The sequence below is a fragment of the Glandiceps talaboti genome, chromosome 12, assembly GCF_964340395.1.
Source record: "Glandiceps talaboti chromosome 12, keGlaTala1.1, whole genome shotgun sequence".
Lineage (NCBI taxonomy): Eukaryota > Metazoa > Hemichordata > Enteropneusta > Spengelidae > Glandiceps > Glandiceps talaboti.
The window spans coordinates 6,915,314-7,197,335 of record NC_135560.1 but is presented as its reverse complement, the minus strand read 5'-3'; the positions used below and the strand labels follow the sequence as shown (position 1 = coordinate 7,197,335).

The window sequence follows — 282,022 nt, the reverse complement described above, 5'->3', positions numbered from 1 at the left end:
ACTAGTATAAAAATGACAATGAACATACATTACAATCTGATATAGTCTGATAAACAGAGACTTTAATTCAAGGTGATGGGTGGTGAGAAAATTTTTTTTTTTCATATAAGACAGCAGAATAAAAATAAACTCATTCGGTACATAAGTGTGATACTTGGTATATTATTCCTGATTTGATGTCTTCTTTATATGTCTAACATATATATTATTGGCTGCTATTAGCTTTACTTAAACTACATTATCCCAAGTCAAGAGTTTGCCAGATATTTGAATATGCAAATTAGCAGTGTCAGGTCAAAGTGCACACCTGTTTAATGTGGGATTGGATTGGACAGAGATCTTCAGATGAACGAGATTGCCAATCTCGTCAAATATATGTCGATATATAAAAAAGGCAGCTACAGTAATGACCTTCACACTGGAGTACAACTTGTGACACACCAGTAACTACTAGTTTTATCTTTAGTTTAAATAAATTCGCTAACCCATTTTGAAATTTTTTGTCTGATGTCACCGTTTTACCAAGTGATGTCCCACTATTTAGTATTTTGTTTTGTTTTATTTTGTTTTGTTAAAAATAATTTGATGTTTATATTTGTCAAAGAAAGTAGTTGTGTCTGTATTTCTTTTGATTCATTATCGCAGCCCTCCACATCGCAGTGGACATAGACAGGTAGAAACAAAAGATTGCATTAAGACTGATTGAAATAACGCTATGTTTGAAAAGAAGTATGTTTAAAAAGGACGTCAGAAAGGAGAGACAATATACCAATTTCATACAAACCGTTTAAATGGTAATCTAATGTTAAAGGAAACACAATTTTTTTTTTACTTTATTTTAATTCAATGTGGTGATCCATGCAAGGATAACAGTTTTTTTGTGACTCGTATAAAAAAAGTTGCATGAAACTTTTGATTAGCTGGCTGTCATGTATACATGTGATACTCAGTACAAATAATTTTAGTGAGAAACTGTAGACTTGCAACCCACACATGCGACTAACAAAAAAGACATGACTGTTCCTCTGACCAGACACTGCTCAAGTTTGCCCACCCCTAGTACAACTCAATCTCTGTATTATTCTAATAGATATTTTGATTTTACATTGTGTTTTACACACACCCTGCAGATGGCAACTCTTGAAAAAACACATCCAAGGATATTTGAAATAATGTAAACACTTGCTAGGCTATGTGGCCAAGTGTTACAGCTGTGTAAGCTTTAGCCATAGAAAAGTTAGTTGGGACAGTTTTCTAGAAAAAAAAAGCCTGTGTTTTTAACAGAAAAGAAGAATTTGAACTTCTAGGATGACTCACGCTTGCCCTTTCTCTAGTTGAAAGATTTTTTTACCAAAACTGGTGTTTCCCATGCTGTGTTGATGTATACATAACTACAATACAAAGCTTTCATGTGCTTACATCAACGTGGCACAACCACCAGAAAGTTCATTTCACCATCATCGGCTTATGATTCCATAATGTTTGTACATGTATTTGTTATTTTAAGGATGAACACCACTCCAGAAAATAAAGGCATTTTTGTAAACTTAGGGTTGTAGAGTCATTTACATTATGCGCTATTGCCGAGAAATACGAAGTGAAAGTTGTTGGCCTTTTATTGTTTTGTGGTAGCCGTTATTAGCGGCCATGCGTTGTCTCATGCATGGGGGCTAGCCTCACAAATATGGAATCATTGAACCCTGCTGCATATTCATGAGTTAAGAACAAATGCACATTGAATATTCATGAGTTGTCATGCCTTTTGTTGGCTAGCACATTTACATAATTTCCACTCATGACTAGCTCGGCAATCGTGCGTAATATAAGTGCTGTGAAAACATAAAATGTCTCTCTATAATCCAAAGTTTACAAACATGCCTTTATTTCGTGGAGTGGTTTTCCCCTTTCATTTTTCAAACGTTAATGATATGAAAGCTCTAGAAAACTCAAGAAACACAGAAATTCACTACAAAGATGTACTCCTTTATATCACTGGTCGTATGTGAGAGTATTCAATGACCGATGGGAAAAACGAAGGAGAAGAAAACTCTCCTCACAAATAAAGTAGATTATGGTTCATCAACAAGGTATGGGAAACAACATGCCTTCAGAGTTATTTCAAAGCGCAGCAGAATTTTTTAGTCGCCAGATTTTAAAATACACTCCAACCTCAGATTGGAAATTTGTTATAGTGAACATTTCATTAAATATACTCTCAGAAACATTCACTTCTGGATGTCACAGGATGTTTGTGGTAACAGTAAGTTTACAGTAACGTTCACTATAACAAAGTTCGTAATAAAGAGGTTCCGGTGTATATATCTTTTAACTCAAGTTTTGTGTATTACTTTATGAAAACTTGCCAGCTAGAGTGATATTTTTGGTATCATTTTTGTTTACAAACGGTGGTATATGTATGTCAATTTCAACTGACAAACTTCACAACATACAAATTTAGCAGTCAGACATTGGTTTGTATCATTATGATTTGAAGTCAAATACTCCACATTTGCAATAAAAAGTAATATTTTATATTTAGGTTACAGATTTGTGGTGCATGTGTTTTTTATGGTATTGAAGAATGCGAGAGAGAAAGATGCAAACTTAAAGGTAGTTTGTGCTTTGGCGAAAAAATCTTAGCTTTTTCTATTTGTTCAAGAAAATTCCAACTCATTTTCAGTTAAAATCAAGAAATAAAATCATGGGGTCAATAGGAATTTTTTTAAGTAGAGCTCAAAGTGACGTTTTAAACACCCAGTTTTAGAATCCAATATGGCCCCCAAATACTGTGTAAACTGTATGGGGAAAATAAAGGATTGGTGATTTCCTTGAAAAAAAAATCAACTACTGAAGTTTTTCATTATCGAAAGAACTTGGAACAAACTTTCGTACGGCAAAGTTGAAGAGATTTCAGATATTTGTTGGGTTTTTTTTCAGGGAAATTGGTCCCAAGGCACACTCTACCTTAAAATCTGTAACTTTATGGTCTTCAATGGCTACTTTTATCGGTTATTTGATTTACATTATTCTAACTACCAAAACACATTGAATCATATCTTACAACTTGTAGAACTCTCACCAAGAATTCAGATATGATACAAAAATAACATTATGACATAATTTTTTGGTTACTAAAAAAAGGTGTAAAAACACTTCAGTCTCAGTAACCAAGCATCACGTCCATGTTGAATACATATCCCTAGTATACTGTTGTGACTGAGATTTTGATACATGAGTATTTTGTGACTTTAACCAATTTAAATAAGAACCTCAGCAACATGTGCTCCTGTAAGCCCAGTTGGTCTTAAAAAAAAATATGAACATCCCACAAACAAACAATTTGTTGACAATGAAACAAATAATTTAGTCTATACCTCATTCATGTCTGTTTTCATACAGACATCAACACCCCATAATTTGACCAATTTGTTGACAAACAAACAATTTGGTATATATCTGTTTTACATCTGTTTACATACAGACATCAAGCCAGTGTACACAGTTAACCTCAACAGCTATTAGACAGATATTTAAATTCAGCTAATTAGAAGGATTAAAACATTTCTAATAAAAGTTTGTAGTATTTTTCAACCGGCAAAAATAAACAAAAATAGTTAAAAAGTCTTCTATGGCTTTTAAGGTTTGCAAATTAGTTTCAAAGGTCAAGATATGTCTAATCATGTGCAATGAATGTACGGATATCTCTGATAATATCAAATGCTAATATATTATAAAAAGAACCACTATTGTGGCATTTCTATGAAAAAATATTCTAAAGCGGCAGTCATCGGAAAGGTTACGTCGGTGTTTCGATGTGTTCTTCATTGTAACCTGTTTTTATCTGATTTTCCATGTGTAGTGTAACCGAAATTAATTGAAGTGAAATGGGAAATGTACAAACATGTTTTTTTTTTAGATTTAGTGTGGTGTTTGGAATTAGCATAATAGTTTGATATGAAATAAACAGTTTAGTTTGCATGGTCTCACAAATGTGCAAATTAGAGTCTCGGTTGTTAGTGACCGGAAAATGCCGGGTATTAATCCAAAGATGAAACATACCGCTATAAACCTATTAAATATTCTAAGTAAGCTTCCATACATGCATAACAGTAAACCAGTTATTTATCCAGGTAGTGTTCCCTCCAGCAATATTTTCACAGGACCCAAAAATAATAGTGCTTTATGAGAGTGTGTGTGTGTGCCTATATGTTGCTGTATTATTAAAGTGATCTGTTTCTGGAGACCGGATGATACTGCATCTTTTAATGCCGTTACTATTAATGCTTAAATAAATCTTGTGTGCCAAAACGAACCAAAATATGAATTCTAATATCCTGGTACTTTCCCCCTGCATATTTTCACCACAAACCAAAATAATGTTTCCATGGTGATATGTGCCTGGAGAACTGGCAGTGTTAAATCTTTAAAGAGTGATAAACTTTCAGATAATTATGTCAAAATAACACAATATCAAAACAGTTACTAGTATATATCATGGCAGTTTCCTCGTCCATATTTTCACGAGAACTGAAATTAATAAAATTTCATAACAAGTTGATACATGGCTAGACTGTGAACCTGCTCTGGTGAGACTGTACACTAGTACTAGTTATTGCAGTTAACTTTTAAATCTCCCTTGATACCAAAATGAAATCAAAATAAAAGCCTTGGATGTCCCTGCAGTTTCTCGCTGCATATTTTCACCAGAACTAAAATTGATATGTCCATGAGTTGATACTGCCTGGTGAACTGGTGAGACAGTCAACTTTTCACTCTTACATGTCAAAATATAAAAACCAAAATAAAAAAAAAGTTGTTCATCCTGGCTGTTTCCAACAACATATTTTCATTGGAACAATGTTTGATATGTGCCCAGAGATATGATGATATTATCAATTTTTTAAATCATATATTTCAAAACGTAACCTAAATTCTAGGAAACCGATGTCGAAATTTGTATAAGGACTGTTTTAATAGACAAGTTAATGACTTTATATCTACTGCCCTCTTCATAACTCTGGATGTATTGTTGTTACAGTGTCATCGAAACACACCTCTACTATGGTTTAGCCAGAAAAACAAAGGGTGGCACATTGATTAGATTTGCAATGTTATCAAATTGAAAAAAAATATTAAAAGACTGCCTACGAGTGTCCTTCAAGTCATTAGCAAACCATGAAAGATAAATAAAAAAATAATAGGGGAACCTACGTCCAATTTATTCTTGTCTATCTTGAACTACGACAAGCAACAGCTGTGGCTGCATTTTCCTGATTTCAAATATAGCACGTGTGCACTCTTACAACAACAACAACAACAGCAACCCCCCCCCCCCCCCCCCCCCATGTATTTCTCAGTATGGAACCATAGCAGACATGGAATTCAAACTATCAATAACAACACCATAGCAATGCATCCAAAGCTACCCTGTGTTTGTCCTGTGTAAACCGTTGTATAGAAATGAACACAATCTGTTCCTATGAAATCAGACACCAACAGTACCAGTATATCTTGGCATTGTATGAAATTATATACCCCATTTTAGCGTGCGATGATATAAAGATAACATGACAAAGGCTAACCTCTTTTTAACAGTAGGAAATGTTACAGTTTAATCTTGTATCAAATTTCATGAAATTTTATCTTTGTGACAAAACAGATCTATGTATGAGCATTATAGTTATTTTTTTTTGGTTTTTTTGCATGACCTGTAAGGAGTTGTGTTTAACAGGAAACAGATGTGTTGTATTGATACATTAGATGCATATACTTACATCCTGTTTCATATCATTGTATTATGGACATAAATTTCTGTGAATTTTAATAAGAAAAGAGGAAATTAGGCTCTGTTCATGCTGTTCGGATCAGTTTTGAACAGTAGTGTGGTGGTGTATCAGATAGTTAGTATGTAATGTTAGATTATTTTATTTCACTCTGTTCAAAGTACATTTGAAATAAATACATGCATACATGCATACATACATACATACATACATACATACATACATACATACAAACGTACGTACGTACGTCCGTACGTACGTACGTACGTCCGTCCGTACGTACGTACGTACGTACGTACGTACATACATACATACATACATACATACATACATACATACATACATACATACATACATACATACATACTACAGACAGACAGACAGCACTACTTATGGTACAGTTCAGATTAGGATTAACATTCAGGTGTGAAACTGGCAGAGCTATAGAAATATTGGTCTGAAACAGAAATATCAACTTGTGTAATCAATATGGCTTTACTGATCAGATAACACTAATGTGAAAATGGGATTGAGAAACATTGGCCTTTAAACTCTCAATTTGGATTAGAATTAAAATGTAGGTTTGAAAACAGTTATCTGCATGGTTATAGGAAAAGTTGGTTCCAGAACAAAACAATGATCCCATGTAATCCTTATGGCTCTACTGATACAGTAAAGCTAATGTGAGAATGGGAATTGAAACCTTGGTCTTTAGCCAGTTTCAGGGTTGAAGGGAAACTGTGACTTTAAATACAGAGGGTCTGGCAGATTTTTAAATCAGAAATGGACAATGAAAACAACACACCTGTATTTGTAGCAAAACATGGCATCAATATATCATGTCTATCAAACTTATGCAGTGTACTGACTGAGGAACATGAACACTTACAGAAATCTGATGGTCAAATAGTGCTATGTGATCTGATAATCACAAAGTGATGATGAAACTTAGACTGTGTGAACAACCTATTCATACATACATCGATAAAAAAGTCTATTGATCAAAACGGCTGTTATAATAATTACTTTCAGGAACTGTTTGTACAAATCATTACTGCCAATATATTCATAGCGATAATTGCTAAATTTAATAATGGACAGATGTCACTAGCTTTTATCGATTGTCAACAACTACTTGAAATTAATTAGATTAAAAAAATATTTTCATCACTTGAAATGACAGGAGCTAAAGTGTGACTCATAACTTTAGCTGAAATCAGGACATCGTTAATTTATTTATTTAATTATTTAATTATTTTTTTAAAATTTTATATACCATCCAACAGGCATTGCTCAATAACAGGAGGGGGGTTCAGTTTTAGTGCAGGAGGAAACCAGAATACCCGGGGAAAATCTGCTTTGTTCGGTAGAGTCAATCTGTAGTGAATGACACTCTTCTTACTTTAATACAGAGTGGTAAATTTAATCAAACCCAGAACAGGTGTGAACCCTGACCGCAGTGGTAAGAGGCAAGTGGTTTAACCACTCGACCCACCGACAACCCTATTGTGTAAGGGTTAACATTTTGAGTCATATTGTAGTCTTGATGCTATGTTTTATATTCGCCGGCAAATTTCTTCCTAGTTCCAGTAGATATTTGACTTTCTAGTACAGTTTTGATATAAATGTGATCAGTATGATAATACTATGTATGTATAACGTAGATTGATGCCTTGTAGAGATATTGGGTTTTTATCTGACTTTTAATCACATAAAACTGATAACCAGTAGATAAGTGAACCAGTTACAATCTGTAATATATATACAATTACAAATCACGAAACCTGAAAATAAATGTTGTATGTCTCAACAAAAATCTTCGTAAGTAAAAATTTAGTATAATTTTATATGAAATAGTTCACAGTTGAAACAGTGAAAAAAAAGACTTCATTTATCTTAAACCTGCACTAGCTGCAACTGACGTTTTCTTTATCAAATAATCTAAGATATGTTCAGTAAAAAGTGGTCAATTATGTATAAAAAAGACACTGTTTCCGTTAATTAGTGGTCAATATTATCTGTAAGTAAGGAGAAATTTTTAAAAAATGATCATGAAGATGGAAAATATTGAAGAAAATATATTTTGGAATTCTAATATTGGCAATTTGTCAGTACAAAATATGTCATGCAAAGATTATCGTAGTGAGTTGATCAAATTGATGGAACTAGAGATCGGAAAAAGTATTAAGAAGAAAAAGGTGGCGGTATTGAAGGAAATACGAGACATTGTATTGTCAGTGATACAGTCCAAGCCAATAAAGACAATCTTAGCTTAGCTTTGAAATATTGAAATTATATTATTATTAAGTCTTATTATGTACATGTCAGAGATGAAATACTCAACAGATCACAAACAAACTCTTAATAGCAACTTGATCAAATTGATGAACGAGATTGAAAAAAAAGTATAAAGTAAAAAATGCAATATTGAATAAAATATGCATTGGAATTCTGATATTGGAAGTTTTTATTATCGCAATGTAGAGTGGTATTAATGTACTTGACAGATAGTCAAGTGGTATTGACTATTTGGAGAAGGAAGGCACGCGATAGACTATTTGCCAACAAACTGTTATAGCAACTTGAACCAATTGATGAACAAGATTGAAAAAAAGTATAACATAAAAAAGACAATATAGATGAAAAATATACATTGGAATTCTGATATTGAAAGTTTTTATCATGGAAATGCGGAGACGATGTACTTGACAGGTAGTCAAGTGGTATTGACCATTTGGAGTAGGAAGTCACGCAATAGACTATTTACTGGGATACCGTTAATGATGTTGATAGTTTTGTGATAAGAAGTCTACAGGGACTTGGGTGAGTGATCATTGAAAGTGGCGATGTAGTCACTGTGCATACTAACATCACAGATGAACCCCAGTCGGTTGAGAATTAAAAGACGCGTCATTTAGGCTACAATTGAATTGCACTGTGTATTCTGACTGACTTGTGGTTTAGATAAACTGTCACCATGTATCAACCATGCTAATAACCATTTTCAGTTCCCAGCAACAAAATACATTGGTTTTAGTATTTTTGAAATGTAGTGGAAAAAAATTGATATATTTATCAATATTATAAGATTTATTGGTTATCTGTTTAAAAAAAAAATCAAAGTGGTTAAATTTTACCCTTAAGTGCCAAATCTAAATGTTCAATTCTATTAAGTGAATTGAAATTGTTACCCATGAGACTTATCTCAGTGTTACTATCTCAAGAAGCTTGCTCTTGAGACTAGCACCAAGACAAGTCTCTGGGCTATGAGATTGTTTGATTTTACCAAAATACAGCAAATCAAAGTGTTTGATTTTTACTAAAATACATCAAATCAAAGTGTTTGATTTTACCAAAAGAATCAAATCTAGATGTTTGATTCGAACAATATACATCAAATCTAAGTGTTTGATTGGTGTTCTTTTCCAAAATACATCAAATCTAAGTGTTTGATTTTACCAAAATACATCAAATCTAAGTGTTTGATTTTACCAAAATACATCAAATCTAAGTGTTTGATTGTATTAAAATACATCAAATCTAAGTGTTTGATTGTATTAAAATACATCAAATCTAAGTGTTTGATTGGTGTTCTTTTACCAAAATACATCAAATCTAGGTGTTCAATTTTACCTAATTTGTAGCAAATCAAAGGATTTGAATTTTCTTACCACAGTGCATTAAATGTAAGTGTTCAGTACTGGCAATATACATCAAATCTAGGGGATAGTTAATGAGTATAGGTAAAGTCCCTCAGTAAGTTTATAATCCACCAAAAGGCATTTAATCCCCACTCATTTCCTTCTGTGTAGATCATCAACGACAGAGGGCAGAGTTGAATGTTGTTGGATACTACACCATGTCTTGTTAAAAAAAGTGAAGTGTAAACGATATTCAAGAGTTAGTTAATATCACCATACAGTGAAGAGATGTAGCTTGGGGCTAAGATAAATTAAGATCAATCTTCGGCAGCTGATTATTTCTCATTTTCATGTGAAATCTTCCATTTCCCCTCGAACTCTTGATTGATGCACAATACATGAGATATCATTAAACCCTGTTTGACCATCTGTGTCTGTTCAGAGTATTTCTAATTTTCTCGCATCGCCTGGCCTAAGTCACCCTATCGATGTGAATTTCATTTACTAGAAAATCACCTAGCTTCGGGCTATGGTTTGTCTAACCATTTTTTCATGTCAGCGCATTTCCTGTCGTCCCAGGGGGCCTGACATGTGTCCCCAGGCAAGTGAAAATTCATTCAATGGTTCTCCATAAAGATGGCACAGACAGACAAAGTTTAATATGCTTTTGTCCGTTTGACTCTCGGTAGAAAGCTGATGAATAATTCTAATTAAAGTAGTTACCTTTAAGCAGTTTCTGTTTACTCACTCTAACAGGACTGAGATTCGATCACTTTTTACTCCATCACTTGAAAACATGAAGAAGAAAAAAATAATGGAAAAAAAAAAGTCATTAAATTTACTCATATATTTTCAAAGGAATTCAGTGCAGCTGATTGAAATTCATAGGTTGCGGTGAAACTTACAAGGAAAGAAGAGCCGAGTGTGTCAAAATAAATTATCACGGGGGAGACAACACGAATTGATTTATTCGTATTCACATTTTCAAGTATTTGTAATCGTTGCATTTCAGTTACGAAAGAATCGCGTTTGCTGTCAAAATACTGAAATATTAAATAAAAATATTTTATTGATTCTGTTATTATACATTGATAATGTTTATTTCTAGTTTTTATTTTATGATTTAAATTGAAAATTTACACCAAAGTGATCATAAAAACTTCTTGATTTCTGATTGTATTTGGCTCGTTTATAGGTGAATCTTTTTACAGTTGAAATTTGTCACACTCATACAAAATACTCGATCATAAAATCACAACATCTATTTTCAAAAATTGAAGTCACACGTCAAAACAGATAAAGTAATTAATAAAATATGTTTTCGATTTTTGTCTGATATGATTGAAAAATCAAGAAAATATATTTTATAGTATCAGTACAATCTGATTAAAAGTCTAATGTAGTCAATACAGCTTGATTACTTAATATTTACCTCAGTTTCCTTCGTATGTTGTCGCTTATTTTCGATTTTGTCGTTCCATGTGTGGCCGCCTCTTCCAAGAGTACTAATGATAATCAAATATAAGCAAAGAATTAACTTTTTTTTCACCCCAGCGCAAATGAAATTTTTTTGCAACTAGAGATTCCTCTTGGTAGTTATTTATGAAATGTAATAAGGCATCAAATTTTTTCTGAAGATTTTTGTTACATAAAATATCAGAGAAAATTTATGTTTTGCAGTATCAGTGATAATCGAATTTAAACAAACAGATAACTTTTTTCCCCAAGCAAAAATGAAAATTCTCGCAACTAGAATTCTCTTTATAGTATTTATTTTGCGAAGTCTAATAGCACCATGTTTGTTCTGATGCCTTTTTTGTCATATGCAATGTGTTATAATTTAATATGATTTTTGTAATATCAGTGATAATCAAATATAAGCAAACAGCTAACTTCCCCCCCCCCCCCACCCTCCAGCACAAATGAAAATTCTTGACACTAGAAATTCTTCCGCCCTCCGTATTTTGCGAGCTCATAATATAATCCCAGCCTAATGCAAATGTAACGAATTATAAATACAGATTTAAATCGCATCATACAGATCATGAAATTATTAGTACCTATGTGTTTTCGGGGCAAAGTTGAAAGTTATTATGCTTTTCCATTTCACTATTGTACCCCATAACACCTACTTTGTGCTGTAGTAGGAAACTAATGTCGTCACGAAGGGCATCGGCTTGTGTAAACATAGTGTGAAAAAAATGGCTAGGAAATTGCACACGAGATGCACTTCGTAGTCCCAGTGGTTTTTAGAACTAGCATGTCGAAAATAAAAGTGCTTCTTCAATCTTTAATCACCCGGGATCTCATAAGGTACAAAGTATTACTGATGCCCAAGGCAAAATTCATTATCAGTCCCAAATTCCCTGATTTATGCATGGAATAGACCCAATTGGTGATGTGTTATTAACCTTTCTGACACTGATTTTTCTCCGTCGTCTCTCGGGTACCGATTTGTTATTCTTGGCTTGAGTAATGGGTCTATATCTTGACTATCTACACGGCATTGCAATTGTGGCGGCATGTCATTACTATATAAGCTGTAACAACTCCGGCTAGTGGTAGTGCTTCCCAGATGAGTTGGATTTGATCAGAGATGTGCTTGCAGCTACAATATGCATGTTGCAATTGACTATTGCAATTTGGAATATTTTGTCGAAGGGAAGAGTTAGAATGAATTCTCTTCAATTCAATCATCTCTACCTCCCTGTTATGCACTTTGATGCTTTTACTGATGCGTTATGCCGGTCGCTCTTCAAAGACTCTTCATCACTTTGCTGCCATGGCAACTGGCAACTAAAGTAATTGCAGCGTTAGTTAAATCAAGGACAGGGAAAAAAATCATTTTTTTTCGCACGTTCAAAGGAATAATCTGAGTAAATGTAGCAATACCTAACATATACTTAATTTTCACCTGTTAAACATTACTTGGCGTAATTCTCCCCCCCCCCCCCCTTTCTTTTTGTGATCAAAATATATAGAAGACAAACTGAGATTTCAGTTTGATGATAGTGTATATGTGAATTAAAATGGATGAGTTCCTATGATCTATATTTTGTCCAGCCTGCAGTCCATGAATTATTACTGTACATATAATGATTATTCTCAAAGGTCAGTTGGTCCATAGAATAAGTAGAACTTGAAGTTTTGATTAGCGTCAAAAATGAAGTAAAAGTACTAGAAAAAGAATCAATATTGAGGAAATGTATTTGAAATTTGTTTAAAAAGTGAATGTCTTTTCCAGTCCAATCTCCATACATCGTTTTCAGTTATGTTTCTAACTGAAGACTGATCATTTGATCTTGACTACAAAGTGTAGAATAAGAGTAACACTAGTACTTGAAACTACTCTACAATTCCTACTCTCTCAGCTCTTGCTGTGACCACCCCCCTATCTTAGTTGATACAATATAACACAAATATCCCCTACAGCTCAGAATGTAGCGGTCCACTTTGTGCTGTAATGATTGGTTCATACTAAAATGCTTATAAAGAGAGGGTGAGGGGTTGATGATAGTTAATCATGGCTATTATTTGAACAGTATTTCAAAAGCTATTTAAACCATTTGTTTTCTTCAGATAGGAGGTGTCGGTGTTTATTTGTAAGAGCTATTTAGGGAAACCAAATGAACACATTCACTGGCAAGTGAAAAAGAAAATTGATGGAGCAATATTTATTCCATCAACTTTCAGTAATTCATTTAATCAGTTTGTATTAAAATGAATTAGAGAATTTATTTAATATTTTTGAGTGTTTGACCATCGTTTCAAAAAAAAAAGTGTTTGCAGATATTGAATTGAAAAATATTCGTACAGCATGCATAATTTTATTTTATCGTTTCTGATCAATATCTTTTCAGGTGCTTTGAATCTCTTTCTGATGCCAGAATTAACTGAATTATGCAGTCAAGATTCTGATAGTGTGATATTGAAATAAATAAAATCTTCCTAAATTCTACAGATACTCAAGTTCAACACCAAAATTATACACGATACTATTAAAGATCTATGCAAAGTCGACCTGATTTCCTTCTCCATTACCGTGGCTTCCATCCATGTTCACCGAGTGACCTTAAATGTTCAATGAATCGATTTCACTCATGTATACAAATGTCAGTTTTTGTCGTATTAAAAGCATACAAATGTATTCCACTTCAAACTGTGTCAAGTGCACTGAACTTGAGTAACATGTTGTAGTTACGCCAAGTTAATGTAAATACTTGTATGGATTTGATAGCAGGCATGAAAAAGTAGACGCTCGTACACTAGAGTGGAAGAGTCATCATTGTGTACACTTAGCAATCACTCGTTATTCATGTTCAGCTTTTGGTAATACGCCGAATCGTGCACTCCATATTACAATAATTACAACAGATTTGGACTTAGAGTGTTGACAATCTGGTATCCATAAACTGCAATCACTGGCAGTTTTAATCACCACACAATGACTTGTCCTGGTTTTGCACCCTGCATAAAAGTGAACAAATGAGACACTGTACACACAGCCCTGTCTAATCCCCGAACAAAAGACCCACTCCCAACACAAAGGCGAACCGTTGCAGCTAAATCTTACACTCGTGCACAAAACTTGCAATGTTGGGGGAGGGAGTATTGAAATCTTTTTTTTCAAAAGAAAAACACCTCTTTGTGAGCCTGTTGTGAAGCTGTTGAATGTTGGTATACACCACGACATACTCAACATACCAGCTGTGACAAAACATCACAGGATGAAAGAATACAGAGTAATCTTTTATTTGTTTAGGGCATACAACTGTGCCTGCTGTGTTGTTACTGCTAGCTTTTGTTAGGGTGTCACAACTGGAGCAAAATTATGTACATTTGAAAATAATATTCCTGAAGAGATGAGGGTAAAGACTGTGGGATTAATGTCGTGCTGAATATAACATTTGTTTGTGTGCTGCTAAGTTGTGCAAATCTAAAGTGCCAAGGATGCTTTAATCAGATTTACTCGTCACAGATGGTGCATTGATTTCTTTACACATTCAAAATATTAATGTGTGGACGCCAACAAACTCTTCAGCTGATAAAAACCTCTGATCTGATCACGGGAGTCCATTCAAACGAGTATTTGTGCCATAGTCGCGTGTAGAAATAAGGAAGTATTTTTTTCCAGTTTATGACTATCATCGGCTTATATACTTCGCCGGCTTATACTACTCCATGCTAAGTAACCAGTGATAAAATAGAGTATACAACAACAAAAGCATCGAAATAGAATTGAACATTTTGGAGTGTGTTGTTTCTGAGTGCTTTGGAAACAGCTGTGACAAAGCCTGTCTAATGCAGTATTACAGCTCTCGTCTTTTTATTGAATATACCACTAATCAAATTTTGATTACTACCTGTTGTAAAGGTAAATCTCCTACACTCACAAACCTGTGGTGTGAAAGTGGAAATACAAGATCACAAAGTTAAATAGATATAATGGATGTAAGAACACAGATTAATTCGAGCATCATGAATAATAACACAGTAATTTATGTATTTATGCTGTACATAATATTCAAATAAATGAATATTAATGAGTAAAATACAACCGTTTGCATATTTAATGAAATAGATTTAATATTGCGAGTGATGAATACAATATATATTTATTTATTTATGAAGTGTTATGAATATGATTTGAATATTATGCATAATAATGATTACAGCTCAATTATTTGCATATTTGATGAAGAATACAGATAATTTGAATACCATGTATAATTAAATATTATTCCCCAGTATTTTTCTTTGTTCAGTTATGGAAAATACGAGTGACCTAAGGAGCCAAGTAGTGACAACCCTTAGGTCGAGAGTATTTTCTGGCTGAATGAAGAAAAATATTGGGAGATAATATAATTATACCATTGCCAGTAATATAAAAAAAAATCAGGGAAAGTAATGGCATTTTGAGAATTTTGACTCCTATTTCAAACATGGCAGAACCAATGATGTAGACAAGCGTTGCCATGATGTAGAACGATCATTGCATATATTCCATAATTTTTGTTGAACCTGGCTCATGCATGGTATAATAATGAGTAAAACACAACTATTTGCATATTTGATGAAAGTTACAGATAATTTGAATACCATGTATAATAATGAGTAAAACACAACTATTTGCATATTTGATGAAAGTTACAGATAATTTGAATACCATGTATAATAATGAGTAAAACACAACTATTTGCATATTTGATGAAAGTTACATATTAATTTGAATACCATGTATAATAATGAGTAAAACACAACTATTTGCATATTTGATGAAAGTTACAGATAATTTGAATACCATGTATAATAATGAGTAAAACACAACTATTTGCATATTTGATGAAAGTTACAGATAATTTGAATACCATGTATAATAATGAGTAAAACACAACTATTTGCATATTTGATGAAAGTTACAGATAATTTGAATACCATGTATAATAATGAGTAAAACACAACTATTTGCATATTTGATGAAAGTTACAGATAATTTGATATCATGTATAATAATGAGTAAAACACAACTATTTGCATATTTGATGAAAGTTACATATTAATTTGAATACCATGTACAATAATAAATATAATAGTTATATATATACACATCATGGTATATTGCAAATATGAGTTAACAAGTATGATTCAGTATGTATAGTTTGTAAGTCATTAAATAATTAGATTATTTGCATATCTATAAATATAGTTTGCATGGACAATTATGTAATTCACATATTATATTGAAACATAATATCAGACATTTCATATGTTTTAACTGTATCATAACAAATTTACGTAATTTAAAGCATAAATAATGTAACGTAGAATAATGAGTTGATATGCATATTAATAAGTTAATTTACATATTTAATCAAATATAGTATAACCATTATGATTGGCTGGGTGAATGCAATTGGTGTGGCTTTCAAATTTTGTATTTTGATAGTTAGATCAATGAGTGTTAATCAGGAGATATGCATATTCATTAGTTAATTTACATATGTAAGCATAGTATCAGTAATGTGATTGGCTGATTACCTTCAATGTGTGTAAATTAGATGGTAAATATAATATCAAACTGAATTATATGTAGACCACCAATTTTTTTTCCCCATGATCTTCCTACAAACATCAAAGCTATAGGCAAACTGAGAAAGACACAAACTAAAAATTGTGGTGCAGTGTGTTGATGTAACTTTTAAGCTCTCAATGGACATTGGTGTAATTACACTCACAGGAGTGTGATGTCTTTGATGAGAAAGGTTTCCTCAAGTGGTGGCACATTCAACCACATTCAGTGTTTATACTAATTTGTTTACAGAGTGATAATAACCACACAACAAAGGCACCGTTATCACCCCTTTGTACACTCCACCACATGTGACAACGATAGTTTTAGTTTTGTAGCTATCTTACTTTACCTAGAGCCTGATTTCTGCAGTAGTTGTGTATCTATCTTACTTTGTCTAGAGCCTGGTTTCCGTAGTAGTAAAACCAAGCTGCAAAGTTCCAACATCATTGCAGCAGACCAGTAACTATTAGACAGTGTCACCAGATTTAAAGATAAGATTGACAGTGAAACCAGGCAAATTTGATGGAAAGTGTCGAGGTGAGAGGTCAAATTTATAAGTGAATTTGACAAAAGATAGGGAATTTTACTAAGGGATCACGAACGTAGCTTGTGATATGATCATAATAGAATCTAGGAATACACATGACAGATATCTTTAGCGTCATTGATATAGTGCTAAGAAGAGTTGAACAGATGGTTCAGTTTAGTTTGAAAAAAAAAATGGGTCCTCAACACTTTGTACAAAAGTAAATCTCTGGCCCCAAAAGACAGCAATGAAAACATGACACATAAACAACAACTATATATGTGTGTGCTCAGTGTGACACCACAGAAATAACAATCAGAAAGTTTCATGCTTTACAGATACTGGTTTGTAAACTGGGGATTGCTAGACTGTTGTATCTGGGATTTTCGAAATTCTATTTGAAATCAGGATTTGTAAAAATTGGTGTTCTCTTTAAAATTGGTTAGGATACTTTGGAATAAGGTGAAAAGGTGAGTAGCAATATGTTTTAAATAATGTTCTCAAAAATCATGGAATAAGAAGTGAAAAGTTACAAATTTTATCAAGATGGGTTTATAGGGGACGGGTGGGGAGTTTTGGGAGTGGATGGATGAGGAGTAGGTTTGCATATCGTTAGTATGTGATGTTCATTAATTAAAGGGGTACAGTCCAGAACTGAACATTTTTCTGCAGTATTTTTATTTCATAAACACTATTCTACTAAGTTATTGAAACAGCTCTTATCACCAGTAGTAGCTGAGAGATCTTTAACATAAAATAATGTAATGTAATGTAATGTAACATAACAGAAAGGAACACAACATAACATGACGTAACAATGTAACATAACATGTGACATAACATAATGTAATGTAATGTAACATCAGAAAGGAACACAACATAACATGACATAAGAATATAACATAACATGTGACATAACATAACGTAATGTAATGTAACGTAACAAAGGAACACAATATAACATGACGTAACAATGTAACATAACATGACAACATGTGACATAACAACATAATGTAATGTAATGTAATATAACATAAAGGAAAACAACATAACATGATGTAACAGTGTAACATAACATGACATAACATGTGACGTAACAACACAATGTAATGTAATGTAACAAAGGAACACAACATAACAACATGATGTAACAATGTAGCATAATATAACTGTAACATAACATGAAGTGACACATCATAACGTAACATAACACGATGTAACGTAATGTAACATAACATAATAGTAATGTAACGTAACATAACATAACATTCAGATTTAGATGAACTGTTCAGTGACATGATCTAACGGGATGCAACTAGAAATGATCATTGTCATTAGAAATGATACAGAAACTCTAGATGTGTAAACATGTCAGTGCTATAGTATGATTTCGTGACACAAATTGACTCAAATATGATACTAGACAAATTGTGTATGTAAGTATTTCTGTAGATAAGACAGATATTAGTGAAGTTGAATGATATCACTTTTAATGATATGTCTAAAGAAATAAATATAGAACTAAATTATGGATTATAAAAACCACCGATGTGAGAAGATAAAAATAACGTACGGTATCATATTAGTACTGCTTGATTCTAATTCATATCACTATGTTGTCCAACAATGTAAAAATATCGCTGTGAGTGTCGTAAAAAGTATCGCTTTCACTGCCTGTATACAAAAAAAGTATAGTCTGAGTTAATTCTGACGTCAGAAAACTGAGAAAACACGAGAGTATTTTAACTTTAATGTAATCGTTAGTACAAAGTAAAGCATATAGTTTAGCTGCTTTGTTAACGTTGTCAGTCATGTCTCATTCAGCTCCCCACATTTGAATTCTGGGCACAGGCAAGTACTGGCTCTTCTGCAATGCATGAGTGAACAGTTTATCCCTCGGTATGGTCTGCCCATTTGCCTCTGTATGATTGAATTGTTTGCTGTGTGATTATGTCAGAGTTATATGAGCTTTGCATTTTATGCAGTGTGTGGCTTTGAAAAATTAATGCTCTGCCTGACATGGAGATCAGGCTGAAGTAACGTGTTTCATTTTTCAACGTTTGAACTTTTGTCTATTAGAATGCCCCGAGAGTTCCACATACAGGGGACAGATGGCATCCCACAAAAAATTTACAACTCTGAAGAGAAATAATTGCAAACTATATTTGATGGGAGTGTAACTGTTATTGATGATTTATGAGTCTGTTAGGATGTTTTTATGTTCTTTTTGTCCGCTTTTTTCCCATAATTCTTATGAAATTATCAGTTATTAGATGAAACGGATGCACGTTGCTCCCAAGTGTAAAGGTGTTTCCTGAAAATTGTTCAAATTTAAGAATTGATATTAAGTTGAGTTTTGTACAATGTTGCGTGTGTAACTTAAGGTGATATATTAATTTACAGAAAGCTGATATGTTTATTTTTTATGTACAAATTCAAGTGTTTGGTTGTGGGTGTATGTGCTAACACAGTACGCATGTGGCTTTAACTTGAAGAACACATTGAAAATCAGTATCCGTAACTCATTTTCAAGCCCGTGCTGAGTTACCACTGAAAAACAAGTCTGTTTCCCTGATATACATTTACATGTCAAATCGGTGATCTACTCCCGTGTACTCGGTGGTACCATGTACGCGGTGGTCATTTTGTGTGCCCCGACCAACGCGTAACCGATTAGTACAGCGTGAAGAGACACTACTTACAACCATACCTTCAACCTAGCGTGAGTTTGTGACCTTATGAAATCACCACATTCCAAACTCCAGGCAAGCAACACTAAATGAGTAGTGCTAATATTTGTCTGCAAGGTTTTAAGACCAGGCTTGAGAGTTTAGCTGAATACCAGTGGGGAGTTAGTAAGAACAACCACCGTTGGTTTACTCATGTTTCAATCGCTAATATTACTGTTTATAATCCGCTGTTTGACCTCATACTGTTTCTCATTGAAGGATAAATTTGGAATTGTAATCGTAGAACCATTGCTTGTCATTAAAAACAGCATCTTGTTATTACAGAATAGATACTCCATGCGTGATACTTGAAATACACTTCCATATCTAGCCAGAGATTTTGCAGCAAGATTTGTGGTTTAAAAAAAAAAGTGTCATGTCGCTATCTAGATATAATAACAGTATTGACAATATTGTCTGGAACAACAGAAATTTGATTTACTAAAGCATACGTGTGACCTTAATAGGTAGAATACATCAATATATTTGTAGATAGTATCGGAAGAAATATGTGAGTAATATACACTGCGTGTGTGTGTCGACTGTTGAGAAATGGACGTTGTCGGAGTCGTACCATGAAAGAAATGAACACAATCCAATAATACCAGGATTTCTGAATGAAATATATTCTAGTTTGTTGTTCTTTGCGTGTGATAAAGCGACATTAATGACACAGAGAGTGATTGGTACACTGTATAATCTGCCCACAGCATGGTTCGGTTACCCGATTATGCTACTGAGTGTTTCTAGGTAATAGTCGGCTGAGCGTCGCGTCATCTTGCCGACGCTTGTATCCACCGTATGTTTGATGAGAAGTGTGCATTGAAACGACTCGGTGCGTGATAATCACTGTAATCGTTGGAAGAGACTTTCATTTAAATCAACAAATGCTGTGCCTAGACACAGGAATAAATTTGTTCCCGCAGAGTGAAACGAAACCACGTAAATTGATTTTAAAAAGTAACCATTTTGACATGCTGCTGTTGATTTCTGATAACATAGTTGCGACGGTGTTTGCGTCTCCTTTGAGACCCGCAGAGGGTAGAGAGTCACAGAAGTGTAGACAAGATGTATTCAGTTTTAATAGATGCCAGTGTTCTGTGGAGTGTAAGGGGTTTGTGAAGTCACTCAACTAGAACTAACGTACATGCTGTTATGGCCAGTAGATACGTCCATAGGGAGTCCATTGAATGACGTCTCTTCCACCTCCCACCTGCTGACGACAAATCTTCGCATACTTGAATAAGTTGTCAGCTTGATGCATTGGCAGGGACGTTGGTTTGCTGTTTACCGTTCCGGCTGACTGCACATGCATAGAAATTGTACTATTATCACCGGGTGAACAGTTTTCTATGGCTAGAGGCTAGATTGCTAGTTAATATGGAAAACAGGGACGCAGCCAACCGTTAAATACATGAAATGCTAGGGAAATTATATGGCTTTAATCAGGTAATGGTGAGATTCCCGTGAGGGCTAGGCAGTGCGCTTGCCCTAGAAAGCCTCCCAAGCAGAAAATCAAACAGAAGATTGTTTTTATGCAGAGAATTTGCTTGTTCCTGAAGGATGCAGCCATGAATGAAAAGCTGCCCTGGGCTCGGGTACTGAAACACCCTTCTTCATTATCTCCTAGCTAAGAGTGCTTGTCGCTAACCAATTGTCTTCATTTACCTTGTTGAAACTCATCTTTTAATAATCTACAGTTTTTAAACTCTCGTCTCGGACTCTCAGGAGGCAAAGTTTCCACTTCTGCCAACATGACCCAGGAAGGTTTCTATACCAGTGATACAAAACGGAGGTCTGTTTGTACCCCTGCTTTATGTATGACACAAGGATTAAAAAAAAAAAGAAGAAAGTCAAGCGAAGATAGCATGTTGTTGACTCTTGGGTTTAGGTGTCAGATGATGTTATTTCCACTGACTGAATAATTCCCAGTGAAAGCTGAATATGCAGCACACGTTCACTGTTTATTAACTTGTGCAAAGTATAAGTAACATCAGTGTGCAGCCAGAGGGCAGTAGAAGACTTTTAATGCATTCCTCATTTGTGACCAATATGTCACAGAAGTTACCTATTTCCCTGTAAAAACCTCTCCTACTTACTGTAGATCCAATCTCCCGAGGGGAGCAACATTGACTCTGTCCTGATAACTGTTTGTGTTTTTTTCCCCCCTACTTTGGTTGATTCCATTTTCCACTCAAGGGTAGGCGAGGATCAAATTAATGATAATTTAGAGAAACTAGTGAAGCATACAAAATCAAGACTCCACTGGCTTAACACTTTTTTGCATAATTTGGCAAATTCCATATTTGGCAGTTTCATACCATATTTGGGAAGTGCACGCCATATTTGCTAATCATGCTCATCAGTCGGCTTTTGTTACTCTTTGTGCAAATTCATTTGATCACAGGTTCATATATTGCTTAATGGCCAGCGTCTCGTTTTAAAGTACAAAGAAAGTCACAATTACCCCAAAGCAACTCATGAATTATGAAATGGTGGAAAAGTTATGTTACTTTAATCAGGTAATGGCGGAAAAACCCCAAAGGCATTTTTCCCCGAGTCTGGTCTGTTCAAAGTTTCTCATTTACATCACCTGATGATTTTTTTATGGACTGCAAATTACGAGTCGAGATAGCACGACAGAACTATTACTTCCTATTTTTTGCAATCATCCCAATGGATGATTTCAGGAAAAAAAATTCACAATATAAACAAATTAAAGAATATTTTGATAACCATGTAATGAGGAGAATAATTTCAAGTTAAAATGTAGTAAAACAACTGTGAAAAATGTTCACAGTAAACCTATAATTCACCCTAGCTGAATCTGTCAGTCCTGAGTTTGCTAAAAGTTTGCAACAGCAGCACTTCTCGCCAAAAATGTAAACATAATTTTTTGTAATTTTTTTTTTGTACATAACTCATGATTGTCATTAAAGTATGTTAAAATTTTGATGAAAAATTATGAAACTTTAAAGATGAACCTCTTCAGTACTAAGAATTTTTTTCCCGCCAAAATTGAAAATACAAATTTTATTTATCTACCACTTTTTAGCATTGCTCAACTTCTGCATTTTCCCGCTAAAATAATTAGACACAATTTTTTGTTTTTCTGTAAATTTTTTGGCATAACCTAATTTTATTTTAGATTCCAATCATGTAAGTGATTCTCATTAATGAATGTGTGTTGAAATTTTAATGAACAATGAACACAAAATTTCAAAATAATGAATGTGTGTTGAAATTTTAATGAACAATGAACACAAAATTTCAAAATAATGAACTATTCATAAACGTGAAGGGAGGTTAGAAAAGTACTATTGGATAACACTTACTCATAAATCCATGCATGATTTGCAAGCAATACATCCTCCTTTCCAGTGCTGTTGTACATCTCCTCCAATGTAGTAACAAAACAATACATCGTGCATACACTATAACGACTTGTAAATTACACATATAAATTTACTTATGGATAGATCGGGCATTTGAAGATTTGTTTCAGCTCTGATGTGTATTCTCATCTATAAAATGAAACATGCAATTTGTCATACCGTTCAAGCAATCAAAATTACCGTGGCTTCACGCCGTGAACAGTTTGAATTCTACTCTCTCATTATGTAGTTGAAATATATTAGAAACAACCCCCATCCCTACATTAGATTAATTGCTTCAACCTTTTTACTCACAACATTGGAACACAGACTCTGTGTTTGGTTTCTTTGCATTTTCATCAGCGAGGATAGAATACTCAGCTCACGACTGCTTTTGAGTAAAGTTTGATCAATTCAGATTATGCCGTCAACCATATTGGCCATGCGATGCAAATAGCTGCAAAGCGGCAAGTAAACTGCTACTTTAGACCGATGACACCGAATACAACAGTATTATCTATTTTAATTTACTTCGAGATGTAACTAACTTGAAATGTGAAAGTTTAAAATGTCAACAAAAAAAACACCATTAAAGTTATGACGACAGGACTCAGTATTGAATGTCTAGAGCTGCGGGCCTCAGCCATTGATACCACAAAATCAGACAGGATTGATGTTTTGATGCCTCATATCCTAATTGAAGATACCAGGTAAATTACTCTTACACGTCAAGAATGACGCAAATGTTCAAACGATGAACCACTATTATATGTCGTTATAGAGAAGTTTAGTAAGTACAGCCTGCAAGGCAACAAAGATGTTTTACCTTTAGAAATATCATAGGTTGCTTTGAATTTATTGGATGCATACAGGGTCTTCTTTTTCCTTTTTCCTGCCTTAAAGGGTTTCGTTATTCCCTACACTACAAGATGGAAAAAAGGGAAAAACATCATGAGAATCCATTTTTGCAATTATTTAGATATCGGATCATTTTCCGAGCAACATTTTCAATTCTATTCATAGGTAAAGAATATTTTTGTAATTCAAGTCTAAAAAATACAGTAAAATGAACCAAAAAGTTAAAAAAAACAAAAGCACAAAATTTTGGCGGGAAAATATTTTGTCACTTCATATGAATTTATTTTTTGAGGCAACATTTTCAAGTCAGTGCATAGAGAAATGTTGGTGTTTGTAATTTTTAGTCTAAAATGCAGTTGAATTGATAAAAAAATGAAAAAGAAAAGAAATTTTGTAATACCTATTTTGGCGGGAACCATTAGTCAGTTATTGTTGAAAGAGAGCCAGCTATCAGTGGATAGTGGAAGAACACACCAGTTTCAAAACAAACAAGCAATTGTGGTTGTATTTCATGGTCAGTGAACACCATGTTAATCTGTAACGTCAACAGTGTGAGCAGCAATTGTGAATGAAGATCAGTCCCTCTCTATTTTGAAAGAGTTTGTGTGGTTGTGTTCACATGTCATTGTTGTGGAAAGAAAAGGAAGAATAGGTGACATTTAGATAGTGTCTTTATTGTGATATCATTGTCTGGGATAACAACAAACAGTCTCTTTACAGTAAAGGTGATACGATACATTGTTAAAGCAGAACATGCCTTAGAATTTCCTGGAAAATCAAAAATCTTAAACTCTCTATAAAATTTGCCATATGAAAGCATGTTCCTTGTCTTTTTGAAATAATAAAAGAAATTTGAGGGGGGGGGGTCGCCATCTTTGTTGTCAATGAAATCGATAATCTCTCATTTTAAAATTTCGGCTGCCATATTGAATTCTAAAATGACTTAATTTACATATTATCATTTTGACCTCTATGTAAAAAATTTGTATTGTAACCCAGCATTCTTTCCCATGATTTTAACAATTAAAAGATTCACTTTTAGTTTCTGGAACAAAGCAACAGCAAAAAGTTGAAGATTTTTGTTTCTGAGCCGCATGGACTTGGTGGACAGTTTTTGGTTCAGTGTGTACATCAGGTAGTATATAGTTTGGACCAAAAGGCAATGGGGTATACAGAAAGACCTGTTACATCAATTAATTTTTATCTCCAACACATAATTTTAGTCATTTTATTGCTTATCTGTTGTAAGCATTTTGTAATACGATTTTAACTGAGAAGAGAATTCTATTTTAATAGAGATATTTAAAATATAAAAGCCTGCATCATACACGAACTTTTCATAGGTACTAAACTTTTACATTTTTGTGTAAGTGTGTAATAATGTAAGATTAGGTATGCATGTCACATAACATGTTTTGTGATAATGTACAGATTGTTTCAATAAATATCACAGATGATTTTTCAATGCTATTAAAATGATTTAGTATGGAGCACTCTATTTTCCCAGAATTTTGATGATATAGATTGCAATATTCCGTTTTCCAGGAATTTTGATGATATAGATGGCAATATTCCATTTTCCAGGAATTTTGATGATATAGATTGCAATATTCCGTTTTCCAGGAATTTTGATGATAATAGTTTGGAATGTTCTGTTTTCCAGGAATTTAAATGATATAATTTGGAATATTCTATTTTCCAGGAATTTTGATGATATAACTTATAATGTTCTGTTTTCCAGGAATTTAAATGATATAATTTGGAATATTCTGTTTTTGCCAAATTTCAATGGTAAAATTTGGACTATTCTGTTTTCTAGGAATTTTGATTATGTAATTTTGAATATTCTATTTTCCAGGAATTTGGATGATAAAGTTTGGAATATTCTGTTATCCAGGGATTTTGATGAAAAGTTTTGGAAAACTCAAACATATTTTATGTTAGGTTTGATTTTTTAAATGAAAAATTACATTAAAAAATGCATAGGGTCAAAATAAAGAATAAAGTCAGAAATGATTTTTCATTGTGCAAACGAAATATTAGACAAAAATAACCAAATTACCATTTGATCCTCCGTAGTAGTTGCTTTGTATTTACTGGTTAGACATATAAAGAATGATTTTCAAGTTTGTGGTATGGGCTATTTACAGTCATCTTTAAATCAGAAGTCGAAACTTCGGATGAAAGATACTTTGTTTCCGAAAAGTTTAGTATCACTTGCAGTGCTTCCGAGCTAAACTTTCTGATCATTTCAAATATCACATTTGTTGATTAGTGTGATGCGGCAGTCAGGAATATTGAATATACATTGGCAGTAATCAATTCATTCACAGGTATCTTATCCAGTTGATTAATTTTCATGATCAAGGATTCCTAGTAATTTGAAAGCTGCAAGGTGTCAGAATGCTGTATTCACACAAAGCAGAAGGCACGACTTGAAATGGCTCTAGGCAGTGCACTGCGTTTAGTCGGCTTCACCATGTGTAATCAATCCCCAAATAGCCATGCTGACATGTGTACGATTTCAGAAAATGAAATGGAGAAGGTTTGTAAGAGCGAGGCAATTGGGCGACTGGACTTGTCTGTTTTTTAGCTCATTGATGTAGTATACAATACAACTCAATTACAAGATATCACTGCTCGCATCGATCGCTAACAGTTCCTAGTTTTTCCTCTACAGCCCAATTAGCAATGACTGCATAACTTCTTCACTGTAGCACTCGCCTAATTTTCACTGACACCGTCTCAACTAATACATACTGCAAATTAGCTCTGGAAAAAGCAATTGGGGAAAGCAAAATGTCTGTGGTAGTAATCAATATAATAGTTGATGTTACTCGATTTCTTCCTCACTTTGAAAAGTAGTGTAGCACCTGAAAAATTTGAGTAATTTAAGTTGGCAGGATTGTGTAGTTTTGTCATTAGTTCAGGCTTCTAGTCAGACTGATTGTGACACTCTAGTCTTTACTTTTACTTTTTAGCCTGTAAAAAGTTCATGGCTATATAACCCTCCTAGCCTCAGTAATCACCCCTCCCCCTCACTTGAGATCCCCTTATTCTTAAGACCTCCCCCTCCCTTACTTTTAGGAAATTTAATCTATCTCTCTATCCCCTCCACATGTAGGAGACCTATATTCCATATGAAAATCAACTCAAATGTGAACAAAAAAAGTAATTTCTGACCTATTGTTTTGTTTACAGATACATGTATGATATTTCTATACTTGTTTGAACAAATGAGGAAAAATATGGAAAAATTGGCTAAAAAAGTTCAAAGTCACCTTGACTTTATAGTGAAAAGGCACATAGAATTGCAAGGATTAAAGGTTCACTGGCTGTAACTGCAGTATTATTTTTTTCGATCAGACAACCAACAATGTATTCACTGAAAAGTGTTAAAATACCAAAAATTAGACATTGTCATTTTGATTAGAGATCAATATTATCTATAATTAGTTTGAAATTATGATTTTATTGCGAGTGTTGATTTTTGGGTATGGACCTAAAAATCAATTTGAATGGATACATTACACCATACTATGTGTACTGTTACATTTTATCTAACAAAACAAAAAATGTTACAAGTGCTGCTTTTGTTCATTTCTCCTACCTTTTATCTGTGTCTCTTTTAAGCAGTTTCATCAACATAAACTCCACGAAAAATTTTCACCTATCTCTTATATTAAATCAGATGGCAAATAGATTCTTTCCGTTGAAATTCAAATTCCCTGAAAACAAAGAACTCAATTTACCTTATTCAGCGTAGAGAAATATAAACATATTTATATTTAAAGAGAAAGTTTGAGCTCAAGATTAATTTAGATTTTATCATGTGACTCAATTTATTCGAATTGTAATTGCATCATTATGATATCAACTGTTTTGTACTCTCCAATATTAAAGTTAAATTTATACTTGCGTCTAAGAATAAAAATAATTATGACACCAAATTTTAATGATATGAAATTAATCTTAACACCGGCTAATATTAGTCAAAACACTTCAGTCTATAGATAGAAATATTTAAAGATTGAATCATGTGATTGAAAAATTAGTACAATGTTTTATGAAGTTAATAACAACATTTGGAATCTGCCCTTTTCTCTCTCCTTTCCAGGTTAGTGAACTCAAAGAATGAATGCGTACAGTTTTTAAAGGCAGTCCAGAGTCAAAAACAAATTAGTTTGCTACCCTTTGTTTTGCTTTATGATTACTAAAATATTGGTTGTTCATTTTTTATGTAGAGTCAGTATTGTTTGTAAAACCTACCCCCCCCCCAAAAAAAAACAACAAACAAACAAAAAAACAACCAAACAAACTAAAACAAACAAAAAAAAGCACACACAAAACAAAGAAAAAGTCATCTCCCCTCAAACCCACAAGAAAGACTACGACCGCGTCAGGCTGTAAACGTTCTGTTGTTTAATGACATTCTGTACTTTGTGACAAGACGAGATAGAAGTATCAGATTAATAGTCCTCTACCTTTTAAAACTGAAAGTTCAAAATCATCTTTATGGCTATGATGTCACCTTAGATTGTACTCATAGTTAGGATTATGTCAAAGGTCATGCATTGCTTCCAAGATCATGTCAGCCTTTTAGTAATGTATTTCTTTGAGGCGTTTTATGCCTTCAATTATTAATTTTTGCTCAGTCATTCATTTTAAAGACACATCTGCTTCACTCTGTCTTTTCAACATACATTTGTAGGAAAATCGAACATCTGATTTTTCCAATATAGAAAATGTTGCTGTACTCTGACCTTTGACATTGTAAGGAATTGTGGGAAATGTAATATGGCAGTAAAATTCTGTGTCGACATGAAACCATCCTGCTGGTGATTTAAAAATACATTGACTTCGTGTTAGCGCAACTTAACTCGCACAGTAGCATGAACTGATGTTTTAGTAAAGGGTAAAGATTTAAAAGTCATCCATGACCTTTGACATTTTAAGGAATTGTGGGAAATCTAACATGGCAGTGAAACTATGTATTGATATCGACTTGAAATCATCTTGTGATTTGTTAAGACGACTTTGTGTTAGTACAACCCGAACTATAAATTTGAAAAGAACTTCATCATGTTTTAGTAAAATCAACAATTCTATATTTTCGACTATTTTAAAGTTATTTATGACCTTTGACATTTCAAGGTATTGTGGGAAAATCAAAGATGGCAATAAAATGGCACTCTTGACATGAAACAATCTTGCGGGTGATTTATTGCAATGACTTTGTGTTAGTACAACCTTAACTGTAAGTGTAAAGTGAACTGGCAATATATCAGTTCAAATAGTGTAAACTTTTCCACATCACTCCCACGTGTATAGCATGTTATGTTAGTAGTATACTATCATCAGTGCTAATAGCAAGTGCCCTAAACTCTGTCACTTGGGGTCAGCCAATATCATAAATAGCTTTAGACGGGTAATTACTCGGCTACAAAGTGCCTAGTACTGTTTGACAAATCTTTCCAGGTCAAAGTTTTAAAGAACAAGAGTAGAACATAGTACTTAGGAAATGGCTTATGTCACCTATTCAGATGTGTTTCTCTCTCTGTTTGTTTTAGTGTGCATACATGCATAGACAGCCAAAATAATACACTTGTCAGTAACTATATTGTACAGACTTTTTGTGTCTCCAGTGTCAAAATGTTTAAATCTTAAATTTTATGTCATTACATTCCATGTTAGGTCAAATAAAAAAAATAGTGTGTTGCTAATAACCTTACTGACTCTTGTTTAAGCCGCCGACCCTAAAAAATTTTTGCATACAAAAAGGTAAAATTATGACAATTTACTTCTAATTCCCAGTAGATTTTCTTGCTGAGGTATCTCTGGTTACTTTGTTTAAAATCACATTCCAGATTGAAATGATCTCATTTCAGCCTATAACAGCACAGTCTGCACATTGTGTTTGTCTACTTCTGAATCACATAATTGTCATCATATACTTCTTGTATACTTTCTTCAATTTCTACGGAAGTATTGTGACCAACGAGTATCTTGCCATTGGGTCAAAGTAATTACAAAAATAAAATGTAAAATAAAATAAATTGCCTTCCTACCTATCCTATTCTCTGAAGTCGTGTTATCGGAAACAAACATTTTTTTTTCATTTTTGCCTTACGAAAACTCCTGAACATGATTCATTTTGAGATAAACATACTTTACGTCAAGAATTCAGTCGCTTTTCGGTATACCAAGTTGAATAAAATTCTGTGTATCTTTGAGAAATGGAAATAGATTCATACAATAAAAACTTTGATGTTGGATAAAACATTTCAAATGAAATGTTTACGTAAAGTATTAATTACAATATTAATATCCATATACAAGAAATTGTCACTTTGCATTAGCACCCTGCCACCTTTTATAAAATAAAGATAATTACGCCCACATGATAAAATTCCATGCAATGCTGAAGAGATACAAAGGTTATAATATTTGATATCTTTAGCGTTGTATTTTTGGAATCAGTCATTTCATTTCAACAAAGTATTTTGTATTTACAGTAAGGGACATTTTATCATGTATGCAGATTCAACGATTATTTTTTTACATTATTTTGATTAATTAATTTTGAAATTATTACATTTCATGACAGCACTTATTATGTGTTGTTTTTTAAGACCCAAGTTTAAACCGCATGAAACTGGTTAAAATTTACTGAGAATAATCGTGAACTACTTTCAGGTTGCGTTTTAAAAAAATCCAAGCACAAAAAAGTTTCATTTCATGTTAAAAATTTAGAAAGTTTAGTAGTCTGTGGTTTCAAAAGGTTGTTGGAACAAAAAAATGGTTTGATTTTGATGACATGCCAAAATGTTAAAAAAAAGATGTCATAGTCGCCAAAATGAAAAATAAAGAGTAAAAAGTAGATTTTAATGAAAACTCATAAATAGGTGGTTTACAAAAAAGTCAAAATTTTTAGGAAAATGCTAAATTTAGTTCATGATTACAAAATTAAGCAAACAAAATCAAAAATGATATAGTTTGTGGTCGACAAAAGTCATTGGCAGACAAGAAAGTTTGAATTTTGACACAAATTTGACTTTTTGAAAAAAGTGCCTGAAAAAATGCCAAAATTAGTCTGTACGTTGTAGTCAATATTTGATAGTATGTTGTGAAATGTTTTCAGTGTAGTTGATATAGTCGGGATATTTAATGCCTACTGTGCAAGTAGACAGTGATATAGTAGGTGTCAGAAATTAATGGAATGTAGAACACTAAAATATGATAAATGAATTTGTATTTATATTTTCGGAATATGTTTTGCCCACACACAGGGTAGAAAGTCATTATTCTTATTATTATTATAGTTTTGATGGAATTGCTGATTGACCAACCTTCGGGGTACCGTGATTTTATTGTATTCTCTTATTTCACCATTTCTATTTTCAGAAGGTGGAAAATGTGCAAGTTTTGTAACAAAAAATCCTGATTAAAACTGATGAAAAAATTATTTAATTGTATATTTTGACCTTCGTTTGTACTTTATAGAGAGGAAAATGTATCCTTTTCACGTGTTTACTGTAATATGCGGGTTGTGAAAATACAAATGATATATTATTCACTGAGGTGTATTAGAAATGTGCAATTTGTGATAGTTATGGCGTTTGTAATAATTTCTAGGAGCACATCAAACTGCTTTTTACGATGTCGTTTGAAAGCTTGAAGTGCTAGCCAAGAGGAACAGTCATCTTATGAGCATGATACATCATATCATATACACATTAAAACTCAAACTCATATTTTCCGTCAAAAATTTATGAGAATTTTTCATGCGTATTAAGATTTATGACCTCGCGCAATGCACGAATTCCTGATATACTCACCTGACACCATAGCAAATTACAATCACTCTCCAAACGCACAGACTCCAGGAGTTGTTATTTCATCGATGGCACCTACTTCAACAGAGTACATTTATTTTTGTTACAGTTGTGGTTTGCGTGTCATGCCACCTGCTGGAGGTGCATTTTTCTCACTTCCTGCCCCTACTTTTTTTCACATGTTCAAGTCATTCATCATATACTGAGATATTAAAAACCACCTTTTTTTCATCTTCATGTTTTTTGATTGAAATAGACGGATCCTGTTAATACTTATTGGATATTCATGACAAGTGTTTGGTGATTCAACTCACAGTCTCCAAAACCTGCCACGGATTTACTGATATCCATGTTTAATTCGAGAAAATTCCAGTGCTAAAATACTTTTGATTAGGTGTTTGAAGCCTGCCTTATCCAAACTCTCAGTGGACCTGACTTTTCATCACTCTCTTACTCTGCAATTTTTCATGTCTCTCGTTTAAGATTCGCAATTATTTTTAGAAAAATACAGATGAAAATACATATTAGAGTATAATTGGTACAAAATTGTAGGCATTCAAGATCAAAATTCCAGCAGACGATAAAAAGTGGTCGATTGAAAAACATTGTAGTTGTAAAAGAAAATGGCCGTACTATTGGTAATTCTTGTCATGTAGTTCATTTCAAGGAAAGGAATTAGAAGCCATTGCAAGTAATTTGAACATTCTTTCAAGGGACTGAGAGAAGATTATAGACTGTAAGTAGTCCATTAATAAAAGTGTGAACTGTTGGATATAATGTATCTTGTTCTGTGTGGATAATAGTCCTAATCTTAATGTAGAGGCAGTTTCTGTTGGAATAGAGTCATTTCTAGTTAGCGTTTGTTGAATCAAAAATTAGGGCTCAAGAGACTTCTCAATCCCCTGATATTGATGAGAATTTCAATTTGGGTCTATAGTATGTCTGTGTTTTTGTGTGTTTTAATCTCCCTGTTCAAATTGCGTGACTCCTGCCCTGTTAGCTTTTCTTCCTTAATGGATTTTTAGTTGAGAGTGTGGGCAGGCAAGAAGCAGAATGGAATTGACAGTTCATGAGGCAAAGTAGAAGTGCTACTGTCAGGAATTCAACAATAATTTCCAAAAGTTGATTTATTTAGATATACCTTTTTACCGTGAGGCTGGTAAATGCCACTGAATGTGACACTTCCTTTGGCTCTTTCTATTCTCAGTCTCCGTCTTCAATATTGCATTACACATCAGCTTTCCTTGAAAGCGGCTTAGTTTACTAATCTTGTAGCTGTAAACAGTTGTATGTCACCTGCCCATTTGTTCATTCCTTTGCAACTTTGAAACTTTAAGTAAATAAAAAGCCAATTCCTGTACTGATTTGACCCTTTTTTTCACTTAAAAACCTAATTCTGTACTTTGACGCACTGAATCAGCCTATTCAGATTTCTTAAATTAGAATATAGCAATCATGTGAGTATGCATACTAATGAGCTTATTTGCATATAGTTTTGTAAACATGGCTATTTTTTTAATCAGCTTGTACATATTAATGAGTTGAGTCCTGTTTTGTACACATGGCTATTTTTTTTAATCAGATTGTACATATTAATGAGTTGAGTCCTGCCTTTTAAGATATGATGTAAAAATAACTTACTGATGATGCTTTAGAGTATAAAATTACATAATTTTAAAGTTCTCTGTAGTGACCAATTGCAGAAGAGTCCAATACAGTATGGATAATCATTATTTATGATTTAGTTATCAGAATATTTAGGCAGCTTTTCACATTTAGAAAATGGCAACAAAAAAAGTGACAAGTTGAGAGCTGCCCCATTAAAACCATACAACACATTCGTCAATAAATATGTAAATTGCTAGCAATAATATCAAAGTAAGCTTCATTTTCACTCAGTATATCAGTTGTTCTGCAGTACCATTGGCACCACATATGTTTTTTCGATGCAACTCATCTATTACACATGTGAAAATGAATACCTCCATAATGTTTGCTTGAAAAATGACGTGTTTGTCTGGTGGAGCAGGTCATATGAACATTACTCACCCATACATGAGTATTGTGGTGGAACTTATCCATTACGTGAAAACACCAAAACCTGTTGTTTGTCAGTCAAGGCAGGTCATTTGAACCTTATTTTACAGTATGACAGGCTTTACTTGTAACTATTAACATGTCAAAATGTTTGCTAAAGCAACAAATAATGCGGTGTCCATTTCATGGAATGTTTATGTCTGGCTAGATTTTAACAACTGTATATTGGAGTGATGCAAAGAACATATGTTTGCCACACAACTTACTGTCCAGTGGAGAAATTGGAATCGGGAATCAATCAAAATAGATGTAGCCAGTATGAAAACAGTTATCTCTTTGAGTAAAGCATCGATCGTCTTGTGTGTTGAGCAGTCTTGGCGCTGCCATCTCATGTGATGCTCTTTTCGTACTTTAATGGAAGTACATAGTTGGCATAGTCATGGCACGACCACCAGCCTGTCAAGGAATACGTGTGGATAGACGAGATATTAAGATGATATAGTACGGACAGATGGATCAGAATATTGTGTATGCTTCAGTTGTAACTACATGTCGGGCTATTTATGTTATGGAGTGTAGTCAGAATATGGAAAGTTTGGCTGAAATGATTGTTTTCAGATATGTGTCACTCTAAACCAGTAGGTTGTGTCTTTCTACTCTCATTGGTAGGTGGTTATAAAACCGGTAAAAACCAGAAATGACCAGAAACGACCAGTAAATAGCAGTAAAGAAAAAAAATATATGTATAAGTTCTTTTCCATATGTGGCTATTTTATTACTTCTTATATTTCTTTACTGTTATGTACTGGTCATTGCTGGTGTTTACTGGTTTTACAGTCACTCTTAATTGGCCATTTCTGTAGATTAGTGGTGACTGATGGGACAGCATGGCACGTGTCATATCATGACATATCGTACAGGCTAGTGTCATCCCCTATTGTGAATCTGCCAAACCTCTATGACAATGATGGGAAACCCCACCCCACCCCACCCCATCGGACTCCCTTCACCCCAACCAGTTGTATTTGCAAGATTTTAAAAATTGCTTTAACAGGTAAAAACAATCACAATCACACAGTGAATAACAATATTTGTATTGATATTATCAAATGTCTTAATCAAAAAATATTTGAATTAAAGTGTTGGATTCAATATTCAAATTATTGGTCCGTTGCTGTTTACTTAAATTTCACTCTGACAATCAGAGTTCTTAAATTTCCCTCAAAAACTTTACCATACGATAGCTTAATCCTGGTCCTTTTGAAATAATAAGAGAAATTTAGGAGTTCTCCCACTTTGTTTTCAAGGAAATCACCAATATTTTATTTTCTCATTGTTAACGTAGTACTTGGCGGCCATATTGGATTCTAAAATGACATAATTTTGGCCGGTATTTCAAAAATTTGTATGGTGACCCCCTGATTTTTTTCTTGATTTGAACTGAGAATAGGTTGAAGTATTCTTGAAGAAAGTAACAGCAAAAGTTTAAAGAATTTATTTCTGAGCCCCCCCCCCCCCCCCCCCCCCCCATGAAGCAGTTCTTTTGTTCATTTCATTTCCTCTCAGGGCTGCTCTTTAGCTTCATGATTATATCTCTGGTCTTCAAAGGAAGGAGTAAACAGACTGTCCAGGAGATGTACACTAATTAAGGAAAGACAGATAGATATATAATTGGATTGTTGAACAGTTAATCATTTGTTGATACAACAGAGGAGAGAAGAATAAACTGTCTGGTATCTCTCTCTCTCTCTCTACATGCCATGTAGCCATTGTCACTTTTGATACAAATATTGACAGCTTCTCACAGCATTAGGACAGTAAATAAACAAACAAAAAGGAAAGAATAAATTAAACTGTTAAAAAAGGTGCGAAAATAAGTAAGTCTATGTATTTGTAAAGATCAGCTTACTTTCCAACTAGTTTCACACCTAGATCGGCTTATTTCAAAAATATTACAGAACTGTCATTTGAAATCTAAAGACTTGGTTTGGTGGAAATTTCTGACTTAGTGTTATAATTAAGGGGGCTTTGTCGAAAGATCATCACAAAAGTCTTGTTAGATTGGTCTGGCACAAATTTTTGACTTTATAGTTTCACAATTGGGAGCTTTGTCGAAAGATCATCACAAAATCACCTTCCTGGAATTCGAAGACTTGTGAATGGTAGATTGGTCTGGCATAAATTTCCAACTAGTTTCTCAACTAAACAAGCTTTTTTCAAGGAAAATCCAGAAATCGACATTTATACTAAAAATCAAATGAGATTTATCTTTTGTTGTGATTCAAGTATTTCTTCAGTTTTAGTAAAATTTCAGAAAATTAATTATAAGTTCTGTTGATCGGGATACTGATAAGAACACAATTAACTACATTTTAAGCTTTGCAGAAAAACAACATTCGTCGGAGTCTTGTGATGCAAGGAATGTTACTTTAAACAGACACGGTCTATTGAAAAGAAAGAGAATATAAATATGACTGTTTGACCCGTCCTTGTCATTGATTATTTAAGTTAAGAGAATCAGTGTTGATAAGACAAGAAGAATTTTTTCATGAATGTAAGTGATTTATTTTTGTGCTTTTTTACTGAAAATATAAATTTCCACTCACTGATAATGTAACTGGATTAGTATCTCGGGTTTTGAATAGTTTTATATGAATTAACACACTAATTATCTCCTATTGAAAAAAAATTTCAAATTTCCACATTTCTTGTTCATGAGCGTTGTGATGCATTGTAAATTAAGCTATCTCACAATGTCGTCTTGTATCAGTGTTTTTAAAGTGACATTCCAATTAATAAAATACGAAGAAAGATGCCGTTATTGAGTAGAATGAGTACCGATATATTATCATCTAGTTAAAGCAAAAGAAATATTGCTTATGACGTAGGCTTGTAAAAACAACCTTAGGAACCCATCAAATATGATGTCTTTTCGTTGTTAATTGGTCAATACACGAAAAAGAGGTCATGCAGGGTCATAAGTCTACCTACCATCATTAATGGTACGGTCCAAGCATGACCAAAGATTTGGAACACTGCCCTCGGTTGACTGCCAATGTCAGTGGACCAGTGGGTGGAGTGTAAGCATGTCTTAATGAACCGACCCATCAAGTCAACTTTATTCGCCAAAGTTTATTAACTGTGGAATTTAAGTTAATAGCAAATGTCTGTGTTTAATTGTCTGTGGGTAGAAGCTGTGTTTTTTTATGGCTAGAGTACTGGCATACCCCTCAGGGATTTGGATGAAATAGACTTGTAAAAGTGTATCAGACACTTTCTGTGGATGCTTTGAATAGCAGTGTCACTGTCTCTTAGCGTTAAAGACAACCTTATTCTATAAACCAAACTTTGCAGTAGTTGTGCGTGATATATATATACGCCTGATGATTAAACTGCCTATAAACACATGTTCACCGCGTCACCTTCGAGATGTTTATTCCATATGTTTGGAGTCAAAATTCTGATATTCATAATGCTATCTATAATATATTTTATCTATTATCTGTTTTAAAGAAGTCAATATGTCTTTGTGAAATATTAATATGTTAGAATATTTATTTGTAGTACATTTTAAAAACTTCAATTGCATATTTTTTTCAAGAGTTATTGTCATATAATCTATTACAAATCTGATTGAAATCCGATGTAGTGTACACGGTGCAATTTCTTTTTGGCTGTTACGTTTATTGTCGTTTGTTCTTTTGTGAGCGCTCATTACATATATCTGACACAATACCATAGGTTTTCCCAAACCCAATCTCGTACTTACGAGTAGCCAGTCAGAATCCCTCTTACAGTATAACAGTTAACACTCGAAAGTTCGAAAATTGAAAGAACGCCAACCACCAAACAATAACAATAACATTGCTGTCTGAGCTCTGTGCTCATGCTCTTTTCAAACAGAGCGCTCTGTAGTACTGTACTTATATGTTTGGCATATTACGTGTTCGCATTCATTGAGTGAATTCACTCAGCACTCGTGTTTAGCTCGGTAAAACCTATGATATTGTGTCAGATGTATGTACAGGAATGCTCACAAAAGAACAAACAACAGTAAACGTAAAAAGCCCAAAAAAATTGCGCCATGTACACTACATCGGATTTTAATCAGAGTGGACATGGTTATATATACACTTTTTTTTACAAAAACAACCCAATCTACAGGTGTATGTATTATAAACTAAAAGATATGTGCGTACTAAAGCGATAAACTTCTTACCCAAGTAAGTTGTATATCAGTGTTCAACATCCACCAAGATTACTGCACTGTCAAAAATTGTGATAAACGGCTCTTTAAATTCTCATTTATCAAGATTTATTTCAAAAATTCAATAAATTTGAAGCCAACCAGCAGCACAGTGTTAAAGACATTGGTATTGAATTTCATCATGTGTGTCAAAAATGATATAAAGTTCCATCGCCGTGCATTGGTGCATGCATGCACTTGTGTGTTTTACCTTTGAAAGTTCAACAAACTTGAGAGCATTGTACAAAATATGATGAACTGCTGTAGAATTTCTCCAAATGTGTCTAGATTGGCTTTGTAATCCAATCAATGTGCAGCCAACCAACAGTATATAGTCACTTTAGGACACTTCGGTGTGTATTTTATTTCACTCCAAAATTGAAAAAAAAAATGTTGAAAATATGATGAATTGCTGTAGAGTTTCTCATCTGTGTCAGATTTCTATAAAAGTTTGATCACTATGCAGCCAACTAACAGTGCAGTCTAATAAAAACTTGTAAATGTGGGACACCATAGTACAAGATATGATGAACTGCTCTAGAATTTCTCATCAGTGTCAGATTTATGTAAAAGTTCAATCACTTCGCAGTCAACCAACAGTGCAGTCTTTGAAGACACTTAAAACAGACACTGGTTTAATCTCTTCGGTTTCAAGAGTGATGTTGGATCTCATAACGACCGTTGTCTACCCATGATCACTCATAATGACCCGTTAGTCTACCCACTATCACTCAGTATGCGATGTCCAACAGGCCTTATCAGTTCACCATTAACATGGCTACGACATCAGTCAACAGTCCGTATACCCCTAGCTTGATCTGTGCCTGCACACAGATGTTGTGCCTAGCTCATCACAAACTTGTTAACTTAATTTGTTGGTACCACTTCTCTGTTACTGTATCGATCAGATTTCAGCAATGATGTCATGGCCCACCTAGCTTTGTGGGGGAAAACAGACCTACAGATTACGGCGGCCACTTCTGAGGCGCCTTTTAACACCTCTAATGTGAACATCACCACTTAGACTAATTACTTTTTAACGTCAAGAGTGAAAATGTACATTTTTTGATCATTTTATCGCCTGAAAGGTTTGGTGTACAGAGAACAGAAAGAACACCCAGCTCCAGGTTTTTGCAAAGATAACTCTAATGTATCTGTTTCTATTTTCCCTCCAAAATGATGTAAAGAACAAACTCCTTGAATATATCCCTGACATTTCTAGTAAACGTCACTACATACTTACACTCGATCTATCAATTTTTCGTATAAGTATCCGTACCACTAAACATGTGTTTTCTGATAATTCTAAAACTGATGCTGTGTATAAAAAAGACTCTAAAATCTATCATTACAAGGTTACAAGGTGAATGAAAACAATGTGTCGGCTCAGGCTCCATGGAAAGTCTGCCTTCCGCTGAGACAAGAATGACCATACTAAAAACCTCGACATAATAAACTGACTGCATGGGTGTAAGACTAAAGCCCCTGTCTGTTCCTACATAAACTATACTGATAAAGTATCTGACCTTTGCCAAAGCCGTTGTGAGAGTGAGTCACTTTCCTTTACCACAAAGCATCCTTGTTCCTGGTTTTAATATCGTAATTCAATACTTGACGTGTATTTCACATGAAACATGATATGCTATTATCTTATATAATATTCACTATTGCATTATTAAAGAAAATAATTAAATACCCTAACAAAAAGAGTGGGCAGCAAAATAGCTATAATCGCCAGTAAATTATATTAGACTAGCTTTAATAGGTTCACCAAAACCTAGACATTTTTTTTGGTTGAGATTTAACATTCAGTAGACAATATCACATGCATGTCAAACTGTTGAATAATTAAAGATGGTAGCACAAACAGGACTAGGAGTAAGTCCCCCTGGAGAAAGGATTAAGAGTTCCAATCACTGATCTAGATTTTATGATGGCCTAGGGGGTCTAGTGTATCAGTTTGCCGCTCCTGGCTGTTAATTAAATTAATGCCTTTTCCCCATGAAATGGCATCAGTCGGGAACACAGTGGTTTATGTTCGCCGCTAGCGCCCTATACACTGCTTTAATTTCATCCAGATTACCGGCATGATTTATGCAAGAGGAGAATTCTTTTTACTCAGCAGGGAGTCGCAAAATGACAGAAATGGTGGAAATGTTATCTGGATGGTATCAGGCTTTGCTGTTAGGTGCAATTTGACACATCATCAAGTTCACAATAGTTACACCCCCTAAGCTGCTACAGTCTTTTCGGTGTGAATTATTGACTACCTAAGTTGTTTTGCAACCTACTACTGTGCTTCCAATCCATAGATTGAAATTTGAGCAACGCGATTTGATTTCATGTACTAGCATGGTGGATGCCATTCTATCCACCCACTGTTGTGTGTTTTGCTTGGAGGGAAACAAAAAGAAAAAAGCCCGCTCTGTCATGTGGTAATGCGTTGTGACATTTTTAACTTGGTATCATGTTATATGCACGCATGAAAGCTTGGGAAATGTCACAGTGTGTATGAAGAAGAGCCAGGAGTTTATCAAAAAAAAAAGTCATGTGCGTTGTCTTTTCGACTGTGACAAATTACTTTGTAAAGCAGACCATGTTTTCCAATGATGTGTAGTGTAAGTGCCTACAGCTAGCACTAATGATTGATGCTTTCCTTGTCTGTATACACTATCAACAATGCTTTCATCCTTACAATGGCTGACTTTCATCACCCTTGACTACACAGGTTGTTCAGTAGCAACTTTTTACACCTTCCTGTAGTATAGTAAGCTTTAAACCCCTTTGCTCCAAAATTTATGCAAATTTTACTTTCCCTTCTCATGAATATCAAAAAATTTGAACTTTAACCCCTTCAAACCAAAATGTATGAAAAATTTATATCCTTTCATGAATATTTTAAAATTGAACTTTGACCCTTCTCATGCCAATTTTTGGTATTTTTTTCTCTTTTCTTTCACATAGAACAGATATTTTCATTCAGGTGAGGAGAAGGAGGGGAACTCAAAAGGACTGTGTACAAATATGACTCAAAATGAGTCAGAACGGGAATAAAATTTGATAGTGCCTGACTTGTGTCGAAGACAATGTGATGATAAGCAATAAAATATATATGATTGTGGCTGCACAAGATGTACACTATGGAGGTAGTGTGAACTTTTGCTCACATTATTTCTAGTTGATCTAGTAAGTGGTACCCGGTGAAACTCATAAAGCATAATAGCATGAATATGATTGTGCATCATGCATCAAACATTTATTGCAAGTCTCTGTCCATAGTCATGGGAATTATTTAAGAATTTACCCTCAGGGCTCAACGTTGATTGTTTTCTCAGTTGGACTGCGATAAGAAGGCCATATCTGTATTCAGTTATTGCAGTGCATATTTATCGTATCGTGTGTATCTGCACATGTGCTCCAATCTTCTAGTTTCATTGGGACTGACATTTTGTACATTAAAAAAGTGTCTGGGAAAGAGGACGCCAAAGTTTCACAGTCTGTTGTCATGGAAACAACAGTTGTCATGGCAACTAAATGTTTAAAGGGAAAGAAAGCAACTGCGATACATCATTTACGCACAAATTTGCCATGACAGTTCGTATATTTGAAAACAGTTGGGTAGGGTATCTGTTTTCATAAACTTAACACTAATGTGTACATTGTACTTGTATTGGGTATACACATTCTCTCCTTTCAAAAATAAACGTTCCAGAAATCCATTTATTTTCAGTTATTTTGCCATTTATTATCTTTGGTGACAATGATATGAGGTGAAGTATTTTGGATTGTGTTTAGTTTGTTTATTCAGGTTTAGTCTGGGTTGTGAAAGAAAACAAAATACAGAAATGAGTGATTTTGACAGTTTATGTGACTTGCTGAAAAGTTGCCTAGGTTTTATTTGTGCATTAATGTTAGGGATAAGCTGAAAAAATGAGAAAGAATTATAAAGCAGATTATCTATCATAACATTGATTTTTTGTTGTTGAAGATCTCTTGATCCGAGGATGGAGATTTTCATTTCATTTTGTAGGCCTGTCCAAAAAATTAAAAAAAAAATTTTGAATGAAACTTTTTCAAATTTTTACCATCAACTTTTTTGATCTTGTGCAACTTTTTATTTTGCTTCATTTTGTAAACCTGTTCTAAAAATAACAATTTAATTTCCATTCCCATGGAACTTTTTTTTATCAAATTTGTTTTTTGTGCAACTTTTTGTTCGGTTACAAAAATGTCCCATATTTTCTCAAAGATTTTCATAATAGTGATATTTTCTATAGCACAACTTTCTATAAAAATACTATAATATTTTCCTTGAAAAATTCATTATTGATAACACACGACATATTTTTATGGTTTTTTTTACATCAAAAAGTACTTTCTGATCAACTTTCACATTTTCTCACAGTTGTAGGATTGTGTCATCTGTTCAATTGCCATTATCAGTACTGTATTCAAAAAGATGACCCTTGACCTTACTACTCTGACCTCTGACCTTACCATATTTCCAGTGATCGACAGTAACAGGAGGTAGAGTCCTTTCATCGGAACAAGTGTTTACATTGTATGTATACTTCAGTTTATTGTACTTGTATCTTATCAGTACGGTATGTCACTTTTTAAAACTACCGGACTATGACTTCCAGATGCAGAGAGAAATTCCCTGAAATTTATACGATAAGAGAAAGTATGGCACATTAAATGTTGCAAACAGATGATGTAGGTCTAAGGCTGATAGTTAGAACAGAGCCATATTTAATTTCATCCAGTCAAATTGGTGATAGTATTTACAGCAGTTTTCCAAACTAACCGTTTATGTTATCTGTGGTGTGTATGATAGTCGCCCCTGATAAAGACACTTTCCAGCCCTGTATGGTTAAAGAAATTTCAAGACCTGTGTTTAAGTCGACTCCGGGGACAACTTAAGTATATACAGTGGTTTGATGGAAAGATTCTTAATTTGTACTCACTGCTATATTTTATACAACCCTGACCAGAAGTGTAACCCAACCCCCCCAACCCCTTGACTTTCTGTCTAGACATACCTACAGTGATAATGAGATGATCGTTAATTATGTTATCATGGTGATGAGATGATAATCAACCAAATGGGAGTGATCACAATTGATTGGCTGCCATTCAGATGTTTTGGTTGATTGATTGATTGATTGATTGATTAATTGATTGATTGATTGATTGATTGATTGATTGATTGATTCATTCATTGATTGATTGATTGATTGATTCATTCATTGATTCATTTATTCATTCATTCATTCATTCATTCATTCATTCATTCATTCATTCATTCATTGATTTGATAAAAACAAATTTTTTTTATCTCCCAGATGTATCTCCAAATATTCAAATTATTTTGACACCTAATTACAAGAATTTCAGCTGATTGTTAGCATAGTAGACCACTTTTATGGTCTCCAAAAATTAGTGTATGCATATCATAATCCAATTTGATTGGCTATCCAACCAGATGTTTCAGCCAATTGTAAGAATAATGAAAATGTTTATTTTGTGTGACTGGCCAAATTACCAGGTGTTCAGCCGAATATTTGCATAATAACAATAAATTTTATTGTCTCTTAGATGTCAAAAAAAAAATCAACAAACATCCATGTAAATTATTTTGATTTCTTGTTTTACCTGTTTCCATGGCAATAACATATGACAAAAAAATATTTGCGTACTTTTCATCTTGGACAATTCTTTCTCAAAATATAAACTTTCAGATACAGGTCTAAATGATTTTTTTATCTCAAAAGAACATCAACGTGGAACTGTAATTGTTGGCTTTATAAAGAGCACTGTGTTTCAGAAATTTTGTAAGCAGGAACTAAAATAAATGTAATTGATATATTTGGTATACGATAGCAATTAATTTAGTATTTCAAATTGTAAAAAGTTACAGCTGCCTTGGCACGTTGGCTTGAAATAAAAAGTATGTTGTCCGGATCAGGATGTTTCATGTCTAGGATTACATCATATAGTGTCGTCCTCGTCATCCTCAATGTCTGAGTGACAGTAAAAACTCACTTCCCTGTTGTAAAATAACACTATTGTTCAATAGTTGAATGAAAATTTGTTTCTTTTCCAAACATCTCCAATTCCTTTATTCCTGAAAATAACATATATCGTTATAAATACATCAGGTTCGTCTCTCCTTTTTTTGTGTTATTGTGACAAAGGAGAATTACAAATCCACAAGGAAACAGAGGTGAGGGCATAAAGTCAGTGACATGTTGCGCACAGTAGGATTTTGTTTTGCCAATAAGGCCTTGGAAGACCATGACAGGTAATTTCGCTACAGTTTTCGTCACAGGAACACACAAAAAGTGATCTATGAAAAGATAATTGAGAACGAATTTATCAGCAGCCAATGGTTACTTCTTTGGCAAGTCATAATATCCACCCATCATTACACTAATGGTTGAAACCCTAGAAATGAAGCCTAATAACCGACGCTGCAATTTCCTTTTTCACTTGTGGCAAAAAAGAATTGAGTTGTCAGGAGGGAAATATGTAAAAAGCCATTTTCTTTGTATGGGCAGACAGCATCAAATCACTTTTCCATTTGTACAAAATTGAGCCGGTAGTCATAACTCGCCAATTAAGGCAACTGTGGATGGTTAAGATTTCTACTGGTTATCCCAGACCCCAGGCGAATGCACAGAAGTGAAGCCCTCATAGGGCATTTAGTATTTTGAACATATGGACATCTCACGATTCTGACGTGTATAGATTTATAACTTTTTCCCCTTTTCAGTGAGCTTGTTGTGAGTCGGTGTAGCCGAGGATGAGGCTATTGAGCTTCTTATTCTACCAAGCTATCTATAACAAGTGCAGTGTTTATAGTAACAAAACCCCAAGAAGTCCAACTGAAGTGGAAATTTTAATTTGCCACGACAAGCATGCCATTTCACTCCATCACCAGGGTATTCTTGTTGTGTTTAGAGAGCTCTAATCAGGGTTGTAATTATATCTTCACGGTGTGCTTGTCCTGTCCATCAGACACCACACAGCATAAATACAGTCAGCGGGTGTCCAGTGTGGCTGGTTAAAACAAACCCAAAGCTCTGTCTGGCTATACATATCAATTGCCCTATCAGACATCACATTTGCTTGTCCAGGATCTCATTAAAAAACTGAAGGTTGTTAATACCTGCACGGATAGTAGAAGAGTATATTGAAGTCACACTCAACTGTGTTAATAGTCAAAGAAGCAGGTGGAAAGTTTGAATGAAACTCTCTTTTTCTTGTTTTCTCTTTCCCATTTTTGAATTGAGGAAACTCTATAAATGTTGAGAGACAGAAAAGGTCACCAGACCATCCTGTTTTGATGCATAATGTTTTAATGTCATAATTTTGAACATTTATTTCATAAAGACCACTTAGACCTAACCAAAAAAAAGTTGTGTAATTCCGATTACACTCAATTTTAGAATAGGTGGGGTAGGTAGACTTTTAAAAATATTTTTATTTTTTTTTTTTCATATGTGAGTGTCTAGTTCAGGTAGTTATGTTTTCCATATGGTCTCTGTGTTATTGGTTTCTTCCTATCAGATGTACAGCCATTACATATTGGAAGAACAGTTTTATATTGTCTTTTTAAGTTGATGTCAGTTTCTGCATCTACTATTCGTGGGATACTTCACAATTTTCACGATTTTACTATTTTTTTAGGGTCAGAGTGAAAAACTAGGTGGGGTCGGGTAACCAGAATCAAAACTTGTACATAAAATGGGGAGTTTTTATATTTGAAAGAATTTTTTCACAAAGTAGACCCTTCCAGGTTTTGAGTATAAAGAATGTTTTTGACTTATAAATTGAAGGGTCAAGTGTATCTTCATATATCTGTATTGCTGACCAGGTGATTCTGTTAATAACAGGACAAAGCTTGTCAAAGTTTCAAAAACCTTTAGACTCATTGAATTTTGTTGAGACCTTGTTTCCTGTTAAAAGAAGATCAAGTTGATGCGTCTTTTGGTCCAATTGAGAAAAATGTATGGTTAGTATTTTTAGAGTGCAAGTGTGAAATAACTGCAACATTCCACTTGACAATATAAGTTTAGATGGTCATATACTAGAATGATCGTTTGTATTGAGTACCATGAGGTAAACTGATTGGTTATTGAATGACCAATGAGATAGATGCAGTTCAGAAGGCATGTATGATATGCAAGGCGAAGCACACGAGAATCTGATTATTTTCAAATTAGTCAAAAGCTTATTAGTTTTGAGTCCGAATAGTTACAGAATATTTATATTTTGTTGCTTAAAAACATACGTTATCCCTTGTGGGCAAAAAACAATTCCAACCTTCTGTTACAGATGGATACAGGCAAACTGGGACATAGCGTTCAAAATGAGGCATGCAATTTCAATTTTAATAAGTTTCCACTTTAATGAAAACTAAATTCCATACAGCCTCAGTCATAGCTCCAAGCATTGCTAATCAAAGGTAAAAGGAAACGCTGGCATACAGACGTCATATTGAGTAGACTGTCAAAACACAGAAAACGTGATATGGATGAGACATTTTTAATAAATTAGTTCAGGAAATTGCTTTGTCTTTTGTGCTGTTTTGGAAATATCCCATGTGATAAGTTGTCTCTTTTGCTGGTAGATTAATATTTTCTTATTTATCATGCTCGGAGCGGAATCCTACTTTATGTGTATGATAATTATTCTGTTGATGTCATTTGGGGAAGGCTTAGCTATTTTATCCTCCGTTGATTATCACTTAATGATCGTCAGTTTTAGGAGTAATACTATTATCCGATGGATTGGATGAGTGATGATTTTCTTCCTGTCCGGTTGCCACTCCATCAGTAAATTTACATTAAAATCATCATCTAGTTTTCTGAAAGCCTGCAATGTAACTGATGTCTGTATCAACAATCGGCTAGGCCTCCTGACCTTAGTGTGTATTTATCCAGAGACTCAGAAAGCCTGAAATTCAATCTCTAAGTTTATTTGCATTTCTGCTGTTCAAATTTTCACTCAGTGTTTGGATAGTATGGGGATGTAGTTACATACGCCCAAACTGTGTTTTCTTCTGGCTTTTATAGTTTACCCCATTCATTGACTGAATTGCCCTCTAGCGTTGAATACACCATGGTATTGTGCATCCATTGACTTTTAACACAAAGGGACTTTTCTTTGTGGGATTACTAAGCAAAACAGAATTAGCAGGTTATTTATCAGTGGTGTTGACACACACACACACCCACTGTAACTAAATTATGAAACGATCCATGATATCTTGTCTGTAGCTCAGGTTTAATTAAATTATTAAAAGTATGTATTAGAATTTAGATACAAATACAATTAATAATTAACCGTAAAAAGTCCAAAAATTTAAAGAGAATGGCAACATCATTTTTACTTTTTTTGTGAATATTACAAATGTAGTGTGTCATGTTTTCAGATGAAAATACATTCCAAAATTTAATTTTTCAGAATTGATATCAAACGATAGTTTGTGCAGTTTGAAAAAATGAAAAACAACAATGAATGAGTGATATTAAACCTACAAGTATGATAAAATTTATCTGATTAGAATCTGTCCACAAATGCAACTGAGTATTGTTGTGTCTACATGCTAGCTGGACATGCCTGCACTTGTTTGCACTCGGTCTGTGTACATCCCCCCTATAACATAATGGTAGCTCCCTGTAATTAAAGGAAATGTTTAATTAAATCAATAATTTGGGCGATTATAGGATTAACAGGAGGGGCTAGTACTGGTTCATTTCATGAAAGGAGATTGGTTCTCTTATTATACTCATGCAAATAAGGAGCTGAAATACAAATAAACTTTAATGATTTCTTAACTGCCTAGGTTGATGAGCAAACTGAAAGACAGCTTAGAAATGTGTGGAAAAGTTATTAATAATGAATGAGAATATTGATAAAAGATTTGGTAATGTATCTAAATGGAAGGAACAGTACAAAGAAGGTGGTCGTGGTGATAATAGATTTTTTTTTCAAGATTAAAAACATCAGGATATAACGATAAAATACATCCAATCCGACTTTTTTTTTTAAAAGTTTGTTTTTTAATAAATTGACAGGGATAAGAAAAGATTATTCCAAAGTAAGCACTGAGTCCAGCTGAGCTTTTAAAACGTGGATGAATCGTCTCCGTCAATCTATATGCTTGAAATGAACTGAAAACTTTTGTGTCTGTGTGTTATTCCCAGCACCAATTTGTATAGAAATAATCTATAAACTCGTAGGTGGCATGTGAACAATAAATTCCAGCGGCTAGGAAGAAATGTTCCATTGATGAGGAACGGAGCTAAATTTGTATTGAGTTTTTTTTTTTTTTTTTTTTTTTTTTTGAAGACAAAATGTAATCAATGGAACCGCCATTTGAGGCCATTGTTGAAATAAACACCGATAATATTGATCGTAATGTCTACAACACTGTCTTTCTTTTGAGATTTGTTTTCAATGTGACGACAATGGATATTGATAAAAAGGTTATGTTCTCACAAATGTTTTCACCATCGTTATCTCTTAGAATAGTTAAGTAAGATGCCAGGGACAAGGCAATTAGCAGAAAACAGGTGTGAGGTTGGAAAAAATGAGGCAATTTGGTACTATCATTTTATTGGTGATTTCAGCTGCCATAGACCATCTCAGCGCAGTCGATGCAACGACTTCAAAAACCAAACACTGGAAAGAGTCAGTCTAGGAGCATCTTGTATCATCGGAGTATCTGCGTCATTATTAAGCCTCTCATTGTGTCTCTCTAGTAAACAGATTTTTCTCTTTGCACCTATCCAGCAGATAGGTTTCTATTGACATGCAAGCAGCAATAAGTAACATGAGTAAGCTATATGTAGTCAGATGTTCTCTTCATTAAAGATAAATTCCCTCCGAAGAAAAAAAAATCTACTCAATCTGTAGTGTTATTCTGGAAAAACCAATCAGGGCAAAACCTTTAGAAATTACTCCCCGTTTTAATTTGCTTATTGAGTTCTCATATTAATTTCATGGCTTTCCAATTTCAAAATATTTCATCCTTTTGGAGGATTAGACTTGCGTCTTTTCACCGGCGAGTCGTAATCTCGTGTTAGCCTTTTCAAGACGACAGAGACTTAAACTCATACCCGTAGAGTGTTTACGCCGACTTTGCATTTGTAAGCGCAGTGCGGATTAGGGAGAACAGTGGCGCTTTAAGATGACGTGTAAAATCGGTCTAAATACTCGCTCCAAATCAATGAACAACTTCCAATGTTCTGGGTAAGGAGCTCAGCATGCTATTGTGGCCTAATCTTCTTAAATTTATCTTCAATAGTGTTAATCTTCAGAAGCTAGTAAATTCTATTTTGATGATGCAGCCAAGGATGTGCTCCCATGCATTGTAATGATTCAATACAACGAGAAAGTCGGATCTTGAGATTTTTGTCTCGGATAGAGGTCTATCAGGACATAGGTGCTGTCTTTATATAATCAGATTTCACTGTCTGGTAATGGTGGAATGACGACTATCTTATGACACACTCTACCTGATTGGTTCAAAAACAAACTAATGGATTTTTCTGACAAATTAACAAGTGCCTTATATAATGTAACACTTGAAGACGGATTTCAGGAATTATTGAGATAGTAGAATTGATGAGGATAAATATGTAAGAAATACATAATGTACTCACTAATTCACTTTGATATGGATTTTACAATTACAATCACACTCAACTCACATTCATATGTAAAGAAACAGGAATGTATGTGTGACTATGTACTTAACAAGGTCTTCAACTGATTTACGATTTCGATGGCCGAGTTTCGAAATTAAATGAATTATAATCACAAAAGGAGGTCTTCAGATATTCAGGAAATTTCTACACACGTTTCAGACTTAGAGTGGAATTGAAAATATTGAACAATATCAACAAACTCATTTGTCAAAAGTACTTTTTTGCATCATCTCAGAGTTGATTATCCAAGAGCTTAGTTTAATTTTCACTGTCGTATGCACACTTCTAACTTATGTGTTTGCTAGTAGTCATTTCTAAATGGAAATTTATTGAAGAACAGGGATAATGAGATCTTAATACTGATGGTCTTATATTGGTAAGTGGTAGCTCCTCGGTCTGTTCAACTAGCCGAATCAATTCAGTGATAAAGCACGTGGAATTACTTTCTCCGTAAATGAGATATTTGGCTGTTTGAATACCCCGATCCGATTAGCTATAATCATGACCAGTTTGAAATTCTGATCATGGCTTTCGGATACTATTCTTTTCTCTGATTACTTGTGCTATGTGACTAAATGGCCGCTTCCTGTGTTTTTGGCAATTTGCAAAAATTGGACTTGTCGGAAGCATGATTAATAGTCCACCGTTGAGGCATAGATGAAAGCGACACCCGACAACATATTTAACACGTCCAGTCATTCAGAGTCGTCAGCGCACCCCTACCGTCATATAATTTCACTTGTGGTCAGGTTGCAATGTGTATTAATTCTTTTTTATTTCTGTCATGATGAAAACCAGTCTTTCGCTTGGCAAACAGCCAAGATACATGTATATACCATACTGTTTGCCTCCCGACCTCTGGGTTTGTATTAAAAAAAAAATAACCTGCTTGGACTGAATCTAGATTAATTCTGTGAATATCAGGAAAATTGCAATTTCAAAAATGAAAATGAATTATTAGATAATATGTTATATGTGATATAACGTCCCTTTCCTATTATAGTTCAGGTCAGAAAATATATTCTTCAGAAATTGCCATTGTATCTCAATTTTTTTTTGCACTGTGCTGTGTGCCAACAAACTTTTCATATTATATTGTACATTGTGATTATTTACATTAACCAAATGTGAATAAAACTCAGCATGATATTTTTGGGCAATTAGTTGAAATATGTCGATCATATTTACGAAAATTGCTGACTCTAGAGTGATTTTTTGAAAGCACTTTGTGATTTTTTTTTGAAAGTATAATATGTATTTTTTTTCAAATCTTGGTTTATCGTCATAAAAATTATTATACTGTAGGCAATGTTATTATGAATAGAATTGCTAGTATGTATGTAGTTTGATAGACTCATCAGTGTCACTTTGAAACTAATACACATCATAAATTGACTATTGTCTATTATCTACATGGTGATAAATAAAGGCAAGTTATAAATTGTCAATAAAAAATTCATGAGATAAATGTTTTGACCAAGTCAAATTTTCAACATTCAGTCTAACTCAAGGAAGTAAACATATATTTTTTTGATAGCAATTTGATTTTTGATTTTTTTTTTGATTAAAAGTTAAAAGAAAATAAACAGACTTCAACTCCAATACTATGTAAATATCTAGCAAGGATTAACACAGAAAATAAATACAAAGATTTAGCAATATTAAGACATAAGCATCCTTTGTTGAATGTTTGCTATTTTTCAAAATATCAAAAAAATAGCATAATCTGAATGTTAGTGGAAATTTCCACCATCCCCCCCCCCCCCCCCCCCAAAAAAATACTCTGGAAAGTATTGTACTTGAACCACTTGTAAAATAATTCAATTTATCCATTCTGAAAAGGTTGCAATTCACTTTCTGTGTATTTGGTTTTTATGTTCAGACTGGTATAACAAAAAATCCTACATCAATAATATATAATGGTTGAACTCTTTGAACTTTTTGTCAAAGAATTTACTTCATTCCTATTCAAACATTTCATACTAAATGCAAACAAATATGAATACCCTGATATAGACTCTTGGTTTATTTATGAAAATTTTATAGGGGAGTGGGAAGGCTTAACTGTTGAGATATCGAAAACACAGTTTCATTGATTGTATGTTAATTGAAATTTAGCAGTTCTCTAATGAGACCATCCTCAAAGTGTTTGAATAATTTATTGCCATGACTGTACACAAGTAGGCATCTTTCATGCCGAACTATACACACAGAAGGGTACAAACTCTAAAAACCGTGTTAACAAAACTCGAGAGAAGAGAAATTGCATACAAAGCATGAACGAGTATGAATGTGTGGATGATTTTTTGAAACTGTAAAAGTTGCACAAACATAGTCAGATGGCCACCTTTATAAGAAAAACCAGCTTTAGGCAAGGAATCGAATTCTAAACAATCACAATAATAAAACAATGGAAAATCGAAATAGTCAACACTTCATGCCCAATGAATTGTACTAAGCTGATTTCAGTAATACATTTTAATTCAGTACTAAGCTGCTAGTGGAAGTAATACCTAAGTTAATCCCTACCTATCTCCTTCAAGTTGGAGTCCTTTCATTACCTCAAAATAAGCACCTTAACGGCATTATAATCCTCTCGCATTCAATGGATTGCATCCACCTCAAGACAATTAACGGTATTGGTACCAAGACAGAAAAGTCCCACAGATTACTGTACCAGGAGCTTTGTTTTCCCAAAGTCCTTTCATAGCTGAATGCCTTGGTAAATTAACAGGAGAGAAAAAAAAAAGGAAAGAGTTATAGTTTTCCCTCTGTGGACTGCACTCGGGGAATTTTCATTCAGTGTTGCCATGCTAGAGGTCAGGAGGTTAATATATTGTGAACTTTGAAAGTAATGCGTCCAATAAAGTGTCAACACCAAGAGGGAGTGCAGTGTTTACACTTTGTATAGCAGTGCAATTGACTCCCTAATGACAAAGAACACACACTGGAAGCTGCCACAGTTTACACATTTCTATTGTGTGCCAGTCAGCTGATTGTGGTTTAACATGCTAAAATCAATACAGCTGATAAACTGTTAATTCTAAAACAAAGTCTGGATTGCCAAGTCTAGGGAAGGACTTTTGACACATGTATGGTTTCACAGACTACACTGAAAATGTCATGGTTACCATGGCAATACTCTTTTTTAATGTAAAGTTTCTTACAAATTTTTCAGTAATGTGTTATATCTGTTTTTCCATACTGTTTACACGGTATGATTGTAGTTTGAAAAGTGCAAACAAATGAACTACGTCCTCTTTCGTTTAGATAAAATTGTATTTACTAATTGACTGAAAACATAGACAGACTAAAGTTGTTTGGTCTACTACTGTAAAAACAAGTTTGAAAAGTGGAGTTATAAAAAAAAATTGAAAAGAAGTAATTCACACTTTATAAAAGTTTTGGATTTTTAATTTATAAAACAATTTTATCATGGCTTCCTACTCGAAAAAATCAATGTGAAACAACATAGACCTAGTCTGTGTTTGTAACTCAAGACATTGCAAAAAGCTAAAAAAAAAATTTAAAAAATGTGTAAAAAGTTTGCTATTGTACGTACAACAACAAACATTTTACACATTTATTAATCTTTTTGCAATTTATTGAGTTATAAACACAGACTTAGTCAATGTTGTTTGACATTGATTTTTTCAAGTAGGAAGCCACGATAAAATTGTTTTATAAATTAAAAATCCAAAATAAACACTCACTCCTCATCCATTTCAACACCTGAATCTCAGGTTCTGTCTTCTCCAACCATGTGAAGATAAAGTATAAATGACTTTTGATGACAAAAAATGCAAAAAAAAATTTCTATTTAATAATTCATTCTTCAATGGAAAATAACTACTTTTAAATTCACAGTATCATTAAATATTGTCCAAGAAAAGAAATAAAATAAAGAATGAGGTGTCATTCAATAAAACTACTGAAAATATCACTATGAAATATAAATGATATACGTGATACATTTCAGTTTGTGGGTTGTTTTTTTCCAAAGAAATTTATCAGCCAGCCCTCTACTGGCATGATATTCCCCATCTGATAGAGCGTATGTATGCAATGAAATATCATTACAACAATCATGAGTTGATTGCATTTGAAAGAGCATTCCATAAATTTCCCATGAAACCTAGGTTCCATTTGCTGCATGCATACACACTGATAAATCACTAAGTTTATATGCATGGAGCGATTCACTGACATGTCCATTGAGAGACAACACTGCTGAACCTGTATCTAATTGAAAATATGATGATAATGCTTTCAGAGAAAATGAAAAATTGAATGTGTCAGGTGTGATCGCGATAAGCTATGGGATTAAATAAGTCGGCTTAGACTTAATCCGACTAGGAGTTGTTGGTTAGGATTATCGATACATTGGTAAGTTAGGTGGTACCATTTCCTGCTTACCGTCTTAAGAGATATTTTACCCACTCTTTTGTCACATAGCGTAAGATTTTTTTTTTTTTCCGCAGAATAATGAAATCTGTTTTTGGTATCCTGGCTTTCCTCCCACAGGTAATATCCCATGAGATGTTGTAATCATCTTTAGAACTCCAGGTATCGTTTGCTTTAATACTTCTAATGGCCGAAACCTTCCAAAGATTTTGTGCCCCCAGAGTCTTTGATATGTAAAACTTTAATGTTAAGATGTAGATAAAACCGAAACAGATGGATCATTTAAATCCAAAAATAAAACAAGGTAATGTAAAGCTTTCGTAACGACCCATTCTTGTGCGTTAATTAGGGGAAACACGCCGTCTGATATCTGTTTTTTAGACTGTAACATGACGAGGAGGAATACATAATCCAAAATCCAGACGTGAATAATTCATTCAATCCTACAAATCCACGGATTATTACCACAAATACAGAAACAAGATCAGTTTACAACCATGCCTATGGGCCCAAAAAATAATAGCATTGTCAAATTTTACACAATTTTGAGTCAGGTGAATCAAGAAAACTAGTCAACAATTCATGAATATATCATTTATGAAGATTTGAATAGATAGAAACTAGAAAAATGAACAAATAAAATGTATTTTGATATCACATTTAAATAATTTGGAGAGGGATTTTGATGACTGCGCAATTGTTGGCAAAGAGAAGGTGACAGCTGAGATGTTGTCTGTGTACTGTCGTAAATCTTACCTTGCCCCTTAGGAGACAAAGTGTGGATGTGACAACTGATAGCATTATATTCCCACCTTAGTAGTTCAATGCAGGAATAATCAGCTTAACTGAAACTTGAGAACAAGCTTTCAAAGGTGTGTGCAGTTGAAAGAGGATTGTTTTTTGGGCTTTTTTTGGCACAGTGTGTGGGTTGTAAGGCCATGATGATGGTGATGATGATGATGATGATGATGATGATGATGATGATTGATGATGATTGATGATGATGACGATGATGATGATGATGATGATGATGATGATGATGATGATGATGATGATGATGATGATGATGAAGATGATGATGATGATGATGATGATGATGATGATTGGTGATGATTGATGATGATGACGATGATGATGATGATGATGATGATGACGATGATGATGATGATGATGATGATGATGATGATGATGATGATGATGATGATGATGATGATGATGATGATGATGATGATTGATGATGATGATGATTGATGATGATGATGATGATGATGATGATGATGATGATGATTGATGATGATGATGTTGATGGTGATGATGATGATGATGATGATGATGATTGATGATGATGATGATGATGATGATTGATGATGATGATTGATGATGATGATGATGATGATGATGATGATGATGATGATGATGATTATGATGATGATTGATGATGATTGATGATGATGATGATGATGATGATGATGATGATGATGATGATTGATGATGATGATGATGATGATGATGATGATGATGATGATGATTTGCACTTTCAACTGACCCATCTTGATTCATTTGTGTTATAGGTGGAATTTTAAAAAAGTGAATTAATCAAGTGAGACCACATAAAAACCTTATTTTTTTGTTTTGAGAAAAGAATTAAATAAAAGTTAAACCGATGTTGAAAAGAGAAATGTTCAATAGTGTGAAGTGTATCAAAAGAGTGTCTGACGTATGTTGTTCGCTGTTCAGGAATACACATGAAGACAGACAACTACTTTGATCGTCTTTTCATGTTCTTCAGTGTTGTAGCCTTTGATAATCACACACATTCATACTGACAAAATTAAAAAAAAAATTATTTGCATGAATTTGTGATTATCAGTGGAAATTAAAGTTACAAGTAATTGAAGAACATGAAAACACAGTCAAAGTAGTTGTAAATACATGTTAGTGTTTAAATTTGGACAAATAATGTTTGTTTTGGTAGACACAGTATTAAACAGAGATATCGTCAGTAAGGACCCGGATTCATTTCTTCTTTGTATGTAACCTTGTTTCTAGTAAGCAGTCAGATTTATTTTTGCCAGTCAGAGTCTCCTTGGATTTTTCTTTTCAAAATATAGTTGCAACTGCTTGTTCAAGGGTCACAGAAATTGGATAATGAACATGAGAAAGAAACAATGCATAAAAGTCAGTCAGTCAGTCAGTCAGTCAGTCAGTCAGTCGCCAGTCGTCACCTTCCCCCCAGGCAGGCTATATTCAACTAATTCTAGAGCAACACATATGATATTGTATAAAATGTATGAGTTACATAATGACACTGCCTTGAAACTCTTTAAAAGGTAGGTTTTTTTTCACAATAATTTCAATCAAAAATTGACAAGACCACACATTCAGCCTTCCTGTGGGATAGACATCGTACAATAACAATTAGATATTTTCAACAACAACAAAATGTATCTCTGCCTTTAGCTTCAGGTCTACAACAAGCCACCTAACTAATCACATTGGGAGATAATTAACCACTTGCACAAAGCAAATAAAAGACACCCTTTAATTTGCACCTTGGTTGCCATGCCAACCGAGTGAGGAAGTCGTTTTATCTAATAATCCAAGTGGTCAGAGATTTCCCCGCCCAGCTTCACAACTTGTAGTACGACTCTCCAATGAAATAAATAATACACTAGTTAATTTGAATTTGTTAGCACATTTTAAAAGATCTTGACCAATTACTAGTAAATTGTCTCCTTCTCTGCTCATTATAAACCAAGGAGAAGTTGTGCATGTTCGATGAGGGTGGTGATGTTCAACACAGTCATTTATCACAATCAGGTTAAGTTGAATTTCTCAGGTATCAGTGTCTATACATGACAGTCTGTTTAGCTTTCTCAGTCAAAGACCTCCATACTTGATCTGAAAGTGATCCAAGCTAGATTATGGAGCTTTTGTTGGATTGTTTGTGAGGTGGCTTTATTTAGGAGTATACATACACACAATGGGACGACTGGTCTCTGTCTGTGGTAATATAATCTACCTCTGTTATGTCCATCAATTTACATTCAATTGGTATGGCGTCTCTGATAAACCCAAACTGTTAAAGGTAACAGTTGTTCACACTGGCTGGTAGTTATCATGCTGTGACCTATTCCCCCCATTTCAATTCATTTCAAAATCTATTTACTCAGCGGGGAGCCTGTAATTATACTCCTGTTTAATTAAGAATTTAAATGACCTATTTAGTGAGGTGTTTTAATGAGAACTTTCACACTTGTCACCTTGTTAAATTACTAACTGCTAAGTATCTTGTCTCCAAGCCAAATACACCATTCACAGCCTGTGAATCTGTTTACACAGGTTCCCACCTATTGTTTGGCTGTGTGAAGTGTACACAATGTGAACAGATAAAATGGGGCAGGGCTCTCTCTATTGGTTTTGCAATTTGCACTGGGCTGTTTTAGCCTTTAGTTGAAAAGCAAACACAGCGGCTCAATAGGGGCTTCCTGTGACAACCCAACATACATATATATACACACCACTTCATGTTGACATGCAGTGAGATTTCCAAACAAAGTAAAGTGGAAAATTCAACAACTTTATTTTCTGTGTTCCTAAGATAAAACAAACTACATTTTGACTCTCTAGTCATTGTGTGAGAGTAACATGTGCGGCAATTCATTCACAGTTCAACAATCTAACAATGAAAAAAAATGAAGGGAAAAAAATGAAAAAAAAAATACCAAGCTGACGCCCAATTAGAAGCTGAACAAATAATATCCATTGTTAATTCTGTAAACTCAAATAAATTTGCTCATATGCCAATTAGCGAAATAGACAGTTCCTGAACTGCAGATATAATGTCACAGGTCGTATGCAAATATATTGACATTATGGTTTCATTATTCTTAGTTTGTTCATATCGCGTTCCACATGTGCACCATATTGTACAAAACCACTATCGCATCAATTTTATACGCCACTAATTTATGGCTCCCCATGTAAATAATAAAAAACATATATGCTAAATAAATCACCAGACAAGGGAGTCCACTTAATTCCTACATTAATCCATTCACCTTATTCAATAAAACCGAATCCAAGGGGTATGTTTCATACGAGTTATTATTTGATTTTCAAAGCCCCCTCTTTGTGCTTGCAGAAAAACTGGACAGCCCAGTTCCGTGCATTTTGCCAATTAATAAAGTAAGTCTATCCGTCCCTTTCAACAGCCTCTCTGTTCCATCAACGTTTTAATACTATTACTTGCAACAGCTATTTCCCGGTGGACAGGAAAATCTGTAGCAATTAGCTTTGCATACATTTAAGCGCATTCCATGTCCCTGACAACTATAGAAATGCAGCTATGATCAGATTAAGACGGCAGATTGTTCACCCTTTTCTGTTATTTGCCTTTTTCTTCCTCTGTAATCTGTGTCATAGTCCCGGGGGAGAAGAATATTAAATTTGCGGATCACTCTCTCTCTTTTCCATGATGGATGTGGATGTTACCTTACAAATTGCGCCAATGATTCCCCGATTAAATTATCTGGCAGTTTTCACTCCATGTTTCTGTGGCTGGAGATCGCTTTAGAAAGCCTATTGTTTAACATTCAAGCCTTTATACTAGAGAGCAAAAACATCGTAATTTAATTCAGCTACTAATGGGTCCCATTGGTAGCAATTATTTCCCCTTTCTCTGAGCCCACAATGAATTTGCATTGATGTCACATATTTGAATTATACCCCCAAAAATGCTTTTTGTTCTTCATGGCCAATTGTGTTCTGATCCTACCTTTGTTAAGCATCATTCACAATCTAATTACATCCCTCCCTCCCCAACCTCTGTGCAGAGTCTTTCTCCTGCCAACACCTACGCTTAAAATGGAATGTGCCGAACAAATGTAGCATTTGAAGTAGTGTACATGATACTGGTTATGTTAGGAGGCAGGTTGTCCACAATTGGTCGGATTGTTAAACAGTAGGCCAGTTACAATATGTAGCAGTGACTAAGAACGCTGTAATATGCAAAACTAGAGTGTTATATCAGTGACAAAGTACTTTTAGGACTCCCTAGCAGCAACAAAAAAGTCCCCTCAGCTTTCTTCAAATAATTCCTACTGAAAGCGAAGATGTTTACATACATCTTTTTTGATAGTGTACCTAAATAGGAATGATTGAACAGCGTTTATATAACTCTCTATTGCTGTTTTATCAGTAACCATGGAGACACGGTCAAATTATTAAACAAAAAATTTCAATCATACCCAAAATAATTAGATAAAAAAATTATTTGAATTTTTTTTTGTGTGTAAAAAAAAAAATATGTATTGTGTCTTTGCCTACACATCAGTTTTAGCAATATCTCCTGACGACTGTCAATATTACAATTGAGAAGACGGACTGTCGGTGTTTCTTGCCAGGTTAATGGTGATAACATAATAATTGAGTTTGTGCCAGTGCTAGCAGTCTGTCTGTGTATTCTTTTCATTAATTGCTGTGTGATATAATATGACAAGATAAATTGGAAATGCATTTAGCCGAATTGCATTGACCATTTCCAGAACTCAAAATTGCAATTTGATGTATGCATCAATAGACAGTAATTAAATTGGAAAGTCACCCGCAGCGTTCGTAATGTTATTTTCTCTATTAATCTGATGATGTTCAGTCAGTTTCTCCTTGCTAGTAATTATCATCATTTTTATATTGTTATTCTCATTAATATAAAGCTTCGCTATTTCTCAAATACATCATATTTATTGATAATTAGAATTTTTTATTTATTGAGAAATTATGTGTGTCCGTTATCATTCCCCACATAATGCTCATTTTTGGATCAAAATCGATACATTATTTTGAAAAGGAAATTTTTTTTTGGAGGGGGAATATTTCAAGTACTCATGAAATAAAACTTCTCAATATATCTTAGAAATTAATTTGGTTTAAGTTTGAAAACACAAGTCAACTCTTTTGTACCCTTGTTCCTGTGTTGGGAATAAACAAATTGAAATTTTAGGTTTTGTAATAGAGATGTCAGCAAAAATAGCAAAAAGAAATTCAGAACCAAAAAATGAGTTTTCGGGTTAAATTTATTTTTAATTTTGTCAACAATGAGAATGTGGGTGTTTGAAAAATGTGTATTATTTATTTATCTTAGTTTCCTGTGTTCATTTCCATGTTGATGTATTATTTAACAATTATTTATACTTTTTTCAGATTTGTCAATGTTTGTTTAATTTTTATTTGTCATTAATGACATCTGTTTGAATTTACTTGTCAAATATTTACTTCAGTTTATTTGTTCGTTAATTTATCACTCTCCAGAAAGCAAACGAACGGTGGAAGAGACTTTGATAGGGTGTCAGGTTAAAGCATCCTGTTTATATCAAAACTTTGTCAATTTGAAAAAATAAATACAACAGGTAGATGTGATCAGTCTCTGTTTAAACATAGCTGCAATGTCAATTAAAATAATTATTGATTGAAAGATAGATACATTGTCTATCAAGTAAATGTCCGTTCGGATACGAATCATGGTAGAGTATTTAATTGACAAATCCCAGAGTTTGTGTGTTTACTTATTTTGTTCTTATTTTCAGTGTGAAAATTAGATTACTTGGATGACGAAGTGAGAATAAGGGAAGATGATGAATTAAGTAAAGTTTGTGTTTCCAATGTATAAGATTGGCACCTTGCAGTCTAATGTCTGCCAGTTACAATGGAAGAATAGCATGTTATTTGAAGAACGATGACAGGACAAATAAACGTGAGTTGACAAGAGAAGAAAACGCAACTGACATAACCTGCAGTGTTGTCAGATCATTTGAACTAATTTCCATACTGTTTATTTCAGGTGTCATTTTCTTGCAGTTTTTCTGTTCAACACAGACAATAGCAGTGACATATTGGATGGTGAGAGAGGACTTGACAACCCCTGGGGCAGTTATTGAATTAGCTGTGGCGCTGCATTCACCTGATACGTAATATAAACGTGACAAAAAGACACTCAGCGGGACGCCAAACTCTGCTAATGCATAAGATGAAATGAATAGAGTGAAAGAGATTGCCTTTGCTCTCCCACTGGGTCTTACTTTTGTCAGCCCATTTACTATTCGTCTTGGCTTCCTGGAGTGTCACTGATACACAGTCTTTCATGAGAAGACAAGTCATTAATAAAACCGTCTAAATCGTAGCAAATATTGAAATTAAAATCGTCAATTTCATAAGAAGAACATTAAAATTAACATCTCAGCGGGTTGTCACGACGCAAAGCTGCTTTCGAAAATATCGGGTGGCGACCAACAGGAGGTAAAAGCTGGGAATTGAAATACGCAGCATGTCACAGCATCAGAGAATGGATGCTGATGGGAGAGATTTGTGGTTTTGTCTATTGTCTGTAGAGTTGTCAGGAGGGAACGGTTCTCAGCTAACAAAAGGAAAAATTTGTTCCTGTGTCAATAAGTTGTGATCGCATGTTTTATAACAACTTTTAAACCAAAAAGTAAACAACGGCCACAATCAAATAACAACCTAACCTATTATGAACAGTAGGTAATGAAATAACACTCAGAGTTGTTGTGTTATGAATAAACTTCAGCAAATATTGATGATCGGGAATCAAATTGCAATATAATTCTACGATGAATGGCCGAGAATACTTAACTAATGATTTGTCATGCCTGAACGAGGAACGCATATAAAACATTTTTGTACTTACTTTCATTGGGAAAAAAAAATCTAACACAATACTGTATACAGAAATTTGTATAGAACCTTAATCGAGGTCTCGGTGCCCGATTAATTTGATTTTTTTCAATTTAAATGACTGTTCAGAAAAATTCAGCAACAATAGATTATAAATTGTAATTCAAATACTTTTCAGAATTGAATTTTAATCAAAAAAGAATTACAGAAAAAATGGATCTGAAATGAAATTTTAAATATTTCTGTTATTTGCGTCACACAGTGACCCCAAATGTATAGACACCTTGAAACACCACCTAATTCTGTTTCTCAATTAAAAGTCAGTTTATTCCCCTATAAAGTGGATCTCAAACAAAGAGAGTTTGACTGCTACTCGGAATCGTATGGTATAATAGAACTGTAAAACTAAATGACAGCTTAAATACGTGTACACCGTGGATAAAACAGTTCAGGTAGAACTCTAATTGTAGAATCAATAGTACTTTACATGTAATCGGCCTTAGTGCTGCACAGCCATTAAATGTGAAGAGGCCAGGAAAATAGTCGCAGCTTTCACACAATTTGCATTGTTGATTCAGGTAATCAATTGCCTTCATGTAAATCACCCCATGTAAAATGCCTGCCCTTGGGCAAATTTACTCTTCACTAATGATAATTAAAATAAACAATTGTCACTGCTGATAATTGGCTCAGCATAATGAAATGTCAATTTTTTTTTTTTTTTTAATTTATTGACTGATATGCAAGCTGGGAGTGACATTGCTCATAGGAAACAGTTAAATGTTAATTAATTCCCTTGAAATTGCTTGACTTAATAACAAAGAGTGAAAGGAAGATGCATTAATTTTATGCGAGTAATACCTATTAAGCAGAGTATATACCTGTTATCTGCTCGTATCATGTTTGTTCTCAAAGGCATCGTCGGTTTACCCAGACGTTTTACAAGCTTTCGTTTCTCCTAAGTATCATTATACGGAATTAAGAAAAGCTTATATTTGGGGATTCACGTCTCCATGACAACCCTGCGTGATGTAGATTAAGACAATTAGGTCTTGAGTGACAGACAGGTAGGTTGCCGTGGCAACCAAGACGGTGCATTTAGAAAATTTAGAACGTAATTATCATTTTAATGGCTGTCTTAATGCCTCAGTAGACATTAATAAAAGACAATATTTTCAGTATTTGTAGAAGCTTTTCATGTCAAAAGTCATTTTTAGATTATGATGGAAAACAACAAAGAGGTAGATCAGAGATTCCAGTTATAAATGGGTGATATATTTTAATAGCAAAATTCCCATTAATACTGACCACAAAAGCAAGTGAATGAATTTTAGAATTTGAAAATGACATTTTTCGTAGGATTAATGTTGGGGGGAAAATTTAAGAGTGTACGAACATTTGATGTTTATTGTGGGTAAATGTAATACACGCTGTTTATTGTGTCAGATGTCACTAGATTGTGGCCTCTGATGTGAGTATCAGCCGACTTGCATGTCTGCCGGTATGCCTTACTGTCACTAGGCATTGAAATGGAAAGGCATTGGCTGACTTGTAATTCATCCACTCTGCTGTCGCATCAATTATTAAACGATCACCTCTGCTTGTTTTGTGTCATTACCCTTCATAATGATTGCGCCATTTTGCCCGTTCACTTCCTCCCAATATGTATTGATCGGCGTTTACTTCTTTTAATTCAATTGGTGCGGACAAAAGAGGCAGGTCGGTGTTTGATTGAGTTGAGGCTGATGCGAGGTTGAAAGTGCTTTGCAACTTTAATCACAGCTGGGCTCGTCATATAGGAATTACCGGTAGTATTATTAAATGTATGGCTTTTTACTGCACTGTAACATTTACTTAGACCCATTTGGAGCAAATTGCTTCTGATTCGGCTTGCAAATATGCTTTCCAGGCTGCATGACTCTTTAGCGTTCAAATAAAACCTCGAACAATGACAAATGGCTCCGATTGGTTTGCTTTCAGCTGCCCACTGCTTGTACTGATACAAATTTAATAACAAGCACTTAATTTAATATTGCTGCTGTTTTCTTATTCAAGCCTGACTGCCGTATTTGTTTTAGCCTTCTAGTTGCAACGAGTGTGTGTGAAAACTATCAATTGAATGGTGTTGTGAAGCACAGTAGAGAGAACGGTGCTAATAATGGCTTTTTGTGGCTGTCCCACAGGGTTCAAGGTATGCGCTTATCTCTCTCATCTTTTTCTCATGTAAAAAAAAAAAATAAGAACAACTCTACGGGATCACTTTCCTTTACTCAGATTTTTTTATTTGATTGCTTTATAGAAGAAGCATATGCATAATGCATCGACTGAGCTACAAAAGGGGGATGTATCAATGATTTGATTTTATTTTCGTTCAAAGAACTCCAATTATCTTGTAGCATAGGGTCGTCAACATATGAATCAAAAGTACCATATGCCTGTTGGGAGTGAAATGGCGTAAAAATAATCATATTAACATGCTAGAACGTGAATGACATGGAGATAGAATTTTCATCGATATGTAATGAAATTTATCCATGTACATTTCACTGTCTACAGGTCAAATGTTATTTGTGGTAGACAAGACATTTATGCTGGTAGAACTAAGCTGTACTTTCCACTGTGCAATCTAAAAATGAAGTCTCATGTATTTGTGTCTCTATTTGATAAGTCTCACACAAAAAAAAAATCAATAATGCTTCTAGGAAATTAACGTCATTAACTGATCTTTATTTGCCCTTACTTTTCCCAGCGGATTTGGTCGTTATTTTCATAAAATGAAATCATATTAGTGTCATCTAGACAATGGAATTGACTACGTGGATAGGTTTGTATAGAGATGTATATAATTAGGTTAGAGGGGATGGACATAGTGTCTATTGCATGTATAATTCATCATCCGTTATCTAATATCATTTCAGCGTTCTGTAAACAGACATACAACGGTGAAAATGTTCACATTTGTTTGTACGTGTCAATATTTACTCCACCATGCTGTTGCCCGAGTAGTTAGATTTTTCTCGTCATATCAGCTATGTTATCTCAGACTTTACATACGTGACCACTCAGACACTGATCTGAGAGTTATTTGCGAGTGTATTTTTTTTTTTTTTTCATTTTTAAAGAAAACGTTATCTCTACGAAATGACGTATTTCATTCTGAATTATTAGTAGCTGTGAGAGAGAAGCAGATTACAGGCCATTACAAGCTCATAACCAGACTGAAATAAATAAATGGAAGTTATATTAAGGGAACCTTATGAAATCTCCGATATACATGATGACGGATAATCCAATAAGCATGTGGCAGCTAAGTGATTAAATTGTCCCAGTACTTCTGGTATTAATAACCCTTAGAACGGGCTGATTCATTGCTATCAATACTATCAAAGTATCTTGTTCATTTCAAGCGTTCTCATTCCTCGATTTTTTTTTTTTTATTTTTTTTTTTGCTATGTTTGATTCATTTTCAGACATGCTCAGTAGAGCTTGTGATTTTGTTTTTAAAGACTTGATCTTGATAAGTTTATGTAAGCAGATTGTCAGATATGAGACAGGCAGCGGTGTCACCATTGTTTGATACAAGATTAATTCATGTCCTACGGGACCATTATTATCACTGTTCACTGGATGATGTCATTCCCTCGTGGCGCTGAATAACATCAGATCATCCTCTTCCCAGGCTTACTCTCAAACCAAATGTGGATGTTTCCAGCTATTTCCAAATGCCCAATCAAGAACCAGCCTCTTTCAAGAATATTTTTTTTAGTTTGTAATAATCAGATCTTTTCATTTTTTTTTTTACCTTTTCATACTTTTTTGTAGTTTTTTTTAGCTTGTTTTATTTTCTTTCTTAATTTTATGCTATTTCCCACATGAAATACAACAAATTTCAACATTTATTTTCAGCAAGTTTTTCAGATATCAAAATTTTGTTTGCACAACTGACTCAGTTCATGGACCACATATAACTTGTGTGATTCCAATTGAGGCCTAAAAAATTGTTTGGTTCTGTTTACCCAACCCCACCTAGTATTTCACTGCTGACCCTAAACTTTTTTTTTACATATTTGAGAAAAAATAAAATAAAATCACGAAAAAAAAAATTGTGAAATCTTGCAAGAAATAGTGGATGTGGAAACTGACATCAACTTAAAAAGACAATATAAAACTGTTCTTCCAATCTGTAATGGCTGTACATCTGATGTGAAGAAATCGATAACACAGAGACCATATGGAAAACAACGGAAAACATAACTACCTGAACTAGACATTCACACTTGGAAAAAAAAAATTTTAAAACAAAAAAATCTATCTACCCCACCGATTTTAAAATTCAGCTTATTCGGAACCACACAATTTTTTTTAGGCCTTAGCAAACCCTAGCTAGTTTTTTTCTTCTCACACCTTTAACTTGTTTATGTATGTACTTTCAGAAAAATAATTTTAAAATATTTAAAACATTAAACACAAAAAAATAGATAATTCAATAAAAAATATCATACTAACTACTGTCCCGTCTTTTTTTGAAAGGGGTGTAAACAGAACCTCAGGTTTTCATTTTATTTTTTTTCTTTATGTCATGTGGAAGAAATTATTTTTTGTGCATTCTTTCTTCTTCCATATTTGTTCTTGCAGTATACACACATATACATTAAAACATCACCAGTATCTGATTCTTTGCCGGCTACCTAGCCTGTCTATACAATACAACCTGTGTTAGTGGTACATTATACAACCCATAACACCAAAGTAAAGTGTTTTCTGTATGTACCACAATCATTTATAGCATCCATATCAAGTACAACCCATAACACCAAAGTAAAGCATTTTCTGTATGTACCACAATCATTTATAGCATTCATATCAAGTACAACCCATAACACCAAAGTAAAGCATTTTCTGTGTGTACTACAATTGTTCATAGCATGCATATCAAGTGTAAAAGTATACTGTTTCATTTGCTAATTGTATCAGTTTTTTTGTTGTTTTACCTAGTAATTTTGTCCTTGCATGAAGTTTCTGCTTGGCTCACTTCATTCAAGCAAATGCACTGGTGTATTTTTTTTTCAGGTTGTACATCGAGTTGTTCAAGCCCTATCAGGCTTCTAAACGTAAGTGGTAGGTTGATACAGTGTCACGTATGTCATATCTTACAGACTACCATCTACACAGGTTGAAGAACTACTTTTACTATAATTATCTCTACAACCTTTTCCACGATCACTGCATACAGTATTGAAGCCTATATTATACCATGTATTTGATTGTATACTCTTACAAAAACCCACAAAACATAACATCGTAAAATTCTGTCCATTTGGGAGAAATTTCAAGATGAAACATTTTATTAGTAAATTCCGTTGCATAAATTTGAAACTGAATCTGAAGTTTAAATTTAATGATCTGACATTTCATGATTGATGAGAACCAGATACTTACAAAATCAATAATATAACATGTAATCTAGATAAAATTTATTCATGTGTAACATTAAAGAGATTATTTCATAGATTCACTTTCGTAATAAAAAATCATTTATTATAGATATAACTTATGTATTCAAGTGTTTCATTTATTGCAATTTTCAATATTTCATACAGTTCTCATTATATTATCCCCCGGCATGCCAATTGTGCACTTATTTATTTATAAATACAAATTCATGTTTCTTGTTATTTGGTTTTAAGAGATCTTAAATGTACATAGTCTATACTGTTCATTGCTCGTTGGTTTTAATTAAGGTTGAAGGTGACTTAGAGGTCAATAGAGCATAACTAAGAAAGATACACATTATTAAATTTCAAATGATGGTCCTTTAAATGTTGAACTGCACATATTAACATTGGATTGGACATGTCAGTTTGTTGTTTTCATAGATTCTTAAATAATATCTTAAATGCCCCCCCCCCCCACCCACTTAATTGATTGACTTGTCACATCACATCTATGTATGTACATAGGGATGGATGTATTGATGGATGGATGGATGAAGGTGTGGGTGGGTAGATGGATGGATGGATATGTGTATGTGTATGTATGTATGTATGTATGTATTTATGTATGTATGTGTATATGTCTGTATTTATTTATTTATTTATTTATTTATTTATTTATTTATTTATTTATTTATTTATTTATGTATTTATTTATTTATTTGTGTGTGTGTATGTATGTATGTATGTATGTATGTATGTATGTATGTATGTATAAGTTATATGTGCGTGCAGGTGGTTTATAGGAAGGTATATATTCTATTTTTACATTTAATTCCAAAAATACATATCTGTACCTCTATGCAAGTGCCTCTTTAAAGGGACTGTGATCTATACTATGTTTGACTGCCATCCTAATGAAAGTACTCTATTGCCAGACGTTTCTTTATAAGATCCGATTATAGTAGATAAGCCCTTGAACATTAAAGTCGTAACTTTAGGAAAAGAAAATGTTTGTATTTTAGCATACAGGTCACGTGATTGTGACCATACATACGTCATTTTTGGCAATCATTTGATGATAATATTAAAGTTAAAATTTCAGCTGTTTTCATTTCTGTGTCAGAATATTTCATGGTGTGAGCTGAACCTATGACCAATTTATGATTGTTTTTATGTTGAAATTGAAAGTTTTAGGAGGGAAATAATCATAAAGTCGACTTTTCCGCCCTTCTCCAGTTTCTACTAGTCGGTAACCACAGTTCACAGTGTGAGCACTACCAATTATTTTTTTTTAGTATTTTGGGTATATCCGTGTGTGTTGTGTTTGTGTGTATTTTGGTGTTTTTTATGAGTTCGTGCGTAAAGACTGTAAAGTACCGTCGTTCACGTGATCACAGTTTACAGTGTGAGTAATACTACCAAATATTTATATTACAGTTGGTTTATACGTGTGTGTTTTGTTTGTATGTATTTTGGTAGTTTTTATGAGTTCGTAAAAATTAGACAGTCGTTCGTGTGATTCTTTTATTTTGTCTTCACACCTCGTTCACTAAAAGGGAAGAAAACTGGAATATGCCCCCTATCAAAAGTTACGAACCAATAACAACTAAAAAGTTTGTAAATACAGACGATCGTGTGCTTTGTCGAAAGTAGATAAGTAAAAGTAATCGCCAAAACAGATTGGGAAAACTCAGAATCAATAGAACCAAGGACGCTTTCAGGATAATTTTGCTTTGCAAATAGTGTTCTTTCAGAAAGGACCTGTCAAATGATATTAACACATGTAGTATGAACAAATATTGGTCGCTTACAGTCAAAACAAACATTAGAAAGTAGAATACGAGACACGAGTTGAGTTTAAGGATTGTTGAGTTATTATACTACGGAAAATGCGTGTTCGGGTCGCTTGTCACTGCTGAGTGAAGAGATCGTGATTCTTTGTTCAATGCGACATAGACACGACTTCCCTAGGCCAGTCGGCCTCCTTGGTCGCCACTCATCCGCTTGTCTATGACGCTGATGATCACGTTTCCGACGTTTACGGTCACCGTAGTAATTAGCGAAACTTGATTTGAGGCACCGTTTGAATTGCTGTGAAGAGTCGGGAGAAATGAAAGTGATTTGAAGGAAAGTAAAACGATAGCGCGAATGAACTACGGAAAGAACTGTATTTATATTAGCTCTCAACGTTGTATCTGAGGACCTAGGCAGATGTTCCAGAGCACAAAGAAGGGACATCTTTTGTGGTACAAGAAGCGACCCTTTTCAAAATGGTACAATAACGCCGCGGAATGAGTTTCATATTTCGACGCGTTCAAAATTAATGTACATGTATGCACTTTGTGTTCAACGAGTGTATTTTATCTATAAAGCATAAGACGCCATGATATGTACCTAGTAGTTATGTATTAACAGAAGTGTGCACGTGTATGATCTCGAGAAAATGTTAGCGAGTAAAAAGATCAGTAAGCCATCTCCGAGTCAATAGTACCCTGGCGTGACTTTTTTTTTAAAAATCGCATCTATGAAAACCGACTCATTTTGATGGCGTACGCCTTTCTCCATTTTTGTGTGTGAAGAATGCGTGTATTTCGAATTGTTGAGTCAGATTTCAATGCATAGTAATTCGAGTAAAATATAAGAAAAGCAACTTTCTTCAGAAAAAACAGCGAAAACATATGAGATGCGCTCTATAAAGTCGAGCCCTGTGGCTCCTAGCTCGTATATCAAGTTCTAAAGTGTTTGTGTGATGTAACTTTTTCTCCAATCACTGAGTGTAAATAGTCCATGTGTGAATTATTTATTCAATGGAAATTTGGTCACATCATGGCAGTTATACATTCTATAGTTATGGTTAGGCAAAAGTGATTGGAGACAATATGGTGAACTTATGACTGAGCATTTTAATATACTGTCACCCCTAGACAACTGTGGTACGCTCTATTTAAGTTCCGCTTTGAGTATTATTAATAAGTGGGTCCAGATTAACAATAATGTCAACGATATGGCTGGTACGGTAGTGTTTTCCAAGTATTCATAACACGCAGATAGACGTACAGGTCACGTCGCTCCGTGCACGTCTGCAGCGGGCATGTTTCAAAATATCTTACCTTACCAAACAAGGCATACCTGCATTTTGAACAAATGACATCGAAATTATCCGACTTGTGTGTGACACGCGGTCACACGCAGAGGCGGGCGATATTTGCGCGAATTCGAAACATTAGTGGCTGTTTTCCCTTCAGTGCGCGCGAGGACAAATTGGTTGCTATAGCTACAAGATGAAGCTCACTCAGACGAATATTTTCCGTGCCAAGTCCGTGTTTCAATATATACAGCTAAGTTGGTGTTTAATAAATATTCCATATCCGTGAAGAGCCGTCCGTAGTTGGTATTAAAAGCGAATAACGTAGCAGTTGAGGCGTAAAGACTGTAAATGCAGTGGAAAAGCAATTTTAGGTGCGAAAATCTGTGTGTGAATTAGCGAGAGTGATTTCTGTACACGGCGCCAGATTTCATTATGTCTTACTTTCACATCCGATGTAGCATAACGAGGTTTTTCCTTGAAATTTTGATATACAGATTATAAGATGCGGGCGTATTTTGTGACTATTGAAGCAAAAAGAGTCAGCGGAGCAAAGAAGATGTGTTTGTCAGCTAGCTGCTGCCAATTCGACTTGTTAGTAGTAGACGAACAAGTGTGTTGTTAGCATGAAAATCAAGCGGCTCAAGTGGGAACTCGTTGAATAACATACTCAGTTTTGTTTGATCGCCTGCGTGAAAGAACTCCTCAGGCATCGTTGGACCTTTTAAAGATTTCTATTTCCAAACATTGACCGTCTAAATCTCTTGCAGTTTTCTAGATTAATCGCGGCAAATATGGCAGCATTGGCGCGGAATAATCGTAAAGGTGTGCGCGCACAGGATGTACACTTGACTTGATGCGAAAGCTGGAATTAGCAGACCCAGCTAAACTGTTTTCAATTTTCAAAGTAATCTTACAAATGCAGACACACAGCTCTCAATATCGGTTAATTAGCAATGTATAAAGGTTCTAAACACTCCATTTTCTCGATATGCTTGGCTAGTTAGAGGCCATTAGGGCGATTTATTCTATTAATACGCAAGAATCATTGATGTACGTTCATTTTTTTTCCAACAAACGACAGCACGACAGACACGCTACTTTGTAATCAGTCAAATGCGACTGAGAACTACAACATTTAGTCCAATATCGCGCAATAATATTCGTTATTGTAGGGGACCGGTGAATGGTGCTATTGACAACTCATATTTAATTTTGATGGAGTGATCAATCGATTGATATTATCGATTGGTTCATCAATTGATAGATTATTGATCATTGGATTGGACGACCATCCACCTGACAAATCGATTTATTGATACAATATATTGTTTTGATTGGTTATCGATTCATAAAATCTGCCTCCAGTGACATGCGTTCAAGTCATTCGCGTACGCGCTCGCTGAAAAGCCGTCGGATTTTACTGGCCTTGTGTAGGATTTAATGAAAGAGCGGCTCGGAGATCGGGTGTGACACGTTTGATGAAAAGTGCTGTAATAAAAATATCACATTTTTCACGGTCCGGTGGACAGCGGGCTGTGCGCGCATTAACGGCGTCTCGTGAGACGTGCGCACGACTCGTGGATGTTCGTTAGACAATATGAAGTGCTCAGTTGATGAACAAAGGTTAGAGGCCGATGGAACTGGTGTTTCAACTATTTATATTCAGTGAGAGAAGCTCAGCCTATAGTTACGGGATCAATTTGCACACCTCTCATTTTAATGAAGTGGTCGTTATACTATGTACAATGCATAAACAATGGGATAATACGAAGTCTACTGATCCACGCAAAATACATTGTCACATAGATTTACATTTTTTATTCCGTTTTTTTCCCCCGTATTACAAAACCTGAACTTTCTTTGTGTCAGTACACATATTGTTGACTTTTAACCCTTCCCCGATTTACATACACTTAAATTCATTTAAAGTCGGGGTTTGCTTTTATTTATTTTTTATTAAATTCAAGACATTGTGTGACTTCCAATTCAAATGATTATATATCTATATCGACGCGGCGCCCATGATGCGACAGCCGCCTCGTACTCTTCGCCTGTAGCAGCTATGCATTTGAGATAATTGTTCTTTTAACACGCGACACGGTGTCATGTATATACAAGCCGTGTAAATGGATACAGGGGACCCCGTAAGTGCGCGTACAATTGAAAAGCTTCCATTGTGCATATGTTGCGCTAGTGACTCCCCACCTATGTATGTATTCTCTCTTTTTTTTGTCTCCCAGGGAGCGATCGGCAAATATGTATTCACTGATAAAATTGCTTCCTAAAATGACGACAGGAAGGGTATTGATTCTGTCGTGGACGATAAAAAGTGCTCAGGAAATTCGTGTTGATATTAGCAGAAATAGCAGACATCGAAGAGCGTCGTGCCTACTCCAAGATGCCAGCTTCACGCCATTTCACACTATAGGTGTCTACATTAACATCCACCAATTTCAAATCATTCTCCCCCCCCCCCCTATTTTTTTCCAAGTATAGTCATCGTTTCTATTGAGTTCACAGTGTAAACAAATGCGCGGATTGACACGTTCTTACGAAATGAGACGATTTCGGGGTGTTATTTTTGTCACTAGAATGGCCGCCCACTAGGTCCTTCAGACATGTGTATGTACATAACCAGCATAAAGAGGTAGAGTAAAGTATAACTTCGCACACTACATCAAAAGGGTATGGGGGTGGGGGTTAGTATCGTCGAATTTTAATTTGCTAGTTTCTAGTTACACCGAAATCAAAGTTTCGATCAATAGCGACTCTTGTTTCGTATAAACATTTACACTGAATCACCATCTTAATAACATGGTATTACGTGTAATGTCAAGTCCAGCTAGTTGAAGGTATTAAATGACCCCTGTACCTTTTAAAAGGTGTCAGCGACATTGGAAAAATTGAGTTGTGTCGCAAACAGCAGAATAATGTATTGTTTTAAAAATGATGCGAGTATCTCAGAACCCTGTGGATTTCTTAAGAAAAGAATTTTGCCCGGGAGGATCGCATTAATATCGGTTGTTTTTCTCCCTCTTTCTCATTGGTTCGAAGTGTAGTGTGTCACTGTGTGTGTGTGTGTGTGTGTGTGTGTGTGTGTGTGTGTGTGTGTGACTACTTTATGAGATGGGGAATTGAGAGTATCACCAAAGAATTATTGTCGGGTGGGAGTTTCGGTGTTGCATCACCCATTCAAAAGGAAAACGTCTTCGTACTAATAAGCTTTCTGCAGCTGAACGTCTCGGATTTAACCAATACCGTTTAGTGCTATTTTACAAAGTAAAAATCTCCCACATATTTTTTTTTTTTTTTTTGCCGCGTTTTTTTTTTTTTTTTTGGTCTGTTTTTGGATTTGGGCAGCTTTGTTGAAAGTCTTGGCGTCATTGCCCCGAAGACGTTGCCACGACGTGAAGCCTATGGCATGTATAATAGTGTGTTTGTGAGTGAGTCGTCTTCGAATACATTATTGTAATATTTATATGTGTCGGTCTAATGGCTGTACTGGAGGGGGTCCTGGTCACACACAAGCTTCAGTTAGTAATCCCTGTATGGACAAATCAGTCGAACGCCGCATCTGTTCCACTCTTGAATTGCCCAGTACTCTTCATATGATGTTTTGTCTTCTAGTAAGAGTCGAACCGATTCAAAACTTGCATGACAGGTGTGCGCGCCATCGCGGTGTTAAATTTCCCAGTGTCACATGTACGGTATTTCTCCTTTTAAAGAATATGCACGTAAAAGAAAGAAAAAATTGTTTCGAAAATAAAAATAGCTCCGCCAAAATATATCTCCGCCGATAATATTTCCAGTGTCAGCTTTAAGTATATTCCTGTTATCGATGTCAGCTTGGCGAGGCAATAAAGTTTGGACAACAGGCTGTCTTCCCCGTGTAAGTTTTCAAATGAATTGTTCCATTTGCCACTTCAGGCACTTATAATCAGCTAAGCATAGTGGGCGGATATGTGAACACAGCCCACGTTACTTTGATTGACAACCAGAAGGTAGCGTTTACTCGAGCGGGTGATTGACAGTTATACTCATTATCGAGTGCATCGCAGCTGTAGACTTCGAAATCCGGCTTCGTGATTCGTCAATGCCTGACTGCGATTCAGTGTCTCCGCCATACCACGTGGGATTCTTTGGCTGTGTGTGCTAATGGTGGTCATGTTTGATTGGTTTCGTTGATAGGGCCAATCATTTATTTGCCTTATATGGCAAGTGTATTTGCCCTCCTTTTGTCGCTCTACATGAACCGCGTGTACAGATATACTTGTGTGTGGCATTTTCACAGCGACGACGATCGTTACGACGTACGGCCCCGTCCCGAATAGCGATTACGGCCAAAATTCTGACCTGTTTTCGCCCCTTTACGGAGATACCCGAAGATTGAATGCTGAAGACGCGTTTGGTGTACACTGTTCGTGGGAAAGTGGTGCGATTGGGAACGTATCTACAACGGTCTAATTGTCGGTGTGACTTACAAAAGCTTCACTACGTTTGTCAACTGCAGCAAGTGATTCTTTTACAAATAGAGCCAAGTCTGCGTCGTTCTCCGGAGCGACCCAACGATCTCATTTCCTCGATTTCCACAGTGTCTCCTCATCGTAGACACGATCTGGATTAACCATGTACCAGAGTCGACACCCCGTAAGTGTACATCGAGCGATATTTTTCCTCCGGAGTGAGACTTTTATTGAGTGAGAGAGCGCCAATATCGTTACTCAACTGGGCAATGAATAGAATACAGGTCGACTTCAACGTACTCCGATCAAATTATATTCGATCTTGTATTGATAATCGCATGTGTACTCATATTCAGCTGTATTTTCCCCCTGTTTTTGTTACAGGCCCCTCCGCACCAGCCAGGTCAACCGTTCAAGTTCACCGTGGCGGAGTCATGCGACCGTATAAAGGAAGAATTCAGCTTTCTGCAAGCACAATACCACAGGTAATGTAAACTGTTTTTCACGATGTTTTCTTTAGCAAGAACAATAAAAATTCCACGATTGAAATGTAAGGTACCGCGAATGTACTCGCCTAAGTTTTAGTGTGTGTTGAAAGATCGCAGTCCGCTGTCCCCAGGTTTATCGCGTTGGTATAGATTACTCGATCCTAGCAGATGGCTTTCCGTTTTCTCTGTAATTGTTATAGCACAAGTTATTGATACCAGAGCGTCGCACAATTCCAGCCATAATTTTATCAACTTTTCAAGGACTCGAAAGAGGGTCGGTAACCGCCGGTTTTATAGCGGAAATAACACGCCATACAAAAGTTGACCAGTCACGAAGCCTCTCTCGCCGTTTAACAAAAAGTAATTAGTGGTTTTTTGTATGGTTTCGGAGTCTATTTCCTGTCCATGGCCGAGTAATGGTGTTAATACGTACGCTCAAGTGTCAGTTGTTTCTAATCGCAATAGTTTGATTTGTGTTATCGTGTTTTCAATTTTCTAGTTTGAAAATGGAGTGTGAGAAATTGGCAAGCGAAAAGACAGAGATGCAAAGACACTATGTTATGGTAAGGACAAAATTTTTGTCAAAATAATATTTGTTTACATTTGTGATATTTTCACACATTATATTATTTTGAATAGCACTCATAGATTTGAATTGGAAACTGCACGTTTTTAATAATGGTAGCAATTGATTTAATAACAGGCATGAATGTGGGATGAATTTCCAATAGGAAATTGATCAGTCTTTTTTTTTTTTCAGCGTACAGAATACCGAATGATTTTTGTATTTTTTCATTATTTCTTTTTTTGAATTTTTTTTTTGAAATTTTAATTCAGTCTCAATATGTATGGATAGTGGTGTGTACATACATGGTGAATAGGGGCATTGTTCGTTGGCTATCATATCTTATAACATGCACATGGATAGGTTAAGCCAGATCTCATAAGGCCCTAGAGCGGTTATCAATTTTCTCATATTAGCTGATTTTAATAATATACTGCGCTGTCTTGTGTGCTGCTACATTTTGCGTGTGACTGGGTTGAGGCACCAAATGGTACATTAATCGGCTTTATTTCTGTTTGGTATCATATCCGGAGACTGAAAACACTTTCTTTTATTTTGATATAATGAATAAGGTGAATATTTTGTTTTGAGCGGTGTTGGGGGGGGGGGGGGGGGAAGCTTCATTCAATATGTGCCATTCAGGTATATTGATGCGTGTTTGTTTTGTGAAGTGAGAGCCGCCACTCCTTACAAGGGGAGATGATGAGAAAAAGATGTTGAGAAAGCTGGCTTTTATAGCGCACTCAGTCACTGTCACATTCACTTGCCTGGCAATCTCCATTTGTGAAAAGAGACTGTTTATGTAATTATGTGGAGCTAGTAGTACTGTGAATCTGTGTAATTTCCATATTCACATACCCTTCCATGTGTTTTCCCGTGTCCCTGTACTGACGTTGGCATACACGCCTGAGTGATTGTGTATATAATACGCCACTCTGAGACACCCACCCATGTTGTGTTTTTTTACTCTTTTCTTTGGCACAGTACTATGAGATGTCCTATGGTCTAAATGTCGAAATGCACAAACAGGTAAGCGACTCTTTTGTTGTCATTGAGACATTTTTATAGTGGTCGTATATTTATTTGTAGGGCATTGTGAATATAAACTGGTAGGGTCACTATCATGTTATCAAAGGCAGTAGTAAGTTATAAGGGGAGCAGTGTAATGGCGCTCCGAAATCGCAGGGTTGTTTCACTCCATGAGGCAGGGAATGTCTGGGTAGGTGACCCAGATGGGTGACAGTTGGATGACGGGGAGTTAGTACAAGGGGAGAGGGGGTGTCGTAGAGATAGTTTGATAGATGGATGCCCAATGGGTACGGTCAGTACAGTTTGCAACAGCTTGGTGCTCATTTGTTCGCAAGTGCAGTCAGGCGAAACCAAGACAACAAGCAATGGTTTATGTATGAGAGGTTTGCAGTGAATGGAGAAATCGTCAACAGGGTGACTTGAGTGTGGCCGCCTCTGTAATTTGTATGGAAGATGAATGGACGTTGATAATGTGCTTGCATAGTCTATGAATGTACCCTATTACCTTGCATCACCAGGAGTCCTAGATAATGGAGCTCCTGCATCCTCCCCAAAGGATACTTATTTGTAATGGCCTCTATTATCTGTACACACTGTCATTTTTCTATTACTGTACAACCCAGGAGTTCACAGTTGGCGGTAATAGAGGTTTGCTGAAAACCTATGTTACTTCTATCTGCTGTGTGTGCAGCTCCCCCCCTTGTACTGCATCTATCTGCATAGCCTGGGGGACAACACCGCTCACCTTTTCTATTTACATTCAGTCCCCGTCATTCATATCATTAACCGACCGCCGCTTACTTTTTGTCTGCTACTTTGGTGCTCACATTAGCCAAATCGGGCCAGTGGTGGCCATCGCTTTTCAAAGAGGCGGTTGGAAAAGATAAAGCCGAAACGCGAACACGGACAGCTAATTCCCGTTACCGGGAGATTTGTTCAATTTAAATACTACCAGCAGATGGCAGAAAAGACTTACAAAGTTGGGAAAATTGTCCGTGAATTTAGGGAGCAGTGTGAATGACGGAATAACAATATCATGCACTGTGGGCGGTGAAGCAGAAAGCCAAACATGTCTAGAAGTAGTCTAGTAAAGTAAATGATCATAGAGAAAGCAAGTAATGTAATAAAAGTGTGGCGATCATGTGATGTTTCACTCCACTGTCTATTCTTTCAGTAGTATCACAAACCATTATCATGGGATAGCTGTATTAAATTTTCATTGCCAACAACAACATATATCATCTCATAAAAAGAGATGTCGGCCATTAGGTTTGAAAAGCCAGTTAAATTTTTTATGAAGAGCTGAATGTATTCCTGTGTTGTGTATTCCCGTATTGTTGCAGTCGATAATGAAACGATTCGTCATCACTGCTACCTCGCTGTGACATATGGGGCCGGTTGCTGAGAGATTAAAAATATCATCAATGTTAGATATGGAATAAGACCTCAGGCTTGTTCATATAAATTACACCAACAGAACCAATATGGTCTTTGCAAAGATGTCAGTGTTTATGGGGGAGACACGTTTTTTTTTTTTTTTTTTTTTTTTTTGGGTGTGTGTTATAGTTACAGCAATGTTGTCATAGTGTGTGTAAAGTTTACAACATTTTCTTAGGTGATAAGAGTACTGGTCAAAGTTGTGTTGATGTGTAAGTAGGAAACCACAATCACGATGTATATTGCATCATGGGTAGTAGTGTGTTGTTGTCTAAACCGACCCTCCAGCTCCCTTCTTACTGGCTGTTCCATACAATCCCGTCTATGAACTCCAGATGTATCAATTGTTGGAGAGCATTTTATTTCCATCAATCTGCCCTCAGAGGCACAGGATTAAATCTAATGATATGAAGAACGAAAGAAAGAAAAATACACTAGCGGAATAATGATGAAAGGAAAAAAATCATCCAAATTGGACAGTAATACCCAAAATGAAAATGACGCATAATTGGAGGAACTTTCAAATTCAGATTTTAAAAAAATTTAATCGACATCCCTTACGACACTGCAAATGTAATAGGCTGGTGTTTTGTTACTCGGGATTATTGTATATTAAATTACTAACTACACTCAAGCCTTTGGCAGAAAATATTGAATATTGGGCAGAGATTTTTTGTATTGGGTTACATCTGCAGCACAGCTGCATTGTAGAATATTAGAATAGTCTGTAGTGAGTGATTGTGCGGGGTTGCTCAGGGAACTAAAAAAATTAGATTTTACAATATTTAGTGGTTTAATTTCGCAGAGAATCACTCCTAAAATTTTGCCAAGAAAAATTAACTGGTGAAGATGTTGTGTTATTATTAATTGAACCCCCCAAAAATGTTAAATATATGTTTGAGTGAACGGTTGGAAATAAAGGAAAGGAAAAATGTCCAGTGCTTAGATTAATGTAGTTATATCGGGAGTAAGCTTGCGCTCGTTCGTTTTTATGAGCAGTATGGTTATATGCCATGGCCATCAGCTATCATAGACACTGAAGGTTTATGAACCCCCTTCTTTATTGACTAATGCCAACAGCTACAATACTCACTGCTTGAATTCATAATACGCTGCAACCTTAGTCTGTTTGAAAAATAACGAAGTCTTGTGAATTAATGCAGTGTTGTGTGTGTGTTGATGACGGCACAGCACAGATAATGGTCCTCAATTTGTCGAGTTGTCGTACTAGTGAATGAGATTGGAGTTATCAATATAGTCAGACGAATTCATTATGTCGTGCTTGTTGATGCTAATAGGGGCTAACCGTTTCACCAACACAATATGGCCAATTATGGGCTGCTATTATCTGCCGAGACTTCTTTGCAAATTCACCAGTTACAACTTACATGTATTGACCCATCAATGTTCAATATGCAGCAGGCAATGTTGATTCGTCATAAAAGCAGATGAGCTTTGAAGTGCAGTGACAGACAAGGCCTTTGGTGCTAAGTGCTTTTTAAAATTAACAATTGTTGAGAGAGTCAATATTTTCCCAGGCTGTGCTAGAATTAATGTTTTCTGCTCAAATAATCACCAAAAAAGGAACTCTTGTTTGTTGGGAAGTGGTGAACAGTGAAAGAACTGCTTGGTAATCATTCATATCAAAAAGTCAACAAATGTCTTGCTGAGTTGTTGTCCAAACAGACAGGGTAAAACTATCACAAATACTCTTTTGGGTGTGTTTGCCAACAAGATGGTATAAGCAATAGTTTGTTTTATTACCTGTGGTACTCACACGCAGTCTAGTCCTTAAGCATGAAGGAAAAAAAAGGAAATGTTTTATATAGGGTATTCGGTAATGAAATAAACAGAAATGTCACAATGGCCTAGTCACAAGATTCAATGTGATCGATTTCGGTACCTTGTCCAACATTTATCAATGGCAGTAGGTATAATTTCAAAGCCCCGGGCCATTTTCAATAAATTTCTGGAAGGCAGCTTCATAAATTTTAAATGACTATGTATAGATGATGTAGTCTTCGTTTTTTCGGCATCGCTGTTTTTTTTCTTTCTTCCTGTTAGCACAGTAGTTCATCAAAGTTGGTCAATAAAGTGATGCAACACTGTTTTCAGTGTGAAAAGACAGTGAAATTGTATCCAGCCCAATAATATATAAATTCAGTGTACTTGTATGAAATGGATTATGCGAACCAGGAGTCATTGATTGGTTGTTATATAAACACACTTGCTATTCAACACCAATATGATCGAAGCTCAATATTCCTTCTTCAATGATGCTTTTGTTGGCTTTTATTTTCTGTACAAAGAACGCTAATTATGATATGAATTTCATGCATAAAGGAATATAAAGGAACTGTTTATTCAAGTTCAGGCAAAACATAATATATTTTTATTGTTTGAAATTGATCCTGTTTTATTCATTTTTAATTGCTTTTTTTTCCACCCATTATTTGTATGACTAAATGAATGCATTTTTTGAATAGTTACAGAAATTTTTTTTTTTTTTTTTAATTTTTTGACCAGTTTCGAAATGTTGGCAAATGTTGAGAACAAGATGGTCGCATCCCACTTCTTTCTGCTGTCAATGCTCAATCATCCACTCTTTGTTTAGAATGTAAAGATATTTGTCCAATGATGTTTATGCTGTTTTATATTTTATGGGTGTGGGGATCAAATAACATGGATGACAGAATCTGTCTTGAGTTGGTGGTGTTTTGGGTTGAAGTCACTGTGGTGGCTAAGGTTGAACAAAGTAGAATTGAGTTTGTGGTTTGTCGCATACAATTTTTAACATGATGTTGTAACTTGTATATTTTGTTGCTGGTAACATAAGCCTGCTATTTTTTTGTGTGGGGGATTTTCTCAGGCTATGTAGGTGAGATTTGTTGTGAGAACTCATTCAGGTGTTGTGTCTAAAATGATTTTCCCAAACGTTGGTTATTATTTGAGTAGGTCAAACACAATTGTTGTTGCTGGACAAATCTTACATTGTGTGTATGAAAATGTCACATGGTCACAAAAGAATAACAAGGGTAGATATAATTGCTATCTGTTAAATACACCGTCAGGTATGTGACAGTTGGTATTGTGTGCACCTGTCATTCAAAGGGTGAAGCAATTGTGGTGAAGCTAATGATCGACAAATACACACACTTGGGGGATCTTGAGTCGCTACAGGAAAAAAATGGAGAGAAAAAAAAAGATGTTGGCAACTGTTTGTATAAGGAGTAGAAAGCAATCTACTTACTCAAGGTCTACTTCAGTGAAATCACGTTTATAGTTGTCTGACGGGTGTCGGTGAGCGTACGAGGGACTTGACACCTTTCTCAGAGAGAGAAGCGACTGAATCTGACTCTGATGAGGGAGCAGGTATTCAAGGAAAAGAGTATGTTAGTCTGTCATCAAAGAGCCAAACATGGTAACTTATCAGCTTGTTGATTTCTTGATAATGTTGTATGCGATGCCCGACTTCAACTTTCCGTTCATTATCAGTGATGCAGAAAGTCATGACGAGAAGTCGAAGAGAGCATGTTAGAAATGAACGCCACTAGGTTTTCAAACTTTGGTTTGTTAGGAAAGGTGTTGGCGTTCAGCAAACTTCATCTCCCTTGAGGAAACTGCTCACTGAGTTGATGTTGCCGTGGCAACCACTGTTGTCATGGCGACCATCATTTGAGTTCCAACATTTGGGAGTTGAATTTCATGGCTAGTGAATGGTATGAAGGTGGTGCACAATACAAAAATGAAAAAAAAAGTTGTGCTAATTTTTTTTAATGTGGTCACCCGGACACTTCTGCTCTGCTGGGTGCAAGCATGGAAATTGCAAGCCGCTTCACTTGCCGTGCACAAACACCTAATCAATATTAATTATCCCATAATGGATAGATTTTTCTACAAATCGAAAATGTTTTGCGCTTGAGCTGAGTTGCCACGCTTACAGAATCCCTTTGCGCTTGGTTACTCACGTGCTCAAAAGATAATGACGTTTAATCATTGACTGGCATGCTGAATAAAGAAGTAAGGGGATCCAGACAGGTTATCACTTGTTGTTTTTTATTCCCTGTATTAGTACAAAAACAAGTAGGAGCTGTAACTTGATAGGCGATTTTTGCCTCATGAAAACCACTGATAGAAAGAGGCTGCTGATAACTGGCCACCTCTAGAGGGCAGTGGCACTACTTCATAACCCTGCAAGGCTGAGTTGGAGAACTGGCATGAAGCTTGACTGAGTTTCCAGGTTTTAGAAATATAGAAATGTTATCAACTTATAGAGAATTAGAGTGTCAGATTATTTTAGTAGTTATTGCTTATCAGTTCTCTGCCGTCACATTATAAACAGATCCCACCCACCAAATATTAAGCTGTCAGATTGAAATGGATTGCCCTACAGAAAATTAATTCCCCCTAGGCTGTGAAAAGATAGGACAAATTTTAATCATCCCTCTGTGGTACGGATCTAGAAGCCGTGTGAATTAAATGTTACTGTTTTTATCTCATAAAATGCTCAGGGAGGCTTATTTCCTGAGAAGCATTTTTTTTATCAGACAAGATACTGGGGGATGTATCAATTCACATTGGTTTAGTTACTAAGTTAGTCATATCCTTTTTGGTGGGTCAGAATTTAACAATCTCTGTTTAGTACAAGAATGTCTCTTCAATTTATGGCAAGTACAAGGGAAGGAAGTTTATCATTTGCCACAGGAAAAAATAATTGAACTGAATTAGTACAAAGAGACAAAGTCTTGCCTTGGGGAAAAAAGGATGAAAAACCTATACAGAACATGTGAATGAAAAGTTCTCTGTTTGAATTTTTACTTATGTCTGATGGTAAGAGAAAATGTGTGTACTGTAATACATATATGCCCGCTTGTAATTTCTGAGCACTCTCTTGTATAACGTGAATATTGTACTCCAAGCCACTTCATTTTATGCTAAATATGGTATCAAACACTGCCACAAGATTGTAGATTTTCTGTTTCAGGCTCCAACCAACAATTGCTGAATGTGTTAATAATAGTTTCGCAATCCCCTTGTGAATAATTCTAGTGAGAACACTGGAATATCTGTCGTTTTCTTAGATTGAAAAATGTTTATGTATAGGTCTTGGACAAGATCACTGATGTTTGAAGTACTGATCCCCCTCCACCCCTCGTATATGTTCTTTAGTATATCCCTAACATACCATATTAAAAGGTTAATCCATTCTACTACAGAGTAGAGGGGTTGAGCTTTTCTCAACTGCTGTCATGCTGACATGTTTCTTAGGGTATGTTCACCCCCTGTAGGCATGCATGAGAAAAAAAACACAAGAATGGTAGAAAAGGTAAAAGTTGGTACACAATTATGCAATTTGTTGCTTGCAAAGAATTTCTGCCCAAAGAAAGGATTTTTTGTTCAAAGCTTGGAATTCAGTTGAATTGTTTTGTTGGATGAAAAATTGGTGTGATCTGTACCTGAAACCATTGTGAGGCAATCAAGTGATAAGTTTTCCATCTACGGTCATACAATTCTTCTGAGCCATTCTGTGTGAATAAATTGCCCATGTTTCCATTGAATGAGCATGAAGCTCTTGAAAAATTCTTGTTAGAGTGCTGACAAAGAAAAGAAGTTGTCCAAGCATGGAGCAAAGTTTTGCCGCCAAAATGAAAATACTTGTCGAACATCTAATCCACTGCTGTGAAGTTTTTCCGCTCTTAAAGCTGCTTGTTTGAACTCAAAAGTGGGTGTTTGTTTTTCCGATATGTTGTCTGGAGGAGGAAATTGTATACCTATCGTGTCTGATGTTCCATGCAGAATGTCAGGTGGTACATCAAAATGTTTACTTTTTCCCACCTGTTAGTAAAAAAAATAAAAAGTCATGATGCAGCAATCAGAAGACCCACGCATTGCCTATTATTAAAATTTTATTTCAGCAAAAAATGGGCTTTAGAAGTTTTGATTGCACACAATGTTCCAGCTGATAAAACATTTTGGAATTTGAATATTTTTTTTCAATCTAAATCATTTTCACACGAAGTTTAAGTACGATATTAGTATTTGGTGGTTTTTTTTGTTGATTTTAGGTGTTTTGAAATCTGATACATGTTTAGTTTATTTGTGAGGAACTGATTACTATGGGAACAAAAAGTTTGATATTTGCACAATGTGGAAACAAATGTTGACAGGAGGGGGGGCTGTGTGTCAGTGTGACAAACTGGTGGCCTGAGCCTAGGCAAGGGCAAAGCAGTCATTAGCAGTAATCACCCCAATTCTCAAGTAATTAAAGATTATCTGCTCACAAAACAAAAAAAAATCTGTTATTTTTTTAGCCTGCCACCACCTGTTTAAAGATAATTGACACATTATTGGGCACTGTAAAGCAAATAACAAACTATAATGTCATTTTGCCTCCCTTTACACAGGGATCGGTTATTTTTCCCTTTGACTGATTTGTTAATTTATCTCTGGAGCAAGCATGCGTAAAGCTGGTAGTCCTTGCGGCGTTTCTGCGCTCACAGGCACCCTATTACCATATTCTGTATTGCCATACAGAAGAGTTGAGCTCGGATGAGTTTGTCGGGGTCAGTGATTGGCATGCCACTCTAGCTTTAATTTCACTTTCATCAAGTGGTTAATTCATGGGAAAGGATATGCACACACGCATGGCTGCCCGCATGCATACCTGACTAGGCTGGGGCTATGTATTTTTCTCTCTTCCATATCCCCGAGGTCGTGGTATGTTTGACAAGGACTTCTTGAAATATATCAGCACTGGCATGTTGTTAGTTCTCTTTCCCCAAGTAAACCGAATATGACTGGATTTCAATTCAGTGTCACTCAATAGACTGCCAAAGAGGTGGAACGGAAAAGGTGCACCAGTGTGGCAATCGGCGACTATTCTGTTCCAGCCTGTGTCCACAGGCCTTTTTTCTCTGTGCATGATTGTTTGTGTTGTTTCCAGCGTGTAAAGTTACTAAGTGTATTTTCAAGTGATTGTTTGGCTAGCACGGATCATTTACTGTTGTATCATGTATTTGAGTGGGTGCTTGCTGGGTAGGCACAGCTGCGGCATTGACCATTGTGAGCTGCCACTGCCCCCTTGCGCTGGCCCCTACTCTCTCTGTATTGTCAGTTTTCATTATGAAGATGGTGTCTATGGATGAATGGACCTATATTGTATGACTAAGCTGAACAAAACAACAATGATTACAAGGAGTGGATTTCAAGATGGTTCAGTGGACTTGGTCAGAAGGGGTGAGCAGGGTGCATGGAGGGAGGGGCAAGGTGTCATAATTATTAGGAAATACCAACAACTGTAAAAGAATTTTTTTGTCAGGCCTTGGAATGGTAGCCTAATGTCCAGACAAGCTGAAAATTATCAAAGCCAGTCATGATAAGTTGGTCAGAATCAGCAGGAGTTCATGTGTAATTAGTGAGAAATAGTTTGAAATTTATCACTATCAAAACAAATCATAGAAAGCGGGTTCATTTACCAGTGTAGTGTATTGTGCCTGTTAAAACATGATCTACCCACAGGAGGGAAACAAGAATCAACTCCAGTTGTTAAAATACAGTGCCAAACAGCAGGGCTCATTAGCAGAAATTGTTTCATGCCAAACACATGCAGAAGAAAAGTGTCCTCATGTAGGATAGAATGTCCCCTTCAGTGAAGTTGTGAGAAGAAGTAGCGGAGCTTTCAGGCTCTCTATAGCTTGAACTACACTTCAGTCATAGCATGTATGTCCACAAGTAGATTCTTTGTCAGTTAAAGAGCCTCTTAATGACAACTGTCAAAATTAAATCAGTGTGTAGCCAACTTGTGACAGCGCCATCGAGTGAGCGAAAAGGGCTCTAAAGGAAATCTCATAAATTTGTACATAATTTTTATGGCGCTCATGTCCAGGAAGGTTTTTATGTGCGCTGAGCACGTCATTGAGGGAACTGTGTCCATGGATGGGATTTATTGCGAAAATGGCTCATTACGAATTTATTGAGAAAGCATTATGTATTTAATAAAGTTAGGTTTAACTGACTTCATCCCATTACCAGCAAATCCCCCAGCAACCTCGGTATAAATCTAAAATCAAGACATATTGAATGTAGACAAAGTGCTATTTTGCCGGCTGATTTCCCATGTGGACAATTGCCATTTTCTTCATTGGAAAGCAAATCCCAAATTGATGTTGTTAAAACTGGTTTGGTGTCAATTGAAGCAAGCCATTTCCCTTCGGTCCACTGGGAGCAGTGACTGCGGCAGTAATAACACCTTAATCTGTCAGTTCGGGGCTTTTCTAGTTTTTGTTAATTCCCCTTCTGCCACCGATAGTATTGGCTAGGGGTGGATGATCAATGGTGCCAGCCCATTTTGTCAGTCACAGGGGAGAGAAAGAAGTCCTAATAGACATTGTAATAAGGTCATTTATTATCTTGCTAATGCTGCGATCTGCTATCTTGTATGTAAGCGTATTGATCGGGATAGCTGTAATGAATACTCTAGGGACAGTGCTGGTTTATTTGCCGTAGGGAAACACTTCACAAAGAGCATGCATACAAAGAAGTACAACAAATTATTTGAAATCATGCGTATTTAAAGGCTGAGTGGGTCTGCAAACAAGTCGTCCATTATACATGAGTCAGCCTGCTGAAGCTGTTTAACTTCTCTTTGTTTTGATGGGGGAGGGGAATATGATGTTGGAGATACTAGCCCGCAGCAGATGTGACAATCTCACAGCGATTTTCCATACTTTGGCCATTGTCAGAGCTGTCCATCATTGCAAAATCATATGCATGTGTGTGCTCTATTGGGGTTATCACGTCTGCGACTGCTCATTTACATGCGGGCTAATTTTATCTCTCCGGCTTTGATAATATTGCTGGCGACGTGAGATGACGTGAGAATTCTAACGATGAATTAATTTCCATAACGTGTGATGCCACTTTGGGGAGATAATGGGCTGTCATTGCCGCGAGGATCAGTGCTTTTCACAGCGACTAGCACAGTGGCATTCATCTCACTATGAAGTACATACATCGTGATAATGTGTCTGATTACATTTCCAAGTGATATTATCCAATCCTCATGTGAATACGTAGTATTATTACAAATTTTTTCAGTGTAAAATTTAATTCTTCTACAGCAGTGCTCCCAAGAGGTACTCGTGGGTAATGGATTTTTTGTCTGGCGAAGTATAATAACACCTCAGTCAATAGACGTTTTCTTGATTTTGTTTTGAGTGTCTTTTTATGCAAATTGAGCCGGTCTATTCCCCCTACTTTGAATATCGTTATGATATGTTCCAAGTCTCTGCTGTATTGAATTTTCAATAATTCATTGCTTAGTGGGCAGAAAATAGTCTCAGATATAATAAAAACAGTACAAGAGGGAATGGAAGGCTGTATTACTTTCCAACCGACAACACAGAGCCGAAATTGTGTACCCAAATTGTAGCGCTCCCCGAGGGAACCGTAATAGAGCTTAGTTTTTGTGTAATTTATAAGTTAATACTTTCAGAGCAATAGAATGGACCGTAGTGACTGACAATGAACATCACAAGGAAATGGAATAAGCTCTCCTGGGTGTCACCTTATCAGAAAGGGAAAGCTCCCGTCATTAAAATTCATCAAGCGTGGAAAACTTCAATTTTTTATCGTACTTTTGTCAAAACTGTGATATATTTTCAAAACATTCATTTATTTTCGTGTCCTGCTTTGATGCGAAATTAAAATGAAAAATTGCAATTTTTTTTATTCAGATAATAACATGAAATTTTAAGGTACAAAAATAAGAACAAAAATTCCGCACTTTGAAAAAATATAGATGGATAAAGGAATAGGGAAAAAATTCTTTTTTTTCAAATTATTTTTGTTGTTGATATTTTAGGACAATTTTCCATTTTTTGTCTCAATTCTTGTCTTTCTGCAAAAGTTTGGGTTTTTATGCGTGAAATAAGGAGCAAGTGAGAATTGGATTGAATATCACAATTTTTTTTAATTTAATAAAGTGAAATGTAATCTGAACAAATTTATTTCAGCTGTGTGTTTTAAAATAATCTTGAAAGCAATGCTTTGTAGGAAATGAAACAGATTGTGTCGTGACAGTGGGCTAGAAAATGAAAAAAATTTGACATTATGTAGTTACGATACTCATAAGTCAATTACTCAGTCGCATGTTTTATACATAACAAGGCTCTACATTAATATGTGGTTGACGTAAGTACACTTATCCCCAGTATGAGAGAGAGAACTGTAGGTATGGCAAGTACATTGGGCTTATTGGTTTTCAGATAGCAAAGATCACGGCAGTTTAATATGCATGGATATGGGGTGAAATACCCCAAAGTAAGGAGATTACGTGGCCGATCTCCTGAGACGAGATTGGCAAGATTACTCAGGAAAAATTGCCAAAATAGGGGATTAAGACAGGAGAAGGGGAGTCAGCCAATTTGATATTACCTTGCATGCAGAAGAGGAGATAATGAAGACAAGTGAAATTTTGAATGTGCAGTGCTGCCTGAGTACAGTCCCAGGCAATGCATTTCTAATCAATTCTACATCACGTTTTCTGATTTATTGGGAAGCCACCGAACTGCCCTTCCCGTGTGGTTTGATTGCTATCTAGCCGAGTTAAGATGGTGCATCGTATAATGAAAATACTGCATACTAGGGAATCAGTTCGGGCGCCAGCCATCAGTGGACTATACCCTCCCTTGTCAGTTATCATTGGTGTAGTGAGTGGAGTGAACAATTTCCTCAATAGCGTAATGTGACAAAATACGTCAGCAACACTATAATCATAGATACTGCGTTATATTTTGGTAAACCACCAGGGGCTTTTGAAACACTCTTTTTTCTCTAGGGGTGATGTCCTAGTATTATGCAAGGTGTAGGTTATGCTTTGGATTTTTCCGCCGTTGTGTGAATTCATGAAAATTTTATTAAAAAAGCGCGAAGCTAGACTGTTCTACTGGTGTGTGTATGTATATAGTGTGTGCGTGTGTGTGTCCATGTCTGTGTGTTGTTTAAAAGGGGTAATTAACTGGGATATTTTACATCTTTTTTCTTTTTTTTTGAGATGTAAATATTTCAGTGTGTATCAACAGCGCATTTTGAACCTAATACAAAATGGTGCTAGAGTCAAGTACTATTCATCGTTACTTCTGAATTATTAAGTTTCAATTAGTCCAATTGCTGTTTGAACACATTTCCGACGCTGTTGTCATTGAACAACTCACTACTCTATAGTGATATGTGCTGACGATATAAAAAACTATGTACACAAAATATTTTTTTTGTGTGTTCCATGGCAACAAAAAATGCCAAAAGTTGTTCATGTTTATATGAGTCGCATAGATCCAGGGTCGCTAAGTAAAAAATCACGAATCATAAGTTTGCTTCAAATTACTTTTCCTAAAATTGGTCAAATTTAAAAAACCCATGTCTACTGGATGTATTAGCAGAAAGTATTAATTTCATATCTATATTTCTATTCTTATATATTTCAGACTGAAATCGCCAAAAGGCTAAATGCAATCTGTGCTCAGATCATTCCATTCTTGTCACAGGAGGTAAGTCATCAAAAAACACCAACATTTTTTCCCCATTTTTATTTTTTTTTTCCGAAAATGCCTTGTCCATTTCTTCATGTGTCCAAATCTTTGTTGCCATAGATACCATTTGCATATTATCTTCATCAAATTTCCTGGAGTGTTTTAAATTTCAGATATTTGTTGTTAGTCACTCACTGGTGGAAAGTTTCACCATTTAATATTTTGCTGCAAGGAATGCCGTTTCAACATTTGGGTACTGAAACCTCTGAGTGAAAAAAAATAATTGATATTTATAAAATACAAGCTACAATTACTGATATGATTTTAGGATTTCTAAATATTTATAATTATGAACAGAGGAGATATCACAGGTTGAGTATTGTGAAATTTACATTACAAGGTTGTAGAGTGCAAGAATATGACGAGAATTTCATTGTAAGAAGGTGATGAAGTTTTTAACGATGTTTGTTATTCACTTTACGTATTCGTGTATCAAAGAAAAAAACAGAGCCAATTAACTCGGCAAAGAGTTGCACTTTGAAACAGCTCCATCCCCAGATAAGTAGGAGATAGGAGATTTGAAGCCATCTAAATGTTCATTTAATTTCTATGACCCTGTTGTCACGGCAACTGCTGGAGTGCATCTTGGGAGGGACTAAATGGCAAGACTTCATGCAATTGTACTCATTATCTGAGCAGAGTTTATACAGCAGATAATGTTTTAGTGGATCCCGGGAGACACGATTAGCACAAAGAGATTGTCAACTTGTCAGATACAGGGGCAGTGTAATATCCTTGTGGCAATCTCAATACAACAAGGTGATTTATCAGCAGTGAAGCGAAGCCAAACTGAGCGCATTCCAACCTTAGTCAAGCAAATTACAACCACTGCCTAGGGACAACGCTCTGACATGCTACCAACCGAAGTCAGGTGGCGAAGATAAAAAAAAGTTTTACGACCACTTCTCTTGGGAACAGTTTACATAGCAATAACATCAAAGTTGAGAAATGACTAAATTTACTAGCCAGATTTGTTAGCAATACGATTATTTTTTTTTTATTTGAGAATTAATTGAGCGAGTCGCAATTGCATAGCCTGCCAACCTACCGTGTTTGTTTATTAACTTTCTTTTTTACTTTTTTTTTTCTCAGCACCAACAGCAAGTTGCAGCCGCAGTAGAAAGAGCAAAACAGGTTACAATGACTGAGCTGAATGCCATAATCGGGGTAAGTAGGCAGCCTCTGTAACCTTTGACCCCATTGTTTGTTTGCACATGATTTATTTCCTCAAGTGTCATCACAGGAACTGATAATTGACTATTGTTGTTTTTGTTCCTCTCCACAGCAACAGTCAGCCTTCCCACATTTTTCTGTGAGTATACATGTTCTATATTGTTGCCATGGTTTCAGTAGAATAGTGCATGGGAGAAAGATAGATTATGAGAGGGTGGGGTGATGTCAGTACTTGCTGTGCAGTCTTGGCGTTTCTTTTTCTGTACAATTTGTTCCCCCATCTATTATTTTTAGAATGCTTATACCCGGGTTTTCAAATAATGTCAACATTTTTTTTGTTCAATTTCATTATTGAATTGTTTTTAACTTGCATGGCTGTGAATTTTGATATAACTTTTTAACATGCATTCAAAGTATATTTTTATTTTATATTATATTATTATTTTATTGTTCGATATTTAATCTTGAAATCTAGTCTAAATAATAAACTTATAAATATTTTGACAAAGGAATGGGTGGGGGGGGGGGGGCTTGAACAAGTTAGAACACAACTTTTTACAACAAGTGGGAGCTCTGATCGAGTGCTGTCACACATTTTCTCAGTAGTGAAAAAAAGTGAATTTTTTATTCAATTGTTAAATGAAATTTAATTTTCCCTACCAAGGGTCAACAGGGCCTACAACATCCATTGCCACATGCTCACCCCCCACCTGTACCCATGCCACCTCATCCAGCAAGCCTTGCCGGGGGTCCGCACCATATGCCATCAGTCAGCAGTGCTGGATTGTTAGCAGTCTCGAATGCCCTTTCTAATTTACCAGGAAGTTCGATGCCAGTGAAAGACGAAAAACCAGGTTTGTAGTGCTTTTCTGTGACCCATACTTTTTTTTTGCCTAATAGAATGTGGTTAACAAAAAAATCATTTACCTTCAGTGAAATACTAGTCTATGGCTATCTTTCATCGAATCTCGAGATCTCTCTTGAGTTCAGACGATCGATACCATGTCAGCATTCAGATTAGAAGAAATACTAACAATCATAAAGAAAACATTGGAATCATAAGGTTGATAAATATACATACAAATCATAGGTTATCAATTTCATCCAAACATTGTCAGAGAGAAATGTACACCTTGCCTTATCATACACCTGTGTACTTTAGCACCTGTTCAATTTATTAGCCAGCTCTGGTTGTGTACTGTCAATGAGATGTGTAAATATACCCTCAGCTCATAAAGATCAGCTGCTATTTCTGGTGTTGTTAGAATCAGGTGTTTGGCCAATAGTCTGATCACTTTTCAACCACACCATGTTCTAATTAGGATTCTTGTATTTTTTGCACCCCCCTCCTGTGCTGCCCTTGTTATTGCTCTGGTTTATATGGACACCTGTATCGACTCGGCATTGGTAACATTTCATCGTGATATCATTCATAACATTGACTACATTGCAACCGTCATGTGATCCGGGTCTCTGCTATTCTCCTGGTGTTGTCGATCTAAACACACAGCTGCCACAGAACGACAGGTAAGTACCCCTTGTTGATTTCCTCTCCCCGAACAAGCTCGTAGATTTCACAGGCCAACTCAAGTGGATTGGCCAAAAACCCTGTAATCGATCTCCCGCAGACTGCTGTTTAGAAATTGCAGCTTGAGTTTCTCCGCTTTTGTCTGGGGCAGGGTGTGTTGTGTGGTATTTAGGGTAAAGTGATCGTTGACCACTTGAGATTTGAGAGCGTAGACATGCCTGATTGGTTACCTGTACTGGTATAGAGTGCTTGGAAGTTGTCATGTTAAGAGTTGGTGACAGATAAATCAGTATTATATGACCCTTGTAACCGGTCAGCAGTAGCCACTGGGTCATTCACCCCTCCACAAATCACCATTTGGTTGTCAGCAAAGTGCACTACAAGAAAGTGTACCGTTCACCAAAATGTTTGTACACAGACAAAAGTTTTTTGCAGGTATGGTGAAGCCAGTAAGAACTAATGTTGTAAAATGTGGGTCTTTGGCATTTTTTTGAGAAAAGACATTTTGGCTGCGGTGGTACAATGTTAAATATGAACAGCTACATGTAATCATGGTGACCCCTAAAAATAATGAATCGTGGAACTCAGATTTTTGTCAGTCATATTAATATTATGGTTGTATATTTCTGCATTTCCTTTCGCGTGTGTTAGGATGTATTTATATTGGGTTCGGGTAAAGTGGTGTGAGAGATTAGAGGTGGCGGGAGGGGGTCAGAGAAGGTACGAAATTCCACTTTCTTCATCACTGTAGCACTGATGTGAAGAGAATGTATAGTAAGTGACACTCATACATCATGGCCTACACAGTGTTGGTTCGTCTTGCATGACAGAACAGACTTGCCTATCAAACATGTTTCCATTAACATCCTTAAATGTCTTAAATGACATCACGTGCGACACTGTCTCTAAGCCGGGCCTTATTTTATTCATCATCATCATCATCACATTGAAAGCAGGAGGGCAATCACCGTCATCGTGTCTGTGTCCGACAAAAAAATGATGCAGCATACCAAAGTGTGTCCAACTAGTGTTTGAATGATAATTCAGTTGCCAATTTCACAGTCGTACAAGTCATTTGATTTAACTTTAAGTGTCCCTAATGTCTTGCTAACTCCCTGTCTGCCATACTACTATTAGTGCCAAATCAAGTGGAAAACGGTGCTCTGCCCAGGAGCCAGTAGTTAGAGAGAGAGAGAGAGAGAAAGAAAGAAAGAGAGAGAAGGTGCGGCGATTCTTCTCTTTACTGGTCTGTGTCACTCCAGCCAGGTCCTAATGTCATATAATTTGGCTGCGTTTTATTTCCACTTTCAAGCTGCAGGTCGTTCTTTAGAAGAGTTAATTATCTGGTGTAATTCACTGTGAATGGTATGTGGGATGAGTCAGACAGGGTTTTAGATGTGTAGCCTGGGGCTTGAGCTTAATGTACATTGAGCTCAACTGAATAACTGTGTTATCGCAGTATGTGTCTTTTGCTGCCTAATTCCTCTATTCTCTGGTCTCTGAAACCAATACTTAATTGCAGTTCAAAATGGCTCAATGCCTAATCGCCTCTTGTGGCCAAAAAGAATAATGATTATTGATGGGGCAAAACACTGGCTTTTAACCTTTATAAGGGAAGTATTTATCTGTCAGATTAGAGCTGGGGGCTTAACAAGAAGAAAGACGGAGTTATTTCTTCCACCTTAGCAGGGCTGATCAGGTATAATGCCAGGCCCAGGAATTAACAGTGGCAATTGAATGGCTTATGTTAGACTGTAGTGTTCCTTTCACTGAGCGAAAAATGCGATTAGAGTTCAAGGGTCAAGATATGCGAGTAAGCCTTTAAGACGACTTATTTCTTATTTGCACTGTAGACTGGCATTGTTCCCACTAAATATTATCTTCCCATCAGGCTAGACACTTAGAAACAGCTTGAGTTAAAAACATTAACAAGTAACCATGGACATGAGAAAGCAATCCAGTCAGCCATGAATAGGTGCATTTTGTGGCATATTTGACGGCCTACCGGTTTGTCACTGTGTTGTTAGTCTTGTAGCCTTGTACCGTGCACTGAAAGCTGAAGCATCTATTTGTCTTAGAGAGGTTCTTTTGGGTGGGTGTTTTCATTGGTGTGTTTGCTCTCCTAACAATTCTTATTTTGACTGGGGAGGGAAGCCATGTTCTGCAGTGACAAGTGCTTTTTGTCTGAAGTGCCTGTAGGTGACAAGAGGAGAACAAATATGTGCTAAGTCAAGTAGAATAGTGTTCACACAAATTTTAGTTCCGTTGTCGAATTCAAGTCAAGAGATTCACAGATTTTCTAAATTTTTGTGGGTCTTTGGAAGTGTATGGGGGAAAAATAAACCATGGACTACCACTTACCTGTGCAAACAATTATCATATTAAACAGCTTAGTTGAGAAACTTGTGTGTGTGTGAACAGCCTAAATTGTATACCTAACAACACACCCTGTGTTGACTCTCCTGAAAACACACATTTTAGCATGTCAACAAAGTGCTTGATGGCATATTTGCTTGTATGACACCCTTATGACAATATCGAGAGTAATCAAACTTTTGTTTGTCAGATAAAGACAGAAATTCGAATCATTCTATTCTTAGTTGTTGGTGTTTGTTTTTCAAACAGAACTCTGAGGTTTTGGCACATAGGATGGTTTTGATAAGGGATTGTGTTGTTTCTGTGAGGTGGGTCTCAGCGGTGGCTACCTCCGGTATGTCTGCTTTGCATTTCCATAAAGGTGAAATAGTCTTGACTGCCTTAAGTTTTGTCTGTCACAGTGTGTCTTGATTCAGGGTGTAAACAGGCTCCAATCAAGGCTCTTGTAAGACATTGAGTGGTGATTATATGATTGGGGGTCCCACTGTGGTCTTAATACACCTTTTGGTAGGAAAGCAGTAGCCATGAATAGAAGGAGAGTTGTTGATGGTCTGTGGATGTACTCAAGCGTGACAGCTGGCTAGCTATAAAACACTACAGCTCCATTGTATGTGTCTCTACCAGTGTTTGCTTATGATTGGAGTGGGTGGGTGTGAGGCTGTCGCAATGACTTCTTGAACACCTGCCCATAGACTGGCTTTATGAAGTGTGAAGAACCACTCCTGCCAGAGCTCTTCAATTTCTCCCAATGCCACCTCGACAGCGAGTGCTATTCCACGTACTGCTTGACACCCTCTAATGACGCACCTTCCTGACTAAGTGTGGCTCTTGAGATATGTCTTGTCACCCTCCAAGTGTGTGAAGACGCATTGAAATCACTAACACGACTTAATGATCCCAAGACGGAGCCATTACGTTTGGAGAAAAAAAAAAAGCGGAAAGTTACCTCCTTTGAAAAGTCACCACACCCCAATTCAGTTATTTCAACAGTGAGTCAATGAAAACAAATTAGGTGATTCAGTTATTTCAACACCAAGTCAATGAAAAAAAATTTGGTAGGAACAAGAATATAAATTGGCTACAGATGAGAAAGTAAAATAAAAGTAAAGAGCAAAGCATTAATGTGAGGGGTTCAATAAGACAAAAAAAAATAATGTAAATTTTTTTGACAATATTTGGAATTTATTTAGGAATAGTTGGCAAGAATGTATTGCATCAGAAAACTAGAGTTGACAGACAAACACTAACAGACATGTTACTGCAGTGACATTTTGTACATAAGTAAACATGTAAACAATGGTACTTTTTTAAAAATATAGTCTAATTATGGCTGTAGAAGTCCAAATTGATAATACCATGGTTTACAATATTTTGTAATCATTTGCAATTCACTAAATTTCTTGTTGTGTTTGCATTTGATTTCTATCATATAAGCAACAGTTAGTCATAAATATGTGTTTTCAGTATAATTCTTGATTTGTTGAAAAATGAAAAATAAATTCTTAGTAAAAAACAAATATTTCATGTTTGGCTTGACTGCTATGGCACATTGTATGTTTGAAGTTATCTGCAGGCATTGTGGTCCAGTAAGGAATTTGGACCAACAGGTAAATACGATGTCATAACACACTCATTAAAAATTATCCAGAAAACAATAGTGGGACTATTTTTTGACACCATTTTGGCGCAAGTATTGCAGTTGTAATGAGGTCATGAACAGTATTTTGTTAAGTGTAAATTGATTGTATCGGATTACGCTCATTAATACTTGACATGTTGACACTGGAGTTAAATGAAATTTACTGTGTAAACCGTTTTGGCGCCACCCTTTGTTGGTCACCGATAATAGTCCCTCAATGGGCCGGTATGTTTGGTCACCCTATTTTCTTCCCAATCCTTTTCTTTCTCTGTGGTACCTAGGTAGGCTTGTGTTGTTGTTGTTTTTTTGTCAGCGGCATTGGTGCGGTGTTGACACAAGGTTTAATTCAAAGCGAGGGGCTACCAACACTGGCCGGCTGAATGGCCCCCTTCTGAGTGTGTGTGTATATTCCATCAGCTTGATAAAGGAGGGCGGCACCCTATCAGTTAGCTTTGTTTTTGATGGACAGTCCCTTTTCAAAGGTGTTTTTGTAAGAATGGTGGTTGGCATTACACCTAATTATAGCCACTGTTTGTTTGTATGCAGACTGTTAATTGGCCCAGTGTTTGTCTACCCCTACACAAGTACCAACCAGATATGTAATATAACATTTTTGTCACCTTATTGTTTGCCTGCACAGCTGCAGTTGAAGCTTCTGCATACTGAGCAAATCCAACCTGAGTAAACTGAAAGTTTGACCGTTCAAACCAAGGTGCTTGTATGAGTGTATTACGAAGAGCGCCCACTCTAGGTCATGTGTTGTCCTATATTAGTCATTATTTTTAACCACACACACATTGGCCTTTCAAGCAGCTTGCAAGTTTCATTATATTTATTATTTTCAGTGTAAATTTTTCAGCAGTCATTTCAAAGTCTATGTATTATTTCCGGTTTTACTTTGTCATGGAAATGGAGGTCAGCACCAGATTTGTATTTTCTCACCAGCGTTTGTGTAAGATTTAATTTGAATTTATTTTATCCCAGAAAACGCAATCTTGTCATAATTGCAATGTTATTAACGATTTTTTTTTTTTGAATTTTTTTTTTTTTTTGAAATTCACTGATGCATCTCAAAGTTTGAGGAATGTATATTCTCAATCTGTCCAATGATTAGATGTTTGTACTTTTTGCCATCAACTTTAGCAAGTTGGATTTGCCCAGTTGACACCACTACCAATGGGTTGTCTGTTATTAGAGACTTACCGATGCACTTAGTGGACTACATTATAGTACAAACAAGTCTTGGCTATCTTAAGGCTTTGCATAATTTATTCGTTTTTACCCTTTTGTCCCACCCCTGTGATGTGTTCTTCTTTGGCCACTGAATGGGCCTTTGTGAGGAAAACTTGTCTGCTCTATAGGGCTTCTTTTCATTAGTTGAAGAGGGAACAGAAGATGAAAACCACAGTGTGAGCATCTAGCTAGAGGAAGATAATCCATTCCAAGGCTATTGTGTATACATGGGTGCTTGCTTTGTTTGCTACCTGATAATACCGGAGTTTGGCAATGGGGTGCATTGAAAGGGAGGAGGTATGCTGAGGAGAAGTGTTGTTTCCTGATGGATTGATCGATAGACATATATTGTGTCATAGCGGGACTCAGAAAAAAAAGCCATTAAATATAGACACAATCACACTCCTTGACACACAGACAGAGTTTGTCAGCTCTGTTAATACGACACACTATAGTCCCGATGTGATGTGTTACCGGCTTCACCTTCTTCTATACCACTGATTAAAGTTTGATCAGATTGTCTGTGTGTTTGTTGTTGGCATAATATACATTTACAGCTAGCGATATCGCAGGTGTTTATTTAATTTACGCATGGAATGGGAAACGCAGAGCTGGTTTTCTTTTTCAAGCTTTCTTCTGTCTGTTTGGGGAATAAATATTCATTCGGGGTCATCAGACATCAGAGCCAAAACTCCTCTCGATGCTTTTTTTTCTCTAATAATGAGATTTGTGCCTCTTGATGTTCGACTATCATGTCTCGTCATCTTTCGCCAATGTTTAGAAAATCTCTACTTTTAGGTTGATAGCTTATGAGATAAGGCTTGATCAGCTCAAGGTTTGACAAATTTCTGCGATAGCTCTTCAAACTTCTGGGATTTTTTTTTTTTTTTTTTTTTTTGGTCAAATTGAATAATGTCATCAAGAAGTTTTGGTAATAACATGACTAAAAGGTTTTATTTTTTTTGTAAAACTGATTTTGATATTTTAGATTCTTAGACATCAAACAGATTAAATTAATAAAAATGATGGAAGTCTTGAGTGGACGATGCGATGTATTTCGCAAGATATCGATCCATTTCAAAGCGAGAGGGTGAACAGGATTTGAAATCGACATATGAAACAGACAGAGTGTACCAAGTATTTGCGTGTTTATTAGCCATGTCTATTCATTCATTCATTCAGGTTTGTCTTAAGGATCGTGAAATTAATCACCTCCGAGTTTTTATCTTTTTTTTCTCTATGTCAGTCTTTTGATGATCTGATCCAGTAGCTAGGGACTGTCAACTTGATTTAACCGATGCAGCATACAAAACAGTGTCAGCTGCAGTTCTCTATTTGTGTCTTCTCGCTGCGACTACTAATGAAGGCCAAACGATTGGAAGCGCATACATACAGACATCGTACATAGCAATTATTGTAGCAAATAGTACAGGTCATTTCATATTGTATTCATTTCACATTATCATATTGTTTACAGATGCAATGTTTATTTTATTAAATTGAACCACTTTTTATCCGATTAGTGTGTACTTGATGAAGGATTAATTGGATCAAGATGATGTGAGCAGATTTAGTAGTACACATTGTTAATCCATTAGATATATCAATAAATCCAGAAACTAGTTTGCAGATAAATTTTGATATCAATGAGAAAATAAAAAATTAGGATTTTCAACATAATTATAAATGCAGTTTATTTCGGGGAAATTTGAAGATTTTTTTGTTGTTGTTGAAAAAAGACAGAGTTTTAATTTGGGATTAATGAAAGGGTTTATGTGATACTGGTAAAAATAGAAATACATATTGGTGAAAATTATATATATATATTTTAAACGTATTTCCTGGTACAAGATGATCGCATGTCTCCTGATGTGTACAAATTCTACAATGTTGTAAATTTTTCATTTTCATGTAAAAAAAATCTGCCTTTGGAAGGGTATTTATCATAGCTTAAAGTTGATCTTGCCCTGTAGTCTGGCCTTTATAAACTAAAGCAGTTGGTATTGAACTTGCATTATTGATTTATACAGAAATCAATCTGAAGTTTTGTATATATAATTTGATATTATTCATGAAAATGGGGATATTGTGAACGTGGTTTGTTTAATAATGAATTTGTATCCTTATGGAGACTGTGATATCAAAATATAAATATGTATAATTGCAAAAAGATAGAGAAGTGTCTGAAAATTGAATTTTGATAAGTTGATACGGATTAGTCAAGTCAATGGTAATCGTTGCCATGGTAACAAGGAAATGACCTCAAAATTGGCCCGTAAGCAATGATGTGCATTTTACCCCGTATTGAGTAAGTTGTGTTTCAAGTATAACACCAAAATGGCAACGCATGACGTGGCAATTAGGGGTATGAATTTATAATACAGCGCAGTTTGAATTTCTAATATCAGAAGGTGACAATCACCCGTACTGTGCTGCTGTACACTGTGTCTGATAACTCATCAGATATTCCTAGGTGAGATATTAATAGTATTGAATTGACATCGAGGCAAGAATTTTAGTTTGATTCAGAAGCAAGAGTCATTAGGTAAATTGGTGGATTGGAATCAAGAAAGAATTTGGATAATGAGGGTTGGCTGGTTACAGAAAAGTTTGCCACCACCTGGTGAGATGTTGAAAATAAGACCGGGATTAGATCATGTCTGTGATAGTGTCATCAACAATGATGTACACACATCAGGAGACGGAGGCGATCATCGTCTACTAATTATTCCTCTGCTGATTTCACAACTCAAGTTTTGCCCACCGCCAATAAATTGCACAGAGTTCATAAAACGTCTCCTCTGTAATGAGTGGAGGTTCATGCTGGGTTAGTTAGAGCACCCCTGTGGCGGGGAGAATGTTAAGCAAGTTGCAAAGAGCGGAAAGATAGCTCCCCCTGCTGTGTACAGGACACAGTTCATAACAGCATTTAGAACGTGATAGATGGCCACAACCTCGGCTACCCGCTGAGTTAGCTGCTTGTTTTCACAGGGTATTAAGACAAATTTCTGTTGCTTATTCAACATGAATTTATTCGCTCTCTCCTCGGCCAATTGATGTTGTACTGACAATAAAACCAAGTGAGTTGACAAACGGCGTTGATTACCCATAATTCTGCAGACCCAGGATGTAGAATGGGGTAACTCCCACAATGCTCTGCCACCGTGACGAAATGATTTCATTTGTGAAATCCAGTCATGTGTGCAGTAATGTTTGATGGTGTGAAAAGTACGTTGTTCCGCTGCATTTCATGCACATTTTCCCATATCAGAAACCTGGCGAAATGACCTCAGCCGCTTGGCATGTCAATCACAGGGGACTATCTCAGCTCAGCATGAAGGCCTCCGCGCCACTGTGGTCATGTCTCAACTTAGCAGTGGGTTTGTCTTAGTCGTCACTTTGACAATTGGCCGTACAAACTCCTTTCCACATGAGTGGACATTTATAAACTACAAAACCCTCTCATGCATGGGAGTGGGAAGACACGGTCACTAGTACAAAAGAAAGAAACGGCCTGGCTGAGTGGAGCTGAATGGCTCCCTCAATCAAAAGCAAGACCAGTATAAAACAAACCAAGCGTGAAGACAACCTGGCCTTTGTTTGCCGATTCTGCCTTCCTGTTCACTGTGTAGAAAAGTTATTAGTGGGTTTAAGCGATTCATGCTTGGTTATACATTGAATTACCTGTCACAACTGCTATATGTACACGGCCACACACTATGGCTCTCCTGATACCTGACATGCATGCTAAGTTAATTACAATGTGATAAACACCAGAAGAACTGACAAGATTAGCTTCACTTGACAATTCTTATCCATCATACCGACAGACACGTTGAAATAAAAGGATTCAGAAAGGTCACAAGGCCGGGGATCAAAGGTCACCACATTACATACAGCAAAATATTGGATAACAATTTTTTTTCAAAAAGAACATTATTTATGACTCGGTTTCAATAAAGATTTTCTTCAGGTCACATATTGTGTGGGATCACTATAACAATTTTGTTGCATGCTCAACCCCACAAAAGGGATCAGGTTTTTGATATTTTTTTTGAAAATATGATTTGGAAATCAGGGAACAGATGTTGTGGTCGCTTAACTGTATTTTTATGGAGAATGGTTACATTAAAAAAGGCACAGATGACACACCGTCACGGAAGTTGTGGAAGAGCAGTTATGGGAGAGTTATACCCGCTAGGAGACCGCAGTTTTTAAAAGATGAAGCAAAACTGCTTGGGGAGCTTACTTTGGCTGTAAGAAAACCACTTTGAGAGTCCTGAAGATGCTACAGATGTTGTACATTTACATCATCACACACACCAATACGGAATCCCCGTCTCCCAATTCGTGGTGACCACATGAAGAATGCAGCTTGTTCCATCAACATGTAATCGTGTGATTTGGTCAGTAGGTCATGTTGATAATCCGATGTTTGTGTTTGTTTTTTTGTTGGTTTGTGTGATATCTGTTCATTTGTTCATTCAGTCAAGTTGAGACAAGTTTGGTGGCATATCTGATGATATCATTAACAAAGGAATAGTACTGTATTCTACCCCAGTTTTAGTTTAGTTCCTATGCGGTATAGTTACAATTTACACCTCCACTCATAGTCTAGTTCCTATAATGGTATCATTACCATTTACACCTCCATTCACCTTTTAGTTAGTGGTTTAGTTAGAGACACCACGTTGGCATCCAGACTAACCCTGTTTATATTTGACTGTATATTGAGTCATTATGATTTCTGAAATCACAAGAGTTTGATTTCTGCATTAACGTAGGCGACCACCTTCACAAAGTATATAAGGTGTGAATTTCTTGTTGATTCAAGAAATTTGTGGATCAGGTTTAGAATTTTGACCTTGTGAGGTAGGTGTGTGCTTTGTTGGTCCAACAATCACTGTGTTTATGTACACTAAAGGCTGCAAATCATATACACAAAAACCAGATGCAGGAAACTTTTGTCTGGTAATCCCATCATGTTGTGACAAGCTGGGTTCTGTCCATGATGGAGTTTATTACGTGCATTGTAGAAATGCACAAATGTGATTTGTATAGATTGGTGTACCGACTCCTTTGAAGTGAAATATACATACGGTAGAAAGGTGTAACGGGTACAAATACTATGTTGATTTCATAACAGCTGATTTGAGATCGATATGATGTAGTGGGATCGGGAAGTGTTTCTCTTTTTTTTTGTACTTTTTTTTTTCTCCAAAATCAAGTTATCGAAGCCATTGACTGCCAAATTTCTAGAAACTATAACCTGTGCTGTTTTGGTTGTGGTTTTGGTTTCATCATATTGAACCTCTGTCACATGTTAGTCACTAACTCATTGTGTACTTCAAAGTCATTGTACTGTAGAAAGTAAGAGCTCTTTGCTGTTTTCATCAGCTATGTACGAATACTTTCTTTTAGCTCTTTTTTTCCCAAGCTGTAAAATGTTATTGTTTAAATCTCTTTCGTAGCAAAATGGTCTGTATTTGTTTCGTTGCAACAGATGTGTGTAGATAGGGATACTTTGAATATTTAATGCCTACTTCTTGAGTTCTATCCCTGCAAACTTAGCCCAAGGTCTGAAAACTAAGATAAATGAAAAGAACAAAAAAACTGCCCCACCCAGAATCAGTAAAAAGTGTTTTTAGATTGAAGAATTTTTTCTTATCAGGGGTGAGATTTCAGCATACGGTATTTTCATTTTCGTAACTTTGGAGTCTGTTCGATTTAATGATGATTTTTTTTTGTATTTTGAAGTGTGTTTGGAGTAGTTTTTTGAACTGGATGATTCAACATGATGAAAAAAATTCTGAATAGTGAGCTGAGTCGTTGCATATTATGCCAGTTCACTTAGGTTGCTCTCAACCGTATATCATCTTTTTTTTGGAACGTATTTGCTGAAGAAATGATGTGTTTCCACTAAAGAAACAACAATATTTGGACTGTGTGTGTGTGTTTCCCCTCTACCGATAGCATTTCAGTGTTTGTTTCCTCGTACCCTCGGGTTATAGATCTCCAAGAAAGCGGTGAATGCTGTACACTATTGTATTTCTGTTCGCCACAGCAATTTCCTTTTGGCGAGATCTCGATGAAAATGACAAAAAAGCCACTCTGTCAATCCTGTGTGTACACATTAGGGTGCGTAATATCTGAGCAAATAACTCGATTGATGGCGTCTATGAAAATTGTCAATCATCGCTTTGTGTAGATGCAAGCATGCACAGACCCAGACTTGTTTTGTTAATAAAAACAAACAAAGTCCCACCACAAATTGGATGGATATATTCCAGAGGGTGACCTTATCACGTAGACTGGAAAAGGATTTTCTTTTGTGGTGTTGAGCCCCTTTTTTTTTTTGATGTGGAACTTATAAGAGGAAAGGTATATGACAAGCTCGCTGACTTAATGAGTTTATCTAGGCAGTGGATGGGATCAATATTGCCTTCAAATGTATGTTGGTTGTGAAGTGTGATATTTGTATTGTAAATGTTTTCCACTGCCTGTCTGCTTAATTGCCAAATGTTTGCCATCGAGTGTGTATTTGCAGTGGCGAAGAAAAACACTGCTGCTAGCTGTGGAGTGGTCTCCTGTCTTTACACAGTGTCAATACTATGACATATCTCCTCTAGTGCCTGACTAACTTTACTAACTGTACAGCGTTTTGTTTGCCAAGAGTGGGCGCACCAGTTTTATTCGAGAAATCAACCCGGTATTGTCTCCCCTCGTCCCCCCCCCCCCCCCTACTGTTGTACTTCTTCCCTCTCGATGCACACCTTCAAAATATCAGAATGACCTGTACAGCGAGTTTGACCCGTTTTTCACTCATTATTCCACATTTCGCAGACAAAATTACACATGCAAGTGAAAAGTAAAGTGACGCAGACTGAAGTGGATGTTTACCCAATTGCTGTGAAAATGTTTGTTCTTTGCCTAACTTCATGAACTCTGTTTGACAAGCGTCTCCCAGTAATATATTTCATTTACCTTGCATTCAAAGCAGTTGTTTGCTGTATGCCACATTCAAAGGCTGTTTGAAACAGCTGCCCTCACTACAAACACTGCAGTTGCTTCGATCAACAATATTAGGTTTCTGTGTATTTAAAACATAGTAAAATGAGCACAGTTTATGTTGGTTTCGGCTTATGGGCTTAAGTTGTAGAGAAAAAACAAGCAGCTAGGGAGTCTTGCTTGACTGTGATGGATTCATAACTCCCCCCCCCCCCCCCATCCTCATCCTCCCAAATAAATAATAAATAAGTTCAATAAAACAGCATTTAAACTTGAACTACTGAAACAGAAATTGGCAATATTCTTTGCTAGTTTTACATTGACACCGAAATATTACCATGGTAACCGAACAGGAAATAGGTTTATCCCTGCCTGCAGACTTTACTTTGGCCATGTTGGAAAGTGAAATCATTACACCAGCCAGACACTTTCTTTATTTGCCACAAAATTGCCAAAAGTGAAACATGGCGGAGGTTTTGTTGTTGCTTCTGTATCCTGAATATTGAACATTTCTGTAGGTAACAAAGCGAGCAGGGAAAAAAAGGTGGCCGAATTGTTGAAACAGATTGTAATTTTGTGTGGGGTATGGTTGCCTGCATGTTGGCATTACATGTCGGTAGTCTTTGTGATCTAGTAATCTAGAAATAAACTGAGCTGGTTATTCTCCCGTGTATATGCATAGGTTGAGTTGCTTTTGCCCCAAGGTAAGACAGCATATGTTACATAGATTACAAGAGATCCTAAACCATAGAAATAAGACATGGTTGTCTAAAGCTCTTCTCTGTTACACGAAACACATAAAGCTGGCAATTTGGTGGGTTTTTCTTCTTTTTTTTGACTCAGGCAGTCAATAATAAGGTCAGTGTGCCCCCTCTAATGATAGCCAAATTTTGTTGTTGTGGGTCAGTATGCATAAAACTGGCATTTTTTGTGAGTCACCACATAATAAGAAATAGGAGAACACCAAATTTTGGTGTGTCACTTGAAAAATTGTGTGTGTGTCGGTGGCAGGTCAAATTGGCTTAGAGGGCATACTGAATAAGGTTTCTGGAATTATGAATTGATGTATGACACCTGCTGAAAAACTGTTTGAGATCACATTGTGTCATTCATGTTTGTGATTTAAACCCCTCCCCAATTTAGATATCGTAACTGCACTTTGTAATACCAGAGTGATATCATGAATTTGTGTAATGTGTCATTGGAGTTATACCCACGATGGTTTTAATAAAAATGAGTTTATAGGAGTGGTATTTCCAGACACTAATCGTTACTGGCATTAGTAAAAACCTAGAAGTATGTATTGTAGAACTGTAATGGTGAAGGATATTTTAGAAACTATTCTTGAGAATTAAGAAGTATGCGTAACAAATGAACGAGGCAGAATGGAGTGTGATCACAATATTAATTTTCTGAGTGTTTTCTGAGTATGACTCAGTTTTTGTGAAGTGTTTAGTTGACAATACGTGAGTGGCGACATATTTGAGAGTTGGAAAAGAAAATGTTGAATTCACTATCACATACTTGAAGCATGTGTTTGGACAAATTTAAATTGACATTTTCGTCAAAGCATATATAACATGCCATGAGCCATTAGATGAATTGTCAAGTGTTAGGAAAATAAAGGAGGTCTTTAAAAGACTGGCCGAGCATGTTATTTTACAAAGTAAACTATGAAATACAATAAATGATGTATGGAGGCTCTTAACATGACAACCAGAGTGTGTGTGTGTGTGTGCTATGTAAGTGGTGTGGGCGAATACGCAAACAGAGCCCTCATCGGATTTGAAGACTGCCCTCTAGTGTTCAAGTTGTTATAAATTCGTGTCTTTTTTTTTTTTCCAGAACTCACTTTCTCCAAGTGATAGGAATTCGGACAAGTACAGAAGTTCTGATTTAAATGATTCTGCAAAGAAGAGGAAAAGAGAAGAAAAAGAGGTAGGGTGATTGTGATGTGGTTTCTGTTTTTATTCGCAGATGTGAGAAGTACATGTGAGGGTTGCTGAAAGCTAAATTAAAGTGAAATGCTAGCCTGGTGGTGGTCCAGAGGCCAGAGACACGAGGTCAAAGGCAGTAGCGTGAAATTCACAATAGATAATAAATCACTTGAATTGTAGAATTCAAATTAACGCATTTGCATAATTATCAGTTTTGATTGCATTACTACTTGTTTTTTCTTTTTTTTGTCTGTCGTAATATTCTTTCCTGTTTTTTCATGTTTTCAAGTCGTGCTCTTTATTCAACCTGCAAGATGAAGTGACTTTGGCTTAAATATGAACTTTTTTTTGTAACTTTTGTGATAGATAAGCTTTTATCAATTTTTCATTTCTACTAAACAAGTTCTGCTTTGATAACAAATAGTTGCATTTGGTGCAAGACTGTCAAATTCAACATGGCAGCTTATCGCAAGCAGGTCAATGACCTCTCACCCTTTTTGGCCCTTCAACTTTGGCCTTTGACCTCGTGATATAATTTGCTTTATTTGCATGTTGTTCACACAGGAAAGTGATGGGGAAAAGAGCGATGATAATTTAGTTGTGGATGTGGCTAATGAGGTGAGAATACTGAACTTTCCCATCTTTTTGTCTTGGTTCTCGTTTCCTTGGATTCTGCTCAGTCTTTTTTCTCTGGCTTCTTTAGTTTTTCTTCTTTGCCAATCTTGTGTTCGTAAAGTAGTAATTTTCTTGTGGTGTTAGTTGCACATAAGTGAATATATTGTGGTGTCGTTGCCATTTTTTTTTTTTTTACAACTGGTGCAGAATGGAAAGATTTCAGTCCACAAACTGAAGTACAAGGTACGATCAAAATAATTTCAAAGAAGCTGAAAGCCGAGACTAATAATTATACCTAGTAAAATTTGACAAATTATCCAACTACTTTGGCAAATTTTGAAACCCAACATGACAAAATGATAATTATTGAGTGTACACATACAAAAGATTTTGAGTTTAGAATTTGAAAACAGAAAATATGTGAACTAGTTAAAAAAAAATTTGATGAAAATGATGAGGTTTGTGTGAAATTCAACCGTTGTTGTGTTTTTGTGTTGCCAGGATCCAACTTCACCACCAAATGGGGAACGTGTTTCACCCCGTGAAAATGGTGACAAACACCGCAAAAATGACCGTTCTAGCAGTCCAAACAGTGTACCATCAACAGCAAGTACTCCAAATTCAAAAATTAAAGAGGTAAGTAAGGATAGGACTATTTTTATGGAGGATTTGGAGAATTATGGTTAGAAACTTATGAAATCTACTTGAACTGCAGAAATGAATAAATGTTGATGACTTAACATGGCTACTTCAATCCAGCTATGATAAACAAAGAAAAGACTTTGAAGTGTGTGTGTGTGTGTGTGTGTGTGTGTGTGTATGTATGTATGTATGTATGTATGTATGTATGTATGTATGTATGTATCAATGTGTGTATATAATTATATGTATGTATGTATGTATGTATGTGTGTGTGTGTGTGTATGTATGTATGTATGTACCTGTATGTATGTATGTATGTATGTATGTATGTATGTATGTATGTATGTATGTATGTGTGTGTGTATGTGTGTGTGTATGTATGTGTATATGTCTGTCTGTTTGTATGTGTGTATGTATGTATGTATGTATGTATGTATGTATGTATGTGTGTGTGTATGTGTGTGTGTATGTATGTGTATATGTCTGTCTGTTTGTATGTGTGTATGTATGTATGTATGTATGTATGTATGTATGTATGTATGTATGTATGTGTGTGTGTATGTATGTGTATATGTCTGTCTGTTTGTATGTGTGTATGTATGTATGTATGTATGTATGTATGTATGTATGTATGTATGTGTGTGTGTATGTGTGTGTGTATGTATGTGTATATGTCTGTCTGTTTGTATATGTATGTCTGTCTGTCTGTCTGTACATACTAGTACCTAAAATTTGTATATACTAGTACCTAAAATTTGATGTTCATTATGTTGGTTTTTTTTTCCAATTTACAGAATGACAAAGCAACTACACCAGTATCCAAACCTGATACACCAACCAGTGGTGGTGCCCCAACACCTGGAGTCGGTATCCCTGGCCTGAAACACCCAATCAAAGGTGGAGCGCCACCTATAGGTATGTTGTGTAAATTGAACTTGTATTTTTACAGCAGCCATCTTGAAATGGCATCATTTCAAACTGTCAGAAAGCTAAGACTCTATACGCGACCATAGAGATATTACTTTAGGTGTATCCCAGAACGTTACTGAAAATATCAGAAGTAAATCTTAGATTTTAGAGCAGCGTAAAATGCTTGGTTATAGATAGATGTAGTTTTAGTTGTATTGTTTCTCTGAAGTGGCAACCTTTGCCCGTCATCGATCTCTCTTCCCGATGTTTTCCATGATGGATTTCTGTGTCACTCTCCTCACTGTGTTAAACCCATACCATTCTCCACTCACCGTTTATTATTAATTCTCATTGCATTCCATCGTACGGCGACAAAAAAAAACACCGTCATATGTATGTGTATTCCCTCCTGTGGAATTGTCATTTTATTTATTTCATATCCTCTCTGTCTCATGTGAGTCTCCCTCTCTTTCTTTCTCTCTCTCTATCTCTCTTTTCTGGCTGATTTCTCGTTCAGCACCCGCACTGAGAACTCCTATTTCCTCCACTATGGCAGGGCCGTATCCATTCATGGCAGGACAAGGATTGAACCATGCTGACCTGTCGAGTCCCTATGCTAACAGTATGTTACACAACAGTATCTCACCAGGCCTTGGAAACTACAGGAATCCAATGGTAAGTCAAGTAAGTCAACCCTACCCTACCTCTATTTCCATCATTTTAGTATAGTGCAATTGTTGTTAAAAGGGAGACTATTCCATTTCAATGTTGAAGAGGGGATTAAGCTTCCTGTAACACCAAGAATTGGCTATCTGACTAGACATACTGGTCAACAACATTGTCAAGGCATATAGCCAAATCTCTCAGCTAGCTTTCTGTAACCCTACCTACCTCAATTCGTATGGTCTTGAACCAGGGTCCAAAGTGTGAAGAGGGAAGACAGCTACTTGTCTGTGATGGGAACAGCTTCTCGTACTCCGTGAACCTTTCCTCTGGTCTCTTTCCAAAGGATTTGTTTTTAAATCCCAGATGTCTATACCAGTTTGTTGAAATCTCTGTAAATCAAAATGTTTTCCCACTTTGAAGTCGAAAAATATGTGATTGATTTTTCTGGACATTCTTTCGATAACCAAACATCAAGGTGTGAACCAGGTCATATTAGCCAAGAGGTTTTGCTATCTGGCTTAGCATACTGTCTCTCAACAGATGTTGTAGCAGACTAAATTGTGAAGTCAGACAGCCAAGTCTCTGGACCAAGTCTTATAAGAGTTTGTCATTTCATGGTCGTTTACTCATTTTGTCCGACAGGTTGGATTTGACCCTCATCTCCATGCACGCGGTAGTGGATTGAATCCAATGACAGGAATACCAGGAGGCAAACCGTAAGTTCATATCTTGTCTTTCACAGTTCTCCATTGATAATAATTATGAAGTCATCCTACATTTACATAACAAAAGAATTTAGCAGTATGCTAATTAGTTTCAAATCCTAGGTTGGGTATCACTGGCCTGTACAGGACTTGGATGTTCATGGTGGGTGGTAGTACTTAGTGTTTCAGATATTAATTACTTGGGGAAGGGATTGTATTTTTTTAGCACAACGAAAAAGCAGTTTCACAAAGGTTCAAATTTTTAAAAATCTCCTATCAAAAAAATGAAACTCCTCTCGAAACCAAACTCAACATCTATATTATTTCTGCCATTGCTTGTCTTGAAAAATGAGCCTTGCTGTTTTCCTTGTCAGTTTCCTTGATTTTGGTGTCTATCATTTCAGAGCGTACTCCTTTCACGTGAGCGCAGATGGACAGATGCAACCAGTACCATTCCCCCCAGATGCGTTGATTGGTCCAGGCATCCCCCGTCACGCCAGGCAAATCAACACTTTGAATCATGGCGAAGTGGTGTGTGCAGTGACAATTAGTAATCCAACAAGACATGTTTATACAGGTGGGAAGGTAAGCCTTATATATCTTATTTATAAACTTGAGTGTCACTTGTATGACCTATGACCTCTGACATCTGACCTCATTTGAAATGCAAGACCAAAACTGTCAATATTCACAATATAGTTATTTTCGGAGGTTATATTTTTGTGTACACTTTTACAAACACAAGATTCCCAATTGATAAAGAAATTCAGCTTCTTCAAATTTTTGGGAATTTTTTTTCATTTGACTGCAATTTTTGATATCACTGCAGTTACTTGCAGATGTGATTTGACGAGAATTAATTCTGTTGTGCTTTTGAGAGATCATTTGTGTGTACAACACACAATGTTAATTATTATGGGATGGCCGTAACTTGCCAAGATGAATATAACAGGATTATATAAAGGAAGCAACACAGCTAACTGTAGTGTAGGAAATTTGTTGGAAATATGACTGCCATATTGCAATAAATGATGAAACTAGGGGGCACCAACTTCTCTACTTTTCAATATGCTGTCTATTTCACAACTGTTAGAATCAAGTTAGTACACTTTGCTCCAAAATGTTGCCGAAAACTTAACAAAATCATGTTTTGCTTTTTGTTTGTTTGTTTTTTGTACAGGGGTGTGTGAAAGTGTGGGACATCAGTCAACCAGGTAACAAAAGTCCAGTGTCACAGCTGGACTGCCTACAAAGAGACAACTACATTAGATCCGTTAAACTTCTTCCCGATGGTCGTACTTTATTAGTTGGTGGTGAGGCCAGTACATTATCAATATGGGACCTTGCTGCACCTACCCCTCGTATTAAAGCAGAGCTGACGTCTAGTGCACCCGCTTGCTATGCTTTGGCTATTAGTCCCGATTCTAAAGTTTGTTTCAGTTGTTGTAGTGATGGCAATATTGCAGTATGGGATCTCCACAATCAAACACTTGTCAGGTAAACATTGTCACTATTTCTTGTAAAAAAATTTTGAAACTTTTAGATCAGTGAATGATTTCGAAGTAATAACACTCGGGAACAACAATATGATTAAATAGTGTATTTTACATCATTTCTGAGTTTCTGTGAGGTGAACTGGAAACATTGAAAGTTGTGAAGAACTGAAAATTGTCAAACTGGAAATGACATTCCGTGTTCTCCGTTCTGTGTGTAAACATACTCCAGCAAACAGACTGCAAGCTAACAACTGTATTTCACATGCACACAAAAATGGATATGCACATTAATACACATGCATGGGTACGTACGTACATGCATACATACATACATACATACATACATACATACATACATACATACATACATACATACATACATACATACATACATACATACATACATACCCCCCCCCCACACACACACACACAACACAAAACACAATCATACCTACCATACTCATCTTCTTCTCCTCAGAGACCCTTTCATATTTCAAAACAATTTCAAAACCAGACAGAATATTGTTAGTAAATCCCTCTTTCATTTGTATATTTGTTTACAGGCAATTTCAGGGTCATACAGATGGCGCTAGTTGTATAGATATATCGTCTGATGGTACAAAACTATGGACAGGTGGACTGGATAACACAGTACGGTCATGGGACCTTCGAGAGGTGAGGCACACATGAATGAATGAATGAATGAATGAATTTTATTTTACCAGATAACGAAAATAAGCTACACTTTCAAAGAAACATATGATACAAATATACAAAATGAATACAAAAAAAATACATAATAATTATTATTTGATGTGGACCATGGACATAGTTCAGCAGAACTAGTCTTGTCCATGGCCTGTACATTTTTCTACATTTCAAATGTGGTCTTTAGACTCACATAAACCATAAAAGTATAATAGAAACCAGTTAACTCAAAAGAGAAAATGTCCCTGGCTTGACAAAAATCTTATTAAACATTGCTACCTATCATCATCTGGCAAGACATATGACTGATGCTGAAACATTTTATGTGAATGAGATACCCCTTTAGGTGCAACTAGTCAAAGATTTCAAGCCATTCCTGTACTCGTTTACAGTTGATACTTTGACGATCCGTTCCTAAAAAGATTACAGTTCTTGTCAAGCACAGCTGATCAACTGTTATTTCATCACAACTTCTGTTCAAACCAGTGTCTAGCCATGACTTGACTAGAATTTGAAATGAATTTGTTGTTATTCCGTTCTTTCACAGGGTCGTCAACTTCAGCAGCATGACTTCACATCACAGATTTTCTCACTTGGATACTGTCCAACTGGAGACTGGCTTGCAGTTGGGTAAGTCGTCTCAAATCACGTCTAACTATTTGGCACCGCAAACACTTGTAAATTTTTGGTGACACTCATTTCATTACAACAAATATAATCTACATTCTTGCAATTGCAGTGTGTTCACAAAAGAGTGTATTTTATTTAGTGATACACAATGAACTATCACAAGACACAAACAATAGTGTGTTTCTGCGACTTCTGCCATATTGTATTTCTACAGACGTAACAAATGTTTGAAATAGTACAAGTAATGAACTGAATAAACTCAGTTCTCAAAGTTATGACTTGTATATATGTGAGTCGATCATCAATAAAGTAGTGAAAAGTGGTGATTTAGGATACTTCCGTTTTCATAGTGACAACAACACAGGAATCGAAGGTTTACATATTGTACATAAACTTATTTAGAACAAGAATCATGTCCACAAAGGAACTCCGAGACCATCTTTGGTATAGTGCTAACATTTTTGACCTTTGACCTCTGACTTGCAGCATGGAAAGTAGTAACGTTGAGGTTTTACATCACACGAAACCAGACAAATATCAGTTACATCTTCACGAGAGCTGCGTACTATCATTGAAATTTGCACAATGTGGAAAGTGGTTTGTCAGCACAGGAAAAGATAATCTACTTAACGCATGGAGGACGCCGTATGGTGCAAGTATATTCCAGGTGAGTTTGACCTTTCACCTCAAGTGACCTTGCACCTCAACTTTGACCATTGACCTTTCACCTCAATTTGACCAGCGATGCTTAACTTCAAATTTGAGTTGTGACCCTTCACCTCCAGTTTAACCTGTGACCGATCATCGCCTCAAGTTTGACCATGGCCCTCTCACCTCAATTTTAATCACAGCCAAAAATATGTTTTTGACAATATAGGGTGTAACGAAAAGATATTATACCAATGTTTTTCTTGTTAATTGATAAATTCTTGTTCTTTTTTCTTTGCAGTCCAAAGAATCATCTTCAGTATTGAGTTGTGATATCTCAGTGGATGACAAATACATCGTGACTGGAAGCGGTGACAAGAAAGCCACGTTATACGAAGTCATCTACTAAAAAAATGAAACTCGCCAAAAATATGGACCTAAAAGTAACCGTGTCAGACATGGTTACATATAATGTATAAATGCAAAGGACCTATTTATTACTATAGTATTTTGCTATGATGTATCAAACCAGGCCATACAAGGTGTTGCGTCAATCCACATACAAACTGTTCTCCAACAATGTCAAAGTCAGCTGCGTGTTTCACAGTGAAGATTTCAATTTTGCACCGGGATTGTTAAATTTGTTGTTGCTGTTGCTGTTGCTGCCACTACTTCTGTTGCTGCTGCTGCTGTTGTTGTTGTTGTTGTTGTTGTCAGATGTGAGACCAAAAAAAACCAAGATTCAGTGCTGGAACAGAGACGGCTCTCGTATCGTTTCACGTTTGTTTTGCACGTGACGATGGAATATCCAAGAAGTGGAAGAATGTACTACAAATTTCAATGTTTTGCTTACGGACTGCTGTTAATCTTAGTTGCCGAATGACGTCAAAAGACATCTCCTTGTTTCTGCAGTGTTGTGATACTGTTGCTTGGGAGTCTGGGTAATAGTGAGTGCTGCGGATGTCTGTCGAATGCTTAGCCAGCTTTTTTCTCAGGGACGAGTTATATACTGCAGTTTGCAAAATTCACCCATGGTGATGTGTGTGAAGTACTGAGTACACCCTGTAATACCTTGAAAATCATGGTGTGTCTCCTCATCAATGGTATATTGATAAAGCCATTCCAATGTTGACCTCGTGGGAACATTAACGACCGTGATTTTGAAACTCTCGTATCTTGTAGTGATGGATTTTTGTAGAGAACTTCATGTGAAGTACTATTGCAGAGAAAAAGAAACAGTTGACTCAAATCTGTGCATATATTTGGTACTAGTATCTGCCGGAACAGTTTATACACGTATCTGCACTTTGACAGAAATTGTATGCACCATATAGATGTTGTTTCCTTTGATACGTCCACCAATGGTATCCAGTCCAGTAGTTCTACCTTTTTAGCCTTGTTCAAATAATGTGGAAAAACTTTTTCAAACATCAAAAATCAGGATGAATTTTCCTTTCGAACTTTTTTGTGAAACATATCCAAGATAAAATATACTATATTTTTTCTGCAGAAAACTGCCGTTTTTGTTTTTGCCTTCTGCAAAGTTCAAAGTTTAGTTTTGTTTTTTCAATGAATTTATTTGTAAAGTCATCTACGTAAATGTACCCAGCCTGTTTCTTATTTGTTGAGTCTTTCCTCCAGTGCTAGTGTATTCACAGGGGTAACCTTGACCCTTGACCTCCACACCTTATTGTAGGCAACAAAAACACACAAACTTACACAGAGGATGTAAACAACATGAATTTTTTTTTTTGTCACACAAAATTTTATATATGTAGTGTACTTTAAAGAAAACCACTGGAGGAAAGTCAGACTTACCGTTCACTTGAAAGTGTGAAGTTCGAATATTCGTATAATGTAAAGCTGTCACTGAAACTGCAGAAAATTTTTTGGCAAAAATTGTTGGGGTTTTTTTTTGAGCCTGTAAGTTATGACAGAAAAAAGTAGAGTTCTATAGTTTTCTTTGTATATATTCACAAAATGTCTTATTTTCTCTGTGTAGTTTCAGCAATAGATTGCAACAGTTCTGTACACAGATGAAAGGTAATGTTGTGTGTGATTACATTACGCATTATGTAAAGTGTCACTTTAGTTTCAGAAACAAAAGATACAGGTGACATAAAAAATGTATTGCCATCCCTACACACCCCTGTTTGCTTCAAACATGTGGACTGGTCCTCCTTTGTTTTTTGTAGATTCAGACCAGTCCACATGGGTTGTAAGCGGGGGTGGAAAGGTCTGTGGTGTTTTTTTTCTTGAGAGAGAGATTATGACTAATAAATTATCTAAAGATTTTGCTGGTTTTGTACATAACATAAATCATGCCTTGTGTCTTTTATTATTCTATTTCAATGACACCCCCCCCCCATCCCACTTCAATGACACCTCCCATCCCATGTCAATGACACCCCCAAAAAAAATGGTCAGTCTTCTCTGTGCCAAGTTTTCACAAGATCTTCATCAAAATGCCAAGTTATGAATTTGAAATGCTTGTACAAAATGAGACTAAAGTACCTTGCCTCCCGAGTAGAAATAGATGAGAAGAGCACCCACAATGCAATGGCTGATCTTTTAGTCTAGTACTGTATATAGTAAACCTGACTGTAATGTGATCAGTCATTAGGTTCAAGTTGATATATTACCAGTGGTCAATTTCATGACCAATGTTATTTGTCAATGTCCTATTTTGACATGAATGTAGAGACTCTGAGATGTATCACAAAGTTTATGCTGGAAATTGATCTCACTACAAATACTACCGAGATGATCATTTCTTTGGTAAATGGTAGCATTTCTCAAACATTGACTGTCCAATTTTACACCGATGTCTACTATTGCCTGTCATGAGTTTTCGAGGAATGGTAGCACATTGTTCACAGATTCCATCAGAATAGAATTTATGTGTGTGTGTGTGTGTGCATGCGTGCATGCATGCGTGTGCATGTGTGTGTGTGTGTATGTGTGTGTAAGCATACGTGCATGGCATGTATGTACGTATGTATGTATACTCCATATGCATGCACACGTGTGTGTGTGTGTGTGTGTATGTGTAGGTATATATGGGTATGTATGTACATCCACATGTGCCATATTTACATATATACATATGTACACTCACACATCAATATATTGTAGGGTTTACAGGGTTATAACACTCCTGGGGGAAATTGATTTCGGGAGCTCCAGGAAAATACCAAAGTTCAAATGATAAAAATGTTGAAACTATAAAAGATAATGATGATGTTTTCACTGAAATCCAATACATGAGGAAAAGTGAACACAAGTCAAATGAAGTTTGATACATTTTGTGTCCAAGTATGAAAACTTCATATCCTTTTGTACTCGTTCTCGCTGTCTGTGATTTACATGAGATTGTAAAAATAACATACATGTTCATTGTTGATGTGTATGAAAAACACGTCAAATATTTAAATGTTAGGTCAACTGCAATTTTTTAATTGTAGTAGCCAACTGTTAACAAACCATGGTCTGGAATGATAGAAAAGAGCAAATACCTGTACAGTGTATTTGGATGTACACCAGTGTAGGTGTTCCTAACGTGATGCCTATTTGTGTATAACGCCCTCTACGATGTACATATTGATACTTTCGAAAATTAACCCATACTTGTAATACATTCTCGTGCCCAAAGGTACTGTTCCTTGTCCGTCACAAAGGGAAGGTTTCTATAACTCTGGCAAGTGTTTATGTGTGAGATATCGCATTTCTACCTCGATGCTGTCCATGATATCAACCTCCAACGAATACCATGGACAACACCGATGTAGTAGGAATACGATATCTCACATATACATATTATCGAGTAAGAAAAACGACGTCAAATAGGAAAACACCTCTAAACCACAATGAGACAACCCACAAATCTTTTGAAATCAGTTGCAGAGGTCGATATCAGAGTGTTTTTGTAGAATGGAGAGAGAGAGAGAGAGAGAGAGAGAGAGAGAGAGAGAGAGAGAGAGAGAGAGAGAGAGAGAGAGAGAGAGAGAGAGAGAGAGAGAGAGAGAGAGAGAGAGAGAGAGAGAGAGAGAGAGGGGGGGAAGGGGAGGGGGAGTTGACGTCAGTTTCCGCATCCACTAGTTCTGGCGAGACTTCACAATTTTCTCGATTTCATTATTTTTTTCTCTCGAATACGTAAAAAAAAGTTTAGGGTAGGCGTGAAAAAATAGGTGGAGGTCAGGTAACCGGTACCAATCAATTTTTAGGTGTTTTATAGAGAAAGTGAGATAAATTATGTGACATATCACAATTATTTAGGTTTGTTAATTTCCTCAAGATTGTCTTGGTTACCGGCAAAAAATAACTTAACAGCGAGAGGAAGCACTATTTCAAACTCAAACTGTAATATCAGGAAGTTAGGTTCATTCAAAAGTTCGTTTAAAACTGTTCGACACGATTGTTGTACCAATAATCTGCTATGGTAGTGAAATATGGGGATTTGAATAAGCTGAACAAATAGAAAGAATACAGTATAAGTTTTGTCGTTTTTTGTTGGGTGTAAATAATAATGTAAATCCAGTGACTCTCCTTGGAGAATGTGGCAGATTTTCTCAAAGTTATGTCTATTTCAAATGCGTATTATGTAAAATTGATTGGCATGGAAAGTGACAGGTATCCCAAAGCGGGGTATTGAATGCTGAAAAGACTTGATGAGGCAGGTAGGAAAACCTGGGCTTCACACATTAAGTGTTTGTTAATGAGATATGGATTGGCATAGTTTGGTTAGAGCAGCAAGTTGGTGACCCCAAAGTTTTCATAAATTTATTTTCACAAAGATTAAACTGCTGTTTACAGGAATGGGTTGCTGTAATCAATGATTCAGCCAGGCTTCGTACATACATACAGTCAATTCAAATCAGAACTTGAACTAGAATCATATCTGTCTTGCATTTGATTATTTTTTTTTCATTTAAACATGCTTTGGCACAATTTCGTTGCTTCGAATTGAAACAGGAAGACACGAAAACGTGTTTCTTGACAATCATAACACTGCACTGAACATAGACAACAGGGTGACGTCATAATCACATATCTTTACTTTCTATAAGAATTCGTACGACTACAGTTTCTGTACTCTTCATAATATTTGATATAAGATGAGTACCACTTTCTTTTGATATGTCCATTATACGCTGGCAGAGTTCGATATATTCCAGAACAGTTTCATTTTTTCCAACCAAAGAAAAGTTTATTTCTCTTCTCTCTACCATAAACCCTCACTGTATACACCATCTAGCACTTTTCATATTCAAGTCTTTTAAGACAAGAGAGAATTTTGTCCAGTTATGAATGAACCTAACACCTATAAATGTTTTCATTTCTTACAACAGCATTATTTATTTATTTATTTATTTATTTATTTATTGTACATATTAGCTTTTTGACCAATCCTGTCATGTAAAAATATCACATTCTTTGTATGGTGGGCTTTGTTCTTTTACTGAAATAATTATTATTGTACACTATTCAAATATTGTTTTCGTCAGTATCCTCTTCAATCCTTAGAACTTATGGTGAAGGGGCGCCCTCAACGATGAATATTTAGGTCTAATCACAGACATATTTAATTGTTGAGTGAATCGTTAAACTTGATATGCTAGACAAATTAATGCATGATTTTTCAAGGTCTAATAACAACTCTTTTATTGCTCTGAACACAACATGATTGTTATTGAGGGAAGTTTAAAATTTGAATGAACATAAACAAAACTCTCTTCAATCACAATCCTGCTGTGTTCAGCAATACAAGTGATCTTGTCCAGCAAGTAAAGTGATATCTTCATCCATAGACTCTACACATGTAGGGTCTATGCTTCAACTTGCCACATGATTGGTGTTGATCATTAAATGTATGTCATGGACAGTCTTCTGGTGAACACTCCATGTTAATTACAGTGGTCATGTACAGGCTTCTAGCAAACTCTCCCTGTTTTAGCTGTAAATGTATGTCATGTACAGTCTTCTGGTGAAATCTCCCGGTTTTAGCTGTAAATGTATATGCCATGTACAGGCTTCTGGTGAACTCTCCTTGTTTTAGCTGTAAGTGTATGTCATGTACAGTCTTCTGGCAAACTCTCCCTGTTTTAACTGTAAATGTATGTCATGTACAGGCTTCTGGCAAACACTCCCTGTTTTCGCTGCAAATGTATGTTATGTACAGTTTTCTGGCAAACTTTCCCTGTTTTAGCTGTAAATATATGTCATGTACAGTCTCCTGGCGAACAGTCCCTGTTTTAGCTGTAAATGTATATGTCATGTACAGGTTTCTGGCAAACTTTCCCTGTTTTAGCTGTAAATGTATATGTCATTTACAGGTTTCTGGCAAACTTTCCCTGTTTTAGCTGTAAATGTATGTCATGTACGGTCTTCTTGCAAACTCTCCCTGTTTTAGCTGTAAATGTATGTCATGTACAGTCTTCTGGTGAACTCTCCCTGTTTTAGCTGTACCTGATGTACTAGTGTGTGTCAATAGGGTGCTTTCTACAACCTTCAATCAATTTGGTACATCAAGCTGATGAACACTTTTGGTAAAAAACAACAACAGGAGAGATGAACAATTTAAGAATTAGGAATTTTATTATCAGGCTGCACAAGTCAAAATACAGTAACATACTTACATACAGGGCAGAAAAAAAGTTTTTCTTGGTGTTAGGAAACATTTTAAAACAATGTTGTTGTTTTTGCTCAAGATTCTAACTTATATGTATGTAATTTGTAACAGAAATCAGAATTCTGTATACTTACAGAAGTTGTCATTTCATTTTTAAACTGAAAATTGTTACATCAATACCTATAAGGTTAACATTGCAAAAAGATTAGAATATACTAGTCTATGACAGAACCCCATGACACACGAGTGTAAGTATGGCGTACTTGGGGGGTAGTTGCATGAGTGCTTGCAGTGTTCTCTGCGGCAGTACTTTCACAAGCATAGTGCTTGAAAGTGCAGTAGAAAACACTGCAGGCAGAAGCACAAATACCTCGAGTATCCACACTGTCACTCAAGTAACATGTGGTTCTGTTATTATTACATATGTTTATCTGAAACAACACATTTCCATAAAAATGACACTACTCAATCACACGCTTTCACATTCGATGTAGAACAATCAAGTCTTCATTTACATATCATTAGCATGCAGGTATGCAATAACATTTTCGGTATTACACTGTAGTGCAAACACCACTAGCATGCGCACGCACCAGTGCAAGTAATCTCTGGTACTTATGTAATAATGGTTTTTATCTACTATCCGTATCAAAGTTAAACATGAAGTTGTCAGTGAAGAAAGATCCAGCATTACAAACTGAGTTCATTTTTTTTTCACTTCTACTCAACAGATTGTCTTTTTAACATAATGATACATACAGAATTGTGATTTAGGTTATAAAGAGAAAACAGTTGACGTGTATCCACTGCTAAAATTAATCTATTCAACTAGCTTATATGCTGGTGTACACTAAGATTACATTGCAATGAAACATGTAAACTTTATATCATTCTTGTATCCAGCGTTGCTGAATATCGTTACATACTCACTAATTTATATGTGTCATTTAATTATTTCAGTGAAAATATGACATACCTCTAGGGATATGCACAACATGGGTATGAATTGGAGTAGTTTAGAGTGAAAGCTTTGATGTATATCTCATCTACACTTTGGCAACTTTTTATTTTGTTTTCAAATTCAATATTTCATTGCTGTACTACCAACAAAGGCAGACAGGACTTTTCAACTATATGTGTGGGGGATCTGGGGTGGGGATTAGTTGACAATCGTTCACTTTTTATGTAATATTAGCTGACCCTGTTTTCCGATCATTTGGGATGCTACTGATGTTTTCAACAGTATGCCCTCTAAGCCAAATTTGACACACCACAGCAATTCCTTGTGACAAACCAAACTTGTTCCGTTATACCTAGTAACATGCAAGAAAACTCGGCTTCCAGCATATTGACCGACAAAAAATGACGCCTGTCATAAGAGAGCACACTGGTTATTAGACATGGCAGCCATCAAGTATAAACCGTGCTCGATTTGTGGATGCACATATGATCTAAGTGTAGATGACAAATACATTAAAACTTACAGCTAACTTGTGCACGTACCCATGACCACATAGAGTAAACGGGCACATTGAAAAAAACCCTGGCTAGAAATGCATAAACAAGCAGCATCTTAGTTCAACATATCTGACAACAAATCGCATAAAATCTGTCAAACACTTATAATTGGGAAATCATTGAAAAGCCCGATAAAATCTAGCTAATACAATAAAGATGGTATCACTGACGTGCAAACAACGTCGGATTTAAACTAGAAACATTACAAACCATGCTTGCCATTGGTAACAGAACTAGTGAATACTTGTTAAATACATTAAAATGTCAACAACAAAAATTAAACTGAAAGCACCTTGACGTTAGCACATAGAACCACAAAAAAAATGTATATTTTAAAAGTAACTGACAAAAAAAACAGCAGCTTTTTATTTTTCAGTATATAGTATATCTAGACTACTCTTATGGTTACATTCCTTTTTTTTTCAATTAAAAAAACAAACTATATAGCTATAAAGAACTTCCACCTCCCCTTTAAATTTGTCATAAATTTAAATCATACATGAAGCGTAAACGACTTTAAATGCTCAAAAGATTACATATACTCGGAAGGAAAGCAAACTTTTTTTTCCCTTCATCTAAGGATTGAAATGTGAATATCATAATGAAATTCACAATATTTAAAATGTGTTGAAAAGTATTTCAGATGTGAGTAGGAACATGATCTATTGTTTTAGGAGACTTGTAATTTGAAATCGTTACAGTTTTGTACTTTGTGAGCACAAAGACATGATTATACATTGTCCCTAAATCTTGGTTAGAGTGTCCCTATATCTAGGTTTTTTTTGTGTAGCACCAGATGTTTTTCATTAAATAACAGCGACTTGTACTCTCAGTCTGGATGAATGTTTTGAATGACCGTTCCACAGTGCCTCTTCAAGTTGTTCTTCCGAGGGCTTGGCCTTCATTTGACCTGTTATCTCTAAATTGAAAGTGCTTGGTCTTGTGATAGTTTTCTTGAAGGCTAGGATCGTGAAACCATGCTTGTATTTTATGGAGAAGTGATCTCGTTCATTGCCTCTGGTAATGTTGTACTCCAAATCACCAACAAATGATGCAATTGCTGGCACAAACTTTAATACACGGGCTCTTGATTTGGCTTCGTGGAGTTTCACCTTGATAGCAAACGGTTCAGGATCCTTCATCTCTTTGTTTGTGGTAACATCATTCTTCTGCTTGCCAATGGTGAGTTCTGGCACATCGTTATCAGAACCCTCGGTATCATTCTCATCCTTTGGTGGCTGGGTCGCATCTGTACCATCAGCCGATCTCTTATAACGGTAATAACCACCACCAGCGTTGTAACCATAACCATCATAGTAGTCACCAGCTTGTGGTTGATATTGATAACCATTATTTGGTTGTTGGTACTGTTGTTGTTGTTGCCCATATTGTCCATATTGTCTGTATTGCTGCCCATAGTTTTGTCCGTAACCACCTTGTTGCTGTTGTTGCTGGCCATACTGGTATCCGGCATTGCCTGCGTATGGTTGTTGGTTGTAATAACCTGTATCAGATGCTTGTTGTTGCTGTTGTTGTTGTGCTGGGTCAGGCAATAGATAAGCGTCATCTCCTACACTTGCCTGTAATGGTACACCATCACCATCACTTGCTCCAACAAAGTCACATTCGTAGCAGCCTTCTGATTCTCTGCCTAGTGTGGATACGCAAGATCTGTAATAAAATGTCAAATCAAATATTGTGATATGAACTACAGTAGCTCAAGCATAATATTTCGTGAAGCATTAAAGATACAGCAAAAATTGTTCTGTGACAAATTTACACAGCTTCAAATGCTTCACTGTGCTTCTCAAGAAAACCTTTTACATTGCATGTGATTAGCATCACCATTGTAAATGTATGGTTAAACATATTATAAACTGAGTATGATTGACATAATTATGCCAAATGGCATAGCAACATAACTGAATATTTCTATGCAAGTTAAACTGTGTACAGGTTCTAGTCAAAAGCTTTGAATACTATTCCATCTATTGGCAGAAAGTAAACAACGCTTGAGGTTCTAGTTGAAAGCCTTTGTAAATACTATGCCATCTACTGGCAGTGAGTGAACAACGCTAGAGGTTCTAGTAGAAAGCTTTCATAAATACTATGCCATCTACTGGCAGTGAGTGAACAACGCTTAAAGGTTCTAGTTGAAAGCTTTAAATACTACACCATCTAGTGGCAGCATATAAACAACGCTAAAGGTTCGGGTCGGAAAGCTTTCGTAAATACTATGCCATCTAGTGGCAGTGAGTGAACAACGCTAGAAGTTCAAAAGCTTTGTAAATGCATTTGGTATCTATAGTTGCATGAAATTAGTTAAAAACAATTTCAGTAAAACAATATTGTTTGAATTTCATCTGAATATCCAGGATCATAATTGTCCTGTATTGAATTATTTACCATCTGTATATATCACAATCAAATTTCTGACCAGTATACCCAGTACTTTTATTTAGAGTTAAATTGAAGACTTTGACCAAAAAAATCCTATTTAATATAGACCTTATTAAAAACAGCACAAATTTCAAACTAGTTCCATACCTGACCCAGCTTTTTTGATATGAAGGAACCCAAGTAACAATTATATTTTTTAAATTCATTGTGGAATTTCTTACCCTGGGAATGCACTGTTGTAGCCTGGAGGACAGCCACATGTGAAACTTCCTTGTGTATTTCTACAGTCAAAAGCACAAGGACTTCTTCCACTAGACAGTGCTCCACTGCATTCATTTACATCTACAGGACGATGAAAAATAGCATGACCACGTTAATTATGGTAAATTGTCAATGGATGTTTATACGTTATGTAGTTTACATTTAGTATACATAATATACAAATACTAACGAGTAAAGATAGTTTAATGTAGAAACCACCAAATTTACAACTGCTGACAGCAGACCTTGGATGAATGGAACAAACATGGAAAGAAAACAAATGAATTGGATTAATATGATAACACTTGGTACAGTATGTTGGAAGTACAGAGACTTGTGTTGCACACCATGGTTTGATAAGAACAGTGTTATGGTCGCTTTATGTGTACATGAATGCCAGGGGAACTGGAAATTTGTTTGTGAATGTAAACTATTATGTAAAGAGGCCATACAACTGGTCTTATCAAATGATAGAATGTATTATAAGGCTCTGTACTTCCAACATGCAGTATCAAGTAAGTGTTATTAATCCAATTCAGTTGTTTACTTTCCCTGTTTGTAACAGATTCAATTTGTCCATGGTTTGATGTCGGCAGTTGTAAAAGATCTCTCTAAACATTGTCATGTGAAAGCTTGTACATGGTCTTTTTGCAATATTGAAAGAAGTTTGGTGTTAACGATCTAATTTTCAAGGAAATTGGCACTCATGGTGTTTAACACAGCAGTCAGTGGCCATTGGATGACTAAATTCTGAAATCATTTTGACCTCCTATTCAAAAAAATTGTACTGGGACCCCTTATCTTTTTTCTTGATTTTAACGGAGAATAGATTTGAAATTTTTAAAACTAAGTAACAGAAACATTTGAAGACTTTCAGTTACTTTTTTTAATTGTTTTTTCTAGATCCATATGACATGCTTTGCACATGTATCTCCTGTAATAAATTGAGTACAAAAACAGCTATAAACATTTGCCAGAAAGAGAAAGATCTAACAAATGAACATAATATGACAATGAATGCTTACCTGCACAACTAAGATACTGTCTGTTAAAGTTGTAACCTGATGGACAACCACATCTATAACTTCCAATTGAGTTGTAACAAGTAGCTTGACCACACATCTGACCACTAACACATTCATTATCATCTGTAGAACAAACAGAATACACAATTTTCAGTCTATTTCCTTTCAAACTGACGCGTACAAACTAACATTTAAGATAACTTATTAGTGGTTATATGGCCTTGTGCTAAAACTAGGCACCTTCTCTGAGCAACTCTACCTTCAGCATTTTAGCCTTGTGAAGTGAAATCACGCTTCCAAGTCAGCAAAATTGTATATCGTTGTTCTGAATCATGAATCTATTGTAACAGTTCTGTATGGAAGCTATATGCACTGTTAACAATAATGACAAGCTGCAATGCCCTAAATATTCTAGCATATCACCTTACACCATTTTTTACACCATCACGACATTTTAATAATTATGAAACATTTTGCTCACTGCTTGTGGATCTCTACATAATGGGAACTTGTCTTCACATATAAAAGATGGTAGATAGACATTAGGAAAGAGGAGATATAACAACATACCAACACACTGGTTCCAGTAATAATGCTGAAGGAATCCTGGAGGACAGCTACAGCGATAACCACCCATTGTGTTCTGACATCCACCTTGGCATTGGTGGTTACCTGTACACTCATCAACATCTAAATGAAGGAAGGAAAACAAGTCCTTGTAATATCATTGTCACTATAACACTGTCATTAGTCTATATGGTAAAGAGAAGAACTTCTCAAACATCCACCTCTGGTACACCGTTAACAATTGTCCAAAGAGAAGCAAACTCTAGATAAGTGTTGCAATTAATGGCTAGATGTGAATCAAGATGTATGGAATATGTTTTCAAAAGTATAGCTGACATTTCTCATATTCCTATCTCCTTGGTCTTTTAAACAGAAACTTTGGTGATGCCTGATATTGGCCATTTGCTAGATCAGTCACTGTCAGTGGATTATGTAGTGACAAAACTGGGATAATACTATGATTGTAACTAACTTAATAAATTGGCATAATGCTAGATTGTAATTTGGTTACTACACTTTATACATACCTTGACAAACGGCTAGATTTTGATCAAAGATATATCCTCTCTGGCATTCACAACGATAACCACCTTGTTCATTCTGACATGTACCAAATGGTCCACACAGCTGAGGTTGAGCAGCACACTCATCAACATCTGTTGGTGACAGAGATTCAATTTAATATGTGGACTAAATAAACATGGCTTTCATATTCAATCACATGGTCCAAATAGTAGAAAAATCTATTTGACAGAGAACTTTGCTTTATCCTTCCCAAGAAAATAGCAATTGCAGATGTGTTACTACGGTACTGTGTGTGTGTGTGTGTGTATGTGTGCGAGCATGTGGCTGCACACTGTATGTGTGTGTGCATATATAGGTACCTATTATGAGTGTTCATGGATGCATGTAGGTGAGTACATGGGTGCACACTGTGTGTGCATTTAGTGTGAGCAAGCTCTGTGACCTACCTATGCAACCCATGCCATGTTGAGAGTAGCCCTCAGGACAAGTACAATGGAATCCTCCAATGGTATTCATACATTGATACTGACAATCGTGGCTATCAGTTGCACATTCATCCAAATCTACAAATACAAAAAAAACAAAAACATTAACATTTTAAACAATTATAGAATATGTCTGCCTGTCTGTTTCCCTACTGACTACATTATATATGCAGTACAGTGTAACCAATGATTTCTCCCCTTCATTTGTCTCTGTCTTTTTTATGGTAGATATTTATATTCCAAATAGTAAAATGCAATATGTCAAGAAATGTGAGTGATACAGATAGACATATCATGAACACAAAATCAATTTAAACTGAACAGCAGCTAGCTGTTACAAGGTATTACCTCATTATTACAATTATTTTACTAGTCATAACACTTAAAACACATCTCAATAGTTTCACGATATTTTCTCAAACACTGACCTAAAATGAGAATTAGTCTTACCAGTGCATTTGCCATCAATACCCTCGATGTAACCTTGTGGGCAACCACAAGTATAGCCTCCCTCTGTATTTTTACAGTCATAATCACACAGTGGTGGGGACTCTTCACATTCATTAACATCTACACAATCAAAGAAAAAATACATTTGATATGTGAGAAAATAGTGCTTCAGTTTGCTGAATAGAAGTACAACCAGAACTGTTGGTAGCACATTAGGTAGATATGCAGAGTTACCAAAGTGTAGTGTTAGTGCTAGCATTCACAGAATGGAAGGGCTATCAAATGTGCTAGTAGCAGTTATGGTTGCAGAATGTATTTGAGACACCAATACATACATGTATATACTGTTTAACTTTTACATTCTTGAAATATCAATTCGTGTTTTTTGAAATTGAAATTTGGACAATAAATAAATGTCACATTTGGGGAAAATGCAAACCTTCATAACATTTTCACAAAAGTTGGTAATCTGCTATGAGAAGAGTCACAATGAAGCCGACAGTGACACATGACTCTGTAGGCAGTAAAATTACATTTAATGTTTGATAGCATTTCAAGGATTCCATGTCTAAATAATAGAAAATGTAGCGTCGTTTTCTAGAAAATAGTCAATTGGCTGTACAGTATTTTGACTATGCAATATTGGTATCTAGAAAACAATTTCACACAACTACAAATATGAAACTGACATAAAATATTTTTTTAACAAATATAAATAATGTACAGTTACTGATGCATGTTATTTTGATGATTTTTTAACACACACGCTATATATGAAACTTATTTGAGCAGATATTATTTAATGCGAGTTTATCACAACTAGTGATGAAAAAGCTCAACTTAACTACATCATACTTCAAAAGTGACTTACCAACACATTTAGTTCCACGACCATCACTAACAAATCCGGTGTTACAGATACATGTATAAGATCCTACAGTATTCAAACACCTGCCATTCTCGCATAGTCCTGGTATGTCCAAACATTCATCAATATCTTGGCCATCAGGTTCCATGCCACCGCCCTCACTACATAGTTCCTCATAGGTAACTAGAATGAAAACAGGCATTGCATTTACATTACTATGTATTACTACATCAGAATAAAATCCTGGTTTTGAAAGATGTGTTGACACTGAAAAGAGTTGTTTGCTATACCAAATAATATAAGACAGTACAAAATTATACAGAGTATGGTTTTTTGATGTTATTCTCCAATATTTTTCTTGATTCAGCCATGGAAAATACGAGTGACCTAAGGAGCCTTTGTTACTGCTCGTCTAGTGACTCATAGTGACAACTCTTAGGTCACAAGTATTTTCTGGCTGAATGAAGAAAAATATTGGAGAATAACATAATTATACTGGGGCGAGTAATGGTAATTTTGAACGTTTTGACTAATATTTTGAACACAGCAAAACCAGTGATGTAGACACGCGTTGTCATGACGTAGAACAACCACAGTATATATTCTATATTTTTTGTTCTAAATGGCTAATGCACGGTATAATGTACTTTATCCTACAGAAAATACTGAATAACTTCATGATTATATGGTTGTATCAGCAGCATTGTTCATTCTATAGTTTTTTCCAACATATGTGAATTGTGGAGACATGGCAGTGTTCATTTATGTTCTCACCTGATCCTTTCCTTGGGCAGGTATCACAGTCAGGTCCCCAAGCCATACCCATAGCACAGCAGCATCTGGACATTGTCATTTGTCGGACTGCACTGAATGAAGTCTGACACATACCGTTGTTGACAGAGAAGAAGCAGATACCCTCACGGCGATCTGTGTGAGACAGGTCAGTGATTCGATATCAATAACTGGACAGTGTTTACAAGTGATTTAATGATAGAATGAATGACTGCACACTTGCAAGCTAAGATCTGTAGAATGTGAATCGTGGCAGTCTTGCTATAGTCAAAATGTAAAGAAGCTAATGGAGATTTGGAGAAAGATCATTTGGAAACAGTCATTGCTATAATATACCAATACAGATGCAGTACAACATTTCTTGTTTGCATAACCATGCATATATATATCAGTGTTTATGCTAAAGGTGGAAAATGGGTAAAATCTATCAGAGTTCCCTAATCATTTCACTTGAGTTCCCAAACAGTATAATAATGTATGGTAGCTTCTATGGCAAACTATACCACTTTCATCCCTTTTGTATAACTGAGATTCCCCAACTTTTAATAGTAAAAAAACACTAATAATAAACATTTTTTTCTGACACCTCACAAATCAGAAACTATGTTTATATTTATTTACTTTTCTTGAATCATTTTACGAAAAGACTATGTACACATGAATATCTGTACTCTGAGACAATAAAGATGTAAACATTTGATGAAAATATCTTTAATTTATATCACAGCATTACAGATTTAACGTATCATTTCTCACTTCACATCATATACCATCATTACCTCACTATAATGGTGAGTATCATGACAGCTAGGTGAAAGTTTTCTCACCAATATAATAATAGTAAACATTTATAAATCATCTTTCAAAATGGATATTATGATCATAGCACTGTAAAATTATTACCTCTGGCACAGGCCTATATGGTACAATGCATAAGACCAAAGTAAAGCATTTTCTGTATGTACCACAATCGTTTATAGCATCCATATCAAGTGTAAAAGTATACTGTTTCATTTGCTAATTGACCACATTAGAAAGGCCACATGCTAGGCTTGTAAATAAACCAATTGAAACTGTATACTTTAGCACTTGATATGAATACCATAAAGGAGTGTAGCACATAGAGAAAGTGCTTTACTTCAGTCTTACTCATTGTATTTCAGTAAAAAATATTTATGTTATCAATAGTTCTATGAGTTATACTAAAAGTGAAAACTTACCAACGCATTTCTTGCCAGATAAGTCAGCTTCAAAGCCCTGATAACAATCACATTGGTAACCACCTCTAATATTCACACACTGTCCATTGCCACATATGTCTGGTTGACTATCACACTCGTTAACATCTAGTCAAAACAAATCACATTTTTATACAAAAAATTATTAGTTAGAAAATCTGAAACAAAACAGATATGGAACGTTCAGGTCAGCAGTTCCTTGAAGCCATTCAACAAGAAAATATTCAGTGTTACACAGTATGTGTCTTTATCGATAACTTCAATGTTGGTCTCTGGTTGAATATCTCTGTACTGTGCAATTATTATATTCTTTATTTCAGGCCATTAAAAAAGTCTCATACAACCACAAAAAAATAAAAATATGACTACTTACCTACACAGATATCTGTGTTTGATTCTAGTGGTTCCATACCCTCTGGACAGATACACATGTATGTACCAATCAAGTTTTTACAGCGATATTTACAGCCATGCTCACCAGCAGTACATTCATCATAATCTGGGTACAGTAAAAAAGATAACAGTATTGCTCGTACGTTAGGACTTTAGCCTCAGGCAGATCACCAATAATAGATATTAAAGAGAATCTTAGTTCATTAGAATTAACATTTTGATATTTGATCCACAAAGAAATATCACAAAATCTGTTTATATCTGGGCATCACTAGTTTAATTTTATATATTATTTAATAGTCAACTATGCATTTATATTGCTGGAATCTGGAGACATAAACTTGATGATGCTTGGCATCTGAAAATCCCTAGGAATTCAGATGTCTCTTGTTTAACTATCCTAGCCAATTCAACATTGTAATCAGGGTATCCTGAATTTTGTCATCATGCCTTGGAGCATAGACATTTTCAGGAGTATCCCTTGGAATTCAAAAATTGTACTTTATGGCTGGTATCTTAACTGCTATTTATCTTGACATGTTTTGCCATACCGATTTTTCACATGGGTGTATTCCTAGGAATTCAAAATTTGTACACTAATAGTGGTAGGTATCCCCAGAAACTGAAATATTGTTTTAATACCTTGACAAATTTTGCCATATTTCATATTAATCATTACCCAGGCTCTCATCATTGGGCTTTCACTCATTGGCTACCACCACCTAGAGATTCTAGGGAAGTGAGTGTTCAATTTTCATGTGCCTTCCACTCTCAGTTAGGACTATTGCACCATGATAACAGTGTACTGCCAGGAATAGGAAGTCGAGTGTAATCCCAAGTAATTCAAGCTCCTGTGTCAAGTCATGTTGACAGTCTAAAGCAACAGATACCTAGTTAATTTCAAATAATATAATTTTATAAAATTGATCTATGCCCTTATTTGCATGATTTGTGCATCTTAATTGAAAGCATAAGTCACATAAATTTTGTTTACTATTTCGTCAAACTCTTCACTCTTTAGGGTGGTAGCCATTAAGCATGAGACCCACTTGACAGGTATGGATAACCAAGATTAATTTCATAAGGGTATCTGTACAAATTGAATACTACCCTATCTCTCAAAACTTGAATATTACTTACCTTGACACATCTTGCCATCAGGACGGAGCGTATAACCTCTGGGACATACACATATGTAGGATCCTTCTGTGTTAACACAGCGGAAAGCACATTCAGATCCATTCTCTTCACATTCATCAATATCTAAACAAAGAAGATGTGGAGAAAATACAGAATGAGAAAAACACGATATCAAATCAAAGCTATTCTATTGATAACTTCACGCTATGACATAAAATAGATTAAAACATAATCAAACATGTTACTTTTTTTTGCATACAATCTTGGTTGCTATAATTAAGATATGAACAGTTGATTTCTGATGATTCTATGCACAATGTGTATTATGTAAACAGAATTTTTTATTTTCAATACATCATATTCCATTTACCCATTTAATCCACTAGAGTCATTTTGAAAAATGTTGCAGGAGAGTACCTGTAAACTTTTCATCATGTATGCTAACACATGGCAGAAGATGCAGTCAATATAATTTCATAAGTTCCGAAAATGAAAGAAAATAAAAAAACCGGACCAATTTGAATTTTGTCAGCAATGACATCGATATCTGTCATGAAATGTTGGGAAAGGATTGCTTTCAAAGTACTGTGTTGCAATACTGTACCATGTTTCCATCTGAAATCTGCTTTCAAACAGCGCCCCCTAGAGGCCAAACTATAGTCTTTAATCATTCTAATAAACTTCAATATCACTTGATTAAACTGAGCTTTACCTTCACATGTGTTGTCCATGCCAACCTTGTAACCTTCATTACAAGCGCATTCATAGCCACCCTCTACATTGGTACATTCACCATTGCCACAAGGATTGCTCTCAGCAGCGCATTCATTCTTGTCTGTTGAAAATACACAAGATGTATGAAAGTTTGAATTTCATGACAAACAAGTAGTGAGGACTTGTCTCTTGAAAATACACAAGACGTATGAAAGTTTGAATTTCACGATAAACAATTAACAAGTGGGTCTTAATTGTCTGTTGAGCCTACCCAGGAAAGTTTTACAGTAACTACAGAATACACAACAAGGCCATTCAACTTGACAATTTTTGTTGTGGGACATCTTTGTCAAAATCAAGTACAAAAAGCTGTGATTTGTGACTAGCTTTGTACAAGTGAGATGAATGTGCATGGACTCTTGAGTTCATCATAGTTACAAATGAAAATTTTTAATCACGGAGTCAAAACTTGGATTCGTTTCCAAAAAATGTTTTGACTATGAGTAGAAATTTTCATTTTTAGTTTTGTACAATAAGAAGCATTGTCAAAGAAAGTGTACATTGAAACATCACAATTATTAATTTGTTCCTTCTGTGATATATTTGACCTGTTTAAAGATATTAAACCATGATTTTCTCAATATTTAGATTACTTATATTTAAAAAAAAAAGGTTTTTTATTCGTAATTCTTTGACAAGATATAATTTTCATCACACAAAATTATTGAAATAATTCTACTATTTTTGTATTGACTGGAACATAGTGAAGGTCTAGCATTCATATATTTTGAAGTGACTTACCAACACAACGATGACCACTCTCATCGAGAATATAGCCCATAGGACACTCGCATCGGAATGATCCATCAGTATTCACACAGTAACCATTATCACAATTGTCATCAAACAATTCACATTCATTGATATCGCCTATCATATCTGGATCGCCACTGCCTGGAGCAATTCCAAAGCCATCTGGGCACAACTGTTGAAACTCATCTGAAAATGACATATCAAGTGTAGATTTGCAGTACATTTCCACAACGTGTGTATATATATATTAAAGTCTGTGTGTTTGGATAATTCGTGCTGGATTTGTGTAGATTATAGATTATAGACAAAAACTTAACCAAATTCTATTAACTGTTAAAGCATAGGACTTCTACTACAGAATACTGTTTTTGTAGATTTCTTTATTTGTCAATAAAAATTGCAATATCATACAAAAGTACTGCTGTTGGGAGTAACACAAGACAGCATTCAAAACTTTTTTTCATTGGGTCCTTGATGGTCCATCTCAAGGAATTAATTCAAACTGACGATGTGCAAAACATTTGGGCATAAATTGAATGATGAACCCTAATTTTCTGAAAATCTACAAATTTGGACACTTTCACACTTTAAAACAATGCAATAATGACAGACTGATTTGTTAACGTTGATAGTTAGATCAAGTTGATGTAGTCATGGTTGTTCCATAAATGCATCTTTGATTTGCTTTATTTCTAAGAACTTTCACTAAATGTAACTAATGTATGTATATTAAATCATAGACTCTGTTGGTGGAGGGTCTATGATTTAATGAAATGTTTCTTACTTGCAAGTTGGTTTGGACAAAGTTCACATGGATCACCCCAGCCAGCTCCACGACTACAACAACACTGTGCTCTTGTGGAAATACCACCTCTTTCAGCAGAGCATAATCCGTCTTCAAAGTTACTGTAGCAAGGGTACTTGCGCATGTCTGGTAAAGTAAAACATTAAAACAAACATTTAGGTATTCTATTCTAAATAGCCATATTTTACTATTATTATTATTATTATTATTTAATTCCTAAAGAAACATGCTACACTACGTCTCAGCACATTGTACAACAAAACTAACAACTAAAGATGAAAAATAATACAACAGCTATGAAAACAGAAAAAGCCATCGATAAATGTCTCTGAAGAAAGGGCACAAATGACATTTAAAATTGCAGGTTAAAAGTTCTTTCAAAATACGAAGGATAAAAAATATTCAGAAGACTGTATTAAAACAAATTACTCATTAAAGAGCATCACACATTAAAATAGTGAGTCAACTTTTTTTTTTCACGTAGAACTGTAAAAGAATTCACCTTCAGAGTACAGTCTTCAAACCTATTTCTTCCTACTTAAACTAGAAGTTCCATATCTTTGCAATACAATCTTAAACTAAAAGTTCCATATCTTTGCAATACAATCTTAAACTAAAAGTTCCATATCTTTGCAATACAATCTTAAGTTTGCAAATGGACAGACCATTACTTCTGAGCATTTTTGGTACTTTACTATTGTTGTATTCCCACGACACTTCATTTTACAAAGGTAAATACTAAGCAATGTTCTGAATGAGTCAATTTGGTTTTAAATTAATCTATACCTAAGTTACGTTTTCAAAAAAAAAAAAATTCCAATTTCAAAAAAAAAAATGTACAGTAACTTCAACGTAATCTTTTAACGTTATCATTATGAATTCTATACTCCTGACAATCATTGTTGAATAAATTTTATGAGTCACCTTCGATGAATAATGTCTCTTTCTATAATTTAATATTTATAATTTTCAATTTATAAAACAATTTTATCATGGTTTTCTACTTGAAAAATCATGTGAAACAACATTGACCAAGTCTGTGTTTGTAACTCAATACATTGCAAAAAGGTAAAAAAAATGTGTAAAAAGTTTGTTATTGTACATACAATAACAAATATTTTACACATTTATTAATCTTTTGCCATTTATTGAGTCACAAAATAGGACTTGGCATATGTTGTTTCACATTGATTTTTCAAGGAGGAAGCCATAATAAAATTGTTTTATAAATTGAAAAATCCAGAAATAAATATCAAATCGTCATCCATATGGTCACTATTAAACCACACCAAGAAAAAGACAACAAAGTGCATGTACATTACCTCGGCATTCTTTATTGTCAGCAGTCAGCATGTATCCATCTGGACAGGTGCATGTGAAGCTGCCAACACTATTTTCACAGATTCCATCAAGGCAAATATCAGTGAGGGAGGCACACTCATTCAAATCTAAAAACAAAGTGATTTGAAAAATCTATACGCGTTAAAAACGGTTTAACACATTGAATATAATAAAACATACACAAAGTAGTGTCCGTCTTATATACCCATCAAGTTCATACTACCTGTTACCGAGTTGGAAATGCTTTCATGATATCCACTAAACAGACACAAACATATTTTACTACTTTTTGTAAATGGCCATTTTTTATCTACATAAATATGATTCAGCCCACTGAACCAATAACACATTCACAAACTGGTTTTCCTGGTATACCTTTTTTTCAATTTAATACAAGCCTTAGTGATTTAGAAATGTTTTAATCACATCCATTGGTTTTACTCAAATGATGAAACCACACCCATAAAACATCCACACTTAATAGTAATAATTAGTTGTTTTTTTTTTATCACAACCAAGGGTTCTAATTACTTATGAGTAATGTTTCACCTGTTCAGGTCAAGAGGTTTTGGCAAACTGTTTCATGGCTTTAGTGCTAGGTGACATATTTAACGATTTACACATAAGCTTTATTCATCTCCTTCTTTAAGTTTTGAACTTACCTTCACATTTTCTTCCTGAGATATCCATTTGGTAACCTTCATTACATGTACATGTATAGGATTCAATGATGTTCTGACAGGTTCCAATACCAGCACCACAGATATCGGGATCTTCCTCACATTCATCACGGTCTGTACACAATGAAACAACAACAATAGGTAAGAATGTAGAACAAGAAGCTTTCATTTCAAATATCAATCTCATATAAAAAATGTCCCTGTCTAGCTATATTGTGGTTAATTAACGCAATATTTTCCATCAGATTTGGTCCACCAGGCCAAACAGAAAAAAATAATCAATTATTTTTGCATTTGCAATTTCAATGCTATCCTGAGTTGTTTCAAGTGTTCTTAGTAATAGTAGTGTCTATCTGTTGTGGCTGTGGGTTGATCTTAGTACGTCATGCAACTGGGTTCAATGGTAAAACAGTGCCTATGCACTGAGATGTCACTATCTAGGGTTCAAATATAACAGTTGTCTTGAATCTACAGACTACCAATTCTTGTCATAGGGCTACCATAATTTGCAGCGGGTAGCACACTCAGGCTAATACTCAAATATGCAATAGTTTCACGGATGGAAGATTTATAAACATGAACGTATTAATGACACACATTTCCATTATTAGAGGAACTATCTTTTCAGTTCAGGAATATGGGACTACAGGTCACACTCCTTGGGCTAACAATTTCTGAAATTGGTAACCCACTGGGACTACCAAGGAAAACCATTAATTTCAAGCCTTGTTATCTACTGTATCAGGAAAAGTGAGTGAAAGTAAAAATGTAAGAAGTAAAACATATGCAAAATGAGTTGATTGGACAATGAAATAAAGTCTGGTTACACTTACAAATTTATTTATCAAAACTTTAGAATGTTTCAATCGATCATTAGGGCTCTTCCTCAGATAAAGAGGAAACTAAATGGCGTCATGGTGCCTGTATTCCAAAAATCTGATTTGGCACTTTTGACTCAAAATGTCTTTTTCTACATAAGTTAGCATGACTTTTAAAAAAAAAAAAATTTTAATCAAAATATTGAGTAGACTTACCAACACAGGTGCGTAGATCATCGCTGACTTTATAGCCAGGTGAACAAAGACAGTTAAAGCTGCCAACTTCATTTTGACAGATACCATTTTCACATACACCTGGTTCTGTTACACATTCATCAACGTCTGCGAAAGATAGATATGAAAAATGTTTATAATCATAATAATAATAATTATAATAATAATAATACAATATTATATCACTTCTTCCAAAATTTTCTTTGTTCAGTCAAGGAAAATATAAGCGACCTAAGGGGCATTGCCACTATGAGTTGATGGATGAGTATTGACATAACTCTTAGGTCAAAAGCAGATTCTGATTGAAAGAAGAATAATATTGAGGGCTATTATATTATACCTCCTACAGCTTAATCTATGAAAAATCAGGAAAAAAAATGAATGATTTTGAAAGTTTTATGCATATTCGAGCATGACAGAACAAATGGTGTAGATGCGATTTGTCATGACATATAGCACACAGGGTAGAAAACCCATATTTTTTGTTTGAATGCATTCAACCTGGTTTGTGTGTGGTATAAGATGTATATAGATATAAATTCCTACCTTCACAATCTTGGTTGTCAGTAAGTACAAAGCCAGGGTTACAGGTACAGTCGAAAGATCCTTCAGTATTGGTACAGTTACCGTTAGTACACATTGGTGGTATTCTTGCACATTCATCAACATCTGAGGAAAGAAAAGACGTCTTACGTTTAAAGATAGAGATGTTTCTCAAGCATTTAATTCTTTGTACCTGTACTACCACTTTACATTATATTAGAGGGTCAAAATAGAACAAAAAAGTCAACTTATTCTCAAAACCTGTAACATTTTAGGTTAGGCTAGAGGGTCAAAATGGAACAAGCATGACAATATATTATTCTCATGCGTGCCTGATGCATGTATAGTGCATGGAGCAGAAGTTGTACCAGTAGTGTTTTACCAAGAAACTGTACGTGTTATTTTCGTGGTAGTGAAATTTTCTTTCAGATGACAGGAATATTCGTTACCCTTCTGAGATGCTTCTCATGAGTGGCAAGCCACAAAATATCTGTCAGGAGCTCAATGCTACATACTTGAACATAGTATGAAATGCAAGTCTATAAAGCACAGTGAAAGATACCACAAATCTGGATGTTTTCTTAACTGTGTGTTTGAAAAGCCAATTTGTTTAATACTGAGCTTTCAAACTTGGATTTTTTTCATAATAGATGGTGCTATTCATACTGCTGTGATTGGCTGTGTTATAATTATGTATTAGCCTTATTCTCAGCAGGTGAACTAAGTACATTTTTTCATCTGAGCATTTTTTGAAACTAATTCACAACGACACGTAGATACTATAAAAGTGAATCAGTCAACAGTCTCTTACCACTGTCTTTATTTGAACTCAGTCATATAGTTATAAATACATTTTGATATCTTTGGATTATTCTAGGTACAGAGATATGTCTTTAAAATGTTCCAAGGAAATACCAAGGAAACTAAAAATGCTTCAAGTGAGATTAAGAATCTTTCACTTGGCATAATATATGCTTTTTCTCAAAATTCTTAATGGTACAAAAAAAAATCCAATGTTAAAGTGATTATATGAACACGAAGACATATTCAAACATATTTTGTTGTAATTCTATTTTTTACCTTTGCATGTGATAGGAGCAGCACGAGTGGGTTCAAAACCATTATCACAAAGACAAGTGTGTGTTCCCATGAGGTTGAAACAGTCTCCATTTCCACAGATATCAGGGTTATCAGCACATTCATCAATATCTAGAATGAAACAATAGCATACATTTTAAACCAAGAAACTAACGAATCCTAATGTAGAAGCAAGATGGCATAGCAAGAAACATAACACCAAAGTAAAGTGTTTTTGTATGTACCACAATCGTTTATAGCAGCTATATCAAATACAACCCATAACACCAAAGTAAAGCATTTTCAGTATGTACCACAATCGTTTATAGCATTCACTGGACACCAGCAACCACCAGGTATCGGATACCATATAGTGTTGTTCATTAGTTGGGACACAAGAAACCCTTTGTATCAATGTATCCCCTCCACCCACCTACCCACTCACCTACCCATGATGTGTATGCAATACAGTTAGAACTATGTCTGATACCCTAGATTGGGACACTAATATTTCTTAGTGCTGTTATTACATATGCTGACCAGATGATGCCTGGTTACAGGGGGAAAACTAGTCAGAGAATTTAGAGACTTGTAGAGTTGACTTTGTTGAGTCAATCCATTCTCTTTCTTTGCAGTTTGTAGTTCACTATTCTCAATATACAATCATATATGATGTACTTGTTTTTCAACTTACCCACACAGCTTCTCTTGTCTGGAGTCAACATGTAGCCATCAGGACAAGCACAGTCATAACTTCCAGGTTTGTTGACACATGTGGCTTTGTTGAAACACATGGCCATGCCTTCAGCACACTCATCAATATCTACATTTCCAAAAAGAAAGATAAATACACCATATAATAAGGCCATTGTTATTTTATATTAAACCTTCTGGGTTTCTAGAAAGTCCATTTAATCATACCTTGGCATAAATGTATACAATCAAATCGTGTATACAATAAATAATCAAACTTTAAAAATAACACTGAAATAAAATGAAATGTTTAATGATACTGTGATGATTCCCAAGAGGTCAAAATAGAACGAGAAGGTTCACTTATTTTCATGCGCACCTATAGTAATGCATGTAAAGCGCGAGGAGCGGAAGTTATGGTGTCGACCAAGAAATTTTATTTTATGACACACCCAGGCAGTAATATTCTATTTCAGGTACTGAGAATTGATGATAGTTTACATCCTTGGTATATCTTCAAGATGTGTCTTCTCTATTTCATGTAGATGGCTTCCTTATCCCACTACACATTGTGGCCGGCCCATAGGAGATGGATCAAAACGTTGCATTCCTTTCCAATCGATCGTTCCAAAGTAACTCTATTTTACTGTCCTATGGATTCTTGGAACCTTGAATGATATATTCTCCAATATGTATTTAGATAAACTGCATGTAGTGGAATCATTTTCAGATCGGAATAACACACCGGATACAGATGGAAATATGAGTTTCTAAGAATGTTATTCCCCTGTCTTATATCAGACTATTTTCTCCTTTTCATGACATTGACAGTTTCATACAAGTTACTGACATGGATTGGAAACTGCACTGCACTGCACTGCACTGAACTGAACTTACCTTCACAAATCAAACTGACAGGACTGTATCTAAACCCAATGTTACAATCACATCTGAAACTTCCTTTAGTGTTGATACATATACCATTCTCACAGACTCCAGGAACTTCAGTACATTCATTCAGATCTGTAATTTACATACAAAGACAACACAAATTTACAACTCACACTGTATAGTACTGTTATACATTTCAGACCATTTGTAAGCAAGACGTAATTATAAATCAGCCTGTCATACTATACCCTGATGATGTTGACATGATGACAGTTCACTGGAAATTTGGAAGTCATTTATATATTTTTTTTAATAAGTAGACACTAGTATATGCGAGAATGAATGTTCATAGACTTTGGGTTCATACTTAAGTAATGAGCATTTCTACTCACAAAGTAAAAAAACCCCACTATATATATATCTTTAATCTTTCCTTAAGATTAATATCTACTGCTACATGGACCTATTTAAAGACAGGCATATCATATTTGAGTCTAGCTCACTAGCTTCAAATCTGCAACTTGTGTTGTATACTTCATTTGTGTTTATCTAGTTAAAACATTACACAAAACACATTCACTATGATTTTATGATAAGTACAGTATAAATATGAAAATGAACCATTTTGCAGTGTATTTCTCATCTAGGTAAAATTGCCGAGTAAAGAGTACAGTTTGTCGGTAAAATGTGCAATTTGGTGTACTTTGGCATAAATTTTAGACTCACCCATAGATTCACCAGTTTCTGGATCGATGATTTCACCAGGTTTCTCACCACAGATTTGTTTGTGAGCCACTGAAATCATTAACAAATAACAAAATGAATATTAATCCATCATTAATTTCTCTAATTTACCGTTCCAAAGTAACTATATTGTACTGTCCTATTGATTCTTCAAACTATGAACAATATATTCTCCATCGATGATAGACATATTTCAAAAATGGCTAAAAATATGAGGCAAGACATTGATGACTATTAAGAATACATGTGAAATTGATATGAGGCGATACACTGAAGACTGCATGTGATATTAAAATAAATGAAAGACTTACAACTAAATCGTGCTGGACAGGGTTCACATGGATTATTCCATGCCATTCCAACTGAACAACAACATGTTTTCTTGGTTAAGTTGAAGGGTAGACCATTCTCACAAGTCTCTGGTGCGAATTGTGTTGCATTCTGGAATCTTCCGTAGCAAACACTCTGACGTAAATCTAGAAGAAAAGAAGCATTCATATAAAGCCGGCTTTCTGTGGACAACTACTATAATTTTTTGTAATTCATATTACCAAAAGACTACCATTCAACTTCTCAAAATAAAAAATGGTCTTTTCTAGCCATGTTTAACTTTCAACATTGTATGGCTGATCATGTCATAACTTTCATTTTCCAGGAGCATATCAACATTTTTCATGACTTTGAAGGATCAGGAATGTCAGAACTTTCAAAGAGAAAGTTTTAAAACTAAAGGTGTTTGGAAACTGTCCAGGAATGTTTGAAATTCCAGAAACTTACAAGGAGGGTTTTGAAATTCCAGGCATTTCAAGACTTTCCAAGATTGGCTGAAATCTCAAGTATTTCCATAAGCGGGGTTGGAATTCCAGAATTTTCAAAAAAATTCTATCAAGAACACATGTACCAATGTGAGCACTGTTTAAACCAGTAATTTTTGGTGAAGTGATGTTAAATTAAAACTATTACCTGCAGTCATACAGTATTGGTAGATTAGACTTACCCATACAGTTCTTGCCATCATACATATCCATCATCATATGACCTTCAGGACAACTGCAGGTATAGTCCCCTATGGTATTCATACATGTACCAGCTCCACACAAAAATCTAGAGTTTTCACACTCATTGATATCTACAATGTAATAAAGTAATAAAGAAAATTTACTACATGAAAAAAAAAATATGACTTGAAGAAAGGTCGTTAACTAGTCATTTTAACAAGGTACCAATTTAGCAATGCGTTGTCTTGAAAGATTTTAGACTTCCTAAAGATTTTTGTTCGTAATAGTGACCATATATTTCACCTTAACTGTTTTAAAACTAGCTGAAAAAAGTGCTTTGTTGAGTGTCTTGTATTACTTTTGATTCTTTGAAGGATCAATAACAACATAATTGAAGAGGATGGAAATGGATTCTTGCTAAAAATTGTGTCCATATATTTATAAGTGATTGTTATTAATATTACTGAATATTATTTATTTCTGTACTTTCTCAACTGGCCTGTTGTACAAATAAGTTTCAAACAAATATCTATCGACAGAGAAACAAAAAGAAAGAGTTTTACATCTTTTTCAAAATGTTTCTCCCTCCGGCAAAAAGGCAAAAAATACAAACTTGACTGGATAATATTTACAATCATTGTGTTCTTGCACTGAAGTAAAATAATACATTTTATTACAATGAAAGCACATATCTGTGCAAACATTCGGTCTAAGTTTATGAATTTAACTTCGTTTTACACCAAAATTTTCAAGTAGCTCAGCAACGCTTTCACCAAAGTGAAAAAAGTGAATGCTTTGGTGAGCTACTTTTAAAATTTTAGTGTAAAATGAAGTTAAATTCATGAACTTAAGCAAGTTCTATTAATATGGTACAAAGGTTCCCTGAAGTAATATTAGGGTAAGCGTATAGATCTCAGATCATTGTGTAATTTGCAAACACAAATAAAATAAAATAATATGACAAATAATATATAAGTGATTGAATTGGCTAATTAGCAGGTGCATAGCAATGATAGTCAATGATAACTTACCAATGCATACTCTCTCACTGGCATCCAATGTGAAGCCTTTGGGACATACACAGAGGAAACTACCAAAGGTGTTACTACATTGACCTCCAACACATGCCTCCTCAAACTCAGTGCATTCATCAATATCTGGGAAAATAAAAACAAAACATAATCAATACAATATAAAATTACATAATCATTGACTACATTTTATTCCATTATTTGAATCAAGTCAGTTTCCATTATATCATTTGAATCAATTTTTTTCAAAAAGCCCACTGAGGTGCAAAAATAGTTGAAGATAATTAGGTGTTTTTTGTACTTAGGTGCAAAAAAAGTAACTGTGTGTTTCCGATATACAGCAATGACATGGCCTCTGAGAACACGGTAAGTAGGTAGGTCGGGGTTTGATTTGATTTAATTTCATCTTTTTAATTTTTTATATTTTTGAAAAATATAGCTTTGACCCAAAATCAAACAAAATGTCGGTTGGAATACCCCTTCTGTGATAGTTTGTACAGGCATCACTGGGGAAAGAAAACAAATGTGCATAAGGGTCAAGAAGACAGAGAATTTCTCATCTTTTTGTTTTAAATGTTTAAAAAATGATTAGTTTAGTGTCAGCAGCTTAAATTAGGGTTGGTCTGGTTATTGGAAACTCACAATTTTATTTATTTGGCCTTTTTCACAACAGAAATTTACAAGGTATTACACTAAATAATACAAGAATACACAGTTCTATATTATTGTAAAGAGCAGTACTGCGTTCCCCTCCATATTTTTCAAAATATTGGAACATGTTGTCTTGAGGTGTAAAGAAATGCTTTTCAAGTATTGTTTCCACTATGAAGTTTTTTTCTGTGAAGACCACACGGGAATCATAAAGGTACTCCATGAAACAAATCAGAAAAGTTTCATCTCATTTTAAAGTACAAGTTAGGTTGCAGACGAAAGATCTCAGCCTACAAAATGATGTTGGTTAAATATCTATAGTTCTCACGAGTTATGTGACACTGGTAATCCAGCCTTCGGTTTACTTAGCTAGACACACTAAATCTATCGTTCTTCAATGTGGTAGATTACACAAGTGGGTGACAGCAGTTCCTCTGTTGTGCGATTCTAATCACCCTGTGATCAACATAGCATAAACATTCAAAGTCCCAAAACTGCACTGCAAATTCATGTAACTCGAAATAAACTTGTTTTCAGAGACGCCTCCCTATCATTCAATAGTTTATCACTGTTGTATCAACAAGTTGCAGCAATAGTTTTAGTTTGTGTCTATCTTTAATAACTGAAGGCTCAGCTACTTCGGTAGTAGGTTAATATTTTTTCATCTTTAAATTTGAAACTCAAGCTAGGTTGGCAGTTATAAGCTTTCAGATACAACTTATCCATCCAGTCTATTAATAACAATAATCCTACCTTCAATGACTAGAGTGAAGTCATTAGGTCTGAAACCTGGACCTGATGGACACAACTGCATATCTTCAGCTGAAAAATGTACGTAAACATGTTATAAAGTTATCACAAAGTATACATTTTGTGACCAAGGTCCAGAATGTACAAAAATACAAGACACAATAATGCTACTAATAGTATTAATTTTTTATATAGCACTTTCCGACACTGAGCTAAAAGCACCTTACAATTATTACCCCAGGCACAGACCTGTAGTGGCACAACTGCTGTTATACTTCAACTCCTCAGGGAGCAATACAGTCCATTGCATCCTCATTGCAACCTCTATCCTACCTAGTCCTCCAATCAATACAACTGGGTTGACTATACTGGCATACTATAGTGGTTCAAATCTTGCCAATATACACTTTAATTCTGAGGTGAATCAGTACCGACACAGCATGATGGAGGTGATAGGCTTTGCAGAAAGAAGCTTGCTAAGGGCATTGATAATTAGTTCTGCGCTTCTCATTACAGCACCTTTAAAAAGTCAGTCTGGTTGGTCAGTTAAGCAAAAAGATATACCCCAAAATGTACAAACTCAGTTTGCGCCCATTTAATGACAACTGGATACTTACTTGAGTTCCTAGGTGGGCAGGCTTCACAAGGATCACCCCAGGCTTCTCCAAGTGAACAACAACAAGCTGCTCTGCCAATGTCTTCACCTAATAAAGTACTACAAATTGGGATGTCACCACGTCTAGTAGCGAAATCCAAAAAACAACCGCCACTCCTTGGATCTAGAAAGGAAGATGTCATTCTATTACTTCAATTTGACCAAATTATTAAAAGCAAAATCTAGTGGACTGACAAAGTGGACTGTAGTATCAGCTGGTATCAGTCAACAGACCTGTTGGCGGTTCCAAGATGCATTGCATGTCTCTCAATGTATTGTGTACACACTGAGGGGTTGCATGCGCTACTCGGGGATGGTTGTCACCTTACAATACCCTGGGTTTACCTGGAAAATCCCTCTCTGTCACTGATAGCGTTTAGTCTTTGTTCTATAAAATCCTTCATAATTAAAGAGGTCAACATGTCTTTCCATCATTTCCCGATGAAAATGTTATTTCAAAAGCAATAAAGACAAAACAAGACTAAATGTGACAATATAAGAGACATCCTCTCATACAATGCATCGTGGAAACAGAAACTTGACTATAGCCTACAACAGTCACATGACATACACTGGACAGGAATGGATAGAACCATTTAGAAGGTAGGCATGGAAAGTTTTCAAGATTTTCCTGTATAAACATGTGCATGTCTGTAATGATGAGTCATGATTTTCTACAAGTGTAAAGGGATTGTTTATGTGTGAAATAAATCAAACGTGGCGGTTCAACTGGTCTCCGATCTTCAATCTGATCTTTATTTTTATTTAAAACACCAATGTTTTGGCGACGCACAAGTCGCCTTCCTCAGGGTAAGCACTTAGAAGGAGCAGGCGAAAGATGCTCTGTCTGGGCTGAAGTGCTGAGTTGGAGTTTAGTCTGATTGTTTATTATGATCTGCATTACAAGTCAAGAAGTACTCAACCAGTGCGCCCTCGAACTCAATTTGATGTGCCACTGACACACACAATTTCAATTAACGCACCAAAATTTGATGTTCCCCTATTTCTTACTTATGTGGTGACTCGCAAGAAATGCCAGTTTTTCGCAATTTGACTTCACAACAACAAAATTTGGCTATCCTTAGAATGTAGAGGGCATACTACACTCAACTAACTTCTACAAAGAATACAACTATAATTTCAAAACATCAGGACATATCAACACATCATCTTGCATACCTAGCACTGAACCTTAGTTCAGATGTGCTCATCTTTTCAATGTTTTCAAACATTTCAAAAGCCTAATTTAGAGAAGGACTGAAATTTACAATTTTAAAAGTAATTGTCTGGCAGAACCAAAGAAAAAGTGGGTCCAGAACAAAAAAGGTTCTTCTATAATCCTTCTGGCTTCACAGATAAGATAAAACTAATGCAAGAATCTGGGACTGAATCTCTGGCCTTTAAAAACTTGACTACGTCTTTTTTCTGATACAACAATCACATGGTAAGTATACAGGCAAATCGAGATGAAAGTGTGTCAGGAAGAAATATTTGGAAATCTTACCTATACATCCTTTTCCTGTTGGTCCAAGTACAAAGTTGGGAGGACAAGTACATGTATAGCTGCCAAATGAGTTAGTACAAATTCCTCCAAGACAGTTCACATCTGCATTCAGACATTCATTGACATCTGACAAGAAGAAAATAATTCATTTTAGTTTAGCTGAAGAACTTCATTTAAGGACTTTCTCACTTTTACCATTCATACAGCCTGATCTCCAGATGAAAAATGAAATTTCTGGTGAGGACTAGAAAAAAGATTTGCTGGCTTCAATAGCATGTCTCCATCCATAAATATTTCTTGTGGCTTTACGTATGTCTCTTCATATGTTTTATCTCGTTTCCAGTTTTCTTACTTTACGGATTCTATAATTTTTCAAAACACACTTGTTACAAGCTAATCCCAAGCTCCTGATAAAAAGAGAACTTTCTGGCCTGGCATATTGGAAAAAATTTTCATGGCTTTATGTACAATTAATACTTTATTACCCTTTCACTTTTATCATATAGCATACAAAATACTACACCAAGGGCAGAATACAAGTAGTGATAATAATACATACCTGTACAGTTGGCTCTGCCTTCATCCAGTTCATATCCTACTTGGCATTCACATCTGAACTGGCCTGGTAGATTGATACAACGGCCAAACACACATAGATTGGGGAAATCGGCACACTCATCGATGTCTTGAAATTAAAGTAAAAGAGAATGGTCAAAAACACAGGGTCTCGGAAGTGTTGGTAGTTGTTTGGGTACCAAGACACAAGACAATAAACTGATCATCTCATTTTAAAGGCAGACATATGTCAAGAGTTCAAAGATACCTGACATTCAAATTACCAGAATGAAGGTGAAATGCTTAGAATACTGTGATAAGTACTTACCATCACATCTATCATTTTTGTCAGAAGGATAGAAGCCCATGTCACATTCACACTGATAACTGCCTGGAGAATTCAGACACTGGCCATTATTACATAGGTTGGAATCCTGGCTACACTCATCAATATCTGCAACAAAGTATCAAAACACATTATAATGTGTGTACAATGTATCAAAATACAACATTAGAATGTTACAATGTGTCAAATACAAATTATAATGGTATATGCCTCAACACATATATCATAGTACATTACAAAATATCAAATACAATGTATCAACATGTCATGCAAAATATCCTACTATGCTATAATGTAACAACATACAATACTTATATTGTAGGGTGTTACAAAGTATCAAAATCAAATAGAATATGATAATGTATCAACATGAAACATATTTACAGTTTGTTACAATAATATATGATATGGGTACATAGTGATTGCAGCGAGATGCGATCCATGAATTTGTCAACAAACAAACACATTTCAAGTGTACACATACATATCAGATGACCACTGAACTTAAAGTATAACATGGAGTACAAAATATTGACTCACCAAAACATTCTAAGCCATTTCCATCAAAACCAGGTTTACATTGACAACGGTAAGACCCAGGGGTATTGGTACATTCAGCATCTTCATGACAGTCATCTGACTCACTAGTACACTCGTCCACATCTGAAAGGAATAATGTATTGATGATGATAATTATTACTATAAACCAGTGGTAAAAAGTTTGGACCCTGCACATTTTGACACCAAAATTGAATATTGCCTCATTCTAGAACTACAGTGCACATATTGTCACGGTTTTTACCCACCAGTTTCTCTATGACTTAAAGCACATAATGAGCACTAAATGAAGCTTTGTGACTAGGGAGAGTTAGAGTGTTTAGAATCCTGTAATTCTTTTTGAGAGACCATTACATTATCTCTTTTTAACAGTATTAACTTTCAGAAACTGAAATACATGTTTGTCCCTTTTTTCTTCAACGATTTTCAGTTTATGCACTGTAGGACAACTATAGCAAGATTACACAAAAAGGGTGGGTCGGGTTGTTTTTAGAAATGATTCAACTTACCAATACAGTTAACTCCATCACCAAAGAATCCAGGGTTGCAGAGACATCTGAAAGAGCCTTTGGTATTTGAACACTTGCCATTGATAGCACAGTTATGTAGACCAGCTTCACATTCATTGGTATCTGACGGATTAAAAGGCACAATAAGAGATGTCAGTGTGACTAGATACAACATTTAATACTGAATACTTTTACTAGTTGCAAAGAACTAAAGTAAATTGTCAAACATTTCAGATAACAATTTTAAATTTCATGTTTTGAACAACAGTTTATTTTGATGGTTTACCAACAGGCTAGGTTGTCTAGAGATAAACTCATAAAACTTCAACCTAAAGAAGTACTTGAAACAGCAAGCTGAAGATTATGAATGATAATTATATCTTGTTGTGTCTTATTTTGAGGCTGCTAATTTCTGTTCAATCTTCAAACTGGAATGTACAGTTCACGACAAAAGATATTTTGAAAGAAGTGAGAAGCTGTATGAGAGATTTCTGCTATTATGTTGTTTTTCTTCTCTGTTTAGTGTTTCCCTCCCCTGTTGCTGTACCGTTGCAATGATGATTACTATTAAAAGGAAGGGGGGGGGGGGGGGAGATTGTGTACTATGTGATAAAATAATGTCAGAGTTTACTAAATACTTACCAACACAGCCCATTCTTCCAGGCTGAGTAGAGTAACCAGGATCACAAAGACACATAAAGGAACCTTGGGTGTTCTCACATTGACCCGCCAGACAAATGTTCTGATTGAAGCCACACTCATCCACATCTATGAAAAGAACAATATAGAAATTGTATGATTATGAGAAGAATTTGGCAATTATGATGAAAAGTGGACTGACAGTACAAAGAGCACACAGCTAGGGAGTAAATGGCTAGGATTAGGTCAGGGAATAGGTTAACACCCCATAACATACATATTTGATGTTCTCACTTATTGTGGGTGCTCTTAAATACACCTTCATGTGAATTACTTGAGATTTAATAGTAATTTATATATCTACAAAGTCTAGTATCTTCATAGGGATTTCATTTTACTACTATTAGACAACAGTGAAAGACCCAGTTCAGATTACAATTAAAATGTAGGTGTAAAAAACAGTTGTATGTCCGAGCTGTACAAAAAGTTGGGTCTTGAACAAAAGAAAAAATCCCATTTAATCTTTATGGCTCCACTGATAAGATAACACTAATGTTAAAACCTGGGATTGAATCTTGGGTCTTTAAAGGCCTGGTTCAGATTAGGATTAGAATCTAGGTGTAAAAAACAGTTGTATGTCAGAGCTGTAGAAAAAGTTGGGTCTTGAACAAAAGAAAAAATCCCATGTAATCTTTATGGCTTCACTGGTAAGATAACACTATTAAATGTTAAAAACTGGGATTGAATCTTGGGCCTTTAAAGGCCTGGTTCAGATTAGGATTAAAATCTCGGTGTGAAAAACAGTTGTTTGTAGAAAAACTTGGTCCAGAAAAAAGGGAAAGATCTTCTGTAATCTTTATTGCTTCCCTGAAAAGATAACACTAATGTGATAACCTGGAGTTTGAAACCCCGGCCTTAATCAAAACTGGTTTATGTGATACAAGGTGAAAACATACATATTCCTGGGTATTACAGAAACCACTCTGTAATTCTTATAGTCTTCCTTACTGTACTAATGTGTTACCATGTCATACTTATCAGTTTGCTGACCTTACAAATGATGACAGTTTGGGGTTTCTTACCTACACAGCTTTTGACATCTGGGGACGGTCTGAAACCATCAAAACAAATGCATTCATAGGCACCCTCTGTGTTGGTACAACTTCCTCCTTCACATACCTGTGGATTCTCCAGACACTCATCAATATCTGTGGAGAATTAATCAACAAACAAAATGTTACAGAAATTTATATATTGCTTTTTGTACCCCAAAATAGTCAAAGACATGCTATGAAAGTTTCTAATTTGTTTTGTATTTTGAAGACTGGGTGAGATTTAAGTAAAACCTACCATGGAATAAGCGTTGTGATTCACATACTAATCCATAAAACTGCAAGCAATACTACCAGAAGACGCAACAAAATATGAGTTGAAACATGACACATCTCAAAAAAATTACAAAATATGAGTTGAAACATGACACATCTCAAAAAAATTCATCAAGCTATGTCAAGATATTGAGATTTATGTCACATTTTTTCTTTTAGAGTAAATCAAATAAATGATATTTTTTCATAAGTTTGTATTTTACCACTATCTCAAAATACTGAAAAAAGTTACTATGCAACATGTTATCAGCTAAGTGAAAGAGGTTGACTGATGCATAGGGGCATCCTGTTCTTGCATACCTTACAGACTGGCGAAACGATATGCCATAGACTTTTCATGCAAAAAGACTCCCTAGGCCAAGAACTTTTCATGCAAGACTCCCCAGGCCAATGACTTTTTCCACTACAGAGTAGGATCTTGCTTATTCTAAAATTATCAACTTTAACTTGAAAGGAAAAATAAAACATACAACTGATCCTATTTTTTTATCCACACATTACATATATATTGTTAATTGAATAATTTACCCAGATATGAGGTGAAGAGGTGAAAATTGGCCTTATGCAAAAGAGTAACTTGTCTGCATATATGTAGACACGGCGTGGGAACTAGGAAGGGACTCGCCGTATACATGCAGACATGGCATTGTAAGGGCTCATGATCAGGTAATCATAATGAAAGGAAAGACAATTAATATTATGGTTTTCCAGAGAAAGTAAACCAGATTTGTCCAATGGTTGAATAGCATTATTTTTGCATCACATCAGAGAATATTGAAAAAATTAAGATATGACCGATGTAACATACTCACCCAGACAACTTTTGTCGTCACCCATGATTGAAAAGCCATCGTGGCAGACACATTCATAGCTTCCTGGATTGTTGACGCACATCATTTCACAGCCACCATTATTGTCAGTACATTCATCAATATCTGAATGAAAACAAAACATCAAATGATTTACTATAGATACATGTACATGAGGGCACACAATGGATCAACTTATTACCGAAAGATCAAATGTTAAAACCAAAATTACATGTTCAGTAAGATGATATGAACAGCTTTGATGATGACTTTCTATTCATTGTTCTCAACACACAATTGTACTAGTCTGCAGGATACAACGTGTTCAGCGACATTATCAGCAACCACTTGTGGTTGATAGTGCTGCACAACATGTATCTCATAGACTGACTATTGTACATACGTATATAAAGCTTCCTTCTCTGACACTACTCTTCATTTCTTCAATATACTATATGTCCTCAAAGAGGGTGAGCATAGTTGATACCAAGTGATTTGTAATTCCACCTACCCTTATGTAGACAATTGTGAGAATGCCTTGCTATGTTAGAAAACTAGAAGTTAATTAATTCAAAATCTAACTACTGCACTACTGTTAAACAAATCTCAAGGTTCTCCTACTTTCACAAACAAAATCACACCTATATGAAACTGAAACCCAGTTGTTGATGTTTAGTACACTGTTGTGTATGTCGTTCAACCCTCTCGAGAGTGGGTAGGCCAATGTGTGTGAGAGCACCCGACATTTGGGATTTCAGTCGATTCACATGACTGAATCTCTAGAAATCGGTCCACTCAGCATTGGAACATTGACGGATTTTACAGACTTGATGTTTATTATGTATTTGAACTACAACACAGGAGTAGTAGGTACTAATCACAACAATCAAAGTAACATTGTAATGACAATCGACCTAGTACTGCAAAGACTAGAATATTAGAATTGATATATAAGTATGTAATTGAATTTTATAAGCTGCATGTTCCATATCATCATCATCATCATCATCATCATCATCATGAAGGAAGCATACACATCCACCAAAAACACACAAACATAAATCATGATGAAATCATCATGATCCCTGCCTTATCACTCAAACACATTTCACATGTCGCTCCAGACATATGACAAAATTTTTAAGGCCATTGTGCACACCCCTGATGATGCTAACAAGACATCTGTGAAAATCTGTGATTCAATTCCACCTCTGCACGTAGAAATTTTCATTTACAATGAATGAAGAGTCCATGAACATTCATTCTCACAATGCCACTATTTAAAGTTTTAATTTTCTCCATTTCTTACCTTCACAGGATTGTTGATCAGTTGTGTGTGTGTATCCAGGATCACACATACACATATAGCCTCCCAGGGTGTTAAGACATTTACCATTGGAACAGATACCAGTACCAGCTGAACATTCATCAATATCTACCAAAGAATTGAGATAACGATATCACATGTTAGCAGTTATAGAAGTTGAATATTTGTAATAATGTAATAATAATAATGGCAATACATCAATACAAAATTGTGATGGTTTCACGATTCCACTTTTGGTTGGTTTTACATGTATGTCTGCTTTAATATATTCGAACTTTAACAAGCAGTATTAACATAAGAAGCAATCATAAAATGCACCTCTTTATAAAGCAATACGTCCAGGTATGATTACGGAGCTATTTTTATCTTCATCTAAGCTGTAATTTTTATCATTTAAGTCATGCAATTGTTGTCATTTTAGCATCATAACCTTTGTAATATTTATCATTTTAGCCATGAAAATTGTTGTAAATAATGTCATTTTAGCCTTGTTTACTTTGTAATATTTACCATTTTAGCCATGTGAATTCTTGCAATTGTTATTGTCATTTTAGTTTCCTAAACTTTGTAATATTTCATTTAGCTACTTAAATTGTTGTAATTGTTATTGTCATTTTAGCTTCCTAAACATTGTAATATTTCATTTAGCTACTTAAATTGTTCTAATTTTTATTGTCATTTTAGCTTCCTAAACATTGTAATATTTCATTTAGCTACTTAAATTGTTGTAATTGTTATTGTCATCTTAGTTTCCTAAACTTTGTAATATTTCATTTAGCTACTTAAATTGTTGTAATTGTTATTGTCATTTTAGCTTCATAAACTTTGTAATATTTCATTTAGCTACTTAAATTGTTGTAATTGTTATTGTCATTTTAGCTTCCTAAACTTTGTAATATTTCATTTAGCTACTTAAATTGTTGTAATTGTTATTGTCATCTTAGTTTCCTAAACTTTGTAATATTTCATTTAGCTACTTAAATTGTTGTAATTGTTATTGTCATCTTAGTTTCCTAAACTTTGTAATATTTCATTTAGCTACTTAAATTGTTGTAATTGTTATTGTCATCTTAGTTTCCTAAACTTTGTAATATTTCATTTAGCTACTTAAATTGTTGTAATTGTTATTGTCATCTTAGTTTCCTAAACTTTGTAATATTTCATTTAGCTACTTAAATTGTTGTAATTGTTATTGTCATCTTAGTTTCCTAAACTTTGTAATATTTCATTTAGCTACTTAAATTGTTGTAATTGTTATTGTCATCTTAGTTTCCTAAACTTTGTAATATTTCATTTAGCTACTTAAATTGTTGTAATTTTCATTGTCCTTGTCATTGTCATTGTCATTGTATCCATTATGTACATTTTTAGCAATGTAAAGAGTATTGAGATATAGTATAGTGCACTTTTTAAGAAATCAAATTATTATTTATTATAAGAAGTCACATTCACAAATGTTGCCCACATCAAATTGCAACAAAGGAATGAGTAGGCGTTAGCAGTATTCCTCCTTGGCAGTTTTTCACAGGAGAGCCTGATATAATTTTCACTTAATAGAAATTTTGAGTGTGGGACATCAAAATTACTAGCAGTCCCAGCACATCTTTTGACTGGTTCGAGGACAACACAGAAATTAGAAGAAGGATCAACGCCCCCATGTACCTTGTTCATGGAGAATACAAAGTTTGCGAAATGGCTCTGCATCCCCTGTTATATTGTTCTGACAGAACAAACAAATTTCAAAAGAACTACATGCACTCCAATTACCTTTTTTGTCATGGAAGACACATAATTGACACCAGGGGTTCAATGCACTAATGTTATGGAGAATGTTGTATTATCTGTTAAAAGGCTATATAGTATTTCTGTATACATCTATTCATTTGACGTACAGAACAAACAATGCTATCACTGGGTAATCAAACTTATAAACTCATTGCAATGATTATTGTAAAAGCTCTGGTCCAGTTGTATACTGATATACTGTTTACAGTTCATTTTAAGTTCAAAGGAAAAAAGCAAAGAAAAACTTAATTATATAAAAGGAAATAATTGTTATTATATTACAACAGCAGAGAAAAAACATCAAAATAGCAAGTTACATTTTACAAAGAAATGCAAAATGTGGTAAATCATTTGTCTGATCCAAGGTTCTTCAAAACTCATCAAGAAGTATAAAATGTCTTGTAACAGCTAGAATGAACCTGACTAAAAATATTCACTAGCTACTAAGGTAAATCAATTTTCTTAACTTGAAGTTCTTTAACTATTCAACCATTAAATCTCTCAACTCCAACTCCAACCTGAAATGCCACATACGTTGCAGGTCAAATCACATAACACAGTTCAACTTTTTAGCAATGGGCTTTCAATTTCTCCTAGTTGATGACCATTCTGATGAGGATGACTAACAGGACAGATTGAAAGCTAAGAGCTAAAAAGCTGACTTGCTTGTGTATAACCTTTGTATAGCAAGAGTGAACCTTTCAAGTGGCCATACGGATGAGGATTGGATATTTATTTTGGATTTTTCATTTATAAAACAATTTCATCATGGCTTCCTACTTGAAAAATCAACATGAAACAACATGTGCCAAGTCCTTGTTTGTAACTCAATAAATGGCAAAAGATTAAATAAATGTGTACAATATTTGTTATTGTCAGTACAATAACAAACTTTTTACACATTTTTTTTTTTTTTTTTAGCTTTTTGCAATGTATTGAGTGACAAACACAGACTCGGTCTTTGTTGTTTCACTTTGATTTTTCAAGTAGGAAATAAATTCAAAATTCAAAATAAATACCCAATCCTCACTGATATTGCCACTTTAAACCCAAAACAGTATCTTTCAGTACTTTGCTATCTATACATTCATTATCACAGTTGTTCTTACCTTTACATGATCTTCCATCTCTTGACATCTCTTTACCCTTAGGACAGATACATTTGAAGCTGCCTTCAGTATTCATACAGGAACCTCCTCTGCACAGACTGGGTTGTCGCTCACATTCATTGATGTCTGCAGTGTAATCAATGGAAATAACATGCTCAATATACATACAAGATGTTCTGACACAGAGCAGGACAAGGAATATTAAAGTTAAGACAAGCATGGGCACTTCATATATATTCCTAGATTGCAGTTACACACATGTATAGTCATGGAGAGGGAGGGGCAAGTGGATGTGAACTTCAACATCTCTGAGTTGAAACTTTGACTGATTGAATGAGGTCAAGGGTACTAATTGAAGGTTATATAATTCTTGGCAAAACAAACCTTGATATTGCCTGGACAGCAAACACTCAAGTTGTTGACATAAGTATTGAATTGACTTGGCCTATTAGCTGGAGATACATGCCAAAAAATGGGCAAATCTGATCCTCCAATAGAGACAAATAAACAAGTAAATACACTACTCATAACTTAACACCAAACTAAACATTGAAATTTTAGGAGCAAGTGTCTAATTAAACTAATTACTGGGGTATATTCAGAAGACTGCAACAGGTGTTCAGTCATTTTTGCAATTTAAGCCTAATGTAGATTTTCTAATTCATTATGGAAAGAGTAGCAAAACATTAATTGGTGTTGCCACTCTACAATGGAGTAGTAAAAACATTCTGCTCAGGTTATATCATTTATTTGTTTTCAAACTCATTGCATTGTTAAACATCAGCTCTGTGTGTGCGTGTTAGGGAAGAATGGGTGGAGATGGGGGCATTTGAATACGTTTATACATTTTAAAAGTTAACTGCATTCCATGACAGGTTTTCCTTGCTGTGTTTGATTCATTATTAGGGCTATGACATGTGATAACTATGTTTAAATAATCAGAGATATTCATTCATGAGATTGATTCATATCAAATATGTGTTACGGATATCCACAAATCAGATGGCTTTTAGAATATTTATTTATTTATTTATTTATTTATTGATTACACGTAACAAAACCCTGGGGATTTGTTAAAGGTACAAATAAAATAAAATTGGGAAAAAAAAAATCATAATAATAACACTTATAGGCTTTTCAAAAGTAACATTACACATCATAATAATATTGTGTACATGTGATATCTCTGGTGCAGCTAACAGGCAGATTTGTGGTTTTCATTAACTATATATTAAGACAAAAAACGATGTTTTATTAGAACTGTGAAAGAAATTGTGGGAAGGGTGTTTAGTTGTTCGTATGTGCCCCTTCCACTGATGATGAAGGATATCTGCCCTCCCTCCCACTGGGTTTCAACTTGCCTACCAGCGCAATGTCTGCAAAATATTGTGAATGATTACCCACTCCTGACTAGGGAAATGATTGTGCTTTCCACTATACCAACAATTCATTTTGACGTACACAATGTGTGCCCCCCCCCCCCATCCCATGTTTTCCCCTCCCACTATATCAAAATGAGGACTTCTCCTCTGTCCTTCTCTCTTGTTTGCTCCCCTCCTGCTACCGATTGAAAACAATTGCCTGCCCACTGAAAAATTGTGCAAGAACAGCTTTTTGCAAAAACAGCTTTTTGCAAGAACAGCTCCGTTGACTGCACCTGATGACTGAATATGCCCCATTGTTTATACTTCAAGCAGTGTCTATTCTATACATTGTACCTGAATGTTCATTTATGAGATTTGTTTATAACATATTATGTTATGGATAGCTACAAATCACAGATGATACACACATATCCAATTTCATTGTAGTGTTCTTTAATATCTTTATTACACTTATATACCCAAACAGAATTGTCAATTTTTTATGCGGCTGTAATAAAGCTATATGTCATCTTTTCTTATCATATGATAAGCCAATGTTGAACAGAAAGCAACTTGCTTAAAATGGCAGCATGAAATGAATCATGGGAGACATGTTGCTAGTGCAGAAAAAGCCCACTGGCGGCACTGCATATAATTCTCGGCATTTGCAATACGCTAGAGGGTCAAATTTCAAAATAGAACGAGACATTCGATTTCTTCACATGTGCACCTATAGTAATGCATGTGGAGCGCATGGAGCGGAAGTTATGGTGTTGAACAAATCCAATAGCTGCCATTATTTTTATGACAAACCTACGTAGTAGAATTCTATTGCAGGTACCAAGAACTCACTCACAGTGAGAAAAGCCATTAGAACATAATGGTGTACTTACCCATACAGACCATCATCATCATGGAGGATTCAAATCCAGGTAGACATTCACACATGAAACTACCAGGGATATTGACACAGGTACCATTACCACAAACACCACGAATTATACGACATTCATCAATATCTACCAGGCAAAAAAAAGACAACATAATCAATACACCTATATTTTCTACTTCTACTTCTATACTATGTACACATCCAACAAGAATAGTATCAACATACAGATGTCCCACTGACAGCGTCCTTTAGATCTCACCAATATTCAGGTGAGCATGATCTATGAGATTGGTGATATCAATGCTGGTGAGGGCAGGTTTGAAATTGTAAATTGTTTATTTTCTATGCAGTAGAAGGAAATTTAAGGTGGGTATGGTTACTGGATAAAGAAATTGTGACTTGTATAGGCACGTGGGTTACCCTTGAAGTCAGTGTAATTCACTGCACTACACATCTACATTTTATCCTTTGCTATGTTACCTTATCTCATCAGAACATTAACAAGACAAGTATCATTTGACAGTCTGGATCCTGTCTTACATAAAATGCTAGGAGTACAATCTCACTTTAATACAGGCTACATAGCACACTGATGTCACAAGTCCCAAAAACCCCAAAAAACTTTGACTTCACTTGCCTGTACAATTCTTTCCAGTGATATCCAGAGCAAATCCATTTCCGCATTCACATTTGAAACTTCCAATGGTATTACGGCACTGGCCATTGTTGCACAATGAGGGAAATCTGGCACATTCATTGACATCTATTGAGTGACAAAGGAAAAACAGGTATGGTATTAAAGCTACACTACTATCACTAGCTGTCAATCTGGCAAAATAATTTCTAAAAATGGATGCCCTCTATGTCAGGATAAGGTAAAAATCACAACATCACTGATGGTAAGATGCCAACCCCAAAAGCATATATCTGATAAAAATTATTGTTTATTGCCGAAATTTGAGACTTTCAACGCAACAAATGGTTCCAAGTTTCTTTCTGACTTTGGCAATTCTAAGTAATTCAGACTGTTAAAGAACAATTATGAATTGAAAGTATCACTAACATGTACACATACTTATTTTATTTTATTTTTTTAACTGACTATTATAAACTCATCATTTTCAAGGTGTTACAATGAGAAACATAGCATTGACTATGGTCACCCTTATCAGGTTTACCTGTAACTTGTGGGCGTTGATCTTCAATGATGACAGAGATTGGTCTGACATCAGCAAATCCTGGTCCCCTTGGACACAGTGCACCATATTCAGCTGTTAATACATACATTACATAATCAATGATGGTATCTCATGTAGTCATTTACTAAATGTATTAAACATTAGATGCAAGTGCCTGTTGTTATGATTGTAATAATGACTGTGTAGCATGACAACAAAATAAACTAGGTTTGCATTGGTTGATAGCAAAAATCTTTTTATTTGGCATTTTCTCAAGCTAAGCGATTAGTGTCTCAAAGTCCATTTTAAAAACATAAGACCTTCACCTCTTACAATAAAAATAATAATTTGGAAGGATAAATTTCTTGTAAATAAATTTCATTATCTCTGATGTTTTATATATATACTCAGTTTATTAAATTTCATAACCTTTGATATTTTGTTTGGAATTAACGTAGGTATAGTTTGACACGTTCTTTAAGCAATATGTTTCATATTTAACTATTTTGAAGTAAAACACAATAAAACTATTATAAATCATAATTTTGTACACCATCAAAATACATAAATAAATCCTTGATTCCACGTCCTCTTTAGGGATATGAAGTGATAATTAAATAATATTATATATTAATAATACATGGTTAAGTAAAACAAAATTGTGACCAAAAATAAATTGGTCAAATTGCTTGAGTTCACGTATCAGTAAAATAAACAAGTTGAGAAACAAAAAATGAGTTGATCAATAAAACAAGTCCTAAAAGTTGTAAAAGGCTAATAAAATACAAAGTACAGTCATTAAAATTAAAAAGTCAGCTATGAGGAACAAAATAAAAGACAGGTACACAAACACTAAAATGAAGTCAATAAGGATACATAAATAATAAAAATAAACAAACAAACAAACAAACAAATAAACAAAACACTGCAACACACTATTATTACTCAACCAATCTAATGCTATATATACAACAGGACTGTTTTCTCTTCACTTTGTCCTACAATTGGAAATGACTTTTCTATTGGATTGTGTAGGATACTTGTCATGATTCGGAGATGGAACTAGGTGGTGAAGTCTGTGACTGTCCTTTTGATGTTTATGCATGCATGACTTCAATATATTGTAAAAGTAGTGAACAACTTACGAGTTCCTTGTCTTGGGCATTCATCACAAATACCCCAGGCTTGACCTATAGTACAACAGCATTCTGCTTGTCTGAACAGACCACGTAGACTGTAATCACATCTACCATCTTCATAATCCAGATAACAGGCTGCACTTCTCAAATCTGGGGAAAGAGAGATATTCACATGGCTCAGGTTGGATACAGATTAAAATTTAGCGATGCAAAAGTGTTCTGGCCAAGACCATATATATAATGCTATGTAATCCTGACTACATTGATACAGTCACACTAATGTGAGAACCTGGGATTGAAACCTGGGATTGAAAACACAATTTTATTGGTCAATAAAACACCACAGAAGTGAGGAAGTGAGAGGTGCTTCGAGCATAATGTTTTTGAAATTAGAAACTATCACAATTTTTACAAATTCAAAAAACTGCTACATAGTCATTATTTGGTACTTTCAAAGATAATTCACATCATTGACAATTTTTACTTTCTTTTGACCAAATATCAGTTTTTAGACTGACTTTCGTTACCAAGCATTAGATCATTTCTCTTCAAAAACTGCCTAAGGAAACACCCCAAGGGACATTCCAACCTCCAACTAAATATTCCTATGAACATTGCCACCAAGACTTGAACCTATAGTTCTACTGATAGTGCCTTTGTGTAGTTGTTCTAAAAATATACACTACAGCTTGAAGGAACTTACCCAGACATCTTGTCCCAGTATTATCTAATGTTAGACCATAGTCACATTGACATCTGTAGGAGCCGTCTGTGTTTTCACATTGTCCATTAATACATGCACCAGGGTTCAGTTCACATTCATTTACATCTGAAACAATACAAAATGTATGTCAGTAATAATTCTGTCTTGATACTCTAGAAGTACTTCATATAGGTGAAGCTATCTTTTTAACCTCTAAACTATAACTTGCAGGCCAAAGTTCATCAAGTGAAACCCCGAAATAAAACTGAACGCCTATTCTATAGCAATCTATAACAATACATCTATGCCACTTACTAATGAAACACCCAAAATATCATGACCTATGACATTCTCCTGGCAGTTCAAAGTTCATAACCTATGACCTATATACCATTCATGTTAAAGTTCATGACCTATGGCAAACACATGTAATTCATTCATGGTGTTCAGTTCATCGCCTATGACCCACGTATACCATTTATCTGTCATGTCAAAGTTTATGACCTATAATCTATGTATGTAATTTCTATATGGTGTCAAAGTTCATGACCTATGAATCATTTATGTGATTCATCTGTTATGTCAAAATTCATGACCTATTTATGTCATTCATTCATGATGTCAAAGTTCATGATCCATGACCTATCCATGTCATTTATCCCCCACAAGTCAAAGTTCACATGACACCTACCCTCACAGTCTTCAAGATTAACACTCATATATCCAGTTGGGCATCTAGTTAAATCAGAGCGACATGGTTCACATGGACTACCCCAGGCTGCTCCAAAGGTAGCACAGCACTGTGCCTTCTTCATCAGTCCAATGATATTTCCCTCACACCTGTCACCAGTGCGTTCCTTCCAACATGTGCCAAGTCTATTATCTGATATGCATACAAATAATACAGGTGTCAATACATTTCAAAACACAACATTTAGGAAAAGGGTTAATTCACGATCTTGAATTGTTGTTATGATTTGAGTTCTTAAAAGTTAGTCTACCACCATGTTCAATGCCAACTTTGGAAATGTTAAAAAATGTATTCACATTCAGAATTCTGAATCGACCTAAATTTTAAGTTGGTCCTAAACTACACTCTCACACCAGGACCAAACATGTCCTACTGACCCAAACTATTCAAACTTGTTTTGTTGAGTCAGCCACAGACCAGAGTCAGCTGTGGGACGACTAAGGGTCGACACCCTAGTATAGAATACAATTACAATGTATGTATTACAATCTAATCTCAGAATACTTGGTGAAGACTTACCAACACAAATTCTCTGGCTTGAATCTAGAGTTGTACCAGGTTCATTACACTCACATCTGAAGCCACCATTATAATTAACACAAGTACCACCAACACAGGGTGATGGTTGTTGTGCACACTCATCGACATCTAAGAAAGAAGAATATAATATTGCCAATTACAGGCTTACACATACTAAACTGTCATTCCCCTACCAAATCAAATATAATATTATTGCTTGCTCTTTAATAGTCATATAAATGTGCATCTGTCACAAGTGGTTCAGTAGTAGCAGGTAGTATTTTGAAATATATATTTTTTCAGAATTTTGCTGTTTGGCTGTATAGGATATGTCATTCCAAGTCATCATTTGTTATTTAGCTCGGAAAATACTTCACTGAGAGATTCATTGTTGGGGTCAGTGTGCCCTCTAATGATAGCCATATTTTCTTGTCGTGTGTCAGTATGATCAAAACTGGCATTTCTTGTAAGTCACCACAAGTAAGAGATAGGGGAACATCAAATTTTGGTGTGTTACTAGAAATTGTGTTTGTCAGTGGCATGTCAAATTGGCTTAGAGGGTGCACTAGTTGGGGTGCTCTTGTAATCACAACAACAACAACAACAAATCATTCAGCCACATCATGGAAAATGAAAGTTTACAAGGGTTTGTATAATACAATAGAGAACAAACAACAGCTATTGTAACAATAACTTCATACATTAGTATTTGACATCTACTTGTAATGAACGATAAAAAGTGATTACTAACAACGATGTTGAGACTATATGACATTTGTTCTATAATGAAGGTTGAAATCAATGATTAATTCTTACCACCACAGGCATTAGAGAAAGGATCCAGACTGTAACCAGAAGAGCAAATACACTGATAACTGCCTGGAGTGTTACGGCAAATACCATCAGTACAACGCATGAGATTCACAGCACATTCATTGATATCTGGTAAAAACAAATAAACAAAATTTCAAACCATTTGCCAGAGTATTCTTGATCAAGTGCACATACCATAGTCAATTCTATGCCAAATTCAAAATTGATCTTTAAAACATTTCAAAGCTACAGCAAGATGTAGCCGTCCCTATACAATGTTTTGGCTATGGGCAGTATTAAAGTACTAAGGTAAAATCTACTGGGGTTCCCACATTATTTTATCAGGGTACCCAAACAAAATTGCCATAGATTCTATGGGAAATAGTGCCTTTCTGTTACTGGTGGTTCCCCAACCTTAGCAAAAACACTCCTATATGTATCAAAATGGCATTTTAACTTGATATCCTTGTTATCACATACTGTCCAGTAGTATTTCTGCTTATTCTTAATTAACCCAACAAATCATGGAATTTGGATAAAATCTTGTTGAGATAAAATGTATTCAGTCAGTCCAATAAAGTGATAGATAGCTGACGTTTCGGGATTAACCCTTCTATGGGCTAAAATCTAACATGGAATTTTGATGTTGAGAGTCAATAACTCCCAAAGGTGAGGAATGAACAGCTGTACATTTTTCTTAGTTGAAAATTATATAACAAATTTAACATTCATTTCTATAAATAATCCAACACAGTATTTGTCCACAACAGTGGCTACTTCAGGGCTACATGGCTAATTCCCTGGGCTAATTATCATTATTTTCAGAGTACGAGCAAATTGAAAATTATTCACAGAATGCTAGCCTAGAATCCAAGCGATTAGGGATTTTGAATTTTGAATTTTGATTTCCCAATCCAGCATGTTGGGAAATAACAAATTCAAAACCCCCATCCGCATGGATTCCAGGCTAACAGAGTACTGGATCAAAGACGAGATCCCAGATAGGCCTCCAGGATCTATGATCAAAGGTACAGCCTCTTGTGATTTAAGATGTCTAATGTATGGATTTACAAGGATTTGCCTCAACATAATTATTTGACAAACAAGCTAAAATCAGAAATCTGTCCACAGCTACTGACAACTAGTCATGACCAGTGTAACCTATAATAAACATTACTTGAATGATACCAAGACTGTTTTAATTACTATAAACAGCGCCCTCTGTAGCTCAATGAGATAAAGGTTTCAGGCAGAATGAGAATCTCACATTTAAACACAATCAATGGTTTTGCTGTGCTATCCAATAAATTGCACAAAGAAAGATTTGAAGATCTGATCCACAGTTTAGTGTTCATTTTGTCACCATCACAGATTTGTACATTTGAATACTAAGGTAAGCTCAAAAAAATTACAAAACCAGGAAAAATTTACATCAAATACTTGAACAATGTTGTTATTGTTGCTGAATTATCCTTGGAAAGATGTCATGGTTAAAAACTCAAGATAGATATCAGTCCTTACCTTGGCAGTACTTGCCACTGCTGACTACAGCATATCCAGGGTGGCATCTACACTTGTAATTTCCATTCAAATCTTCACAAACACCATTTTCACAGATGTTGGAGCCAAGCATACATTCATTTATATCTACAAATCAAATAGCAATAGTATTAAGTGGGGCATCAAAAACAGCTTGAAAACCATTTTCAAAGACATTGGCACATAGTCTAGATGCTAACATGGTATCATTTCATTTCTGACAAGAGAAATCTTGAGATTTAATGCACTAGACTGAGATGGCACAAGACATACAATCATTTATGTAGTATTATACAATGAAAATCATAAACCCTGAAACTAAACGTCGCCTGGCTCGACAAAAATCTCACTAACATTGCTACATTTTATCGTCTGCCTAGACAAAAATCTTACCAACAGTGTTTTCTCAATTTTCTGGCGTGACAAACATCTTTACCGATATTGTTACACTTTCTTTGCGCAAGCTACCATCATCTTAGGAGATCGGCGCCAAATGTATATGTTCCTGCCTGGTAAACCTAAGGTTGGTGCATTCTTTGATATTTTTGAAACAGTAAATTGACTAAAATGTATCAATCTTAATTAAGTTCTTATCGTGCCAGACGATAACATGTGGAAATATCAATTAGATTTTTGTCAAGCCAGGCGAGAAATTTTACAACATCAAAGAGATATTTTGTCTAGCCAGACAAAAAACTTTAGCAGTGTTTAAGAGTGAGATTTTTGTCGATCCAGGCGACAGTTTGTTTCAGGGTTTATGATTTCCGTTGTATATATAAATGATACATCAATAGTATCAAAACAGATATCAAAAAAAAGAAACATTATATATTTAATTGTGTATATATTGATACCTTTTTCTTACAACTTTGTGGAGATACTGGGATGAATAACAGAAATAAAAAATAACAACAATTTGGTCAAAAATTGAATTTTACAGCAGGAAAATTGAAAACATAATTTTATCATACATGTGTTTGTGCACTAGCACTTGTATACCAAGGCCATGCATATGAATTTTCTTTAAATAAGTACCGTTTCACAAAAAGTGATATCGAAAATCTTGGAAAGATATTTTATAATAAAGAGGTTTGGTTCTTTATTCATTTAATTTTTCATAGTGTATCACTCACTTTTCTCGTCACTATCTTTGCCCATTCCATTTTTACATAATTGTTCAAATTCCAGTGAATTTTTAGCAGCACATCTACCACATGGATTGCCCCAGCCCATGTCAACATCCATGGCAACCATGGAACAACAGCATGTAGACTTGGTAACCAGCATTGGAGATGGCATTTGACATTGGTTGTCAACAATGGTGTAACAATTTTCCTTCCTGGATTCTGAGAAAATGAACAAATGAAAGGGTTTTATTTGTCAGTTATTCATGGTTAATGGGTACTGTTTGTGACACAGGAAGTGGTCAAACCCACCATTGTTAAGATTTACAGGGGTAAACTGTTCCATTTCATTCCCTACTTTTAAGAACAATTTACTGTCCAGTACACATGGTATACAGGTATGGCATGATGTACAATTAATGGAGTGCCTGCAGCAAAACAAATACGGTAAATGCATTAATCAGTTCACTTTTATTCAATGATTCTTTTAATTCTCAGTTCAGATTAGGATTAACATCAAGAGTGAAAAACAGTTGTTTAGCAGAGCTATTGAAAAAAAGTTGGTCTAGAATAAAAGACTAATCTTCTGTAATCCTTATGGCTCCATTGATAAGATAATACCACAATGAGAACCTAGGACTGAATCCTTGGCCTTTAAGTTCATTCAATTAAACATGTACAGTTCCACATACAATTTGATTGCTTTGTAAAATGGATTCTGTGAAATTAAAAGTTTGGCATTAAAACTGTCAAGGGCAAAACAATACAACTAAAACTCGCATAAACTTTAAGTTTATCAAGTCTGTTTTGTACAATTTGAATCAATAATTTCCTATTGAGAAAGCACCCTTAAGCACAAAACTAATCAGTCTAAGTCAGATTTTGACTTACTATTAGTATATATTTTCTATGCAGTATCGTTACCGTTTACACCTCCATTTAGTTAGAAACCATGTTGGCATCCAGATTAACTTACTACAGGTACATCGGGACTAAATGTTTTGTTCACTGAATTAGGGCTATCCATGCAACTGTTTTGATTTCCTGTACTTTCATTTTACAGGAACAAAACCAGTCCGAGTCGGAAATTGAAGCCAGTTTTTAATTTATTTACAACAGGTATATCAGTTCTAAATGTTTCTGTTCATTGAATAAAGGTCATTCTATACTAATATTTTGATTTCCTGTACTTCAATACAGGAATGAAAGTAGACGACAATTATAGTAAGATTTAGCCTAATTAAATACTGCAAGTATTTCAAGACTAAATATTTTTGTTCACTGAATAAAGACCATTCTTGGAACTGTTTTTGATTTCCTGACCTTCCAAACAGGAAATGACATAATTTGTCATACATAATCATATATCTTGAGCCTACATCATTCAGAGTGTATACCATTGAGATTGTTTACCATTGAGATTGTTTACACTACAGTTACCCATTGAATTATCACAAACAACAAAGCAAGTTACAATTTAGAACAAATAATATCAAACGATTAACTGTACTTCTTATTCTTAATCCTAATGCTGTCTAATTAACTTTATTGTCTGCAACTGATTTAAGGCAGGAAAACACCTAGACTTTCAAGGGTTTATGGTTTAAATGGCAAAACCAGACATAGTGATACAAGACATGGAATACATACACAACTCTGTTGTAGTCTGGTACCTGTACGGTATTGTTACCATTTGCACCTCCACTCATAGTCTAGTTCCTATATAGTATTGTTACCATTTACACCTCCACTCATAGTCTAGTTCCTATATAGTATTGTTACAATTTACACCTCCACTCACAGTCTAGCTCCTATATACGGTATCATAACCATTTACACCGCCACTCATAGTCTAGTTCCTATACAGTATCGTTACCATTTACACCGCCACTCATAGTCTAGTTCCTATATAGTATTGTTACCATTTACACCTCCACTCATAGTCTAGTTCCTATATGGTATCATTACAATTTATACCTCCACTCACAGTCTAGCTCCTATATACGGTATCATAACCATTTACACCGCCACTCATAGTCTAGTTCCTATACAGTATCGTTACCATTTACACCGCCACTCATAGTCTAGTTCCTATACAGTATCGTTACCATTTACACCGCCACTCATAGTCTAGTTCCTATATAGTATTGTTACCATTTACACCTCCACTCATAGTCTAGTTCCTATATGGTATCATTACAATTTACACCTCCACTCATAGTCTAGTTCCTATACGGTATCATAACCATTTACACCGCCACTCATAGTCTTGTTCCTATACGGTATCGTTACTTTGTACAACTTGTAACAAAAACATAAAAACAAATGTCTGCTTCAACTTACCACGACAACGTTGTCCAGTACTGTCCACTTCATAGCCATCATCACAGTGACATCTATACGTTCCTGGAGTATTTTCACATATACCATTTATACAACGGTTATCTTGTTCTATGCACTCATTTATATCTGGAAAATCATAAGACAATTTGTACCATTATAATTACTGTAACTTACTAATGTCTGTCTTTATCATTGTTTAAAGGCCCATCTCAGATTAGGATTGAAATTTTATTTTCTTCAAACTTACAAAAGAGGGATCAACTTTTGATTTTATCGTTTCAAATTAAGACCAGGAACCAGCTTTCATATGGCAAAGTTTGGAGAGACTTGGCAAACTTTGATTTTCAGGGAAAGTTGTTATTGAGGCGCATTCTCCTTTAAACACAAATTGTCTAGTTTCTATACGGTATCGTTACAATTTACACCTCCACTCACACGACCACGAGACCACGTTGACATCCAGAGACTATAACACATATATCAGCCACAAAATATACTACTGTAACAATAAAAAAATCATGGATGTTGGACTGGGAAATTTAACTATACACTGAGGCCAATTTTTAGATAGAAACTAGGACAGCTGGTCTTAACTCTTAATGTGGTACTTCACTTTAAACAATGTATGATGAAAAGAAAGCTAACAATACATGTCTTGGCATCACAATATAGTAATAAAAAGGATTTAGTCTTTAAGTCGCTTGTGTAAGAAGATTTGGCAATCTTTTACTTTAATACAAGAGGAAATCTATTCTTTCTATAAATCCAAAACAACATGTTAGGTAATAAATTTGGTCACAGGGATTTTTACTTTAAGACAGCTATGTCATGAAAAAGAACATTGTCCATAAATGTTTTCAGAAGAATCATTCAAGATGCTACAATGCTCCAACAGACCATCCACTTTTACAGGATATGGAAATGAATGACTTATTTCTTCATGGACAATAGTTTTTATATTCGAGTGGATTATGTTTAATTGATTTCAAAATCGGTTCGGGTTGAAATGTTTCTAGAGTTTGTTGACCTGATGATGTTCTGTGTACTAGGAGAAAGCTACTGAGAGTTTTTTTTAATGTTCATCATGTCGGTAAAATGTATTTTATGGTTCAATTCTAAGAGCATGACCATGAAATTTTACCCGCAGGTAGTACACTTTTTGTTGGACTCTAAGATCAGAATTGAACTGTTATTGAATATGCAGAGTGTTTAGAAACCTAAGTTTTGTTGAGACCACCCAGTTTTCTGAATTTACGGTTTAATTTGCTTTGATACAGATATCTGAGAAAGAATACCATGGTTTCTCAATTCAATCACCACATGTATAAAGTCCATTTTTGACATTATTGCTGACTTCACCCCCCAACCTTCACCACACCCTCATACACACAAAAGTGAACATTTCTAAACTCTTCATTTACTCATGACATCTGTCCTTCAATTGTACTTTGTTTATTGTAGATAGATTGAAAATATAATACAAAAAAAAACAGTGTTAAAGTTTGAAAAAAGGGGAATGATTGTTGAGGTGTTAACATGCCATATTGAACATTAACTGCAATACACTAGACTGGATATTGAGGAAACAGTTATAGCAATCAGTTACATACTTAAACTTTCACAAAAAGTTCTTGTAGGGAAAGTATGACAAGTCACAGTAGACCAAAAACTGAATTGTATTTGTATTATCCATTTCACATCACACTACTGAACAAAGCCAGTGACAGGTATCCTCAATAAAATGAATTCCACGTACATTTCACTTGATATATACAAACAATATCCATAATTGAATGTACTCTGTGCTATTTATTAGTACAACAATTGAATGATCCATGTTCTATTTATTAGTACAATGTACATTTTACATGTCTGAGGATCCTTTTAACCTTTCAAACATAAAGTCTGTGAGCAGAGACAGGGTTGAGCAAGACCCATTCCATGTTTTTAAGTCACAGCTGGAGAATAGAAAGTTTGTTTATGCACTCACTAACCTTCACATCCAAATCGTGTTTCTCTGTATCCTTGATAGCATTCACATCTAAATTCACCATTGGATGGCACGCATCGTCCATTTCTGCACATTCCAGAGCTTTCACACTCTATGCGGTCTGAAAGAAGAAAAGGAAATGATTTAGTGAAGAATGTGCCTCAGGGGCCAGTTTCCCTGAAAATCAAACATCTTCAATCTCTCTAAACTTTGCCAAATGACAGCTTGTTTCTAGTCGTTTTGAAAGAATAACAGTAATTTAATATGAAGTAAGAACAGTAATTTAGGGATTCACCATCTTGTTTATTAGAATCTTGTATTTTCCACAGAGTTAGAACCATGTTTGGCAGCCATTTTGGATTCTAAAAGGAATTAATTTTAATATCATTTAGACCTCTCTTTAAAATGTTTCCATGCGGACTCTTGATTTTTTTCTCTGGATTTGAACTGAGAATGGATTGGAGTTTTGTTGAACAAAGTAACAGTAAAAGTTTCACACTTTTATTCCTGAAGCACATGCTTCGTTTAAAAGCTGAACCAATTACCTATGCAACGTTTGCTGTCAGGAGACATCTGGTAGCCAGTATCACAGATACACTGATAACTTCCAGGAATATTATTACATGTACCATGCATGCACAGAATTGGGTTGTTCCTGCATTCATCAATATCTGTGAATTAAAAGAAGAAGAAAAATAGTTTTGGTGATTATCATGTATTGTCATCATGTATTTATTCAGTACTAATGTAGCCTGTTTTCGGCACTGTTGAGATGTACATTGTTAGCTGGTCATACCTCCTTAGTACTGTGATGCAAGGACTAGGGAAGTACAACCTGCTAGCAATGTATCAACAGTGCCGTACACAGGTTAGTACTAATGGTCACCAGCCCAAATGTATAAACCTTGAAATAAACAGATCACTAGAAAATAAATATTGAAATACAAGACTTGAAAAGATAAGAACAAAACAGGAAATTCACATTTCAGAGGTTCTAATGTATCTTCTCTTAGTTTTATGGCATACAATTATATCTACTTAGTTTTATGGACTACAATAATATATCTACTAAGTTTTCTCATAGTAGCAACATTATGTGATGATCAACAAGAGTAACGTAAATTTATATTCAAGTGGTGGGCTATAAAATAGTTTGCAATGTATTTTGACCTAATAAATACAAATACCGGATGGGTATAAAAAACAAAACCTTTGAATATTATCAGACAAGTAACCTTTAGTGAAATTGATATATTTCAGCTGGGTTGTAGTTTATATTCAGACATTCGTAGTACAATTTACAATCTTGTAGTATCGGATAAAATAGGGTGGAATTCTGTCTTTGTTTTTCTTTGTTTTTCTTTGTTTCGATAACTTAATTAACTGTTTCTGAAAATTGCAAAATACACCTAAAACAGGGAGCGTTTGCCAGAAGACTATACATATGCATTTACGATAAAGATCTATATCATTTGGCAAGTTGAGGTCGTTGTTTCACTCACTAGATGTAAGACCACTCTTATTGCTGAGCACAGCAGAACTGTGATTACATGTAAAGAGAGAGTTTTGTTGACATTCATTCAAAGAGAAGGGACAACTTGTACATCAGTAGATAGCTTCTTTTCTTTTTTCTTTGTACCTAACACTTTCTTCACTGTAATAATCTCCTCACTCTGCTCTACTTCTAGTTAAGTATTATTTACTAAGGTGATATATAAGCCCATTTGGCAAGTTGAGGTTGTGTATTGTAACTTTTTTCGTACATTTGTCACACTTTACCTCGTCACCACCACCACCACCAGTGACCACCACCACCACCACCACCACCACCACCCCAACTACTACCTTTTGAAATTTCTCTAGATAACAACCATGCTGTGTTCACAGTAAAAGTGTTATCTATCAAGTACCAAAACAACAACCTGAACTCGAAAAATGATCAACTTTGATCGCAAATGTGTATCAGACAGTATGCACATGTATATGCTACATATAGTCTTCTGGCAAAGAGTGCCTGTTTAAGCTGTAAGTATATAGAGCCAGTGATGAATATTGCTGCACCTGAGCAGTCTTGTATAGATTAACAAAACAGCTGTATACAATGACAAACAAATCAAATCTAAATACAATCAAATATCAGACTTCAAAAGTGACAGTTTTTTCCCCTAAAATTACCATGTTCTTTTTTTGGAACTATTTGCATACAATCAATAGGACAGGATTAAATGCTGATTACAAAATACACTTAAAGAGAAAGAAGTGGTGGAGCCATAGTACTAATTAGCTGAATAATTCCCTCTTTCTTTCCATTGTACGAGTTGATCAGCTTTATAGAAATGCCTTGTAAAAAACCTAGTAGCCATAAAAAAAACAGTGACTGCATAAGAATCATTGTTTTATTGTGTCTCAGCTTAAAAGTTCTGAAGTTTTAAGAAACTTTGGAAAACGTCTGACAGCTGTTAAGGTTTGGTTTCATAGTTTTTTTCTGACTTCAGTTAAAGTATGATAGTTTTCCCTTTACTAAAAGTACGATATGAACTGAAAATCATGCTTTCAAATGGAAAGTGAAAATCGTGTTAGTTACAACACAATTTTAAGAAAAATTTCTACTATTTTGTAACCGAGTGAATGTGTCTCAAAATAGATCAAAATAACTTGATCCATTACAGATGTGTACATCCAATTCATCAAAACAAGTTACTAAAAAAAAGAAGAAAATCTGAACTTCTGACTTTATAACGGAAAAACAAATTTGATGGAAACAAGTGTATTTCTGTTTTGATACTCTATTTGCATTCAAAAGTTTCTTTAACGTCACATACTTGGGAGTATATCCAACTCTGTGTAAAAGTCAGTTCAACTCAGCATAAAAATTAGTTCAACTCGGTATAAAAGTTAGCAAGACCAAAGATATATTCTGACAAAAGGTCAAAAAAGTACTTGTAAGTACAGTAATGTATGCAGTCCTTCTAGATTCCAACCATAACAGGAAGACAGAATGCCAAAGGGTCAGAAGTCAGTGTATGCATTTCTTGTTGTTTTCAACGGAGACAGTTCATTTACACAACATTAGGAGTTAGACTGATTACATGTAACAGTACACAGTGCCTGCAGCACCACTCACACACCGTATTAGAATGTTGCCTATTGAAAAGAACACTCTATAGAAAAAGGCACTGTTTTGATTCTGGTTGCAAAAAAAATAAAAGACACTTCATTAGCATTTTAAACCAAAGAGAATATGTATGAGCAGTAATCTTTTCAAGGGCAGAGTAAAGATGTGAATCTTAACTGTCTTAATTGCAACTCTAATACAAGTAGTAAATCCTATGGTTAACCACAATGCTAGCCCACAAAAAGCATTCTAAGTCAAAGAGATGTCCATTGAGGGTTTCTCTGCAACTTACACTGTTCTTGTAATTCAGGCTAATTGAGAATATTTTATACACTGGGTGGCACATATAAGTAAGAAAACAACATTCCAGCTATATCTACCTAGAATAGTTACTGTAAGGACTAAATAGTTTGCATTCTGATAACTTTTACAAAAACATGTTACACAAGATACAATCCACATTAAAATTTCAGATCACAGTGCTAAAACGTTCTAGCCATTTAGTGGACATATAAGGATCTGAATGCAAATAAAGAAAGAATACCTTTGCACAAACTTGTTTGCTAAGCAAATGTATACTACTGTAGTATTAGTATTACATGAGAAGGTCTATGCATCTACTCTGATACTCAACTTTGATCGTACAGTGACAATTTCTGACTGGGATATAATTCATAGAAACATGTTTGCTACTTTAGTAGATTCAAATGTTGGCCATGTTACCCAGTTTTGATAATTTCAGAAAACAATATGTTTGTATCATCTGTTTAGTGTGAAACAATTGAACTAAATTTCAAACCCAAGTACAACTGCCGTCATCGAAGTATTGACATGAACGGAACCTATTACAAACAGGGAAAGTAAACAACTTATATTGGATTGCAGTGTTCTCCACGGTCCCTTTTAAAAGGGTGGCCCAACCCATTAAATTTTGCTATCGCCCCATTAAAACTGCTGCCACCCCTTTAAATTTACATACATTAACTCAGTGTTCTGACTGCATTTGTTCGGAGAGTCCACTGCCCATTGTTTTACAAGGGGTCACTTACATATGTGCAAACCAGTGTTACTTTTGAAACAATGAAAGGGAAATTTAAATTACATACACTATTGTTCGACAACTACAACTGGTGCTAATTACGACTTGTTAGCCCTAACACAAGGTGTGACTCAAAATAATAAACATAGTTCACACCTTCGAGCTGACAGGATTGTGTAGCGACAAGATAAATGTCCATATTCAATTTCATTGACACCGTACAGTACACGTCCATTCATCAGTCAAAAGAGTGTAACAAACTAATATACCTTGGATAAAGTGTTGATATTATTTCCGACCATCAGTTCTGAGTTCAATTTTACTATGAAAACACTTTTAGTTTGTAGTTTGACATCGTACATTGTGAAATGTCAAGTGACTGAAAAACATGCATTTTCCAAAATGGTGGGTAATTATGTCACAAACTATCGCCAGATCATAGTAAATATCATGTTTCACAAGATTTAGGATAGACATGATGCCTGCATGTAAATATATACGCAGTTTAAACGAACTCAAATTAAGGATTTTGCTTTGATTTTATCAAGGCTTTGAAGTTCTGGGCTGGAGTTAGAAACAGAAAGATAGAACTCTGTGTGCCATCATCTCAGTAGGAAGAATTTTGAAAGCAGTCTGCATTTGTAGAAATAGTCAATGACCTGTTGAGTTTAATGTATTTGCCAATTTTTTACTACTAAACTACAAGTATTCCGTTAGCCCAGGACATGCTATGTGATGAGTAACCTAGGTCCTGCTATTACAATTCTACAAGTAAAGTAAAATGTGCTGGATCATTTGAGTAGCTAGTGTATGATATACTGCTTGCACATTTATGTAACTATATGCAAATTAGTATGCTAATATCTATGCAAATTAGCCACCCCTTAATTTTTTCATCTGTGGAGAACACTGATTAATAACACTTAGCCCAGCATGTTGGAAGTACAGAGCCTTATAATACATTCTACCATTTGATAAGAACAGTTGTATGGCCTCTTTACATAATAGTTCACATTCACAAACAAATTTGAAGTTCCCCTGGTATTTCGTGTGCACATAAAGAGGCCATAAATCTGTTCTTATCAAACCATGAAATGTAATACAAGTCTCTTCAGTTTTAATATGCTGTGCCAAGCATTATTAATCCATTTCATTTGTTTACTTTCCCTGTCTGCAACAGTTTCATTTCATCAATGCTTCGATGTCGGTAGTTGTACCTGGAGGAGATACACTGACCTATAAACACTACACAACTTTTTATGTACTTTCACCAAGTGCTAACAAAACTACAACTGAAACCATCTGTATCGTAATAACAGATTAACAGCCTATGATTTGTAATAGGCTTCTCAAAGTGACACCATACTATTACTAGTACAAGGTCCATGAATGGGGATCATGGATATCATAGATGACCCTTTCCTTGATCTCTAACTGAATTGACCCTAACACTCTCCTTGTAAATGGCCCACTGGGAATGTCAGGGTAGTGATTCTAATTCCCATAGATGACTACTGTGTTAACATTATACTCTGTTTAGTGTTATAATCCTGAAGTTATGCCATGTCCTACTGATGTAGACAATACTGACGTGGTTAGCTAACCACATTCACAGGGTATCAATTTTTTTATGTAGGGAAAAAGTGTTGAAGCTGGTACAAGCAGGAAAACTTCTTTTTATAGTTGTTTATACGTGTATACTTTTAATTAACATATCAGAGGTTTCAGATCATAGCAGCTAATGTTTTATGTAGGAGAAAATGTTAACACTAGTAACATGTGCCAAAACTGGTACAAGTACGTAAACCATTTATACTTCTTACTTTTAACTTTAATAAAGTATTGAAGCAACACTCAAGATTTTAGAGATGCAGATAATTTTCTTACAAAATACAAGGTGTCAAAACTGGTACAAGCTGGTCAACTTCCTATCCTATTGTCATTAATTGTAAGTAAAAAGTATTACAAATACCAGATACTTAAGAAATGTAACTAATTTATGTACGGAGAAAAAAGTCAAAATTGTTAAGGGCAGGTAAACTTTCTATAGGTTGTTGTTTTAATGTAAATGATACTAGAGTTTCGGATACGGAGGGAGAGTGTGGTAAAACTGGTAAAGGCAGTTAAAACTCATTATGGTGACTTTTCAATAAAATACTCAATATCAGAGATTTCTGAGATGTATCAAGGCTTAATAAAAAAGTTGTTGGTGTGTTTAACTACCTATATTTTATTCACTTTCCAAGCAACATACATGATATCATAAATTTCTTCTGTGTATCTACACATGACAAACAGAATGCTGTATAAAACATTATAGCTAGGCTTGACTGTAAAGTAAGTGAAAGCAACTTGAAATCAGCCTTTTCCTGAGATATACAAAATAATTCTGGTGAAAAAATATATATACCGAAAGTGGTAGAGTGTATTTTTCTTACCTTCACATGTACGCCCATCTCTGGTGAGAAGGAAGCCAGGTGAACAAATACAATAAAATGAACCTTCACTATTTGTACAGTCACCATTAGTACAGATGTTGTCCATTTCACATTCATCCATATCTGTAGAATTGAATTTTAAAACAAGTATGTTACTTCTATGGTCATGAACATAAACAGAGCATAAACAGAGCCGGATTTAAAGAATGATCCTATGTAATCCCCCTCATGGCTCCATTGATAAGATAACACTAAAGCGAGAACCTGGGATTGAATCCTTGGTCTTTATGCCAAGAACCTAACACTATAATAACCATCATATTCCACAAGGTTGAGTTATCTGGCCTGTGAGCATGTCTACATAATTTGTTGACTATGAAACGTTCTCTTCATTTGATTTATTGTGGACAATGTTTATAAATCTGAAAAAAATGATGTCTCCCAGAGAGAACACACACACACAAATGATAAACATGCATGTCATACAAATATAAATGTTCATAACAATCTGAGAGACTTTTTCTACAAGATTGTGTACTATTTTTTAAAGTCTTTCAAAAACAAACATTACACATATGTTCAAACAAGCATTTTCTGTGGATTGACCCTTACTGGGGTCATTAGGTAGTACTTTTACATTGGTTCTGTAGTCTGGCTTGTTATAAATTACTTTGATTAGAAGTCTTTAATTAATCTTTTTCATCCTTTAGTTGCTTCATTCCCTTTCCATTCAACTCTCAAAGATTGCATCGTTATTTTTGTTCATTTTCGGGTTTAATAGAATTCAAATCAGTTGTCCAACGTTGAATATAATTCTTTCCAGTCAATTGAGTGACTGATTCTGAATTGATCAATCTAAAAGCATAGTTTTTTGTGTTATAACTGGAACCCCTTTTGACATTGAGTTTGAGTTTTAAACAATGGAAATCCTTTGAAAATGCTTTATAAAGAGAATAGCAGGTAGTTTTGTCTGTGTTGGGCTGGGCTAAGCTACGTGAAACTTCAAAGGTGAGTATTGAACTTCATAGATAGCTTGGAGGACAGACTGTTTAGTGACTCATTTGTTAATAACTAATTCATCCATTTACAAAATTCATTGTTAATCTTATCATTATTTTCTTCTTTCATGTTTTTTCTATAGTGAGGGGTCCTTTGACGTCAGATACAAGTGCAAGACCTTCGCAAGACACAAAGTCATTGGTAAAAGGTTTCTTTAAATCATACATTTTTTTTTTAAACCACAGGTGGTCTAGCATTGCTCATGGTCATAGTTTTCAGTTCACTTCAGTTCAGGGTACTTTCCTTAACAGACAGCGATGGAATTCTTAAAGTTGTCTACCAGCAAACACGTACACTACAGCAACATACACATACCGATAGGTCATACTGAACTGATTTATTAGTTGCCCAGGTTTCCAGGCGGGTAACCTATGGTGTCAATGGTGATAGGCCACACATAAACCCACTTGTATGTAATTCCATCACGAGCAAACACTTTGACTGTAGACAAGTTTTTTCTTCAATTTTTCTACAGAATGATCAATTATATTCTTGAAAATACTATATTAGCTACAATTAACTTTAAATTAGCAAAGTCTTACAATGCCCTCCAGTAATATGATGTTATCTGCAGACATTTTTTTCTTCAATTTTTCTAAGATTTCATAATTTTTAAAAATGTTAGTTTTCCATCATGATCACAACAAAAACGTTTTCAAAACAATATACAGTATTGACTGCAGACAATTTCTTCTTCAAGTTTTCTACAAAAGGATGAGTGACATGTTTCTTCAGTGTATTCTTTTTTTTTTATCAGCTGTATAAATCCAAGCAACTAAAAACATACAGTTGACTATGGCAACAAACATTGAATTACAATTGGCAGTTGGACACTCAAGGGTGCCAGCTTGTTTCCATATCACCCCAAATTGGTATGACTGCAGAACACATGTGGATAAATACCAGGGTTTAAGCAAGGACAAGCAGTACTTTCATAACATGCGATAACTTTACAAATACATGTGTATACTGAATGTGTTGAATACTTCAGTAACGTTGATCTGTAGAGTACAATCAGTCAGTTGACAAAGTAACTGTTTGGTTTAAATCAATATTCATTACTTGATTGTGTAAACTACTTATGATCAGAGCATGACAATAAGTTATATTAACTGCTAGTAACTTTTCGTTTGGAGATACATTACTTGCAGGTAGTATAACTTGTAGTTGTGCTGTCAGAGTTGAACAATAACTTTGATTTGTCTAAACAGACCTGATGAACATATTCAGAAATGCACAATCATAATCTATCCACATATCAATTAATCTCTGTCAAACAAACAAAAAAACAAACAAACAAACAATCAATCAATCAATCAATCAATCAATCAATCAATCAATCAATCGAAGGGCATTGAATTTACTGGTGTTCATGATTTACAGTCATGTCTGATGATAGACAGTATCATCAGTTTATTGATAGACATAAGTAGAACTTTATACTCGTTCAAATGTCAATCAATCAATCAATCAATCAATCAATCGAAGGGCATTGAATTTACTAGTGTACATGATTTACAGTAAGGTCTGGAGATAGAACGCATGATCAGCATATTGACAGAGTAATTTTTGTATTTGTTCCTATGTCAATCAATCAATCAATCAATCAATCAATCAATGGAAGAGGCATTGATTTTACTTTGATGTAAATATTTTATGGTAATGTCTGGTGATAGACAGCATGATCGGTTTATTGACAGTCATAAGTAGGACTTTAGAGTTTCTTTATTGTCAAAGCCACCTATTATCATTTCATCCAGTAGCTCAAACGTGCTCTTTAAGCTATCATTTTCATGAGCTTGATGGGTAGCGAAATTCCTTGCAAATTCCAATTTACCTTAAGGGTATTCCACCCATACTTCAACTTTCACACAAGTTGAGTAACACTGTACACCGACAACAACTCAATTACATAAAATATAAACCCCATTAGTACTGTTACAAAATCCTTCTTTACTGTTTCCAGATTAATGTATCATATTTGCCTTGTTGATAACAGACAAAAAGCTGCATTTAATTTCCGGAAATGGATAACATTACAGTTTAGAGGGTACGGTTCAATAGTTTGAAAGCAAGGAGTTGTTTACTCTACAGTTTAATGTAAATGGAGAGGTCATCTGTCTGGCATAACTCAAACAGTAGTAGAACTCCCTATGAAGTCCACTCACAAAACTGCACTGATTATTTCCACTTGAAATTACAGAAAATTCACTCACAATTTAGATCCCATCATCTATTTTTTTTTCTCGTACCACATTTTCGCAACTTATAAAATGAAACAATACCATACTGCTGCAACATATAGTACTTTTTCAAACATCATGTTTGGACAAATTATGAAATCAGACACTACAGAGAAATATTTTGATACACTTTTTTTGCATTTGATGTTTAGAATTTGGGACATGACTTGACAAATCATCAATCATATTTTGTCAATATATTTCTATATTTCATTTATCTATTTCTCCCCCCCCTTTTTTTTTGGGGGGGGGGGGAATAATAGTTTTCTCATGTTCAATATGATAATTGGTAGGATTTGTTAAACTAGGTCAATGTAATGGCCATAATATTGATCTAAGGATTAATTGATTATCATTCTTCCAATTGATCTATGTTTTATAAATAACAGGTACAAGTACTGTGGAGCCCAATCTGATTAAAATCTGATGTAGTGTATATGGCACGATTTCTTTTTGGCTGTTACTTTTACTGTCGTTTAAGAAGTTGTAATTTGTAAATTTTCCGAAGCTTCAGCACTTTGCTGGCTTCCTGAATGATTAAAAACATTACGCAAAGTATTTGCTGATGAAGATTTCAAAAAAAAAGGTGACATCTTACCTTGGCACTCTCCCCTTCTGTCCATGACATAGCCAGGTCCGCAGACATCCCTGATACATCTACCAGTAAAGTCCAACCTATAGCCAGTGTTACATTCACATCGATATGAGCGGGGCAAGTTTATGCATTCTCCATTCTCATCACATAGACGTTCAAACAACTCACAGAATTTTAGATCATCTGCTGGTTCAGTTACGGCACCCCTTGCACAAATCTCTGCATATTCAACTGTAAGAAGACAATATTTCATACTCAACATTTGTATTTCACAGGGCTATTCTTACATGTGCTGATGCTCTTTGAGTTGGGCAAACATATTTTTAAAAAAATGTAAATTTGACCTTTCTTGAGACATTACAGTTTCCATTCTTTAAATTCTTCTACAAGTGTTACTTTGATTATGCTTCTGTTGATTAAAAGCACTACTGGTAGATAATCTCATTGTATATTCAGCTAAAATGACAGCTTACCTGAACCCTTCTCGGGACAAATCCTGCATGTTCCATCACCCCATCCTTTACCTTTGACATCACAACAACACAGTGATAAAGTAGTCTTCACTTTGCTTGGACTTGCACACTGTGCTGGACCATTGGAGGTAAGGTAGCAATAACCTCTAACCTCACCAGGTTCTGTCACACAAAAAAACAGCAAATGATTAAATTGACAATATTGACCCCCTACATGCTTCAGTTATCTGACGAATGTTTATCACATGTACCAAATTACAGACTGTAATTCTTTGATGGGTGTGTATTATCATATTACCCAGTACCTACAGGTCTGTGGAACACATTATAAAACTAATTTATACATGCGTAATAAATGTCATGTTCCATGAGTGAAACACCAAGCCTACATCATTTTAGCTATGTAATAAATGTCATATTGCACGGGTGAAACACCAAGCCTACATCATTTTAGCTGCATAATAAATGTCATATTGCATGAGTAAACACCAAGCCTACATCATTTTAGCTGTGTAATAATTGTCATATTGCATCAGTGAAACACCAACACTACATCATTTTAGCTGTGTAATAAATGTCATGTCACATGAGTGAAACAACAAGCCTACATCATTTTAGCTATGTAATAAATGTCATGTTGCATGAGAGACACACCAAGCCTACATCAGTTTAGCTGTAGTACAATGCAGACTAACTACTTGAAGCAAAATCTGACAACCTAATTAAATTATATACAAACACTTCATGTTAATGTATAGCAGTGCTGAAATTTATGTTTTGAATAAGATATCAGCTCTGTAGCAACTTTGTGATTAGCCAGTCGATATGTAAACAATTTACATCTTTATTCTTTTATGATCATGCAACAACAAGTAATGGGAGCACTTTGAAGACAGGTTATGAACTCACATATAAAGATACTCTGGATTTTGTACATTCTGAAGTATAATCAATTTACTTTACTTTCCACTTTACTTGTGTATGGATGTGTACCCCATATAATTTATTGATATGTTAATGGCATCGTACCGTGTCTACAACTATAAATAATATCAGGGAGTACCACACATTTCTAACCCAAATATTTCAAGGAGACTGAGCTCCTCTCCATAATGGGTCTCCACTTCTGTTCTACAATTACATATTTACAAGTTTTTCCTATTGGTTGTAAACCATTCACAGTAAGCTGTTACATGTTAGGGTCATGTACCACTGAAACTGCCCAAAAATTGTTCCAGTTACTTATGTTGCAGCATTACATTATTTGCATCTAAAGTTCCTGTACAGATGCACAATCAAGTGCCTTTTCTTATCCAGAGACCCTTAATGTATAAAGCTACTCTAGCTATGAAGGATTATATACATATTATTACATTCCAGTGTGAGTTAGATTTACATGAAATTTGCAATGAATGAACAAAGTGAACACAAGTATGTTTGAAGGCCATTCAATCTTCATTGTTGCACAAGACTGATAAAACTCTTCCAAGGTTGGACAATCTTTTCATAATAACATGATTAGGGTAAGATTTCTAAACTTTTATGTGATATTGTGAGAACTTTAGTGATTAATTTGTGTCATTCTTAACATGACATGAAAATCTGCTTTCCTGCACTACGATAATAACTCTGTGAAGGACGTTCTTGTTTTGGTCAATACAACATTCTCTTGTAAGTTTCTTTTCAACAAGTATTTATCAGTTTTGAATAAAGAACCTCCTAGCACATACATGAATACATTGGTTCTAGAAATACCATGGCAGAAAACAGTTAAGGTATACAACCATAAACATTTTTGCAATTTTTGGTTCCATTTCTTTCTTTTTGTGTATACTAAATATCATAATCTGATATAACCTGGAATTTCTTATTTACTTCAGAATAGACTCTAGGCTATTTAATAAGGATTTGATGAACTGATGATACTCTGTTAAAATTAATTGTCAGTGTTAGGGAACTTGGGCTTTGTTGGCACAATCTAGTTCCATTCTTGGGTTTCACAAATACCAACAAGTTATTGTATTAGATACACAAATACCAACTAAGTATGTATATAAGTTACACAAATAACAACTAAGTATGTATATTATTATAAACAAAAACCGACTAAGTATGTATATTAGATACACATATACCAATTAAGTATGCATATTAGATACATATACCAACTAAGTGTGTATATTAGATACACATAAACCAACTAAGTATGTATATCAAATACACATAAACCAACTTAGTATGTATATCAAATACACATATACCAACTAAGTATGTAGATACACAAATACCAACTAAGTATGTATATTAGATACACAAATACTGACTAAGTATGTATATCAAATACACATATATTAACAAGCATAACCTGTGTATGAGTATTTCAAGATGATGTGGTGTTAGATAATCTAAAGAATAAAATGTGTATATTCAATATGCACCTTCTCATTAATAACATAAGATGCATACAAATATATATTCTCATTTTGTAATAATTTGTTTGTGCTTATAAATAGCTGATAAGTACCAGATATATTTTCTTCCACCTTGTACTTTAACTCAACTCGTCTGCAATTCACTCAGTTGCTGAATCAGCTTTGATGAGAATTAGAATAGCAGTTAAACATATAGTTTGAGATTTCCAAAACAAACGTAAGCCATTACTTTCTACTAACCTTCTTCATCACATCTGGTTCCATCTTCACTGAGAGTATAACCAAATGGACATGAGCAACTGTAGCCTCCAATCTCATTTATGCACTCACCATTATCACACAAGTTGGGAAGGGTTTCACATTCATTGACGTCTGTAAAAATATGGAGATGTAAAAAAATGTAATGTCTACTTCACTAAAGTGTAAGAGTTCTTCTCGTAGGTACAATACTAAAAGCCTAGATATTTTTGCCACTAGAATATTTTGTGATTTTAGTAGTCTTCAGCTAGTCCTCAAAGATTAATTTTACTAATTACCAGGCTGGCACATTGTTTTCATGTACAAGAAGGCAGTTTAGTCACTGGTTTACACTGTAAACCTGAAAATGTTTGCTAAAGACTTATGTTCGCTAATTTCGCTAGAAAAAAATGCACAAATAAATAGTAACTAAACTGCCTTCTTGTACATGAAAACAATGTGCCAGCCTGGTAATTAGTAAAAATTACAGTAGTGTATTAAACATAGTATGCACCTTTGAGACCAAATCCCTGAAAATCGAAGTTCCAAATCTCTTCAAACTTTAGCAGGTGAAAGCTTGTTGCTAGTCTTTTTGAAATAATAAAAGAAATTTGATGAATCATATCACATCTTATCATGGTTTGCCTTCACTCTTGCCAAAATCACAGTTCATCTCAATTCCTCCTTATGTAACATAGGATATGGTAACACTATGGTGATTAAAAATTAAAGGGCTAAAAATAGTCTTTTCATGCAATGAAGATTTCCAATGACCTTTACTGTTTTAGGTAAACAGTTCATACGATCTTATTGTTAAGAAATACCTAACTATGCAAATTAGTTCATTAGTATACATGTACATTACAGCTGTATGTAAATCAGATGGAAGAACACTTTGTGAATTGTTTGTCAGGATATAAATGATTACACATCTTATGAAAGCCTAAATCCTAAAGTTCATCTAAAATTTTATATTTTCACAACAGCCATACTCATAGAGCTCTGTATTGGAACAGATTGATCAATCTCATGTCAATGTGTGAAAAAGGGGCCCAGGTCAGTATGGACTTGGTCTATGCAGTGTATACCATAAACAACAAATTTATAGTTCTGTCACTCATGAGGCCTGTAATTTGTAAATCATCATGATCCTAATTTTTCAGTGATATTATCAGCTCTTCAATCATGTGGTCCATTTAAAGTATAGTATAGTGTTGTACTATAAAACTGACTGTAATGAAATATAAAGAAAATAACCCAAACAATGTAAAGGTGGTAACCATGTAACTTATTTGGTTAATTAATAATGAAAACAATGCTATATGCTAATGGAGCTTAAAATACTCTTTCTACCAGGGTGGTATTTGTTACACACAAAAAAACTACAAGTTGGGAAAAAACAGGACTAATCACTACCAGTAATCAACTACACAGCCTGTGTGTATACACTATCCAATCATCTGCTGTAACCAAGGTATTACTTTTGTCATTGTTTACAGATTGACTACACTATACATAGACCATACACAAGACTTGGCACCTATGCAATTATAACACTGTTATTGCACATGCACTGGGGCATGACTATTTATACTGCTGAGACCATGAGATGGGATGGTTCAGCATCATTAAAAATCATGGATGGATAAATCTGGTCATGAAGTGTTTACTTTTCAGTATTAACCCGTTTAAATTTCAGTTATAAAGAAAAAGACTGAAATATTTATATGACTCTAACCGAGTAGTGATCGGTATTACTCTGGTGAGATATTTTTTGACAAGATACGACAGAAACAACAAAACTTACCAAGTATTGTGAGATGTCGATACCGTTAACCTACTACAAACCATTATGATAGTTTTAGTGTGTATCTGTTCTACTTTTTCAAAACAAAAGAGTGTCTCAGCTGTAATTTGCACCACAATTCACAACTGCAATACAGTTTGTGTTTTCAATTACATCCTTGAGACATGACAGTCTCTGGTACACTGATGCTGTATGTAACCATTACAATAAAGGAATACACCATTCTCATTAAAGTTTCTACCAATATAAAAGTGCTTGGCTATGAATGTGAATTCTTGCTTTCAATGAAATTCACTCAAATCTCACCTTCACATTCCTCAGTGACCAAATTCCTAACTTGACCATCTGGGCATTCACATTTGTAAGAACCAATGGTGTTGACACAGTTACCGTTTTCACAGATTCCTGGGACAGCCTGGCATTCATCAATGTCTATCACAAAACAAACATATCATGTAAATGATCTACTTTCTCCATATTTCTCAATTAGATGATAACTTAACAGGATTATTGAGCGGAAACTGAATGTATTCCAAATCATGAAATGAAAAGCTTTCAGAGAATTATAGACAAATTTGGTAGCATTTCAATAGCATTTACAAATTCATTATTAATATATGGTTCTCCAAAATAATTATATATCTTCAAGTTCAAACTTTTGCATACATTTTCTTGAAATATCAATGATTACATTTTTTTAAAAACATTTATATTGTATTTCTATTGTTTACTTTTCAGTTTTCTCAGATATTATATTTCAATTTTTTAAATACATACACACCCTTAACTACAGATATATACATATATATATAATATATAACTTTCGCTCTGTACATTTGAAACTAAGTATTAAAGAAAACTGATTAAATAAAATGTTTTCTTACCTACGCAGTCGCTGCTTGTGGTGCTTGGTAAGAATCCCCTTCTGCATGGATGTGGTTTACCAGGACACTGTTCACATGGCCTACCCCAAGCCCTTCCAAGGGTAGCACAGCATAATGCCTTTGTACATACTAAACCATCCAGTGGTGCCTTACACCTGTTGTCTTGGACAACTGTATAACATGGACCAGTTCTGTAATCTTTAGTGACACAAAGAGAAAAATATCATGATTGGAATTAACAATTATATAAGAAATGATGTTATTTAATACTAAATAGTGAAAAAAAATGTACTATTTAATTTATCCTTGTGTGGATGTTAGGAAATTCAAGTACAGTTGGTTTGTAAATGAAATTGAGAACATCTTTTAATTTTGGACAAAATGTTTGCACTCTTATGATTAAAAGTGGAGTAAAAGTAATCTATTTTATACATTTAATGTTTACAAACTGTGCAGATTTCAAGCACTGTTACAATGAGCCAAAGTGATCCACACTATAATTCTTCGTCAGTCATCTAGAAAAATAAAAGTTATCCATACAAAGCTATTATATCAATGCTTTATGTTACCTCTCTCACAAGTTCTTCCTGTGAAACCATAGGGACAAGAACACCTCTGTGGACCAACACACCTGCCTCCATTCAAACAACCTGGATTGCAGACATCTGTAAAAATATATTTACTGAAATATCAGTACACTTTCTTGCACAGCACAGCAATACACTGGTCAATGTCATGACTATAATGTCTGTGGAACTTCCTACAAATGTATAATGATTACAAATTTTGACTCTTAACCTCTTGGTAGGTAATTTCATTGATAGTGATCAAATACAAAACTTTTAGAAACAAACATACAGATAAAGATGTATGCACACACAGACATAGTAACAGAGACACACAATGACACAGACACTCACTAATTTATATACATATAAATACATGCATTTACACACAGACACATTGAAATGAGAAAACATTATTTTTCAACCCTAAAGATGTTAAAGCAGCCTGGGTATCAGTTCCCATGTAACTTGAAAATGTTCCTTACCAAACCTTTTGGTGAAAATGAGAGTATGAAAACCTATGAAAGTTTAATCTAATTTCTTCCTTTTACTCAGTCTTTTCAAACTTTAGCTCTGGAATATTTTCACAAAGTCACACCGATAGACAAGTTTATCAATGCTTTCTCAGTTTTCAAACTTTATCAAAAAACACTTGAATATGTTCACAAAAGTTACACTGACATGTAAGTTTATCAACTGATACTGGGAGACTACTAGATACGGACCTACACCAACTGTGGAAATCTGCAGTTTACTTACTTTGTCCGCATGAAGGACCTGTAAAACCTGATCTACAGGCGCATGAGTTCTGACCACTCTGACATGTTCCTCCATTCAAACAGTTTTGCTGGCAGCCACTACCACCACCTAAACGATATAATTTAACCTGTTGTTATTTTTAAAAAAATATGAATAAGATTCTTTCACTTCTCACATCACCTTAATTAATAATCAATGTGTCTTAACTAGACCAAATAAAATGAAAAGCTTGTTGCAGTTTATATACCTTCTTATTTTCCCCTTATTACAATGTACATACAAAGAAATGGTCATGAGTGACAACTAAGAATGTTAAAATAAATATCTAATATAGGAGTCACTGTAGGTGCAACTTCAGAAATAATTGATAATTCTTGGTACCTGCAACAGCATTTTACTTCACACTGGAGGGTAAAAATAGGACAAGAAGGCTGACTTGATATTCTTATTTGCACCTATAGTAATGCATCTGGAGCACGTGGAGTGGAAGTTATAATGTCGACGAGGAAACTGAATGTTTGTCATTTTTATGATGCAACTAGGCAATAATATTCTATTTCAGGTACCGAGAATTGTATCATTTTCATTTTAAAATAACAGTGAATGAGTGATGTCAAGAAACATTTTAAGAAAAACTTTAAAGTATCTATGTACTTGTGCCTAGGCAGTAATATTCCATTTCGAGTACCAAGAATTCTATCATGTTCCTAAGAAAACCAACAATTTAGTTGTCAACAAAATTAAAAACATTACAAGAAACCTTTTTGGAAAACTGCAAAATATCTATGTACTTGTTCAAGTATCTATCAATTTCATGTATAAAATAAATTCAAATTTATCAACAAATTACGAATTATGTTAGTCAAATTATACCATTCCATAGAAGTGCATTTACTTTAAAATTTGTAAGCAATTGAGTTTTTACTGTCATGACGTATATAGTTAAATATTTGCCACCAATTATGAAATTAATATCTAAAAACAACTACATATGTTAAATTTGGTTAAAAGATTGTTACAAAATATAATTGCAGACTTCATTAATTAAAAGTCCACCAGAACAAGAACTGTCTTGTGAAGCAGACGACACATTGAACATGACGTGTAGCAGACGACAATTTGTGGTGAACGCATTGTTTGCAACCAACTCGAAGTCTAAGAAATTCTGAAATGATTTGTCTGACAAATTACGTACACTGGTTCGAGTAAAACCCTTTTCGTATAAAACTATGTCACTCGGAAGTTGGAGATAGTATGCAGTTCGAAGAGTGAGAAGCAAATTCCTACAAAACTTGAAAAGCACAAACTTGTTGAGAAAGTCGGAATGTCGTGCAGTAAACGAAAAGGAACAATAATTACCTAACACCTACACGAATGCTCCATCTCGGACATGCCATACGAAGGGTGTTTAGTGCTATCAACACCCGTCATTACAGAAATACAGAAAGTGTGTGACTAGAAACCGAACAAAAAGAAAGATTTGCTTCGAGATCCCCATCCCACGACTGATGCCATTTATCTGTACTGTCAAGACGCCATGATGAAAAGTTTACGATGCATTGTGGGTAATACCCCCCCCCCCCCATGGGCAGGCTTTCTACACTGTGTGAATATGGCATATGTACTGATCGTTGTTTATGTATATTTCCATCTTATTTATTCATTCTTTTATGAATACACATTAGTTTTTTTCACAATCGAGGAATTAAATATTACGATCTAATTCAAATCAAACCAATTACCAGATGTTTGTGATCCTCTGCAACTTGGCCCCGTCTGTCCTCCATTACATGAACATGTATTTGGCCTGATACAATATCCACCCCCGCAGTTACCAGTACAGATTGCTGTCGATGGGGTAAAGGCAAAAACAAAAGCATGAAAACATATCTTATATCTTTCACACAGCCTAGTGAAACACGCCTATTTCTAGATTTATGATTGAATGTTGTTCATTAGCTACAGAGGTTTATTTTCTATGACAAAAATCAGCAATGGAACAAAACTCAAAGAAATTAATTGATGAGCGTTCGACACTTGAGTTTTCAAAACATTCAGTCTAGGCTTTTGTAACATTAACTTTGTGTCAATATTCAAGCCGATGTCACTAGGTATACAGACAGCTAGTATATACATGCTACATGTACTAAATGATATCGCAATACGGGTATACATACATACATACATACATACATACATACATACATACATACATACATACATACATGCATACATATGCACGCACGCACGCACGCACGCACACACACATACATACACACACAACACACACACACACACACACACACACACACACACACACACACACACACACACACACAATTTGTCGTCAATTAAACCTTCCAATCTGTTTCACAACATCACATATTGCTTTCTACCATCCATTTGGCCCGTCAATACTTACGAACAATGCATTTATTCAATTGTGGATGCAACCTCCATCCGGGGCAGCAATAAGAGTAAATACGGGATCCACAAACGTTGGCACTGAAATGACGTAAATAAAACGTAAAAACGAATGAGTCGTATGGCTGTTCGTAATTCTTCCGGAACTAATCGATTAAACTGTGGCGTTCTAACGTTTATTATAACAATAAACACATTGAACAAGTAAATCACGTGGTGTCAACTGTTTGCGGTTCCCTTTCCTGTATATATAATAATATATGCCGGTGTTTTACCGCTGTAAAGTAAACAAACCATGCCTGAAGTTTGTGAAAAACAAACTCTAAGATGTTGACATCCCTGTTTGTGAATCAGTCACTTTGAAGGTAGCTCTGGGATGAGAAGAAGCCACTGTAGTAGATTCCGTAGGGTATATTAAAATTCAGAGCTACTTTGATGGCTGCATAAAAAAATGAGAATCAATAACACATACTAGTATAGCCACATTTTACTTTGACAAGTTTTGATAACTTTTAACGTCATCATGAACGCTAGTTCAGACAGTGTAACTTGAGTTGGCGCTCGATTATACTAACAATATACCATTTACTAGAGAAGGAACACAGACAATGTCAGAATCGAGTCCCTGCTTCTACTCATTTTACAAGCAGGGGTACGTCACTGAGCATTTAAGTTTATAAAGAGCCATGGCGTTTACCCAAATAATACGGTATCAGTACAATCTGATTACAAGATCAATACTGTGTATGTTACAGTATACGTTATAACTTTCATTAATACGGTATGTGAGAAATGCCCCACTTGGGCTAGGCTCCCTGACTGAATACATTGAAAAATACTAACTCCCGCTTTAAAACAGAAACTCTTGTACGTGTGCATTGGTTGGCGTAACGGCTAAATTGACACTGGTAGCTTTACAATCCGGCAAACCGGTGACATATCTAACCTGTGGCATCGGGATCATGATTCTTTTGTGCAAGACAACGAAACACGTGAATGCGTCTATAAATCGGGATTTTTTAAGAGAGGGCTCGAAGCAATCGCTAGAACAATGACTGCCGGAAAGATTGAGCTATTAGGCCCTACATTATCATTCTAAGTAACCTTTCAAATTTCGACCTTGACAAACTTACATAAACTTATTACGATTATGTTTCCTCTAATTTCATTGCCACTAGTACTAGTATATCGGAACGCAGTGCCACAGTTATCTTCAGACTAGAGGGTCAATGTCCGCCGCAAGCGGAATCAAGAAAGATCGAACCATAGAATAACTAACTAACCCATAACTTCTCACTGGACTGCTTTCAAACGGAAGATAAACGACTTCCCTTGCGTAAATAGGAATGTGATTTACAACTTTTTTTTGCGCCAGCTGCAAACTTTTGAACTACCATCTCACTAAGATACACAATATTGACATTCGAATTAGACAGATCCAGAACAGACAAATGACCATGACAATAATCGGTATCATTTAATCTGTTCTGTCTGTCTGTCTGTCTGTCTGTCTGTCTGTCTGTCTGTCTGTCTGTCTGTTTTGCTTTGCTTGCATACGCATATGATAACAGATCTAGCCATGCAAGTAACCCACTTCAATTCTACATGGTCTTCAGAGTTTCAGTAACTGTCTGTCTGTCTGTCTGTCTGTCTGTCTGTCTGTCTGTCTGTCTGTCTGTCTGTCTGTCTGTCTGTCTGTGCCTGCCTGCGTGTTTATGTGCGTGTATGTGTTTCTGAAGTTGTAACCCATAACGTTACTGAGTATTAAACTTGACGATACAAATGATACAAGTGAACGTGAATGCGTATGTATGTATGTATGTATGTATGTATGTATGTATGTGCGATGGTGGGTGCTTTGTAACGCATAAGAGTTGTGTTATTTGAAGATAAGTGTACGTGTGTCTAAATATCGTGTAATGTCAGGTGCAACTGTCCTTGTCCATTCACCGTCTGATAGTGATCTCCCAACGATGTTTACATTTGCCCATTTTCGTTACTTTGTTTACAACACCAGGAGGGACTAGAGTCAGAGCATATAGAGAGCAACACAATGAGGCGATAATTAAAATGTCTCGAGCCGTAGGCAAACACTGGAGCTAGCGAGGTGTGTCCAGACGAGCTGAAGTTTAATATGGTTGCAAAGTTTCCACTTTCTCTCTTCCATTTTCTCGTTTCATTTTTTTTCCGAAGGTGCAATTTACTAATTGTCTGTTGGAAATCTTGGAGAATTTATTTAAATCTCCTCCCATTTACGAAGTGATTGAAATGCAAAATTGTCTTCGTGGGTGGTGATACGATTAGTGATTACATTTGTATATACCAGACTCGCGTTGCCCGTCCTACCTGAGTTCTAACTTTCCTCCGCATCTCAAACTGCAGATGCATGGATGATGATGATGATAATGATGATGCCAGACGGCAGCTCACTCACAAGAATCGACAGTTGAAAAACGCACTTGTATATAAAATGCGTCTACAAATGGAGGGGTTAGGAAAAAATAACTATTCGTAACTGATTATATATCGACGTCCTTGGTCGAAATTCCATTCAAATTACCGAATTCCTCTAGATTCATTCCAATTCATCAAAATTCAAATCAATTCGATTCAATTCCATTCCACTAAATCTTCGCGTCTACAATGTAAATTTCTTAGTGAACAGTAACTTTCTGGAATGCAAACTTTTACAAAATGTAAGAAAGGAAAACTTCTTTCACACAAAAAAAAGCTGTATCCACTTCAGCTATTCCTGACGTTGATGTTTTGATGTAAATTCAATTACAATGTTTAGATATGGATAACACTATACAAAGATCTCTCTTTACTAATTCGATGGTATTTCTTTGCTATTAACATGTTTGCAGACACGAGAAAACGAGTACCGTGATTTCTGGCGATAAGATAACAACCCCTTTGTGTGAGGAACGTGAATAGACTATTTGAGAGCAGTCTGGAGGAAAGGCGTAGGAAAGGCAGATGAAAAGACGACTTCCTGTCATGCTTGAAACAGGCAGTGAACGCAACATATCCTCAACCCGCCATCCTGACAAAAGCCTGTAACGAAATTCGACTAATCATTCGCATTATAGAACTGACCACATAAATGACTTCTGTACATTTAAGATACAATTGTTCACTACATATCAGCGGTCAAAGGTCAAAGAAATGACATGTCAAGGGCGATTCTCTTTAATTCCACTTACAATCTGAAATCGCCAAAACGGTTTTCAACAATCAACCCCAGCCCTGACTTCATAAAACGTATTAAACGGCTATATCTGTGTTCCGTTTCTGGGGACAACATTTCTAAGAGTCGCAAGTTCCCGCATGGCGTAAGTTTACAAAGTGTGTGCGCAGTAGAGGCTAGTATCAACAGGTGAATGTTGGTGAACTTCGAATGTAGCCGCGCCAGAGATTGAGTCCTACCCGTGAGCATACTCTTGGGTGATTATTTGTCACAGGCAACAGTTAAATGCTGAATTCAGTCAAAACTTCCATGCTTCTGAGCAATTAAAATTTTCTTCGTGTGATTTAGTTTTAAAGGGGTTTCTTGGTCCGTCCAGTGGCCTTCAGACCCCTACGTTCCAAGGCTTTCCCAACGGGTCTCCCAGCACATACCTAACACCAATATCTTTTATGCCGTGACGTATACAGATGTGTTTTATTGGCGATTGCAGAGTCAACAAATTACCCTTTACCGCACAAATCAAACTTGCCGAAAGGTTCTCTGTATTTAATTTCAAAGGTTCGAACTAGAACTTCGCCTACCCCGGTTTTAAAATGTTTTGCTCTGAACAAACACAACTCGGGAGTGGAGATCCCAATGTGTACGCTCCATCGAGCGTAAAAGATAGCACAATAGTGCGTAGAAATGTGTTGAACCAGGGCCAAGATTTCTGTAGTACTGAGTATTTAGGCTTCTGACGCTGTTTTCCCATCTGGCACGAATCGTAAACTGTAAATAGCACGAACGTGCTCGCTCGAAGGCTGTCTACACAACACACTCCAAAAGTTACCACATCAGCGATTACTTTACTATTAAGATTCCCAAACTTCTGACAACTTTAAGCATTGTACTCACCCATTTAAAACCGAAAACGGCTGATTATTACTGCTATCTGGTTCAAATCTGTTTCTCGGCTGTCCAAATACAATAGAACTCAGTACAAGGCCCACAAAGACGTGTACAAGCCATTGTTGGTACAATCTGTCATGCGACCTATTACAACCCTACCAATGAATGGGGGAGAAACACAGAAAGACAGTCATCGCTTGACGGGCACTAGAATCAACATTTAAAGTGTTGGTCAGATACGAGAATTCGTCTTCCCTTAGCTTACCAGCTATACTATGCAATGTCCCCGTAGTTTATAAAAAATCCCCCATATGATAGCTCCCTCCGCTTGTTACCCCCTGGTCTTCTTGTAAAGGAGTACCTAAAGACGAACGTCTTGAACGGTATTACGTCTAAGCTATACATAACTTTGGATCCACTATTGACTTTAAGTAGACCTCGACCATATAATATAATAAACATGTACACTTTTTAACCGTTCTCTGGCAACAATTGCTAAAATATGATTGTGTAAAGTAACAAATTACCCATAAAGAATCTCACCATATTTTTACAATCACTTCTCCACCCGGTGCGAGAAAGCTAAAACTTGGTCCAATGAATCCCGCGCTGAACTACTAAAATCTCACACAGTCACTGAACACATGTCGTGCAGTAAAGTTCAGATCCTGGTGGTATCCAGTCTATAAGCGTCAACGATCCAGCAAAGTAATATATAAATACAGAAATTCCTGACGTCTCCTATAAATACAGAAATTCCTGACGCCTTAAGTTACAACGGAGGAACAAAAACAATGGACTTGTTGGATGGTCCGAAAGCAGAAGGGGACTACTGCCAAGTCTGCCCAGTGAGCCACCAATAGAGGAATAAGTTGACCAATCACTGCACAGGAAGTGTCGTCTTCGCTATGACGAGGCTATCAGTTACACGCAGGTAGCAGAAGAAGGCTGCTAACAAAAGATAGAGCTATTATCTGTATTCAGCTCCGCTATCGCCTGCACCTCAACGGACGCTCTGTAACATCTGACCACGTTATACTTCCTCTGCACTGTCAGTCGTCAAGAACCCTGAAGAGGCCAAGTCGGGGACGATCTGAGGAAGGCAAACATAAAATTGATGATGCAGGGTTATGTACCCTGGTCATCTACCAGCCCTTGGCATTTACTACGTCGGCCCACAGACAAAGGAAGTCGCTGAGAAAGATCTCCTCTTAAGTTACACTTTTTCAGTTCTTTCATGTGGTCTTACGCAGAACACAGTTGTATTCATAATTTCTTATGAAATTGATATAATTACGCTACTTTTGGCCTATTTAACAAGTCACAGATGTTTATCCATTGCTACATTCCTTTCCTTTTCAATAGAGCAACATTTCTCTCTCCATATCACTTAGAAAAGTATATGTCTGGAAATATTAAACTCATTGATATTAGTTTTCAACTGAAGTAATATGCTTTATAATATAGCTTTATGGTGCGACATGCTGTCAGACCCAGTGAAGTGAAGACTCTAATAATTATGTATGATATATCATATCCCATATCTTAAGTGATATACATAAGTCGTTAAAACTGTTTACACAACACAGTAACAGACTAGCACATTGACTTATACGTGTCTGTCATTTGACCACACTGGTGCACAGGGGGACGTATTATTGCTCAGATTGCCGTTTTCTAAAGAACTTATCGTACGAATCCTGTTGCTACAAATGTATCAATCACTATACTACTAGTCGAAAGAACAGGTAGGAATATATAGTCAAAGGGTTGTTATATCTAGCCTGTAGACCTGGAAAACAGCAATCTAAGAAATATTACACGCCCCTATACATTGGTGTTATAACTACAAACAAGGGACAGTAAGTTTATCAAAGTATGCAAAACCGATTGAAAGTTTATTCTGCATACACTCGATCCAATAAAAGGGCTATTTTAGCCTGGACACTCTTTCCCGAAAAATGTATCCCTCCCGACTGTTAACTCGTACACATTCGTGGACATTTCGTCAGTGAATTTTGGGAGAGTGTGGCAGTGTTCTATGTAAGTCATACTCATAGATGCAGGCATGCACATCATGAACCAACGCCCCTGTGTTCTCTGTGCACCCTTTTATATCTATCTTTGTCCCCCCCCCCCAACACTCTCCCTCCTCTCCAAGTTTCAAGTTAAGTCAATCGATCTATGTATTAACCTAGCTATGTAGACTTATCGTAACAAATATATGCAGGAATGAACCGATGCTAGACAGGTTAAGGAATTTCATTTGGATGCTGATCGCCCCGATGGTTGCTGATTATCACGCATGACTGAACAGTTCACATGGCAACGTAGATTCTGTCATTCACAGTTTTCTATTGCGCTCCTAAATTAGAAACCCCTTGTTTATAACAAACTCAGGATTTCCTATCAGTTTTATCTTTCAACTACAAGAGGGACGTTCTACCTTTTCATGCTTCGGTCACCAAGTGACCATTCACCCTGGCAGTGTCTATTTTAATCCGCCCCTGGGAATCAGGCCTGTGGTTACGTAACTCTGGGTTTCATCTAGTAGTTCGGACTTAGCTCTATTATCATCGGGCCTGGCATCCTTTAGTCAAATATGATCATACCTAATCTTTGACCTCTGTTGTACCTTCACTCGCACAAACCACGTAATTGGAGCGATGGCAGACGAACTTAAGTCTCCATCCCTCGTTTTGGTGTCTAGTCAATCCGGTGATTATAATCAAATGACTGATCGTTATCCCCACTTTAAACAAAAGTAAACATTCCTACCCAACAATATTAAGTATGTGCCAGGTCCGTTAAACATATACAATCATAAGCCTGATATATTACTATACCTGAAGTCTTTGCTATTGTAATATATAATTTTTTTTAGCTCGTTTCACAAAAAAAATACCTGCGATGTATCGTACAAGGCTGAAGTTGGCGAATCGTTTTTCAATTGCGATAGAACTTCACAAGTCGTTTTACGATAATCAACTTCAGATATACTTGCATTTGGTAAAGGACAAAAAGTGAACTCGAACTGGAAATGGCCTGAGGCTCTACTGTATTGATTGCATGCCAGAAAAATAAAACACGCGTCGAGACTTAATTACTCCTCTTTTGCGTTTTAAATGGTTTTAATTGGAAAGGTAGTGATTGACAGTTCAGATGTATACTTTGCAACTTGCACTACAATTGAATTGAATATGTATTGCGTACTTTGAGGGAATGAGATAGTCAAGCGTTAACCGTTCAAACAAAAAGCTCTAATGGAAACAGCATTCTACAAAAACCTTCGGAATTTGTCGAAAATTACGTCCGGCAGCCATGTTTTAGAACCTGGCATAAAAAAAACATGACAAAAGTCATTTTGTTTTCAACTGTTTAACTACGAGTTTATTTATATTCTTTACAAAATTAATAGTTTTTGCCCCTTTTTTTGGCAACGTAATAGCTAACTTGAGCATTGCATACGCAATAGACGTCACGGCTGTGATGCATAATAGCGTCACTCGCATTTTGTGTCAGCCCCCTTTTCGTTTTCGAGTGGCTTTACCAGGCCTAGTAAGACTCCATTAATAGCGTCTCTACTTACGGTATACTTTCATTTACTTTGTTGCTCACACACACAAAAGAACATATTAAAGTAGACAACCAGTAATAATAAACCTACGGCTTTGTTTTCTTTGTCTTTTTCTAAAAAAAAAGACAATAATTATAAAGGACAGACTTCTTTAAATAAAACTTTGAGAAGAAACTATACACAAACTTTTAAGTTTGACTAGAAGCAGGAGACTGTATATTTTTCATCCGCCTGTTAAATTTTGTAAAGGCGAACGATTTTCCATAAGTTTTATGTAAACCATGACCTGTTCAATGTTATAGTCCTACAAGGTACTGGGAGGAAGATTGTCAGCAATCCGCACTACCGTAGCATATTATGTAAGACACAGATAACCTTTTGAATATCTGCAATGTTTTAGTTTCTTTGTTTGTCGTTGTCATTTCAATTACTTCTGACTTACGCAAGTGTTTGTCTTGGCGTCTAGTGCCAGTGTCAGCCATACTTAACAAATAAGAAGTATCTGATTTAGCATCCGTTAGCGATATCTATACATTCTGCATTAGTGTCTGTATTAAATAGGCCACATCGTCGTGGTCTACTTTTATCAGAAATACAGAGTGTCAGATGGCGAGATGAACAAAAAGACAACAGAGGAGTCCATGGCTAGACAGAGCACGGAGAGAGAGAGAGAGAGAGAGAGAGAGAGAGAGAGAGAGAGAGAGAGAGAGAGAGAGAGAGAGAGAGAGAGAGAGAGAGAGAGAGAGAGAGAGGGGGGGGGAGAGAGAGGGAGGGGGGGATCACAAGTGGGGCAACCAGGAGCTGTACCAAAGATACTTGTAAAGGAAAGTTTGTTGTAGTTCTTTGGATCATTTCTGTTGTATACTAAAATCAAACTGTCTTGTTTTTCCTATTAAACCGGCTTCGGCAAAACTCTATCGGTGAAGCCCCCAGTATACCATCAACTGTGCCCATAGCAGAAGACTCTATCGAGACTTAAATCGACATTAAGATTATACAAAATGTACTAAAATAGTATTATCCAGATTATATGTAAGTTTTTCACCAGAGTAAAAAGCCTATAAACTCAATTTATGCCATTTTAAAATGGGTGCAAGTTAAAACAACCATGTTATAGATTTGTTACCATGTTGTGGATGGCTATAAGCCAACATTGAATCAGACAAACATTCATTCTCACAATACCCTGCAGATCTGCATGGGATAATATAGATACCACAGACTTATCTCCTTGAATCAGTTAGAATAACATAATTATAATTAATGTCATGGTGTGATCTCATTAGACATGTAACTGCTACCATGACAACGTGCCTTACTGTCGGTTACACTCGCGAGAATAATAAATACACCATCTTGAATATTATAAAGATATGTAAGAAAGATAACCCTATCAAAATGGTTCTATAGTATTTGATTATCATCTCATCTATCTACCTATGCCTTCATAATCAGCTACAGACTCCATTCACCTACCTAGTCACCTAATCATCTGTGTCCATATATTCCTCTCTCCCCCCCCTCCCCCTCCCTCCCTCCCTCTCTCTCTCTCTCTCTCTCTCTCTCTCTCTCTCTCTCTCTCTCTCTCTCTCTCTCTCTCTCTCTCTCTCTCTCTCTCTCTCTCTCTCTCTCTCTCTCTCTCTCTCTCTCTCTCTCTCCCCTTAAACGAACGTTCACAGTGTCATCAATATGTTTGATATATTATCGTGCTGTAAGAACAGGCTTTGACAGCCGTAAGATGCCGGAGTCTTTATTTCGAAGTGTATCGGAAGTAATAACAGTTCTGGTTTGCGATAATGACTTTTGTGAGATGGGTAACTTGTGACACTTTGCACTGTGTTTTGGCATTTTGAATAGCGCCCCCATCAATTTGAAATGAGAGCACTTGCTAAACAACGAGTGATGACAATAGATAGTGGAGATGTGCTGCTTGGGGGAGAGGCAAAATGTTAAATGAAAACATTGTAGGTAAGAATAATTGAATGAGTAAATAATATTATAACCTAAAAAGTTGAAAGGATACATGTACACTGCGGGTATGTAATTATTGGCAAGTTACAAATTATGACAACAGACCACTCACTCACTCACTCACTCACTCACTCACTCACCCACCCACTCACTCACTCACTCACTCACTCACTCACTCACAAAATCAGATGTGCCACGGGATTAAAGTTGGACATTGACTGTGTGTAGAAATTAGTATTCGAGGCAAGTTCAAGTTAGTTTAGTGCTATCTCTCTTTGTTAAGTGTGATTCGAGACCACGTTGGCCTCCAGACTCAGCTCCCGAGTTTTCTTTAACCAAATTCTTAGTCTGTAAAGATACAGACATTCGTACCAGCCAGTACTCATCGTCTCCACTATTCTATGGGACTGTGCCTGTTAGATGAAAGGATTTAGGTCACGCCTTGAACTTGTGATTAGAAGTTCACACAGAGGTCATCATAATGTAGATTAAAAATCAAATAGTTTCTGCTTCTGATGTTAACAACGATTGTTGTTATGGTGATACTTTTTTTTTTTTTTTGAAATTTTTTTTTGAAATTTTTTTTTATGGTGATACTTGTTGATTGTTTGTACTTGATAATATACCAGACTTCGGCTGGAAACTTATGTCTACGTAAGATTAGGTGGCTGGTCTTAGAAATCGCCATTGAGAGGCTGACATCGTGGTCAGTTTGAATCATATTAGAACATAACGATATTTGATTGGCTACAACCCAGTCTGGTTGCTTATTTGTGATGTTGGGTAGATTAGTACAGTAGTGGTTAGCCTGACAGGGCTGACGGCGTATCTCACAGGCTACTATTAAAACTCTATGCCTTGCACGTTTATTCCTCACGAGGGCGTACTCTTGCAGCAATATGACCCGTAGAAATCGTTGACTTTGAGACCATAGTAGACCCCACCCCGGGGGGGGGGGGGTAGACCGTCTATACGTAGGCCATTTTAGAATCTGCGTCATTTTTTGCTCTCACTTTGATTTTACGACAGATTAGCTATGGTCGAGGTCATACAGATGTCGATGTGCTTTTTGGGTGCATTTCACTGCATACCACGACTCGAAGTAACGGAAAATGGAATAGAAAGCAGTACAGTTACATGTAATAATAAACGCACGACGTATGATTAATTCCACAGTTTATTGCACACATCAATATATTCACAAATTGTACAGCGATAATATCAACGATAATATACAAATTCATTTCATATTGAAGACTGACATAAAACTTGTAAGATTATGACAAATGCAGTTTTTAGATCCTTGTAATATCCTGGACGTAACTCTCGTTTGATTTCCGTGACTTGGTCTGCATCAACCAGTCCTTGAATTGCCTTTCGTAACGTTACTCCGTAGTCAGCGTCGTTGTAATATTGCTCTCGTGTGATTATGATGATGTAACCTCCTGAATTGAAATCAAAATATAGATAATTATAAATATTTATTAATATTAATTTCAATATCCTCTATTATATAAATCGTGTACGCAGGAACAATTAAGGGTGGTGGGTAAATTAGACTTTTCGTGTCTCGGCATATGTTGTCTAATGTTGTCCCACAGTATATCGGTTAAGTTTGATGTCATTCTGTAATCGCCAAATCGCAGCTATGTATACAGTTGGGATAACCATAAGTGTTGTCGTGACAGGCTTATTCCCCCACCTTTAGCCAACCTTTACCATACTTGTGACCCAGCTAACCACCTGGGTAGTACGATATGCAGTACCACTTTTGACTGTCTACAGCCCCCAGGGGAGAGATATAGATCGGCGGGGGTAAATTAAGTCAAAGGTGGAACTTCGTCTCATAGTCACCACATTTGCACATCCTCTGCCCAAGATTTACCCCGGATGGAAAGACATGGTCAAATATGACTTTTCATGGAAGGGCATAAATCTGAAATTGTTATACATGGAAACTAACCTGGTTTCACAATTCTTACTAGTTCTGGCAAACAATCAGGCGGCACATGGCCTGGTACAAAACAACCTGCACATGTTACAGCATCGTAGTAATCTGAAATAATACCAGAGTTTATGTGATAGAGTTCAATGATTTATCAAAAAAAAAATCATCTGAAATCATACCAACCATAGAATAAATTACAGTCGTAATAAATGTGTGCATGCAATAGTAAATCGTCAAACCGAAACGTACTTGTTTCGCGGAAGAAACTACTCTAGCGAGCGAACATGTTTCATGACAGTGGTAGAATTATTCTGCCTCGCGAGCATGTTACACGACGGCGAAAGAATTGTTCTGTCTCGCGAGAATGTTGCACGAGAGCTTAAGAATGGTTCTGTCTCGCGAGAATGTTTCGCAAGAGAAGTAAAAAACCAAAACAACTTCCTCCCAAGAAAGAGAATAAGTGCAAGGAACTGAGCTGAACGTTTTTGTTGTCAGACCACTCAAAATTGTTATTTATCAATACCTCGACAGTAAATTGTCAATCGAAAAAACTACGATAGAAATGTTTGTTTAAAAATCCAAATCCGACTATGTAAGTAATTCTGCCATTTCCTATCACTTTCGTATGCCAGAAATGTAAAAGTTACTTTGTAAAAACCAACAACTGATTATATATATATAAATGAGGTGTAAATATAATGTGTTACCCGGATCAATATCTAGACGATTAGTTCCTAATTTGTCGCATATCGTTCTTTTATAGACTTGTCTTTGCTCAGCTATAGCAAGCAGGTTCTTTGAAGGATCTAGGGCATCCTGGTTGTTGTAGCCATGCTTCTTCAACTAAAGGTGAACGAGGAGAAGGAAAGGTAGAGATGCAGTAAATCAAATAGTTATAATATATATATATATATTCGTAAGATAGGTATTGCAAAATTCACGGGAAGCTCGAATGTTTCAGTGCTATCTAGTCGGTAGTATCAAATTTGTGACATTTTGGTATTCTTAATTTCTTACCTCCTCGCCACCTAAGCCGGTACCCGCAGCAGCATCCAATATGTATGCATTTTTGTCGGGTACCATATCTCGTAGGACATCGCTAGCTAAAAACGGGGCACCATAGCCATGTTGTAACTGGTCCTATTTAGCAGAACAAAATGGTGTGAGAGAGAGAGAGAGAGAGAGAGAGAGAGAGAGAGAGAGAGAGAGAGAGAGAGAGAGAGAGAGAGAGAGAGAGAGAGAGAGAGTGTGTGTGTGTGTGTGAGAGAGACAGAGAGAGAGAGAGTGAGAAAGAACAAACAAAGTTCAAACGAAGTAAAACACTCAGAAAACAAATTGAAATATCTTTTGATCCAAATGACACACAGCGAACGATAAGTTTACATTAAAAAACTACGTTCTCAATGTCAAAGTATTGCCTTTCTACTACAGTACTAAACCAAAAAGGAAATGAAAACATCCTATCTACGTCAACAGAAGAATGCCCCCCCCCCCCGGGCCAAGAGACGAGAGTGGAAAATATTAGGGAGCCTTCAGTATTTACAAGGAGGCGGGGGGGGGGGAGAATCGAGGGGTGGGTCACATTCTACAAACCTGTTCTTGGGGGAGGGTCATATATTGCATTACAATGTTTGGGGAGAGACACATTTTACATTCCGTAGTTTTGTGACCAAACTGAAGATTCAATTATTGTCAATTTGTTTTGTGTATTTTGAGATGTAAAAGTGAAATGAGAACTCAACATTTATTTTTACGAGTACTTTACATGCCAAAATACAAAAATATTGTTTAATAAAACGATGCATTTTGTTGAGTGTACCATCTCACCTTAGCACTCACACTGTCCGTGAATGTTGTTGTTAAAATATGATGGTGATGGTAGTAGTGATGATGATTGACGACGACGACGACGACGATGATGATGATGATGATGATGACTTAGTTTTGAACGTCATAGAGAACACGGGCGGTGATACATGTACTGACTCAAGTAGTACCAGTGAGTCAGATTAGAGTGACACTGATAATGGAAGTACTGACGATGAAGGTGATAATGATGATATCAGGGAACTTTTACAAGACGAAGTGACCAGATCAGGCAGAGTATGCACAACATGAAAAACACGTTTTAGATACTAACTAGATTGTGTATGATTATAAGAGAAAGGTAACTAACCACTCTTTTACTGTTTTGTCACTTTATATGTACAAATATTGCTTTATCTCGTCAAAATAATTTAATTTGTATGTTTACATATAATGGGAATATTGATTAACGTTCAGAGTATGCAATTGTCATGGGGAGAGTCATGTTTTACAAAATGGGACAAAGGGGAGGGCCACTTTTTACAAATGGAGAATAGGGGGGGGGGGTCATGTTTTACTTAATAGACCGTGTGTTCGGCCCTCCCCTTGTAAATACTGAAGGCTTCCTTACCGAGGCTCGAAATTTTATTATGAATTTCTGAGATTTCGACGATAATGTGGTAGAATGCAATGTTGATAATCAATCAGGATACAACGCAGATCAAAAATAGTTTGTTGAAAGCATTAATTTTAGATGATATGTTTGTCCCGCTAGCTTAGGAATACAACTAACAAGTGATTTTGAACTGAAAAGTATAGCTGTATATGTGAGATGTATAGTCTGTCCGTCCGTCCGTCTGTCTGTCCGTCTGTCCGTCCGTCTGTCAATGGACTGTCAAGCTATATAAATTATTATAATCGATAAAAAATACCTGTCATAGATATTAAATGTTGTCAAAGTATTATAGACTCAACAAACAGAATTTGGTCTGTACACATAAAGACATCACGAACGGTATGGCAGGTGTCGAAAAGTATGTCACAGCCCATATGATCCCGGTCCTGAGGTCACGTTACGTTAGGTCGTAGAGATTTTAATATTTCGATAACGATATAATTGAAACGTGCGTTACTGGTTACTTGATTCCATGTAGAACACGTGACTATATCTACCAATTTTGACTGCCTGCATTGTTGAAAGACTCTACTAAGATTTATACCTTGTCATAAGTCTCGGCCCAGTCGTCGTAGGCTCCAATGACCTCCTCATTCGGTGTGTTCACATCAAGGATTTTTGAAAGCCGTTCTCGAAGCTCCTTGGTAGCACCCTTTTCTTCCATATCTATGCGTAGTTGATTCTTCAAGGGCTACGTATACGGGATGTGAGGACGCTGAGATCCTCCAGGGGTATATATTAAAATCTTCTGTTAACTCGCTGAACTATAGAGTATGCGCAGGCGATGGTCACGTGATGCATTGAAGGCAAGTGATGAAGATTGGTTATGACGTTCTTTGAGAGGGCGCCCTCAGGACAAATGCAATTTGTTTTGTTTTTCAGCACGTTCATCCTTCCCGGGTCTGCATTTCCAAGCTCAAACAGACGGCGTGATGCGCGTCTACAGCTACAGATTTTTCAGCTAAACTATCGTGTAGCATGTCTGTATTGTGGCATGAATAGTTCATTTCACTTAGACAAAATGAAGCAAGAAACTGTACACATTCAACCTTGCTATCTATAAAGTGTAGCATGTCTAGTTTCTTATTGTTTTTTTTTGCGTGGTTGTATCAAACAGAAAAGCTGCACGGTATTATGAAATTCGCTGTATCTTCGGCACATTTCAGTCCTTGACACTTTGTCTATTTGATTTGTTTCTCAATAAATGAATTGTCTGCCACGTATCCGGACAATAATTCGTGATGAAAACGACAAATCTTTTTACTGTTGTCTTCAATCCTTAAACATTGATATAACAGTAATATAGACTACCGTATACAAACTGTTACCATGACAACTACTTGGTGGGATTAACAGGATGAAATATCAAGCTGATGTGTTCACTGTTATGTCTGGTCATGGAGGTATAATGGGAGATTATACCTTCATGGTCTGGTACGCTCAAATTATCCTCGCTAGCATAGGGTATTTTTCATGTCAGCATTTTACACATATACTACCATTAGCGATATATGTTGAACACTTTACTGGGCATACATACATTTTATTTACGAGCGAGACAACATTAGAAGAAAGCGAGTTATTCTTTATCTATATAGACTGTAAGATACACCATGTCGTTCTGGAGGGGTTGACCGAAGTGTGAGGGCGCCCTTTACACGGCTGGAAAATACGGATGTTTCCCTTAGTACCAGACGGTTGACAATCGTAGTCGATATATTCAGCAATCGTCACGTCGTCAGATTTGTAATCTAATCTACCATGACAGCAGCACATCAAAGATGGTAAATTACACGTAAAAACCAAGCGGTATAACAATTTGGAGAACACATTAAGAATGTGTGGGACACCTGTATAAATATACATATATATTAAAAGACCCTGATTTGAACTTTTACAGCAGAAACACTTACTTGCTTATACATGTATAACAAATGTTTATTGATAGGATAACAAAGTGGGATAGACTGAGAATATGAAATCAAATCAAATGTTATTAATCACGTTTGTAATGAGTTAGTTTGAAGACTGACTGGGCAAAAAGGTTTAGGTGGGTGTACGTATGTGATGTGATGTTCTGATTTAATCGGTCTGTTTAGTCGATGAAGGCAAGATTTGCTTCGGTTTGAAAGGTGTCTCGTCGTTACATGTGTAAATCTTTGATATTCATACCCATGACAATAACGATGATAACGTCAACAACAACAACAACAACAACAACAACAACAGCAACAACAACAAAGAATAAGAAACAAAAGCATACTATTGCCGTGTTACTACTTATAAACACACATGCACGCACGCACACACACACACACACACACACACACACACACACACACATATATATATATATATATATATATATATATATCAGTATCAAGCAAGATACACAGGAGCCGTTACACACTGTTTCACGCTGTTGCGATCATCAGACGACATGTTTACTACAGCATAGACATTTTACACACACACACACACACACACACGCACGCACACACACACACACACACACACACACACACACACACACACACACATATATATATATATATATATATATATATATATATATATATATATATATCAGTATCAAGCAAGATACACAGGAGCCGTTACACACTGTTTCACGCTGTTGCGATCATCAGACGACATGTTTACTACAGCATAGACATTTTACACACACACACACACACACACACACACACACGCACGCACACACACACACACACACACACACACACACACACACACACACACACACACATATATATATATATATATATATATATATATATATATATATATATATATATATATATATATATATATATATATATATATATATATATATATATATATATAACTCGGAGAGTGTCAATCTGCTAAGACAGTGCTCTATACCGCAGTGGCAGAGCGCAATATGTATATATATATATATATATATATATATATATATATATATATATATATATATATATATATATATATATATATATATATATATATAATATAATATAATTTTGATATTGTGAGACTTGGCTGCGATCTATATCTGTATCATTCTGTAGAATGTGACTGTGTAAACATCCTAAAAGGGTGTCGAGAAAACGCGAGACACGTACGGTTTTGTAAACAGACAACTTGATGTCGTAAGCGTTTGCATAATCATGGCAAATAATGATAAATTTCTACCAAGTGAAGTGTTATTATACTACATGGATACACTGACAGGCTATACACAAACACTGGTCTGGGTAGCAGAGGATTCTGATAATTAGGAACCTTAATAAGATACAAATCTGCCATAAATTTATTCATTAATCAATGTAATAACGTTACAGATTGTCAAAATGACTCTGTTAACAGGAAAGCTCACTAATTTAGATTAATTATTGTAGGAAAAACAAGTAATCCGTTGTAAAGATAAATCTGCGAGGCGCGTACAACCCCTGATATGATGTAACACGACGAACCTGGCACAAGACAGGACATACGCTCTCCGGTCTGAGAATCCGAATGTGAATTCCTAAAACTAGATTTAACGCTGTAATTCGCATAGTTTTCCAACAGCATTTGGGATGGCTGCACGCTAAAAAAATGTAAGCACTGAAATATAGTGAGAAGAAACAAACACGGCGTCGACTTTATAATAGAGTTGGACTATTCCTGTAATAATCTGCCTGTTAGACATGCGTAGTAGTAAGCTACAAAACTGAAATACATCCAGAGGAACTCGGAATAAAGCTTTCAATTGACGTCTGTAAGGATACGGTTGCTGAATGTCACAGTGTGATTGTGCCGAACTCTAGACCAGATTACTAGTATGTGCTAATAAAATGTCCATTTTATTTTCTAATGTGACTTTGGATTTACTTACAAGCAAAACTTACATTAAATTTGCAAGATAATATTGGATAAGTTATTGATATCGTATAATGAATGTACATACAAGAGTCTAATCAGTGGTAAACTTGCTCAGAGTCAAAATGCAGTTGGTAGAAAAATATCCAGTAAACTAACGTTGCTCTCCCCTCCTTCCATATATTACTATACACATACACATACAGCATCGCACTGGTATTTATAACGTCATTAGACGTGACACAAGCTGTCTAGCTCTGCTGTCTGTATTTATTAAAACTATTATATACGTCCATGCATGTACACAGATTAAAGTTTGTGAGGCCGATCCGCGAGCAACAAGGCAAGCATTGATTTGTTAAGTTTATGATGTGTATACAGAACACCATGGTTCCGACCACGGTACGCCAAATGTAAAATTTTAACCAGTGCAGGGTTAATATAGGTCCTTCCTGGCCTATCAAGTCTGTCCAAATGACGTACTTTTGTCTATATATTTGAGGTTTTTCTGTCCTCATTCATATCTCTCTGATCTGTTCTGCGATCTGAAAAAGTGAAGATTTCAACGCTTGTACTGTCAAAATCGGACACTCTCCGCTAACTGACTCCACCACAATGGCTTACATTGGTACCTGGAAGTACGAGAGAGAAGAGAACCTCGAGCAGTTTCTCCTAGCAGTTGGAATACCTGCCGACAAAGCCAAAACTGCAGCAACACTGAACTCTATACTGCAGTGTAGTAAAGCAGGCGACACTTTAACGATAAAAGTCAGTGTAAAAGGCGAAACCAAGGAAGTGTCATTCAAAATGGGTGTGCCTTTCGAAATGGACATGCCGCATCTTGGAGTCAAAGAAACCGTCACTGCAACAGAGGAAGGAGGCAAACTCGTCATCAGAGGAACAGCGACCGAAAGTCGCGAAGTGACGGGTGATACCATGATAGTTACGGTGACCAAGCCTGGAGTGGACATCGTCGGCAAACGGTACCTGAAACGCGTTTAAATTGACGGAGAAGCCACATTAATATCTCAGCCCACATAGTTTGCTAAAGTGTGAACACTGTTCAATTATGAATTGAATCAACAACTTCTCAAAATACTGATGCAGAATACTTTTATCGGCAGTAGAATGAGTCTTGCATCTTCAACTACTATTGTACCGCTGAAATAATATTATCCAATTCTATAGAGAGGTATATCTGATGAAACTGGAATGTGAACTTGAACTTGAGCAGTGCATCGAGAATTAAAATTTAGTGAGTGACTCTTTCGAAAGACCATGGTAGATTATGGAGGGGACGACAAGCGTTCACAAACGATATTAACAGTATCTCGAGAAGTATTTGAGGAGTGTATTCAAATGAATGTTGAATGTATAGTTAAATTTTGAAATTTTGTGATGTGAATATTTACAACTTCTAGATGATATTGCTTTGTAGCCAGAAAGTAAGCATTAAAGAGTTCAAAGTTCAAAACAAGTACTGGTATTGTGTCATTATCATAACTTTTCTTTGATCTGATTTGTCTTTGAAATCGTGGGATATTCCCAAACGTGTCATTACGGGATATTTGCTTCACGATCGGCACGCTGTTACATGTACGTAGCAGGGCAATCTGATTAAAATCTGATGTGGTGAAAGCGGCTAGATGGCTTTATTTACCTCTATTTCCATCGTTTTGTGTCGTTTGTTTTGTTCTGATCGCCGCCTTCCCACATCTGAACCTGTGTAATAGACAATCCCATTGAATGTCGACAATATTGTAAGGTTTTCACAACCAATGAGCACGCTTCAATTCCTCCAGTGTGTGCAGCTGTCAACGTAACGCTCATCCTGCCCTGATTGGCAATCGAAAGCGCGAGATTCAAACGGGATTGTGTATTACACAGGTGGGAAGGCAAAAAAGAGACGCAGGCGCCATAATCAGTAATTTGTTCTACAATCGCCGAAAAGTTCGCTCTTGCAACTGCGTGTAACATCTGATTACCATACATCGAATTACTGCGATATTATCAAAACTAAATAATAAACCTTTCTGTGGAAAAATGAACGAAATATCGGCACGCCAATCAGAATGCAAAGTTCGTGACACATGACGCACTAAGATTATTGTACGAAACGTTCGAATATTCTACACTTCGATTCCATTCTCCATGACAACTTCTAGTTCACATAAAAGAGACGCAGGCGCCACAATCAGTCATTTGTTCTACAATCGCCGAACAGGCAACATCGCTCGCTTACTCCTTTCAGTGGGATGATGCAAAGGACATAATTAGTCGCATCTTTACAAAAAGTTGTCTGCCATGTCATGTCATGCGCCACCAAATTTGTTAAGTATTATACTTTTGTTTTTACACACATTCCATTGGACGTGTAATAATTGTCGATATCGTTACTAGACTACTAGAGGACGTCATCGAAAAATAAGCGACTACATATCGGTACACCAATCAGAATGCATGATTTGTGACACGTGACTTACTAAGATACTAAGAACTAAGAACGTTCTAATATTCTACATCTGTGTTCTATTTTCCTTGGCAACTCATGGTTTATATAAAACAGACGTCGCTGACGCCATAATCGGTCATTTGTTCTACGATTGCCGAACGGGTAACATCGATGTCTAGATAGAGGAGATGATGCAGAGAAAACCATGCGTGAACATCAGTCAGATAAAATTTACACAGCATCCTACCAAGTCATGATATGCGCCACCATTTCGTTAAGTATTGTTTACTTTTGTTTTTATACGTCAAGTTATAAACATAACATATGTATAAGGAAATCGTTACGAAATGATGTGTTCAAAACACAATGCACAATTTCCATAAACGTGTTGACCACTTTCGGAGAATAATCACCTGAACATTTTTTTCCATTGGGCAAAAGTGAATATACAGAATCCTTCGGGCCATGGTCACGTGGGTATAGTAGCTGAGTGTACAACTGATAAGTAGTGGACTGATCGAGGTAGGGGTCTGTACATTGAGCGACAGGGGAGAGAGTGATACGACCCTAGTGCCGTTAGTAGATCATGTCCAGGGTCAATAACGACCCACCCCTCCGCTTCTGTTGGTATACTGAATGAAGCTCTATCATGTAAATACCCGGCAGGACAGTAAGACCCCTAGAGCCGCCTAGAAAATATCTCTATGAAAATTATGATTTGTTAAAAGAGTAACCCCAGTTAGATTTTTCAAATTTCGATTAATCTATCACCACTTCCCACTATCCATCACCAATCCATAAATTACAAACACTTTAATAAGTTGATCGAGGTTTTATGTAGGCAGGCTATATCTATTGCCTATAGGTAGACCGAGGATTTTTATAGTCACCCCCTGTCTAAGGGTACTTACGTAACAAGGGCTCCCACAATGGTTCGCTTACTGTGGGAAAAACTCACAAGACATATGTGGTTATCTGTATTTTTTAATATTTAATTTTTTTTCTCAATATTTAGCCTTCCTTAGTTATTACGTTTTCTTTTGTTTACAGTCTCTGGTGTAGTGGCCATATGCTCTGCACATACTAAGCATTTTATCCATTGGCAACTTTTGACTCGAAGCGGGTCTTTGCGGAGGACGACAAGGTGTGTATCTCTGGGAGGTTGTGGGCAGCTTTATGAATTTTGCGACCGTTGCGGCGATTTCTCCCTCTTCTTTGTTACTTAAAAGTAACAAGATGAGATGACCGGAACCGTTGCCGAAGTCGTTCGTTTCGAACTGTGCTAGTACTGTTCGAAATCTCCCAAGTTTTGGGTGTGCACTTTTCATTGTTTGATCTACCAACAGCCAACTCGAAGATCGTGTAGAAATAGTGATCTTGACTCGTATATTTTATGTGCCAACTCTGTTACTTTCTGCAGAGCTTCTTCTACGGATGCATTCCCTGCGACGGCCTTTTCCAGTTCTTCTAACTTTTGCTGTAGCTCAGCCGGCTGTTTCACAGGCTGTGAACACACAGACACGTGCATACATTATTATGCTAGCCACACCCCAAATGTGTACATCACTTAGCAAGCATCGTGGCATAATATCATGAATGGGTTTGGGTACTTACTGGTAGGTCCCTCTCGGACTACAATTGCTTGCAGTCCATGCTCCCTATAAACGAAAGTAATTCACATTTTTTTGGCATGGACTGCATATATGGCACACTGGCTCGTGCCAATTCGTAAGCATGTCCCTCGCGGACCATACGGCACCTTGACTTGTGCGTATGCATATATGTGTCCCTCGCGGACAGTATGGCACCTCGTGCCTTTTCATGCAAGTGTCCCTCGTGGACATTGCAACTTTTTTTCAGGAATATTTCAGGTGGTTTTAGTGAGGCCACCCCTTCTGTAGTGGCAAAGAAGAGGCAGCCGGCCCATGATAAGTAATAGCGACTGTACCTGACATGGTATACAGGTATGGATGTGACTGCCAGTGACTGTAGTCGACAGGTGGTTACAGACGCAAAGTTATCACGAACATCTGTCACCTAAATTAAAGCAGAAAATTATTTTTGAATATAGAATAGAAGCAAGATAACACTTGATTTATTTCTTTTTGAAAGTGTGTTTGCCCAAAATAATGTAATGATAACAATGAATGATATGGCATTCACGTTTAATTTGTAAATATTACACAAGTACATACCTGTTGTATTCAATTTCAATCAGTATCTTCATGTTTAGGCATCTTGATCCTGATGCCTGAGCACGATGTAGTATGCCATGTTAAACTGTAGTAACTAGTTTAGTTCACAATCTGTATTATCTGTAAAGAATATTGTGTGGGCCTGTCCTTTTAATAAAAGACAAAAAACAAACAACCAAAAGAACAAGAAAAGCCGGTTCTCGTCCGATCACCGAAGCAAAGCTGCGTCGAGCATGGTTAGTACTTGAATGGGAGACCGTCTGGGAATACCATGTGCTGTAGACTTTTTCATTTTTTGACCTTTTCATTCTATTTACCCATCATTCATCTCGTCTTTAATCACATACATTCTTAATTCGACGCCACACTCATTCGTTTGGGGTAGTCTCATAGGCAGAGCCTCCAGCGGCAAAAGGCTGGGTAACCGAGACTATCCAAGTCATGATTATCGGCCCTTCCTTTTAATTCCGCTCTAACTCCTCACCAGGTGTCAGTCACTTCAGAGGCCCAACAAACAGTATCGACTAGCGATTTAATGTACTGAACTTCTATTTAAAACTAATGTTTTCATAACGTATTTAAATGTGGTTTTTTTTTACTATTGTTTGGCAACTTGCAATTAAATGATGGAAACATCGCCGACTTTAGGATCACCTGTGACAGCCTGTCACTACATACCTGTGCCGTGTAGAAACTTTTGATATGATATAGAAGTGTAATTTCTGTAAAATATCGGATTTTGATTGTATTTTCGCACACCAACTGTACGTACATATTGAAGTTGTCATTGCTGAATAGTCAGAGTAGCACTTTTTACTGATAAATACGAAAGGTTCTGTTAAATACCTTGTCTACGGCCATACTACGTGGAAAAAGCCGGTTCTCGTCCGATCACCGAAGCAAAGCTGAGTCGGGCATGGTTAGTACTTGAATGGGAGACCGTCTGGGAATACCATGTGCTGTAGACTTTTTGATTTTTTGACCTTTTCATTCAATTTACTCATCATTCATCTCGTCTTTAATCACATACATTCTTAATTCGACGCCACAATCATTTGTTTGGGGTAGTCTCATAGGCAGAGCCTCAAGCGGCAAAAGGCGAGGGAACCGAGACTATCCAAGTCGTGATTATCGGCCCTTCCTTTTAATTCCGCTCCAACTCCTCACCAGGTGTCAGCCAATGCAGCAGCCCAACAAACACTATCAACTAGTGATTTAATGTACCGAACTTCTGTTTAAAAGTAACGTTTTCATAAGGTATTTCAATACTATGGGTTCTTTACTACTGTTGGGCAACTTGCAATTGAATGGTGTAAACAGCGCTGACTTTAGGATCACCTGTGACAGCCTGTCACTACATACCTGTGCCGTGTAGAAACATTTGATGTGATATAGAAGTGTAATTTCTATAAAGTATCGGATTTGGATTGTATTTTCGCACACCAACTGTACGTACATATTGAAAGTGTCATTGCTGAATATATATAGTCAGAGTAGCACTTTTTAGTGATAAATACCAAAGGCTCTGTTGAAATCCTTGTCTACGGCCATACTACGTGGAAAAAGCCGGTTCTCGTCCGATCACCGAAGTAAAGCTGCGTCGGGCATGGTTAGTACTTGAATGGGAGACCGTCTGGGAAAACCATGTGGTGTAGACTTTTTATTTTTTGACCTTTTCATTCATCTCGTCTATAATCACACAACACATTCTTAATTCGACGCCACACTCATTCGTTTGGGGTAGTCTCATAGGCAGAGCCTCCAGCGGCAAAAGGCTAGGGAACCGAGACTATCCAAGTCGTGATTATCGGCCCTTCCTTTTAATTCCGCTCTAAATCCTCACCAGGTGTCAGTCAATTCAGCAGCCCAACAAACAGTATCGACTAGAGATTTAATGTACTGAACTTCTATTTAAAAGTAATGTTTTCATAACGTAAGTCGTAAGTCTGGAAAAATACTTCAAATACTTCAAGGACAGTCCGGTACAATGGAGGAACTGTGGAGTAGAAGTTTGTCCCACGTATATAGCCACTTTCAACACTCAACGAACTCGCCGTCCTCGGCACTGTACTCTGTGAAAAATTGTGTGCGCCGCCGGTACGACTAAAAGTCGCGATATGCGATAGTCAAGTCGCAGGTTAAGTCTGAGAACTGAACAATTTGTTATTTAGAACATTTGGTGAACTACTTTTAAATTAGTTTATAAGTTTGTAAATCCTGCAATGTACTTTCAAGACTTGTTATTATAGTTTCGACTGGAAGTTGTGGGGAAAGTATTTATTTGTGTGCTATTAATTTGGCTTCTCTAAATTTTCGGTTCGTATAACACATGTACATGTAGTGCCATACATAAATATTCAAAACCTTAGCACGTAGCGGAATATGCAAATTGCATATGAATATTCATGAATCAGTATGTATTTATATATTACTTTGTTGGATCGTTGACGCTTATAGACTGGATACCACCAGGATCTGAACTTTACTGCACGACATGTGTTCAGTGACTGTGTGAGATTTTAGTAGTTCAGCGCGGGATTCATTGGACCAAGTTTTAGCTTTCTCGCACCGGGTGGAGAAGTGATTGTAAAAATATGGTGAGATTCTCTATGGATAATTTGTTACTTTACACAATCATATTGTAGCAATTGTTGCCAGAGAACGGTTAAACAGTGTACATGTTTATTATAATTGGTCGAGGTCTACTTAAAGTCAACAGTGGATCCAAAGTTAGGGTGACCTTTTTGTTGTTTCTCATCTCCAGTGGAATAGTCAGGCGGGGCGGGCGGGCGAAATAAAAAAAAAAAGGGGCAAGGAAAAAAAATCTGTATTTTTTCAGTTCTATTCTCTGTCCTTTCTGTCTTGCCAGTCTCTCTACAAGTTCTTTTCTCTTCTCTTTATTGAATTCCTTGTTACAGGTCTCTTTCCTTCATTTTTAGCAAGGTTGACAAGTCCGTAGAACAACTTTCTAAGAAGATGAATACGTATCATCCTGATGGGTGTATATCTGTAGCCATGAACTATTGTATGATTTTATCAGGAGTACTAATACATTCGTCCTAGTAATCAAAGTGGCATTGACATCGCTAACAAATTTTTCAAGCTTCCAATTTGAACTTTAGTATGTAACTTTTTTAGGAATGTAGTATGACTTTTACCAATTTTAAGGATAATTTTGAAAATGATAGAAATATTCTGAGCTATTATTACATTGCAGCAAAATGTACCGCACGACGGCATTAATTTCGAGCCCTGTCCCTCATCAAACCTCAACGACTTCAGCCATGAAAGACACATGCTGCTCCGACCTGGGGGTAGGGCGGCAGGGTTAACGTGCGGTTTAAACACTAAAACTTAAAAAGTCACCAAAACAATCGAAAAAAACCTCAAAACCACAGCAAGACGCTACAATTTTATTGCAGCTAGCAAGTTCAGTGTTTCGCACACGTCAATGAGTAGGTCAGAGGTCGCGACAAAACATGTGACGAGAGACGCCCATTTCGACGTCTCATCTACTCCCTCTAATGTTTCAATTTGTAGATAAAGTTTATCAAAGTTGTGAGTTGTCACTGTATCTTATATGAGTGTCAACAAAACTTCCCCGGCGGAGCCAGTATACTTCTTGTGGGATTGACGTCAGGGCCTGGCCCCGGACTTAGATAATTTTGATGTCAGCCATAAAATGAATACGCCAAAGCGACGCAAGGTGGGAAAATTATTGCGTCATTTGTAATTTTAGGGGGCAAATGTCGCAAGGTCGTGGCCTCGGCAGAACACTGGTCTAAGACGCCATGAGGAACGTTTGGTGTTCATTCGAACGTCGGAAATAAAAAAAGTTTTTTTTTTTTCTGATGTCGGAGCTGCAAATCAGGGTCGGTCGGGAGATGAGAAACAGAAAAATAAAAAGGGCCGCCCTTATGGAAGTTATGTATAGCTTAGACGTAATACCGTTCAAGACGTTCGTCTTTAGGTACTCCTTTACGAGAAGACCATGAGGGAGGTAACAAGCGGAGGGATCACATGGGGAACTTTTATAAACTACGGGGACATTGCATAGTATAGCTGGTAAGCTAAGGGAAGACGAATTATCGTATATGACAAACACATTAAATGTTGATTCTAGTGTCCGGCAAGCGATGACTGTCTTTCTGTGTTTCTCCCCCATTCATTGGTAGGGTTGTAACAGGTCGCATGACAGATTGTACCAACAATGGCTTGTACACGTCTTTGTGGGCCTTGTACTGAGTTCTATTGTATTTGGACAGCCGAGTAACAGATTTGAACCATATAGCAGTAATAATCAGCCGTTTTCGGTTTTAAATGGGTGAGTACAATGCTTAAAGTTGTCAGAAGTTTGGGAATCTTAATAGTAAAGTAATCGCTGATGTGGTAACTTTTGGGGTGTGTTGTGGAGACAGTCTTCGAGCGAGCACGTTCGTGCTATTTACAGTTTACGATTCGTGCCAGACGGGAAAGCAGCGTTAGAAGCCTAAATATTCGGTACTACAGAAATTTTGGCCCTGGTTCAACACATTTCTACGCACTATTGCCTAGAACAGGTGAACGTTGGTGAACTTCGGATGTAGCCCGCGATTGAGTCCTACCCATGAGCATACTCTTGGGTGATTATTTTTATATGGGTTTAGTTATTCAATGGTTCGATCGTTCTAGATTCCTTGTGGTTGACATTGCCCCTCTAGTCTGAAGATAACCGTGCACACTGCGTTCCGATATACTAGTTAAATGGAAATGAAATGAGAGGAAACATAATCGTAATAAGTTTATGTAAGTTTGTCAAGGTCGAAATTTGAAAGGTTACTTAGAATGATAATGTAGGGCGTAATAGCTCAATCTTTCCGGCAGTCATTGTTCTAGCGATTGCTTCGAGCCCTCTCTTAAAAAATCCCGATTTATAGACGCATTCACGTGTTTCGTTGTCTTGCACAAAAGAATCATGATCCCGATGCCACAGGTTAGATATATCACCGGTTTGCCGGATTGTAAAGTTACCAGTGTCAATTTAGCCGTTACGCCAACCAATACACACGTACAAGAGTTTCTGTTTTAAAGCGGGGGGTTAGTATTTTTCAATGTATTCAGTCGGGGAGCCTAGCCCAAGTGGGGCATTTCTCACATACCGTATTAATGAAAGTTATAACGTATACTGTAACATACACAGTATTGATCTTGTAATCGGACTGTACTGCGCTAGCTGATACCGTATTATTTGGGTAAACGCCATGGCGCTCTATAAACTTTAATGCTCAGTGACGTACCACTGCTTGTAAAATGGGGGTAAAATGAGTAGAAGCAGGGACTCGATTCTGACATTGTCTGTGTTCCTTCTCTAGTAAATGGTATATTGTTAGTATAATCGAGCGCCAACTCAAGTTACACTGTCTGAACTAGCATTCATGATGATGTTAAAAAATATGAAAAAAAACTTGTCCTATTAAACACCAAAGTAAAACGTGGCTATACTAGTATGTGCTATTGATTCTCATTTTTTTATGCAGCCATCAAAGTAGCTCTGAATTTTAATATACCCTACGGAATCTACTACAATGGCTTCTTCTCATCCCAGAGCTACCTTCAAAGTGACTGATACACAAACAGGGATGTCAACATCTTAGAGTTTGTTTTTCACAAACTTCAGACATGGTTTGTTTACTTTACAGCGGTAAAACACCGGCATATATTATTATATATACAGGAAAGGGAACCGCAAACAGTTGACACCACGTGATTTACTTGTTCAATGTGTTTATTGTTATAATACACGTTAGAACACCACAGTTTAATCGATTAGTTCCGGAAGAATTACGAACAGCCATACGACTCATTCGTTTTTACGTTTTATTTACGTCATTTCAGTGCCAACGTTTGTGGATCCCGTATTTACTCTTATTGCTGCCCCGGATGGAGGTTGCATCCACAATTGAATAAATGCATTGTTCGTAAGTATTGATGGGCCAAATGGGACTAGTGGATGGTAGAAAGCAATATGTGATGTTATGAAACCGTTTGGAAGGTTTAATTGACGACAAATTGTGTGTGTGTGTGTGTGTGTGTGTGTGTGTGCGCGCGCGCGTGCGTGCGTGTGTGCGTACGTACGTGCGTACGTATGTATGTATGTATGTATGTATGTATTTATGTATATATTGCGATATCATTTAGTACATATAGTATTTGTATACTAGTTGTGTGTATACCGAGTGACATCGGCTTGAATATATATAGATACAAAGTTAATGTTACAAAAGCCTAGACTGAATGTTTTGAAAACTCAGTGTCGAACGCTCATCAATTAATTTCTTTGATTTTTGTTCCATTGCTGATTTTTGTCATAGAAAATAAACCTCTGTAGCTAATGAACAACATTCAATCATAAATCTAGAAATAGGCGTGTTTCACTAGGCTGTGTGAAAGATATAAGATATGTTTTCATGCTTTTGTTTTTGCCTTTGCCCCATCGACAGCAATCTGTACTGGTAACTGCGGGGGTGGATATTGTATCAGGCCAAATACATGTTCATGTAATGGAGGACAGACGGGGCCAAGTTGCAGAGGATCACAAACATCTGGTAATTGGTTTGATTTGAATTAGATCGTAATATTTAATTCCTTGATTGTGAAAAAAACGAATGTGTATTCATAAAAGAATGAATAAATAAGATGGAAATATATATAAACAACGATCAGTACATATGCATATTCACACAGTGTAGAAAGCCTGCCCATGGGGGGGGGGGGGGGTGGTGATTACCCACAATGCATCGTAAACTTTTCATCATGGCGTCTTGGCATCAGTCGTGTGATGGGGATCTCGAAGCAAATCTTTCTTTTTGTTCGGTTTCTAGTCACACACTTTCTGTATTTCTGTAATGACGGGTGTTGATAGCACTAAACACCCTTTGTATGGCATGTCCGAGATGGAGCATTCGTGTAGGTGTTAGGTAATTATTGTTCCTTTTCGTTTACTGCACGACATTCCGACTTTCTCAACAAGTTTGTGCTTTTCAAGTTTTGTAGGAATTTGCTTCTCACTCTTCGAACTGCATACTATCTCCAACTTCCGAGTGACATAGTTTTATACGAAAAGGGTTTTACTCGAACCAGTGTACGTAATTTGTCAGACAAATCATTTCGGAATTTCTTAGACTTCGAGTTGGTTGCAAACAATGCGTTCACCACAAATTGTCGTCTGCTACACGTCATGTTCAATGTGTCGTCTGCTTCACAAGACAGTTCTTGTTCTGGTGGACTTTTAATTAATGAAGTCTGCAATTATATTTTGTAACAATCTTTTAACCAAATTTAACATATGTAGTTGTTTTTAGATATTAATTTCATAATTGGTGGCAAATATTTAACTATATACGTCATGACAGTAAAAACTCAATTGCTTACAAATTTTAAAGTAAATGCACTTCTATGGAATGGTATAATTTGACTAACATAATTCGTAATTTGTTGATAAATTTGAATTTATTTTATACATGAAATTGATAGATACTTGAACAAGTACATAGATATTTTGCAGTTTTCCAAAAAGGTTTCTTGTAATGTTTTTAATTTTGTTGACAACTAAATTGTTGGTTTTCTTAGGAACATGATAGAATTCTTGGTACTCGAAATGGAATATTACTGCCTAGGCACAAGTACATAGATACTTTAAAGTTTTTCTTAAAATGTTTCTTGACATCACTCATTCACTGTTATTTTAAAATGAAAATGATACAATTCTCGGTACCTGAAATAGAATATTATTGCCTAGTTGCATCATAAAAATGACAAACATTCAGTTTCCTCGTTGACATTATAACTTCCACTCCACGTGCTCCAGATGCATTACTATAGGTGCAAATAAGAATATCAAGTCAGCCTTCTTGTCCTATTTTTACCCTCCAGTGTGAAGTAAAATGCTGTTGCAGGTACCAAGAATGATCAATTATTTCTGAAGTTGCACCTACAGTGACTCCTATATTAGATATTTATTTTAACATTCTTAGTTGTCACTCATGACCATTTCTTTGTATGTACATTGTAATAAGGGGAAAATAAGAAGGTATATAAACTGCAACAAGCTTTTCATTTTATTTGGTCTAGTTAAGACACATTGATTATTAATTAAGGTGATGTGAGAAGTGAAAGAATCTTATTCATATTTTTTTAAAAATAACAACAGGTTAAATTATATCGTTTAGGTGGTGGTAGTGGCTGCCAGCAAAACTGTTTGAATGGAGGAACATGTCAGAGTGGTCAGAACTCATGCGCCTGTAGATCAGGTTTTACAGGTCCTTCATGCGGACAAAGTAAGTAAACTGCAGATTTCCACAGTTGGTGTAGGTCCGTATCTAGTAGTCTCCCAGTATCAGTTGATAAACTTACATGTCAGTGTAACTTTTGTGAACATATTCAAGTGTTTTTTGATAAAGTTTGAAAACTGAGAAAGCGTTGATAAACTTGTCTATGACTTTGTGAAAATATTCCAGAGCTAAAGTTTGAAAAGACTGAGTAAGAGGAAGAAATTAGATTAAACTTTCATAGGTTTTCATACTCTCATTTTTACCAAAAGGTTTGGTAGGGAACATTTTCAAGTTACATGGGAACTGATACCCAGGCTGCTTTAACATCTTTAGGGTTGAAAAATAATGTTTTCTCATTTCAATGTGTCTGTGTGTAAATGCATGTATTTATATGTATATAAATTAGTGTGTGTCTGTGTCTCTGTGTTACTATGTCTGTGTGTGCATTCATCTTTATCTGTATGTTTGTTTCTAAAAGTTCTGTATTTGATCACTATCAATGAAATTACCTACCAAGAGGTTAAGAGTCAAAATTTGTAATTATTATACATTTGTAGGAAGTTCCACAGACATTATAGTCATGACATTGACCAGTGTATTGCTGTGCAGTAGTTATACACCTTCTTTCCTTCTTAATTCTCTGATGGGTACTCTTCTGCAGGTTTTAATCCTTGTAAGAAATTGTACTGATATTTTCAGTAAATATATTTTTACAGATGTCTGCAATCCAGGTTGTTTGAATGGAGGCTGGTGTGTTGGTCCACAGAGGTGTTCTTGTCCCTATGGTTTCACAGGAAGAACTTGTGAGAGAGGTAACATAAAGCATTGATATAATAGCTTTGTATGGATAACTTATATTTTTCTAGATGACTGATGAAGATTTATAGTGTGGATCACTTTGGCTCATTGCAACAGTGCTTGAAATCTGCACAGTTTGTAAACATTAAATGTATAAAAATATTACTTTTAGTTACTCCACTTTTAATCGTAAAGAGTGCAAACATTTTGTCCAAAATTAACAGATGTTGTCAATTTCATTTACAAACCAACTGTACTTGAATTTCCTAACATCCACCCAAGGATAAATTAAATAGTACATTTTTGTCTTCACTATTTAGTATTGAATAACATCATTTCTTATATAATTGTTAATTCCAATCATGATATTTTTCTCTTTGTGTCATTAAAGATTACAGAACTGGTCCATGTTATACAGTTGTCCAAGACAACAGGTGTAAAGCACCACAGGATGGTTTAGTATGTACAAAGGCATTATGCTGTGCTACCCTTGGAAGGGCTTGGGGTAGGCCATGTGAACAGTGTCCCGGTAAACCACATCCATGCAGATGGGGATTCTTACCAAGCACCACAAGCAGCGACTGCGTAGGTAAGAAAACATTTTTTAAAATCAGTTTTCTTTAATACTTTAGTTTCAAATGTACAGAACAAAAGTTATATATTATATATATATATATATATATATATATATATATATATATATATATATATATATATATATATATATATATATATATATATATATATATATATATGTATATATCTGTAGTTAAAGGTGTGTATGTATTTAAAAAATTGAAATATAGTATCTGAGAAAACTGAAAAGTAAACAATATAAATACAATATAAATGTTTTTTAAAAAAATGTAGTCATTGATATTTCAAGAAAATGTATGCAAAAGTTTGAACTTGAAGATATATAATTTTTTGGAGAACCATATATTAATAATGAATTTGTAAATGCTATTGAAATGCTACCAAATTTGTCTATAATTCTCTGAAAGCTTTTCATTTCAATGACAAAAGTAATACCTTGGTTACAGCAGATGATTGGATAGTGTATACACACAGGCTGCGTAGTTGATTACTGGTAGTGATTAGTCCTGTTTTTTCACAACTTGTAGTTTTTTTGTGTGTAACAAATACCACCCTGGTAGAAAGAGTATTTTAAGCTCCATTAGCATATAGCATTGTTTTCATTATTAATTAACCAAATAAGTTACATGGTTACCACCTTTACATTGTTTTGGGTTATTTTCTTTATATTTCATTACAATCAGATTTATAGTACAACACTATACTATACTTTAAATGGACCACATGATTGAAGAGCTGATAATATCACTGAAAAATTAGGATCATGATGATTTACAAATTACAGGCCTCATGGGTGACAGAACTATAAATTTGTTGTTTATGGTATACACTGCAAAGACCAAGTCCATACTGACCTGGGCCCCTTTTTCACACATTGACATGAGATTGATCAATCTGTTCCAATACAGAACTCTATGAGTATGGCTGTTGCAAAAATATCAAATTTTAGATGAACTTTAGGATTTAGGCTTTAATAAGATGTGTAATCATTTATATCCTGACAAACAATTCACAAAGTGTTCTTCCATCTGATTTACATACAGCTGTAATGTACATGTATACTAATAAACTAATTTGCATAGTTAGGTATTTCTTAACAATAAGATCGTATGAACTGTTTACCTAAAACAGTAAAGGTCATTGGAAATCTTCATTGTATGAGAAGACTATTTTTAGCCCTTTAATTTTTAATCACCATAGTGGTACCATATCCTATGTTACATAAGGAGGAATTGAGATGAACTGTGATTTTGGCAAGAGTGAAGGCAAACCGTGATAAGATGTGATATGATTCATAAAATTTCTTTTATTATTTCAAAAAGACTAGCAACAAGCTTTCACCAGAGATTTGGAACTTTGATTTTCAGGGAATTTGGTCTCAAAGGTGCATACTATGTTTAATACACTACTGTAATTTTTTACTAATTACCAGGCTGGCACATTGTTTTCATGTACAAGAAGGCATTTTAGTTACTATTTATTTGTGCATTTTTTTCTAGCGAAATTAGCGAACATAAGTCTTTAGCAAACATTTTCAGGTTTACAGTGTAAACCAGTGACTAAACTTCCTTCTTGTACATGAAAACAATGTGCCAGCCTGGTAATTAGTAAAAATTAATCTTTGAGGACTAGCTGAAGACTGTACTAAAATCACAAAATATTCTAGTGGCAAAAATATCTAGGCGTTTAGTATTGTACCTATGAGAAGAACTCTTACACTTTAGTGAAGTAGACATTATATTTTTTTACATCTCCATATTTTTACAGACGTCAATGAATGTGAAACCCTTCCCAACTTGTGTGATAATGGTGAGTGCATAAATGAGATTGGAGGCTACAGTTGCTCATGTCCATTTGGTTATACTCTCAGTGAAGATGGAACCAGATGTGATGAAGAAGGTTAGTAGAAATTAACGGCTTACTTTTGTTTTGGAAATCTCAAACTATATGTTTAACTGCTATTCTAATTCTCATCAAAGCCGATTCAGCAACTGAGTGAATTGCAGATGAGTTGAGTTAAAGTACAAGGTGGAAGAAAATATATCTGGTACTTATCAGCTATTTATAAGCACAAACAAATCATTACAAAATGAGAATATATATTTGTATACATCTTATGTTATTAATGAGAAGGTGCATATTGAATATACACATTTTATTCTTTAGATTATCTAACACCACATCATCTTGAAATACTCATACACAGGTTATGCTTGTTAATATATGTGTATTTGATATACATACTTTAAAGTTGGTATCTAATATACATACTTAGTTGATTTATGTGTATTTAATATACATTACTTAGTTGGTATATGTGTATTAACTATTTAATATACATACTTAGTTGGTATATGTGTATTTAATATACATACTTAGTTGGTATATGTGTATTTAATATACATACTTAGTTGGTATTTGTGTATTTAATATACATTACTTAGTTGGTATTTGTATATTTAATATACATACTTAGTTGGTATTTGAGTATTTAATACATACTTAGTTGTTATTTGTGTATCTAATATACATGCTTAGTTGGTATTTGTGTATCTAATATACATAACTTGTTGGTATTTGTGAAACCCAAGAATGGAACTAGATTGTGCCAACAAAGCCTAAGTTCCCTAACATTGACAATTAATTTTAACAGAGCATCATAAGGTCATCAAACCCTAATTAAATAGCCTAGAGTCTATTCTGAAGTAAATAAAAATTTCCAGGTTATATCAGATTATGATATTTAGTATACACAAAAAGAAAGAAATGGAACCAAAAATTGCAAAAATGTTTATGGTTGTATACCTTAACTGTTTTCTGCCATGGTATTTCTAGAACCAATGCCATCATGTATGTGCTAGGGGGTTCTTTATTCAAAACTGATAAATACTTGTTGAAAAGAAACTTGCAAGAGAATGTTGTATTGACCAAAACAAGAACGTCCTTCACAGAGTTATTATCGCAGTTAAGGAAAGCAGATTTTCATGTCATGTTAAGAATGACACAAATTAATCACTAAAGTTCACACAATATCACATAAAAGTTTAGAAATCTTATCCTAATCATGTTATTATGAAAAGATTGCCCAACCTTGGAAGAGTTTTAGCAGTCTTGTGCAACAATAAAGATTAAATGACCTTCAAACATACTTGTGTTCACTTTGTTCATTCATTGCAAATTTCATGTAAAACTAACTCACACTGGAATGTAATAATATGTATATAATCCTTCATAGCTAGAGTAGCTTTATACATTAAGGGTCTCTGGATAAGAAATGGCACTTGATTGTGCATCTGTACAGGAAATTTAGATGCAAATAATGTAATGCTGCAACATAAGTAACTGGAACAATTTTTGGGCAGTTTCAGTGGTACATTACCCTAACATGTAACAGCTTACTGTCAATGGTTTACAACCAATAGGAAAAACTTGTAAATATGTAATTGTAGAACAGAAGTGGAGACCCATTATGGAGAGGAGCTCAGTCTCCTTGAAATATTTTGGGTTAGAAATGTGTGGTTCTCCCTGATATTATTTATAGTTGTAGACACGGTACGATGCCATTAACATATCAATAAATTATATGGGGTGCACATCCATACACAAGTAAAGTGGAAAGTAAAGTAAATTGATTATACTTCAGAATGTACAAAATCCAGAGTATCTTTATATGTGAGTTCATAACCTGTCCTCAAAGTGCTCCCATTACTTGTTGTTGCATGATCGTAAAAGAATAAAGATGTAAATTGTTTACATATCGACTGGCTAATCACAAAGTTGCTACAGAGCTGATATCTTATTCAAAACATAAATTTCAGCACTGCTATACAGTAACATGAAGTGTTTGTATATAATTTAATTAGGTTGTCAGATTTTGCTTCAAGCAGTTAGTCTGCATTGTACTACAGCTAAACTGATGTAGGCTTGGTGTGTCTCTCATGCGACATGGCATTTAGTACACAGCTAAAATGATGTAGGCTTGGTGTGTCTCTCATGCGACATGGCATTTATTACATAGCTAAAATGATGTAGGCTTGGTGTGTCTCTCATGGAATATGACATTTATTACACATCTAAAATGATGAAGGCTTGGTGTTTCACTCATGGAATATGACATTTATTACACAGGTAAACTGATGTAGGCTTGGTGTTTCTCTCATGCAACATGACATTTATTACATAGCTAAAATGATATAGGCTTGGTGTTTCTCTCATGCAACATGACATTTATTACACAGCTAAAATGATGTAGGCTTGGTATTTCTCTAATGCAACATGACATTTAGTACACAGCTAAAATGATGTAGGCTTGTTGTTTCACTTATGTGACATGACATTTATTACACAGCTAAAATGATGTGATGTTGGTGTTTCACTGATGCAATATGACATTTATTACACAGCTAAAATGGTGTATGGTTGATGTTTCACTCATGCAATATGACATTTATTACACAGCTAAAATGATGTAGGCTTGGTGTTTCACTCATGGAATATGACATTTATTACACAGGTAAACTGATGTAGGCTTGGTGTTTCTCTCATGCAACATGACATTTATTACATAGCTAAAATGATGTAGGCTTGGTGTTTCTCTCATGCAACATGACAGTTATTACACAGCTAAAATGATGTAGGCTTGGTATTTCTCTCATGCAACATGACATTTAGTACACAGCTAAAATGATGTAGGCTTGTTGTTTCACTTACGTGACATGACATTTATTACACAGCTAAAATGATGTGATGTTGGTGTTTCACTGATGCAATATGACATTTATTACATAGCTAAAATGGTGTATGGTTGATGTTTCACTCATGCAATATGACATTTATTACACAGCTAAAATGATGTAGGCTTGGTGTTTCACTCATGCAATATGACATTTATTACGCAGCTAAAATGATGTAGGCTTGGTGTTTTACTCATGCAATATGACATTTATTACACAGCTAAAATGATGTAGGCTTGGTGTTTCACTCATGCAACATGACATTATTACGCAGCTAAAATGATGTAGGCTTGGTGTTTTACTCATGCAATATGGCATTCATTACGCAGCTAAAATGATGTAGGCTTCATGTTTCACTCATGCAACAAGACATATATTGATATGTATGTTTTATAATGTGTTCCACAGACCTGTAGGTACTGGGTAATATGATAATACACACCCATCAAAGAATTACAGTCTGTAATTTGGTACATGTGATAAACATTCGTCAGATAACTGAAGCATGTAGGGGGTCAATATTGTCAATTTAATCATTTGCTGTTTTTTTGTGTGACAGAACCTGGTGAGGTTAGAGGTTATTGCTACCTTACCTCCAATGGTCCAGCACAGTGTGCAAGTCCAAGCAAAGTGAAGACTACTTTATCACTGTGTTGTTGTGATGTCAAAGGTAAAGGATGGGGTGATGGAACATGCAGGATTTGTCCCGAGAATGGTTCAGGTAAGCTGTCATTTTAGCTGAATATACAATGAGATTATCTACCAGTAGTGCTTTCAATCAACTTTTTCAGAAGCATAATCAAAGTAACACTTGTAGAAGAATTAAAAAAAGAAGAAACTGTAATGTCTCAAGAAAGGTCAAATTTACATTTTTTTGAATATGTTGCCCAACTCAAAGAGCATCAGCACATTTAAGAATAGCCCTCGGAAATACAAATGTTGAGTATGAAATAATTGTCTTCTTACAGTTGAATATGCAGAGATTTGTGCAAGGGGTGCCGTAACTGAACCAGCAGACGATCTGAAATTCTGTGAGTTGTTTGAACGTCTATGTGATGAGAATGGAGAATGCATAAACTTGCCCCGCTCATATCGATGTGAATGTAATACTGGCTATAGGTTGGACTTTACTGGTAGATGTATCAGGGATGTCTGCGGACCTGGCTATGTCATGGACAGAAGGGGAGAGTGCCAAGGTAAGATGTCACCTGTTTTTTTTTTTAAATCTTCATCAACAAATACCGGTACTTTGCATAATGTATTTAATCATTCAGGAAGCCAGCAAAGTGCTGAAGCTTCGGAAAATTTACAAATTACAACTTCTTAAACGACAGTAAAAGTAACAGCCAAAAAGAAATCGTGCCAGATTTTAATCAGATTGGGCTCCACAGTACTTGTACCTGTTATTTATAAAACATAGATCAATTTAAAGAAAGATAATCAATTAATCCTTAAATCAATATTATGGCCATTACATTGACCTAGTTTAACAAATCCTACCAATTATCATATTGAACATGAGAAAACTATTATTTCCCCACCCTCAAATAAAAAAAGAAAAAAAAAGAAGTAGATAAATGAAATATAGAAATATAATGACAAAATATGATTGATGATTTGTCGAGTCATGTCCCAAATTCTGAACATCAAATGCAAAAAAAAGTGTATCAAAATATTTCTCTGTAGTGTTTGATTTCATAATTTGTCTAAACATGATGTTTGAAAAAGTACTATATGTTGCAGTATGGTATTGTTTCATTTTATAAGTTGCGAAAATGTGGTACGAGAAAAAAAAATAGATGATGGGATCTAAATTGTGAGTGAATTTTCTGTAATTTCAAGTGGAAATAATCAGTGCAGTTTTGTGAGTGGACTTCATAGGGAGTTCTACTACTGTTTGAGTTATGCCAGACAGATGACCTCTCCATTTACATTAAACTGTAGAATAAACAACTCCTTGCTTTCAAACTATTGAACCGTACCCTCTAAACTGTAATGTTATCCATTTCCGGAAATTAAATGCAGCTTTTTGTCTGTTATCAACAAGGCAAATATGATACATTAATCTGGAAACAGTAAAGAAGGATTTTGTAACAGTACTAATGGGGTTTATATTTTATGTAATTGAGTTGTTGTCGGTGTACAGTGTTACTCAACTTGTGTGAAAGTTGAAGTATGGGTGGAATACCCTTAAGGTAAATTGGAATTTGCAAGGAATTTCGCTACCCATCAAGCTCATGAAAATGATAGCTTAAAGAGCACGTTTGAGCTACTGGATGAAATGATAATAGGTGGCTTTGACAATAAAGAAACTCTAAAGTCCTACTTATGTCTGTCAATAAACTGATCATGCTGTCTATCACCAGACATTACCATAAAACATTTACATCAAAGTAAAATCAATGCCTCTTCCATTGATTGATTGATTGATTGATTGATTGACATAGGAACAAATACAAAATACTCTGTCAATATGCTGATCATGCGTTCTATCTCCAGACCTTACTGTAAATCATGTACACTAGTAAATTCAATGCCCTTCGATTGATTGATTGATTGATTGATTGATTGACATTTGAACATGTATAAAGTTCTACTTATGTCTATCAATAAACTGATGATACTGTCTATCATCAGACATGACTGTAAATCATGAACACCAGTAAATTCAATGCCCTTCGATTGATTGATTGATTGATTGATTGATTGATTGATTGTTTGTTTGTTTGACAGAGATTAATTGATATGTGGATAGATTATGATTGTGCATTTCTGAATATGTTCATCAGGTCTGTTTAGACAAATCAAAGTTATTGTTCAACTCTGACAGCACAACTACAAGTTATACTACCTGCAAGTAATGTATCTCCAAACGAAAAGTTACTAGCAGTTAATATAACTTATTGTCATGCTCTGATCATAAGTAGTTTACACAATCAAGTAATGAATATTGATTTAAACCAAACAGTTACTTTGTCAACTGAATGATTGTACTCTACAGATCAACGTTACTGAAGTATTCAACACATTCAGTATACACATGTATTTGTAAAGTTATCGCATGTTATGAAAGTACTGCTTGTCCTTGCTTAAACCCTGGTATTTATCCACATGTGTTCTGCAGTCATACCAATTTGGGGTGATATGGAAACAAGCTGGCACCCTTGAGTGTCCAACTGCCAATTGTAATCCAATGTTTGTTGCCATAGTCAACTGTATGTTTTTAGTTTATACAGCTGATAACAAAAAAGAATACACTGAAGAAACATGTCACTCATCCTTTTGTAGAAAACTTGAAGAAGAAATTGTCTGCAGTCAATACTGTATATTGTTTTGAAAACATTTTTGTTGTGATCATGATGGAAAATTAACATTTTTAAAAATTATGAAATCTTAGAAAAATTGAAGAAAAAAATGTCTGCAGATAACATCATATTACTGGAGGACATTGTAAGATTTTGCTAATTTAAAGTTAATTGTAGCTAATATAGTATTTTCAAGAATATGGTTGATCATTCTGTAGAAAAATTGAAGAAAAAACTTGTCTACAGTCAAAGTGTTTGCTCGTGATGGAATTACATACAAGTGGGTTTATGTGTGGCCTATCACCATTGACACCATAGGTTACCCGCCTGGAAACCTGGGCAACTAATAAATCAGTTCAGTATGACCTATCGGTATGTGTATGTTGCTGTAGTGTACGTGTTTGCTGGTAGACAACTTTAAGAATTCCATCGCTGTCTGTTAAGGAAAGTACCCTGAACTGAAGTGAACTGAAAACTATGACCATGAGCAATGCTAGACCACCTGTGGTTTAAAAAAAATGTATGATTTAAAGAAACCGTTTACCAATGACTTTGTGTCTTGCGAAGGTCTTGTACTTGTATCTGAAGTCAAAGGACCCCTCACTATAGAAAAAACATGAAAGAAAAAAATAATGATAAGATTAACAATGAATTTTGTAAATGGATGAATTAGTTATTAACAAATGAGTCACTAAACAGTCTGTCCTCCAAGCTATCTATGAAGTTCAATACTCACCTTTGAAGTTACACGTAGCTTAGCCCAGCCCAACACAGACAAAACTACCTGCTATTCTCTTTATAAAGCATTTTCAAAGGATTTCTACTGTTTAAAACTCAAACTCAATGTCAAAAGGGGTTCCAGTTATAACACAAAAAGCTGTACTTTAAATTGATCAATTCAGAATCAGTCACTCAATTGAGTGGAAAGAATTATATTCAACGTTGGACAACTGATTTGAATTCTATTAAACCCGAAAATGAACAAAAAATAACGATGCAATCTTTGAAAGTTGAATGGAAAGGGAATGAAGCAAATAAAGGATAAAAAAGATTAATTAAAGACTTCTAATCAAAGTAATTTATAACATACCAGACTACAAACCAATTTAAAAGTACTGTCCAATGACCCCAGTAAGGGTCAACTCCAGAAAGTGCTTGTTTGAACATATGTGTCTAATGTTTGTTTTTGAAAGACTTTTCAAAAATAGTACACAATCTAGTAGAAAAAGTCTCTCAGATTGTTGTGAGCATTATATTTGTATGACATGTATGTTTATCATTTGTGTGTGTGTGTTCTCTCTGGGAGACATCATTTTTTTCAGATTTATAAACATTGTCCACAATAAATCAAATGAAGAGAACGTTTCATAGTCAACAAATTATGTAGACATGCTCACAGGCCAGATAACTCAACCTTGTGGAATATGATGGTTATTATAGTGTTAGGTTCTTGGCATAAAGACCAAGGATTCAATCCCAGGTTCTCGCTTTAGTGTTATCTTATCAATGGAACCATGAGGGGATTACATAGGATCATTCTTTAAATCCGGCTCGGTTTATGCTCTGTTTATGTTCATGACCATAGAAGTAACATACTTGTTTTAAAATTCAATTCTACAGATATGGATGAATGTGAAATGGACAACATCTGTACTAATGGTGACTGTACAAATAGTGAAGGTTCATTTTATTGTATTTGTTCACCTGGCTTCCTTCTCACCAGAGATGGGCGTACATGTGAAGGTAAGAAAAATATACTCTTCTACTTTCGGTATATATTTTTACACCAGAATTATTTTGTATATCTCAGGAAAAGGCTGACTTCAAGTTGCTTTCACTTACTTTATAGTCAAGCCTAGCTATATCACCATTTAAAAATGTTTTATACATTTTGTTTGTCATGTGTAGATACACAGAAGAAATTTATGATATCATGTATGTTGCTTAGAAAGTGAATAAAATATAGGTAGTTAAACACACCAACAACTTTTTTATTAAGCCTTGATACATCTCAGAAATCTCTGGTATGGAGTATTTTGTTGAAAAGTCACCATAATGAGCTTTAACTGCCTTTACCAGTTTTACCACACTCTCCCTACATATCCGAAACTCTAGTATCATTTACATTAAAACAACAACCTATAGAAAGTTTACCTGCCCTTAACAATGTTGACTTTTTTCTCTGTACATAAATTAGTTACATTTCTTAAGTATCTGGTGTTTGTAATACTTTTTACTTACAATTAATGACAATAGGATAGGAAGTTGACCAGCTTGTACCAGTTTTGACACCTTGTATTTTGTAAGAAAATTATCTGGATCTCTAAAATCTTGAGTGTTGCTTCAATACTTTATTAAAGTTAAAAGTAAGAAGTATAAATGGTTTACGTACTTGTACCAGTTTTGGCACATGTTACTAGTGTTAACATTTTCTCCTACATAAAACATTAGCTGCTATGATCTGAAACCTCTGATATGTTAATTAAAAGTATACACGTATAAACAACTATAATAAGAAGTTTTCCTGCTTGTACCAGTTTCAACGCTTTTTCCCTACATAAAAAAATTGATACCCTGTGAATGTGGTTAGCTAACCACGTCAGTATTGTCTACATCAGTAGGACATGGCATAAGTTCAGGATTATAACACTAAACAGAGTATAATGTTAACACAGTAGTCATCTATGGGAATTAGAATCACTACCCTGACATTCCCAGTGGGCCATTTACAAGGAGAGTGTTAGGGTCAATTCAGTTAGAGATCAAGGAAAGGGTCATCTATGATATCCATGATCCCCATTCATGGACCTTGTACTAGTAATAGTATGGTGTCACTTTGAGAAGCCTATTACAAATCATAGGCTGTTAATCTGTTATTACGATACAGATGGTTTCAGTTGTAGTTTTGTTAGCACTTGGTGAAAGTACATAAAAAGTTGTGTAGTGTTTATAGGTCAGTGTATCTCCTCCAAGTACAACTACTGACATCGAAGCATTGATGAAATGAAACTGTTACCGACAGGGAAAGTAAACAAATGAAATGGATTAATAATGCTAGGCACAGCATATTAAAACTGAAGAGACTTGTATAACATTTCATGGTTTGATAAGAACAGATTTATGGCCTCTTTATGTGCACAGGAAATACCAGGGGAACTTCAAATTTGTTTGTGAATGTGAATTATGTAAAGAGGCCATACAACTATTCTTATCAAACCATGAAATGTAATACAGGTCTCTATACTTCCAACATGCAGCGCAAAGTATTATTAGATGAAAAAATTAAGGGGTGACTAATTTGCATCGATATTAGCATACTAATTTGCATATAGTTACATAAAAGTGCAAGCGGTATATTATACACTAGCTACTCAAATGATCCAGCACATTTTACTCACTTGTACAATTGTAATAGCAGGACCTAGGCTACTCATAGCCCGTCCTGGGTTACCGGGATACTTGTAGTTTAGGAGTAAAAAATTTGGCAAATACATTAAACTCAACAGGTCATTGACTATTTCTACAAATACAGACTGCTTTCAAATTGTTCCTACTGAGATGATGGCACACAGAGTTCTATCTTTCTGTTTCTAACTCCAGCCCAGAACTCAAAGCCTTGATGAAATCAAAGCAAAATCCTTAATTTGAGTTTGTTTAAACTGCATATATATTTACATGCAGGCTTCATGTCTATCCTAAATCTTGTGAAACATGATACTTACTATGATCTGGTGATAGTTAGTGACATTATTACCCACCATTTTGGAAAATGCATGTTTTTCAGTCACTTGACATTTCACAATGTACGATGTCAAACTACAAACTAAAAGTGTTTTCATAGTAAAATTGAACTCAGAACTGATGATCCGAAGTAATATCAACACTTTATCCAAGGTATATTAGTTTGTTACACTCTTTTGACTGATGAATGGACGTGTACTGTACGGTGTCAATGAAATTGAATATGGACATTTATCTTGTCGCTACACAATCCTGTCAGCTCGAAGGTGTGAACTATGTTTATTATTTTGAGTCACACCTTGTGTTAGGGCTAACAAGTCGTAATTAGCACCAGTTGTAGTTGTCGAACAATAGTGTATGTAATTTAAATTTCCCTTTCATTGTTTCAAAAGTAACACTGGTTTGCACATATGTAAGTGACCCCTTGTAAAACAATGGGCAGTGGACTCTCCGAACAAATGCAGTCAGAACACTGAGTTAATGTATGTAAATTTAAAAGGGTGGCAGCAGTTTTAATGGGGCGATAGCAAAATTTAATGGGTTGGGCCACCCCTTTAAAAGGGACCGTGGAGAACACTGCAATCCAATATAAGTTGTTTACTTTCCCTGTTTGTAATAGGTTCATGTCAATACTTCGATGACGGCAGTTGTACTTGGGTTTGAAATCTAGTTAAATTGTTTCACACTAAACAGATGATACAAACATATTGTTTTCTGAAATGATCAAAACTGGGTAACATGGCCGACATTTGAATCATGGAAGTGTGGGTTATACTTCCATGTTTGAATCTACTAAAGTAGCAAACATGTTTCTATGAATTATATCCCAGTCAGAAATTGTCACTATATGATCAAAGTTGAGTATCAGAGTAGATGCATAGACCTTCTCATGTAATACTAATACTACAGTAGTATAAATTTGCTTAGCAAACAAGTTTTTGCAAAGGTATACTTTCTTCATTCGCATTCAGATCCTTATATGTCCACTAAATGGCTAGAACGTTTTAGCACTGTGATCTGAAATTTTAATGTGGATTGTATCTTGTGTAACATGTTTTTGTAAAAGTTATCAGAATGCAAACTATTTAGTCCTTACAGTAACTATTCTAGGTAGATATAGCTGGAATGTTGTTTTCTTACTTATATGTGCCACCCAGTGTATAAAATATTCTCAATTAGCCTGAATTACAAGAACAGTGTAAGTTGCAGAGAAACCCTCAATGGACATCTCTTCAATTGTCGTCTACTTTCATTCCTGTATATACAGGAAATCAAAATATTAGTATAGAATGACCTTTATTCAATGAACAGAAACATTTAGAACTGATATACCTGTTGTAAATAAATTAAAAACTGGCTTCAATTTCCGACTCGGACTTGTTTTGTTCCTGTAAAATGAAAGTACAGGAAATCAAAACAGTTGCATGGATAGCCCTAATTCAATGAACAAAACAGTTAGTCCCGATGTACCTGTAGTAAGTTAATCTGGATGTCAATATGGTTTCTAACTAAATGGAGGTGTAAACGGTAACGATACTGCATAGGAAATAGACTAATAGTAAGTCAAAATCTGACTTAGACTGATTAGTTTTGTGCTTAAGGGTGCTTTCTCAATAGGAAATTATTGATTCAAATTGAACAAAACAGACTTGATAAACCTAAAGTTTATGCGAGTTTTAGTTGTATTGTTTTGCCCTTGACAGTTTTAATGCCAAACTTTTAATTTCACAGAATCCATTTTACAAAGCAATCAAATTGTATGTGGAACTGTACATGTTTAATCGAATGAACTTAAAGGCCAAGGATTCAGTCCTAGGTTCTCATTGTGGTATTGTCTTATCAATGGAGCCATAAGGATTACAGAAGATTAGTCTTTTATTCTAGACCTGCTTTTTTCAATAGAGCTCTGCTAAACAACTGTTTTTCACTCTTAATGTTAATCTTAATCTGAACTGAGAATTAAAAGAATCATTGAAAAAAGTGCATTTATAGTATTTGTTTTGCTGCAGGCACTCCATTAATTGTACATCATGCCATACCTCTATACCATGTGTACTGGACAGTAAATTGTTCTTAAAAGTAGGGAATGAAATGGAACAGTTTACTCCTGTAAATCTTAACAATGGTGGGTTTGACCACTTCCTGTGTCACAAACAGTACCCATTAACCATGAATAACTGACAAATAAAACCCTTTCATTTGTTCATTTTCTCAGAATCCAGGAAGGAAAATTGTTACACCATTGTTGACAACCATTGTCAAATGCCATCTCCAATGCTGGTTACCAAGTCTACATGCTGTTGTTCCATGGTTGCCATGGATGTTGACATGGGCTGGGGCAATCCATGTGGTAGATGTGCTGCTAAAAATTCACTGGAATTTGAACAATTATGTAAAAATGGAATGGGCAAAGATAGTGACGAGAAAAGTGAGTGATACACTATGAAAAATTAAATGAATAAAGAACCAAACCTCTTTATTATAAAATATCTTTCCAAGATTTTCGATATCACTTTTTGTGAAACGGTACTTATTTAAAGAAAATTCATATGCATGGCCTTGGTATACAAGTGCTAGTGCACAAACACATGTTTGATAAAATTATGTTTTCAATTTTCCTGCTGTAAAATTCTATTTTTGACCAAATTGTTGTTATTTTTTAGTTCTGTTATTCATCCCAGTATCTCCACAAAGTTGTAAGAAAAAGGTATCAATATATACACAATTAAATATATAATGTTTCTTTTTTTTGATATCTGTTTTGATACTATTGATGTATCATTTATATATACAACGGAAATCATAAACCCTGAAACAAACTGTCGCCTGGATTGACAAAAATCTCACTCTTAAACACTGCTAAAGTTTTTTGTCTGGCTAGACAAAATATCTCTTTGATGTTGTAAAATTTCTCGCCTGGCTTGACAAAAATCTAATTAATAATTCCACATGTTATCGTCTGGCACGATAAGAACTTAATTACGATTGATACATTTTAGTCAATTTACTGTTTCAAAAATATCAAAGAATGCACCAACCTTAGGTTTACCAGGCAGGAACATATACATTTGGCGCCGATCTCCTAAGATGATGGTAGCTTGCGCAAAGAAAGTGTAACAATATCGGTAAAGATGTTTGTCACGCCAGAAAATTGAGAAAACACTGTTGGTAAGATTTTTGTCTAGGCAGACGATAAAATGTAGCAATGTTAGTGAGATTTTTGTCGAGCCAGGCGACGTTTAGTTTCAGGGTTTATGATTTTCATTGTATAATACTACATAAATGTATGTATGTCTTGTGCCATCTCAGTCTAGTGCATTAAATCTCAAGATTTCTCTTGTCAGAAATGAAATGATACCATGTTAGCATCTAGACTATGTGCCAATGTCTTTGAAAATGGTTTTCAAGCTGTTTTTGATGCCCCACTTAATACTATTGCTATTTGATTTGTAGATATAAATGAATGTATGCTTGGCTCCAACATCTGTGAAAATGGTGTTTGTGAAGATTTGAATGGAAATTACAAGTGTAGATGCCACCCTGGATATGCTGTAGTCAGCAGTGGCAAGTACTGCCAAGGTAAGGACTGATATCTATCTTGAGTTTTTAACCATGACATCTTTCCAAGGATAATTCAGCAAAAATAACAACATTGTTCAAGTATTTGATGTAAATTTTTCCTGGTTTTGTAATTTTTTTGAGCTTACCTTAGTATTCAAATGTACAAATCTGTGATGGTGACAAAATGAACACTAAACTGTGGATCAGATCTTCAAATCTTTCAAATCTTGTGCATTATATATTGGATAGCAAAGCAAAACCATTGATGTGAGATTCTCTTTATCTCATTGAGCTACAGAGGGCACTGTTTATAGAAATTAAAACAGTCTTGGTATCATTCAAGTAATGTTTATAGGTTATACTGGTCATGACTAGTTGTCAGTAGCTGTGGACAGATTTCTGATTTTAGCTTGTATGTCAAATAATTATGTCGAGGCAAATCCTTGTAAATCCACACATCAGACATCTTAAATCACAAGAGGCTGTACCTTTGATCATAGATCCTGGAGGCCTATCTGGGATCTCGTCTTTGATCCAGTACTCTGTTAGCCTGGAATCCATGCGGATGGGGGTTTTGAATTTGTTATTTCCCAACATGCTGGATTGGGAAATCAAAATTCAAAATTCAAAATCCCTAATCGCTTGGATTCTAGGCTAGCATTCTGTGAATAATTTTCAATTTGCTCGTACTCTGAAAATAATGATAATTAGCCCAGGGAATTAGCCATGTAGCCCTGAAGTAGCCACTGTTGTGGACAAATACTGTGTTGGATTATTTATAGAAATGAATGTTAAATTTGTAATATAATTTTCAACTAAGAAAAATGTACAGCTGTTCATTCCTCACCTTTGGGAGTTATTGACTCTCAACATCAAAATTCCATGTTAGATTTTAGCCCATAGAAGGGTTAATCCCGAAACGTCAGCTATCTATCACTTTATTGGACTGACTGAATACATTTTATCTCAAGATTTTATCCAAATTCCATGATTTGGTGGGTTAATTAAAAATAAGCAGAAATACTACTGGACAGTATGTGATAACAAGGATATCAAGTTAAAATGCCATTTTGATACATATAGGAGTGTTTTTGCTAAGGTTGGGGAACCACCAGTAACAGAAAGGCACTATTTGCCATAGAATCTATGGCAATTTTGTTTGGGTACCCTGATAAAATAATGTAGGAACCCCAGTAGATTTTACCTTAGTACTTTAATACTGCCCATAGCCAAAACATTGCATAGGGACGGCTACATCTTGCTGTAACTTTGAAATGTTTTAAAGATCAATTTTGAATTTGGCATAGAATTGTCTATGGTATGTGCACTTGATCAAGAATACTCTGGCAAATGGTTTGAAATTTTGTTTCTTTGTTTTTACCAGATATCAATGAATGTGCTGTGTAAAAGTCAGTTCAACTCAGCGTAAAAATTAGTTCAACTCGGTATAAAAGTTAGCAAGACCAAAGATATATTCTGACAAAAGGTCAAAAAAGTACTTGTAAGTACAGTAATGTATGCAGTCCTTCTAGATTCCAACCATAACAGGAAGACAGAATGCCAAAGGGTCAGAAGTCAGTGTATGCATTTCTTGTTGTTTTCAACGGAGACAATTGAAGTAAGATTTAGCCTAATTAATACTGCAAGTATTATTTTCAAGACTAAATATTTTTGTTCACTGAATGAAGACCATTCTTGGAAATGTTTTTGATTTCCTGACCTTCCAAACAGGAAATGACGTAATTTGTCATACATAATCATATATCTTGAGCCTACATCATTCAGAGTGTTTACCATTGAGATTGTTTACCATTGAGATTGTTTACACTACAGTTACCCATTGAATTATCACAAACAACAAAGCAAGTTACAATTTAGAACAAATAATATCAAACGGACTGCATACATTACTGTACTTACAAGTACTTTTTTGACCTTTTGTCAGAATATATCTTTGGTCTTGCTAACTTTTATACCGAGTTGAACTAATTTTTACGCTGAGTTGAACTGACTTTTACACAGAGTTGGATATACTCCCAAGTATGTGAAGTTAAAGAAACTTTTAAATGCAAAAAGAGTATCAAAACAGAAATACACTTGTTTCCATCAAATTTGCTTTTCCATTATAAAGCCAGAAGTTCATATTTTTTTTCAACTTGTTTTGATGAATTAAATGTATACATCGGGAATGGATCAAGTCATTTTGAACTATTTTGTGACACGTGCACTAGGTTACAAAGTAGTAGAAATTTACCTTAAAATTGTACCGTAACTAACATGAGATGAATTTCCATTTGAAAACATGATTTTCAGTTCGTGTCGTACTTTTAGTAAAGGAAAAACTATCATACTTTACTGAAGTCAGAAAAAACTATGAAACCAAACCTTAACAGCAGTCAGATGTTTCCCAAGGTTACTTAAAACTTCAGAACTTTTAAGCTGAGTGGTCCCTTCTCTTTGAATGAATGTAAACAAAACTCTCTCTCTTTACATGTAATCACAGTTCTGCTGTGGTCAGCAATAAGAGTGGTCTTACGTCTAGTGAGTGAAACAACGACCTCAACTTGCCAAATGATAGATCGTTATCAGAACTGTATGTGTTATGGATAGTCTTCTGGAAAACACTCCCTCTTTTAGCTGTATTTTGCAATGTTTGAAAATGTCAGAGTCAATTAAGTTATCGAAATGAAACGACAAAGAAAAACAAAGACAGAATTCCACCCTATCCCCCACCCCACCCTCCCCTCACCCCACCCCTACCTTACCCCATAAAAACAACCAGCAACATCCAACCATGCATGCTGAAGTTTGTATTCTATAATTTGATTACATTCCTATGAATAAAGGATTGGTCAAGATGATGTTAAGAATGTTTCAGCTGAAATTAAGTTATACAAAAAAGGCCTCAATTTGAATCTTAAGAGATTGGCTAGAATGTATCTTATTTGAATCAAGATGTCATGAAAGTTTAACAGATTTGTTGACTGATTCACATATCATTTTATACTGCAATAAAGACAACATCAAATGAGACACCAATCTGCATAGACAGAACACAGTCTTTGTGACAGAGAAATTGTGTGGGTGTTTTTGTTTCCTAAGTTCATCAAGTCTTTTTTATCATTAATGGCTGGAGCATCTATTGATGTGCTCTGTAATGCATATTGCATTGAAATGTTAGGTTATTAATTGAGTCTATCTGTCTTTGTTGAACTATGATTTTAAGATATAGTGTGTTGTTCAACTCTCATTGGCCTCATGAGGGGGTAAGGCCCATGACGGCACCCAACATGGTGTATCTAACAGACTATCTTGAAATTGCAAAACTGCTATAAGCATTTATGATAAAGAGTATATTTTATCCAATACTACAAGATTGTAAATTGTACTACGAATGTCTGAATGATTTGGACAAAAGTTACAACCCAGCTGAAATATATCAATTTCACTAAGGTTACTTGTCTGATAATATTAAAAGTTTTTTTTATACCCATCCGCTATTTGTATTTATTAGGTCAAAATGCTATTTTATAGCCCACCACTTGAATATAAATTTACATTACATTTCTTGATCATTACATAATGTTGCTACTGTGAGAAAAATTAGTAGATTTATTACATAAATACGTGCAAATCTTCACCTGTGTGACGTCAAACAGGGCAGATCAAAAACCTATATCACCCCGGCTCAAATTTGTATTAGTCCGCGTAATCATACGAGGAGCATTATGACGTAAAACTAGCATTGAATTCGTGGGATTATACATAAATATATTGTAGTCCATAAAACTAAGTAGATATATATTCTATGTCACAAAACTAAGAGAAGATACATTAGAACCTCTGAAATGTGAACTTCCTGTTTTGTTCTTATCTTTTCACATCTTGTATTTCAGTATTTATTTTCTAGTGATCTGTTCAGTTTATTTCAAGGTTTATATATTTTGACTGGTGGCCATTAGTAATAGCCTGTTTAGGGCACTGTTGATACATGGTTAGCGGGTCATACCTCCCTAGTCCTTGCATCACAGTGCTAGGGAGGTATGACCAGCTAACAATGTCTCTCAGCAGAAAACTGGCTACATTAATACTGAATAAATACATGATGACAAGACATGATAATCACCAAAACTATTTGTTTTTCTTTTAATTCACAGATATTGATGAATGCAGGAACAACCCAAATCTGTGCATGCATGGTACATGTAATAATATTCCTGGAAGTTATCAGTGTATCTGTGATACTGGCTATCAGATGACTCCTGACAGCAAACATTGCATAGGTAATTGGTTCAGCTTTTAATGAAGTATGTGCCTCAGAAATAAAAGTCTGAAACTTTTACTGTTATTTTGTTCAATAAACTCCAATCCATTCCCAGAAAAAAATCAGAGGTCTGCATGGAAACATTTTAAAGAGAGGTCTAAATGATATTAAAATTAATTCCTTTTAGAATCCAAAATGGCTGCCAAACATGGTTCTAACTCTGTGGAAATACAAGATTCTAATAAGCAAGATGGTGAATCCCTAAATTACTGTTCTTACTTCATATTAAATTACTGTTATTCTTTCAAAACGACTAGAAACAAGCTGTCATTTTGCAAAGTTTAGAGAGATTGAAGATGTTTGATTTTCTGGGAAACTGGCCCCTGAGGCACATTCTTCAGTAAATCATTTTCTTTTCTTCTTTCAGACCGCATAGAGTGTGAAAGCTCTGGAATGTGCAGAAACGGACGATGCGTGCCATCCAATGGTGAATTTAGATGTGAATGCTATCAAGGATACAGAGAAACACGATTTGGATGTGAAGGTTAGTGAGTGCATAAACAAACTTTCTATTCTCTAGCTGTGACTTAAACATGGAATGGGTCTTGATTATTCCTGTCTCTGCTAACAGACTTTATGTTTGAAAGGTTAATCCCCAGAAGTGTAAAATGTACATTGTACTAATAAATAGAACATGGATCATTCAATTGTTGTACTAATAAATAGCACAGAGTACATTCAATTATGGATATTGTTTGTATATATCAAGTGAAATGTACGTGGAATTCATTTTATTGAGGATACCTGTCACTGGCTTTGTTCAGTAGTGTGATGTGAAATGGATAATATAATTCAGTTTTTGGTCTACTGTGATTTGTCATACTTTCCCTACAAGAACATTTTGTGAAAGTTTAAGTGTGTAACTGATTGCTATAACTGTTGCTCAAAATCCAGTCTATTGCAATTAATGTTCAACATGGTTACAAAAAACATGTTAACACCTCAACAACCATTCCCCTTTTTGAAGTCAGCAATCATGTCAAAAATTGACTATGTATGGTGATTGAATTGAGAGACCCTGGTTTGAGATATCTGTATCAAAGCAAATTAAACCGTTAATACAGAAACATTGGTGGTCTCAACAAAACTTAGTGTACTACCTGCGGGTAAAATTTCATGGTCATGCTCTTAGAATTGAACCATAAAATACATTTTACCGACCTGATGAACATTAAAAAAACTCTCTCAGTAGCTTTCTCCCAGTACACAGAACATCATCAGGTCAACAAACTCTAGACACATTTCAACCCTAACCGATTTTGAAATCAATTAAACATAATATGTCATTCATTTCCACATCTTGTAAAAGTGGATGGTCTGTTGGAGCATTGAAACATCTTCTGAAAACATTTGTTCTTTTTCATGACATAGCTGTCTTTTGACAACATCAAAGGAGACACCAATCTGCATAAACAGAAGACACAGTCTTCATGACAGAGAAATTGTTTGTTTTTTCATGTAGTAACTTTTCTTTATTACTTTATTACATTGTAGATATCAATGAGTGTGAAAACTCTAGATTTTTGTGCGGAGCTGGTACATGTATGAATACTATAGGTGACTATACCTGTAGTTGTCCTGAAGGTCATATGATGATGGATATGTATGATGGCAAGAACTGTATGGGTAAGTCTAATCTACCAATACTGTATGACTGCAGGTAATAGTTTTAATTTAACATCACTTCTCCAAAAGTTACTGATTAAACAGTGCTTACATTAGTAGACATGTTCTTGATAGAATTGTTTTGAAAATTCTGGAATTCCAACCCTTGTATGGAAAGCCTTTGTAAGACTTGGAATTGCAGCCAATCTCGGAAAGTCTTGAAATGCCTGGAATTTCAAAACCCTCCTTGTAAGTTTCTGGAATATCAAACATTCCTGGACAGTTTCCAAACACCTGTAATTTTAAACTTTCTCTTTGAAAGTTCTGGAGTTCCAAACATTCCTCTTGGTCCTTCAAGGTCATGAAAATTTGTGATATGCCCCTGGAAAATGAAATTTATGCCATGATCAGCCATATAATGTTGAAAGTTAAACATGGCTAGAAAAGACCACTTTTTATTTTGAGAAGTTGAATGGTAGTCTTCTGGTGAGGTGAATAACAAAATACTCTTTCTTGTAGATTTACGTCAGAGTATTTGTTACGGAAGATTCCAGAATGCAACACAATTTGGACCAGAGATATGTGAGAATGCTCTACCCTTCAACTTAACCGAGAAAACATGTTGTTGTTCAGTTGGAATGGCGTGGAATAATCCATGTGAACCCTGTCCAGCACGATTCAGTTGTAAGTCATTCATTTATTTCAATATCACATGTATGTATCATAGTCTTCGATGTATCACCTCATATCTGCTGTAAACCCTGTCCAGCACGATTCAGTTCTAAGTCATTACCGGTATTTCAATCTCGCTAGTATGCATCATAGTCATCAATGTCTTGTCTAATATTTTTAGTCATTTTTGAAACATGTCCATCGTCGATGGAGAAGATATTGTTCATTGTTCCAAGAATCAATAGGACAGTACAATATAGTTACTTTGGAATGGTAAATTGACATTTCGATCCGTCTACTACAGACCTTAGTAGACCGTTCCGTAATAGATGTCGCTTTCATTTATAGTGTATATGTTCCAAAGTAACAATATTGTACTGTCCTATGTCTATCATCCATTTGTATACCCATGCCCTAAGAATGTAGTATAACATATAATATGTTATGTGTCATATTTTATGATTTATGTTGTTGTTTTGTATCTGCATGTTTTTCTATGTTTGTGGGAAATTTTGATTGCCTGAAATGAAGAAATAATAATTATAATATTAGAATGGGGTGTACAGCAACTGTTCAAAACAAATTATTTTGTCTTCATCTCTGAATACCTCAAATTCCACAATCAGATAACAATTAACAATATCATGGCAAACAAAGTAACACATCATAAGAACATCCATATTGAAAAATAAAAGTTGACATGATTATGGTAATCTCCTTAATTGTCATCAGATATTTTCACACCACAAGTCATGGCATATTATATTTCATGTTTATGATATTTGCATTGCTTATACCTCTCCATCTATGGAATAAACTACTATTATGGCAAAAACATTGTGTCTTTTATCATACAGCACCATTGGAAAGTGGTGTTCTGTAAGAAATTAATGATGGATTAATATTCATTTTGTTATTTGTTAATGATTTCAGTGGCTCACAACGAGATATGTGGTAAGAAACCCATTGAAATCATTCCAGAAAGTGATGAATCTATGGGTGAGTATAGAAATCAAAAATATATGCCAAAGTAGATCAAATTGCACTTTTTGTGGATAATCTTTACTCTTTAATCAGTAATTTTACATAGATGAGAAATATACTGCAGAATGGTTCATTTTCATATTTATACTGTGTTTATCAAACAATTTAATACCATATTTAAACCGAATGCCTCCTGTAAGGGAATCACTAATTATGCAAATATCTCATTAAACTAAAAAAAAACTATGGTAACAGGCTTTGTTTTTGGACAAGCGTGCTCTCTTAGCTTAATGTATGTGCCAAATTATACGGAATTTGAAGAGTACATGATACTGCTTAATTACTGAATATCGTTCATTATTCAAAATACTCTTTAAAGGTAAAAGTTGTAGCAACAAACTTCATTGGACAGGTGCGTATTATTATGGTTGATATATGTACCATATCATACGAAATTTGAAGCTTGCATTTTTAAGATACAACCTAGTTACCTAAAATCATTAATTATGCAAATCTTTCATTAAAACTGACTGTAAGCTATAGCAAATATTTTATAGGACATATCCGCTCTGTTATGTTGAACGTATGTACGAAATTATATTGAAATTCAAGTATGCAGTCTTAAGATATAGCCTAATTACCGAAAATTATTAATTATGCAAATTATTCATTAACAATGTAAGGTACATCAACTAACTTTGTAGGACATACACAATTTGTTATGGTTAATGTATGTACTGAATTGTATTAGAAATTGAAGTATGCAGTCATAAGATATAGCCTAATTACCTAGAATCATTAATTATGCAAATTATTCATTAACACTAAAAGGTACATCAACAAGCTTTACAGGACATATGCGATTGTTATGGTTAACGTGTGTACTCAATTATACTGAAATTAAAGTATGTATTCTTAAGATATAGCCTAATTACCGAAAATCATCAATTATGCAATTTATTCATTAACACTGTAAGGTACATCAACAAACTTGATAGGACATATGTGTTTTCTTATGGTTAACGTATGTACTAAATTATGTTGAATATGACGTATACATTCTTTAGATATAGCCTAACTACCAAAAATAATTAATTGTGCAAATTATTCGTCAACGCTGTAAGGTACATCAACAAATTTTATAAGACAAATGTATGTTGGGATGCTTAACGAATAGACTAAAATATATTGACATTGAAGGATGCAGTCTTAAGATATTGCTTAATTAGTTGATTTCATTAAGATACAAATTTCTCTAATTAAACATTAACAGATCTGACTCTAAACCTAATCAGGTCTAGCCATTACCCTAAAGATCATATATTCCAAATTTCATTACAATTGGGCCAGCCGATTTTTGAAAAGGATGACACAGACACAGGCACACACACGGACATACATACATACATACATACAGACAGACAGACAGACAAGTTGCAGATTTGATGCTAGTGAGCTAGACTCAAATTTTATATGACCATTTTTAAAATAGGTCCGTGTGGCAGCAGATATTAAACTTAAAGAAAGACTAAAGTTATATATAGTGTTGGTTATTTTTTACTATATATAGTCTTGTTGTGTTTCACTCTGTGAGTAGAAATGTTCATTACTAAGTATGAACCCAGGGTCCATGAACACTCATTATCGCATAAAGTGTCTACTTATGCAAAGAAAATATATAAATGGTTTCCAAAATTTCCAGTGAAATGTCGTCATGTCAACATCATCAGGGTATAGTGTGACAGGCTGATTCATAATTACGTCCTGCTTACAAATGGTCTGAAATGTATAACAGTACTATACAGCGTGAGTTGTAAATGTGTGTTGTCTTTGTATGTAAATTACAGATCTGAATGAATGTATTGAAGTTCCTGGACTCTGTGAGAATGGTATATGTACCAACACTAAAGGAGGTTTCAGATGTGATTGTAACATTGGGTTTAGATACAGTCCTGTCAGTTTGATTTGTGAAGGTAAGTTCAGTTCAGTTCAGTGCAGTGCAGTGCAGTGCAGTTTCCAATCCCATTTCAGTAACTTGTATGAAACTGTCAATGTCATGTAAAAGAGAAAAATAGTCTGATATAAACAAGGGAATAACATTCTTAGAAACTCATATTTCCATCTGTATCTTGTGTGTTGATCCAACCTGAAAACGATTCCACTACATGCAGTTTATCTAAATACATATTGGAGAATATATTATTCAAGGTTCCAAGAATCAATAGGACAGTAAAATATAGTTACTTTGGAACGATAGATTGGAAAGGAATGTGATTTTTTGATCCATCTCCTATGGGCCGGCCACAATGTGTAGTGGGATAAAGAAAGCCATCTACATCAGACAGAGAAGACACTTCTTGAAGATATACCAAGGATGCCAACTATCATCAATTCTTGGTACCTGAAATTTTGCAGCTTACGTGTGTCATAAAATAACAAACATCCAATTTCTTGTTCGACACCATAACTTCTGCTCCACGTACACACATGCATTACTATAGGTGCACATGAGAATAAGTCAACCTTCTCGTTCTATTTAGACCATCTAGCATGAGGAAAAAAACTATTGCTGATACCGTGAAATTAAGGCCGAATGAAATCTAAGTCATTACCGGTATTTCAATCTCACTAGTATGCATCATAGTCATCAATGTCTTGCCTCATATTTTTAGCAATTTGTGAAACATGTCTATCATCGATGGAGAATATATTGTTCATGGTTCGAGGAATCGATAGGATAGTACAATATAGTTACTTTGGAATGGTAAACTTGAAATGAATGCGACGTTTCAATCCGTCGCTTTCATTTCTAATTCATCGTTCCAAAGTAACTATATTGTACTGTCCTATATCTATCCTACATTTGTATACCCATGCCCTAGTAAAACTTAAAGAAAGACTAAAGATATATATAGTGTTGTTGTGTTTCACTCTGTGAGTAGAAATGCTCATTATTAAGTATGAACCCAGGGTCCATGAACACTCATTATCGCATAAAGTGTCTACTTATGCAAAGAAAATATATAAATAGTTTCCAAAATTTCCAGTGAACTGTCGTCATGTCACCATATGGCCATCATCAGGGTATAGTATGACAGGCTGATTTATCATTATGTCTTGCTTACAAATGGTCTGAAATGTATAACAGTACTGTACAGCGTGAGTTGTAAATTTGTGTTGTCTTTGTATGTAAATTACAGATCTGAATGAATGTATTGAAGTTCGTGGACTCTGTGAGAATGGTTTTTGTACCAACACTAAAGGAGGTTTCAGATGTGATTGTAACATTGGGTTTAGATACAGTCCTGTCAGTTTGATTTGTGAAGGTAAGTTCAGTTCAGTGCAGTGCAGTGCAGTGCAGTTTCCAATCCCATTTCAGTAACTTGTATGAAACTGTCAATGTCATGTAAAAGAGAAAAATAGTCTGATATAAACAAGGGAATAACATTCTTAGAAACTCATATTTCCATCTGTATCCGGTATGTTGTTCCAACCTGAAAACGATTCCACTACATGCAGTTTATCTAAATACATATTGGAGAATATATTATTCAAGGTTCCAAGAATCAATAGGACAGTAAAATATAGTTACTTTGGAACGATAGATTGGAAAGGAATGCGACGTTTTGATCCATCTCCTATGGGCCGGCCACAATGTGTAGTGGGATAAGGAAGCCATCTACATCAGACAGAGAAGACACTTCTTGAAGATATACCAAGGATGCCAACTATCATCAATTCTTGGTACCTGAAACAGAATATTGCAGCTTACGTGTGTCATAAAATAACAAACATCCAATTTCTTGTTCGACACCATAACTTCTGCTCCACGTACACACATGCATTACTATAGGTGCACATGAGAATAAGTCAACCTTCTCGTTCTATTTAGACCATCTAGCATTAGGCAAAAAACTATTGCTGGTACCGAGAAATTAAGGCTGAATGAAATCTAAGTCATTGCCGGTATTTCAATCTCACTAGTAAGTATCATAGTCATCAATGTCTTGCCTCATATTTTTAGAAATTTGTGAAACATGTCTATCGTCGATGGAGAATACATTGTTCATGGTTCGAATAATCAATAGGACATTACAATATAGTTACTTTGGAATGGTAAACTGGAAAAGAATGCGACGTTTCGATCCGTCGCTTTCATTTCTAATGTATCGTTCCAAAGTAACTATATTGTACTGTCCTATGTCTATCATGTATTTGCATACCAATGCCCTAGTAAAACTTAAAGAAAGACTAAAGATATATATAGTGTTGTTGTTTTTCACTCTGTGAGTAGAAATGCTCATTACTAAGTATGAACCCAGAGTCCATGAACATTCATTATCGCATAAAGTGACTACTTATGCAAAGAAAATATATAAATGGTTTCCAAAATTTCCAGTGAAATGTCCTGTCAACATCATCAGGGTATAGTGTGACATGCTGATTTATCATTATGTCTTGCTTACAAATGGTCTGAAATGTATAACAGTACTATACAGCGTGAGTTATAAATTTGTGTTGTCTTTTTTGTTCGACACCATAACTTCTGCTCCATGCGCTTTACATGCATTACTATAGGTACACATGAGAATAAGTCAACCTTCTCATTCTAATTTGACCATCTAGCATGAGGCAAAAAGCTATTGCAGGTACAGATAAATTAAGGCTGAATGATTAAATCATTGATGTGATCAAGGTCTGTAGTAAAATGGATTGAAATGTTGTATTCATTTCCAGTTTTCCATTACAAAGTTACTATATTTTACTGCCCTAAATACACACTCTTCTCAGATTGGAAACAAGATCAAGGAGGACCTTTTGGGAATCATCACTATATCAATAAACATTTCATTTTATTTCAGTGTAATTTTTTAAGTTTGAATATTTATTGTACATGTATACATGATTGATTGTATACATTTAGGCCGAGGTATGATTATATGGACTTTCTAGAAACCCAGAAGGTTTAATATAAAATAACAATGGCCTGTTATTATATGATGTATTTATCTTTCTGTTTGGAAATGTAGACATTGATGAGTGTGCTGAAGGCATGGCCATGTGTTTCAGCAAAGCCACATGTGTCAACAAACCTGGAAGTTATGACTGTGCTTGTCCTGATGGTTACATGTTGACTCCAGACAAGAGAAGCTGTGTGGGTAAGTTGAAAAACAAGTACATCATATCTGATTGTGTATTGAGAATATCGAAATACAAACTGCAAAGAAAGTGAATGGATTGACTCAATAAAGTCAACTCTACAAGTCTCTAAAATCTCTGACTAGTTTCCCCCCCTGTACATCAGGCATCATCTGGTCTGCATATGTAATAACAGCACTAAGAAATATTAGTGCAAAATGTATGTACATATGCATATTATTCAGCATATGCAAAGCAGACATTTTAAGCATTATTGGACAACTGTGTCCCATTCTAGGGGATCAAGCACAGTTCTAACTGTATTGTATACACGCGGTCGGGTGGGTGGGTGGGGGATACATTGATACAAAGGGTTTCTTGTGTCCCAACTTATGAAGAGCACTGCATGGTATCCGATACATGGTGGTTGCTGGTGTCCCGTGAATGCTGGTATGTGTGCAATAACTATTAAATGTCATGGGGGGGGGGGGGGAAGGAGGGGTTTGGGAAATAAGTGGGAATAGTAGACATTTGATGGACTCTTCATTACTACAACAAAGATTTTCTACTTCACTCCATATTATATAATGGACAACAAATATGCATCTGTCAACGAGTAACACTGAAGTAAAGCACTTTCTTTATGTGCTACACTCGTAGTATTCATGTCAAGTGTAAGCAGTTTTATCTGCTGCAGGGTTGCCCAGCCCTAGTCGTGTTACACATTCTCCCCCACGCCCCTCTTTTTCCAATATTGACCTAAGTTCACCGATGTACGAATCTACTGTCTTGAATGCTAAGCAACGGGGACATTTGCATTGATTTTTTCCAGTGCAGTCTATACCGTGAACTGTGGTGCGGTCCTTACCATGTTTCCAAAACAGAAATTGTAGTATATCTTTTGGTGACGCAAACATAATTGTCTTAGGTGGGTGAGGCCAGCAAGGAATCCTTCAAGCTCTCCTTGTAACTGGGATTTTCGTTAACTGTATGCTGTTGACCTCACCCTTTCCTGAATTTCATGAATTTTATCATCCAGTACGCCCATGTCGACGGTCGACGGTAGATGGCGGGCTTCATCGTTGTCAGACTTTCGACTTCCACATTGTTGGCAGAAATTATAGGTAATGTCGTTTGGATAGTGGCATTCCCGAAAATTTTCCGCTGGTAACCATAAACGAGGGGCTCCTATTGTCCCATCATTTAGCCTCTGTGAGAAAACAGAAGATTGACAAGACACGTTTGTAACCTTAATGCATAACATTTGCTTTATTTCTTCATTTCATAATAATTTGTCATAAACAAGAAAGTGCAATAGATAGTGAAGACAACACCATATGATTTCGGTCTGCTCGTCGGTCTTTATGGTTTCCTACATCATACCCATATCATCCATACACGCCAGAGCTAGCCGGATCACTTTGCATGACTTTCTTTCCACTATTGGCCACCACCAATACAGGCGTGGTGATGTCAGGGGGACTATAATGGTGGCTAGTGCTGTCTCCTCTTCCAGAAATCTCAGGACAGGCCCTATCATCAAGAAGGGTGGAAATACATAACTGTTTTATCCGCTTATCTTCTGACTGAACACATCACATCCTGCTGTATTGGGTGTTTTCCACGGGGTGTAGTGTTTGAGGGGGTTTCCATCCTTACTCGTTTGTGTATTTGAATCTAGGGCCATATAAGCTCAACTGTATGGGGACCAAATTCGTGTTCTATCCTCGTTGGTTTCACTGCTCCTTGTTCCTATATTTCTCCATCCATACATTCTTACCTGATTATCAACCTGGGCTTTTACCCTTTTATTTTCCACCAGATCGCTATTCGCCTGTAGAACATTTTTTAGGGCCAAGGTTTCTTTGTATGCAAAGGCTCTGTGTTGGATATCTCTACCCCAGTAATCACACGTTGTCTCATTTCCATTAGTGTAGATAATACCTCCCCACCCCCCTTGGGATGCGTAACTTGCTACGGTCATGATGACATCATGCCTTTCTCGCTTCCAGTATGCCCAGTCTTTGCCCCCATTTATTTTCCTCCAACCTAGAATTTCCTCTCACTGATATCTGTGTTCCTAGTTTTTCAGATTTTGCAATTTCTTTAGTTATCACCCTCATCATAAAAAAGCCTTGCTGCTGGTATGGCTATTGCGAAGGATTTCCCTACAAATCGTTGCATTGTTTTAATTGACACCAATTTTTCTTTCTTAGAATGAATTCCCGGAGTTCTGCAAATTTTTGTTTTTTTGAGGGGTAAAGTATGGATTGTATCTACTCCAAAGCCCAGGAATTCAATGTATTGAGTTGGTTGTAGCACACATTTGTCTATGTTCAGTGTACATCCCAATTCGATCATCATATAGCACATGATGAAGCATGTTACGTCAGCTTTTTCAGGGTCTGATAGGTTTTTACCATTTTCTATTAACTGACCGGCGTGTCTGTCATCAGTATAGAGGGAAGAAGGTACCCCCAGGCGACGTACCTTATTCGTAGCCGCCAGACCTATAGTTTGATAAATATAGGGGGAGTATTTCCAAACAAAAGGTAAGGTGGACGCAACATACCAGTAGCCTCCCCATTGTATGACCATTAGAGCACGACTTGATTGTGTCAGAAATATATGATCATATCCACTTTTGTCACCTGTCTTTGTCTGATAGTGTCCCTGGTCCAGATATCTTGGTAGATTAGTAATTAAATCCAATTTAAATGGTAGGTCTTTCATCCACTTGTTCAGGTATCTTTGGTCGTGACATAGCCTTGGCTTCGTCGGCTCTATAGTTAGCGGCATTACGATATATGGGGGCGGCACTTTCCCGACCTCTCCCCAGATCTCTATTGAACCTGATTGAACTCTGTCTATTAAAATTTTACCTATAAAGTCTTTATAGTCCCTACTACAGCATGATTTGGCAGATAGATACTAGGCGGGAAGCTACAGTCATAATCATATTCCCAGAACTAGTACTTTACCATTGTATGCTACCATATACTCAAAGACTGATACATAGTTGGATATCCATTTCCCCAACCATTTTTTCATTATCCTGGTTTTCCAATATTTCCAACCAGTATTCACTCCTTTTGTGAAGTCCCCGCTTTGAAGTAGTTCGGGTCTCTAAAGTACAAATCACGTGCAGAAACTTTCAACCCCTCCTGAAGTACTATTTTTGGGTGGGGCAGCACAGTGGCAATTTCTCTGCGGCCCTTCCAGCTAGTCCATCTTGTTTCCCTCGCAAGATACCCACTGTAAGCTGGTGTTGGGTCCATAAGTATTGCCTTCTCCCATTTCGGAATGACATACATCTATAGATACAACAAGATGTAGAATACTGTAGTTGCATAATTAACCAGAACCCCAACCTGGTTAGGACAGGAGGGACCGTAATTAGAATACAGTGTACCTCCCCCAGGCACGCCCTTGTGTGTGTGTGTGTGTGTGTGTGTGTGTTTCTCTGACCAAGCATCATCCATCACTTTCTGTCTTGCATTCACTAACCACTCGTTCAGACAACCCGGCTCGACCAGCTATCATTTATATTATCATACAGGTGTAATGATGTTACAGGATACAGAGGCGGGTTCCGCCAAAAGGTCAATCTGTGTACATTCTATTACATAACAGACTAGTCAATAGATCGATAGTCATTCAATTTCTGTAATTATAGTCTCTTCTAGAATTGCCCGTGTCTCGTCTTTTTCTATCATTTCTATCATATCTATCTTATATATGATATCTTTCACTTCTACTGTAGCAGTATCTAGCAATATGACCAACTCTGTTGCATTTCCAACAGCGCAAATTATTCCGGCTCTATTCTCTCGGAGACCTATGTCAGAGTGTTTCTCAGTATGACCTGTTGCTTTCTTAACTTTGGCGATTTTCTCTAGTATTCCAGCATGCTCGCCTGAGCCTATCAAGAATAGCAGCATCTGGGGCAACGCAGGGGACTGTCTTTCCTTGCGCAGTGCCCGAGACATTGCCACATATTTCTGGTAGTCCTAGTGTCTTATATCCCTGGCTGTATCCACTACCATTTCGAGGCATGCTAGTGCTTCTTCTGGGTTGAATATAGCTTCATTACTTTGCCTACTTCAGATTCGTCAGCCCATGCCTACACCTCATGGTGTCGACACCGTACTATAATGTTAGTGCATAGCTAGCCATTGCAGACCCTTTCGCTGCCTGTTCTTAACCGCAAGTGCGCGGGGAGAAGCAAAAGAAATTTTGCGAAGGTCTGGACATTCTTGAAGGTAAACTTACTGAATTAACTGGTTGTGGTTGTCTTGTACCTCCAAAGTTATTTGTTAGAGCAACAGTAGCAGCAATGCACGTGGTGGTGGCAGCTGAAGTTCTTGTTGTCACCATTCTGCTGACCACTGTGGTGTTCAGTATTGGTGTCTGCATAGCCGTTACTACTGTTGTCTGCATGTTCGGGATAGCCATAACGAGGAAAGACGAACAAGGTGCCACAATGAGTTGTGCTATTAGTCCCGGTTCACAGTGAGAAGGGACAGTTACACCTGGGCAGTCTCTATATAAACCTTGTAATATGCATATTCATGTACTGTCAACCAATCACTTCAAAGTGTAGATAGTGCACAGGCCCTATTCTACCAATGAACCCTATTGCATGATTTATTTTTCATTCTGATGAATGAATTAACGAGTGAATGAATGAACGGACGGAGAGCGTGTGGGGTGGTTTGGTAGGTAGGAAGGTTGGTTGGTTGGTTGGTTGGTTGCATGGATCTGGGCGAATTTATCGACTTCACATTATAGTGTTTGTCGCACAATTCGGGTTTGATTATCCATTTGATAGAAATCATTAAAACGAGAAACAAAATATTCTATATTAATAAGAAATATGGTAAATGGCGACGAGTGGTTCTGTTCGATTGTCACTGTAGGAAGCCTCGGAAAGTCAGACGTACGGTACAAAAATGTAGCACCGCCCCCTACCATCCCCTACCATCTTAGACATTCGGGGTTTTCCACATTTTAATTATTCGCCATGTCCCCCATGGAGGATCGGCCGAGTACCGCAGTTTGCTTTCTGATATGCAGGACACCATTGGCAAGTGGCTACTGATAATGACTGTAACAATCTCTGTGGGTTTACAAACACTGGTATAATTATGAATTATGAATAATTTTACTGTTATTATCAACGGGTCATCAGTCCCGAGGGATCGTTACTGTGACAGTAGTTTGTAAACACAAGGTGTTTTGAAACCTAATATGTAAATACAATTACACTCATGTATTCACCTGTCATCGCCATCATATGTTGGTCAAGGACGTTCCATGACTATACTCAATTCCGGTAAACAGTTCAAAGGGTGAACCCGTTCTCTGTACTACTGACCCTTAAAAAATCACAATATCTTGAGCTGGACGGGTTCAAACAAGTAAGTAGGACGGACGGATGGACGGACGGACGGACGGATGGACGGATGGATGGACGGACGGACGGATGGACGGATGGATGGACGGATGGACGGTCAGATAGTGACTGTACACATGAACCAGGTTGATAGATTATTTGATGGAAAACACATATTTTGTTTTTTTTTAAATCTACATATAAAAAAAATTATGCTTTGTTTTGTTTCGCACGTTATATCGGACAAAAACAAAGCACAATTTCCATAGAGACACATTGCATATAAGTCATAACCTTTTACATATTTGCAGAGATACCATTAGAATATTAATGTTTCTGTCGAATCCTTCTAGGCGGCTATCTCGGGTCTTACTGTCATGCCGGGTATTCACATGGTAGAGCTTCACTCAGTATACCAACAGAAGCGGAGGGGGGTGGGTCGTTATTGACCCTGGACGTGATCTACTAACGGCACTAAAGTTGTATCACTCTCTCCCCTTTCGCTATATGTGCAGACCCCTATCTCGATCAGTTAACTACTTACCAGTTGCACACTGAGCTACCCACGTGGCCATGGCCCGAAGGATTCTGTATACATGATCACTTTTGCCCGAAGAAAATAAAAATGTTCAGGTTATTGTTCTCCGAAAGGGAAGTAGTCAACTTGCCTATGGAAATCTTGCCTTGTGTTTTGAACACATCCTTTCGTAACGATTTCGTTATACATGTATAAAAAATTATGTTGCTCCAAATGACTTGTCGTATAAAAACAAAAGTAATTAATACTTAACGAAATGGTGGCGCATATGTAAATATATGACTGAAGTTCATGTTTTCTGCACATCTGACAGCTCCCTTCTCAGACATCGATGTTACCCGTTCGGCGATCGTAGAACAAATGACTGATTATGGCGTCTGCGTCTGTTTTATATAAACCATGAGTTGGTAAGGAAAATAGAACACATATGTTTAATATCAGAACATTCTTTGTTCTGAGTATCTTAGTTAGTCACGTGTCACAAATCATGCATTCTGATTGGTGTACCAATATTAAGTCGATGATTTTTCGATGACGTCCTCTAGTAGTCTAGTAACGATATCGATATATATGTCCGATATAACGTGCGTAAAACAAAAGTATAATACTTAACAAATTTGGTGGCGCATGACATGACATGGCAGACAGCTTTTTTCTTCCGTAAGGAATATTATCCAATTCTAAAGAGGGGTATATATGATGAAACTGGAATGTGAACTTGAACTTGAGCAGTGCATCGTGACAATTAAAATTTAGTGAGTGACTCTTTCGAAAGACCATGGTATATTTTTGAGTGGACGACAAGCGTTCACAAACGATATTAACTGTATCTCCAGAAGAATTTGAGGAGTGTATTCAACTGAATGTTGAATGTATAGTTAGATTTTAAAATTGTGTGATGTGAATATTCACAACTTCATGTACGTAGCAGGGCGACATCGACTTGGACGGTTACGGATATAAATTTTGACGGTTTTCTTTGTCACCGCTTGTTTTTGGAAAAAGTGACACGCATGTAGATTAAGCGCTTACTTCGCTCATCTTTCAACTGCCTGTGACATCTGATTTCCTGCAGGGAATTACTGGAATATTATCAAAAATAAATAATAACCCTTTCTGTGGAAAAATGAACGAAATATCGGCACGCAATCAGAATGCAAGGTTCGTGACACGTGACGCACTAAGATTATTGTACGAAATGTTCCAATATTCTACTTTTCGATTCCATTCTCCATGACAACTTCTAGTTCACATAAAAGAGACGCAGGCGCAGTAATCAATCATTTGTTCTACAATAGTTGAACAGGCAACATCGTTGGCTTACTCACTCTTTCAGTGAAATCGGATGACGTCTGCCATGTCATGTCATGCGCCACCAAGTAAGTATTATCAATAACGACCCACCCCTCCGCTTCTGTTGGTATACTGAGTGAAGCTCTATCATGTAAATACCCGGCATGACAGTAAGACCACAGAGCCGCCTAGAAGGATTCGACAGAAACATTAATATTCTAATTCTATATCTGCAAATATGTAAATATCATGACATATATGCAATGTGTCTCTATGGAAATCGTGCTTTGGTAGTATATTTTTTATATAAAAAAAATTATTCTATCCACCAGGTTCATGTGTGCAGTCACCATCCGACCGTCATTCCGTCCATCCGTCCGTGTGTGTGTGTGTGTGTGTGTGTGTGTGTGTGTGTGTGTGTGTGTGTGTGTGTGTGTGTGTGTGTGTGTGTGTCTGCCTGTCTGTCTGTGTCTGTCTGTCTGTCTGTCCGTCTGTCCATCCATCCATCCACCCATCCACACATATACATGCATACATACATAAATACATATATATACAATCCACCATCCATTCCTCAATCTTTCATCCATCCCTATTTAAATTTTTGAACCCAGCTTGCTAAAATATTGTGATTTTGTAAAGGTCAATACACGGGGGGGGGGGGGGGAATACCACGTCACGTGATACAGTTTAACAGGAGAACAATAGAGCTGGTATCCTTTGTTTTTCAACGAATTTTCAGGGTATTTGTCTATATTTTCCCAGGATATGTTCCAAATTTGTTGTGAAGCTAGAAACGATCATGTCAAACTGCCTGAACAATAACAAAAATGTTCGGTTGTGAAATTATGTTCGTGTGAAGGCAGTAGGTCAGACTACTTCCCCGAAGTATTTGACAAACGGTATTTTCCGATGGTTTATTTGACATAAAATCATCATGTATCAAATGAAAAAACAAAAACATATTTACATTTTCGGTCATGAAAATGTACGGTATGGGTGAATACCAGTAATTCCCCTCCGATTAATGTGTGTACGGCAACGTCAAATACTGGTGTCGAAACCATCTTAATTTCAAGATGGCCACACATTGCACATCAAATGCATGCTCGATGGTGCACAACATGTTGTTGACAGGTCGTAACTGCCCTTCATTTTATTTTTCCTATCAGTATTCATATGATTAACGTGACAGATAATGTCTAGATTTCATATTTCTAACAAGCCTCTTTTCGGTGCGATGTGTTACTGCGACAGCTCTCGTATTCCACGAATGCATTTGTGAGTACCGCTCACTTGTCTGTGGTAGGCTAGCACTACACTGCTGTATACGCACGAGAGTCCCGGAGTAGCCGCTAGCCGGCCATGACTGCACCGTAGATTCCGGTGATAGCTGTAACAGTGTTTGTGTGATACAAGCTTATGGATAATTTCTTTTCACAAATGGGTTTCAAGCAAAATAATGAATATTCGTAAGAGTCTCATCACTTGTAAGCTTATTAAAAATTTGTATATTTCAGAGTACTAGTTCGAGTTGGGTATTCCGAACAATCTGAGAAGTTCCAACCTGTATCTACACTGGCGCCAAGAAGTGTTACTATTAACTATTTCAACCGTAATTAAGAACTGTATAATCTTTTTTTATTATTGGCAAATAAAGTTCTGCGTTACAAAAGTATTTTCAAAGTAAATTGTACACTGAACTTGTTGCCAATAATTGAAAGCTTTGATATTTAAAAAAAAAATAATTCTTGATCAAAACACCAGTGCTGAATTTGTGTACCTCGAAGCTCATCAACACATTGGCAAAGGGCAGGTGCAGTTCATTGTATACTTTAGTGTGATTACCTGTGCTATTCCTGAGATAAAATGGAAAACATTTCTGAACTATGCCAAGAAATTAACAACCCAAATCAATTAGAAGCATGACACCTTTCCCTGTACAAACAATGGACATGTCTGCTTACAAATACTCCATCATTCTGTATAAATGAAAAAATGACATTCTCTGGTCTTTTAATTGTATTCCTGAAAATTACATCAGATTTATTACCAGTAATCATCGCTAAAGTGTGGATTGATATAGTCTAGTTCCTGACGACCGTATTCCGAACACTACGTTATCTTCATACATTTACCGTAATATGTATGAAGATAACGTGGTGTTCGGAATACGGTCGTCAGGAACTTGACCAGGACTGATAGTATTTATAGCTTACTTCACTTGCAAGAAACGATGACATTGTAGATCTCAAATAAAATGAAATATAGATATTATGACAACTGTCTCAGGACATCACAATGTCATCATGGCCAAACTCTGGATATCATCAATGTCAACTCCTATTTATTACACACAAAATGATGAGTGATCTTGAAAGCATGTCACTACAGTACAGGTTCTGTGACCACAAAATATTTCTATAAACAAATGGGACACGTCAAGTGCACAAATTTAATTCGGGACCTATAGCCATTGAGTTTAGAAATAAGTTAGATGCCACTAGCATTGTGAAATACAACACTGAAAGTCAGTTTAATAGGCCGATGCCATTTGATCAAATGTCGATGCAACATAAACTAAAATAACACATCACATGGGGTTCAAGAACTTGTTCATTTTCCTACATGAGCGAAACTTATAGATTTTCGTTCATTTGCTATTTTTTTAAATACTTATCTAGCAATAGGGACTGTATTTGAACAATAGTCAATATACAGCAGGAATTGTCCTATTGAAAGAAGAACTAAGCTGAACTAAGCAAATACGAATTCGAAGACTTTGGGACATGGTAGTCCAGCACGCTACAGTGTAGCTTTGTATGTCAACTGGGGATCATCGCCGAGTAGGCACACTGCACTCACTTGTCCAACTAATGTTCCATTCCAGGATGGTCATATTCTAGTCTAGGATGATTGTAATACAAAATAATGACATTATTATAGATAAATTACGATAATATCGATACCGGTGATTTTTAGACGTAGTTGCAGCCTGTTTCTCCAGCCTGGAAGGGGGGCGGTGGATTCTTAAATCGGGCCGACAAAAAGTCACTGACCCCCCCCCCCCCAATCTGTAAAACCCAAAACAGACTGACCCCCCCCCCCCCTATCATTTAATTCTAAAACATGATGACACATGGTGGGGGGGGGGGGTTAAGGGGTCTCCCTCTAGAAGCCCTGAAGGATTTTTTACTCTTAAAGCCAAAATTTAGGCTATTCAGACCCTTTCAAGCAATTCCTTAACCCGTTACAAGAGAGCACCATCAAGTATCAGAAACTATTCTTTATAACTTACATAGGATTGAAATATGTTCTTTAAAAGTTAAATGGCATCATCATATACATGTAGTAAAGGTTAGCACATCTAATGGCAGTATCATTGGTAGGAAAAGTTTAATACCATTATGACAGAGAGGTTGTCACACTCGCTATCAGAAGCCACTTGCCCATGGTTTCCTGCATATCAGAAAGCAAACTGTGGTACACAGCCGATCCTCCATGGGGGACATGGCGAATAATCAAAATATGGAAAACCCCGAATGTTTTTAAGATGGTAGGTGGTGCTACATTTTTGTACCGTACGCCGGACTTTCAGAGGCTTCCTACAGTGACAGTCGATCAGAACCACTTGTCGCAGTTTACGATATCACTTATTAATATAGAATATTTTGTTTATCACTTTAATGGGTACTCAGACCCGAATTGTCCGACAAATACTATAATGTTAAGTCCGTAAATTCGTCCACATCCATCCATCCATCCAATCAACCAACCCACAACCAACCAACCAACCAACCAACCAACCAACAAACAAACAAACAAACCAATCAACCAGCCTACCCAACCACCTCACACACTCCGTCCGGCCGTTCATTCATTCACTCGTTAACTCACTCACTCACTCACTCGCTCACTCACTCACTCGCTCGCTCGCTCGCTCGCTCGCTCGCTCGCTCGCTCACTCACTCACTCACTCACTCACTCACTCACTCACTCACTCACTCACTCACTCACTCACTCACTCACTCACTCACTCTTTCTTCAGTTACCATAGACAATGGGACATAACTATCTATGGTACTATAAAGTCTTCGTTATATTGCTTGTTTTTGAAAAGCAAAAAACATTTCTTTCAAATAATCTCAAAAATGATTATGATTGTCCTATTACCACCTCGTTATTTAAATTTTCTGCGGGTAAAAAATGAATATACAGAATCCCGCTTTGGCCCATGGTAACGTGGGTAGCTGAATGTAAAACTGATAAGTAGTGGACTAATCGAGGTAGGGGTCTGTACATTAAGCGACTGGGGAGAGAGTGATACGACCCTTGTGCCGTTACTAGGTCATGTCCAGGATGAATAACGACCCACCCTCCGCTACATGTTGGTATACTGAGTGAAGCTCTATCATGCAAATACCCGGCAGGACAGTAAGACCCCTAGAGCCGTCTAGAAAATATCTCTATGAAAATTATGATTTGAAAAAAGTGTAACCCCCGGTTAGATTTTTCAAATTTCGATTAATCCATCACCAATCCATAAATTACAAGAACTTTTATCCACCGTGATGCACAAGTACTCAATCAATGTACTCCTGCAAATGTCGTAAAACCATCATACCTCTTTGCAGCAGTAACAGAACACGCTCCATCACGATGTTTATCACAAGGGAAAACGTCGTAAAACAACAATACCTTTTTGCCTCAATAGTATTGCACGCTCCATCATCTTTTTTTCACGAGACAAACATTACTACTACCACAGTTATAAATACCCAAGACACAGTTAGGTTGCAACGTCTTGCAAGTACTCGGTCTACAATTTTCCTTCGAGAAATATATCACACCTTACTAGTCATCGTGTCTGTTCGAAGTCGTCAGCCTTATGACAATCATGTCAGATGCAATCACTCAAGAGAACTTTACTTATTTTAGTAAAAATCTACAGACTACCGAGCAAGTCAACATTTAATTCGCAAGTAAGCTTATCCACTCGGCACTTGTATGGTTTCAGATAATGTATACAAGCAGCCAGTCTACGGATAGTCCACTTTACGGACAGGGCCCTGATCTTCAACTTATCTCATCCAAGTCTGTAATTCTAAAATTAGAACAGCGTGAATTATGACTTGAAGAATTTCAATAAACGTCACTTTAGACAAAATGTGTATAAACGTTGTTTATATATATATATATATATATATATATATATATATATATATATATATATATATATATATATATATATATATATATATATATATATATATAATATATATATATATATATATATATATATATATATATATATATATATAATTGACTGGATGTAGATAAAACCACATAAAAGTGCTCAATACGGGTAGTAGAGCGAATTATATATAGGTTTTGAAAATTTGAACCAAATTATATGCTATAGACCCTACAGAACTGTTTCGTGAGGTGCGTAGTCCTCACTCATCAGGGGTAGAATGGAATATAGTATCTGCGTATCCTTACCGTTAAATTCTATTATTCTAAAGTTCCTAACAGGGAATATCCACCTAGTAACATAGCGCATTAGCATAGTTAATTGTTCTGCAATAATGATTTATGTCTATGCCTACACGACGACACAAGTTCATTCCGTTTATTTAGAGTGCAACGATGAGGTTGACAAATTATAATATACTTTTCAGTTATGCAGAGATTACATCTCTGACTGGAGCTGTTGTACGGTCGCGCGCGTGCGATAATTTTCCATGTGATGTCGTAATCAATTTCTTTATCCTTAAGAAACCATACATACTTACTTAGTTCTGTTGAGTTTCTTGACAAATTATTGCGGAATGAAGCTGTGTGGTTCCTGTACCGTGTCTTGAACTCGTTTTCAGTAAGTCCGACATACGTTTCGCGGATATTGGTGTCTTTACGCTGAACTGTTGCCTGGTATACCACGCTCTTTTGTAAACATTTCCCGTCCAAGGGACATGTGTCCTTCACGCGACAGTTACATAACTTAGTATTCTCGTTTTTACAGCCGTTCTGGGTAGATAGTTGTGTTTTATTGTGGTTGTCGATGAGACGTTTAGTATTAGTTACACAACTGTAACTAATTTTAATAGTATTACGATTGAAGATTTTCCTGAGGTTGTTCCCTTGTGGAAAGCACTTGTCTACCAGGGCAAGAAATTTTTTACCAATATTAGTGGAGACACTCTTGCTAAAGGGTGGGTTATACCATAAAATATTATTCCGTGGCCTATTTTTCCTACCTATAGTTGCGGGGGGCTTATATTCAAGTTTGTATTTATATCCGCTTTCGTGTAATGCTTTCTGGTACTGAGGTGCGGCTTGATCGAATGACTGCTTATCTGATGATATTGATGACAGTCGTCTATTTACCCCCGCTGGTATGTTTTTAATAATACGGGGGATGGTTGCTCTCACGATGGACATATTGCAAGGTTGCGTTCGGTTTTGTATATGGGCTGTAGGTTTTCTCGGCGAGGTTAAAAGTAACGTCGAGGAAGTTGACTACGTTCTTATTAGCTTCGATGGTGATGTTCAGCCCATACTCCTTGAATATATAGCAAATCTCTTTCTTGATCCTCTCAGTGTCCTTAGGTGTTGTGTCGGAAACGGCTAATCCGTCGTCTCTGTATAGTCCGACCTTTATTCCGTAAACGGTTTGAAGTTTGGATAGTAAAAGGCAGCCGACTAGTTCGCAAGTTTCTGCCCCGTCGTAGCTTCCCATAGCGACGTCGAAAGGACGGTGGTTTTTCTTTTGCCATTGTTGTTGATTATGTGTAAGGAGGGAATTTTTCGATTGTATAACAATATTTCTTTCTTCATCAGTTATTGTATCGTATGCCGAAGCGAAATCAAGAGCCTTGTTTAAGAGGTCTTCGCTGATGGATGGGTAAAACTCTACGATGTCAAAACTACGGTGGACGAGAAGGACATTTCCGCGCTCTCAATGATTGGGCGTTCAAAGCAATTTCCGCGCTCTCAGTGACAGAGTTCAAAGCAATTTCCGCGCTCTCAATGACTGAGCGTTCAAAGCAATTTCCGCGCTCTCAATGACTGGGCGTTCAAAGCAATTTCACTGCTCCCAATGACAGAGTTCAAAGCAATTTCCGCGCTCTCAATGACTGGGCGTTCAAAGCAATTTCAGCGCTCTCAATGACTGGGCGTTCAAAGCAATTTCAGCGCTCTCAATGACTGGGCGTTCAAAGCTATTTCCGCGCTCTCAATGACTGGGCGTTCAAAGCAATTTCACCGCTCTCAATGTCTGGGCGTTCAAAGCAATTTCCGCGCTCTCAATGCCTGGGCGTTCAAAGCAATTTCACCGCTCTCAATGACTGGGCGTTCAAAGCAATTTCCGTCCGCGCTCTCAATGAACGAGTTCAAAGCAATTTCAGCTCTCTCAATGATAGAGTTCAAAGCAATTTCAGCTCTCTCGATGATAAGAGTTTCAAAGCAATTTCCGCGATGTCAGACATTTCCGCAACAGAAACGATTTCCCAGACGTACAGAAGTGGAATCCCCACAAGTCACGTGTTAGTGACCCGGAAGTACATGTAACTGGTAAAAATTGTGGACACAGTGACGGTGCCTGTGTGTACACATTGTCATTGATAACTACAGTAGGTATTGTCAGAGATAGCTATAGTAACAGGTATTGTCACAGATAACTATAGTAACAGGTATTGCATCCATGGCCAGAAGTCATATATTTTGCAGGAAATACATTTTTACATTTAACTCATGCACGTTTTACATTTTTTTAAACAGAAGTTAGAAATCATTTTTTACATTCTCTGACTGCACTAAATACATTCTAAGACCGGGCGGACGGTCCAGGGAGCTTGTAATAAATGCATTTAATACATTCTAGAGTTACACGAAATACATTCTGGTATTGGGAGATTTAATGCCGTAACAGTAACAGGCATTGTCCGGGATAACTATAGTACCAGGTAGTGTCAGAGATAGCTATAGTAACAGATATTATCAGAGATAACAATAGTAACAGGTATTGTCACAGATAGTTGTTGCGGAAAGCTTGTGGGTGTCACGCCCCGGGTGCCTGTATTTGGCTCGTCTGATTTTTCCCAGTACTTCAGGTCTAGATATCCCGTGTTTTATTCGAAACACACTTTTCATATGCCAGTCAGTTGCTGAGGGGTGGAGTCTTGGTCAGGTAGCTATAGCAACACTTTTCTTCCTCCCTCTCTCTCTCTCTCTCTCTCTCTCTCTCTCTCTCTCTCTCTCTCTCTCTCTCTCTCTCTCTCTCTCTCTCTCTCTCTCTCTCTCTCTCTCTCTCCTGTTAAAACCTACTTCTTCCTTTAGGGAAACGTTTTCTTGTATGCCTCCGTGAGGTTGAGGCGTTTATTTTCACGAGTTGGTCGTGATATTTCAGGTTTCTTGGGTTGTGCCGTAGTCTAGAGACGCTGGCTTGGCGAATGTGTCTGTACTCAAGTTTATATAGTGTATGTTCTGCCATACACAAGGTCAATCGAACAGCTTGGTGTGACGGAGAGGGTTTTTCACGCTTATCGAAGGCTTGCTAACGCTACCAGCTTTCGTAGGCAATCTATTCTATTGTTTTATTAGGTGTTAAATATCAGAGTTTTTCGTGTACTTTCCACGAGTTCGTCACACTATTTTTTTCTCTTTAACATAATAATGACGGCTCTAGGGCACCCGAAAAAAATGCCCCCGGAGAAAGGCCTCAGGTGGGATAATTACATACTAGGGCAGGGTCGAAAGTGGTCCTGTTTATGAGTTAATAACTGTTTATTTAGAAATCAAATCACATGTTTATCGCACTTCGTTTTTTCTAAAATTTCATTTCATTATCAATATTTCAGTCTTTATCAGCATGTTTGAAATGAAAGTGTATGTGTATTTGTAGGCGTGATTGGGGGCATTTATCCTACGGGTTGTTTGTATGGGGGCGTAGTGTCCTGTTACCAATAATCACAACATCATAGTCCTTTCATCTTACACAAATATCAATTTCTTGATAACTTTCATATATACTGACTGCAACCAATGTTGGAATAGTTGTTTCAACATTCTGATGACAACACGTGAAGTCTATCCTCGATACTCTGTCTGCATACTGACTAGGTGCGTGACTAACGACGTCCAAGTGAAATCCCAATCTATCCAGATATGATGTGATTCGTTTCTGACGTAATTTCAAACCATGAATACGTGTTTAAACAATCAACATTTGAAATTACATGTGAATTTGGAACTTAGTGTTTTAGGTGTTGATATCGAAATTCGAACTTTCGTTTTTTGAAAAGCAATCAAAATCAAACCACAAACAACGTTTCACGTTTCAACGTTTTACTGGAAAGTTAGGGACACCTTTTACTCGTACTATCTACAGTTTCTATGAAGTTTGCAGGTTGTTTACTAAAAATGATATCAAAGCGAAGATCAAAGGAAAGCAAAGACAACAAGTAACAGATAGTGTTGGAATATGAACATATCCTTTTGGACGTCCTAAATGTACAAATAAATTGTAAATTTGTAATCAGATGTTTGGGGTGGGACCTCGTTTCTGGCGCATATTGCATGACTAACTGACACCAGCCATCCATCCCATACAGTGACGGTTGTTTGTACATTATACAAGAATTGTTTTTAGGTAGTGAGTTATCGTCGGCATTATTTTTTCAATCAAATGTATTTATTGTGATGTCATACCGACGATGTTATACAGTTTAAATATATTTGTGTTGTTACCTAGACGGGGATGGGGAGGGGCCGGCTGCGTAACTAGACTGTGTAAAATAAAATAAGATGACTCTGCTGAGACTTCCAAATCCAAACGGTAAACCCAAACTCTAGACATTCCACACACCCAAAAACTTACAGAGCTCGAGACCCTTGATCTTAATACTTAAGACGGCACTTCGCACAAAACCCCTACCCCTTTCCAGCACATTTTGGGTGAATCGACGTAACATAGTCATTACTATACGTTTGTGTTAAACCTCAGACCACTATGAACACAAGGTTGCCGAGCTTAGAATATTATTAAACCAGTATTCTGACATGATAGTTTATTATACCCTATATGTGAATTCCTCGTACTCAAAGTGGGGCTATCGATTTGTTGTGCCACGTCATGCCCGATGATCGACGGGATATTAACGAAGACATCCGGTTCGCTTCGCTTCCCTGCGATGTCTCTTTGAGTCGAGCCTAGTGGCACAAATGTTACAATAATGTAACGATAAAAAGTGCACAGCTGAGAAAAGTGAAACATGGTTCATGTTTTGATTTTCGATGAGTCTCAAAAAATGGATGTTCAAAAATCGATATCAACATCCAAAAATCAACTTCGAAATTACTTGTATTTCTAAATGTCGATTGCTTAAAAACGTATTCATGGTTTGAAAACGAATCATATCATCTCTGGATAGATAGGATTTTACTTGGACGTCGTTAGTCACGCACCCGACTATCTTTCAATCTCAAACTATTGGAAGTCTCAGATTGATACACCATAAATACATTTGCGAAGTGTCTGGGCTACATAATTTTAATCATTCAAGGACATAAAATTGATATTACATATAGTGGACATAAATGAGTTACAAATTACTGTCGTGTTCTGCAACATTTTCTGCTGAAGACATTTTTATTTTTCATGAACATCAACTGGCATTTGTAAAGTGATTATTTCTCCCTCAAGCATACTAAGTGCATTGTTACAATTTATGGATGGGGTACCAATCTTTCTAAAATTCTTGCATACAACAATTGAGCTTCTGCATGACTCCTCCATATTCTGTACTTGTGTGTACACATGAAACATATGTCACTAAGGGAGCATTCGTTTTTTACGGGGAGGGGGGGGGGGGTCGGTCGGTGGAATTTGAGGTATGAATTAAATGTAAAAAGCAACCCCCCCCTAAAAATTACTTTTCTAAAATTTGACCCCCCCCTAAATCCATCAATTGTAAAATGTGACCCCCCCCCCCCTATAAAAAATTTCCACTTGATTTATAATAGATTTATGAAACACTTGACTTATATGAGTGTTTGTTCGACATATCACATAATGGACCATGAAACCTAGTCCATGTAGTTCCGTGACTTCCAAGTAGTACACTGTCTGCCTGATCTTGTTGTGTGAAAGAGTTCATTTTCAATGTCACTGCTATCACTTTCAGAGTCACTTTCCGAGTCACTTTCCTCTGATTCACCCAATTCATGTATCACTACATGTCCATCTTCTGATTCACTGTCTTCGTCCATCTCATCCTCTTCATCGCTCTCCTCCTCCTCTTTATCCCTCTCATGGTTCACTCTCAGACTCAGGTCAATTGTTTCTTTGATATGTTTGGTAAGTGGTCAAAAATTAATTTGAATGAGTTCTGTTGTTTTTAAAGAGTTTTTAAAGAGTTTTAAAAGTGAGGTATGTCATTATATTGCCACAGCCTGAAAGTTTTATTTTTGTGATTCTGTGTTTTCTTTTTTTTACTTGTTATCATTTGATCAGACAGAATAAAGACATGTTTGTATTCTGTTTTGTACATTTTTTTGTCAATTCTGTTGTTTTTTGCTATGATTCCATACAAATCTGTTGTTAAAATTGACCCCCCCCCAAACCATTGGATATAAAATTTGACCCCCCCCTAAAAACTGCTTTGTAAAAGTCACCCCCCCCCCCGAATTCCACCGACCCCCCCCCCCCTCCCCGTAAAAAACGAATGCTCCCTAACACGTGACTTGTGGGGATTCCACTTCTGTACGTCTGGGAAATCGCTTCTGACAGAGAAATAGTTTCTGTTGCGGAAATGTCTGACATCGCAGAAATTGCTTTGAAACACTTATCATTGAGAGAGCTGAAATTGCTTTGAACTCGGTCATTGAGAGCGCGGAAATTGCTTTGAACGCCCAGTCATTGAGAGCGGTGAAATTGCTTTGAACGCCCAGTCATTGAGAGCGCGGAAATTGCTTTGAACGCTCAGTCATTGAGAGCGCGGAAATTGCTTTGAACTCTGTCATTGAGAGCGCGGAAATTGCTTTGAACGCCCAATCATTGAGAGCGCGGAAATGTCCTTCTCGTCCACCGTACAAAACAAATAAAGTTGTGTTTCTCCTTGTTTACAATGTTGTTGAACCATTTTATAACGGACGATGTGTTATTCCACTGGTTGATCTTGGTAGCCGCAATGATTTTCGTATTTATTCTATCTAGGATTTGTTTACTGATTTTACCGATCTCTGATTTAGTGGGGTTAATCAATCTACAGGTTGGTTTGTTTGCAAAGTTTGGTTTGTGGTCTTTCAGGGTTATAAATGCTTCTTTCCTGGCCGTTGTATTTACTCTATCAGCGATATCTAATTGTGTTGCAATTTTCTTTTCCTCTCGCTGTATATTTTGAAATTTTCGGGGCAGAAACTTGCGAACTAGTCGGCTGCCTTTTACTATCCAAACTTCAAACCGTTTACGGAATAAAGGTCGGACTATACAGAGACGACGGATTAGCCGTTTCCGACACAACACCTAAGGACACTGAGAGGATCAAGAAAGAGATTTGCTATATATTCAAGGAGTATGGGCTGAACATCACCATCGAAGCTAATAAGAACGTAGTCAACTTCCTCGACGTTACTTTTAACCTCGCCGAGAAAACCTACAGCCCATATACAAAACCGAACGCAACCTTGCAATATGTCCATCGTGAGAGCAACCATCCCCCTAATATTATTAAAAACATACCAGCGGGGGTAAATAGACGACTGTCATCAATATCATCAGATAAGCAGTCATTCGATCAAGCCGCACCTCAGTACCAGAAAGCATTACACGAAAGCGGGTATAAATACAAACTTGAATATAAGCCCCCCGCAACTATAGGTAGGAAAAATAGGCCACGGAATAATATTTTATGGTATAACCCACCCTTTAGCAAGAGTGTCTCCACTAATATTGGTAAAAAATTTCTTGCCCTGGTAGACAAGTGCTTTCCACAAGGGAACAACCTCAGGAAAATCTTCAATCGTAATACTATTAAAATTAGTTACAGTTGTGTAACTAATACTAAACGTCTCATCGACAACCACAATAAAACACAACTATCTACCCAGAACGGCTGTAAAAACGAGAATACTAAGTTATGTAACTGTCGCGTGAAGGACACATGTCCCTTGGACGGGAAATGTTTACAAAAGAGCGTGGTATACCAGGCAACAGTTCAGCGTAAAGACACCAATATCCGCGAAACGTATGTCGGACTTACTGAAAACGAGTTCAAGACACGGTACAGGAACCACACAGCTTCATTCCGCAATAATTTGTCAAGAAACTCAACAGAACTAAGTAAGTATGTATGGTTTCTTAAGGATAAAGAAATTGATTACGACATCACATGGAAAATTATCGCACGCGCGCGACCGTACAACAGCTCCAGTCAGAGATGTAATCTCTGCATAACTGAAAAGTATATTATAATTTGTCAACCTCATCGTTGCACTCTAAATAAACGGAATGAACTTGTGTCGTCGTGTAGGCATAGACATAAATCATTATTGCAGAACAATTAACTATGCTAATGCGCTATGTTACTAGGTGGATATTCCCTGTTAGGAACTTTAGAATAATAGAATTTAACGGTAAGGATACGCAGATACTATATTCCATTCTACCCCTGATGAGTGAGGACTACGCACCTCACGAAACAGTTCTGTAGGGTCTATAGCATATAATTTGGTTCAAATTTTCAAAACCTATATATATATATATATATATATATATATATATATATATATATATATATATATATATATATATATATATAAGTATGTATGTATGTATGTATGTATATGTATGTATATGTATGTATGTATGTATGTATGTATGTATGTATGTATGTATGTATGTGTGTGTGTACGTACGTATGTGAGCGCGCGCGTCTGCGCGTGTATGTATGCGCGCGTGCGTACGTGCGTGTTGTATATTTTTTCTTAGTTCTTATTAACAAAATAATAAGCCTACAATCGTAAGCCTTGGCCCCTGGGCCCCGTGGATGAATTTGTAATTATTTGTTGAAATGGGCAAGTAAATAACACTAGAATTTATTTGTTAAATATATTTAACGTTTACAAGAATTTGAAGTCGACATTCGTTGTCTGCATGAACCCGTCAACTATAAAAATGAACACTATTCTGTCAGTAAATCATAAACGACTGACAAACGAATAAAAGTATATTTTCATTTCATTCGTATGGAGTCATTTCAGTGTATCAGGGGATCAGATACGCATGATATACAACAAATTGGAAAGAAATGAAGTGCAACGGGGACTTGGGACCTCGTATAGTTCGCCCTCAACATTCAATTGTTTGCCTAACCTGACTGAATGCTCAGCAATCATGTTAACTGTTTTTACCGACGCAACATTCACATGGAACCTTGCACGTCCATGTAACATTCACATACCTAGGACAGGGTTGTGCACATAGCTGTACCATCTCAGTGGAGCCACGGGGACTGTACCAGCTATGTGTACAATATCCCTGTAAACAGCTCTGTCCAACACACTAGGCGTAACATACCTAGGGTGTTGCATCCTCGTGCTGGTGCACATCCTAGTGCTGAGATGTACAAGGTCCCTGTGTTGGCCACCCTCACAGACGACATAAATGAGTCATTTGGCGACACTAATACAAGCTATTGTTCTGTTTTCATTTACATTATTTCAATACCGCCACTTGATTCATGTTAAAGGTCCCTGGATCGCATTAATATGCCTAACCAGCACCGGGGTCAGGACCAGTTACTGGTCACGTACTCTTCCAGGATGTAGTCACAGCTGTGCATACGAGTAGTCGTTATAAAGTTATTTCATTTCAAAGACCCACACACAAATAACAGATACACATATTGCCATTAACGGACGAATATCTGTTTGTATTTCGAAACCGCCACTCCGCTCAATGATTCAGCAATACTGCTCATATGAAATAATAATAACATAAGGATAATTAAGTCTAGGGGTTGGACACCTCGTTATGGTATTTGTAGTCGATGTGCTATATACACAACGCTCAAAAAGTTAACTCCACAACACTAACGATGACAACGACGATATGAACTTTGAAACATTGCCATCTCTCAGACAGCTTTTGTTTTATTTGGTTGTCAAGGATTTCGATCACGGGTCATCAACAGACCCAGATTCGCGAGACAGCTGGTCTTAAAAGTTGTTGTACATAGGTAAGACTTTTGGTGATAGATATGTTATCGAATCAATGAACATAAACACCATATTGCTATGTTTGTATAGACAGTTATATGCACCGGCAGTGTAATTCTGCTGTTCATGTGATGCTTTAACATGTTTAAGTAAAGACAACATATAAAAAATGCAAACACGGATAAAGTAGAATAGTAGCCTACAAAAGCTATCATTCTTGCACAGAGTCCCGTCTCGACGTCTTTAGGAAGTCGTCATCATCGTCTCCACTGGATTTTTCTATTTACATTACTTTATACACAAACAAAAGAAGTAAATAACAAACAAACAAACAAGCGTTGTTTGTTTTGACGTCAATGTATAAAGGCCTCATTTCGACTTTGTTGAAAAGTGGTCTTCGTTTTTTTATGGCGTAATAGTACCTAACAAACAAACAAACAAACAAAACAAAACAACAATAAACACCAAACCGCCTTTATAGTCACCTCATAGTTGTTATCATTGTGTACTAATAACAAACAAACAAAACCAAAACAAGCAAATAATTGTTTATAGAAACAAAATAATAAGTACAAATGTACACGTACAGCAAATGCACAACCTTCAAAGAGGTTCATCTCGACGTTGGAATACAGAGATCATCGTTGTTTTCATTGTTATCTTTGGAGTAGCAAACAAACAAACAAACAAACAAACAAACCAGTCAAATAGCAAACAAACAACCATTTCTTGACGTTATTGACAAGTGGTGATTGTTTAATTGTATTACTCAATACAAAGAAACAAATAAAAACAGACAGTTGACAATTTAAGCAAAACATCTTTGAAGTCGTTCATCTCGACATGAAAAATACTGTCAATAACAATATTGCCATTATCGTGTTATTTTTCCGGCTATTGTCTGAATGCTTTCATATAACCAGATTCAATTTCAACCTCTATGACTTCATGTCGTAGCGTGTCACGCTATAGTGGTAATGCTTGTCCGACACTTGAACTCAATGCAGATAAATTGAATACGTTTCAAATAAACCATGCAAGCTCTAGTCGATGTAAACAACAGCGTTGACAGTTAGCTACGTCATTTCAACATTTGTTGATTTTCTCCCTACAAATTACGTAAGTAAGTTAAAGTTCTCAATATTTGTAGTTTCGTGTACCGCAATTGGCTCTATTTCACCACCACTGCATGCCATTCCTTAGACGCCTTGTATTCTAAATGACACCAAACAGTCAAATATTTCCCTAAGATGAAAGAAAAAAAGTCATACAGTTCGAGCAACTTCTGATGTGACCTTTGGTCGCATTGGCCTTTATAACCGGTAACATATGCCTACGCGCGTGACTGTGTTGTCTTGAAATGGTTCGATGTACGCCGAAACACATACGGAGAGAAAACAATTTTAATTTTTGAATCGATAATTATTCTCATGTAGCTATTTAAAAATTTCGATTTTCAGCTCTTGGGGACCCGGGAGGATTGGAGATCTAAACACCATTGTACTGTTACTTTTTGTTACTTACTAGTAGTAATATGTTCAGGCTATTTTTTCTCCAATATTTAGAATTATAGGAAACGGTGATTAACTTTTGTTTGAAGTATCGAATCACCACTGCCAGATTCACCCCCCCCCCTTTTAAGAACCTTTCCCAATATTTCTGTCTTCTCTCATTAATTCTCAGTCTGTCCTTATGTTTTTCTGGATCTCCCCATCCCTGAATGTCAATCAGTACTTCCGATTGTCTGCCCCCATCCTCCCGATTCAATAAGTATGTCCTGTTCCCAATCTGTATCCCCCTCCCCTGATTGTCAACACGTCTGTCCGTTTGCTTGTCTGTCCAAAATGTGTCACTTTGTCAATCTCGGTCTTAATATTTTTTATTTCTTTAAGTTACCCCCTCTCTCTCCCCTTTTACATACAAAATCTACACAACTAGCATAGCTGGTGATGTTCAATCCGAAACTACAAGTACACTAATAAGACGTGTGTATTGGTGAATTAGCCTACACACACATAGTACTGTAACAGTTACAGCAAATTGATGTCACAGCGTCAACGACCTCCAAGCTGCAGTCGACAGTCATCGAGTTTCTAAATGCATGTGGGATCATCACTTGCGTAATGTGTACAGGAATACGAATAGAATGGGTATTACAGTCTCAATCAAGTGGTGGCTATTCAATGTAGACGTTGGACACTGTCCACTTTGTATGTTCTTTTCACTGTCACTCACCACTTATGCAGTCTGGGGGAATAACAACAAAACATGCTATTCAGATGAGTGTTTCTCTGAAAATTCAACGCTGAGTGGAACATCTGACGTTCTCCGACGTCTGCCAATCCATCGTCATGATATTCTATGACGTTTTGACGGTGACCCTCGTAAGCTCAAGAACATTGTCGGCTAAGTTAACAAAAAGGAAAAAAACAGTGAGTTTTTGGTACCCGGCTTTATTCAGCTGAACTGTAAGCTAGCATTGTCTTTCCCTATTGCATAATTTAGAGTAATTATGACCGGCCTGTTAATTGTTCTAGTTTATTCTCTCCAGAATAGTAAATTTGAATTTCTACACCGCTGTCATTGTACTATATGACCAGCTAATTAAAGTGTTCTCACGCTTCAGTCCTTTTCTCCACATCAAGCTTCACCTGGGAACAAGTCCAAAAAAAGAACGAGACGCGGGGGTGGAATAAAAACACTGCCAGAAACGGGTATCATGAACTCGTACAACCGTATTTCGAATAAGTTGAACGATCATGCACATATACGTTGCAATACGAATACATAACTATTTTCGCTGGTTAGGTCGTTACACCCTGGTTTACTTGATTTATGGCTACCAGGGACAGTATTTGATAAAAGAAAAAAACAGGAAATGATCGTCTTAGAGGGGGCTACATAGTTGGGGATAAGTAGCTTCGTGAATTATGATGGTTAAAAACTGTTTCATCATACATTCGTGAAGTCACGCAATAGAAGTGGTGATTAGGTCATGGGGTGACTTCACTCTGCTAAAGTTAAGCAGGTCATTGGTAGGACAGTATTCGGATTTCCACTTATTAAAGCAGTGACAAATGTTTTCGAGATGTCCCGGAAAACATTGTTATTACTGTCATGCTTACGTTGACGGTTCGTCACGGTTCCATTTGGTATGTTAACAAAACTGATAATGTTTTGTTTAAAATTTACTAAGCGAACAATAACCCGAGTCTCTGAGGTATTCACGGTTATTCTACATTATACATGGATAAACTCTTCAATTTAGTACAAGGAGAGGGTTGGTGACAATCGATAAAACAAAAATGAGCGAAAGCGTGTTGACAGATCAAGTAGCGATGACGTAGTCGCGGGGAGTTGATTTTGATAGTACATTGCTAAGAAAACAGCCCGTGCCTAAATTTGGATTATCGTTTGGTGCGTTATCGTTAGCGTTGGTGTCATCATAAAATATCATCCCGGGGAACCTGTGTGAAATCCCGGAATTTTACCCCACCCAGGCCTAAAACTTCAAGTTGGCGTAAAATGATGACAATGAAATACCGTCCAATCAACTCTGAAAATGATAGTGGGTGATAACACACAGGAAAGATAAGTTTATGTTACCAAGCCGTTTACTTGTAATCTCTTTACATTTTACGATATTACGCCTAAAATAGTTTTTTTAAGTAGTTTACATGAATGGACAGAGAAGTCCCGTACAATCGGTCCCCTAACGCCCGTCTCTCACAGTGTCATCTTCACAATCGTTACAAGTCCCTAAGGCGTCAGTTGATTATGCAGTTGATGTCATGCTGTTGTTTACACTTTAGAATATACAAATTGATAAAACTCCTGAATTTCCATTGACCACATTCATGATGTCTGCTCGTTGTCAATCAATTTGACATTGATTGTCTTTTCACACTGACATCTTCAACGCACAACAAGGATTCTGGGAAAATCTTGGCCAATTCAGGGCCGAGTATGTTATCAATAAGAAGGGGGTGGAGTCATATGTTGATGAACAAGTTGATGTTTCATTAGCAGATTTCTACGCATTTCCTACAATGTTCTCGTTTTACTTTTGTGTCATCACCTATTATTTAGCATAGTTGTATCACCGTGGAATTGTAAGATATTTAGTGACATTCGATATAGACACATTCGGATTGGGTCCAGCAGTGTGATCGGAGAGAGAGAGAGAGAGAGAGAGAGAGAGAGAGAGAGAGAGAGAGAGAGAGAGAGAGAGAGAGAGAGAGAGAGAGAGAGAGAGAGAGAGAGAGAGAGAGAGAGAGAGAGAGAGAGAGAGAGAGAGAGAGAGAGAGAGAGAGGTTATATTGAACCAAAGACAGGCAGAATTCCACAGACATTGACATACCCCCCTCTCCCCCAAAAAAGATTTGTGAAAGATGTGAGTTAAAATCAAATCAGTGATACTTTAAAGTTCCGTGTTAAATATTTCAAGCGCATTTTGTAGCCTTTTTTCCAATTTTAATTAGCTGACTCTCTTTCAATTACCGTTTAAAAGGCGTTCATTACAGTGCATACGAGTTAGTCTTTTGTGTGTCTTGTTTGCCCTCACCGATAGAGTTCAGCTTAGTATTCCCTTAGAAGGCATTTGATACAAGGGTACTCCTCGGATGTTTATATTTTATGCCATCACACTGGCAGGGTGACAATTGTGGGCGGGCGTTTGAGCGTATATAGAACAGCTTATAAGCTTATTTGCTGGTGAGTGACTGTAGCAAGGCCATTCACGCTCTATCTGTCTGAGCAAAAGCTGACGCATATAACACTCTACGTGAACAGTTGTAAGGTAGTACTAGTGAAGTTGAGGAAACAGCGAGACATCATCGCCTACGGATTCACAATGCACTCGTTTTCTGCTCTTCTGTGCTTTCTTGTGCTGAGCCAGTATTCAAGTCATGTAGTTCCTGTACCAATGACAACGTTCAACTTTCCAAACGCAAAACAAGGTTTGTGGATATTTTTTTCTGATTTTCTTTTTACGAAGGTTTTCATTTTCTCTTTGCATACATACTAAAATCCGTTCACCTTGACCGTAGACGACTAAAAAAAGTTTTGATAGACTTAACTGTATTCCCCTAAGTAAGACCACATTCTCTTCTCAACATTCCTGTCTGGGCTTCCCACCAGTTTTCATTCATGTCCAGGCTGTATAGGGCATACCCCTGGTACAATGAAACACTATGCAATGCCTTGTACCGCAGGGTGAAAGGTGTAATCGCTGAGTGTTGGACCTTTACTCTCGCATTGTGTATGTTGGTATTAAGAGTTGCGGCAAACATTTCATGGTTTTGATGGCTTTTAAAAAATGTTTGTTTTGCTTTAAAAGACTCTGTAACTGCACACGGGATTGTTTTAATAGTTTCGGTCTTTGTGTTCTAAACAGGTGACTTCGCGAGAGGCTTGACCCACTATCATATCGTAACACCGGAGGTAGTGGACCGAGACGGGGTCTTCGTCTCACATGATCTGACTTATCATCGCCGCATACGACAACGCAGTCTGTCGGCGAACTCAGCGGGGACGTCAAATGCGTTCTACAAGGTATCTATCGACGGAGAGGACCGCCACCTAGATCTGACTCGCAACGACAGGCTTCTAGCACCAGGCTATGTCGTGGAGAGAAAACACTCCAATGTCTCTAGATCCGAATTCAGACAACCCGGTCAAGAGTCTTGTCATTATCACGGATACGTCAAATCGAGGCCAACTTCAAAGGTTGCTGTGAGTAACTGTCACGGTCTGGTAAGTACAAAATATACATTGAATGTATCTGTTTGTCATCGAGTGCCTAAATAAGTTATCAAGGCATGTCAACAAGTTCGCAGCAATGACACTGACTTTGGCAGTTGTGAGTGAGCGACCCAATAGATTACTGAAAGCCAACCATTCCGGGCAGTGTAATAGGCTCATTCATTCATGCAGTGATTTCCATGGATTTTAATGGCTACCAAGCTGAAACATAAATGCAAATTGATGATGTTTAATGGCCCTAATCTAAACACATTGTGACCTGATAAACACTTTTGGCCGCATTTAAGTTCCCGCGAAACTATGAAACTAAATACACTCTTTCTATCCATTTTGTCAGTAAATCCCATTGTTCGTCCCTGTAAATGACAGAATAGTATGAAAAGTTGAACTCTAAAAGCACTTTTAGAGAGCAAGATGAAAACAATCGTACCATTCTTATGTTTTCCAAATAACATAAAAAAAAGCCTTTGTCGCAGCCGCCTTCTAAAGTCGACTCTGTACGACACTAACCATTCAGGGGATATCTAAGGCGAACTCTTCGTCGCTTAGCAACTTCCAAATTCACCTTCACTGACGACATACCGTTCGATTAATCGACATCAAATGAGATGGCAAGGATCGATGCAGGAAATAACGTAAAGAAAAGACGTAATTTTATACTCCACGAGTTCACCTGTTCTTTGCAATCATTCGGTACAGAAGTTTGGCGTCGACACAGGGCGTAATATTTACAATAGTCAACACCGTTAACCATTAGAATTCACCGTTAGAATTGCAGAACGAGCTGACTCAGTCCTTATACTTTTTTATTTTAACGACACTTTTGGAATGATAACTATATCCCATGATTTACACGATTAATACCTTGGCGCCTTCCGTGTGTATAATTTGGGTAACTGTGCGTGGAACCGGCGGTTACATAATACATGTGACATGCATATGACCCATTCCCCATCGAGCAACGGGTGTTTCACAGGCGTGAGAAGGTGAGATCGTAGCACTAATATTAGTCCAATTAAAAAAAATCAAACGGTACATGTTTGCGTTCTTAACGTTCAAACGATTCCGTGTTTTCTCCGACATAGGGTAAGGAAACAATGTCAATTTCACAATTTACCTCATAACGCATGTCATTTTCAATGCATCCCTTTTGATTTCGTCGAGGCGACCTGAGAGAGTAAACTCGCATCCATAGAAAAAAAATCACAATCTAATACCAACATTGTCAGTCAATAGAAAAAAGAGAGTCCAATACTAACAGTATAAATTTCCAGTTTTCAACACCTTAACATATGAAAACTTATTAGTATAGGCTTACTTATCATGATTTAAATAACAATGCGTTGAACTGTTGAAACCCTTATTTGCATTATGGGAAAACATCTGGAAACTGTAGGTTGCTATGGTGACGCGGTTTTCGGGGGGGGGGGTTCGATTTTCATGTTCTTCTAGACATTATGGTTCTCGACGTAGAGTTGACACCAACTGCAGTTACGTATTCCTTTAATCATTTACCGTACATATACATGTACAACGTTGTAGTTGTACAGAAACCCGAAATCCCGTCTATGCTTGCACACAGCCATGATTACTTATAAATCTCTATAGTAAATATACTCTATAATTATTAGGGATCCGGTGACAGAATTCTCACACTCACAAGCTCTGCGTACTGTGTTTAAAGGCTTGCTATCGGAGTTCAGGTCGACTTAAGATGATCTTTGTAATTCATATGTTGAAGTCCAGAAATACTTTGTAATAGATCAAGGAATGGTTAGCTTTAGCGGCATTTCTATTTCATCAAAACTGTACTGACATGTATAAACAAAACAAAAACTTGTCAAGAGATCGCCAAACTTGATTATGTCGTTCTCGTTGTACGCGGTATCACTGTGACTTTGTCTATCTAGGAGTCGCACAGCCGCATGACTGTTCAAATGCTAATAGTAGAGTTTCAAGGTTCTTTGTTATTTACTTTTTTGTCTAGTAGCATTTTTACGTTATTTGTTCTGTGCGTCTTTATCTTGTTCAAATGTTTGCGTCAGATTTGTTCGCTGATTGTGTGCGTGAACAGCTGTTTATATCGTAGGACAATGAGAGAGAGAGAGAGAGAGAGAGAGAGAGAGAGAGAGAGAGAGAGAGAGAGAGAGAGAGAGAGAGAGAACAATAACAAACAGGGTTTCAAGCGGATTTACAGGATGTTTCTGCTTGAACATTTATATTGATGTACAGAAATATCTTAGAGACATCACGATCGAAGTATTAGATATATAAACATTCATTAAAATCTAATAGTTGTTTCCAGGTCAGTTTATTTGTACTAATTTTCCAAATAATTCCCTACATAGTGCAACACACTTGTGAACTTGAAGACAATTTCATATTACACGAGTTAACCAATTCCCTGTCGATCAAAGACCCCTGAGTCTTGTATCCGAACTATTCTCATCAGAACAGCGAGGGGGTAATTAAAAAAAAACGAGGTCGCACAGCTGATCCCGGAAACAGAGGCTGAAGTGCTAAATTTTAACGGAGATGAAATTGATACACGATTCAAACTATTATTTTCTACTCTTAGCAAATATCACAAATGGTATTAAACGTTGTGATTTATTTATATACAACTGAGCTCACATCGATTTTGACAAGGTGTTCATACTTTTGCAATTTTTGTGAGACATTATAGTGGTCATAATCTGTATATTCAATGATTAAGAAGTGTCATTATGTTAATTATCTTTGAATCGTTGTCAAGGACAACCAATGTAGTACACCTGCTCCGGAAGTAGACAGATTGAGGCTTGTTAAAATAATCATGTGAGGGATACCAAATGAAACAAGAACAACCCTTAAATATGTTGTTTTTTGTATGATGGTGTA

At 35.9% G+C, this 282,022-nt stretch overlaps 6 protein-coding genes and 2 pseudogenes across 15 annotated transcripts in view; 6 read left to right on the top strand and 2 right to left on the bottom strand.

Moving 5' to 3' along the window:
* Positions 1 to 74,702: 74,702 nt before the first annotated feature.
* LOC144443859 (transducin-like enhancer protein 4) lies at positions 74,703 to 116,213 on the top strand. 6 transcript variants are annotated; one of them, XM_078133434.1, is made up of 21 exons: positions 74,703 to 75,084; positions 75,285 to 75,385; positions 75,888 to 75,951; positions 76,938 to 76,982; positions 89,903 to 89,965; positions 91,100 to 91,174; positions 91,293 to 91,319; positions 91,854 to 92,034; positions 92,691 to 92,707; positions 106,810 to 106,902; positions 107,466 to 107,519; positions 108,018 to 108,152; positions 108,953 to 109,073; positions 109,585 to 109,751; positions 110,376 to 110,449; positions 110,842 to 111,022; positions 111,618 to 111,934; positions 112,497 to 112,608; positions 113,189 to 113,271; positions 113,758 to 113,938; positions 114,221 to 116,213. In XM_078133434.1, the coding sequence occupies exons 1-21, from the start codon at positions 75,064 to 75,066 to the stop codon at positions 114,326 to 114,328; spliced, it is 2,220 nt and encodes a 739-aa protein (XP_077989560.1). In that variant the 5' UTR covers positions 74,703 to 75,063; the 3' UTR covers positions 114,329 to 116,213. The 6 variants fall into 6 exon arrangements, with proteins under 6 accessions (XP_077989560.1, XP_077989563.1, XP_077989562.1 ...); XM_078133437.1 differs by having other exon boundaries at positions 91,845 to 92,034; positions 109,624 to 109,742; XM_078133436.1 differs by having other exon boundaries at positions 91,845 to 92,034; positions 109,624 to 109,751.
* A 4,310-nt stretch (positions 116,214 to 120,523) lies between these two features.
* On the bottom strand, positions 120,524 to 195,527 carry LOC144443346 (fibrillin-1-like). 3 transcript variants are annotated; one of them, XM_078132802.1, is made up of 63 exons: positions 195,224 to 195,527; positions 194,687 to 194,835; positions 190,601 to 190,683; positions 189,921 to 190,025; positions 188,179 to 188,286; positions 187,423 to 187,518; positions 186,854 to 187,051; positions 186,276 to 186,401; positions 184,166 to 184,297; positions 181,494 to 181,655; positions 181,024 to 181,251; positions 177,124 to 177,246; positions 171,077 to 171,202; positions 170,536 to 170,652; positions 168,542 to 168,667; positions 166,208 to 166,420; positions 165,057 to 165,182; positions 163,539 to 163,664; positions 162,723 to 162,851; positions 162,144 to 162,335; positions 161,453 to 161,578; positions 160,756 to 160,899; positions 159,611 to 159,703; positions 159,070 to 159,195; positions 158,434 to 158,559; positions 156,177 to 156,302; positions 153,265 to 153,390; positions 151,959 to 152,081; positions 150,841 to 150,966; positions 149,762 to 149,887; positions 149,120 to 149,242; positions 148,593 to 148,715; positions 148,035 to 148,160; positions 147,711 to 147,836; positions 147,152 to 147,277; positions 145,610 to 145,771; positions 144,996 to 145,064; positions 143,592 to 143,717; positions 142,560 to 142,691; positions 141,874 to 142,038; positions 141,545 to 141,613; positions 140,825 to 140,950; positions 139,929 to 140,057; positions 139,238 to 139,366; positions 138,161 to 138,283; positions 137,597 to 137,722; positions 136,545 to 136,676; positions 135,864 to 135,989; positions 134,521 to 134,667; positions 133,725 to 133,922; positions 132,922 to 133,044; positions 132,210 to 132,332; positions 131,050 to 131,175; positions 130,659 to 130,784; positions 129,421 to 129,573; positions 128,650 to 128,829; positions 127,779 to 127,898; positions 127,290 to 127,406; positions 126,846 to 126,974; positions 126,322 to 126,441; positions 125,752 to 125,874; positions 124,687 to 124,807; positions 120,524 to 123,736 (listed from the first exon to the last, which is right to left on the bottom strand). In XM_078132802.1, exons 1-63 carry the CDS (start codon positions 195,224 to 195,226, stop codon positions 122,872 to 122,874), a joined length of 8,919 nt encoding a protein of 2,972 aa, XP_077988928.1. In that variant the 5' UTR covers positions 195,227 to 195,527; the 3' UTR covers positions 120,524 to 122,871. The 3 variants fall into 3 exon arrangements, with proteins under 3 accessions (XP_077988928.1, XP_077988929.1, XP_077988930.1); XM_078132803.1 differs by lacking the exon at positions 188,179 to 188,286; XM_078132804.1 differs by lacking the exons at positions 140,825 to 140,950; positions 141,545 to 141,613; positions 141,874 to 142,038; ... (5 more) ...; positions 147,711 to 147,836; positions 148,035 to 148,160.
* Positions 195,528 to 201,473: 5,946 nt separating this feature from the next.
* Positions 201,474 to 205,409, bottom strand: LOC144443671 (uncharacterized). The gene is made up of 5 exons (XM_078133211.1): positions 205,203 to 205,409; positions 203,194 to 203,316; positions 202,884 to 203,019; positions 202,192 to 202,284; positions 201,474 to 201,673 (listed from the first exon to the last, which is right to left on the bottom strand). The coding sequence occupies exons 1-5, from the start codon at positions 205,320 to 205,322 to the stop codon at positions 201,474 to 201,476; spliced, it is 672 nt and encodes a 223-aa protein (XP_077989337.1). The 5' UTR covers positions 205,323 to 205,409.
* Positions 205,410 to 209,137: 3,728 nt separating this feature from the next.
* Positions 209,138 to 209,524, top strand: LOC144443670 (fatty acid-binding protein, intestinal-like). Its single transcript, XM_078133210.1, has one exon. It carries the CDS (start codon positions 209,138 to 209,140, stop codon positions 209,522 to 209,524), a length of 387 nt encoding a protein of 128 aa, XP_077989336.1.
* Positions 209,525 to 214,018: 4,494 nt separating this feature from the next.
* LOC144443990 (5S ribosomal RNA) lies at positions 214,019 to 214,137 on the top strand (annotated as a pseudogene).
* A 571-nt stretch (positions 214,138 to 214,708) lies between these two features.
* LOC144443992 (5S ribosomal RNA) lies at positions 214,709 to 214,827 on the top strand (annotated as a pseudogene).
* An 816-nt stretch (positions 214,828 to 215,643) lies between these two features.
* On the top strand, positions 215,644 to 260,272 carry LOC144443507 (fibrillin-1-like). Of its 3 annotated transcripts, XM_078133009.1 has the most exons (22): positions 215,644 to 215,766; positions 217,345 to 217,493; positions 219,044 to 219,126; positions 219,649 to 219,753; positions 221,377 to 221,484; positions 222,195 to 222,290; positions 222,668 to 222,865; positions 224,641 to 224,772; positions 228,166 to 228,327; positions 228,575 to 228,802; positions 232,532 to 232,654; positions 236,868 to 237,080; positions 238,106 to 238,231; positions 242,371 to 242,496; positions 242,905 to 243,021; positions 244,032 to 244,163; positions 244,662 to 244,826; positions 245,748 to 245,813; positions 247,646 to 247,771; positions 248,999 to 249,124; positions 250,829 to 250,957; positions 259,684 to 260,272. In XM_078133009.1, exons 1-22 carry the CDS (start codon positions 215,764 to 215,766, stop codon positions 259,689 to 259,691), a joined length of 2,721 nt encoding a protein of 906 aa, XP_077989135.1. In that variant the 5' UTR covers positions 215,644 to 215,763; the 3' UTR covers positions 259,692 to 260,272. The 3 variants fall into 3 exon arrangements, with proteins under 3 accessions (XP_077989135.1, XP_077989136.1, XP_077989137.1); XM_078133010.1 differs by lacking the exon at positions 221,377 to 221,484; XM_078133011.1 differs by lacking the exons at positions 236,868 to 237,080; positions 238,106 to 238,231.
* Positions 260,273 to 278,114: 17,842 nt separating this feature from the next.
* Positions 278,115 to 282,022, top strand: part of LOC144443666 (A disintegrin and metalloproteinase with thrombospondin motifs 7-like) — a 33,070-nt gene continuing 29,162 nt past the window's right edge. The window contains exons 1-2 of the mRNA XM_078133207.1: positions 278,115 to 278,337; positions 278,775 to 279,133. Coding sequence (XP_077989333.1) covers positions 278,232 to 278,337; positions 278,775 to 279,133 — 465 coding nt within the window. The 5' untranslated portion in view covers positions 278,115 to 278,231. The remainder of the gene's footprint in view (positions 278,338 to 278,774; positions 279,134 to 282,022) is intronic.

Bases quoted from the DNA above. Each gene is read 5' to 3' on its own strand.
- LOC144443346 (XM_078132802.1), bottom strand. The intron at 181,252-181,493 runs GTAAGCTGTCAT...GTCTTCTTACAG, and splicing joins TTGTCCCGAGAAGGGTTCAG to TTGAATATGCAGAGATTTGT. The intron at 147,278-147,710 runs GTATGTATTATT...TCTTCTTGTCAG, and splicing joins AGGCAGAGCCAACTGTACAG to ATGTCAATGAATGTCTGAAT.
- LOC144443507 (XM_078133009.1), top strand. The intron at 219,754-221,376 runs GTAATTGGTTTG...TATATCGTTTAG, and splicing joins CAGAGGATCACAAACATCTG to GTGGTGGTAGTGGCTGCCAG. The intron at 228,328-228,574 runs GTAAGCTGTCAT...GTCTTCTTACAG, and splicing joins TTGTCCCGAGAATGGTTCAG to TTGAATATGCAGAGATTTGT.
- LOC144443671 (XM_078133211.1), bottom strand. From the start codon at position 205,322: ATGGAAGAAAAGGGTGCTACCAAGGAGCTTCGAGAACGGCTTTCAAAA. The intron at 203,020-203,193 runs GTAAGAAATTAA...GTTCACCTTTAG, and splicing joins CCGGCTTAGGTGGCGAGGAG to TTGAAGAAGCATGGCTACAA. The intron at 201,674-202,191 runs GTTAGTTTCCAT...ATTTCAATTCAG, and splicing joins AGTAAGAATTGTGAAACCAG to GAGGTTACATCATCATAATC.
- LOC144443670 (XM_078133210.1), top strand. From the start codon at position 209,138: ATGGCTTACATTGGTACCTGGAAGTACGAGAGAGAAGAGAACCTCGAG.
- LOC144443859 (XM_078133433.1), top strand. From the start codon at position 75,064: ATGTACCAGAGTCGACACCCC. The intron at 109,074-109,584 runs GTATGTTGTGTA...TTTCTCGTTCAG, and splicing joins AGGTGGAGCGCCACCTATAG to CACCCGCACTGAGAACTCCT. The intron at 112,609-113,188 runs GTGAGGCACACA...GTTCTTTCACAG, and splicing joins GGTCATGGGACCTTCGAGAG to GGTCGTCAACTTCAGCAGCA.